Source organism: Maniola jurtina, chromosome 5 (genome assembly GCF_905333055.1).
Source record: "Maniola jurtina chromosome 5, ilManJurt1.1, whole genome shotgun sequence".
Classification (NCBI taxonomy): domain Eukaryota; kingdom Metazoa; phylum Arthropoda; class Insecta; order Lepidoptera; family Nymphalidae; genus Maniola; species Maniola jurtina.
This window is the reverse complement of record NC_060033.1, coordinates 1,761,237-2,049,594: the sequence shown is the minus strand read 5'-3', so window position 1 is coordinate 2,049,594 and position 288,358 is coordinate 1,761,237. Positions and strand designations below refer to the sequence as shown.

The following is a 288,358-nucleotide window of genomic DNA, read 5'->3' as shown; positions in this document are numbered from 1 at the left end:
TATTGCCACCTCAGCTTCGCAAACCGTCAAGCTATGTGGGTTACTTTATTTCTCCTACGAATCTCCTCATTTCTGAATTCGTTCGCTGAGTGTGTATCTGATTTCATTATCATCATCATCATCAGCCTGTGGACATCCACTGTTAGGCATAGGCCTTCCCTAAAGAGCGCCACCACACTCAGTTCTCAGCCTTAAGTTAATTAAGTTACTTCCTGCCAACCGCTTCGTATCTTTGGTACATCGTACTGGAGAGCGTCCCACACTACGCTTGCTTATACGCGGTCTCCACTCAAGAACTTTCCGGCTCCAGCGACCATCACCTCTACGATAGGCATGGCGTGCCCACTGCCACTTCAGCTTGCTAATAGTTTGGACTATGTCAGTGAACTTGGTTCTCCTGCGGATCTCCTCATTTCGGATCTTAGGTATCCCTCCGGGGAACTCCTAACATAGCCCTCTCCATAGCTAGCTGAGCAACTTTGAATTTGTGGACTAGGCTTTTGAAATTGTGGAGTATCTAATTTATCACCATAAGTGCCTATGTAATTTAAAATAAATGCGAGTTTTAAATAATACCATATTATTTTGCCATCACGAAAATCATAATAATACTGTTATGCTTGTTATGTTGTTATTATACATATAAACATTGTTGAAAACACAAAATCTTGTTTCCCCGGAAAATTATAAAATAAGCAATAATTTTACGCTTTATAGATATTAATATCCCGGAGTGGGTGGAGATGAAAATTTACAAATTGTTATCGGGAAATTCATTTTAGCGATAACACAATTAATTGGCGAAACGTGTAAAGCTGTCGGTGGTGATTTGTTTAAAATTTTGCTAATTACAATTTAATATAATTTTATTAGTCAAAGCTGTGTTGACCTAGTCGTTAGAATATGCAGACACTCTTCAAGTGGACGCAGGTTCAAATTTTTTTAGTTTAGAGGGGTACGAGGATGGCTAACTTTTTCGAATGACATTAACGACCCCCTGTAGTCTTATAAGTCGTTCGGTATATTATACGCATTGGTGTACCTTCCTTACATCCATAAAACCACTGTATACCCTAATGACCACCACCATATTTTGTTTTTAACCTCTGACCCAAAAAGAAGGGTGTTATAAGTTTGACGTGTGTATCTGTGTATCTGTCTGTGGTATCGTAGCTTTAAACTAATGAACCGATTTTAATTTAGTTTTTTTTTTGTTTGAAGTCACCTTGGCTTGATCGAGAGTGTTCTTAGCTATAATCTAAAAAAATCCGTTCAGCCGTTTGAATGTTATCAGCTCTTTTCTAGTTATTACTGTAACCTTCACTTGTCGGGGGTGTTATAAATTTTTAATTTACACTTGTCACCACCAGGTTTTGTTACTATATTGTATTGAAGAATGTCTTTTCTATTTTGTAAACGCCTGGTGCTTTATGCCTACCCAGGTCAAATTCCCTCTGAACTCCACTGATTATACGGCTGTTTCGGACAGCTTTTCCTATCCACCGAACTATTTTATGTAAAGCGAAAGCCACAACAAAAGCACCAATGAGCAAACTAATCACTGCGCTCTATTTAAATTAGATTTAAATGTATACCTTTCTGCCTAATTAATATGCCTAATTACAGCGCATAGCGGTTAATAGTACATAGAGACATATATATTAACTATGTCATATAGGTAATTAATAAAATGGTGATAGTCAGTGGTTAACTTCAGCCTGATATTTGGGCGTCCTGATTTATATCCCAGGCATGCTCCTCTGACTTTTCGAATTCTTTTTTTGTTTTATTAATTTATTGATTAGCGCTTGGCTGCAATCAGACCTGCTAGCAAGTGGTGATGCAGCTTAAAAGATGGAGCGCGCTTGCCTAGAAGATACTTATTTACTTTTGGCTTGAAGGTACCCATATTAAAAGTGGAGGATCTGATGCCGGAAGGGCATTCCTAGCGGTTCAGATCAGAAACGAGAAAGCAAATCGCTTCGTACGTTTCCGAGGAATTTGACTTAACGATGCCTTGCGGTACGATGGTAGAAAGGATTCATGTATATTCGAATGCCACTTTCTTTTACTACAAAGAAAAACACTGTGAAGAAACCGTCTGAGAGTTTTCCATAATATTCTCAAAATTATATGAAGTCTGCCAATAGATAGCCTCGATAGCTCAACGGTTGAGAAGCGGACTGAATTCCGAAAGGTCGGCGGTTCAAACCTAACCCGTCGCACTATTGTCGTACCCACTCCTGGCACTTACGCTTAGTTGGAGGGGAAAGAGGAGTATTAGTTATGATTAGCATGGCTAATAGTTTTATCTAAAAACAAACCCACTTGGCCAACGTGGTAAACTATGGCCATAACAATGCCTCTTTAGGCTTGCTTTTTGGCTTTTTTCCAGAGCATTTACCTACTTCGCGACAGGTAGGTACAGTTTCTTGTTATATATAACAGTACGGCATTGCATCGCATGATTCAGGTCGGATTAAAGCTACTTTTTTATAATTATATATAGGTGGGTGCGGCGGATCGATTCTATTAATTCAATGAATCCTTACAACTGGTATTTATTTATTACTAGCTGATGCCCGCGACTTCACCTGCGTGGATTTAAGTTTTTTTTTAAAGTCCGTGGGCAACTTTTTATCTTGGAAAATCAAAAAGTTCCCACGAGATTTTAAACACCTAAATCGACGCGGACGGAGCTGCGGGCGTCAGCTAGTTTATATTAATATATTTATAAGAAGTATGACAATTAGGAACATAAGTTTTTCATACTATTTATTAAACTCAAATGTTTGGATTGGATGTTCTAAATGTTTGCACATTGAACGATTTATGTCATCATTCAGTTAATAATGGCGTCATTTTCAGAGAGATTTTCACCCTAATTTCATGCAATTTCCAACGTTAGCTAGGGTTGTCACTTGTCACTGCGGGAGGATTTCATTTAATTTTTGGGTTTCCGTTTTTTTAAAAATTAAGAATAGCGAGCAAACGAGCAGGTGGATCACCTGATGTTAAGTGATTACCGCCGCCCATGAACATTACCCAAACCCAAAAGGTGCCAACAAGGCCTTATTACTAAGTCTCCACTTCCATCCTTCCGCCCATTCGTCTGTGTGTCAGCGGGCTGTATCTCATGAACGGTGATAGATAGAGAGCTGTCACAGATTGGGTATTCTTAATTATCCTCTACACTCTGCTCTATTAATCCTCACTTGGCCAGCTTGGCAGACTATGGCCTAAGCCCTATACGTTCTGAGAAGTATCTGCTATAATAAAATTTAATGTTGGTGGTTGACAGCCCTACCTGCGTGTATATCCCACAGGAATTAGCGTGCATATTCACGTTGTTGCACACCGCTCGCGAAACAAAGGGGTTATTGGGTTTCCGAGGCAACGCGGAGGTTTATTGTTACCTATAACCGAATTCAGAGGTCTAAATAGTAATAATATAAGCTGCCAAATAAGAGGATTATACCACGATGTATTATAAGGATACCCTAAAAAAGACGTATCATAATTTTATTATTATCGTGTTATCAACCCATAGCCCGGCTCTCTATTGAGGAGAAAAACTGTTTGGCTATAGTAGCACGCGTGGATTGGCAGACTTCACACACCTTTGAGAATATTATGGAGAACTCTCAGGCAGGCAAGTTTCCTCACGATGTTTTCCTTCACCGTTAAAGCAAGTTATATTTAATTGCTTAAAATGCATAAAACTCCGAAAAGATAGAGGTACGTGACCGGGATCGAACCACAGAGCCTCCGACTAGCAGGCTGACGTTTTAACCACTAAGTTATCACAGCTTCATGTAGATCCCAATATAGCCCTATAAAATATGTTATTTAGCCAAGTTAGTCCTTGACTGCACTCTCACCAGATCTACGCGATCGAATAGGTTAAAAATCTCCCACTAGGCACACTGGTGGAAAGTGATGATGCAGTCTAAGATGGAAGCGGGCTACGTGGAAGGGATGTGGCAGTTGTCATTAAACCCATACTCCTTTGGTTTCGACACGGCATCATACAGGAACGGTTAATCGCTTGGCGGCACGGCTTTGCCAGGGAGATAACTAGCCAAGGCCGAAGCCTCCCACCAGACCAGATCAGAAATTTAGAAATATTCCAAATGGGGAGCGATGTGGTCTTATTAGTGGGAGGTCCCAGGTTCGGGCTGGGAATCGAACCTGGGACCTCCCACTAATAAGACCACATCGATGCGTCAGGGAGGCTGTCAAAATATCTATTTCTTTAAAAAAAAATCATTTGTATACGAACCACGGCTGAACAGTATCTGTTCAGCCATGGTTAAACAGGACGCGGCGCGCAGCAGGTACTCTCCTCCCCGGATATGACGAACGAACTACGCCAGCTACTCCCAGTAATATCCGTTTCCATCTTGACAAGCTATTACTAGGATTAATATACAGTCGGATTAAAAAAAAAACCGGCCAACTGCGAGTCAGACTCGCGCACCGAGGATACCGTATTTTTTATCCGGGTATTTTTCCGACATTCGGCCCAGTAGTTTAGGCGCTACTGTGGAACTCACAGAATCTGGTACAAACATATATACATATATTATAGACTGCTAAAATCATAACCCTTCCTTTTGGCTTTATTGGTGCGTTATAAAGAATTTTATCGGTGTTAAAGAAATACAAGGAACCCATAGCTACATCCATACTATCCATACTTCCATAATTCCATACTAATATTATAAATGCAAAAGTATGTAGGCCTGTCTGCTACCTTTTCACGGCCCAACAGTGTAACGGATTCTGAAAAAATTTGGTACAGGGTTCGCTTATATCCCGGGAACGGACATAGGCTACTTTTTATCCCGGAAAATGAAAGAGTTCCCGCGGCATTCCCAAAGACCCATCCACCTAACCGATTTGTATAAAATTTGGTACAGAAGTAGCTTGCGTCCCTGTTATTGAAATAGGCAACTTTTTATCCCAGAAAATCAAACAGTTCCCACGGGGTCTTTAAAAACCTAAATCCACGCTGACGAAGTCCTGGGCATCCTCTAGTACACCATATTATTCGTTACATTTTTACAAATTGTGTCCTATGCATTTGTAATACATTTAATAATAGCTTGAATTTTATCATAACGGACCAATAACGTACATAAGCTGGCATTTCGCTGCCGTCATATCCGGGGACTACGGCCAGTTCCGGCCGAGCCTGGTATGATTTAGGCCACGTTGGCTGTTAAAGGAAAAACTGTTCTGTGTGTCTTGTGATAAAATTGATAATAGCTTGCAGGTAATGCGAGAGGAAGTAATGTTTTTATTCAAGGCAGGAAAGATGTAAAAGGAAACAGTTTGATATTCGGACGAGACGATTAAAAAGGGTTTTCTTATAGGTAACATTTATCTTGGTAACATATTGGGATTTTCTCATGACTTATAAGTTACAACGGTAACTAAGTATTCAAAATTAATGTTTAGATATATACTTAGACATTAATTTAAAAGAGCTCATATGAACTTAATTTAGGATTTAAGGATCTAAGTATTAAGTTGATTTCAAACTAATATTATTACATCTAACAGTGTGAACAGTGACATTTAAAAGTAGGGTGAGCGATATTTATACAGTATATTATATTCCGTAGTTTGAAGGCAACTTAAAAAATTAATTAAGGTAGAAATCACTGATATGAAAATAATAATTTTCAATTTTAACACACATTAACTCTTATATTTCTACTCATTGTCCATTAACTAATGCCTGACTAAATGTCCCTTTCAATTTTTATGGTCAATTTCCACATATTTTCATCATTATCATTATCATCATCATTATCAAGCGATAAACGTTCACTGCTAGACATAAGACATACATATATACACACGAACAATCCTATGAGGGTGCTGTTTTTTTACGAAACTCCAAAAAAAAAAAGAAACGAAAAGCCACGCTGCGTGAATCCGAACGTGCAAAACAAAGTGGTATCAAGGAGCCCTTATTAAGGCATCTGCTCAACATAATGCGAAGGGCAGAGCCTCTCGCGTCGAGAGCGCCGCATTAACCCTTCACCCCTCTTTGCTTCCACGCAGAAATGCTGCGCTCTAGGGTTTCGTGGCGAAATACTACCTATAAGGGCGTTTTACACTGCTCGTATTTACGACGCATGTGACCTCGCTTGATCAAACTTGCATATCGCGGTAAAAGAATGAGAATTTTTTGCGATTTCTGAGACGTAGCATAACTATATGATGTACTAGAGGATGCCCGCGACTTCGTCCTCGTGGATTTAGGTAAAGATCCCGTGGGAACTGTTTGACTTTCCGGGATAAAATGCCTATGTCAATTACAGGAACGCAAGCTACCTCGGTACCAAATTTCATACAAATCGGTTAAGCGGATGGGTTTTTAGGAATCCCGTGGGAACTTTTGATTTTCCGGGATAAAAAGTAGTCTTTGTCCGTCCTCGGGATATATGCTAAGCGTGTACCAAACGTCAGAATCAGTTAAATTGTTGGGCCGTGAAAAGGTAGTAGACAGACAGACACACTTTCACATTGATAATATTAGTATGGAAGTATGGATTAGTTTTATTTTATTTGCTGATAGCTGATGCCCGTTACCGCGTGGACTTGGTTTTCTATTATTTGTTGTTATAGCGGCAAAAGAAATACATATTCTGTGACAACTCTCTGCCTATTACGATTCATGAGATACAGCCCGCTGACAGACAGACGAACAGAAGGACAGCAGAATTTCCAGTCCCATTGACACCCTTCGGGTATAGAACATGATTTAAAATTAAATTGCTCTGACTATTACCATTTTGATACCACACCACGAATCTTATTTCGAGCAATTATTACTATTTTTAGCCCCCGACCCAAAAAGAGGGGTGTTATAAGTTTGACGTGTGTATCTGTGTATCTGTCTGTGGCATTGTAGCCGATTTTAGTTTAGTTTTTTTTTGTTTGAAAGGTGGCTTGATCGAGAGTGTTCTTAACTATAATCCAAGAAATAGGTTCAGCCGTTTGAAAGTTATCAGCGCTTTTCTAGTTACTGTAACCTTCGCTTGTCGGGGGTGTTATAAATTTTTAATTTACACTTGTATCTGTACTTTCTGTGCTACCAAATGAACACTTTTCTTTTTTCTATTAAGAAAATGTCAAAAGGTTTGTATTCCAAGTTAAAAGCTTGGATTTTGTAGAAAAACCTGAATTGGCGGATTTGCTCGGCACGACTAGCGACGACTAGTTGGATCGTGCCTAATGACCCGCAAGCCTGTAGGCCTTTCAACTGTGAGTGTTCATTCCATTTATGAGCTTTGCATTTCCATACGAAAGGTTCTTAAAATGAAATCTTGCATTAAAACCTATTAGGGCTTTAAACAACTTCGTTATTTTTGTGCTTAAAATGTGATCATCGTTTTTAGGTCAACTGGTTTTCACCTTACATTACATTTTTAGCGTTAAATTTATGTGGGTAGTTCAAAATACTTCCAGTAAATCACACTAAATGTTCAGACTTTTGTTGATTTATCATGTATGCGAAAATAGACATGTAGCTTTATGATGCGTTGACATTGACGACTCGACGTTTATTAGTTTATCTAAGCGATTTCATTGTATGACGACCTCGTACCGAAAGCACAATGTTGGGGGCCGCCTCTTTAGCAAGGGCGGACGATCTTTAGCGAGTCGCTGAACACAAGTGACTCGTGACCGTTTCCTGTTGCGATCCTTGCATTAAGAGACCCGTCTAGCAGCTGTCTATCGGTTGAGACGATTCGGGTAAATAAATTCAAATTCAAATTATTTTTATTCAATTAGACTTTTACAAGTTCTTGTGAATCGTCAAAAGCATCTACCACTGGTTCAGAATGCCTTTCCTACCGAGAAGAACCAGCAAGAAACACGGCGGTTGCTCTTTTCAAAGATTTGATATAAGTTCAATATTATTATGATATTTTGATATACAATAATATTATTAAAGATTCATCAACGCATTTTTACTGAAAACTGCTGTATTTTCCAGTGGTAAGTGTAATCATTTGGTGTGATCGTTTCCGCCGCTTCAACCACTTTCTAAACACGCGTTCAAATAGCTCACTTATGTGAACGAGATCAACGTGTGGTGAAATGGATTTTTCGATCGCCTCGCAATTGCATTAGTAAGTACCTCTTCGAAGAATGACCGAGGAATAGTTCAGTGCAAAATAAATGGCCCCACATAAATGTGTCTACACTTTATCTGGTGGAATAAAATAGAATCGAATCTTTCAAAGCGGTGGAAAGGAAAGTTTAGAGCGCGGCAGATGGTGGGCGCTTAACGTTCGGGGAATTATACTTCTCAACAAGTGTTGCAAATCGGTTTGCTTTTGTACTTGCGGGATTCAAAGGAGATAATCCTACGGAAAATTAAACGGTGAAAATGAAGGAAAGTTTTTCTCAACTAGCACTAGATATCAGTAGATTTTAGCCACGTTTTAGCTAAAACTATCGAGAAATATTGTTCTGTGATTCTGTCGAAGGCTCCCAACGGGACCTTAATAAGACTCCTTACAGAAAGATAGCTAACGGGATATTACTAAAACTCCGCTGTTCGTTCATCCGTCTGTTTGTCAGCGGGATGAATCTCATGAACCGTATTAGGTTATATAAAGTTGAAAATTTCAAAAGAGTGTGTATTTCTATTGTCGCTATGACAACAATAAATAAAAATTTCAAAATGATCGTCATGCAAATTAAAAAGTATATGTTGTGCGATGGTACGGAATCCGTCGTGTGCGAATCCGACTCGCGCTTGACTTGACTTGGTTTTTTTTAATCACATGTGAGGATGTGACATTATCTACTACATCCAAGTATCAAGATGGGACATAATAATAGAATAGAATAAGTAGAATATATTTTTATTCAAGTAAATTTTTAAAAATGCTTTTGAATCGTCAGAATAAATTACCACTGGTTCAGAATGCCGTTCCAACCGAGAAAAACCAGCAAGAAACTCGGCGGTCGCTCTTTTCATACGCAGCACACTTACGAACGACTTGCGAAATGACAATTTCCCAGCCAATTGAGAATTGCCACTTGTATCAATACCTAATGTAACATACGTTGACATTGTATGACGTGTGACTGGGACTTGAATCTTGAAACATAAAACTGACGGACTGGCCTTCAAGTCTCACGGGAAATTATTGCCTTGGCGTTATGCTAAGGCTACGGAAACCACTAAAGGGACCATTTATTTATAGCTGCCATTTTTCTTAACAGTGTTGGACATACATACCTAATAATCATATCATTTTAGCATTATCACTGCGAAAGGCAAGCTCCAGGGAGCTCCAAATTTTTCTTAAGACGAAGCCTATATTATTTACTAGGGCATGGGAACTCTTTGATTTTCCGGGATAAAAAGTAGCCTATGTCCTTTCCCGGAATGTATTCCAAGTCTGTACCAAATTTCATTAAAATCGGTTCAGCGGTTGGGCCGTGAAAACGTAGCAGACAGACAGACAGACACATTTTCGCATTTATAATATTAGTATGGATGTAATACTTAGGTAGGTACGTAATGTAAAAAGTAAATCATAAAAACCAAGGCTCTGTTATAATTTGCTTCTCTTGGGTTTTCATTCAATTGGGTAGCTGCCAAATCGCCGTCTTTAGTGAAACCTTATGTTTATTGAGGCATTTTGCATTGCGATTTTTATAAATCGTAAGTAAATGACACAAAATAAAGACAGTTTCTTTCAACTACGAGTATCTCATATAAGACTATTTCTTAGGTTTGTTCATACGAAAAGTAACATTTTCAGACGATGACAGACTTGCAAAGTAGGCTAGCACGACTTAGCCTACTTTTCTAAGCGTCTCATCATGTCACGACTAAACTAGGATAAAATGTCACGTCTCTGAACTAGCATACAACATATGAAAGTCTATATTATAAATTATAGTATAGAGATTTTATTAATATCTTGTATATGAGACTTGTACTTTGTACTTATAATAAATATCATGAAAGGCAGTTAGTAGGTCTTATAGCACCAGTAAATGGAGAAATCTGAAAACAGTGAATTTGTGCTCACATCACAAAAAAAAATGTTATTTTTTGTACGATGGCACGGAACGCTTTGCACGCGAGTCCTACTCGTATTGACCGGTTTTTTTTTAAATTTATTAATTTAAAGACATATAAAAAAACCTTATACAATATATCTCGCCAAACTGCGTCGCAGTTTGTTGGCGAGTTAGCGCTTAATACTTTTATCCTAAGCCTAATCTCTAAATGTTAAATATTATAATTGTATTTATTAAAATATAATATACTTACTTATTACTATTTTACAATTTATTAAAATCTACTATAGTCAGTCAGCAAAGCGAAGTTGTGGGAACTCTATGTCCCTCCCCGGGATGCAAGCTAATTCTGTACCAAAGGCCGTGAAAAGCTAGCAGGCAGATAGACAGACATACTTTCGCATTTCTAATATTAGTCTGGATTACTATTAGTCTGGATAACTGTGGAAGTAGGGATTCTACGAAATTATATTTATTATTGATAGAGATTTCTCCACAACAAGAGTAAATCGATCCATCAGCCAGACGGGCAGCGGGCGGTGCCGAGTGCGATCAAAGAATACTTTGTAAACGGTTTGCCTCGTGCGCCACAAACAACTATTTCTGTACTCTACCCCACTGAGATATCTGAGTCCATTTTATTGTACCTACAATAGAGTGGAATGTGATTTAGAACATTTATTATGAACTAGAATAGGAAATGTCTAGGTTCTTGAGTAGATAGAGGCTTTAGAAAACTAGAGAAATGGCCTAGATCCTTAATAATCAGCAGTATATCACGAAAATATATAATATATGTATATACTAAGAAAACTTACGTTCTTCGGACGCTAACAAAAAGCAGGCTATGGTTTGGGGGGATTTAACATCCCCTGCCAACGGCCTGCAGGCAAAAGATCTATCCTATCTTACGTCTTTTTTAGGGCTCTGTACCTCAAAAGGAAAAAGGACCATTATAGGATCAGTTTGTTTTCTGTCTGTGTGTCTGTCCATCTGTCGTGTCTGTCAAGAAAACCTATAGGGTACTTCCCGTTGACTTAGAATCATGAAATTTAGTGAGGTGAAAATCCGAAAACCGTGACAATAAAATAATGTGTTCATGGACAAATAATGAGTATTTTCAAAGTACGATAACTATAGGTACCAAGTGAAGTGAAGTGAAAATAGAGTGTAGTTCATATGAAAGGGTAAAGCCCTTTCATATGAAATCTAAAACAGATTTTTATTGATTTTTATGCAAAATAGTTTTTGATTTATCGTGCAAAATGTAGGAAAATATACCCGAGTACGGAACCCTCGGTGCGCGAGTCTGACTCGCACTTGGCCGTTTTTTTAACTTAATTTTGATAATCAACACTTAACATAAACAATCAAGCTGTCCTATCGACTTTTTAGTCCAACATCTCTTTATTAGAGCCGGGTTGGAACCTTGCCAAACGTTATCACAAACACTTTCTATATAGCAACATGAGCATACCGTTACATATTGTTTGGGAGTTGTTATGTCTTTGCTACACTGTGGTTATAGCTGATAGCCAGGGATTGGCTTGTAAATGTAAAACGATTATATTTAACGCTACGTTAATCCGAATGGTTATGATCTGGACATTTTTCATTTGAGATGAATTAATACTCTGGTGCTGCAAATGTTCATGGGCGGCAGATATCACTTAACATCTGGTGACCCGCCTGCTCGTTTGCTCGCTATTTTTATTGAAATAAAGTCGGTTTACTGACGATAGTTGAACGTGACAACAAAGGCCAATTGTGCTTCTTTGTCGCTCGTTCCGCGCTCTCGCACTTCAAGCCTTACAGGGAACGCCTCAGAGCAAGGTAACGCCGCATGAGTCATTTTTTTTCGTGCGTGCAGCCGGCTCTATCGAATTATAAGACGTTGTCACGTCAAAAATAATGTTAATACTATGTTTCGATCCAAATAGGTAGTGTCTGTAACACCATGTTAACAGCAATCAATCAAACCTAGGCTGTAGGCATATAACACCAACGGAATGAGTTGCAACTTCATTCCCAGCCGTCATTGAGAGTTGGGTACACAAAGAAAATGCTCGCCCGTCGCCGATACAAAGAAATTGCTGTCTACCACGAATGCATATTAAAGTGCTAACGCTGTAGTACACTCGACCACACAATAGGGATGATGACTACTAGTCAAACCAGTGACTTTTAATCAAACGTCAAAACGGGGAGCTTGTATGAAATTCACAGATGTGACGTCATAGATATTTGGCAATTGGACGTACTTTTTTAACTAAATCGATAATTTAAAATAGTTAGCAAACTTAAAACTAACGTTGGACGTGGATTTTACAAATTATGGATTAATTTAATGACTCCAAATAAATAATTTATTTTAGACATAGGCATCATTCCAATAGTTAAAGCCACCTCAAATAATGGCGTAGCTGTTTTTAGCTATTTGCATTATCTGAAATTCAGAGGTATTATAAAACTTCGGAAATACAAGTAAATTTTTAAAAGTGAAGACAATTTCATACGCTTGTATGCATGACATACGTTTAGCGATACAGATTACCATCATCCAAACTACAAATGAAATTACTCGAAAAAAAAAACAGTCACTATTTTGACGAAATGACAACATACGAACAAACCAAAGCCTTTGAAAAGCAACACATTTAGATAGTACACCTACTCTGTCTACGAATAAGTTCGTTTTTCGTAGGCGACAGTACTACGTGGTAGCTACGAGTGCTACGTGTCTACGCCCACAGTAACCCTTAAACAATAGAGCATAGAGGCGAGCCCTTCCAGAGGTGAACGTTCTCTGCGCCTCCAGTCAAGGCAATGTCACGGAATTAGATCAATATAGCCTAGGAGTCAACGGACTCGTAGACAGTGTGGCGGAGCGCTGTCTCGAGGCTCGGCTCCTGACCTATTTATGTTAATATTCTTTTTGCATTCGTTTTTGAAGCAGATGTAAGCTTGGTACATAACTTTTTGTGGCTTTTTCTAACGTTTGTAATAAAGGCTCATTAACAACTAGCTGTGCCCGCGACTTCGTTCGCGTGGAATAGTGAATGTTCACCGTGATTCTTTAAATTGACATAACTTTTTTATTTATGAACCGATTGACATGAAATAAACACTAAATACTACAATATATTAGTGAAAACCGTATCTAAATCGAATAAGCCGTTTCTGATATTAGCGTGCACAAACACACAGACAAACAGACAAAAAAAAAATTAATTACAATTTCGGGTTCGGCATCGATATAATAACAACCCCTGCTACTTTTTTTTATATATTTCCATTGTACAGACACCACTTTTCTACAATTTTATTATATGTATAGATGTAAACATACTCATAGTTCGCGACAGGTCGAGATGGTAATTGGGGTATGAGGCGGCGGGACGGGCGGGGCGTCCTCATCCTGATTGCCTCACTTAAGTAAATAAGTGTGATTCTTTAGCATTTTTTCTTCATTTTTGGATTCTAAGTTCTAACTCTAGATACTTGTATGACTAAAACGTTATGGGTATGTAAAGGGGTATTTAGGTACCTATTCACTTACTAGCCCTTTAATTACAAAAGCACTCAATTTGGGTTATTTCGTCGAGTCATTGCGATTTCATAATGAAAGCTCTTTCGCGCCGTGTAAATATCATTTAAAACCCAAACTGGAAGCAAGGCTTTATAATGGTAGGTTCAGATTAAACGGTTGCTGTAAAAAGTTAAAAAATGTAGTACATGTAAAACTGAAATGTAGCGCAGACTATACTAGCACGAGTATACATATAAGTTTAGGATGAAAAGAACTGAGTTTGTTGTAGGCTCTTCTGAGACCTGAGCGCGTTTGGAACCCTCGTGACATAGGCTGCTTTTATCCCGAGAAATCATCCAAAGTGTTCCCACGGGATATTTAAAAATCTATTTACACGTGGACTAAATCGCGGGCATCATCAAGTTATATTTTTTTTTATTAGATGGATAAGAAACATTTATTTTATGTGCAGCTACCTACGTAAGTTGGATAAATTATTTTATAAGCCAGTTATTTTACTGATCAAGTAATTAAATAAGTATATTTTCGGGAGTAAAGCAGATCTAGGCAAACTCATTGAAGATCAAATTATAACAAGTCGTTCGTGCTTAGTCGCCGTATCCGGGCGCACCTTTATAATTTCATAAAGTAATTACCTCGAAATGAATAGGACCGCTCCCTTTGAGTCTAATTCAGATTTGAGACGAAACCGTTGTCACAAAGTTTATTGATTTGATTCATTTTGATACCCAAGTTTTGACACTGATAGTAGGTAAGTAGGTACCTAGCTAGTAGCTGCTGCATACTTAATATTAGAAATGTGTCTGTCTGTTTGTCTGCAAGCTTTTCACGGCCCAACAGTTTAACCGATTTTAATGCAAGGTATAGAGTTAGTTTACACCCCGGAGAAGGCCAACCATTTAACCGATTTATATGAAATTTGGTACAGAGGTAACTTAAGTCATAAATATACCTGCCTACCTTCCGGCTTACGTTTTCAACGTGGAACCTTGAAACAAAAGTGAATAGGCACTTTCTAGGCAGACGCGTTCCATCTGCATCATCACTTACTATTCGGTATGATTAAGGATTGCACTCACATGCCTATTTACTTAGTTAAAAAAAAACTTCAGACATACACTTATTGAAGTAAGTAGGTACAATAAAGTAAATACAACTAAGCTCACGATGTTACACAGAACGTGTCCGGATTATGAAGAGGGCGAAAATAAAAGATCTAATCCGAATAAGCCGAGGCGCGACGATACAGTACAGACGTCCCAACTCCATAGCCTGCGTTATGTTACGTTTTGATATGGGGATTAATGGGATTAATGATCTCCATGAAATGGGGCATGTGTTTACGAGTAGGTACCTAGGCTCTTCATTGATTGCATGTTTCTTCATTTCAGCCTGTGGTCATCCATGTCTTTCCCAAGGAGCGCCATCTCACTCGGTTCTCAGCCTTCCTCATCTAGCCAGACCACGCCACCCTTGTTGGAGGGCGCCCAAACTACGTTTTGTGGGTTTCGTCACCTCAACATATAAGAAGTAGTTTCAAAATTTAGGAAATAGCTGTACTTTACTTATCGATTACAGGAAAACCTAATAACCAGAAGACGCAGGTTCGATTCCTGCCGATTTCGCAATTTTTGATATGTATGTATTTAAAAATTATTTAGAAAGTTTGTGGTCAAAGTACAAACTATTATTATGTACGGGATCACATATGGAACCCTCTCCACTGTTTTTCGATATTCAAAGTCTACATACATACCTACTCTATAGTAAAAATGAAAAAAAAAAAACAGCCCTTATGGACATTAAAAAGGGATAAGCCGCGAAAGCTTTGACCCACGAGAAAATCCACCCCCAACCCTTCTTACCTTTAACCCCCAATGTCTGCAGCTGACGTGTAACACGCAGGTGAAGCAAAAAGGTGCCTTTCAGGCGCCGTCTTGGGGACAAAGACCTTCCTTTGTCTATTGTCATCATTATGTATTAAATTTGCGACCCTAAAGTTCTGTGATGCGAAGGCATGGACATACATACCTGTATAATATTATGTAGCATTTCTACCTTTTTTCTGAACGAAATCGATTCAGGATATACCTAGTAATCCTGTTCTTAATTAGTACTGTAATCTGTTATTAGTACTTAAAAGGTATTTTGTGTAGGGACCTTATTTATCCTGTCATCCTACATCTAAAACAAAATGCGATTAGCTGTAAAAAAAGAGAGCTGTTTTAGAGTTAGGTATTGCCAAAAAACATGGAGAAAATTTATTTTCCTAAACAAAGTTCGTTACGCAAGACAAAACTAAAAACTAACTGAAAACCTTGGTCCTGTAGGTATACAATAATATTTTATCGGATTTTTCACAGAAACTGCCGCGTTTTTTAGGCGATAACTCAAAAACTATTTTTACATAACTAGTGACGAGTATTTATTCGTCCAAGATAGTGACTAGGTAATTCTTTATTCTATTAAAAACTAAAATGACAGATCTAAATCTATTGATGTCCCTTTCATAATGCTCTTTGTGGAAAAGGATAGCAGTAGGTTTAGACTTGTCAGTATCGTAAATAGTTTAGAAATTGTGTATGTACTTACAACAGAATTAGCCACATTGTTTACATTTCATTCAGGAAAATCGGAGTTCCCGCGGGATTTTTTAAATCCTATATCTCGAAGTCGCGGCTATCACCTAGGTAACTAGGTATACTATTGTCGACCTACTAATTAGTTTCGTGCAGTTGGCATACCAAGCTAGGATAACATAGACAAGTATATATTACAACTAAGACGTAGCTAGCATTAGTTTCAGTGGCCTTAGTACCTATCATATATATACACCTATGTAGAACTTTGTAGTTTGTATCATGTACCTACATGGCGGGTACAATAGGAAGGTTATCTATAGGTAACTTCGAGTAAGTTCGGCCGCTTTGGAAGTTCACTTACTGAATCCCTTTGTAGATTATATCTGGGCATAGGTATTTGTCTCAACACTAAATAGATACCTACTTAATTAGGGCCAGATGAACGTCAGGTTGTTAAATTAAAATTCTGGAAGGGATTTCTGGAGAAAGACAAAACTTTTAAACTGCCTGATTGCCCGGACCAGATTTATTTTCTCTAAGTTCTGATAGAAAGGTTCTGTTCTGTCATCATGATCAATCTTTCGCCGGCTCACTACGGAGCACAGGTCTCTTCTCAGAATGAGAAGGCTTGTTAAACTAGATATTTAGGGGTAGAAACTAGAAACACAATTATTTTCGCGTAAAAGGAGCACTGGGCGATAGTGCCTGCGCATGGGTGGTGGTAATGTTCTTGCCAACAACCCATAAACCGGAAACCTAACTAAACGAACCAATGCGCGGCCGACTAGACGTCCCTGTCGTCTCTTCGTACCAAAGCGATCATTAAATCACCTATTGCGCAAGTACAATGACAAGTGTCTTTCATATGAAACGACCCATACATATAGCAAACATCTCCTAGCTAAAATCTTCAGTGCCATCAGTTATCCATTTCATCTAACAGTGTGCTTACACATAATAGCCGCCATACTAAAGCTATTACAGCGACGATATATTACACGAAATGAGGCCCTACGCGCTGAAGTCGCATAACCCCCAAATTAGACAATGTAGGTAGCGAAATGAGAAACAAAGTTCTTCACCTTGATAAGTACAAGAGCGCGCGGACTTGCTTAAAAGACATCCTAGATTTTTCCCATTTTTACTTCAGTCATTCAGATCTTCGTGATAATTTATTTTGCCAAAATAGGTATCTAGGTACCTATGATTAAAATACTTATCTATTGAACCTATACTTAGTTTAAACACGAATTTGATAACAAGACTTATGTTAAATATGGGTTAGGTCACTTTGTCTCACGGTGGGACAGCCTAACATCTTAGTAAAGTTAATAACTTAGCGGGCGACATTTTGTAGGACATAAATAGACAATAGTGCCCGAGGAAGAAGCCGAATCCGTTATGTCCACCATGTTTCAGTAACACGTTTGTTGAAAATCCTGGGTTAGGTCATTTTATCATCGGGCAGACAACCCAAAATCATCTTATTCGCAAGATAATAACTTAGCGGGCGACATTCTGTAGGGCCTACACCGCAGCTTATTAGGATTAGAAATATCTTTTGGTTGGCATGTCTATACTAAAGCCAAGCACGTCTTTTGTACACTTTGGTAACATGTATTTATGTAACTTCGTATGTATTTAAGTCAGCGTCTTATCTTATATGTGATAAAACAGTCCGCTTAAAATATCAATCGTTAAGCAGCGTTCACCTAAGTCGGTGACTGAGGAGCGGGTGACCGATTTCGCCCTTTTTCTTCGTGTTTGGTTGAATTAGTCGAGGAATTTCATTTTTACTAGGCAGGAACATACAGGCAGGTACATCTCTCCTTAAATTGTGAAAAAATCAAATGAAAATAAAGTAAAATACTAAAAGCGGTGACAAGAAAATTTCATACCTAAGACAGTCTTAATTCAGGGCGAACCACTAATATGTAGATAAGTACGTAGGTATCTACTATGCATTTTTCTTTATGTAATAGTTTTTCCATTTTCGTTCCTTTGTCCAAAGTGGCTGTACAAGCCAAATGTGGCTCGTTAAAACACTTAGAGGGTCATAAAATGGCGCACGACTCATAAAACTCAGCCTTGTTTAGTGCTATATTGGATGGCAGGCCGTGGGAATGGTACACCTAATTGCCTTATATTCATTGTACCGGAACGTTAAATCATTTGGATGATTTAAACTAGAAGAAAAACCGTTACACTTGGTTGAAAAAAATCTTCCCAACTTCTCCGGCTTCAGTTGTTTTATAACCTCCCTGGCGCAATGATGGTGGTCTTATAAGTGGAAGGTCCCGGATTCGATTCTCGTTAGGAGCAATTAGATAACAATGATGGAGTCCTTGTATTTCCTGGTGGAACTTAGTGCTGCAGCAGATTTCCATAATCCCACTTTCATGACACGGTTTTGACGAGGGCCAATTTGGAAAGGTTTTTTTATGAATCATTTCTAAATTGTCTCTGGCCCGCACTGGTGTTAGACTTCGGCCGTAGTTAGTTATCAGTCACCCTACGAGCAAAGCCGTGCTGCCAAGCAATTTAGAGTTCCAGGAGGATGCCGTATATAAACCGATAAGGCGTATGGGTTCGAATAATCTCACCTAGAATCAGACTTTATCATCATCATGATCAACCCATCATTGGCTCACTACAAAAAACGGGGCTCCCCTCAGAATTAATGAGTTAGGTCATAGTCCACCACGCTAGCCAAGTGAGGATTAGATTGGCAGACTTCACACATCTTTGAGAAAATTGCGGAGAATTCTCAGGCATCTAGGTTTTCTCACGATGTTTTCCTTTACCATTAAAGTAAGTGATATTTAATTGCTTAAATGCACAAAAAGGTGAGAAGTTAGAGGCGCGTGCCCAGGATCGAACTTGATGCCCCCGATAAGAGGCGGACTTTACCACTAGACTATCACCACTCGAATCTTTAATCGGAGCAAAGTAAACCTCCTAACCTCCTAACTGGTAGAGTCTTAACTTTTTGCCGGTTTCGGCGGATTACAGATGTCATAAAAAACATTTTTCCAATATTCCAGACAGTTCAGTCCACTTCAGATCTCAGTGAGCACCCTCGTCCGTTTTTAGGGCGCCGCTCGACCCCCGTTAGCCTAGGCTAGACTTTTAATCGTAAGTTAGGCACAAATGAGACAATCCAAGGCTTTGGAGTGTTGCCAACGCCAATTATATGAGGCCCTTACCTACTTAATGCTCTCTGTTTTGAAAGTCACGAGTTTTGAGGAACTCCCTGGCGCAGTGGTCTTATTAGTGAGAGGTTCTAGGTTCGATTCCCGGCAGGGGTATGAAATTTTATAATTTCTAAATCTCTGGTCTGGTCTGGTGGGCGGAATCAGAATTAGTCGGACGGACGGACAGTAGCAAATTCACCCAAGTAAATAGACAAAAACCTTGCCCCGCTCAGTCAAAAATAAATAGACAACAATATGATATCACAGCTTTATAAAGTATAAAATAACATGCTCTCAAAAGTTAATGCGTTCCAGTCTTCAATATATAACATTTAAGTACCGAACAAACTTTATATATGAAAGCCTTCTCTCTCATAATGGAAACGTCGTATAAATTATAGCATCTGAAATGAAAAAAAGAAAACATATTATTTTGGTATTCTAGTTTTATAAGGTTCCGTACCTCAAAAGGAAAAAAGGAAGCCTTTATAGGATCACTTTGCTGCCTGTCTGTCTGCCTGTCTGTCTGTCCGTCTGTCCGTCTGTGGTGTCTGTCAAGAAAACCTATAGATTACTTTCCGTTGTCTTAGAATCATGCAATTTGGCAGGTAGAATTTAAAATCCAAAAACCTTCAATTTATGGTTACATTACAAAAAAATGTGAACATGAACAAATATTACTAAAAAAAAAAAAATATAATAAATGAAAATACTATATGATATACTATACTATAATAATGGGGTATTATATGAAAGGGCTTTACCTGTATATTCTAAAACAGATTTTTATTTATTTTTATGCATAATAGTTTTTGATGTGCAAAATATTATATTATAAAAATACCCGAGTACGGAACCCTCGGTGCACGAGTCTGACTCGCACTTGACCGTTTTTTTATACCGAATTTTTGTATTTTTATTTTTTTTCGAATTTCTGATATAAAATATCTCACCTTCAGCAGGTACGTCGACTTCTAAAGTTTCACTTAAAGTGATATTTTTTATGAAAAATTGACTGAAAATATCCTGCAATTAAAAGAAGATACACTTTCATAAAAGTTTATTAAAAAACACCTTACAAATAAATGTTTTCGTACTTAAATTTTAAAAACTGTGACTTGAAACCCTTATTTCATTTAAAAAAAAATGTTAAATATCAAATGTACTTATTCATAGCTATTACCCGCAACTTCGCTCGTGTGGATTTATGTTTAAAAAAATCCTGTGGGAACTTTTTGATTTTCCGGGATAAATAGCCTATGTCATTCTCCAGGTCTTAAACTAACGTAACCTATGTAAAAAATCACATCGTACCGTTGCTTAGCTGCGACGTGATCGAAGGACAAACCAACAATCAAACACACTTTCGCATTTATAATATGTGTAGTGATGGGTAGGGATGGCCTATCGAACTACTTTCTCATTTATATATTTTTTTAAATATTACTTACCATAACAGTATACCTATCGGTAGAATTCAGACCATACTGTCCTGGTGTGAAAGAGACGGTAACTTCTTCTTCAGACAAATTTACGAGCGCGAAAGAGACGGAATGATATTTGTCACCTTTCCTCGGCAAATGCGGTTTCACCCACAATGTGACTTGCTTTTGTAACTGTATAAAAAAATATTAGTGAAAAGATATAAAAGATCAGATTTTATAAATTAAAAACCTCATGATAGAATATAATTGTCAGGTTGACAAATAATACCAAAGTGAATTTTGAGGAATAGTAAGGTCAGATTTAGGGAAATAGAAAGGTTAAATTTTGAGAAATAACAATCAGATTTTGAGAAATAAAAAGCTCACATATTGAAAAATAGCATCGTCTGATTTTGAGAAATAGCAAGGTCAGATTTTGAAAAATAGCAAGAACAAGTTAGACTTTGGTATGAATAACTGAGTTCTAAAGAGCGCGCTTTGACTTTGCTCAGACCTAGGTGGTGAGGTTTAACACTTACCACATAAGGTTTGGCCATGACTCCTAATGGATCTTGGGCGATGGCTATCAGATTTAAATTGAGCAATAACTTCTTTTCATATTCACTTATTCTAGTCATGTCACAGCTTAGTAATAAAGGACCCGCCAGCATGGAGTATACAGCTATGTGCACGCGACTTTGACTGTCTGTTAGCGAGCCTGTGCCGAATATTAGCTGGAAAAAATATTTAAAAAGCTTTGTGAAAAAAATAGTAGGTACAGAAGAAATGTAAATTGTCAAGATAATATAGAACTTTTTTTTTTGATATTTCTAGGCTATCTGCAATCAGTCATTTGCCGACTATAATCAGATTATATGAGTGTGTTACGGGTTTGGAGAAGGTCACTCCATCAAGAGACTCTTCTCATAGGGCAATAATATAGAACTAGCTGAAGTTGTCCAAATGTTTGTAATGTTTCCACGAAAGATAAAATCTGTTGTAAAATATTTTAGCTTAATTTCTTCATTGGCTTTGTTTAAGAGGCCTGAGTGTCATAGGCTATTCTGGCTTAGGCTAATGGAGATAGATTATACCCTGGATTAACACATAGGCTACATTTTATCCCGGAAAATTAAAGAGTTCCTACGAGATTTTTAAAAACCTATATATTTTATGCGAATGAGGTCGCGAGCATCTAGCTAGTGTTCAGATAAATCTATCGAATTTGGCATCAAATGAACTAATAAAATAAACAAAATGACAATAAACTACGGTGGTAGGTATGTTTAGAGCAGTAGTTAGGCTTTAGTTTTTAAACTTTATCCAGCTTTATGAAAAAAGTATACCATATCAGGGTCATTCCAGTGCCCAGGACCATGGAACTTGTACAAATGCTCGTATTCGTTTTGATAGTGAGTGATGATAGTTTTGATGGCGCGCCATGACGTCACCACGTCGTGGTAACTGCGCCACACGTTGCAGTATTTTGATACACTCTCGTAATCAGGCTAGAATGTTCATAGTTACATACATTAGTGGCAGATCGTTCTAGGTCTGGGATCTATACTATAGAAGCATTACTTTGACTATGTTCAGGGTGCCTAGTGGGAGATTATTAAACCTATTCGATCGCGTAAAAGTTAACTGCGTTTTGTATGGAATTGAAACAGCGCCATCTAGTGACAAGAAGATGGCGCTGTTTCAATTCCATACAAAACGCTGTTAACTTTTACGCGATCGAATAGGTTAAAAATCTCCCACTAGGCACACCGACTTAAGAAAGTCTTATTTTTCCTAGTTTTAATAATGTCTAAGTCTATACAAAATCAAAGTAGGTAGACACACTCTATAGATGTTAGCATAAGATCAGTTAGTCAGTTTATTATTTTTTTCATATATAATACAAGTGTAAATTAAAAATTTATAACACCCCCGACAAGTGAAGGTTACAGTAACTAGAAAAAAGCTGATAACTTTCAAACGGCTGAACCGATTTTCTTGGATGATAGCTAAGAACACTCTCGATCAAGCCACCTTTCAAACAAAAAAAACTAAATTAAAATCGGTTCATTCGTTTAGGCGCTACGATGCCACAGACAGATACACAGATACACACGTCAAACTTATAACACCCCTCTTTTTGAGGGGTTAAAAAGGTTGTCTAATATTTGGTGTCACTAAAAAGCAAAAGGCAATGAAGAGGAAAGATAATGATTGTTAAGGTATGTTTGCATGGGAAAATAAAATTTCTGAATTCCCGGCTAATTAGTCAATTATGATGTCACAACTACATGAAGCAATTTATTGCAATACCCAGCAATACCTGAAAATTTCAGCAATGTTATGCAAAATAATTGTTTTAGATTGCTCCACTTATTGCTACAGATTGATCCATAGGGTTGCCAATCAACAATTGCTTGAAAAATTGCCCATGTAAGCGCACCATTATGTAATGTAAATATAATGTAGGCAGTAATGAGGGGTGCTCTTACCTGTTTATGGTGTATAAATTCTATATAGTAAGGCCAGCTACAGGAATACACCATCGGCCGACCCGTGGTGTTTAAGTGCGCGCCTAGCTTTATGTATGCTGTAAAATGAAATTACGGACTTTTTACTCCAATGTTTATATAATTTATGGGTTTCTTAGCCGGATTCTCCGCTGCTCGCCCGTCTGTCTGTCTGTCTCATGAACCTTAACAGGCAGAGAATTGAAGTTTTGACAGAGAACATATATTACAATTACTGCTTCAGCAACAAAATAAAAATGGTTGAAAATTCTTAATACAGGTACTTACCTGTATTAAGATAGTCCTCTTCAACAAAACAGCCATCAACCTTCAAATAGTCCACATCCCATTCAGCAAACATCTTGGCATCTCTCTTGAAATAGTCCCTTGAGCCAGGATAGCCCATACAAGTTGTTTTTGCTATGTTTGTGTACATGCCAAACTTTAGCCCCAGTTTATGTATCTGTGGAATAAAGTTAAAAATAAGGTTTCAACAGTCATTTAGACTTTTTTAATATAACTCAATGTGGCTAATTTCTATTCTAATGTATCTCTAAACCTAATATGACAAGCTTAAATGTATTTCTACTTCTTTCACAATGCTCCCTATGGAAAAGGATACCATTACATTTATTTATTTTATCTGGCTGTTTGTTGTGGGCTTCTTCTCAGACCAGGGTGTGTTGGGAACCCTCGTAGCTTTAGTTTTAAGTTTATGTAATTAACTATCACCATTATATCATTATCTTACAAATTCCACAATAATTGATAATGATAACAATCGAAAAGTATATACGGGTTCTGTGGTCTGATTTGGACCTGTCAAACTGAATTGATAAGTCCAAATCCTTGTATGCATCTCGATTCTCTTCTATTATTATTCAATAGTAACTTAAAGTCAGAAAACATACATAATCAGCAATATACTTCATTCCACGAGGGAACCTCTCACTATCAGGTACAAGTCTGCCATATTCATCCCTCTTCTTTTCTGACCAACAGTCATCAATGATTATGTATTCAAACCCTGCTTCTAAGTAACCTTCTTTGTAGAATGTATCTGCCACAGATAATATTAGCTTTTCGCTGAAAACAAATTTTGAGAGTAAATTAAAGTTTATCTATTTAATTAAATTAAAATTTGGTTTTATATTACTACAATACTTGGAAGGAACATTTAATCGGTATCAATGGCAGAGACAATGCTCTACAAAACCATTATCTTATTCTTTTTGATGTGCAATATTTCCTGCCAGGTACTGTTCTTACTATGGAATGAATGATAAATAGTAATAACATTTCTTGATCTAATTTTATAGTAACTTACTGTGTTGTTACTGTACGTACTGTGTCGGAAGTCGAGTGGAAGTTTAATATTATCAAAACATTTGATTAGATATATTATGTATTATGCTTTCCTGTAGGAACATGTTAGTTTTTGGGATAAAAAGTAGCCTATCAGCCTATCCCTGGGATGTAACTTAACTCTGTGCCATATTTCATCGAAATTGGCTAAGAGGTAGAGCCGTGAAAAGGCAGCAAGCAGACAAGCAGTTTACTTTTGTCATGACTATGTACCTTAACCTGTAGTAAACTTGAGACTAGACACTTGGTTTCTCTTAAGAAATACCTTTTTTTTTCATGTCAAGTTTGTAGTTATTTACAAGTTAGGGAAACTATATAAGTATGGACTTCGTCTGTGCCGGCGCTCGCCGACAACGCGCGGCACCCTTTACAGCGCTTCTCAGTCAGTTCGACCACCAAGAAACACCAGTAAAACACAAAACCCGGCCACTTTTGACAAAAAACACTCCGAAAAAGGTCGCCAACACAGACGAAGTCTAAGAAATGCCTAGATTTTTATGAGGTTTCATGAAAAAGTATCTTTACCCACTCGAGACATTTCAAAGGATTTTTACGGCAATCCACGCCGCACATATAGTAGCCCCACGACATCCAGCCCATGGGAGGCCGCCGAGCCAATCCATTATCCAAAAGTTCCACTACACTCGACAAATATGCGAAAACGAAACACAACACCAACAAATACACACCCATATTTTTAAATTGATAACAAACACAAGTTCATGCGAAAAACATGCTTCTGTTTTGTATAGGTTTAACTCGCCACTGAATAAATGTTATTGTTAGTTTTACTGTACCAACTTCAAGGATTTGATTCGGTAAAATTTTCAAATTAGTAATTGAATTAGATTTCAACGATGTTTGTTTACGTTGGATTGGATTATGATTTTGGCAAATTCACAAAACATCAGTTGACACTTGACAGTTCTCTTGTGATTTTTTTTTTGGAAATTATAACAAGAGTAAAATTAAAAATATTTATCAAAACACTCGTCATATAAGCAACTACCTAACTTTCTAATTTAACTGGATTATAATTTTCGTTCCATTTCAAGCAAAACCTCTAGCATCCTAAAGCATTTTTTTTTTCTCTCTCGTCTGGCTTTACAAAGATTAGCCAATGTCAAGTTTGTAGTTATTTGTAACAAGTTAGTTAAACTATACAAGTATGGAGCTCAATGAAGCCCGTCTGTGCCGGCGCTCGCCGACATACGCACGGCGCCCCCTAAGAGCGCTTTCCAGTCAGTTTTAACAAAAAAAAAAACACTCCAAAAAGGCAGAGCACGCCCGCCAGCTAACACCAACACAGACGAAGTCCTTCCAAAGCATTTTTTTTTTCTTTAAATCTGTCTTTACTCTGATAAGCCAATGTCAAGTTTGTGATATTTCAAGTTATTGAATTTATACAAGTATGGACTCCGTCTGCGCCGGCGCCCGCCGACATACGCGCGGCGCCCCTTTAGAGCGCTTCCCAGTCAGTTCCACCACCAAAAAACACCAACTAACACAAAAACCAGCCACTCTTAACAAAAAAAAAACACTCCAAACAAGCACAGCACGCGCGCCAGCAAACGCCATCACAGACGAAGTCCTTCTAAAGCATTAACTCTTTATATAATTTATTATGCCAATGTTCCTCAAAGTGTATCCCAAACTGCAATAAAGCCCGTCAGACTTGTATCGAAATAATAAAAATATACATGAGCTGTAAGTATTTTCGCAATAAACTCTCGTCTAAAGAGCATTACGATCCAATGCCACATCAAATGCAAGACGTCACGTACGCCGGGCAATCGTCGAACAAAATAAAATGTAACTGAACTCGATCCACACGATTTAAGTAAAGGGTCGGACGAACCTTGCCTGTACGTTATAGCGTTCAGAATTTCATTCGTAGCGGGAAAGTAGAAAAGACTAAGGAAATAAGTCTTGCGAGTTATGTTGCAATGAGAAATGGTTCTAGGAAAGGATTTTCTTTCATTGGAAGATTCTTTTGTGAATTTAAGAACAAACGAATGTTCATAATGAAGGAGGGGTGCAAATTATTCTTAACAGACAATTTCGTAAAACAAGAAAGAAAATTACTTAACTACCTAACTAGTTACCTTTTTACCTAAAATTTTGATTTGTTCGTATTTTTAGTCAATAACAGGCGGGTGTTTGTATTACTCCCCAACGCACACTACAATTCGAAACATATTAAGCAGTAAAAACTAGCGACGACCAGTACCTTGGCTCCTATGGAAATTTCAAAATACCTTTCCCTGTTCCTTCTCTAGAGTCTACAGATACTAATATAAAGGGAAGCTCTGAACCAACAGCATTCTAAATCCCAGTCTACCTAGGTCTAGGGCCTATATCACATACTTACTTAGTACATATTTGTATTTGGATAATAACATATAGAACGATAGAACTCGGACCTTGAGCCCGTGCAATGATAATCCATTGATTCAAGGTGAGAAGCAGTAGCAGGGGCGTACTGTAATTGGTGCGTCAGTCAACTTTCGTTATCCATGAAAAACATATCTGCCTATGCGCAGATACTTATCCTCCATACCACTTATCAAATCCAGGTAGTACCTGATGCCAACAGCTGTAACCTACTGTCTTAACTTGTCATTGCTGTAACTTCATCTTGTTACACACCTGCCCAAAAAACGGAGTGAAATGTTTTCAGGGTTCATAATATAATATTATTAGGTGTGTGAGTTTCTTTATTCCTCCCATAACTTTTGAATGTCTGAACAGATTTTGATATGATAGACCGTGAAAGTGTAACGTTACAAGTCTATTAGGGTTGTAGGCATGCCCATCGTGCCCACAACGTTGGATCCACGCTTGGAGTGACAGTTGGCACTAGCTACAGTGTTTGCTTTTCTATTACAGAGGGTCGTGCCACCCGGAGCATGGGCGATGGCATGGCGTGAGATGACGCGCGTCGCGCTCGCGCTCGCCGCGCTGTTGGCGGCGGCCTCGTCGCGCGCTCCCACCAACGACCCCGCGCTCTTTGAGGCGGCATTTCAAGGTAAATAGCTTACCCAAGACACTCTCTCTCAGCATCGTAATCGTTATGTGTAATTTAAACTCAAATCCGGGTATCTTTAAAACAAGAGTGAATAGGCATCTTCTAGGTAAACGCGTCCCATCTTATGCCACATCATCACTTTCGATCCGGTGTGATCTAGGTCAAGCATTTGCCCATAAGGAAATTTAAAAAAAGCATTTATTGATTATCAATTTGTAATATATTGATGTAATGTGTACAAATATTGTGATGATAATGTATTGATTACGTAAACATAAAACTAAAGCTACGAGGGTTCCAAACGCGTCCAGGTCTAAGAAGAGTCCACAACAAATTCTTCATCCATACCACGTGCTCTCCGAAGAGAAAACAAGAAGTCTATATTCGGCCATTCTCCAATTAAAACTTGAGTCAATGTTGGTGAATCACCACAAACGGCTTAAATGAAAATGCCGAGGCAATGTGAGAAAAGGAACTATTGATTTTTGAGTGTATCTGTTATTTACCGTCTAGAGATCATTAGACTTAAGTATATGTCCTTAATAAATTGATTTTGTACGCGTGATGACCTGTGAAGGAAAACCTCTTAACTACCCTGTAGTAGCGTGGTAGTGGTAGGTCTTACTCATTATAAAAATACTAGAGGATGCCCGCGACTTCGTCCGCGTGGATTTTGGTTTTTAAAGATCTCATGGGAAATATTTGTTTTTGCCGGGATAAAAGTTTCCTAGGTCAATTGCAGGGATGCAAGCTACCTCGGATGCAAATTTCATGCAAATCGGTTAAGCGGATGGGTATTTAGGAATCCCGTGGGAACCTTTGATTTTCCGGGATAAAAAGTAGCCTATGACTATCCCTGGGATATAAGTTAACTCTGTACTTCAAAATCGGTTAAACTGTTGGGCCGTGAAAAGGTAGCATACAGACAGACAGACACACTTTCGCATTTATAATATTAGTATGGATTACTATGAGTAAAATATATAAAATCGAGATCTTTGAGCATTGATAATGCTTGATAAGTTTGTAATATAATAATATACCAAGAATGAAAAGTGCTAAAAAATATAAATCTTTTTTACCTACATCAAAGCCTGTTTCATTTTATTTTCCACTTCTTTTGGTTCAAATTTCAACAAACAAAGAACATAAAAGTTTTCGGATTTTATATGTACTTTTAATCGTATTACGCGACAAAGGGACACCGCTGTAGCGTCCATAACGAATACATATTTAATAAAAAAATATGCTTCAGGCCATTTACGATCTCATAAAAGATCCATTCGCAACGCCCGTGGGTGATCTTTCATAATAATAGGTTTCTATTAAGACTAAGTTACTTATCGATCTCGAAAAGACAATTTCCTTTTATTTTTGCGACACTCTCTGTAAAAATACCCTGCTGATACCATTCTTTGATTTATTTTCAGCGTTACCAACTGAGTAAAATAACAATAAAGGCAGCGGATATAAAATTCAACCCTAAAGAGGTTAAATAGGGGTTTGAAATTTGTGTAGTCCACGTGAACAAAGTCGCAGCCATAAGTGTTACCTCATGTAATCCAGAAAAGCTGTGAGACTTTCAATAAATATTTCACTCGAATTATATTAAACCCGAAAATTCAATAGGGTTTCAGAAGATTAATTTGGTTAGATTAAAACAATATTAAATATAGTCCAGTATCTATTTGATTATTTATTATTTAATTTTGATAATTAATTTATATATGTAGTAATTAAATAAGCTTTAAGTTTAATTGTAATATTTTCAATAATTTTTTTTTTACTTAATATTAATACTAGCATGTAGTTACCGATGTTTTGATAGTAAAAACTTTGACAATCTCTGCCTTTACCTAATCATTGCTCTCTCCCGACTGTCACTATGACAGCAAGTACTCGTACTTTTCCATAGGAAAATGAAAAGTACGACAAGTGCGGGTTCGATTCCCAAGAATATAAAAACTTTTTATTAATTATCGACAAAAAACTGTTTTTACAAAAATTACTGTCTTGGTCGTCATAAATTTTTTTTGAGTATCTCTCTAGGTATCTCTTATCAAATGATAGTCATCAAATAATAGGTACCTACGATGGCCCATTTTTCTCAAAGGACAGGCTATGAACGATCGAATGATAAAAAGGATAAAGATATGGGAGGGCGGATCTACTAAAACGTTGTGTGAACAGGCCGTTTTATCTGTGACATAAAATTACTTACAACTTCCAAGAAAATAGGGCGCGTCCCCAGTAACATTCTTACAGGAAGTTTAAGGAAATTGAACACCTGGTTCGACCATTCATTAATTACATGAACTACGTTACATGACATGTTCGTGGAAGGGATGGGGACGGGTCTACAAAATGGGCCATGGTCTGACGTAGGGCCTATAATATTATTCTCTGGTAGGGCGGTGTCTTTAAGTACCTACTGTCTGTCCGTAGGTACGTAAATAAATGCTTTTTAGGGTTCCGTACCCGAACGGTGCCAACGGGATCCTATTACTAAGCCTTAGCTGTTGGTCGGTCCGTCCGTCAGTCTATATGTCAGCGGGCTGTATCTCGTGAACCATAACAGGTACAGAGTTAAAATTTTAACAGAATGTGTATTTCTATTGCCGCTATATAATATATCGGCCAGCTCACGTTTGCACGTACGGAACCCTTCGTGTGCGAGTCCGATTCGCACTTAACTGATTTTTGGGGTTAGTGCTGGCCCCAACATCTCTGTCGAGCCTAATCTCCTGAGGATGCTTAGTTGATTGCTTTTTCTACATGTTTAGTATGGCGCGAGGGCAGACATACAACTTTGTCTGTTTTGGCTATATCGAATTAATCTTCTGAATGTATGTTTAACTAGAGGATGCCCGCGACTTCGTCCGCGTGGATTTAGATTTAATAGATCCCGTGGGAACTGTTTGATTTTCCGAGGTAAAAGTTACCTACTTCGATTACAAGGACGCAAGCTAATTCCGAACCCATACAAATGGGTTAAGTGGATGGGTCTTTAGGCATTAGGAACTTTTTGATTTTCCGGAATAAAAAGTAGCCTATGTCCGTCCCCGGGATATAAGCTAACCCTGTACTGTACCAAATGTCAGAATCGGTTACACTGTTGCGCCGTGAAAAGGTAGCAGACAGACAGACAGACAGACAGATTAGTATGGATATGGATTACGTGCGCATTCATCATTATCAACAGATAAACGTCAAGCGGTGGACGTTTATCTGTTAGGTCTTACATTACTTACTTAGGTCTTGCAATCTAGCGGTTCCCAGCCGCATTGCAAGGGTTCACTGAAAGCTCTAATACTATTTTCGGACCGTGCCTTTTCCACTCGTAACTCAAAACAAAGAATTATTCATTATACATGAACATAAATTATCCGTTACCCCGAACCCTAATTATGCAGGACATTAATAATAATTTCACCGACGTTCAGGTACAACATTATTCCATTTAATTTCTCGAACATAGGTACCTATAGGGATGGGGTGCTAATTGTTAACTATATCTACGTATACGATAGATAGAAAGAAAACTTTATTGCACACAAAACATGAAATATCTAAGACAAAACAAAGAAAGTAAAAACTAAAAACAATTGTATGCAAAGGCGGCCTTATTGCTCAGAGCAAACTCCACCAAGCAACCTTTGATTATAGGTACATAAATCGACGGATGTACCTAATAGCCTAGTGTTTAAGACTTTGGTCTCCTATTCATGGAGTCTGCGGTTCGATGCTACGCATATTAACTTCTAACTTTTTATATTTCTATTAATATTATAATTGCGAAAATGTGTCTGTCTGCCTGTCTGTCTTTCTATCTGTCTGTCGGTCTGCTAGATTTTCACGGCCCACCAATTTAACCGATTTTGATCAAAGCTACCGAGTTAGCTTACACCCCGGAGACGGACATAGCCTTCCCATACAAATTTTCATCCCCTATTTCAACCCCTTTCATCCCTTTTTTCGAATCAAAAAGTAATCTGTGTCCTTTTTAAGGCTCTAGACTATATCTGTACCTTTCATTTAAATCGGTTCAGTAGTTCAGGCGTAATTGCGTAACACACAGACAGACAGAGTTACTTTCGCATTTATAATATTAAGTAAGGATTACTTTAATCAGGATTAAGTTTGCTGTTTGAAATCATTCAAAATAATATTATTCTGTTTTGAATGCGTTAAGGGAGTGTTAGTTAGAAATGTGCATAACTTAGTTCGGAACTGCTTAGAATTCAAATCGCACTAAGAGCTTCACCGGTTTACCTCGCGTTTGCAAATGAAAACATCAACGGGGTACATTTCACTATTCTAACAGTAATCCGACTGTTGACTGATCTCTTCTAGGTATAGACTTGCTTATGCCCTCGACTTCTTCCGCGTGGCCTACACAAATGTCGTACTTCCATTTGGGAGTCCCCATCCCAAAAAACCGGTCAAGTGCGAGTCGGACTCGAGTATTTTTTTCGACATTTTACACGATAAATCAAAAACTATTAAGCATACTAATAAACAAAATCTGTTTTAGAATGTACAGAATATAAAGCCCTTTGATATTATGATAGCCCACTTGGTAGGTATAGTTATCTACTTTGAAAACAGACTAGAATTTCTTCCAAGCTCTTTCTGAACACTTCCAAGTAAAGATTTTTATGTAATCCTGTGAAGATGATACTGCCATTGTCGGAATTAGAATGCCATAAGCCTACGTTGTCGTATTGATTTACAAATTGCGAAAAACCAAATTAAATTTGGATTTCGCGGGCAGACCCGTCTCATGCACCTTATTATAACGAATAACGGAATGATGAATAAAAGCTGAAGAGAACGCGGAAAAGCAAACATCTTATTACAGCGCATTTGAATAGGTACTGAAATGTTGTTGCAATTTGTATTGCTGACTCTACGAGTGCACGCGACCGATGTCTTGGCTTTTGCCACTGAGTTATAGTCCATAGAGCTGTAGACCTCGTACGTTAGACCCCTTAGGGCCTCTAGGGAAATAAAAGTTCGTCGCAGTATTATTATTAATCCACCATAGTGCTTTGATTCAAAAGCACTTGTAAAAATTTTATTGAATAAAAATATTTTGAGTTTTGAATTTTTGAATCTTTATGCAGTGCAGCTGTACCATCTACGGCCAATACTAATAATAAATCAATATAAGTATCTGTAACCTGTCATTAAGTTATTTAACAACGTTGTTAGGTAAATTTATGCGTCAAAAAAGTGAATCCACCCAGTTAAAAGTTTACAGGACTAATAAAAGTTTTCTGGTACAATTTTTTCAAAGTGAAATTATCATCCGTTGCATCTTAAAGTACTAAAGAAGCAATGTTTTTGACAAAAAGAGTAAAACCAATGATTCTTCCAGCATGATAAATTAGTTTGACTGACAGCTACAATGATGATCATTATTACCTTTGATTGGATGACTCTCTCACTGTTACTCTCACTGGCTAACAGGCACGAATGTTGTAACACAAATACTATTTAGCCAATTACAAAAATATTGCAGTAACTTCTACGATTTATTGTAGTATCTAAAGATCTATCGAAGCTAGTATTATCATCTGCAGTTGTTTCGGGCTATTGTTGCAGGATATTGTCACCTCTAGGCTAGAACACCTCTCTGGCTCTCGCTATTTGAATTGTTGAGACAGCATCGACGTATTTTAAAATGAGCTCACTGCGTCTTGGAGAGACAATAGATAAGTAAACAAGAATAGATTGCCCTAGAATTTCTATAGTAGTACCACAGGTAGTATATTATAGCTTTTTCCTATTCCTATTGAAGACTACCTACAGTGTTGTTTTTTAGGGTTCCGTTCCTCAAAAGGAAAAACGGAACCCTTATAGGATCACTTTGTTGTCTGTCTATCTGTCTGACTGTCTGTGTGTCCGTCCGTCCGTCCGTCCGTCCGTCGAGTCTGTCAAGAAACCTATTGGGTACTTCCCGTTGACCTAGAATCATGAAATTTGGTAGGAAGGAAGGTCTTATAGCACAAGTACAGGAATAAATCAGAAACCCGAATTTGTGGTTACATCATTTAAAAAAAAATATGTTTCAATTTTCAAAATAAGATGACTATACCAAGTGGGGTATCATATGAAAGGGCTTTACCCGTAGGTACATCCTAAAACAGATTTTTTTTTTTATCTATACATATAATAAAATTGTAGAAAAGTGGTGTCTGTACAATGGAAATATATAAAAAAAAAGTAGCAGGGGTTGTTATTATATCGATGCCGAACCCGAAATTGTAATTAATTTTTTTTTTGTCTGTTTGTCTGTTTGTCTGTTTGTCTGTTTGTCTGTGTGTTTGTGCACGCTAATCTCAGAAACGGCTTATTCGATTTAGATACGGTTTTCACTAATATATTGTAGTAAGCTTCACTTAGGATTTAGTGTTTATTTCATGTCAATCGGTTCATAAATAAAAAAGTTATGTCAATTTAAAGAATCACGGCGCCTCGCGCCTGAGCGTCCGTGGCTATATAAAGCGCGAAAAGTCACTATTCCACGCGAACAAAGTCGCGGGCACAGCTAGTATATAATAGTTTTTGATTTATCGTGCAAAATGTTGGAAAAAATACCCGAGTACGGAACCCTCAGTGCGCGAGTCTGACTCGCACTTGGCCGGTTTTTTTAAATAAATGGAGATATTCTATGCGGAAGAGGAGCTGATTTGTATTGGCTGGCCTGCACATAAATCAACAGTTCGAAATGGACACCAATAGCCGGATTGCCTGTCTATGAACTAATCAAAGGCCATCGCTTGCGAGCGATGGCCCGTGAAAGGCGAAACCTCTCATGCTTGTCTCGAGCATTTCTGAGTTGTGAGTGCTTTACGAGTATGACCGAGATTGTTGGCGCTGACAGACATTGCCTTCAGTTATTTCGATAAACGGAAATCTAACAGGATTGATCAGATTACCCTATTACATAGCAAGCTTGAACATGAACTAAAGACGTCCTCTTTAACTAATGGTTTTAGACCTATTTTGTGGTTTAAGAGTGGTCTCTGCGTCACTCGCTCCATACAAACGTAGTTCCGATTTCATTTGAATATTAAGCAACCGAAGTCCATGAAATTTTGCAGACATATTCTAGAAACTAATATCTATGCTTGTGGTGTTCCAGATTTCTGTTAAAATATTCGGTTTCAAAGTTACGCGGTCTTAAAAATTCACATACAAATCTTTGAGCCCCTGTAATTTTAAAACTACATTATTTTTAGAAAAATCTAAAACACCACATGCACAGATATTAGTTTCTAGAATATGTCTGCAAAATTTCATGGACTTTGGTTGCTTAATATTCACATGAAATTGGAACTACGATTGTATGGAGTAAGTGACGGAGAGAGCCCTGTTAACGACATAATATAATGTTATTATAACGGGTAGATACATACTACATACCACGATAAGATGGTCAGTCACATCGATCTGTTGGACCGTTACAGCGTGATTGAAGGACAAACCCATAAACTTTCCTATTTATGACTACGACTCACGTAACTGGGTCAAAATATGATAATTCAAAATCATCATTATTATTAATCGTGGTATGCATTTGTTATTTACATTATATTCGTGCCCTTTAAAATGTAAAGTGTGTATAAGTTTGGATTTTTCGAAACTCCCACGGAATCAAAGCCGCGGGCGGTTGCTAGACGTCTTATTTAAAAAATAAGTAGGTCCCTTAGATACCTACTTATTTATTTTATGTTATGGCCTCAACAGAGCTCGAGAAACAATTGTAAAATCAAAAAGAAACTAATTAGTGTAAAAGTACCTATTTGAATGTTTCATCACTTTGTGAGTTTCTTGCGAAAATTGCTTGATTTATGAAAGGAGAAATATTTTTGAGAAATCACCACGACGAAATGGTTTAAAAATATGTAATAAGCGTCTAATTTAAAAGACTAACTTTTAAATCTGGAAAACAAAAACACTTAGGTACGGGTGCTTAAAATAATGCGTTTGTGAAATGCGAAATAATGTGTTGTTTATCTGTGGCACTACCTACTTGGTGCTTTAAAACAGCTCGATAAAAGATGGCGGCCGTAAAACAGCTGTTCTGTTTGGCGGTCATTCGCGTTCGAGTCCGCGTTACTTCTGTCCGTCCGTAACTATTTTCCTTTCGCACCAGAAGTTTTAGTATTTTAAAGATTTTATTTATAGATTATAGAGTTATATAGACTGTGCATAGACCTCGCCTCGACTCCTCCCCTGTACAAGTGTATAATGAGCTTTAGACAGTCTGCCTTATTTAAAATATGAATATTAATAAGGAAATTGCCCAAAACACGTCGGTTGATGCCAAAGAAATTTCATAACCGTAATCTATAGACATCATGGAAGTGGAACGAGCGAATTAATGGAAGTACGAGTAATTCAAAAGCGATGGGAATTCAAAGACTTTTATCATCAAAATACCATCTTTATTATTGCTTCGGATATTCGCATATGAAAAAGATCTGTATTTTTCTGTAAAACTCTCACTTTTATGAATTTGTCGTCACAGGGCGGCCCAGGGTCAGTTTTATTGGCGTTGTGAGATCCTATTTTGGGACTCTCCGGATTTTTTGCATCTCTATTATGAGGTAGGATATTATGGGCCTTCATAACTAAAGAGCTACGAAAAAAATATAAGCTGACTTCACTATAATAATATGTCCGAAATGTGAATCTCAAATCAACTTAAGTCCGAGCGAAGCGAGCTTGAAGTTTTGAGATTAATGCAGAATAGGAAAAATTGTGTTATAACTAAAACGAATTACTGACAATAAATTATAGCTGGTAAAGCGTGAATAAAGCGAACGTAATTTTGTTATAATATTGCCCAATGGAGGGAATGTTTCGACGTCCAGTCCCCGAAATTAAATCTAGGTACCAAAAAGAAGGTATGTAACCACTATGTGCTAGGTACTCGCAAATAAGCGTTAGTACCTACCTACACAGGTACAGAATAGCAATGCTAAACCAGAAACAAGAATACACCATATTATTTTCTCATACAAAACAAAAATACTTAGTTTGTGCAAGAGTAAAATATTGGAATATTCTTGGCAGATCTGTTTCCACTGAGGTTGGGAATTCTATTTCTGTAGGTAATATATTTTTGTAGTGGTGCTGCTGACTCGTTGGGAAACCATTTCCATGTTCGATTCTTATTATACTTGTCGGAGCGAGCGGCTCACGATCGGCATCAAGAAGGCTAGGTTCTAGCTTAGTTCGTCTATCTTTTGTGGGCAAAGGAAACGCGCGAGGCTAATACAATAACTAGGTGTAATGAAACCACTAAAGAGTCTTATTTAACGATATCGTTCACTAATCACTAGTCACTACGTTTTTAATCAAATGGCCACGTTATAATCTGCGTTTAGAAGTCTTTGTCATGATTTTATTAAGTTTAATTAATAGAGCGAATAACGAGTCCGCGGGTCGCGCTCATTCGGTATAGAGGTCAGAATTTGACTGCGAGCTTCATTCTCTCAGCTTGTAATGTAAGCTTTCCCATTAGATAAACAAACCGACCCCAGGCCACGTTCGATGGCATGGTAACCACGTCACCTTCGCTCATAATGAAAACAATGATCTCTTTGTACTTTGCTTCGCGACAAGTTAAACGCGCTAACATAAGCAAAGCATTCCCATGAATTGGGCAAGGTGCTATCTGATATCAGCCGCCAGCGCCGCGCGCCGACATACTTATTTCAATATTTCCAGAGGAGTAGCTATTCTCGTGGCAATTATTTATTGATGTCGCTCATAATAATCAAGAACGAAATATTGTGGTATTTTAAAAGCATCTTCCTTTGCACAATTTAGATTATTATTTTCTTCAGTACTTATATCTGTTTTCCGTAACTATGAGTTTTCCCTTATAAATAAAACTGAAATAAATTAATCGTGGTACGTCGAGTTGATTTTCTTTTCCTTGGGACTATTGGAAGTTAGTATAGGTAATCTTGCGAGTTTGAAAAGGCAGATTTTTAATTCATAAACGCAGCATTGCTCCACCGTGAAAGTCAGTTGAGTTGTCAGTAGTTAGTCATTACAGAGTCACTCAGTAAATTGACACTGGATCAATTTTTGACCCCTGCTCTTTCTATTTGTTCTCTTATTCCATGTTTATACTCAATGATTTTAAGCTCATTTCGTGGTTTAGCGAAATATTATATTGCAGATAACACCATTAATACCACGATTAATTTGCTGACTTTATTTGTCGATATTTCGACCTAATTAATTTAGGTATATATAAGTCATTTCGAATAATTCGAATAATTCTTTGCGACTTGGTACTATCCAACATTAGCTTCTCCTTTCAGCAGAGATTACTCTAAACAATAAGGCCGCCTTTGCACACAATTGTTTTTTCTGTTTTCTTCTTTCTGTGTTGTGTTCCTTTACATGTGTTTTTGTGTGCAATAAAGACTTCCATCTATCTATCTATCTATCTAGTTGCATGGGTCGTGGTCACGACGGGACTGCAGTGCTGCGAGAGACGAAGTTCGAACTGTCATGGGCAGTAGCGAACTACCCTCTTGTTCTTTTCGCTGGAACATCACGAGCTGTCCGGCAAAATACACTCAATGTTTATACTCAATGTTCAAAATGGCCCATCCCCTATTTAGGAATTTCCTTTTCTATTCGTATTTTATCCGCTTAGATTATTATTCTGCTCCGTTTATCCTGTAAGAATCCTTTTGATGTCGAGAAATGCAGTCGTTTAGATAGACGCTATCCTTTTTAAGCCTTCAGGTATTCTAAAATATTCTAAAGAGGATTAGAACGAGATTTCTTTAGTGCAGGAAGTACAGTCCACTATGTTTAAATCGCCAGTGATTTTCTAGTGTGATATTTACTACAACGATAGTAGCATTGTTATTTAAAATTCGTATTTTGGCTGGTGGGAGGTTACGTCTATGGCTAGTTACCACCCTACCAACAAAGCCGTGCTGCCAAGCGATTAACCGTTCCGGCACGATGCCGTGTAGAAACCGATAAGGGGTATGGGTTTAATGAAAACTGCCATACCCCTTCCAGGTTAATCCGCTTCCACCTTGCACAGTATCATCACTTACCATCAGGAATAAATAAATCCCAGCTTATTGCAAAATGGCATCATATCACATTTTACCGTCATTAACGAAGCTATGAAATTGAACAGAGGATTACTTTCTACACACTATTTTACACCGACATTAGCAACAAAATTAGTTTTTAATATTCCCGGTCCTAGAAAACTTCATCATCATCAGCCTGTGGACGTCCACTGTTGGACATAGGCCTTCCCTATAGAGCGCCACCACACCCGGTCCTCAGCCTTCCTCATCCAGCCACTTCCCGCCAGCCACTTTATATAGTCGGTCCATCGTGCTGGAGGGCGTCCCACACTACGTTTGCTTAAACGCGGTCTCCACTCAAGGACTTTCCGGCTCCAACGGCCATCGCCTCTACGACAGGCATGGCCTGCCCACTTCCACTGCCACTAGAAAACTTATAATATCTAAAATGATGAGTTTATTGGGCCAATTTTTCATTTAAAAAATCACATCAAAGGAAAAAGGTACTTATTAAAAAATTAAAAAATCTTTTCAGAGTTTTCAATTTATACTAAGTAGAGCCTCAAAAAGAAAGCGAAAAAACTTCCAAATTTAATTAGCTCGAAACTTCAAAAAAGGTATTTTAAAAAACACGAAAACTGAACTAAAACTACTTTCTCAAAGTTCGCCCTGTCCGAGGTATTGACTCGGACTTGTAATTAAATTTAAAACGAGGAGTTTTCTTTGAAATTCAGCAACAAAGAGTTTCTCTACATAAAGTCCTATCAAAGGACCTTCTCAACTTTAAGCACTTACCTACATTATATTATGTAAAGCTTTTCACATTAAATTGCGCACCCCTTTTTATAGCTACCCTTATGGAATAGCTTTAGCCTGCGACGTAGACCAAGTATTTGAAACCTACGGGGGTTTCGTAGGAACCACTTGGTTTCACGGCATAAAAATGACCTAGATGACCTTTTTTCGGGCTATGCCACACAATATAACACAGTTTATTCCAGTGCTTGTTCTGCTTGAGGTCTTTTGACTTTTAATGCTCAAGTATTAGAGGCACCGGGATAACCTAACCCTAAGGTATAACTGGTAATGTGTGACACAGCTTACAAAAATAAACGTTTTTTTCTTTCTTTCTTACTTTCTTAACTTTGATTACTGTTTATAACTCGACGCCCGTCCCTACAAGATACCTATACCCAGCAATGGACATCTACCAGTTGATAGTGATAAAAAGCGTCGCTTAAAAATCTCCTATTATGTAAGTGGTGTCTAAAATCTGACTTATTCATTTCATATTATCCGGCCAAAACTTCATGATAGTCGAAAATGTGTGTCCATTTATCCACTCCTAACTATAAAATAATATACAAATTCGCCGGGATGGATGGACGAATTAGGAGTACCTATTTGAGTACTATCTTTATTTTTAATTTTCTTGACTTCTTGCAATCAGACCTGCTGATAAGTGATGATGCAGCTTAAGATGGAGTGTGCTTGCCTGGAAGATTCCTATTCACATTTGATTCGAAGGGCATTTAAAAAATGGTGGGGAAAACTGACCTTAAGGTAATTTTCGGTTGGACAAACAGAACAAGCCATAAATTCAACCCGAACGAAGCCAGTAGTTGGTCTATATCCCATTCGAAGTTCGCACGTGCGAGCCTTCGTTTCAACCAAGCTCTATAATTAATAAGCAAAGCGCAGTTCCCCGTTCGCTGAGCAAAGGTATTGAAGCAAAGGATTTTATGGTTGAACGGCACAAAGTGAATCCTAGCGGTGCGCCTCTTGTAAACTTTCTGTAGACATGAGCTTTTATAACAAAAGGGATTGACAAAGCTCTCTTTTTTCGTTACGCTCTTTACGCTATTTTTTGATAAATAATGACTCAAAAAGGAAGCTATGTGTAATATATAGGTTAAATCTTCTGTTTACGGTGGGAAATCACCCACTAAAACCTTCGGCATGTCAACCCCTGGCATTCCTGCTGATATTCTCTTAAAGCATTTCAATAGAAATCGTAAGTAAAGCAGTTATTTAGTAAAGAATCTAACACTGAAGTTTGACTTGCCGAAGATGAAAACAGCCAGAGCATAGCCAGAGACACTGACCTAAAAGTTTTTTAGATCAGGATAAGTAGCACAAACGTTCCAAGTAAAAGCGAAACATTGTGCTTACAAATAAAAAAGGCCCGTTATTCAGTCGGGACAAGAGGGAACTCTTTTATTTTTAGGGTTCTGTACCTCAAAAGTTTGTTGTCTGTCTGTCTGTCCGTCCGTCCGTCCGTCCGTCGTGTCTGTCAAGAAAGCCTATAGGGTACTTCCCGTTGACCTAGAATCATGAAAGGCAGGTAGGTAGGTCTTATAGCACAAGTAAAGGAAAAAATCCCAAAACCGTAAATTTGTAGTTAAATCTTAAACAAAAAAAAAAAATGTGTTTCATTTTTCAAAGAGAGATAACTATACCAAGTGATTCATATGAAAGGGCTTTGCTTGTAGGTACATGCTTAAAACAGATTTTTAATAATTTTTATGCATTATAGTTTTTGATTTATCGTGCAAAATGTCAGAAAGAATACGGAACCCTCGGTGCGTATTCATATTTCATGGAAACGTATAACGTTGTATTCATGATTCCTCCAGTAATAATATCAGTAATATCACATAGAGCGGCAATAAGCAGCGATTTCAGGACTTGGCTTATATAATTTCGGCAGACATTCATGCGAATTGAAAGGAGAAAATCTGAGAGTAATAATAATTTATTTTCTGCTCCACAGTTTTCTATTTTTAGAATGATTTCTTTCGACGTTTCCATCGATTTGAAATTCATATGCAGCAATGTACCTAAATCTGTGTTCATACAAATTATATTGCCAGCTCAATTTATTTACTAGATGCTTCGACCCAAATTCGCACGGGTTTGCCTATTATCTAGACCAAAATGTCAAATAAATACCTACCTAGGTACATACTTAAAACCCTACTCGTAAGAATGTTCTAAATAACCTACCTTTGATAGAAATTGCATGTTCGTTAGTAAACAATGAAATTAATTATTACAATGAACCTTTGATTACTGATTAGGTATAACTTGTATGAGTAGGTATAGGTGCGGTTCACAGCGCGCGGTGCATCAAAGACACATCATGCATGATATTGGGGTGTGGTGCAAGTTAATTATTACATCTACCTGTTATATGACCTAAGTAGAACAATCTTTCTGTATGAAATTGATTTACAATAACCTGTAACTTCGAAGCGATGTTACTACCTACCGTGTTTTTGGATTTTTAAACACTGTTTTTATGACATCTTATTCTGTTATGTTAGATTCTGACAGGTTAGATTCTGAGCATACCTAATTTTTAGAGTAATCGCATCCTCTTCTTGCTAATGTAATCTGAAAAGGACGGACACAATTTGGCAGTTATAAATTTAATTTAGAGCTGTCGAACCTCGTGACTTTAGCTGCCAGTCCCGAGCCTATTGCTTAAATTTGTAGCGTGCACTAAAATTTAGATTCTTTAAATGTAAAATTCATGTTCCGTCCTTTTTTAGCAATACTAAAAAGAAAAAGATGCAGATGATTCTCTAAATTTAGTTTAGAGAAAGACAACAGAATCGGCCCCTAATGCCAATCTAAAACTATAAAGGATAACTGGAATGGAAGAGGATACTTCTAGGTTCTAAAGTAGATTGATAAACGCTCTTTCAATGCGATTGAAAGTTGCGTGTTTATACTTGAGCTTCCGATTAAGCTACCCGTGCTGCCATCTAGTCCGTGCGTTGTGAGTTATCAGGCTTTGGGTTCGTGTTCGAGCGTTTTGTTGATTGATTAAAGAAGGTTGTGAACGTGGCAACCACTACAAGGTACTACGTTCGCCTTTGTACATTTTATTTAATGTGGAATAAAGAGTTGAAAACAAACAAAACCTTTAATGGCATCGTACCAGAACGCAAACCTTTGGCCGTATGGGTAGCCATAAGGCTATCGGTATGGCTTTGCCTGTCCTACTAGCCAATCAGAACCAAGTTAACTTGCCTACTAGCATACTACGCTTACCGTGGTAGAATAGAAGTCGTCACAATTGTATGGATCTTATTAAAAAAGCATGCCGTAATATTTCATCGGGCATCTGATTTCAAAGAAAACCCCCAGAGCAGTATAAATGGAAATGGGTAAAACTTAATACACTTCTTGCTAGGTATAACTGAATTGATCTAACCTAACAAAGAAACTAAATGGAAACTAGCATTGTAAGTTAAATAAAAGCTTGTACAAAGGATCTAATTTTATTGTATGCCTCTTCAAAGATTCGTCGGACTTTCAAATCAATCCTAATAAAATTTTCTTCGCCATTAGGGGATCAAAAATCAAATAAATGTATTCTGTGAATGTAATTCCTTTTGTTATCTACTTAGTGATTCTCTGAACGTTGGAATTTTTCCCCTAATGAGACTAAATTACCATAAATGTTGCCTAATTCAGTTACATTAAAGAACTTTGGGTTACAGATAAGGGCAGTAATATGCCCTGACGCGTTTGCAATCTTTTTCCCCTCTATAATATATATAGTTTGGTAATTTGGTTGTTAATTAATTTATTTTAGCCCTCATCACAAAAACCCCACATTTTTAAACTAATCTTTTTAACAGATTTTTGGGGTTCAGACTTAAATAGCAAAAAGTGAAACAAACGAACAAATGAACGCGGTATCTCATTAGCTGGGCAGTACTTATTATTGCCCACTGACCATATATACATGTATATACAATACATATTAGGTGGATGGGTCTTTGGGAATCCCGCGGGAAATCTTTAATTATCCGGGATAAAAAGTACCTAGCCTATGTCCGTCCCCGGGATATAAGCTAACCCTGTACCTGTCAGAATTAGTTAAACAGTTGGGCCGTGAAAAGGTAGCAGACAGACAAACTTTCGCATTTATTATAATATTAGTATGGATTTAGAAAGAGTACAGCTTCGCTTCTATCCAGTACCTCTCAGTTTTTTATTCGATTAGTATAAACAGTTAGGTATATGTCTTGCGTGGTTTTTTTTTTTAGTATGGGCCAGTTCACTACAACACTATAATATTAAAATATCTTTGCTGCAATGTGAACCTTGAGTTATGGCGAATAACTAAGCGGCAAAATTAATACGAATATGCTTTCACGCTTTTGCTTATGACTTGTACTCGTATCGTAGTTATAACCAAATCAGTGCGCTTGGCGGGTCAGCAACACATACTCACCGGGCTCCATTGCACTCCATTATAAACCCAGAGTCTATAAAGACTAACGTGGTTGAATTCAAACAAGAATATACTTTTCTGTGTCTGCTTATGGTTCGTACCGTGGTTTAATGAAAGCAGTGCGCTCAGCTGATTGAAAAAACTCCACTTCACTTTTACAGTTTAACTCAGAGTTATACAAATAATTGTAGAAGAATTCGTGCAAGTACTCTTACGTGTACGCTTATTACCTGCAACGTAGTATAATGAAATCAGTACGCTCGGCGGATCGTCAATGAGTTGTTATAACAGGCTCCATTGCACTTCCCTTATATATTACCAACAAACTGCATACAAGAATATGCTTGCCCGCTACCGCTTATGACTTGCATCGTAGCATAATAGAATCATTATGTTCGGTGGATCGGCAAGACTGGTCCTACCAAGCTGCATTAAACTTTTCTCATATAAATTCATACACTATCGTTTATGACTTGCAGTGTGAATAAATTGCAGTTTCTCGTTCGTCGTTTTAATTTTCTTTTAAGTGTGATCTGTCATTTGTGTTTCGTGGTGCAATAAAGTATATACATTTATATACATACATACATGTAACGCAATCGGTAGATACGCTCGCGTATCTTAAACACTTAATTATAACAGGCTCCATTGTACTTCCCACATAAATCAAAACAAACTACATACAACAATACTGGCCCCCTACCGCCTATAACTTGCATCGATGTATAAAATCTGTACTCTCGGAAGACCGTAATACGTTATACTAGGCTTTACTTTCCTTTTTCCATATAAATTATAAACAAACTGCATAGAAGAGACAAGTATACACTTGCCCGCTATCTCTTATGACTTGCAGCGTAGTATAATGAAATCAGTGCGCTCGGCGGGTCGGCAACACGTGGTTATGCCAAGCTCTAGTTCACTTTTACAATACCTATTATAATTTATCGAGTCAGTTTGTATTGTCTGTCTATCTACCTATAACTAGCGCTATTATGAAAGTACCCTATTGAACTACGATGTGTATTTTGAATATGTTTTATTGAATAATTGTTTTTAACCCCCGACCCAAAAAGAGGGGTGTCATAAGTTTCACGTGTGTATCTGTCTGTGGCGTTGTAGCTTCTAAACTAATGAACCGATTCTAATTTAGTTTTTTTTGTTTGAAAGGTGGCTTGATCGAGAGTGTTCTTAGCTATAATCCGAGAAAATCGGTTCAGCCGTCTTTTCTAGTTACTGTAACCTTCACTTGTCGAGGGTGTTATAAATTTATAATTTAAACTTGTACTCTCTTGTGTTTCTTATCTTCTGTCTAAGATAATATAAAGAGGACACAGTTCATCACGCTGACCCGTTTGCTGACCGCGAAGCGATTTAGCGTTCCGGTACGATGTCGTCTAGAAACCAAAAGGGTATGGGTTTCATAAAAACTGTCCTTCCAGGTTAGCCCGCTTTCTTCTTAGACCATTTACCACCAGGTGAGATTGCAGTCAAGGGCTTATTACTTGTGTTGTATCTGAACAATATTAAAAAATACTTCAAAGTTATAGGACTCTTGGAAAGTCATGATAGCTTTCCAAGTAAACCTAATTTAAAGCCACAAAATTTTGTTTGGAACTTAGACGGGATTGTGAAGAAAAATATTCTCGCGCGCTGATTCCATTACGGTTAAAAAGAATTACAATTTCCACTCTTAACACTTTCCCCCAAGTCAGGGCTTAATTAAGTTGATTAAGATGGCAGAGCACCAGCTCCATAAAGAGCTTTTTCATATTATTTTCATTATGATACCCTGGCACAAGGAGACCGGTCTTGTAAAGAAAAGCTCCTCCGGTATTACAACAAATCTTATAGAGAGAAACTAACTGAGATAACATAACTAATCTAAGCTAAAATGAACTACAGTTCAAACTTTCGTCTAGAATCTAGATGTTACATCCATTTAGGTACATGGCGTACAAAATTCGTGCTCGGTGCTACAGTTCTAGACAACTTTGGTCTAGAAACATGTTAGGTACGTTAATATAACATATAACATACGGTATATAATTCGTGCTCGATTATATGAGTAATACAGAAGATATAAGATAAGACGCACGAAAGCAGAAGAGATAGGCGCTCTACAAAATTGTGACTGCTGGGTCTAAAAACTTGAGATTTTGCATGTAGGTTTCCTTTATAAAGTAGGCCTCCACTAAAAAAAGGATTTTCAGAAAGAACCATTGACGTCGGGGCGCGTCGTTTAGTTAAATTATAGTAATTATAATCCTGTTGAATGGACAAATGGTACATAAGTTTTTTAATAAAAAAGTAGGTACGATTAACATTGCTAATATTTCCCTTTTCTCTCCAGCTAAAGTCCGCGCGGCGTAATCTGAACCTAAAGTCAACTCACAAAAAATAGTTTTGGTAGGTAGGTATATTGTACCTACTCTAGGATATAATACATTTGATTTTGTAACAAGTGTAAATTAAAAATTTATAACACCCCCAACAAGTGAAGGTTACAGTAACTAGAAAAAAGCTGATAACTTTCAAACGGCTGAACCAATTTTCTTGGATGATAACTAAGAATATTCTCGATCAAGCCACCTTTCAAACAAAAAAACTAAATTAAAATCGGGTCATTCGTTTAGGCGCTACGATGACACAGACAGATACACAGATACACACGTCAAACTTATAACACCCCTCTTTTTGGGTCGGGGGTAAAAATACATTTTGCTCTATTCGCGTCAAGTATAAAAGACCCAAAAAACTAAATAAAATGACTTACGATAATATGTACGCCTGAATCGAGGTTTCGAGCCAAAAGCGGCGTTCACAAAAAACGGATAATTCCATGATAAACGACCTCGGACTGCGCGCTAAACTAACTCGATGGTTTTTTCTACAGATTATGAAACAGCAAAATGGAACTCAGTATTTCAGATTTGTACAGGATACACACACGGATTCTATAGACTTTGCTTTTATCAACATGATTGATATTGGGAGACTCTTTATTTAACTTGTAGGTATAGTCTTTCAACACTGCTTTTCGGTACAAGGTCACTATTTGACATTCAAGCATCTTGGGATTTCGAAGTCCAGTCGCTTGTGCCCTGTCTATTGCCACATAAGCTTCGCAACTCGTTGAGCTATGTCGATTATTTTAGTTCTTCTATGGATTTGCTTATACCTGATTAGGACGCGTAACATGGTTTTCTCTATCGCTTGCAAAATGTGTTTAGAGTGTTTAAGTCCCTAGTAATTAGCGACTATGTTTCGGACACAATATGCTCTGCCACAAGTCGTACAGTTCATTCAATCAATCAGCATGTTTGTATCCACGGCTGGACATAGGCCTTTCCAAGAGTGCGCCACCACACATGTTCCTCCGCCATTCTCATCCACCCACTTCCCGCTATCTTCTTAAGGTCGTAAGGTCGTTCAGGACGACCTCAAACCCGCTGGGGGTTTGAGGTCGTCCCCACTGCGCTTGCTGATATGCGGTCTCCACTCCAGAACACCAGAGTACTATGATTACTTAGGTATATGTAATACCAGCGGTGTATAATGTGACCTCTTATTGTTGCAGGGAAGTGCGGGGAAGGCAGTCCGTGCGAGCAGCTGTGCCGGGAGCTGCACGATGGCACGTTCGAGTGCGGCTGCGGGCCCGGCTACGTGCTACACGTAGATGGCTACGAGTGTTTAGGTAAGGCATTGTTGTAGCTGTGCTACAGGGAGGTGTGAAGGTAGTCCGTTTGACTGTGTCGGGAACTACTCGATGACACGTAATATGTAGCTGCGGACCGAGCTGTGTACTGGCGCGTAGACGGTACGGATGTTTAGGTAAGGCATTGTTGTGGCATTGCTTTACGGAGGTGTGAAGGTAGTCCGTGTGACTTTGCCGGAAACTACACGATGACACGTTCGAGTGCGGCTGCGGGCCCGGCTACGTGCTACACGTAGACGGCTACGAGTGTTTAGGTAAGGTATACTTTTATGGCAAGATAGCAAAAATTAACTATAAACCAGGGCGCTGAAGACGAATTCTTGACACACAGAATGACATCAAACGCTTCGTGAAAACGTATCAAAGTTCCCTAGAAAAATTTTGCGCTCGCTACGCTTACTTGATATTTAAATTACACTATTTGATCTTGCAACCGCATTGTTAATCAACTTCAAGTAAAATTACTAAATAACACTATCGCTGCGCTTATATCTCGCCACTTGGCTAAATAGAAATATGCTTATATATTACTTTTAAAATAAAATTAATGTCTTACCAAAATCAAAATTTCAAGAATATCATGGTTCTTTAATCCATCACGTAAGAAAAAAATAAACGTAAGCGTATCTACCAATCCATTAGAATCTCCTAACGAACCGATAAAAACGTAACGTGAGAATTTTCCAAAATTGACGAGCAGACATTAATCAAACTCAATCTTTTGAGATAAATTATAATATATTATATCTTATACTTACCTTGTATCTGTACTGACGGTGAACTTTTTCCCGATCTTATTTCTGGATCGAATTTTGTAACATTTTTTTAACAACCAATGGGGATGATGCTTAGGTTAAAAATAAATTATTTTAATTTGTGATAACATTACAAAAAAAAATTTAAAGTGTTATTTCTTCTGGCGATGGCACGAAGCCCTTCGAGTGCGTATCCGACTCGCGCTTGGCCAGTTTTATATTTTTGATATAGTTTAATGCTAACCGTAACCTATAATACAAAAGTATGTCCGTTCTAACAAATGATTTCCAACGCTATCAAAACTCTCCAACCTAAATTCTCTCTCATAATATAAAGGACGGGTTTTAGTGATTCGCCAAATCGAATCCTTTGCGAAGAGTTGTCTTATTCAATTCTCTGTCGGCGGCCATCGAAAAGCCGAAATTCAAAAGGGGACTCAATTTCTAAGGATAAAGGTCCCTGGTTAGGGTTGCCATGTTACAATTCCACAAAATCAGGATTCGTGAGACGAAGTCTTTTTAGTATTTTTATTTCCATTGTAGTATTTTTGGAAAAGCTATGTAGAGCTGAGAATAAGAAAGCTGGTCAACTGCGAGCCGTCAGACTCACACACAAAGGGTTCCGTACCAATGCACAAAATTATGCACTTTTTTTTAAATTTACATGTCGGCCATTTTGAAATATTTATTATTTGTTATTAATGAAGACTGAAAACCGAAATGTAGCCGGTTCAAATCCCACCCGTTGCACTATTGTCGTACGTACTCCTAGCATAAGCTTTACGCTTAGTTGGGGGGTAAAGGGGAATATTAGTCAGCATGCTAACCTGGGCTAGTATTCTTTTTAAAAAAAAATTTTGTTTGAAATGCGCCGGGCGCGTGCTATTCCATGGTTTTAATATTATTATTTGCTACGAAAAATACCTTCACATTAAAAATTGAAATATAATTAAAACTATTATTTACATAGAACCGTTTCACCGTAATAAAGTGGGGTTCGTATCATTCGCGAGGTGTTGAAGAGCCCTCCCTCATAAACAGAATAAACCCGCATGCATAATAAAACGAGTTTGTGCTTTCCTGGAAAAACTTACCTGGAAAAAGTGAAACCTTGATAAAATAATGATCTAGATATTAGAATAATGTTATAATTTAAATAGAATATTAAATTATACACCCTGTAGTAATTTTTATTACAAAAAAACCGGTCAGGGCGAGTAGGATTCGTGCGCCGAGGGTTTACATTATAAATACGTAGTTTAGGTTTTTGACAATCCTTTGGAAACTATTTGATTTTCTGAGACAACAAGTGTAAATTAAAAATTTATAACACCCCCGACAAGTGAAGGTTACAGTAACTAGAAAAGAGCTGATAACTTTCAAACGGCTGAACCGATTTTCTTGGATTATAGCTAAGAACACTCTCGATCACCTTTCAAACACAAAAAACTAAATTAAGGAGCTACTATTATAGAACTAAGTTTAGGAGCTACGATGCCACAGACAGATACACAGATACATACGTCAAACTTATAACACCCCTCTTTTTGGGTCAGGGGTTAAGAAATAGCCAAAGTCAATGTCAAAGCTTCAAAGGATGCAAGATATTCCTATACCAATTTAAAATCGTCAATGCGTTAAAAAATAATATCGATCTGTTGCTCCGTTGCGGCGTGATTGAAGGACAAAACAACAAACTATCGCATTGATAATATGGGTAGTCATAGATGAAGCCAATTTATTACTTGAGTGAAATATTATGAGTCCAGAGACATGATAATTTTTTCTTTTGATAGGAAAAATCCCATTAAGTGATATAAAGGTTTTCAGAACTGTACATTTGTGCCAGGTAATATGAATGAATTTTAGTTTTTAGTTAAGTTTTAGCACTGAGTGCTAAGTAAAATAAAATATTATTTTACTTTTCCACAAAAACCAAATGCAAGTAACATTCTCAAATTTAATATTTGACTCTCAAATTCAGTGCTGAAAGCTAATTAGGTATTATGTATGTAAAGGCGAGAGCGTTGTAAAGTGAATGTATTTTACCCGCTAAGCGTTGAGGCACGCTCCGTTGATAAAATCCGCGTGCATTTTTTATAACTTAGAAGCTATTTTATGAACTCGTCAAGTTTATTATACACTAGCTGATGCCCGCAGCTTCGCCCGCGTGGATTGGTCAGATCCCCTGCAGCATCAGGATTGAGGAGTTGGACTCCAAATTTTTTATGAAACAATGTCGCAAAGTTCCTCTATCGATTAAAAAAGAAATGACGCAAATCGGTTCAGAAATCTCGGAGATTTCGGTGTACATAGGTAGAAAAACACAACTCCCTTTTTGAAAGTCGGTTAAAAAAGTAGCCTATTTTACGCCCTGGTCAATCCTCTACTTGCCTGTGAAAGCCCCGTCAAAATCGGTTCAGCCGTTCCAAAGATTAGCCTTTTCAAACAGACAGACAGACAGACAGACAGACAAAAATTTTAAAAACGTGTGATTCAGTTATGGTATCGTTCAAATAACCATATGAGCTTAATATGAGGTAGTTATTTCGAAATTACAGACAGACACTCCAATTTTATTTATTAGTATATATTAGTATAGATTACTTCCCAGTCGCTATAATAAACTAAGCTGATTCCTAGTTCCATCTGAAACTGCGTCATTACTAGACTTGCCATCAGGTGGTAATAAGTTTTTGCATGGCTTTTTCCAAAAATGTTGCGTTACATTGACAATGAGTGCTCATTTATCATAGTTAAAGTCAAAGTCAAAATCATTTATTCAAAGTAGGTACAATTGTACTCCTTTCGATGGTCGAAATTGTTTTTGTACGATATAGTGGTGATGATTAATTACGTAACTTTAACTAAAGCTACGAGGGTTCCAAACGCGCCCAAGTCTGAGAAACTTCATAAACTTCTAAAACTAAGAAATTACGAAATAGCTAACAACTTAACACTTGATTTATCAGCATTTTTGTTTCAGAACTCAACTCGACTAAAACAACAGAGAGCTCATCAGACAATCAAGAAGATGTCCTCTACCAGAAAGACGTATCGTTCTCCGCCGAGCTAGAAGTAGCCCCGTCCAATAGACTTAGTAGATTTAATATAAGCGAAAGACATATCGACAATGGTAAGAGAAGACTAACAACACTGCCAACACTAATAGACACCGGTAAAGAACAGAGAGAATCCGATTATACTCTTACTGGGGAAAGATCTAAGGAAGTAGATGGATTGAAAAGTCTTATAGAAGATGGAGTGAGCAAAACAGATCTTAACATAATAGCGGATGATAAGGAGAAAGACGCGCTGGCAGAAGCGAATAAAATCAAAGTCACTACGCTTGGACCTAGTTTAGAGCAAAAAGTAAGTAAATTGACTCATTAATTTAGATTTCCAACTCAGATATGGACACTGAGTGTAAGTTTTTGAAAATTTTGTGATATTAGAGCTAATTATTTTATACAAAACTAACTAGATGATTTTCATGACTTCGTCCGTGTGTGTGGTGTAGATTTAGTAGTTTGGGGATAAAAGTAGCCTATATCACTTTACTTAAAAATATCACGTCGTTCCGTTGCTCTGTTACGCCGTAAAGACAAACCAAAAACCAACACACTTTCGTGTATAATATAATATATAAAGGTAGTAATGCGAAATTGTAATGGTTTTGTCCTTCAATCACACCGCAACCGAATAATGGATTGACGTGTTTTTTTCATAGATAATATAGTTAAAGACTTGAAAAGTGACAGGTTACTTTTATACCGGAAAAATCAAAGAGTTCCATGGAATTTGGATGAAGTCACGGTCATCTATAATATGAAGGCTACTTTTGAAATCAATATAAAAAGGTCGTCCCACACCAATTCCTACAAGGTCAAGCTCCAATACATTCCCCTATAGAGTACCTAATCGATACGACCCGAATAACTAAGCGTGCAAATAAAAAAATTACACACGCACAGTTCCACACCAATGAATAGGCACTGGAAGGAAATAATGGCATATCAGGGACACGAGGACTAAACCAACCTTGCGTAATGTTTTTGTACGTGGAGGTATCGATTGGGGCCTTAATGTTTTGGTATTGGATGTGTGACTTGTTTTGCAAAGAATAGGAGCAATTTAATCGTATATTTACTGTTTAAGAGTGCTTTTCTTTTCTCCTTTACGGAACCTGTTTCTTGTTCCATGTCAGTTATTATCATTCAAAAAATATCAAATCAAAAGTGCCCCTTTTATTGCAAAGGGGTTTACCTAGAGTAATCGATACGACCCAAGTAACTAAGCCTCCTAACTCCTGACCTAACCCTACGGGAAGTACCCTTAGGTTATCTTGACAGACACGACAGATGGACAGACGGATAGAAAAATATAAATAACTTATTTACTTGATTTGACATGTCCATGTGTGCAGGTGCCGGGCGGCACGCTGTCGCCGGCCAGGACGACGGCCGTGGAGAGCTGCCAGTGCAACACGTGCAACGCGGCCAGCTGCATATGCTCCACCACCAAGTGCAAGCCGAGTAAGTTACACATGTCCTAGTTCACGAAGACCATTTGGCTGTTTGTGTGAGTGCGCCACTTACACATTGTTATAGTGTGCGTGGCTCAGCTTCGACCGCGACGCGGTTTACGTTACGCACACAAATGCACTAACGCTTATCGGTACACTGACTACTACAACCAAGGATGAGCGGTCAATGTGCAATAGAATATCCATACTAGATCTAAAAATTATTATATTTATAGAGCCTCTAAGCTCATAGTTTAGTTGGCATGCTAAAAACTTTATTCTTCTCATTTTGAGAGGAGACGCGTGCTAAGTATAGTGCCCGACAGGTTGAGATGGCAACCGGGTTGGGGACGCCCGGCACACTCGTCGTGCTAACCTATTGTGTGTGAGCGCGGGCGACGTGCAGGTGTGCGGGAAGTGTCCCCGCCTCACACCCTGCTTGCCTTCTCAACATGTCGCGTACAGTAGTACCTAAGCTGGCGATGGGTTTTTGATGATGAAAGCGATGGCATATATCCTGAAGTACTAGATTTAAGTGTCCTGAGCGTTCATAGGTCTATAGTCCTGTACAAGTTAAAATAAAATTCCACAGAAAAGTAAGTATAGTGCGTTTCATCGGATAGTACCTATGGCGTTATGCTGGCTCCCATGTCTGTCCAAGTCATTGGCACGATATTTGCATAAGAAGACGCAGATTTTCATTTCATTCATTCAGGAAAATCAAATGAAAATAAACAAAATCTGCGTGTTCTCTTGCCAATATGGTGCCAATTACCACCCAACAGACAGGGGAGCCAACATAACGCCATAGGTTCTTTCCGATGAAACGCACTATACCTACATCCATGAGCTGAGCTCTTGGTTTTCAAGTCAAAGTCGCAGCCTGCGCCTTTCCACTACGATATCACAAAAACTCAATTAAAGTAACTTATCGAATATCAACTGATAGCGTTTCGAGAATAGCAATTACAGTTTTAAACTCTTCAAGTTTTCATAAGGGCTCGTACACATGGAGTGACACAACCGCTCTTCGTTAAAAGTTTTAGTCGTTAACAAGTGTTTGAAGTGGAGCGTGTAATTTTAATAGCTCAAATGCATGAAACAACAATTATTTTAGACTTAAGAGCTCGTTGGAGTATTACCTTTGCCTGTCGTAGGCGCTGGTAGTTTTATCTTCTTTCTTCGGTGGTATCGTATTATATAGATTGGATGAATGCTCATATTTAGTGCTTTTTGTCCGTTTACGTTTAATCAATTAAAAAAACGTTATATCCAAAAAGCCTGTGCCAGAAATCAAACCCGGTATCTGTCACTTATAATAAATAGCCCTATCCACTGCGCCCGCACCTACGAGATCTTCAAACATACCTATTCAATAACAAGCAGGTATACAAAAAAAAGCCGAGATAGCCTAGTGGTTAAACGTCCTTTTCGGGAGGCCGGTAATTCGATTTCGGGCATCTCTAACTTATCAGGTTTAGGTACAGTCAGCAATAAAGCTAGGTTTGCACCCGCCAGTACAAGCGACTATGGACGAGTGCAAACCTAGCTTCGTTGCTGACTGTACGTTTTAGCAATTAAATCACTTGCTATATCGGTGAAGGGAAACATCGGGAGGAAACCGACATGATTGGGAGTTCTCCGTAGAGACCCTGGGGCCATGGTGTCTTAGTACTAAAAATTCTTATGAGACATTTCACCGCGATTAATAGCCTCATCGTGTGACAGAAGGGCTGGCTCATTTTTCACACATCATTTCGGATCAGCCTGGCTGTCCAGTGCGGAAATGCAACCAGTATTCTTGGCACCATTACACGTGGGCATGATTTGTATAGTCACACTCACACTAATATTATAAAGGCGAAAGTTTGTGTGTATGTGTGTAAAACCTAAATCCACGCGGACGAAGTCGCAGGCGTCAGCTAGTAAATAGATAAGGTTACTGTAATATTTTCAATTAAAAAAAACATTTGGATGATCAAAAAAAAAATGATTTTACGTTTGGTACATTTCAAAGTGTAGGTATCGTTATTTTGTATCGGATCGTTATTTGATCGCCATTGTGAAAACGCTTTCAGAATACATTGTACATTTTAGATTCAGAGATTGTAATATCGATCAGGAAATTCCAATTATAGAATAAAATTAGCTTTGGCTTTTACCAGCTTTTACAAAGTCATAAATTTAGATTAGCTTTCTTAGGTCTCATACACACTGGATGGTGTCACACTTGTTAAAAAAACAACAAGTGCGTGTCAGAACCTCAAAAGCCAAAACACGCGTAAGGTATCGTGGTTCCGTAGTTATCCTTGTTGCTAAAAACGTCAACGGTCGTTATAATTTCATAAATAGTATTTTCTTTTTAACCCCCGACCCAAAAAGAGGGGTGTTATAAGTTTGACGTGTGTATCTGTGTGTCTGTGTATCTGTGTATCTGTGTGTCTGTGTATCTGTGTATCTGTCTGTGGCATCGTAGCGCCTAAACGAATGAACCAATTTTAATTTAGTTTTTTTTGTTTGAAAGGTGGCTTGATCGACAGTGTTCTTAGCTATAATCCAAAAAAATTGGTGCAGCCGTTTAAGAGTTATCAGCTCTTTTCTAGTTTTCTTGTAGAAAAGAAGGTTACATAACCGTTAGGTTCATAATATTATGTCAATTGACAAATGTCAGTCAAGATGGACGTTGAATTGATACATAATTATTTATTTGAAAATGATGTTTTGGAAAACTCTGATACTTTGGATCGTAGACGCGGAATAGTCCAAGAAAATTGGTTCAGCCGTTTGAAAGTTATCAGGTCTTTTCGGTCTTTTCTAGTTACTGTAACTTCACTTGTCGGGGGTGTTATAAATTTTTAATTTACACTTGTTTTAGAAATAATTTTTGAAGTCGGATGAATAGTTTCGGAGATTGCCTCCTACATCCCAACTTTATTAGTATTACCCAAATGCATTAGAACTCTTGAATTTGAATCGGTAGGTGAATTCACCAATACTTGGGTATAAAATTTGAAATTATTTTAAGAAAAGTTACTTAATTAATTAACAGTTGGGTTTTAATAATAGGTAATATTATAATGACCAGTTTCGATAACCGCCACCTGTGTACTAGCCCTTAGTCGAAAGAACATGAAAACCCTATAACTTTTTATAATACTTGTAAACATAAAACAAGGTAAGGTATAATAATTATTACACTTCTGCTGTCAGTATTCTGTAATTTAGAGACTCATTTAGAGGGGTCTCTCCGTCACTCGCTTCATACAAACGTAGTTCCAATTTCATTTGAATATTAAGCTACCAAAGTCCATGAAATTTTACAGACATACTCTAGAAACTAATATCTATGCCTGTGGATTTCCAGATTTCTGTTGAAATATTCGTTTTCAAAGTTACGCGGTCTTAAAAATTCACATACAAATCTTTGAGCCCCTGTAATTTTAAAACTACATATTTTTCGAAAAATCTAAACACCACAGGCACAGATAATAGTTTCCAGAATATGTCTGCAAAATTTCACGGACTTTGGTTGCTTAATATTGAAATGAAATTGGAACTACGATTGTATGGAGTAAGTGACGGAGAGAGCCCTGTTTACATCACAAGAAAGACTTGGCAAAGTAAAACAAAAGTAATTTACTTTTTATAAGCAACAGCGAGAAAGTGGCTTGGGTAGACTAGGTATACATCAAAGATGTGTATTTTGTTGGTGACAAAAAGTACAAGTGTAAATTAAAAATTTATAACACCCCCGACGATCCAAAGTATTTGAGTTTTCCAAAACATCATTTTTAAATAAATAATTATGTATTTAGGCAACGTCCATCTTGACAGCTTGACATTTGTCTATTGACATAATATTATGAACCTAACGGTTATCTAACCTTCTTTTCTACAAGAAAACTAGAAAAGAGCTGATAACTCTTAAACGGCTGAACCAATTTTTTTAGATTATAGCTAAGAACACTCTCGATCAAGCCACCTTTCAAACAAAAAAAACTAAATTAAAATCGGTTCATTCGTTTAGGCGCTACGATGCCACAGACAGATACACAGATACACAGATACACAGATACACAGATACACAGATACACAGATACACAGACACACAGATACACAGATACACACGTCAAACTTATAACACCCCTCTTTTTGGGTCGGGGGTTAAAAACGTTATTAACTGTATTCACAACAGTAGGCTTAGTATAAGAGTGTACATCTCACTTACGTTGTTGATATAATCTCGAATCACATTGGCTACAATTTTTTTGAAACATTTAATATGGCGACTATTTGACGGCATTTTAGTTCGGTTTTTTGCAGAACAGTCGTGTTTTACCCTACTACGACAAAGCTAAAAGAAAGGGTTATGATATTAGCGGTCTAAGTATGTATGTATGTTTATATTCAAATTCTGTGTGTTCTACCATAGCGCCTAAACTACTCCTTAAAAATTTACCTAACGGAAGTTACATAATAAAGTGGGGTTCTTCAAAAATGTTTTTTTTTTTTGCTATTGTATTGAGTGGGATGTCAAATGAAAGAGGAGAAAATTTTGAGTTCATGAATATAAATGTACTACAACATTAAAGTATACCAAGCGATAGAACAACAATTTTACTATAATATTTCAACCTTTATTAAGACGATTCTAGTAGTCGGGGCTAAGTTTTCAACTTTATCCTCTTTAATTGCTATTCGTATAGAAATAATCGGAGCCTCCAACAACAAATTGGCTCTTACTGAAACAATTTCAGGACTGGGACCTCTCCCCTCGCCCCACCCTTAATCCGCCACTGGTGAACACTGACCAGGCCATAAATCAATTTACAGTGAACTTAAGTCGCCTACGAATTGCTACGGAGTGTTTACTTTTATGTTATCTCAAGAGAATCCTAAGACGTGTCAGTCCATTACTCTTGCTGACTTGCAGGTTTTTAAAACTCTGCCTTGTAGGGGATCCACGTCCTCGCCTACACTCATATACCATGACAAGCGCAACTGGGTGCAAAAGAGACTTCTAGACGACCATACAAAAAACATAAAAAAACAACATAAAACACAACAACACAAAACAAACAACAAGTACAAAAAGACATAAAGTATATACATACATATGTACATACTTGAATCCGTCTGTTAGAAATATATAATTACTCCCACCTATCAAATATGTATAGTTATAGATCAAGGTAAAGTATTTACAAATTTTGGGTCTTAAAGAAAAATGTATATAGGGTCTATTATTTCTATGAAATTTTAGTTTTAACACGATAATAGTAAAAGTAGAAAACTTTTTAATTGGCTACGAAAGACAGCTACGGAGCGCTCCATGTGCTACGGCGTAGCACTTTTAGTTGGAAACTACGAGAGTTTTTGAGTGCATGATTCGTGTAGGCCTGCAGTTCGAGCATTATAACGATGTCGGACTTCTTTGACTTTATCACGATAAAGAAAAGTTGATGACTCTTATTTACTACTAGCGATCCGCCCCGGCTTTTCTCGGGTAGCTTATTACAATTTCACAAAGTCTCTAATTTTTTGGAAATAAAATATAGCCTATGTAGCTTTCTATTGGTGAAAGAATTTTCAAAATCGGTTCAGTAGTTCAAGAGATTACTTCCTACAAACAAACTTACAAAGTTTACCTCTTTGTAATATTAGTATAGACTAGCTTATGCCCACGACACCTGTGTATAATTTATAGCCTTTAATATATTTATGCATTTGGGAATAATGTAGCTATCAATCGTGAAAACATTCAAAATCGGGGATTACCAAGTCCAATCCTTTATTCTTCATATAAAAGTTATTTGACGATTGAAAAATCGGACCCTATCTTTTTTAACCCCCGACCCAAAAAGAGGGGTGTTATAAGTTTGACGTGTGTATCTGTGTGTCTGTGTATCTGTGTATCTGCCTGTGGCACCGTAGCGCCTAAACTAATGAACCGATTTTAATTTAGTTTTTTTGTTTGAAAGGTGGCTTGATCGAGAGTGTTTTTAGCTATAATCCAAGAAAATCGGTTCAGCCGTTTGAAAGTTATCAGCTCTTTTCTAGTTACTGTAACCTTCACTTGACGGGGGTGTTATAAATTTTTAATTTACCCTTGTCTCTTATACATTTAGATATGGAAATATGGATATAGATTTGTTGATTAAATATCTCCAAAATTGGTAGAGGTACCTACTCGGAGCTGCTAAACGGTGTGTGGTAGTTTAGTATAAATGTAGTCAACCGGAAGTGGGTCGCCGCAGCGGAAGCTGTGCAGTAATGGCGGTGTACGTCTTCCGGTGTGCCGCACTACACATTATGCTTCACTATACGTCACTGAACTGTTGAGTATAACATATAATATAATGTATGTTATAACTACTTGGTCCCCGGCTTCACTTAGGTAGAAGTTTTGTGAATCTTGGTTTATTATCCGACCATACTCCATGCTAATATTGTAAATGCGAAAGTATGTCTTTTGGTCTATCTGTGTGATAGCTTTTCAAGGCCCAACAGTTTAACCGATATTGATAATATATCGTACAGAGTTAGCTTACATACCGAGGAAGGACATAGGCTACTTTTTATCCCAGACAATCAAAAAGTTCCCACCGGATTCTTAAAGGTCCATCCGTTTAACCGATTTATATGAAACTAGAGTATGCCCGCGACTTCGTCCGCGTGGATTTCTGTTTTTAAAGATCCCATGGGAACTATTTGATTTTCAGGGATAAAAAGTCGCCTATGTCAATTACAGGGACGCAAGCTACCTCGGTTCCAAATTTCATGCAAATCGGTTAAGCGGATGGGTATTTAGGAATCTTATATCCCGGAGATGGACATAGGCTACTTTTTATTCCGGAAAATCAAAGAGTCGTGGGAACTCTTTGATTTTCCGGGATAAAAAGTCCATCTCCAGGATATAAGCTAACTCTGTACCAAATTTCGTCAAAATCGGTTAAACTGTTGGGCCGTGAAAATGTAGCATACAGACAGACAGACACACTTTCGTATTTATAATATTAAGTATGGATTTGGTATAGAGGTAGTTTGCATCTCGGAAATTGACATGGGCAACTTTTTATCCCGGAAATTTTGAAATTCAAATTGAATTTGAAAAAAAAATTTAAATATTCTGGCAACCCTATCCCATGCTTTGTATGAATTTAATTTAAAAATTATTACAATATACAATATGCATATCATACATACGATATGCATGTATGATAAGGTGTTTGTATGGCAGCAGAAGTTTCAATCGCATGTTCTCCTACAATAAATTGTAAAAGGTAAAATGATTACCTATTTAATTAATCTGTGGATGTTCCTTTGTAATCATAGATATGTTTTGTAATTAATAAAGCAAGTTGTTAAGCTCCACTATACACACACACACACACACACACATATCTACCATGAGTAGGTACTGCACGTGATGCTATATTACTCCAATAATAAAAGTTTCCCGAGAGGGACACTGCAGCCTTCGATGGAACAACCTTAGGGATGTCACTTTAGTACATTTATTTATTTTATTTATATATTTTATTAAACTTTAATAATGTACAGGGAATTTTTACGTAGTAATAAGTTATTAATGTAAAAACTGTATATTTACATTAAGTTATTTATTTGTCGTTACTGCCCGGCTAGCATGGGCAGTAGATAAAAATTATATCCCCGATTATATCCACTGATTTCTATGACATCAGTGGATATAATCGGGGGATATAATTTTTATCTACTGCCCATGCTAGCCGGGCTGGTAGAATGTTCCTACTACATAATTTGTATAGTCGATAGTAAATTAGCTTTACTATTTTAACAACAATTTCCAGCTAGTCATAATTTCGCTGACTTTTATAAACGTAAGACCTACATCTTGTAAGTGTAAGTAGACCTTGTAGTTTTATTATGTCAAAACGACATTCAATCGGGTGGTAAATATGATCGATGTAACAACTGATATGTGATCTAATATATAGGTATATGCTACTGTGTATGATATTCATTATAAGTTTTCGTTTTTAATTTTAATTTATGAACTTTAATTCTTAAATAGTCTAACTATTAAATAAACCAATGAATGAGGGAGGCTTTGTTCCGTCAGATCATCACTGTGGAAGTTTCTTTTTCAAAATGGATAACTTTGGACTTGACTTCATCGAATAAAAATATATCACAGTTACACCAAACAGCAAAAGCACGTAAATAAAAGTACAAAATATAAATTAATTAACAGAAATAATTGGCAACCCTAGATACGTAGTGGTAGAGTATTTTTCGATTACCGCGCCCTCGCAGGCTTGGTATTGAAGAATGCGGGCTTGAATTATATTAAGTGATATCGAGGGGCTTGATCTATAAGTTCCTGCATGCTTGTCCTGCTCTGCTCTCGATGTTAAGACTACCTAATACATGTACATAAGACTATTATTTTTCCATACAGTATATTTCTCATAAAGTGGACCTTATATCACTGTAGTTATATCAATAATATAGCTTATTATGCACTAGTGCAGTTCTTTAAATAATAAACTAATTCAACAAAGAATCAAAAATACGCCTTTGATTACTGCAGACTATCTGACGCCCGCGACTTCGTCAGTGTGAATTACAGTTTAAAAAATCCAAGTCAGTTTCCATCCATGTGAAAAATCGCACTTGCTCAGTTGTGGCGTGATTGAAGGACAAACCAAACAACTACACACACTTTTGCATTTACAATGATGAAAATCCTGGAAATTATTATCTTTCTTAGAAAACGAACATTTCATAAATAAAAAAATAATAAATAGTAGATTCATTTTGATTTTTAAGAATTTTATATACCCAGTGACACTCGCGTCATCAAGACAAATCTAATGACTTATCATTTATCAAAATCGGTCGATCCGTTTAGTAGTTACGAGTGGATATAGAAACGGACATACATACATAACAAACCCTTAACCCTCCTTTTGGGCTTCGCAGTCGCGTGAAAACAAATAAAAGACATTTTTTCGAGCCCAGTTTTTTGACCTTTTGACCGAGTTTCAAGGGACAACCCTATAAATATTCCTTGTTCAGAATCGAGTTGCGAAATTCCGCGAATCAGAAGTGGTTCGTGCGAAAGTTTCTTCCAAACCAATATTTACCAACTCTTCGGCTGCAGCTGTTGTGCGCAATCAAAATAACTTTTCAATAGAAATATATAGAATACATATACCTACTACCTACATCTATACAGACGTAGGTTAACGAGTGTAAATTAAAAATTTATAACACCCCCGACAAGTGAAGGTTACAGTAACTAGAAAAGAGCTGATAACTTTCAAACGGCTGAACCGATTTTCTTCGATTATAGCTAAGAACACTATCGATCAAGCCACCTTTCAAACAAAAAAAAAACTAAATGGAAATTGGTTCATTCGTTTAGGAGCTACGATGCAACAGACAGATACACACGTCAAACTTATAACACCCCTCTTTTTGGGTCGGGGGTTAAAAACACTGCAAACAAAGCGCAGGCTAACGTAGATTGCGGCTGTAAACGACGCCACCTTCCACCGCGTGCTTATAATAAGCAATAAGGGTCGCCCATTGTAATTTCACATTAACTCCTGCTGTTTTTATGAGGCTTCGTTGGGATAACCTGTAGTAATCTTGTTAAGTAACTGGAAGGTTTTGTGAATAAACAATTTTATTCACATAGCAGCTATCACACTTCACACTAATATTATAAAGGCGAAAGTTTGTATGTGTGTGTGTGTGTGTGTGTGTGTATGTTTGTTACTCCTTCACGCAAAAACTACTGAACGGATTTGGCTGAAATTTGGAATGGAGATAGATAATATCCTGGATTAGCACATAGGCTACTTTTTATCCCGGAAAATCAAAGAGTTCCCACGGGATTTCAAAAAAACCTAAATCCACGCGGGCGAATTCGCGAGCATCGGCTAGTTTTTAATAAAAATTGAAACATATTTGTCGTTTATGCCTTGTGACGTCATTGTTCGCCTTCCGAACAGCGTGACATTAAATAATAAGTAACTATGTTAAGAATAAATTAAAAAATCATGATTTTTATTTATTTATTCTCATTAATAATATTTTCTAGCCCCATAAACTACCGCTAGGTATACCAAACATCACATCACAGTCCAAGACCATATTTCGGCCGTCAAAAAGTTAACTGTTCATACTGCTCTATCCATTCACTACCCTATCGGGTGGTTATTATAAGCCATTCTATAATTAATGCGGAAGTGTGTTTGTTTGTTGGTTTGTTCTTCAATCATACCGCAACGGAGCAACGAATGATATGATTTTTTGCATGGATAGATACCCAGTGAAACTCTACAGAGTGGCAAAGTTCTATTCTGAAAAATTAAAGAGTTCTTACGGGATTATTAAAAATCTAAATCTACAGTTATATGACCACGTACTTATTTTTTCTCATTTAATCCACCACATGACCCTAATCTCAAAGTTTGGAGTGTTTGATTTCCGTGGTGAATGCGAAACCAACAAAACAACAGTGTTTCCCGCCAAAGTTCGACTGGAACTCTGTTTTTATCAACTGAAACGCTGTTTAACCCTATGTTAACTTTAAAGTTTATACTTGTGTTTGGTGTCCTTCATGAATAGCCACTTTTTAACCCCCGACCCAAAAAGAGGGGTGTTATAAGTTTGACGTGTCTCTGTGTATCTGTCTGTGCCATCGTAGCTCCTAAACTAATGAACCGATTTTAATTTAGTTTTTTTTAATTTGAAAGGTGGCTTGATCAAGAGTGTTCTTAGCTATAATGTAAGAAAATCGGTTCAGCCGTTTGAAAGTTATCAGCTCTTTTCTAGTTACTGTAACCTTCACTTGTTGGGGGTGTTATAAATTTTTAATTTACACTTGTGTGTAGTAAAAAGCAGTAGTTTTTAAGTAAACATAAATCGCTATAGTTCGGGTAGTGAATTCCTGCGCTGATTGTTTTTCAAGTTAAATTAAATCTCCTGTCGTATGGAGATTTTTAAAACGATGTTTTAAACTATGTTTCACGGTTGACTTGCATTATTAACACTCACACTCTAAGGTTTATATTTCCCTACCATTATATTTTTATCTATCTATTGTTGAGTACTCAGTGGTAACCATCGACGGTGGTAACACGACAGTGTCTATAATTATTATAATAATCATCTATCCTTCCCATATTTTTGCTGAAAATCAGTTTCTTTCTAGCCCTTTAACTTGAATAGTTATACTAAGGTTGAAATTTATAGAGCGCACTTTGAGTTTGCTCAGACCTAAGAGAGTGTAAACGAGACAGCGTTATACCGCTGGCATAAATCTATCTCGTTTTAACTGAAACTTAAGACTGAGCTAAGTCAAAGTATGCTCTATACATCTTACCCTAAAAAATCCTTTTAAATCCTCACTAGGTTACAGGTTACGTGGATTACAGTAACAATATAGTGAACAATGTGTGAGTAAGTTTGGTTTAAAAAGAGTCTAAAAAAGGATAACCCTAAAATTTTGGTTCACAGATTCTAAAATCGTAACTCCTCGTTTCTCCGGCGCATCTTGGCTGGCTCTGCGCGCGCTCCGCGGCGCGTACAAGCGCGTGCGATTACGACTGCGCGTGCGACCCGAGCGCGCGCGCGGCGTGCTGCTGCTCACTGGCGAGCACGACGACCTGTCTGGGGACTATCTTGCGCTGATACTGAGGAACGGACATGTGGAACTGAGGTAAGTATTTCATGATACAGTCGCAAAGCAAGCAGTCTAAGAAGGTGCAACATGGCAGTCTGCGCAAGTACAGTCAAGGACACAAAGGTCTGCTGAGATTGGTTTTCATGACTCCGTACCCAAAGGATAAAAACGGAGCCCTATTAATTTCACTCTGTTGCCTGTATGTCTGTCTGTCCGTCCGTCTGTCTGTCTGACGGATTATGTCACAGGTCTCTAGCTCCTTGACGAAATGAGTAACGCACCTGAAATTTTGGCATTTGTTTAAAACGTTTAACTCAATATTGAGTTAGAAATTCAATTAAATTATTTATGTAGATACATGTGTGATTTGTGATACATAATATACGACTCGTGTTCAGATCGGACTACTTGTTTTGCGACCACTATAGAGGAATGTGGGCCAAGACGAGCCCAATAAACTAAAATTAAAATATTTAACTTTTATATTGGAGTACTGTATCATATTTTAGGAATTTAGGAAAAAAACGAAAGTCCCAACGCCCAAAAACTACAAAATAAAGTAACAAAAAAATTGTTGCGTGCCTCAATAATTACAGGATAAAATATGGGTTCAATATTTTTAATCATTTTCGGGACCCGGTTCCGGGATACACGATGTTTCATACAACTCGTTACACGCCCCTGGAGGGTTTTGGGTTTTTACATACAAGTTACAAACGTGAGACGGAATTAATTACAAAATGAGTTACAAGGGTTAATTTTTTTTATCACACGCCGTTTCAGCACACGTTTTTTATTTGTTAATCGTTTATGTGTAGATTTTTTGTTCAATATAAAGCTATGTAAATTGTTTACCATGTACAGAACTAATTAACCCATAACCCATCGAATTTGAATGAAGAATGAAGCGCGATTGAAGATGTATGGGGAGATAGAAGACTTTGTGGCAACACCTAGGTCCTAGACATTCTCATTCTAACTCTGAGAAGAGAACCGTACTCAGTAGTATGCCGGCGGTGGATTGTGATGCTGATAATGATGATAAAATTACTTTCCGTATGTTTATAGGTACATTAACTTCGGCCGTAACTCAGACCACATATAAAAAGAATGTATGATTGAAACGATCAATCCATCATTTACGGATGTTACAATTCATTTAAGAATGGGTCTTGGGTTCCGTATTTCCGTACCATCATAAAAGAAATAACACTCAAGTATTTTTTTTTAAATTCCTGTCGGACTTTTTGAGATTTTTATAATTTGGCTTAAAAATATCACCACATTTTCCATGCAATGGCGTGCAAATATTTCATACAACTACCTAATATTGAATTCACATTAGGTAAGCAGTATGTTGGGAACTTTTTGGCTGAGATTAATTATACCACTGTTTTTGGGCACACATATTTATTGTGATTTTACAATGGCTGGATAAAAACTAGGTAACAGTATGTAAGTCGTCGGGGTTCTTATTAACACTGTACGACACGTCACCTCGACACACATACACACACACATCCGAGCGGAGCGAACACAGTAATTAAGAAGACCATCAGATGTCCTAAGAAACTATTTGTCCCAGGTTCGACTGCGGCAGCGGCGCGGGAGTGCTGCGATCACCAGAACCAGTTCACTTGGGGAGGTGGAACACCATATCCGTGTACCGGCATCGCTGGGACGCCTGGCTCAAGCTGAACAACGGGAAACGGGTCCGAGGCAGGTCCAAGGTAAATAAAAGAAAAAAACGTTTATTTTTTTACAGCTGTGCCTTTTACCTATTACCTACGTAAACATACCTACATAAAGTATATCAGCAGATAATAGGAGAGGAGAGGGATATAAGGAATTCATATTAAAATTCATTAATGTAGCCTCATTGGGTGACAGAAGGACTGACTCATGTTTTGCGCAAAGGATCAACCTGGCTGTACAGCGTGTAAATGCATTTTTGGCACCATGCCACTTGGGCATTATTTGGACAGTAATAATTACCTCTTACAAGATCGGGCTAAATTATTATTGAATAAAAAAACCAGCCAAGTGCGAGTCAGACTTGCGAACCGAGGGTTCCGCACTCGGGTATTCTTTCGACATTTTACACGATAAATCAAAAACTATTATGCATAAAAATAAATAAAAATCTGTTTTAGAATGTGCAGGTAAAGCCCTTTCATATTATGATACCCTACTTGGTATCATACTTTGAAAATGGAAAATACTAATATTGGTTCATGGACACATTTTAATTACTTTTTTGTGATGTAGCTACAAATTCAGTTTTCTGATTTTTTCCTTTACTTGTGCTATAAGACCTACTTACCTGCCAAATTTCATGATTCTAGGTCAACGGGAAGTACCCTATAGATTTTTTTTGACAGACGCAACACACGGACAGATGGACAGACAGACAGACGCACAGACGGACAGACAGACAGACAGCAAAGTGATCCTATATGGCTCCCTTTTTCCTTTTGAGATAGGTAGGAATAAAGCACGTCTAGAATAATAAACCAATATAAGCAAAATAATAACAATAAACCACAATAAAGCTTGTCGCAATTAAAGCTAAAGTATACACAGTTGCCTGCAATTATCACAAACCAGACACTTCTGAAGTTTAAAGGACTTTTTGTTCCCTTTTGTCTGAAAATGTCTACTGAAATTTAAAAAGAGACCGATGTTTCGGAGGTGCGGTGCGGACAAATTTGTTTTGCACAAGTTTTATATAGATACTTTGTAATTTAATTTTAATATGGCGCTAATGGAGATTTATCCAGCTCAAAAAGTTCAATGATTTTTTTTATTGCAAGATAGGCTTGCACTTGGCGACAATAATGCATAGTAAAAAGCGATGATGAGGTCTAGATTGGAGTGCACTTATTCAGCAGATGCCTACGTTTCACTCTTGCTCCTATCTATATAAAATACTTATACGTGGCAGAAAACATGATCGCCAAACATTTTTACATCTTAGCGGTTTGTATTAAAAAAGAGCAAAAACTTTTCGTACAAATACTACCATATATTTTAAATTGATATTATTGCATTTACCTACCTACTTACTTAGATGTTACTTTTAAATCTTTACTCCCAGAATTGGGAACCACCTCCTTTTTGGCAGTTGGTTAAAAAAGGACGAGGTTTTTTTTGGTTAATCATATGATGGGTTCCCAGGGCCTTTCGCATATTACTCGACCCAGAGTAGGTACCTACCAATTATTTATAGTCAGATTTCAGCTCTTTAATTTGACTCGGTCACCTATCTACGACTAGAATTAGCGGTTTTGGTTCACTGTTGCAACTAATAATATACGAATTAGCAAAAAAAGTTATATCAACCAGTTTCAATAGGTAATAGGTACTTAAATGCAGCCAGCCAGTATTCTTGGCACCATTCCACGCGGGCATGATTTGTATAGTTATTAGATTAACTTTAAGTTTTATTGTAATATTTTATTTAAAAAATATATATAATAAAAAAGGTAATAGCTTAATCTATAAAAGTTATAAGTCTACTGTGTGGGCGCCTTGAGGAATCATTTGCTCCGTTCAAAGGTTTTCGCTTTACGGAATATTAAAAGAAAATAGTAGAGAATCTTTGAGAGAGCTTAAGTAGTACTTCTTTTAATTAATTAATTCTACATCTTTCTTGCTTCGAGCTATTTCTTGAAATCCAGATCCAATAAGCTAATTATAAAACGGCAAGTATAAGAAAATTAAAATTATTTCTCGGTAACTAGAAACTTAAGTTTAAAGAAAATCATTTATCAGTTAGGTATACTGGAACTCCGGAAAACATATTTAGTTTTAGTAATTATTCCACGTCGTGAGTTGTTTCAATACCTATGTTCGTTATAGACTTTCTTTGTTTTTCTAATGAAACCGGGTTTTTTAATTAGAAAGGCAATAATGTGAAGATGGTTTTAGATCACTAAAATTAAGCACATCTTTTTTTTAGCGTTGTAGCACACGCAGAGTATCCGCTAGTCTAGAATTTAAGTAAACCCTTCTTAACAAAATTTCACATAAAATAAATTACGTACCCAAATCCCAAACTTATACGTTCCCGTAAAGTGAGTCGTCTCATTCCACATTCACAGAGTTCAAATAAAAACACCGTCCCAGGTTAAATGGGTAAAGGGGCTGCGAGGGAGGTCCCTGACTCGCCTATAACTCGGGTACAACTTTCCAAGGTAGTAAGAAACTTTCCCGGATTACAAGATTGCGATACGGATTTGATACCATAGATATGGTAGGCAATATAAGTAGGTGCCTATAGCTTACTAGCTCTAAATTAATATAGAAAGAATTTTAAGAAATTCCACCGGGGCAGATCAACTGTTATGTTGGCTCCCCTGTCTGTTGGGTGGTCATTGGCACCATATTGGCATGAGAAGACGCAGATTTTGTTTATTTTCATTTCATTCATTCAGGAAAATCAAATGAAAATAAACAAAATCTGCGTCTTCTTATGCAAATATGGTGCCAATGACTTGGACAGACAGGGGAGCCAACATAACGACATAGGTACTATTCGTTAAAACGCACTATAGTTCATCCAATAGAGTTGAAACTTTATACGGCCATTGCGTGAAGCGACCAATAGTACAACCAATTTAGGTAGATATGTGCGGAGCACTTATTAGAATCATATGACGTAACTTACGCTGGTTTATCTATTTCATCATCAAAAAAAAATCAGAATTTCAATATTCCGTTTTTACCGTTCACTTTTGTTATTATTCGCAGAAACGACCATAAAGCAGGCGCAATGGCTGGTAGCACTGTTAAACAAAGTTCCTCTTTAAAAAAAACAAGCATTACTCATCCAAGTTCCTCATTAAAAATATTCGTGTCTCGTACTAGAGGGAAACTGAAACGACAAAAGACTTTAGCGCAGGTAGTAAGGTATAAGCGGCGGCGGTAAATACTAATTGAGTAAAAAAATCAAACTAATTTTTTTTTAATCAATATCAAGTACCTTAAGATAGGTGTCCTAACAATTTAGATGAAAGCGGAAGCTTGGAAGGTGTATGACACTTTTTTTATTAAACTCACTCAGTTTCTATTCTATCCAGGGTCATCGTAAGGGATGGCAATCTTTTGATGACATGTACGTTTATTTAATTTAATTTAAAAAAATAAATGTCTGTGGTTTGCCAGATTTGTATAAAAGTGTAAGTAATTTCAAAGTTACAAAGGCTCAAACATTTATACGTAAATTATTGAGCCATGTAACTTTAAATCTATATATTTTTAAAGAAATCATGAAACCTATAAACACAGAGCGCGTTCCAAATTCCAAACAAGTGAGCTCATAGTTCAAGGTCTATGGCATCTTACAGATCTCTTGTCTCCAAGCTGCAACCCAAAGCTATTCTTGGGCACCAGTATTGGGATCCTCTTCGTAAGATTCAAATTCAAATTCAAAATATTTACAAGTTCTTTTGAATCGTCAAAAGCATCTACCACTGGATCCGAATGCCTTTCCTACCGACAAGAACCAGCAAGAAACTCGAATAAAATCCGACGACTCCCCGTCTTACAGTTCTGTATTCTGTAAATAAATTGGAAACCCAGAGGTTTCGACTAAAAAAAGTAAGCGAGTCGTTTTTGGGCAGCGGTGTTCGCTATTACAATAAAATTCCGGTCGAAGTTCAAAGTTTACCAGAAGGGAGGTTTAAACGATACATTAAAAAAAACCTGTGCAAGAAAGGATATTACAATTTAAACGATTATATATCGGATAAGGATGCTTGGACAGCTCCTCTAACACAATGAAGTACCTAATGTTACATCTCATCATTATTGATAATAATATTGTTAATTATATGTATTGTTAATTGTATTGCTATTGACATTGTATTCGTACTGAAATTCATGAATTATTGTTTAAAATTATTATTTTTACTTTATTTACCTAGCTTAAAATTGTACAATTAATTTTTATTTTATGTTTTCTGATTGAATTATTTTATTTCATTTATGACGTTCAAAAAGTGTACATTTGTATCTACTTTGAATAAAACATTTGAATTTGAATTTGAATTTGAATAAGTAGGTTCGTTAGTATGGGTTACCTGGGAGAGATCACTGTAGTGATAAGGTCGCCCTTTGTTTAATTAAATGTATCATATATTCTGTCTTTGTAATTTTGTAACAATAAAGTTGGTTAAATAAATAAAATAAATAAATAAAAATCAGATACTCAGATAAGAAGATAATAACAAAGTACGAATTTGCCATCCGCTCATGGCTTGAACACCAAAAAAGGCGGATTTCAGCACTTATTGTCGAGTCTCCAAGTTAATGTTGTACAATAATTGACGGCATTCCCGCCCTGTAATGATCCGCAAGTTTGTAATTGTCCTTCACTTAGCAGTGGACAAAATGTTTCAGACTTTCGTCCAAAATCGTTTCAATTACGTTTCGGCTTTTAAATCCGGGTGTTTTAATTTGCATTTGACCTTATTTTTTTCCTTTTAACATCTTTAAGGTTTGTACTTTTGAAGTGGATGTACTTAATTACATTATGCAAACTAGCTAAATCACAAAAGTTTTTGTATATTTGTTGGTATCTGATGGTGTTTTATTTAGCACTTTTGTTGGTGGATGGTTTTACTTATGTTTTAATTCACTGACCAGTTCGTCTGATCGTCGTTGCACAGATAGGTGCTACGGGGTCAATGCCGCGTCAAAGGTCCCCCACCTTTGACGCGGCATTGACCCCGCAGCACATGAATCTCGAATTTTGCACGCTGTATCACTTAGGTACATTTCGGGATAGGAAAATGCTATATCACTAAAACTACAAGGGCTAAGTAAGGCAAATAGCAAGCAAATGGATAAGTTTTTGCTAGTGTTCTTACACCCTGTATAAAACATTATATTATTCCCCAGGGTCTGTTCTCCCGCATGACGTTCCGCGAGCCAGTATGGGTGGGCGGTGCGGGCAACACCACGGGTCTTCAGAGCAAGCTGGGGCTAGCTGAAGGACTGCTTGGCTGCGTCGACTTCCTCCGCATTAACGGCGATACGTACCGACTCGTCAAGGATGCTGTCTCTACGTCTGATATTGGTGAGCTTTTAAATCTAAATATATAAAAGGAAAAACGTGACTGACTGACTAACTGATCTATCAACTCAACTTACTGGACAGATCGAGCGGATTTTTTTTAAAGAATATTAGCCATGCTAATCATGACTAATACTCCCCTTTCCACTCCAAATAAGCGTAAAGCTTGTGCCAGGAGTGGGCACGACAATAGTGCAGCCGGTGGGGTTTGAACCGCCGACCTTTCGGAATTCGGTCTGCTCCTCAACCATTGAGCCATCGAGGCTTTTGCATGCGTTTGCATGAATTAGGCATGTAGATAGCTATTATGACGTAGAAATCTGCTAAGAAAGGATTTTTGAAAATGTAACCCCTACGGGGGTAAAATAGGGGTTAAAATTTGCGAGCATAAAATAGTTAGGTAATAAACTGAGTTCACACTTGCCATTAATGTATACGAAAGTTCAGCGTACTTAAGCGGTTAAAACCGCGCGGTAGCCGCGCGACATTTTTGCCTCGTTTAACCGCAGCCTTAAAGGCAATTGAAATTCAAAGCGCGCTTCATTTGTTTCAACGTAATTAGATTGGAAAGTTTGTCGACTTATCAAACTTATTAACTTTAATATCGGTCCCAAACTCTGTTTTCCATCGGAAATCTTATCAGCAAGTTTGATACTTACCTCTCGTTTCTTACCTCAGTATTGAAGAATAGTACTTTTATAAGAAAACTTGAAGAAAATTAATACGGATAATGTGTATTTTTTATCAACAATATTAAGTTTTTTATCAAAGAAGGAAAGTAAAACGTTTATTTTGTAAAGTAGGTATGCCACATAACACATGTAATACCTAAAGGGTGGTTATCCCAGCGCTTCCTCCACTTGAAAATGGGGATGATGCCTATGTCTAAAATATATTATTGTAGAGTGTCTTACAAAATTCGTAAAATCCACATTCGATGCTAGTTTTAAGTTTGCTAAAATCACCGATTTTACTAGTACACATCATCCCTATTAAAGCGAAAATGGCTTGTGACGTAAAGGGTTCCGTAGAGTGAAATAAAACCCACAAGTCACACAAGGAATTTCACTCCACGGAACCCATTACGTCACAGGCTCAAGCAGAAGAAGCGCCGAAATAAACTGTGTCATATGTGGAACAATTCAGCATAATGCTGTGTGCCTCGTACAAGGACAAGAGCATACAGCAAATAAATAGCCCGGGCTGACATTTTTATCGAACAAAATTACCTATCCACTATAAAATATCTACTAAATCCGACAGCGTTTTCTTTTATGATCTGCGACTTTTTCGGTGACTGATTGATGTCCTTCCTTTATAAAGGAAAAACATTTAAACATTGCGAAACGCAAACCTCTTTGTTCCGGCTTTAGAATTCCTTCGGGACAGCCCTTTGATTCCATTAAGCCTTCCTGGGCCCTCCCGGAAATACGGGATGAATTTTTATCACGAATTTTTTTGTCAGCAAAATATTTCCTATCTTCTTTAGGTAGCTGTCCGACCGCCGGCGATTAACGAAAAACGAGTGCCTTTGTACATTTTAATTTTCATGATCAACCCATCGCCGGCCCACTACTGAGAACGGGTCTCCTCTCAGAATGAGAAGGGTTTAGGCCATAGTTAGCAACGCTGGCCAAGTGCGGATTCGAAGACTTCATACACCTTTGAGAACATTATGGAGAACTCTGAAGCATGCAGGTTCCCTGATGATATTTGCCTTCACCATTAATAAAGCAAGTCATATTTAATTGTTTAAAGCACCGAAAAGCTAAAGGTCTCATCCAGTGCCCGGGACGAATCTCAGACCTCCCGAAAAAAAGACAAAACGTCTTAACCACCTAACTATCTCAAGCAGATTAGGTATATAAATGTCTTCATACAATAGGTGGATATGTTCACAACAGACTTTACTAAAAGGTTGCCCCTATAAATCCTTTCCCACTTCAAAGAGCGATTGAAAAATCGTTACAAAGTAATATACAAGTGGAAACTCTGCATTTTCAATCCCGATCGACATAAATTGTACGCCTCACACGGTCACACTTCCCCCGCTGGCTCGACGATTGCACTTCTACTCGTGACGTCACAATACACTTGCTATCTATTCTGTTACGTCAGGCTACAGAATTGAGAATTGGTATAGAAGTGGTACAGAAGCGTGAGTACTGTAATATACTGAGGATTACGGGTTTCCTCTCAGAATGTGGGTTTAGACTTTAGAGTTTAGACCATAGTCCACCACGCTGGCTTGCGAATTGGTAGACTTCACACGCTTTGAGAACATTAGGCATGGAGATCTCTCGGGTATGCAGAGTCTGTCACGATGTTTGCCTTCACCGATTTTAAAGCAAGTAATATTTAATTGCTTACAACGCATATGGCACTGTAAAGTTAGAGAGAAAGTCAGAGGAAACTCTGCATTTTCAATCCCGATCGACATAAATTGTCCGTCCCACACAGTCACACTTCCCCCGCTGACTCGACGATTGCACTTGTACTTGTGACGTCACAATACACTTGCTATCTATTCTGTTACGTCAGGCTTTGGTCAGGCTACAGAATTAAGAATTGGTATAGAAGTGGTATATGAGTGTTAGTGTAGATGTCTAGTAAAACATCAACTCATCAATAAATAATCAGTAATCGTGGCGCTTGGTCAGCGTGGCGGACTAAAACGTAAACCCTTCTCATTCTGAGAGGAGAGCTCTACTCAATAACAATAGCTTTGAATTTATCATGATAATCATCATAGCAGGTGCGTCAACATGTCAATAACGAAAAAAAACATACGGTTTATCAATGACAGCTTGAAATAAGGTCGCGTTATAAATCACGACGAGATGAAGGCCGTAAATAACGCACCCTCGTCTGCGGAGTATTAGCCCCGCTCGGAATTACGCGGACTTAGTGGGAAAGAGTTTGAACAAAAACATTAGTTTCTAAAGGGATTTGGAGTTTGTGGACAGATTGGCGGTCAGGGCAGTCTAAAACTGATATTTATCTACATACCTAAGTACTAGATGTTGTCCGCGTGCCGCGATTGTGTCCGCGTCATTAGTTTCGGTTTTTTTTAATCCCGAGGGAACTCTTTGATATTCCGGGATAAAAAAGTAACCTGTATCTATGCAAGCTATCTCTGTACTAAACAATTAAATATGCCCGCGACTTCTTCGGTATATTTCAATGTAGGTTCTTGTATATATTAATGTAGGTTTTTAAAAATCTCATTAGAACTTTTTGAGTTTCCGGGAATCAAAATTTGAATTTCCGGGGAAAAAGTAATCTACGTCCTTAGCTGGGATGCAAGCACTCTGTACCAAATATCATCAAAATCGGTTAAACATATGGATCGTGAAAAGCTAGCAGACAGACAAACACACTCATATTAGTATGGATTATTTCATCGTGATATTATTTAAGGCGCAATCCATACCGCTGCTGGTACATAGCATCTACTATAAAGAATATTATATTATTATGTGACACGAGTAGCGAAGTGGGGAGCCTAAGCACACAAATGTGCCGCGCGTCCTTTGGGTCTCGTTCGTATTTTTTTTTTTTCAGTATGACATTGCTCATTATTACCTAGACCTACCTAATGAGTAATGAACCATTACTAACTCCATCTCCGTCAGTATGCGTTAGCCCTTACACGATCCATTCTCATTAGTGTAGACAACACGCGAGGGGTGACGAATGATATTCATTAGGACGGCATTACTAATTAGATCAGGCTTCCCGGGTACGTAAACCGTTGGGACTTCAGTAGGCTTAGTACGAGATTGCTCAACTCGAAAACGTTCATAGATTTTGAGTAACAAAACACTATAGTTACGTCAAAATAAAATGGCCCTAAATTCTCGGACATTAGCGTCCATAAGTAGGAGACTTGCAGAAGTTAGTTTATCAGGAAGTTACTTTTTAATGGAAAAACTTGCAGAAATTAACTTGTTGCGAATGTTTGTAATACAAGTGACGTGCACGGTGTATGTGACTTGCCAGAGCCGATTTCTGCAAAATTTTCTTGATATTAGTATAGGTACATTTGATTAAGGGTCAAGTCTATGTACAGACTTTACACATTTATCTACAGCCAGCAGAAGTCTTAAGTGGTAACTTAGTAAACACTTAACTTAGTAAAATACTTGCCTTTCCTGCTGGGTGCCACGGAATTTTTAAAAACTTAAACCCACGCGGACGAGGTCACGATCGATTAACTATTTATTATTTTATAATAAACATTGTGTAAGAAGTTTCGCTTCTGTCACATCTTCAAGCTTTTTTTTATCCAAGCAATAAGGCCGCCTTTGCGCACGATTGTTTTTTCTGTTTTTCTTCTTTCTGTGTTGCGTTCCTTTACATGTGTTTTTGTGTGCAATAAAGTCTTTCTATCTATCTATCTATCTATCTATCTATCTATCTATCTACCTTGAAAACATGCCGTACGGGCGTACTTTTGCGACTTTCGTACTACCACAACACACTATTAAAAACATAATATTGTTCACGTCCGCGTCGTCGTAGTCTGGGTGTTTTCCAATATGAGACGTGCATAAAACTTTGCAGAGCGTTGCAGCAACTTACGGGATTAAGCCGTGACGTGATAAACGACTCTTCTTTACACTAGTTAAATGGAAACCCCCCACTGCATGTTATGAGGGGCTTATGTACCTTGTGTTTGTATATTTTCATGTTATTACGTAGTTTCCGTCTTCGCCCGCGCGGTTTTACGTACACTTATAGACTTGGTGAACGGGTGAATCTTAAAGGAGGGAAGGAAAATCATTGAGGCTTATTATATAGATCGGTATCAGATCCTTTTTCAGACGGAAGTAACGTTTGCGTCACTTCCATCCATATTTAAAATGACCGCTAAACAGAACAGCTGTTTTGAGGCTACTATCTTTAATCGAGATATTCCAAAGGACCCAAGCAGTTAGTGGCATAGATTAAAAGCTAATTTTTTACTTACTCCATTAAAAAAACTTCGTGATTCATTTTCAAAAATGGAATCCCTCGCACTTTTAACTAAAAATTCTATATTTCCCTAATTGTAATTAATCTTAAGCATTATTTTCAGCTGAATGCGCCCCAACCCTTGCTCCATGGAGACCAAACAACGAAGTAACCAGTGAAACTGTTCCACAGAAACCAAAGGCCATAGAAATTCACGGCATATATGACATAAACGATATAGTACACTTCGAAGATAATGACATCGTCATGAGAGACGCAAAGGATCACAATAAACTAGACAATTCATTACTACAATACAAGTATAATGATGTCAAAGCACAGTTTATTGATAAATATGACAAACAGTTTACTGATGCGAAAAGAAATGCCCTTCAAAATGATAAATATGACAAAAAATTCCTTTCTGATAGTAAAAATGATGATAACAAAGTTAAAGCACGATTTGATGACAAATTTAGTAAACAGTACATTGACAATAGTAAAAGTGATGGTCGCAATGATCTCAAAGCAAGATTTAATGACAAGTATGATAAATTTATTGATGACATAAAAAGTGATGATAAAATTTATGTCAAACCGCAATATGACAAACCGTTTATCGGCGCTAGTAGAAGTGATAAAAATGATCTCAAAGCTAGACTTGATGACAAATATGACAAAATTTTTATTAATGATAAATACGATAAGCAGTTTATCGATGATAGCAGAAGTAATGATTTTAAAAGTGCAATAGTTAATGATGTCGATAATGATCTAAGAAGTGGTGAAAAGAAGAAGGACTGCGAATGTCAGCACGGAGGAGGATGTGTCAATCGCGTCTGTCTCTGTCCTTTGGGATACGCGGGAGAGAGATGTGAAATCACTCTGGATTTAAAGGTGAGGAAAAATTTTGAATTCATTCAAATTATTCTAGTAAAGTATTCTTTCTCTATCACATTTATTTAAAAAGTTTATTTTGGCCGTTTTATAAATACTCATTTTACTAACAGAAAATATATAGAAATTCGTACGTAAAAGTTTTCATTTATTCATATCCCAAATTAGTATTATGATAAGTGGTTCATTTAAAGTGAGTTTTAATTCATTTATTCTTGTACAAACAAAGGAATTTTTTCCAAGAAAATAATTTAATAAGAGACGGTGCCTGCCACAAAGGCCTTTAAAAAGGTTTTCTTTTCATAAAAATAAGCTTGAATAATAATTTGTAATTACCGTAACCATTATGATTATTATAATCTTTCCCTTCAGAGGCGTAATTAATTGCGCTCGAAGCCTACGCTACCTTATTAATTATACCTTTTGCACTTCTGTAGAATTCTATCTTTATTACAAGTAAGAGCTTTCATTATTCTATAGCCTTCTTAGCATTCAATTAATTATTATCGTAAAATTTTACATGTGTATTGAATTGTATATACTCGTAATAGACAAAAAATGTGTTTTGTATTCTATTTCTATGACCAAAAACAATCTTTCGTGCTCCGAAGTTTGGATGTACCTACGTAGTCGGAGGTCCGATGCTTGAATGAGGTTATGCTGTTTATATGAAGGGGTTTTTATGGAAAATATTCCACCCATTTTTAGTAAACTTTATGTATGCTTTCTTAAATGGTCAAATAAAACTCCACTGAAAACTTTTCAGATGAAGTTCTTAGATTAACGCATATTTTTTCTTAAACTTCGTCCGGCGCAGTGGTAATGAGCTAAAATGTCGCGTATATATAAAAGTGAAAGAAAAATTTTCTTTGCATCCTTCGAGCAAAAAAGCTTTAAATTTAAATTGCAAGGATTCAGACTGAGCTTTTTGCGTTTCTATTAAGAATGTAAAGTTCGTTTTGTAAATAACGTACACCACATTGACTTATGAAAACGTGATTTATTTTTCTTTTAACATTGTTAACTTACTTCTTTACAATTATTGACAATATTTTATACACATTGATTCATCATTTCAACCCTTTACTTATAGGTTTTATGTTTTTATCAATCGCGCCCCCCTTTTAAAAATTCCTTATTTCTGAAGGTTTTGTTTCACGTCTTTTTCATCTATCCGCCCTTTTCTGATTTTCCATGTAGATCTTTTAATTTATCAACACCTATAGTTGCCTTACTAAGACAGAAGTTCAGAGAAGTTAAATATAATTTTTGTAAATAACATGATTTTTGGAAATAAACGAATTATAGGAACCTAATTCGTTTATTATAATTATAATCCTTCAACCATTTCAGGGATTCTTGCAATGGCATTCAATGTTATTAAAAAGTACTTAAGATATAATTACTATCCGATCGCTATCAGTTATAAAATAGGGCCCATTTTTGCATTGCGACTCTTAAATATTTTGTCCTTGTACCTATTCGTTTTATTTTATTTACTTAGTCACCGTAGATCTTTTTGAGATTGTGTAAGTAATTTAACATGATCGTGCGTTTATTCTTGTTTTTCGCTGAATTAGTATTTCTGTTTAAAATAACTACTTACAATCTTATTAAATCTAGTCCCTAGACGCTCCGGGGCTTTGAATTTGTATTTAACTTTCTTGAAGTAGTAAGTTGATGTTATCAAATTTCAGGTTCCTCGCTTCAATGGCTCGTCCTATCTTCGGCTACCTGGTCTTGGTAATTCAGCGCAATCGTGGCTTGATATACAGGTAAAAAAATAATTAAAATAGAAAATTACATAAGTAGGCAGGTACTTAGTTTTATTATGTAACCTGTTGTAACATTCATTTGTAACAAGAATACATATAAATTATAAACTGCAACAAAAAATATAAGATAAGATACTGTAGACGCAAAACAACAGAAAATGAAGAAATATAATATGTCTCTTTCAAGATAAGCAATTACTTACTTAGTTATTTTACCCTGTTTGACTTAGCTGAATTCACCACTGACCTTATTTTTTTATTTGTACTGTATATAGCCTTTTATTATAGTACCAAAAGATATGAAAGAGATATAATTAATATACGATACAAGCAGATACAATACCCCTTAATTAAACTCCTTAGGAGCGTTATAAAGTTTAACCGGAGTTGCTCAAGCGAAGTTTCTCCAACGTCCGATAACAGCGAATACCGAACGAAACTTCAATATATTTCCTCGCAGCTGTTGTTATATTTAATTGGTGGAGCAATATCGAGAACAATAATGCTCGATATTAAAACGGTGCCTTGTTACTGCTGTGACCCAAATTTTGGGAATATTTCGCTCGTGAAACAATTATTTTATTGGCAACAATAATTTTCGAGTAGGTACTTAAGTGTTCATGTTTCAATTTTCTCATTGATAAAACTCAATATTTCAGTTTACTGGAATAAAATTGTGTAAATCGTTTAGCTATTACTATACTGAATTATTGGGAAACTATATTATCTTCTGAGCAATTCAGCCTTTCGGCGAAAATGCAGCCTGTTTTTCTGCTACAACCTATTCCTTCTTAGGATTTTTGGTTACAAAGCTATTTCACTGACTCTCTGACCCAAATAAGACCTGGTTCATCGACACCATAAGCTATTCATACCTACCTTCCTTTAATCAGTCAATCAGTTCTTTCAAAAAAATTTATAAACAGCCTGGAATCAATGATCCTAGAGCTTTAAATCTTCTAATCCGTTCCTAATTCTTCATTACAGATAACTTTAAAACCAACGAATGGGGATGGTCTACTACTATATGACGCAGAGCATCCGAGTGGTGATGGCGACTTTTTCTCATTGCATCTACGAGATTACTTTGTGGAATTCGCTTTCGATCTTGGGTCTGGAATTGCTCTTGTCAGGTGTGTACCTATATATTATAATTATTAAAAACTAAAAATAAATATCAAGTTTTTAGAAGCTTCTTTTCATGTTCCTATCTCTTTTACTTTTTTTTATTATTCACAATTTCAGAATTTACAAACACATGATAACTAACAAATATAGTACCTACCATAGCCATCCTCTGAAAACTATAAACCACATAGACGTTTATCTGAGGATTGTGGACTACTAATAAAACTTTGTTGCATACACCCTACACCTATTCAAAGGAAAGCCAGACAAATGTTGGCATGCAGAGTGAAGAACTCTAACGCTGTGTTTTGCATACCTTGAGATCGACGACCTATCAGTTCTCGGAGTTGAATGTTTCACCACACATAATATGCCTAATTCTCTAGTTTGCAACTTTTGGATTTGCAGTATTTTACCTACTGTGCGTTTTGACTGCAAAAAGCACCGCCGTTGTTGCCTTGTTCTTCACGGTCGAAATGCATAGTATCTAATTTCAAAATAATTGTTGTGTAATCTCTGTTTGTTGCGTATATATTTTTTTTATTGTTTTGTACTTTGCCGCATTTATCGCAAATAAAGTTTTTTTTTTAAATTATCACGAATGTTGAAGGCCTGGTATACATTTTCAGATCAGCCTATCCTCTGGAACAAAACAAGTGGCATCGCATATCGGTCAGCCGATCTGGTCGTCGCGCGTCCCTTCGCGTGCGACCACACGACAGTCTGATCGACACGGCACGATCGGTGACGTCACGTGGGGTCGCACGGCACTTGACTTTGCGGCAGCCGATGATGCTGGGAGGTGCTCCGCATCCTTTGCCACCGAGACTTGCGCTGAGAACGTCTTTTAGCGGCTGTGTTGGAAAGGTTAGTATCACAGAAATCCAAATACTATTAAATCTGTGGTTAATATCGTTACAAACGAGGCTACTGTCTTACTGCCACTACGACAACCTGTTGATGCTGGGAGGTTACCTTTTGCCACCGAGGTTTGCGCTGAGAACGTCTTTTAGCGGCTGTGTTGGAAAGGTTAGTATCACAGAAATCCAAATACTATTAAATCTGTGGTTAATATCGTTACAAACGAGGCTACTGTCTTACTGCCACTACGACAACCTGTTGATGCTGGGAGGTTACCTTTTGCCACCGAGGTTTGCGCTGAGAACGTCTTTTAGCGGCTGTGTTGGAAAGGTTAGTATCACAGAAATCCAAATACTATTAAATCTGTGGTTAGTATCGTTACAAACGAGGCTACTGTCTTACTGCCACTACGACAACCTGTTGATGCTGGGAGGTTCCCTTTTGCCACCGAGGTTTGCGCTGAGAACGTCTTTTAGCGGCTGTGGTAAGTTTAGTTTTATTTTGTATTGGGAGGGCGAGTGAGAGTCTCTACTCTCTGTCTGGAAGTTGAGCTACCTAATGAAATCGGGGGCAAATGAGCGCCATTAGATATTTTACCCCCAATCTATCTACCGATTTGGACGAAATTTGGCAGAAACATAGCTTGCATCCTAAAGATGGGCGTAATAAAATTTGAATGAATAAATAAATGAAATGAAAAGTAGGACAATATCGCAAGTATTTGAAAGAGCCACGAACATGAAAGGACCTAGAATAGAGCCTTGAGGAACACCGGTTAGTGAGGCTGATCCGGATGACTTCACATCGATGAATTCCGGAAAATATTATGGCATGGTCTCATGGAAAATATAAATTTAAAAAAAAAAAACAACAAACTCTTACTACTTAATATAATATTTTACAAGAGTAGTGATCAAAAAACTTTATTTCCAGCTCGTTATAAACGACGAGGAGCTGTCAGTCGTATCCGCGGCGCTCGGGGGTGTCAACGTCGACAACTGCGATGAGACACAAACACACAATAGCACTTGCACGTATGTAACTGTAAATACAATACGTACTATACCTACCTTCTACCATTACGGATACATATTTTTTGTATTTTTTTTATATTTTCTTGTGATTTATGTCGACCGAATTCATGAGAGATCGGAATAAATGAACCAAAAATTATATCGGTTCATTTATTTTCAATTTTCACGTTATTATTTAGTTAACACATTAGGTATTAATTAGTCGGTACCAAACCAAAATAAAATAATTTAAACGTAATTTTTAAATGCGAGTGTTAAGTACTATAAATTTAATGCATTGTTCTACAATTTTATTAGTTGGATCGGAATCAATGAACCAAAAATTATGTCGGTTCATTTATTTTTTCATATTAATTCATTATTCTTATTTCAGTGACACTTTATGCAAGGAAACGTTAGACCACATACCTGTATACCCTAAAAACATCTCTATCAACGACATTCACCACTCAATAATAGCGAAAAAAGGGTTCAAGACCAAATACCACAAAGTGAAATCGAAAAAACACGCGCAGCACGTTCATATAGAGAAATACAAGAAAAAGAAGTATGTGTCTAGTAAAAAGCGATTGCATATTCAAAATGATATAGAGAAGAAAAATGATATAATGACGGAAGGCCCCATGTACGATGGACAAACTTACATGCAAGTGAAATATTTGGACACGAATGAAATTAATTGGGGAGATACGAATACGTATCCGAGTTTTAGCGGTAAAGACAGTTTCATCCATATTGACGATGAAGAGACGATAAAAAGGTAAGTTATCAAAAACATTTGTAATTTCCACAACGACCCTAATGTACTTAGTAGTTTGTATTTTTATTATTTATTTGATTCGGGCAACGTATAAAAAGGACAAAGTATTAGATTATATGAAAAAAAACAATATTTAAAAATTATAGACACTGCAAAAACATATTGTTGATCGGTTTTTTTCACTTGCAATCACGGTCTAATTGTTCCTTCATAGTAAAAACATCTAAATGAACGTCCTTAGCGCGTCGCTTACGTGTTCCTGTGTGAAATTAGTTGCGATTTTTTGCCTTTTATCTGAACTACAGAGAACCCATTTTTGCTTCCCAGGTTACTAAGTTACACTCTGGACATTAACATCCGGTTCCGATCAGTATCCTCAGATGGTTTGCTCGTGTGGAGCGGCCGGGTCACTCCACCAGGGGACTTCTTATCTCTTGCTGTAGAGAACTCTGTGCTTGTATTCAGGTTGGTATGAGTCTCTGCATACATTACATCACTGCTTATTCCAAAACTGGTTTGCGGAGTATATGATAACTGATAGTTTACATCACCATTATCATCGTCATCGACATCATCATCATCGTCAGTAGCAGCAGCATGACAATATTAAGCTGTGAGTCTGTACTGGTGACATTGAGCGTCAGTACATCGTCTTCAGCTTTCCTACTTTCCTCTTTATAGTATCAGTCTATCATTCTGAAGGGCGCATCCTGCAAAACCCCATATTGCGCTTACATAGTCTCTAATCATGGAATTTTTGATTCAGACGAGCGTTTTAGAAATTTCACTTCAGAGATCAAAATTTCATACGAAGTTCTTAAGAGATGTCCTAAAATAATTCAGAGAGAAAACTTTGAATTAATGAATTAATTATATGAATGTGGTTTTCAGATACGATTTAGGTAGTGGGGAAGTAATTATAATTGCTAATCACACGAAAGTGGATGATGGACTTTGGCATAGAGCCAGAGCAACGAGGTAAAATATGTGGAATATTTCGGAATGTTTTTATATACCTGTAAATAATATATATACATAATGTTAAAATTGTTTTAGAAACAGACAAGCAGGCGTTCTAGAAGTTGATGGTTTAGGATCCGTCGGAAAAATATCGCCAGGAAAATTAAAACAACTGAATACAGAAAATGGCCTTTACATAGGTAAGAATCCACTTTAGAATTAGATAGTAAATTAACCTTAGTTTAAACTTAGGTTTTGATCTCGTGCATTTGCGTCATATCCTTATTTCTTTTTATTGGGGTTTTCTCGGTATGAAATACGATGGACTCCCAAATTATTTCGCGTGCGAATAAACTATTAGCTCCAAATACATAATCTATTAGTACTATTTCAATACTTAGGTTTAATGATTATCAATATAAATATTATTAAAATGTTTTTCAAATGATAACTGAAACCGACGGCTTACGATGCACTTTTAAGCACGGAGGAATGATAATGACGAAATTCAGTCCTCCAAAGTCAGTCAATCATACAACTTCGTTCGACATTGCTTAACCAAAAACTCAAAATGTTTGTTAGTAAAACATAGCTAAATAAAATTGTATAACTATCCTGAGAATAGTTATTTATCCTCGCGATTAAACTGTTCCTCTTTGTTTAAGTTTTTTTTTTTTAATTTTATATCAATATTATTTTTCTATTTTCAGGAGGTCTACCATCAATAGAACTGAATACCATGGGCAAATACAAGAGCGGATTAATCGGATGCGTCTCTCAGATATCATTAAGCGGGGACTTTGATATACCACTATCATTGTCCAAATTGCCTCACACGATCACCAACAATGTAGGACGTTGTACGCCGTAAGACGCAAACGTTCATTTAAATGAACCGAGTTGGTTCATTTAAATGAAACACCAATTACAATTACATTTAGTGTGAACATAATTTATTTATTTATTTGAAATTATATTATTGATTTGATTAAAATTAAATTAAGTTTTTTATAATTAGTATAACATAAGGCGAATCATCATACATACAAAAGGTTTTGTAAGAAAAATGTTAGGTGTTTTAAATTGCTGATAGAAATGTGCAGGCTAGGAGTTATCTTGGACCTAAGGTAATTTATGTTGTAGGATTTTTGGTATTAACATTAGATCATTATGATGATTCGCCTTAAATCGCCTCTTAAGTTAAATTGAGTTAAATAATTTAAATGTTAGTTCATTTTCACAAAACTCCGTACTCGACATATCAATATATAGAACATCGGAGGCAATAATACACAATATGTGTGTGAAAATGTCATTGCACACTTAAGCTTAAATTTTGTATGGAACACTTTTAGTCAATTTAGGAAAAACTCTACCAAAAATTAAGCTACAAAAACAATTTCCTACTTTCACATCTATTTTCTAAGTCTTCTGTATGACATTCCTTTACTTCCTTTCATTAATTTTCCATTGTCAATGGAACTTTTCGAAGTGCTTTACTATCTAGTAGATATGAGAAAATACTATTTGTAATGTTAAATTAAATAAAATTCTAGTCGTACAAGTGATTTGCACGCGTCTTGAGTTACACAATTATCGATTAGGTTTCATTTAAAACATAGGTCACGATTTGTTACGATGAGAGTGTATTTATAATATAGTTTTAAGTACACATACCTAGCGTTTGTATATCGGAATTTTCATATGAACGTGGTTTTTAGAAGAATGTAAGTAGCTCCTAATACAATAGCGTTAAAATATATAAATTATTGAGCTTTTATATTAAGTGTTAAGTGTAATTTTGCTTTTTTTTCGCGTGGTTGCTTGTCTGAATAACAAACAAAACGTCATTAGCACCATTCTAGATTTATTAATAGAATATATCTCCTGTAGAGTACTTTCAAATGCGCTTTATATGTATTTACATAGTGTTATTTATTTCATGTTCACTCTATCAGTATATAAAAGTAACTTCATTGATTCATATAATACTATTTATAGTTATACAATTTATTATTATTATATACTTTTAATTAGATACGTAAAACAATATAAAGCGATGTATAAAATAGTTTTCAGACCAAATAAACAATAAATTAGCCTGTATATTTCCAAACTTATATTAATTAAAGAAAAAGATCCTTTTAGGATAATTTGTGAAAATATTAAATTTTAATTAGTTATTATCTAATCAATTCGTAATTCTGGAATGAACTATCAAACATATCCCTACAAATTTCCAGTTTCCCTATTCAACAATTACAATATCCCCTTATATGGGATTTAATTTTATCAATAATTTTTGTCAATTAGATACTTTACAGGGTTAAAACTTGTTTATAAATAAAGTAAATTATCTTAATTAACTTCGTTATGGTCTCAGTCTAATTTCTTTATTTCCCTATTACTTTAGAAAAATATAGGTAGGTAACTACCTACCTTCGTAATTAATGTCATTTTTTTAATATTGGACTTGTTGCTTATATATTCATTAATATTTAACCAATAAAAAAATATTACAACGCACACTGCTAACGTACCTACATATAACATCATAGATTTTCAAAAAAATACCTACCGCATAATTTTTGGACCTCCATAGGTGTCCATAGGTAGGTAATATCTAGAAATTTTAATAAACATAAATCAGAATAAGCAAAGTAACAATACAGAAAATTTATCATTAATTGGTTTAAACTTTCATTCAATTTCAGAGATTTAATATCATTTGCATATAAATACCTATTAGTATTCTTGGAACAGTTTAAGTTACGTTTAAATGAACCACTCCACATTTCATTTAGATTTAATTTTATATGAACCCGAAAATAAATTAATAATACCTAATGAAACACAAAGGAAATTAAAATAACTTTGTCTAGTCAGTTTGTTTATACAAGTTTTACAGAGTTTTGTAATGTTTACAATAATAATTATTATGATCTCATTGTATTTTAATTTGTTTTGAGTAGATTGTGTAAGGATTATTTTTAGTTAGTACTTGTGACATACGGATAGCTTAGCGTTAGTTTTGTATGTGAGACCTGTCCGATGTATTATACGCCGTTATTTGTACAAAATTATATCAGTAAAATATAATAAAAAGTGGTTTTATTTTGTTAATCGCGAGCTATCCATACTAATGTTATAAATGCGAAAGTGTGTCTGTCTGTCTGCTACCTTTTCACGGCCCAACAGTTTAACCGATTCTGACGGAATTTGGTACAGGGTTAGCTTATATCCAGGGGATGGACATAGGCTACTTTTTATCCCGGAAAATCAAAGAGTTCCCACGGGATTTCCAAAAACCCATCCGCTTAACCGATTTGTATGAGGTACCGAGGTAGCTCGCGTCCCTGTAATTGACATAGGCAACTTTTTATCCCGGAAAATCAAACAGTTCCCACGGGATCTCAAAAACCTAAATCCACGCGGACGAAGTCGCGGGCATCCTCTAGTGTAAATATAACACATGATATTAGGCAATGTTGCATCACAATAACTTAATGGTACAACTACGTATTTAGTGAATTGGTATTGCTATTAGTGGAGGGTAAACAAAGAGATTTTTAAGACTTGTCCCTCACAGGGTGCATTGACCGAAGATTTATTAAGTAGGTACCTACTAAATGTCCTGCACATAATATTAATTAGTATCCTACTCTATGAACTCTATTCACGAAAAGATGGTACCTATTAGCACTCTCTCTGTTAGGTAATCTCATATAACTTTGAGAGGCAAAAATCTCAGAGGGCGCTATTTAAGTCTCTAACCAATTACAAACGAAATCATGTTTTCTAAAAATTTGTTTTTGAAAAAAAAACGAACTGAATTCCGAAATGTTTTTCTAAAACATTTTTGTGATTGGTTGGTGACTTAGCCCAATGTCCAAGCGACAAGCATTGATAGCTCAGTGGTTAGACGTCTGTCTTCTAATCGGGGGTTCGGGGGTTCGATTCCAAGCTGGACTTCTAACTCTTCGGAGTTAAGTGGGTTTTAAGCAATCTTCACTTCCTCCTAATCTGCAGCACTTCCTCAATATCAGCACTTCTTTTATCGGTGAAGAAAAACTTCTTGAGGAAACCTGCGTACCTGACAATACTCCATGGTGTTCTCAAAGGTGTGTGAAGTCTGTTAATAAGCACAGGTTTTGCGTGGCGACCTAAATCCTTCTCATTCTGAGTTTGTCGTGCGCTCTTCTCAGACTTGGGCGCGTTTGGAACCCTCGTAGCTTTAGTTTTAAGTTACGTAATTAATTATCACCACTATATCGTACCAATTTCGACTATTAAAAGGAGTACCATTGTACCTACTTTGAATAAATGACTTTGACTTTGAGAGGAGACCCGTCCTCAGTAGTGGGCCGGCAATGGGTTGGTCATAATGAGGTAGGTAGAAACAACGAAAAACCCGGCTGAAAGTAGTTAATTGATGCAGATTCAAATAAAGATATCATTACCAATGATTCATTTTCCGACGTAAAAACCAACCAAGCTGAAATACCTACGCAAATGTGATTGGAATGGGACAGTTAAATGAGTGGCAGTCAGCAAGCAAAGCTCCCCACTATTATTGCCGTTACCTCATCGCCAACCGGTCATTCCACTGAACAGTGTTGCCAGCTTAGAAAAAAATCCACTAAATATGGCAAAAATATTAAATCCTACAACTAACTTCTGGCTTAGGTATATATAAGTACAAATACGCACCAACTTTAAATAAAATAAATAAATAAAATAAAATTAACTTTTATTTCAGGCCATTAGACCCATAATTGTGTTAGTATGACAAATCACATAAAACTATGTTAGTTGGTACTTATTTCTAGCTTAACAACTAATTCTATAACTAAAACTATAACTAAAAAGCCCGAGGGAGCTTCTTGACGCCTATGTGACCCCCCCCAGCACCTCCAGAGAGGACTATCTAGTTTCCTGACTATCTAGCTTCCTAAATAATATTTGTTAAATTAAATGAGATATTATTTTTCAAGTGATTTACTAAAAGTAACTCAAAAAACCGCAAGGAGTTGCTGGATTCAACTAGCGCAGAGTCTGGTAGTCCCTTCAAAAGACCTATTTCCAGCAGTGGACATAATAATATTATATCGACTGGCGACGATGACGACAACGATTCGAGCTTTACGAAATTATTTGAATCGTTAAAAGTGTAGATAGTTGATTATAAAAGTAACAATTAGTTTTATTTCCATTGCAACAAGCTCAGATTAACTTTATTTTGTAAAATAGCTATGTATCATTAATTATTTTTAATTTTTGTGAGTTTTTCAATAATAAAATGTTTTTACAATTGTTTTTGACGTGACAACGTCTTATAATTTGATAGAGCCGGCTGCGCGCACTAAAAAACATGACTCATGCGGCGTTACCTCGCTCTGAGGCGTTCCATGTAAGGCTTGAAGTGCAAGCGAAAGTGCAGAACGAGCGACAAAGAAGCACAATCGGCCTTTGTTGTCACGTTCAACTATCGTCAGTAAATCGACTTTACAGACAACCAATTTTTTTTTTGTCATTAATTAATATAATGAAACTAATTTATTAAGAAAACAGGGAGTTATTAAAATTGTAAACGGGGTAATGCTTACTTAACGTATGACAACATTACTTTCCGCTCTCAGTAGTTTTAATTCTTCGCGCGCGAAGCCTGTCTGTTTGAAAGTCTTGGGACATCGAACTTAGTTTACAAAAGTTACTAAGTGTAAGAAACTTCTAAAACAAAAAGAAACAATACAGTTAGAAATTGTCTGTTAAGTGATTGGTGCAAGTTAGGTATTAGGAACTAAGCATTAAGAGTTTATTTTTATTATTTTTGTTTGATCAAGAGTAATAGTAGCGTGTGAATAGTCAGTGTTTTGGTGAGAAATTAAGTTGTGTGTAGAAATCGTACGAGTTTTACGTCCCAGACCGGTTCTTGTGTGAGTATATTTTGAAAGTAAAAGTTATTTTCTTTAACTGCATTGAATAATATGCTAAACTAAATGGTTACAGCGGAACCTTTCGTAAAATTAATTTCTTCCTACCGCCTAAGTGTTGTTCCGCACATATTGTGTATTCCCGAATTGAACTTTCGTACCTACTTTATTTGTTTAGCGATATCGGTTTTTTAATTACAATATCAAATAATAATTTTGTATAGATAATACCTATCGATATCCGATTGGTATTACAATTTATTATACTATTATATTATTAAATCCCTGTACTTACCTATATCTTACACATATAAAACAAAGAGTGTAATAATAATATCATAATTTCCAAAAATCCTTTCTTAGTGAACTTCCGCCATAAATGGGGTCTAATGTCAAAATTTAAGTTTAGAAGATAGAAAGAACTTCGATTCTCAAAATCTTTTTTGAGAAATACCAATCGGGTTATAACGCGGTCAAAGTCGCGGGGTTTAGTCTATTTCTGTTCTCGTCACTAATTTCGAACATAATATTTATTGATCAAACAAAAATTTACATTTAAATCGAACATGATTTAAATGTAAATGTTTAGGGCACACGCAACCGTTTTAAAAATGAATAGTTTTACTATAATTAACTTGAAGTTTTCTTAATTACTTTAGGTATACTGAGCTACTTCTTAGCGCAAAATAATTTAAATGATTTAGTAATTATTTGCGATTTCTTTATTCACTATTCAAATGACAATTTTACTTATTAAACGCGTCTAATTATTCACTTTAACAATAATAAAATTAAATTTTATGATAATGGAAACAATGTAATGAAGGTAATCAGGACCAAAGTTTTAATTGGTTTTTAGTTTGATCCTACGTAACACACTTTTTAGGGTCGCATACTCGAAGAGTGCCAACGGGACCCTATTACTAAGCCTCCGCTGTCCGTCCGTCCGTTTGTGCGTTTGTCAGTCTGACAGCAGCTGTACCTACCTATCTCGTGAACCCTAATAGTAGTAATAGGTAGAGAGTTGAATTTCTTTTAAACGTCAGTTTTTCTAAAAACTTTTTGGGATTAAAAAACAAAAATCAATAAAACAAATTTAATTAACAGTGGATATACGTAATGTCTACTTAACTAATAAAGCAATTGTTATTAATATTATGCAGATTGGAAAACTCGCTTGAATTAAATTTCATAAATTAAGTAGGTAGGTAGGTACTTAATTATAGCAACAACTTGCAATAACAATTAGATGATTTTTATTATTATAACAACAGCAAACAGTTGGCCATGTAATTGTTAGCACTAAGTGATAAGACAATAATTAATTATACTTAACTGGCCTAATTACTTAAATTTATTTAAATAAAATTGTAAAATCGCTTATCTTTCTAGTTTATATTTTTTTTGCACCATAATTCCGTGGAAGCAATAACCTAAATTGCTGTATTCAGTGACAGTGTTACATAAAATGTATGTTCCTTCGGTTAGTACAGCGCCATTGTAATGTAAACATCGATGAATGTAATGCTCGAAATCGAATTCCAAATTGTTAGACATAAAACATTACATTTAAATGCTCCCGGTCTGTACGCACCCTTAGATACCTATAGAGCGTCATGTGCAATTAAGCGCAATGTGCACCAGCAGAGAGCAGTAGAGTGGAGTAGAGTATGATTTTTTTATGGTAACTCAAAGTAAGCCTTATTTTCGTTGGCATTAAGGCAAGGTTTCTTTTCTCCGAGAAGCTACCTCTAATATCGTTTCATATCAGCAATGGAAAAATAAATTTTATTTGAATCGGTTACATACCACAGAATATTTAACAGCATCTTCCAGGGACAGAAGCATCACTCCGTTCAAAAACGTTCAAATAAATAGTGACTCTTATGAAAACCCACGTGCAATTCCGCTCTTTTTCTATCGCATAAACTCTTACCTTTTATCTCTCTCTCTCTCTCTTTCTCTCTCTTTCTTCAACGTAAACGCCGTTGAAGGGGCACGCTGCTGCTCCTAGGCATAGATATGTACTGCTAGGTATTTTTTTCGGGGTCACGTAACCAAAGTTAGCCCACTCTAGTCGTACCTATTAGGTATTCAGTACCGTTATTTTCAAGGTTCATTCACATAAACAAAATGTAAACCTTCGACGCCTTAGATACATTTAGGAAATCATTTAAAGATAATATAAGTAAATTTCTTACATAAAAAGTCAAAAATTATTCGTGCGTACAGAATACGGTTGTCAACCAAACCTGGGAAACCCTGATAGGACGGCAATTGGCAACCCTACGTGATAACGACTTGCATGTAAAAAGTAATTAGGTATTTTTTATTATTATGATCGTGACAACGTAAACTGTTGGCAATGTACTTGTTAGATAAACGTTTTATTTACTTTTACGACTTATCATTTGCCATTTTATTTCAATTTCTTAAGTCCCTGAGCTGTAATGAAACGAAAAAATATTGCTATCGTGAAATTAAGTAGGCCAATTTTTCAATCATCAAATAACTTTCCGAGGAATATATATTCGAAGGTTTGATAGTTTTTGTTTGTATAGGAAATTTGTCAATACGTCAAATCTATACCACAGATAAAAGTTATTTGACGATTGAAAAAAGGATAATATCACACTAATATTATAAAGGCGAAAGTTTGTATGTGTGTGAGTGTGTGTGTATGTTTGTTACTCCTTCACGCAAAAACTACTGGACGGATTTGGCTGGGAATGGAGATAGATAATATCCTGGATTAGCACATAGGCCACTTTTTATCCCGGTAAATCAAAGAGTTCCCACGGGATTTCGAAAAACCTAAATCCACGCGGGCGAAGTCGCGGGCATCGGCTAGTATAATTATAAAATCGATATAATCTTATTTCGTATTTGGTTACGAAAAAAGTTACCAACGTCGATGATAGGATTTTCAGTAACCAGTATTACCAGTCCTATTACTAGTCCTACCAGATAAAAGATGAGATAAGTTTTACCTAATTTCTTCCTCGATATCTGTTGCCTACATCACCTGAACTGACTATACTATTCTTAGTTTATAAAATTAAATTATTTTTGACTTTTTACCAATAACGAACCAATGCATGACGGTATAGAGGTCTCTTCTCACGAAAGATCAAACAAAAGGTCTAATAGTTAAACACTTGTGTTATGATAAGGAGCCACTTGAGAGGCGCTGAAGGCCGCTTCTGTCACGGAGCCTGATCCTTAATACGTGTCAATGGCACCGTTCCGCAACGGCATGGTCGACTGGTCACGAAAATACGTACATTTTCGACGTTTGTCGACATTTTGTCGATGTGACTAAAATTTTATTGGATAGATAACCAAATAGGTAGGTAGGTACTTATCACAAAATTGTTTCTAGAACTTTGCACGAATTGTGTGCGACTATCTATCTTTATGAGGCTCAGTCTGGACTATCAAAAAAATGATCTATCAAAAAGCGGATGATCACTATATTATACTGAACATATTATATACGAGTAAAATCCGGAACGAGGAAATTCACAGAAGAACAAAAGCGTATAACTCATAGTATATTCAAGCTGAAATGGCTGAATGTCATGGCTGTCGCCGAACCGACACGGCCGATAAGGCAGACTCCTTCGTATTTTGATTTTTGCTATCCTTACAAAAAAATCAACCATATTAAAATGTTTAAGTTACTCAACCCTTTAGGCGTGCGTTGTGCTTAAGGCGTAGAAAAAGCCTTTCGTCTGCTTTGTTGGTACCTATTATTTTAAAGTCGTAGCACAGGCAGAGTGAACTAAAGTAAAGGTGAGGAAACTCTCGGTTTGATCCTCAATCGACGATATGTCTAATATTAGGCTATGCTATGTTGACGTAAAATCAAAGAAAAATAGGGCTACTTTAGGGCTACCTGCTTCAAAGGTACTAACATTTGACGTCTACCAGTGACGTCGAAGCCCCGAAGTTTTGTTAGAAGTTCCCTATACTGTCATGAACAGCAGCCAGTAGCATAGGTATAAGGAAGTATTTAGCATAAAATGTAGGTACAAATTAATCGAAACACAATTAATTGACCCAGGTTCTTGAGTCACAACGCACAGCGACACAGCTGAGGATGAATTATTCATTAATGTCTTTATCTCTTCACAATAATAAAGCTTTATTTTCCTTATTAATATGACGACTTGTAACACGTCATTTTATAATACCATGATAATAATACCCTATTACAAATACCTATAATAAAAATAATTGTGTTGATTCAACATTAAATGTAAAAAGTTTTCCGTCTTTCCCAAATATTGATTGTCGATAAGATAGCCTTTTATTGCGAATCACAGACCAGCGGCTCGATTGCGGTAGAATGACAGCTACAATGTCACGATTGCATTGCAATCACCTCTGATTGGTTGACGCTCCCTCACTATTGGCTATTGCAATAAGAATAGCATAAATTCAGCCAATCACAACAATTGCGATTGTAATAATGATTGATGCAGGTTTTCGGGAATCGGCCTGCAGTTAAATTGTCTGTTGCGAAAACGCCCGGTTACTAACTAAGGCCAAGATCAACAGCTGAGTGCACTTTGATTTTGCTCGATCCTTTCAAACAAAAAAGAATCCAAATCGGTCTAGGGGTCTTTGAGTAATCGGGGAACATACATAAAAAAAAAAGATTCCGACGAATTGAGAACCTCATTCTTTTTTGGAAGTCGGTTAAAAATGTGTTTCATTAATGAAACTGTGTCTTAAGTTTAGCAAAGTCAAATTACCTATGTTTGAAACCTGTAGATCTTAGCATGACTGAAATATCTTAAGGGCATGTACCTACTTTGACAGATTAACTAACAACAATTGAAACTAGACAGATTCACGACGATGCCTCGTCAATTTGCTCGCGATTTGTTCGTGATCAAATATGTTCCTTCACATTTAAAAAATTTCGCAATCTAGTCAGTCAATTTCTTTGTGGATGATCGCCACTGCATAAACCACTAAAGTAAATAACCCTTCCGTTGAGATACTCATAGGATCTATTTTTCATCGCATTGCATTGAATCTCAGCCTCAGAATTTAAGCCTCAATAGCACAACCGGTAGAGGAGTGGACTGAAAACCGAAAGGTCGATGGTTCAAACCCCGCCCATTGCACTATTGTCGTACCTACTCCTAGCACAAGCCTGACGCTTAGTTGGAGAGGAAAGGGGAATATTAGTCATTTAACATGGCTAATATTCTTTTAAAAAAAAAACTAAAAGTGGTCAAAAGTCCAAAAACACTAGATTTGTTACGTATCACGTAAAGTCACATATAAATAATTCTAGTCTACTAAAAACCCGGTATGCGCGTACGGAAATAGAATAATAATTCGGAAAACTAATGTTACGCGTTTCCGCCCTAAGCGTTACTTTAGATTAGAGTTTTAGTCATAACCAAAGGCAATAAAATTTAACCGGAAGTTACGTGGCAACTTAACAGAAGGTTACAGTTTGGTGGTTTAAGTAATCAGTAGGCGGTAAATAAAAGTTGCTTGCTGAGTAATATCTTGGCATTGAACTTTAAAGTTAAACGTACTGATTAGGTACTGATCCGTATACGATAATTATTTATTACCTAAGAAATTAATAATTAGGTATCTAGGTATTTAGATTTTGATTGCTACTTTGAACTGCTCTAGGTACTAAATTACCTTTGCAAATTGCAACTCTAGACGGCAACTACCAGCTGGTACTGATGTACTATGTAAGTAAATAAAGATTTTCTTCAACTTCTACAAGAAAACTGATCAAGTGCGTATCAAAACACGCACAGATAGGGTTCCGTAGTCATACTGTTGCTAAAATCTTTAGCGGTCATTATCCATACTTCCATACTAATATTATAAATGTGGAAGTGTGTCTGTCTGTCCGTCTGTCTCCTAGCTTTTCACGGCCTAACAGTGTAACCGATTTTGATGGGTACAGAGTTTTAGGTAGGCCTACCCACCTAATAATAGTGCGTTGTTTTCCATGGGGAAATTATTTTTGTATGGCAATGTATGTTCCTTCTACAGAGTTATTGGACCGTGACAGTTTTCACAATGAGCTCGACATTGGCATGCCAATTAAAATGTGGGATTTTCCCGGCCGGCTTTATCTCTCAACAATATCTTCCATGTTTTCCTCAATTCTTCAATATCTTCTTATATTCTCTAGCTTATACCCACGCCCACGTGTCCGTCCGAGACTGGCGTCGATTCTGATGTCTTTCTCTATTCTGAATTAAGAGTAAGTACTTATTTTCATCTTCAGGGTTCTGTACCTCAAAAGGAAAAAATGTACCTTTATAGGGTCACTTCGTTGTCTGTCTGTTTGTCGTGTCAATACGATAAAATACAATTGTAGTACGGAACCCTCGGTGCGCGAGTCTGATTCGTACTTGCCCGGTTTTTCTTTTTAATATTGCCAAAAAAGGACGAAAAATGAATTTTAATTTAACAACTTATTAGTGCTACTCTATTTTAAGCAATAATATACTTACTCAAAGGTCATATTTTATTGTTAAGAAAAATAATAAAGATATAGGTACCACAATATATCTTGATCCTTATGATGTTTACAAATTCCGTTAAGTTAATGGGTAAGTAGGTGCGACCTTAAGATTGTTTATGTTTTTTACAAGTTAACAAGGAAAACCTATTGTATACTATGTTCCCACGCATAGATATTATGTATACCTACCTACCGGATTATAACCATGTTAAACAATGGATTAATCGATCTTAGCGACAGACTAGATATTTTTTACTTACCTTTGCATTGATATTGTATGGTCATTGCATCACACTTTTGAGCCCGAAATATACAAAACATAAGCACACTCATGACTGGATATTATACTAGTGCGCGCATACGCGTGTACAAATTATATTAAATGAAATGGTAAATCCATAAGCCAGGGTTACCTTGCCAGAGCAGAGATAAAAACCTCGCAGGTTTTCATCGGCCATCCTGATCCATGATTAAACCTCATACCTACATATTTTAGCTAACTCAAAAGGGTAGCTAAACAATTTCTAGCACAAACGCGAAAGCGACGGATTATAATTGCTGATATTAAAATTGAAACCGTGATCGGTAATAAATATATATGATATACCAAACTTCAGAATCTAATCTAAAGTCTAAAATCCATATTTTGGGTTATTCTGTTATACACAATCTCTAAACTTAACTAAGATGATAATACATATATCTAAATATATTGGTATCACACTCATAATACTTTCTGCGGAAAAGGATAGCACTAGATTTAGACCTGTTAATTTCGCATAGTTTAAACCTAGGTTTACACCACAGGTTAGGTAAACATTAATCTATAGGTACCTTTTAATGGATCGGTCAGACAGGACCGGTCAATCTGCACAATCTCCAAACTTTAGAGATTGTGCAGATTAGCCAAACGTTTTTCAAATGCTTGTTTGAAGCTCCAACACTTCCGTTCTCTCTGCTATCGACCTTTGAGCTATTCGGTTCAGAATGCACCTCTGGGCCTTCATATTACTAGCCAGACGACGTATTTTCTCGCCTTCATCAGGAACATTGTATTGTTTATACAAAATATATTATGATCGCGTGGGAAAAGTCATTATCACAGATGGATGCGGCTAAACTCCAAACGGTGCGTCATTATTTTATATCTAGAGGTACATACAAAGCGACTTGCGTTGTAGTCGTGACCTACACAGCAGGCACAAGTACCTACCTACCTAGTTGAATAAGGTAAGTATCCATTTGAAGCTTTAAGTTAAACTTAATTCATCACTTATCTAGATGATGCCCATGACGTCATCTCTGTGGATTTAGTTTTTGTAAAAAATGCCATGGGATCCCTTTGATCATTCGGCATAAAAAGTAGCCTAAGTCCATCTCCTGGATGCAAGCTGGCTCAGAATCTTTCGTCGAAATTGGCTAAGCAGGTGGGCCGTTCAAAATCCCGTGGGAAGTCTTTGATATTACGAATAAAAAGTAGACAAGCAGCTGTAGTTAGTACTTTTCGTCAAATTCGCACTGTCGCGCGTGGTCGCTTCGATATGTACTCGTAAGTAAATAATGTTTGAATTCTTTAAGAAAGATGCCGCACCTCAACTCTGCTAGTGTGCGTTGAACTTTAGACCCCAGTGCCAGTGCAGTGTAGCAAACTCCGTGAACTATCAACGCCAAAGCCACCGGGACTAGTTAAATGAGCCAGATGATAGTTAGACGAAAACTTCTTACCTATAGTTTAATGCAACCACCAACACAATGGTTGTTCCCACGCAATCATTTGTAGAGATAGAGACAAGGTAACGAACGATTAGTAAATACGCAGTAGATAAAGGCTTCAACAGACAAAAAGCGATAGCTGTGCGGCGCGCATCGCAAGACGTCACTAAACGCGCGCGTCACGTGTAGAATTTGTTGTAATACTTAATTACATTATCATATTTTTATTAATCATGATCAGCCCACTGCTGGCGCACTATTGAGCACGGGTCTCATCTCAGAGTGAGAAGGGGCCATATGGCCATTTGGCCATAGTCTATCACACTAGCCAAGGTCGGATTGGCAGACTTCACACACCTTTGAAAAAATTATGGAGGACTCTCAGACATGCAGGTTTCCCCATAATGTTTTCCTTCACGTACGCCTTCATAATAATATTATAATACTTCCTTGTCTTACAAGTTCTTGCCATCGCCATCGCACCGCGCTGCCAGAGTGAACTAGAGTGAAGGAACTCTCCGTTTGATCCTGAACCGACGATTATGTTAAATATTAGTCTAGGGTGACGAAAAGTCATAGAAAAATAGGGCAAACTAACTACAAAGGGCAAACGTAAGTTAACAATTGACGCCTGCCAGAGACTTCGAACCACGACGGTTTTGTTAGTATTTCCCTAAATGTGAACTGTGGCACTGTAGCCACGCGTAGTGTGCGTGTGGCTTTAGACACGCCACGGTGAGGAATTTCGGCGGCACGGTCACGCAAGCTGACGTGAGCGTTTTCTATAAGAAATTCCTAGTTAGTAAAAGTATGGTGGTAAAATGCGTACCGTTACTTGACTTCTTAATGTAGGGTTACCAGCAAATCTTTTTTTCTTAGGAAATTACCTAGTCCTGATTTTACATAGTAGTTTTCCGATGTTTTACACCACTAATTGGGATAGTGCTTATGTCAAAAATTCAATGTCTTCCAAGATTCGTAAAATCCACGTCTGCTGTTAATTTTAAATTATCGATTTAACTAAAAAAAGTACGTCGAATTAAGTATGTCAAATGTTGATGATGTCATATCCATGTATTTCATACAAGCTCCCATACTAAGCGCGAGCGTTTTGACGTTTTATAAAAAGTTGCTGATTTGACTAACAGGCACAATGTTGATTGCCGATAACTAGCTATCTGCTGATTGCTGGAGAAGCCAATGAAGACTACTTAACAGATGGTGGAGATTATGGTAATTTAGTTGATGATTCGAAGGAATTAAGTCCTAGCCTTTTTCCAAATTCCAACTTTATTATTTGTAAACAATCGTAAAATGTTGTAACGCAAAAACGTGGTTCAAACCGGTTTTAGTGAGGACCTTGAGGCTAATGGTATTAACAACGAATTCTTTGAATTTTGATACGCAAGGATAATACATTGGTACAACGATAGCCTTCGTTATTGTAGGTGATAGGTACACATGCTTATAAGGCAGCGAAAACCAGTGTCAGTATGTAGATTACGTAATATTATTATGGAAGGTGCGTTGACTAAGTAGGTACAAACTTAATTTATGTAGATATCCTACGAATAAAAATATTATATTTTTTGTAGATAGAATAACAATTATTTAATAAAAATTTCCAATTAGTAATAGTACATACATTAGTATTTTCAAAAGAATAGTGCATCATCCCTTAAGTGCATTAGGTGCGATTGCAACCAAAGGCAATCCAAAAAATATTGAAATTTGAGCAAAAAACCACACAAATCTGAAATTTACTGCAAGACTGAACCAAATTTCGAAACTACTACTGAACTAAATAATTAATTATGAAAACTTAGCTCCGTACCTAGTCCACTGTCTAAATGCTTTAGATAACGTAACCTAACCTAAAGCTTATCGCTCACAGGACCAAGAGATAAGACTCGAGGCATCGTTCGGCGCAGCGGGCGTTCAACAAGCAAATGTTATAAAGGAGGCGCAAAAGAATCGATTGTTGTAACTGCCCTCTAAGATGTCATTTTGTAATTCTGCTTGGTTGACGACAAAAGGTGCCACACTGTAATTATTTCTTTTCGGATGACGACATTATGAATAAATACAATAAACAAATGAAGCATGTTACTCGTGCCTAGGCATCTTGCTCCGCCTAATTCCACCCACGACACCGGCGCCGCCTCCAATTCGCCTCAACTTTGCAGTGTAGTGAGCGATGAGCTTTATATTTTATTAAGCGATTAACTACCCTGATAAAATAGGTGAAGGACTGAAGGTACTAAAAATCACTATTAAGTAGGACATTGTTATTCGTCAACGGCGTTCTACATTTTCTTGGCCCATTTCTCCTTATTAATTATTTCTTCGCCGCGTTTCTTGACCCTTCGCGTCCTAGATACAATTTAGTCACGAATGTAACTTACAACCCTTATTACGCTGTCACAACCGTATATTTTATTTATTTATTACAACGAAGAAAACGATGGATGTCTGAATTCTAGACAGGCCGGTAATAGAAATAATGGCCAAATGCGAGCCACGTTCAGATTAATCCTGTATTTTTGCTTTAAGACCTACCTACCTGCCATATTTCATGATTCTAGGTCAATGGGAAGTACTCTATAGGTTTCTTGACAGACACGACGGACAGACAGACAGACAGACAACAAAGTGATCCTATAAGGGTTCCGTTTTTCCCTTAGAGGTACGGAACCCTAAAAATGGGTGCATCTCTGGTACACCTTGAGATAGAATTGAGTATCCAACAGCTGTCCTAAGAAATGGCTTTACACATATTTAGCGCAAGTAAAGCAAAGTAACCATTAGATCTATCTGGAGCAGTTGCTGACATTGCAGAGGCAAGGTCGCCGATATCTCGCTGACCTCCGTTGGTTTGTTCGTTAGTTAGTTAATAATATTATGTAGGTTCCCATAGTTATGTAGGTTCCCATTGCAACAAAACGGAGACATTAGTTTTATAGGCTATACGATTTAGTAATAATTAAGTTATGGGTAGTTAGGTACTTCCTGTTCAACCGATTTTTCGATAAGTTTGTATCGAAATGCTTTAAATGTCTTGAGGACAACTTCAAAGCATTTAAAGCAGTTTGTACATGTTTTTTTTTTAAATTATATAGACTAGCGCTTGGCTGCAATCAGACCTGCTAGCAAGTGATGATGCAGCCTAAGATGGAGCGCGCTTGCCTAGAAGTTGCCTATTCACTCTTGACTTGTATGATGACTCTTGTATGATTTGTGACCGATTTGCATGATCAAAAAGCTATCATCATGATCATCAGCCGATAGACGTCCACTCGACTAGGTTTAGGGATCCCTAAAAGAGTTTAGGGACTTCCACACGCCACGGTGTTGCGCCAGTAGTTGGGACCCTAAAGTTTGTCGGTTTTTCGAACTTTGTGCCCTACTAGCTATGTCAGCTTCTCTGGTTCTCTTATAATCTCCTCATTGATGATCACGTAGGGAAACTCCAAGCATAGCTGTCTCTATCGCCCCTGGCTCTGACCCTGAGCTTTCTGCTGGACATGAATTCAATCTCCAGAAAACTCCGTCTCCACGAGGCTCAGTGATAGGCGGCTCTTCCAATACCGCATTTTTTCAGATTCCCATTCAAGTTCGTTAGAACCAAATCCCCCTAATATACCTACATAGTTTTTTTAATTTATAGACTATAGCTTGGATGCAATCAGACCTGATGGCAAGTGATGATGCAGCTTAATGGATGTTAGACATAAGACGTTTGATCCATCGATGATTTAAGTTATTAATTGTACTGTGATTGGAACAGGCGCGCTAATGTCTACCGCCAGTCGGCCAAGTGATAAATGCTCAGTGAAGGTTAACAAAAACCTGCGATACCAACAAGACGACGCCGCGTGACCAATTTGTTCACAATGTTAACTTGAGTTGTTTAACCATTTTTATTTGTCTTTTTATAGTTAACATAAGGTCACAGTAGCTCGAAATTTTACTTAAAATGTTGCTTAATTACTTATCTTCACTATCAAACTCAACTACTGATTAAAAAAAGTGATGACATAGGTCATATTTTTTTCATTTTGAAAGAATCTTAACTTACTACTTAGTACTTAGATAGGTAGGTATTTTATTTAAATCAACATTTTACAATTTTACTTATGAATAGAAAGAGTTTTTACAATTTTTACTTCACCCACCGTTACTCATGAGTTATTTATGTATATCCTGCAAATTGCAAGCCCTCAAGGCTAGTCCACATTCAGGTGGACCCTTTCACTTTTACCTAGTACCGTGACCTCACTTCCGCGTTCGCAATTCTGTACACGCCTTTATTGCCTTTATCACCGCTAAACAATAGCATATCACGCCAAATACCACGTCATAATTCATGCTAAACCTGTTAATCATTACTGTTATAAATACGAAAATGTTTATTAGTTTAGGGCATCTATATTACTTATAGTATAAAAATAAAACGTATTTTTACTTATTATGCACTTAACTATAAAATCATATCATCAACCCACAGTCGGCCCCGTGCCCTACTAAGCACGGGTCTCCTCCCAGAATGAATCTGTAGGGCGTACGCCAACACACCTTTGAGAACATTACGGAAAACTCTTGGACATACAGGTTTCCTCACAATGTTTTCTTTCACCGCGCACCGTTAAAGCAAGAACGCACAAACTCTGTAAATTCACGTCACCTTCGTCACACACATAGACAAAAGAATTCTTTCTTTTATCTATGGTCCCACACCTCTAACTTTTCGGAGTGCGTGCCCGGGATCAAACCGCAAACCGATTGTCGAATATCCCACCTACAGGCTATCACATTGAATCTATACTAATATTATAAAGAGGAAACTTTTGTATTTTTGTATGTTTGTATTGAATAGGCTCAAAAACTACTCGACCGATTTCAAAATTTCTTTTACCATTACTTAGAGGGATTCTTCCGAATCCGTATAGGCTATATTTTATCCCGGAAAATAGAAAAAATAAATGTCCACCCGTGCGAAGCCGGGGCGGGTCGCTAGTTACCAATATAATATTAACTTTCCGCAAAGAGCAAAACGCGCTATGGGAATATCTTTACATTTTCAATTTTCTTCTTCGTGTGATACCTTTCTATGATAAAATGTGTTTGTTTCAGATCTAAACAGACAAAATGTTGCCTCGAAAACGAAGCGTGAAGCTGATGCTGATAACAGTACTATCACTTGTCAAATATTCACAACAGTATGGATCTGGAGCACCGCCTTTGGTAAGAACCTTCGAAATGAAACATATTATTATTACCTACCTCTTATAATTATCGTAATTCGTGCCTTGGGCTTCTTTTTTTATTGCAAAATAGGCTAAAAGGCATTATGAGGTATAAGTTGAAGCGCGCTTGCCTAGAAGATGCCTTCCTTTGAAGGCATTTAGATTATACCTACGTGGCAGGAAACACGGATGTCGGAAGGGCATTCCGAACCTTAACGATTCGTAGCAGAATACGTTTCGAGCACGTCTGCCTAGAAGATGCATTCAGTCTTCTTTTAAGCTAGCGGAGAAACAGATACCGGAAGGGCATTCCATATTCTATCATTCAGATTTCTAGCAGTGCTCGCCTATTCGAAACGAGAAGCGAATCGCTTCGTAGGTACTAGGTACGAGTTCGTGGAGACTTTTCGCTGGCAGTTTTGCCATAGCACTTCTGTGACCGTCTAATACAATGGCTGTTTGCATGAAAAATGTCTTGATTTCTCTGCGCCATCAATGATCCATCACTCATGATTAACGGGGTTGACTAATGCAGACCTTAGGTATCATCTTTTAGACTAATGCTTGGTTAGGCACAAGCAAACTTGTTGGCAAGTGATGATGCAGCGTAAGGTGCACCGCGCTTGCCCAGAAGATGCCTACTTACTTTTGACTTGAAGGTAGGTAGGTAACTTATATTATAATTGGAGTCCAAAACTGTTCGAATCTTTATTCGAATTAAGTAGAGACGAAGAATCTATCTAATGAACCCCTGTTTAGCCATTGTGTTTATATCATAACTAGATATGTCAGACGTGTTTTGATTTTCAGTTTCAGTTACAGTATCCTTCCTTTATAGAATATTTTGTTTAACATTTTCTTCCAACTCTTCAGGCCTGCCAAGACCAGCTACCCAGACATGGCGGCATCCAAGGCCAGACCTCAGTACCACCATACGCGATCTTCACATCCACTGCACAAGTCAGACAGGGTGACACCCTCAACGTCACCATTGGTAGTCCCTTCGGCGCACCCACGCCTATTGGAGGCTTCCTCTTGCAGGCCCGAGCGATACAGGTAAAAGATTACTTATACGGGGTTTAACCAGAACGCTAGCAAAAACTTAGCATTAGGTACATATTATGATTATAGTACCTTAACACAATCCAATGCCAATAACCATTAGCTTTATCTTGTAGTTTTAGTGATTTAGTCATTTTCAAACCCGCATTGTATAGCGTGCAAAACTCTGGTCAATGCCAAAATGACGCGGCATTGACTTCGAGTGACCTATTTACGGAACGTTCGTTGACCTATAGCGTCAGTCAGATGTTTTATTTGCAATATGTTGTGAACTTTTACAAAATACAGGATTTCTTAAAACTTTTTTTCGTAGTTTGTTTTATGGTATCTTATCAGTAATCATCAGTAGGTACTATATCACCTGTCTTCGTTTTTGCTAGCGTTCTAGTTACAACCTACTTAGTGATACAAGTAGAGTGTACCTACCTACTCTCTGTTCGCTCACTATCAGATGGAACGGCAATCTGACACGACCGGAGAGATCAACGGTTTTGCTTCATATTAAATGCGTTCTACGAGGTATGGGGATATAAAACCACCAACTGCTGCTTGTTACTGATAACTTTTTGATAGATAATCTCTATAACTTTTTTGACCTCATGATCTGCAACCGTATACCTAACCTAATCAAGCCACTAAAACAACGAACCAATTTTAATTCCATACTCTCTGCAACGAAAATATTTAAGAAATATCTTCTACCATCGTGCATCATTCGATCAAGGAGTTCAACCCTGTATTCTAATAATTATAATCGTAATTATTCAGTTCACGCTATGTGGGTTTCTATTTCCTGTCGTTATATACAAAACGGCATCCGATAAGCCAAATTAATATTCAAAAGGTTGATCGTTCCAAGAAACAGGTGTCGAAAACAAAAATAAAACATGACGACAAAACTTTGCCAGATAATCTTATATAGAAGGAAATAGACATAACGCAAGACAATAGAATAAATAAGTTGGACATCGATTAATTTATTATTTACATATTTTCAATCAAAGGTTTGTGTTAAGGTCGTTCACCAGGTTGATAAATGATTTAAGAACGCCATCCATATCCTTTATTGTAGTTCTTCTGTTGTTTGCAACAATAGGTAAATTAATGAAAAACGGAAACCTTATGATCACTTTGCTATCTGTCTGTCTGTCCGTCCATTTGTCGTGTCTGTCAAGAAAACCTACAGGGTACTTCCCGTTGACTTAGAATCATGTTTGGCAGGTACGTAGGTCTTATAGCACAAGTAAAGGAAAAAATCCGAAATTCGTGAATTTGTGGTTACATCACAAAAAAAATGAAAATGTGTTCAGCAAGAAATAATAATAATTAACTAATATTTTCAATTTTCAAAGTAGAATAACTATACCAAGTGGGGTATCATATGAAAAGGCTTTACTTGTACATTCTAAAACATATTTTTATTTATTTTTATGCGTAACAGTTTTTGATTTATCGTGTAAAATGTCCGAGTACGGAACCCTCGGTGCGCGAGTCTGACTCGCACATTGGCGGTTTTTACACTACAAAACTCCGTTCTAAATATTAATTTGTTCATTTTCAGGAGACTGACAAAATAGTGGGCATGTTCACCAAAGTCCCTAGCCCCGCGATGGCAAAGATCACCAGCTGTCAGGGGCCCAACAACACCGTTACTCACACATCACCAGAGGAGAAGCCGCCCCTGACCTTCGTGTGGCAAGCGCCCAAAGACTTCCTAGGCGGGATCGAGTTTAGGTAAGAAATTATTGTTCGTTCTAGAATGTGCCATTGACCATTATTGTGGTCAGGGTTAAAGTCTCCAACTCAACGATGGCACAGACCACTAGCTGTCAGGTCCAGAACAACACCGTTACTCACACCTCACCAGAGGAGAAACCGCCCCTGACCTTCGTGTGGCAAACGCCGAAATCTTTCCTAGATCGAGTTTAGGTAAGAAACTATTGTTCGTTCTAGAATGTGCCAAGTACTAATCATACCTACTCAGACCGATTAAAAATAAGACCAAGTGTTAAAATACTGTTATTAATTAGGTAACATTAAATGCGGTTTATTTTCGACGCCATTGTTCAAACATTTTTGTTTTTGTTACCGTCTTGGGAATCGCTAAACAATTGTACAAATGTTTTCAAGATCTTTAGATTATTTTCACGGAACTACATATATCTACGTTACATGTTATTAAATAATCATTTTTGTTATGAGTATCATAATTCTAAAATTACTTTAGATTCAGAATCTTGTATAACATTTTAACTTTCACGATTGGGTTAACGCAAGTAGGTAGGTAGTTAGGTAGTAGAATAGTTTTAAGAAGTAGTATGCATATGTGCTATGAGATAATTGGTCCAGCGAAAGTTGTCATAAACGTAAGTTATTGCTAGCGTAAGGTTCGAATTTGATCATCAAATCTATGCAAGACCACAATATTCAATTTGCAAAAATTCGCCTGTTCTGTTGCGACTTACCTATTTATTTAGTCCATAAAATTCTAATCCAGTACCATGCCCTCCCAGCGCTAAATGTTCGCGTCGCGTCGTCTACATTAGGTATATCAGTCACTAGCTGATGCCCGCAGCTTCGCCCGCGTGGATTGGTCAGATCCCCTGCAGCATCAGGATTGAGAAGCTGGAATCCAAATTTTTTATGAAACAATGTCGCAAAATTCCTCTATCGATTAAAAAAGAAATGACGCAAATCGGTTCAGAAACCTCGGAGATTTCGGTGTACATAGGTAGAAAAACACAACTCCCTTTTTGAAAGTCGGTTAAAAAAGTAGCCTATGTTACTCCCTGGTCAATTCTCTACTTGTCTGTGAAAATCCCGTCAAAATCGGTTCAGCCGTTCCCAAGATTAGCCTTTTCAAACAGACAGACAGACAGACAGACAGACAAAAATTTTAAAAACGTGTGATTCAGTTATAGAATCGTTCAAATAACCATATGACCTTAATATGCGGTAGTTATTTCGAAATTACAGACAGACTCTCCAATTTTATTTATTAGTTAGGTCATTACTGGACTGTATTGTATTTCGACTACCTATCACAAGTCTATTTACGTATATTTAGTACGCTATACCTGCAATGCAAAATATTATGGTGAATGAACTCTTAACATTCTACAGTAACAATCCAGCGCTATATTTATTGGAACGCTAGAGTGAAGTGCTCATCAGTCTGTTTGCGTCCACTGCTAGAACTTCAGGTATAAGAGCGCCCCACACACACGATCCGCCTTCCTGATCCTCCCGCTCTTGGCAACCTTCCTACTCTTGTGGGTCTATCTGACTAGAGGTTAGGTATTCCAAGCGCTTACCCATACGCGGTCTCCAGTCCAGACTCCAGACCGTCTAGTGAACCCGTTATAACCATAACATGCACATTACTTCCAGAGCCACAGTAGCTCAAGGCTACGCGACGTTCTGGCGGAATGTGGAGTCGCCGCTGGTGGAGGTGGTGACGCCCGACACCGAGATCGTCACCACCGAGCCTTCCTTCACCACGAGGAGGCCTGCGCATCTTCCGCCGGTCATGATAGAGAACAAGGTTGGTACTACGACACACTATAGTTATAGCGCATAACTGAGGAAGTTCCTGCGGTAGTGGAGTGGCGCGGAAGGATGACAGCTCTCGCGTCACGTCCACCCCTCCCGCACCGCAGGAACCTATTTAGTAATGTACGCCTATAATAGATATTTTCTTCATTCTTTTCCTGGGGCTGAAACCCGCACAGAGACGTGGTCCATCCTTTGTACTTGTACGTGAGATTGCTGGCAATACCTTAAGTTTAAAGAGTTTCTAAGTAAGACCTCTTCTAAATACAAAGTTCCAGCTGGGATTTTCTCAAACTGGTGACAAAACGAGCCGGTTACATCCAATCATCATTATCCATAGTCAATATTCAGTCAGGAAACTTAAGCCTGTTTGAAAACCGAAATAGCATGTTCTTTCTTCGTTCGGTTTAATTTCATTCCTCCGTCATAATTTTTTACTATTAAAGTAAAATCTGCCATTATACCAGTAGTAACAGTAGCAGATGTACCATTTAGCAGTTCAAAAGTTATTTCCTATCTTACGATTTATATAATTATTTCAGCCAACCACAACACCAGCTCCATTCGACTTAATCTACCAAGGATGCACGGACACCAAGCTCTGCTTCGGCGTGCCTCAGAACTGCATCCAAAGCGGAAACTGCAAAGCCATTGTAGCAGTGTTCGTTGCTGGCGACTCTTACACTTTCGAAATCCAGGGAACTGACAATCCGAAGTATATCGCAGCCGCTTTGAGTATGGATAGTAAAATGGGAGACGATAGCGCTATGGAATGTGTCAGGAATGACAATGGAAGAGTCAATCTGTTCACTTCTTGGACTTATCCTAAAGTGGAACCTTACGTCAAGAGGTCAGATTCTCCTCAAAACATAGTGCAGTTGTTAGAATCTTCGACCATTGACGGAAAATTGTACTGCAAGTTCAAAAGAGATACGGTCTCGACGGTGATGGGACAGACTTTCGATTTAGCGAACAACCGTTACAATTTGATGGTTGTTTCTGGAGATTCTATGAAAGGTAAGTTTCATTTATCTAAACAACTATATAAATATACTAGCAAACTACTTCTTTGATTACTGTAACTCTCAAAAAATTTAATCCCAATCTAATTCTATGAAACATAAATCCAAGATTTTTCAAAGAAATTTTCTATGTTTAGCGTCTCCGATCATTCAAAAGTGTTCAATAGGAGCAGGGGTTACTTTGCGGAAGTCCATGATATACAAGGAACCAAATGTTTAATGCGCTAAACCAAACAAATCTGCATAGTGCAACACGCAGCATGCAATATTATGAACCGCCCGCACTCCCACTGTCAAACATGCAAGGCCAACCACCAAGCAAGCAATGCGCACCACCACCACGCAGCACCACACAAATCCCATACAGATTTGTTTGGTGTAGCAGATTAAGCTTCTGGTTCCTGATAAAGAAGTTAAGTACCTACCGACTTAAATGTAATTTTGTTAATCGTAGAGGCAGACCGAGTAGGCTTCCACAGCCTGGCATACGAAGCGACGGGGACGCCTCTGTCGCTGGCCACGGTGGGCGCGGCCGCGGGCGGCTCCAAACTACTGCTGAAACTGCACGGAAGCTTCATGATCACCGCCTGGCTCGGCGCTGCTTCCCTCGGCATCGTACTTGCTAGGTGAGTTTAACTAGACTAAAACTCTCTGTCATTCTGCGTTTTCTTTCTTCAGATACAAGTTAGCCCTTGACTGCAATCTCACCTGATGGTAAGTGATTGTACAGTCTAAGCTGGCAGCGGACTAACCTGGAAGGAGTAAGGCAGTTTTTATTAAATTCATACCATACCTATCCATATACCATCATATATCTATTACCAAGGCAAAGAGTTTCTTGGGATAATAATACAGTACGCGCTCAGATCCTTCCGCTTACGATTCGACGATGAGGGGTGAACATATTATTATCAACTACAGTCTGTTTAAAACTCATACTTACATTGTTTATTTTATTTTGCAGATATTTCAAAAAGACTTGGGAAGGAAAAACTCTTGGAGGCGTAGACATTTGGTTTGCTGTAAGTAATTTGTCTAACTCAATATTTTCATTTAGAGAATCCCCATTATTGAGACTTTTTTTTCTTTGTCCTATCGGGCAATAACATTTTTCCAGCCCAACTGTTTTTAATGTTCATGTGTATTCCAGTATCACAGGATCCTGATGGTGCTGACGTGGGTGCTGACAGTGGCCGGGTTCATCCTGATCCTGGTGGAGGTGGGCGGCTGGCAGACGACGGGCGACAACCCGCACGCCATCACTGGCATAGTCACCGTTTTGCTGTGCTTCATACAGCCTATTGGTAAGTAGGAGTGTACCTATTTCAGTATCTTGATAGTGCTGATTGTGGCTGGGTTTATCCAAACCCTAGAGAGGCAGGCGGCTGGCAGACGATGGACGACAATCCGCACGTTATATTACAGTTGTACAGTGTACCTACTTCAGACAGACTATTTTTCTTATTCCCAGGTAACTTGCTCTTAACGATAATCATGCTTAGGAAGAAGCAATTCTGAGATTTAAGTTAGAACACACTTGCCAAGAAGTTACTTCCAGTATCACGGGATCATAGTTGGGCATCAATCAATTAAAAATTAAATCAACTCGTTAGTTGATTAAAAAAATAATTGCAAATAATTTAATTGTAATTGATATTAGTTGCAATTAATGTTTAATTGTATTTTGCAATTAATTTATTTAGATTAACTTATATCAATCGCAAAATTAGATTAAATCAATCACAATTAACTTTTTAGTTGTGATTGATTTTAAACAATTAAAACTAACAATTAAACTAGTTACATAACTATAAATTAAAATGATCAAATAACTATTTTTTATCTAATCTCATATCTTAAAATTCTAATTATGAAATCAAAATGTGTCACATATTGGCATGCTTTATTCACTATTATACTTTGATATTTAAAAAAAATCATTATAACACGGTTTTGTTAGGAAAATATTGCGATCTAATTGTAATTATAATTTTTTTCATTACGTAACTGGTGTGATCTTTGCACGACTCTGGGTTCTGGACTTTCGAGCCATGGAGGGAAATTCGCGCCTTGCCCTTGGCCGTTTACGAGACGTATGTCTATGTTGTCTGTGGCTATTTTGTCTATGATCACTAACTCTGGGTCATTGTACCTATATCTATATATCTAAATAACCATACATTGATAAATCACCCACTGTGCAGGTATAAGGTCGGAGGCCTTTTTACAAGACGCAAAATATATGTAATCGATGTATCACCCACTGCGCAAGTTCAAGTTCGGAGACTAAACTACTCACAAAACGAATTTATTTCACGAAATCAACAAACAATGATCTCACTCGCGGCGCATAGACGAAACTGTCATTTGAAACGTTTTTTTTTTAACTTGGCCAAGTCAACGTTTTTTTTCGGTCTGGCTGCTAGGAAATTTAACGAAGAGCGAGATAGAAGTATAAAAATACGCCTAAGTGTAAGAGAATTGGGTATATTTTGATCAATCGCGGCCTCCCAAGAGCGCCGTCCCATGTCAACGACTAGTTGACACGGGCATTTCTGGTGACACCAACTGTAGCTTACATGAATAAAGTACCAGGAGCGCATAGGAGCATAGGAGGCTAGGCTAAGGCATATCATGAACCTATTATATATAAATTTTCATATAACACTTTATGCACGAGAGCATACAAGGCAGCTGTTTTAGTCCGCTTATACTGGGCATAAATACAGTGAATAATTACATATCTATGTTACCAAGATTTTATGGTTTGGATCTTAAGATAATATGAGTTTAGATAAAGTAGTGTATGAAACTCTACATAATTAGGTATTTCAACACTCGTGTGATACTATTAACTCACACTCATGTTTTAATACCTATCATTATGCAACCGTTTCATAAACTACTATTATACAGTTATGTAGATGTAGGTCGCATCAAAATGACCTGACTAACTGATTGTCAGTCCGTAGTCAGTCAGTCAGTCAGTCTGGTCAGTCAGTCAGTGAGTAAGTCCGGCCGGACAGTCAGTCAGTTAGTTAGTCAGTCAATCTGATTAATCCAGTCAGTCAGATAGATAGACAGTCAGACAGTCCGGTTAGTCAGTCAGTCAGGTCAGTCAGTCAGTCCAATCAGTCGGTCAGGTCAGTTGCCAATCAGTCAGTCCGTCAGTCAGTCTGGTTAGTCCAGCCAGTCAGTCAGTCAGTTAGTCAGTCAGCCTGGTCAGTCAGTCAGTCAATCAGTCAGTACGGCCAGTCAGTTCAGACAGTCAGACGCGTTTGTTTTGTCAAGCTGACCTAAACCTCACCTAGACCTAGATCTGAACTACTACGATTTAATTGTTAGTTTTTAATCAAAATTAAAAAAAAAAGATTGACAATTGATCAATTGTTAATTGTTGAACTCACAATTAACAATTAGTTAATTGTTAATTGTAGAATTCATGACTAACAATTAATTAATTGTTAGTTGTAAAATCACAATTGACAATTAATTAATTGTCAATTGTGATTTTAATCAATCTTTAATTGTCAATTGTCAATCTTTAATTGTCAATTGCAATTAAGTTTTGCCCAACACTGCCGGGATCCTGATGGTACTGACAGTGGCTGGGATCGTCTATGCTAGTACTAAAGTTCGACAATTTTAGTGGCATGATGGGTGATCGGCAAAGATGAACAATTGCAATAAAAGCAAAGAATATTAAATTCAGTCCACAGAAACACTTACGATTATCGTATTCGTATCTTGTGATAGTTACCAATTCTGTGTTTGAAATTAAAATTAGTTTTCACGCTTTCTACATTTGCGTTTTTTCCACTTTTGACACTATCAATGTTTATGTTTCAGGAGCATTCTTCAGGCCGCACCCGGGCACTAAGAACCGGCCCATATTCAACTGGTTGCACTGGCTCGTTGGAAACTCCGCGCACATTTTAGGAAGTGAGTTTTCTATGATTTCATTTCGTCTTGACTCATGTTCAACTTCTCTATAGATTGTAGCAAGGTATTTAACTCCTGCTCTGCTCCAATTTCCCTTTCTATGTGAAAGTGGAATAAATGTGTTTTTTTTTTATTGGCGTAGGACATGTCTGGCAAATGTGTTACAACCTGTTGTTATATAAACCATGTATTATGTAGAGGTACCTACTGGTCTGGTCTCCCCAAACATCCAAACTTCAGGCAACTGGTTCCTCGCTCCACAAAAATCTAAGCTCCAGGGCCCACAGCGGAGGTCGAGGATGAGCGAGAGGACAGATGTATGGATGAATGGCAAGTCTCACCGTATTTCAACAACCTGGGTGATACAGTCTAGGTGACAACAACTTTCCAGAACTTTCGTGCTCCTTCTAGAACTAGAAGCTGGTTTCGAAAGTTTTGGTTGTCGTATCATCATCATCATCATCATCAGCCTGCAGACGTCCACTATTGGACATAGGCCTTCCCTAAAGAACACCTCCACACCCGGTCCTCAGCCTTCCTCATCCAGCCACTTCCCGTCAGCCGCTTTATATCGTCGGTCTATCGTGCTGGGTTCGCGTATGCACCAACTGATGAGTATAAATGGGTATATAGATGTTTTTAATCGCATTTTTGTTCTTTCCCCCAGTCGCTACGATCTTCCTGGCAGTGTACCTGCAGAAGGCGGAGCTGCCGCCGTGGACGGTGTTCGTGCTCACTGCTTACGTCATCTTCCACGTCTTGACTCACGTCGTGCTATCGGTGAGTGTCGCCCATATAACATCTCTTCTACCTACTTATGTTTATCTGGTTCCACGGACCAGTATACACCAATTCTTTGCTTTGTTGGTTTTCCGAACCCAAATCACTTTACTGGTTTACAAGCTCTGCACAGATTGCAATTGTGAATATCCTTATGCCAAGTGTTCACTAGCTATAAAACTTGCAGAAGTGAAATAGCGGAGTACATTCCTTTTCAATAGAAAACTTGCAAAAATGGATTTGCTGTGAGTCTTTACACAGTAGGTACAAGTGATTTGCAAGTTGCTGCTAGTGGACACGTTAGTGGTTCTCACACTTAAAAGCCTTTGGGATTCTGAGACACAGTAATTTTTTGCTTACGTTCTTTGCTCTTGAACACTTAAATATATAGTTACAAGTAAAATTGTACATCCTTAAAATTAAGAATCCCTGAAATTTAGTCATTTTCATGATATTACGTTTTTGACGATGACGAGTATACAATTGATATTATGATTCTAGTTGACGGTATGCGTATCCGAAGGTCGGATAAGCAACGGCAGAGTAAATTCCTTCCCCATGAAAGACATGCTGGGCCAGTCCCGACAGGTCACTGCGGTCGACAGGAGTTCTGATGCTCCGGTGAGAATGCTCTCCTCGATGTCTCTTCTTCTCTTATGCACTTCTATTTTTAAAATCTTTCTTCTCACTTCTTCTTAAGAGCTTCCTCTTTCATTTTTAATTTTACACGTTAACCCATCAGAGATTGCATGTAACCTACTAGACTATTTGAGCATCTGATTTTAGCGATGAAAATGGAATTTTTTCTTGTTTCTCTTACATAGGTACTTCTTCTGCTTTATTTTTTGCACATGCTGAACCAGTCCCGACAAATCACTGCGGTCGACAGGAGTTCCGACGCTTCAGTGAGAATGAAGGTGTCTTCTTCACTTCACCTCGGTGTCTCTTCTTCTCTTATTCACTTCTTTTTCTAATATCTTACTTCTCACTTCTACCTACTTCATTTTAGGAGCTTTTTCTTTCATTTCTAATTTTACACTTCTGCATTAACCGATCGGAGCTTGCAATTTGTAACCTACTAGACTATTGGAGCGTCTGAAATTTTGCGGTTAGAATGGAATGTTTTCTTCTTTTTTCTAACATACTTCTTCTGCTTTATTTTTTTACCTTTTTCCGTTCTAATATAATTTATTTAAATATAATTAACTTTTGTTTTTAATTTGGTAAAAACGGCAATCTGCTTTTATTCATTACTTCTTATGTAAAAGGTAGGTAACTGATTATTATTCCGACTTTTTGAAGTCACAATAACTTGCTTTTTCTTGTTTCTATTATTGCGTTTTTCTTTTCGCATTGGTTACCGCACGTCTTCGTAGTCTACGAACACCCACCACACCAACTTTTTTTAGAGTGTAGGCACGTACCTACGCAACGCAAATATCCCATTTAACCTCGTCTAAGCCTCGAGATTTTATTGCCGGTGCCATAGATTTAAAACTTCCCTTTTTTCTTACTCTTCTTCTTTTTTCTTCCCGCGTCGTTTCCTCAATTTTGAGGATCGTGGTTCCCCTTAGATGCAATCTTTGCTACGATGTTCCTCCATTGCTATCTATTTGTTATTACATAATAGGTATTATAAAAAAAAAACCTGCAGACTCCTTTTCCAAAAAATGGAATCCAGCGCTCGTTTAGTTTTACTGCAGCCATGCGTAAAGGTTTTTCTTTGTTCCCAGTTCAAGGGTTTTTGTTAACTCAAATTTTTTCTTTGTTTCCAGTTCGCGGGCTTCAGGAAGCACCTACTCGGAGTGTACGCGCCGATCATCCTGCTGTTCGTGATAGCTATGATCTGCCTCGTGGCTCTGGCGCCCATCGGCAGCACATACAATAACTTGATGGGCTCTTAATTTGTCAGTGGTACAGTCAGCATCAAAGCTAGGATTGCACGGGGCGCTTCTAAAATCAATGATTACACCCGCCATTACAAGCGATTATGGGCGGTTGCATACCTACCTACTTTGTTGCTGATGTAGGTACATCTGATTTTGAACGCAACTAAATTTTAGAGTATTCGCATCTTTCTTACCAATGTAATAAGAGGAGGACAGACAGACCTAATTTAATTTAGAACTGTCTAACCTCGTGAGTTTAGGTGCCAGTCGTGAGCCTATTGTTTAAATTTAGTCTTTGAAATTTAAACTCATTTTCCGTCCTTTTAAGCAAAATTAAAAGGAAAGAGATGCAGATACTCTTAATTTAGTTGGGAGAAAAACCTCCTTAACCGCACAGTAGACGATTTCAAAATAAGCAAATGGTCCCAGGTTCAATTCCTGGTAAGTCAGATTTATTGGATTGATTTATCGCTAAACCAGAAGTCTAAAGGTGCAGACGAACTACTGTGTTGTAATTGCAACGCTCTCTATCATGCATTTCGACCACGTGCTACTCCAAGTCATTGATGTAGATCAATAAAAGCGCGACAGAATCGTCTTCATATAAAATGTATGATTTTGACTCCAATCGCCTTCTGTCATATCACAACATGCTACGACCCCAAAGTGTGTCTGCACCTTAGACTTTTCAAGCGATTCAGAGTTCTGATAAAATATTACATTACAGTACTAACACTTTTATAAGTTACGTCGATATATCGGCGCAGAAATCTTGTTTTTGAATGGCGCGAAAATATCACAACCAATCATAGCGCGCGTCTGACCGCTATTGGTCCGCCTACGCGCCATGTTTTTATAAATATGTATTATGAGCGAAATTGCACCATTCTGTTGTTATTGCTTTTAAAATCTTAACGTCAAACAGTAAGGTTTCAATGGTGTACATTCGGTTTTAGTCGGCGTTAGGTTGCGCTTTTCTGCGCATATAAATTTTTATAATGGGACTTATAAAAGTGGTAGTACTGTCTCTATACTCTATCCACGGGAAAAAATTAGTCTAGGGCTCTCTTTGTAACGTAATCCTATACAAATGACAGAAAGAAAAATCTAAGCGGGCGTCAACCATTTTGTGGCACCAACCAATCACAAACGTTCTAATTGAATTTAGAATGTTTTTTAAAAACATTTTCGAATTAAATTTCGAATGTTGAAAACATCGTTACACAAGGTGTCTTCTGACACAGAAATAGTTCTCCTACTGCTAAAAGAAGGCTCCAACTTTCCAGAGATACTTACTGTAAAGTAAGTTGGTGCCAAAATGGTAAACGCCCACTCAGCTTTTTCTCTCTGTCATTTGTATGGGATTATGTAACAGAGAGAGCGCTATAGTAACTCCTTTCCATGGATAGCTGTAAAATCAAACACGTGGAGCGAGTTATCGACTCTTATTAATTTATGTACAGGGTTCGAAGTATAAGAAAAAGTATTAAAGAATCGAAATGATCAAAGTTTCCGTCCATTTTTTAAATATTATAAGTACCTACTTAATATTTATATAACTTTAAGGGGGAATATAAATAGCAGTAAATACAGTAATAATATAAATACTTATCTCATCGAATCTGCCCAAAGAAAATAGGTAAGTATTGTTACAAAGAGAATATTATCTTTTACCTAGTTTGTTGTAAAATCATTAAGGTCATCTTGATAAACAATTAACAAGTATTGATTTCGTAACGGTTTTATTAGCAACCAATACGCCATCGATTTCACCATAATCAGTTCAGTTAGGCTCAAAGCAGATTAGCACACAGTCAAAGCGCAACAACGCGTACTTCCTTAGAACATATCAATGTTCCTCGAGGTGTTTATATGAAACAGTCACTAAAATTAATTCGACACAATTTAAACCAAGAGATATCCACGCGCGTAAGCATGCTAACCCGTACATAACCCGACCGAGATTGACTAACGTCCAAAATTAAAATCAATCTATATGTAATCTGTCGATAAGTTACTTAGCAACTTTGTTATTTGTCGAAAATTGTACAGCCGTTTTTGACAAATAACAACGTTGTTAAGTAACTTAACCACAAGTTAAAGATAGATTGAGTATTAATTTTGCCGTAAGACAGTGCGGTTTTCTTACAGGCTAATAACATGAGTTTCGTGTTGTGTCAGTAGCAGCTATAGTCTCTAAGTATGCTGAACTTCATCTCGACACAGTATGTAAAAAAACAAAAATAGCGCCGCTTACAGTTGGTTTTGCAGCTCATTTGAATATGGAATACCTTGGCTAGTTCGGTTTTCATATTATCGTTTTTACACTAGCCATCACCGCTCACCGAGCGGTGAAGTGCTAGGATTAAACATTGGAAAAAAAATAGTGTTGTTGCTCTTCGATTTTCACCAATGGGCTTTGAGCTTTAAAAATTAAATTCACTGACCGTCGCCTGTGATGTGGTAAAAATAGTAGTAACTCTCGATATTTGCACGATAGTTCAAAATAATGTAAAGTGAACATATTAATTAAATATTTATTTCGATTTTATATACCTACCTAATGTAGTTATCACTTACCTACACACAAAATTAAAGTATAAATTATTACTTTTGAATCATTTATCTATAGAGAATAGGTCACCACTACAAACATAAGAACCTCCATAAGGAAGGTATCCGTAAAGGTGTAAACGCATTACTTGTGTTGTTGTGTGTTGCAACTGGCGATGGCGCTACGATAGACACTCTCTAAGACGATAGACTATAGAGTGTAACATATCTTAATATAAAATGTATGACTCCGATAGCCTTCCCTTGCGTCACGACATGACACCCCACAACGCTGTTATATTGTGTTTGCACCTTAACGATTTTGTAAATGTTACAAATACCAACCTAATTTAACATTATTTTCGAGTTATATCCGCACTAGTGGCAAAAATGTTACCCAGATGTAAATTATTTTTAGGTAAATCTAATATTATTGTTTTTTTTTTCAGAAATTTTTAAGTAAATTGTAACTAATTTAAGAGGTCAATTTTACTGACAAGTAGAGAAGTTAAAATATTAATGTAAAATGTAAATATAAATCATTAAAACACTACAAAGTTTTTTTCTTACCTAATATACCATACATGCTCATTGGGCACTAATAAAGTTCCTAAGTTCGATTCCTGGTGTTGTTGTCTGATTGATATAGGAAGACCTTTCGTTTTATTTTCAGAACCAACTTTTTTTTGTCTTTCAAAAATTATCAAATGAGACAAAATTTAATGAAATCGATAAAATAAAAAAATTAAATAGGTAGTTAATTGAGTTTATTAATAAAAAACATTTTATATTCAGTATCACAGTAACAATTCTCTAGATCCAAACAATTTCAAGTATCATCATTAGGAATTTGCGAGTCCTCAATCGTTCTTGAAGAAGGTACATACGCTTTAAACGAATACTCAGTACGAGGGAACGACCCTGGATTCATGACTTGGCACTTTTCACACATTCTGGTATACGGCTGAAAGTGATCGGCCACTACTACCAAATCTGGTATTGGATACAGCGATAATGCATCTGCATTCTTCCAATAAACTGGTTGGACCCCTAGAGATAAAGGCGACAATGTACACTGACTTAACAAAGTCTTCGTCAAATGATCTGGTATATCACCAGTTTCAGGAAAATGTATTGAGTTTCTACACATTTTAGTGACCAAATCCTGTCTTATAACAACTATCTCTTGTGTGCAATACTGTATTCTACACGGATTCGAGGTAAAAATGACAGAATCACCCAGTTTATCTCTTATATCTTTTGTGATGGAGTTCGGAATTGCCGGTCTTGGTAATATATTTGGAGCGACCGGATCACCTCGGCCAGGTACAAAAATAAACTTACACTCTTGTCTTAGCTTTGTATATGGGTATAAAATATCACTCAAGTTACTTAACGCTGCTTTCAATTGAGTGCTATGCTCATATCCATATGGACATGATAAAAATTCGCCTAAAAATACGATGGCTATGGGTGGACAATCATTAAAACCGGAGAATAAAGTTTTCAACTTAGATATGACTTTGAGATTATCAAACCAGACGTCGGAAAGAAAAACGATCATCCCATCTTCATTTTCTTGCTCAATTTTTAGTAAATTCTGCGAATTTTTCAATAAACTTTTTGATTTTCCTCCAAAAGTGTTTAGGTTTCCGAAAAATGGTTGAGACGTGGCTCGACTTTCAGCCGGTGGTAAAAATAAGCCCATTACATGAAAGACTTTGTCGTCATAATATCCTTCAGCGAGAACGAAACAGCTTTCAGTAAAAAGTCCAGAATGATAACTTGTCTGGGTCATATCTAGAAGAACACTGCCCGTAGGGTCTTCTAAATAAAACTTTCCTTCAGTCAATTGGGTCAATAACCCCAGGACTATGACGTCATTGACTCTACTCGAAGAACTTAGTAAAACCTCAATCTTGCGCAACTGAAATTCGTTTTCGCTTTCCATAGATGATAATGCTTCTTTCGCAAATAATTTGATCCTTATTGTTCTCTGCCATATTATTGTATACCTGTAATAATAATTATTTTCATAAGGAAAACTTTATTTTTAAACTTCTTATTTTGCTTTACTTATGTCTTTTAGTATAGTACGGTCGCGGAACAGAAAGAATTTCGTACATTGACCTGTTACTACCTGTCTCTGTCACTCCGGCGTTAAAATAATGCGTCACGCTCGCACAGATGCAAGGACCGCCCTCTTCGGGGATTGTAAGCCTTTGATCTGCGAACTTAGGTTTGTTTTTGTTTGCATGTGGTTTTTGTGGTTGGCCTTGAGGCACAACAAAAATACCACGGATTTCTGATTTTGGAATTTTAATTTTTTTATTTATATGTAACAAGTAAATATAATTAGACTAGCGGATGCCAGCGACTTCGTCCGCGTGGATTTAGGTTTTAGGGGATCCCGTGGGAACTGTTTGATTTTCCGGGATAAAATGCCTATGTGAATTACAGGCACGCAAGATACCTCGGTGCCAAATTTCATACAAATCGGTTAAGCGGATGGGTTTATAGGAATCCTGTGGGAACTCTTCGATTTTTCGAGATACAAAGTAGCCTATGTCAGTCCCCGGGATATAAGCTAACCCTGTTTCCCAGATTCCCCATATTTCGTCAGAATTGGTTAAACCGTTGGGCCGTAAAAATGTATCAGACAGACAGACACATTTTCGCATTTATAATATTAGTATGGATTATTATACCTGTTTTCATACTTAAATCAAAATAAATAATTTATTTAATAGGCTAGTAATTTTTTTCTCCTTCAAAAACCGTACTTAATATAAAAATGTTTGTGACCACTGTCAGTAGGCAAAGAGGTCATTGTACGAAATTCTTTCTGCTCCGCGACCAATTTTTGAACTTATTGTGGCAATCTGCACTACAAATATGACACACAGTCTTGCGTCATAGGACTCCAGTGATGCCCTGCAACTCGTTTGATGTCACCTGTTCACCTAAGGTCTTCAAATGCAGAGCTTTCCTATGTGAGTTCGCCATTCTAGCACCTTGGGACCCCAACGTCTATCATTTTTTCGGACTATGTACCCTGCCCATTGCTACTTCAGCTGTGCAAACCATGGAGCTATGTTGGTTACTCGAGTACATAGATCTCAGAGGTCCCAGGTTCAATCCCGGCAAGGGTTTGGTAATTTATAATTTCTAAATTTCTGGTCTAGTCTGGTTTCTTCAGCCGTGGCTAGTTACCACCCCACCGGCAAATCTGTGCCGCAAAGTGTTTCAGCATTTTGGTATGATGCTGTGTAGAAACCAAAGTGGGTTTCATATAACTGCCATTCCCCATCCAGGTTGGCCCGCTCCATCTTCACTTACCACCAAGTGAGATGGGCTCACAGAGAAGGGCTAACTAGTGTTTGAAACAAAAAAGGTAAATTAAAAACTTGAATAGGCACCTACCTGTCGATTAAAAACTGTGCCTTCCACTTTGGTTCAGGATATAAGTGGTTAACAGCATTAGTGTCCTTGGAGAACCGCTTCCTCTCATTGTCGTACAGGAGCTTAGGAATGCTGAATGCGTCTATAACATTGAGCACTGTTTCCGTCTCCTCCAGGCCGGAAGATGAACACTCTCTGCAATATTAGCATTGAGGTTTGTAACAGTATTTTTTTTTAAATAAAATAGCAAGCAAACGAGCAGACGGGTCACCTGATGTTAAGTGATTACCGCCGCCCTTGAACATTTTGAAATCAATTAACTGGTCGCCATGTGTCTAAGGAAGCTAGTAGATTTTGTTGATTAACTGGTTCTAAGTTCATCTGGATGCTTATTCATTTGAGTCATAGTTGTGCTCTTAAAAGAGTGTATAAGGAACAATCCTGGAGACGGCTGTCCCAAGAATCTTTCAAAACCATACAACCATACCAAACCATATAGGGTCTAATTTAATAATTGTAATATATACTTTACATAGCTACAACCTTAAATTTAAAGAATAATTTTTTTTTGTAACTAAGTATTTTATCCCAAAAGGATCTAGTTTTATGAGGTTATCACCTGTAGGCAACTTCTACGTGTTGTTTTTCAAGCACGGGCTGCGAAAGGCACTGGTGTAAAAGGTGTGCTATTAATTTATCGATCATTTTCTTTCGCTCTTGATAAGATAATCCAACCAACTGCTCAGCTACAAATGTACTTGCTTCCCGTCTGATCGTAAAACCACTGAGTTTAAACGCATTGTTCACTTCACTGCGCGTCTGTTGAAGTGCTGCCATTATGATTGTGAATTTACAATTAGATACCTATTACACATAACTAAAATAAATGTGCAATTTGGCTAATATTGTTTACATTAACATTAAAAATTGTAGACGAGAGATCATCAAGAATTCCCGCCAAAACAATTCGATAAATTATACAAAATTGACAATTGACATTGATAGTTTTTTTTTTTTCTTTAATCTGGCTTTACTCTGATTAGCCAATGTCAAGTTTGTGATATTTTCAAGTTATTGAATAAACAAGTATGGACTCCGTCTGCGCCGGCGCCCGCCGACATACGCGCGGCGTCCCTTTAGAGCGCTTCCCAGTCAGTTCCACCACCAAAAAACACAAACAAACACAAAAACCAGCCACTCTTAACAAAAAAAAAAACACTCCAAACAAGCACAGCACGCCCGCCAGCAAACGCCATCGCAGACGAAGTCCGACATTGATAGTTGACACTGGGGCTTTTTTTTTCTCTCGTCTGGCGACACTGGGGCTTCGTTTTGAAATCAACTAGAACGTGCTAGAGAGAAAAGATAAGAAATTTTCTAATGCGGGTAACTTTAGAAACACGTTAAACATATATAAAGAGTAGTGACCGTGGACCTTACAGAATGCAGAGACCTTGTGACCCATTGTGACCTGTGCATAGATTATTAAAATCTCACATGTAATATTAATTATTTATATATTTAAGAATACAATGCAGATTTTAAATATATTATTTAATTTTTTTTTTACCCGACTGTGGCAAAGCCAAAAGGAAGGGTTATGATTTTAGCAGTCTATATTGTATGGTTGTATCTTTGTATCTAGATTCTGTGTGTTCCACCGTAGCGCCTAAACTATTGGGCCGATTTTGATGAATGTGTTAATTGATTCGTCATAAAGGTCCATGTGACATAGGCTACATTTTATTCAAAAAAAATTGACCTAACGGATGTTACATAACTAAAAGAAGTGGGAGTCTCCAAAAAATTTTTTGCTATTGTATCGAGTGGGATGTCAAATGAAAGAAGAGAAAATTCTGAGTTCATAAATATAAATGTACTACAATATATTACAATATACTATAGGTATTTTACTATAGGTAATATTTCAGCGTTTATTAAGACGATCGCAGTCGGTTTTTCGTTTTCAACTTTATCTTGTAAACAATATGTATATCTCTTTCCATCTGATGTAGTTAGAGCAAGACAGTAGTTACTCGGATAGTGTTTTGTCGTGTCGCGCAACTACCCGCATATTATTCGCATTAACTACAGGATTAATGTATGCATTATGCAATACTATTATTCTATCTCTTCCAGTTGAATGCAATTAGAGCGAGACAGTACTCCGATAGTGTTTTGAGACCGTGTCGTCCAACTACCCGCACATTGTTCGCACTAACAGCAGGGTTAATGTATGCATTATGCAATTCTGTTATTTGCGTGGAGCTCGCGGCCGCAGAGTCGCCTGTTGAAGCTAGAAGACCGCACCTGGTGACAAGCAGAAAGATAAAAATATAATAACTCGTATAAGAAATATAATGCCCACGATTTCAAACTCCTATTTTACCCCCTTAAGGGTTGAAGTTTCAAAAATCCTTTCTTAGCGAATGTCCACGTCGTAATAGCTATCTGCATGGCAAATTTCAGCTCAATAACTACATCCAGTAGTCTGAGGTGTGGGTTGATACATCAGTCAGTCAGTCAGTGAATCAGTTTTTCGTTTTATAATATATTTAGACTATCTGATGCCCGCGACTTCGTCCGCGTGGATTTTCTTTGAAATTAAAACGTACGAGCATTCTTTATTATATTATCTACAACATTTCTATAAATTATGAAAATGTAGAACGCTATCGCTTCTTGTATGATTTATAACTACACGATCCTCTTAATTTGCGTGTCGACTATAATTTTCTCCTTTGTGCACGTGTAACATAAGAACTATTCTGATAATATACTCGCCAGAACTCGTTCCCGGGATGCGCGTTGCTGTCCCAGGGATAAGTCAGGACTAGTAGCTTTCCCTCGTGCTTGCCTGTGAGCTTGGCGGAGGGCTCCCTTTTCTGCATTTGCACGTTTAGGCCACCTGCAATCAGTACGCTTAATAATAAGAAAGTTTGGTTATGTATAGTACGCGACAGGTCGAGATGGCAATCGAGGTGGGGACGGGTGCACTAACCCGTTGTGAGTGAGCGCGGGTGACGTGCGGGTGTGCGGGGCGTCCCCCCGTCTCATACCCCGACTGCCATCTTGACCTGTCGCTTGTGTACCTGACCCATACCTGACCTGTGTAAATTGAATAGTGCTATTCTCTTCATAATGTGGCTAATTCTGTCTCACCATAATCTCTAAACTAATTGCCAGGTCTAAATCTAGTGCTATCCTTCTCCACGGGGAGTATTATAAAAGAGGGTAGTATTATACAATACATTAAGACTTGTCATTTTAGTTTTTTTTCTCTCTCGTCTGGCTTTACAAAGATTAGCCACTGTCAAGTTTGTAGTTATTTGTAAATTGTAACAAGTTAGTTAAACTATACAAGTATGAACCCCGTCTGTGCCGGCGCTCGCCGACATACGCACAGCACCCCCATATACCTAGTGCTTTCCAGTCAGTTTTAACAAAAAAAAAAACACTCCCAAAAAGTCACAACACGCGCGCCAGCAAACGTTACCACAGACGAAGTCTCATTTTAGTTTAGAGATTGTGTATAATTGAGTAACGATTCCGTAAAACCTGCGTCAATCATTATTACAATCGCATGTGTTGTTAATGCTATTTTTGTTGCAACAATGCATTGTAGCCAATAGTGAGCGTCAACCAATCAGAGGTGATTGCGATCGTGATATTGTAGCTTATTCAAAAATAACACTTACCCTTAACATGTCCTTTGTACTCAAGGAAGAGTTTTATCAATTCTGGTTCCTTCTGTGCCGTATCTTTCGTAAATATTCCTGAAAAAAAAAACATTAGCCTCCTCAATTCTAATTTCAAACCACTAAGATATGGAATGCCTTTCCGGCATCATTCAGTTTTCCCGCCCATTTTTAACATACCAAGTATACGAGTGGAACAAGTACTTATTAAAAAGATCAATAGTACAACAATTATAAATATCATGAACACCCCTAAGGAGTCATTAGCTCAGGTTAATAAATACTTTACTAGTATAGGGCATAACCTTGCAACTTCAATTATTAATAAATTGGGAGCGCAGTGCAAAAATAATAATCCCAATATGGCATCCCATGCACCCCTTAATTCACTAATGTTCTATCCCACTGATATATGCGAAATTCATAAAATTATCTTAAAGCTAAAATCTAGCAGTGCTCCAGGCCATGATCAAATAGCTACGTACTTTATTAAAAGATTTAAAAATCTACTCTTAGAACCCATAGTTCATCTGGTGAATTTAAGTTTATCTACTGGTGTTTTTCCTGATAGTTTCAAAAAAGCAGTCGTAATTCCAGTATATAAAAGTGGAGACAAAGAGTCAATTTCTAACTACAGACCTATATCGCTATTAAGTGTATTAAGTAAGATAGTGGAAAAAGTGGTGAACGCTAGACTAATAAAGTACCTTGAACAGAAAAATCTCCTTGGATCCAACCAATTCGGTTTTAGAGCCAATAGATCTACCTTGGACGCGGTACTAGAAGTGACTAATCATATTACAAAGTGCCTTGATAAGGGAAGGAAATGTATTGGTATTTTCCTTGACTTGCAAAAGGCCTTCGATACTGTGTCAATCCCTATCTTGCTTGACAGACTTTCCGACATGGGTATTAGGGGTATTACATTAGACTGGTTCAAGAGCTACCTTAGGGATAGACAACAATGCGTTAAAATTGGTAATGTTACCAGTGAATTTGCTAACATTACATATGGTGTCCCCCAGGGGAGTGTTCTGGGCCCCACCTTATTTCTTAGTTATATAAATCCACTTTGTAATCTGTCCCCAAAATCTGGACGCATATTTTGTTTTGCCGATGATACTGTGGTTTTATTTGAAGGCAGTGATTGGAAAGAAGTGAAGTTGCTTGCTGAAGAAGGTCTTAAGCAAATCACGACATGGTTAGAGGACAACCTACTTACAATCAACACCGTGAAAACAAAGTATGTGTGTTTCAGTACATCAATTCGGAATAATCCAGACAAAGACTTTAAACTTCCTATTCACACTTATCCTTGTAATCGGAAAAGTGGGCTAGACGCTTGTTGTAGCTGTGACATTTTAACCAAAGAGACAACTGTTAAATATCTTGGAATTACATTAGATGAACATCTTAGCTGGTCAACTCATATCCATAACACTTCTAATAAAATCAAGAAACTCATCCCATTATTTAGGAATCTAAGAGATATTGCCCCTATCGAAACAACTATGATGGTCTACAAGTCACTATGTCTTTCGATTATGACCTATTGCATATGTGCATGGGGTGGGGCTGGCAAAACTTTTATGTTGCGGCTAGAACGCGCTCACAGAACTTTACTTAAAACTATTTTTAAAAAACCATTTAGATATCCCACTGATGATTTATATAAAGAATGCAATGTACTTAATGTCCGACAACAATACTTATGTTCAATAATTTTGCGCTTCCACTCTAAAATTGATCCTTGCACTATAAACAATAGCAAAAGAGTAATCAAACTCCCTACACATTTTACAAATACATGCTTTGCTGGAACACAATTCGAATTTCGCTCATCATATGCATATAATATATTTAACAGGGTTAGCAAAGGTATCAACATAAGCAGAATAAATAAATTCGATCTAACCAGAGCAGTTAAAAGCTGGCTGGTAGCTAAGGGCTATGACGAAACAGAAAATATTTTAAAAGTCAAGAAATAGCGCGCGAGCATACACACCGCACACACACACACACACACACACGCCCACACAAACAAACACAAGTGCACACACAAACAAACACAAGTGCACACACACACAGACACACATACACAGTCATCTATAATTTTAGCCTAGTTAAGTTATAACTTTAGCCTAGTTTGAATATTAGAAATTAATTAAGAAAACTTTAAACTTTGTACTCCTACCTTCTGCAATACAGGTATTTCCTAGTGCAGAAGGTAGGAATCTCAATCTTGATATGTAACCCATGTATAAGTATCAAATAAAATTATTATTATTATTATTATTATTAATTTGGCGGCCTTATCGCTTTGATAAGGCCACCATCGTGCAGAGGTCTTATTCATCATCTAAATCCATCGCCGGCACTACTGAGAACGATTCTCCTCATATGATGGTGATAACATAACACCAACTGCACCATACCTTCGACTTCAGGACTCGCTTTGATGTAGGAGAAGTTGACATCAGAAACATGGTTTAGAAAGTCATTGTGCAGTAGAGTGTGGATTCTTTCCAGGAATGTGAGCACATACACGTCCACTTGGTGCGGCTGAACCATCCATACACCGAGACCTGGCGACAGGAAATATAGAATAAGTAGGTATATGTGTGTCTGTTTTGGAAAATTGTTTATGCGATTTTTGTTGAAAAACAGGCATTCGAAATCAAGGGTTTAAATTTTTCGGGTCTAAGCCAATTTCCCGCTCTTTGCCGCTCCGTATTCGGGCTCCAACAGCGTGCTGTCAGCCAAAACATTGATCCTCTTGTAGTACACCTCATTGTCAAATAACAATTTACTGGTATTTTTGTGATGGTTTATGTCTCTGTTGACTATCTCAGCCGTCAATCAGCCTGTTTGCGTCCACTGCTGGACATAGGCCTTTCCAAGAGCGTGCCACCAGACACAATACTCCGCTTTCCTCATTCACCCACTTACCGCTAACTTCTTAAGGTCGTCAGTCCAGTAGGTTGGAGGTCGTCCCACACTGCGCTTGCTGATACACGGTCACCACTTCAGAACACGTTCGATCCGTTCTGCGGCAGACGTGGTCTGCCCACTGCCACTTATGCTAGCTAATTCACTGAGCTATATCGGTCACTCTGGTTCTCCTACGGATTTTCTCGTTACGGATTTTGTCTCCAGAGTGATACCCAACATAGCCCGCTCCATAGCACGCTGAGGGATTTGAACTTGTGGACAAGGCCAACTGTCCACGTTTCAGCGTCATACATCATCACAGGTAGGACACTCTCATTAAAGACTTTCATCTTTAAGCTTTGGGGTATTGACGAATGAACAGCGTCTCAGCCCTTAGTCAAACGCAAACCTGACAAAATGTACTCACCACATCCTACAATATTGACAAAAGCCAATTTCCCGCTCTCTAGCGCTCTGTACTCCGCCTCCAACAGCGTGCTCTCAGCCAGAACACTGATCCTCTTGTAGTACACCTCGTTATCGAATATCAGTTTACTTGATTTTTTGTGATGGTATCTTTGTATGTATGGTCTCGTTTCATTTCTGTTTTGGTATTTTAGGATTGACGTCACCATATCATATGTAACATTATCTATCTGAGGGAACAGATTAGTTCGTTTGAAACAGTTGAAAAGTTCCTACAATATTTTGACTAGAGTTAAATTGAAATCACCTCATAGAAGTCGCACCACATTTTCCTCCACGCCTGTTTGGGCAGCTGGTGCGGTTTGTTGGCCGCGTCGCCGTATCCATGGTCTTCGATATTTTGCTCTTTAGTCACGAGGATCTCTTGGTAGTCCATTTTGCTGCGACGTTTCAATCGTGGGCCGATCAAACCTGGAAAATAGACCCATCATCAGATAGACAGTAGACACATACAGCTGGATAATAAACAGTTAATCTGATGTGAATAAAGTTTCTTGGCAGAAATCAAGCAAATAGCAGTTCTTTTGTAAGAGATGTGGCTATTGTTTGCATAACGACACGTGAGATAGCAATATACACAAACCAATCATAACAGCATTTTGTGCGATGTTGTCTTCTTTCATAACGCCGGAGTTCTTTCTCGTACCGTCGTTGAGATGCAGTCGGTATATTCGCTCACATACACTAAAGCGAAGAGCTTCAGTTCGTGCGAGAGGCAGCTATTATTTGGATAGTAACAAGGCAGACAGCAATATAAAAACACACCGATCATGACAGCGTTTTGTTCGATGTTGTCTTCCTTTACAACGCCGGAGTTCTTTCTCGTGCTGTCGTTGATGCAGTCGGTATATCCGCTCACGTACACCAGAGTGGAGAACTGCAGTTCGTCAATCGAGCGAGAGGCAGTTATAATTTTCATAGTGACAAGAGAGACAGCAATATAAAAGCACAAACCGATCATGACAGCGTTTTGTTCAATGTTGTCTTCCTTCACAACTCCGGAGTTCTTTCTTGTACCGTCGTTGATGCAGTCGGTATATCCGCTCACGTACACCAGAGCAGAGATCTTCAGTTCGTCGTAACTCAGACAATTCTCTAATAAAAGAGGTGATTTTTGTTCTGAACTACCTATTAACTCCCAACCGCTCATTCTGAAATAGTTTTTACGGTAGTCATTAAGTAATATCAGCAGTGATAGGCTAGTACAGAATCACCACCAAGTGATTTTTATGTTACTCACCCCTTTTCCCCTGAAAACAGTAGATATTTATCCCTCATCCCATAGAAACTGATCGCACGTTTAGTTAAAATTCTTTCAATGAATTCCGGTACAGTCATATCTTTATATAAATCTTTTTCGATATTTGAACCAAATTCCCTGAAAGTAATAGATATTATAATCCATATTATGTATAATATTAATATTATATTTACATGCGAAAGTGTGTCTATCTGTTTGGTACTTTTTCAAAACCTTTAACCGATTTTGATGAGGCACAGACTACAAAGTTAGCTTGAATCCCATAGAGCATAGGCTACTTTTTATCCCGCAAAATGAAAGACTTCCCACTGGAGATTTTTAACTAACCTAAATATACGCAGTTGAAAATGTGGGTATTATCTAGTGATAAGTAAATGATAATATTTAAGACAAATTAATTTACAACTAACTGTATACTGTAGGTAGATTCAAGGTACTTTCAGACTTCCCTGCGTTAACTTAGTTGGTCCTTTTGATTTCAATTTTAAACTTACTTTTTGTATATGAGGAAGCGTATCATTAATATCAAAACTCTTTCATGGATTATGGGATATGTTGAAACAACATTCCTTTTCAATCTCTCAATTGGTCTCCGTAGTTTTAACTGTTGCAATCTGAAAAAATCATATCAATTTAAAATGAAAACAGGTCAAATGCCAGCCAAACTCGCACTTGAAGGATTCCATACCATTATACCAGATGTAACACTGTACTTCTTTTAAATTATTTCATTTTCATGGTGGCCATTCTATCATATTATGTTAATATCATTTGTTGTTATTGCTACAATAATACACACTCTGTTAATTTTCACACCTATTATGGTTTATGAGATGCTAACAGACAGACAGACAGAAGCTGTGACGGATGGACGGACAGATGGCAGACAGCAGAGGCTTAGTAATAGCAAAGATAAGTTATTAAACTTATCTCTGGTAAAAGGGTCCTTCAGGTACCCTTGACATGATGGTTAACCATTAATAATTATAAAGAATATACTTACACATGTTAGAAACGGCACAGGCTCTAATGTTACCCACTTTGTAATAAAGTCAAAGTAATATGTAATTATTGTAATTATCAAAGACAGATTATAATAATTATTATTTAAAAAAACAGTTTACCTCACTGTGTCTATGGGGAATTTTATGGGGAAAGCTTTGCTCTTTTTAATAATTTCCTCCAAATCTTCCTCAAGCCTTGCTACAGGCAAATCTGCACACTTACTCAGAAACTCTTTAGTTTCCTCTGTCACATTAAGATGCAACCAGCTGGGTTTGAACCTGGAAAACCAATCATAATGGTACTAATTTGGTTGTACCTAAACTATCCTTTTCTACAGAGGGTATTGTAAAAGATAGCAGGCACTATAATAATTAGAACTACCATTGTAGTTTAGAGATTGTAAACAAATATATAAAACAATATAAGCACCTATATAAAAACGTACACCTATATGAATATACTTACCTACCCTAATAATTAAAACAATAATTGAAATAAGTAGGTAAGTAAAACGTACTTAACTATAAAAACAAATGTGTTTTATCAAACTTTCCTCAGTTAAACCTTAATAATAATATTAGGTATTAGTATTGGACAATATTATTGGTATTATTCTAATTATTATTACAAAATGTGTTGCAATCTACGGGTTTTCCAAATTACAAATAGTTTATAAAGTTATTTTCTGCAACTTACCAGGGGATATTTTTTAATTGTTTCAAGAAATCCATGGTAAAGCTTTACTAAATAACAAGTATACAAACAGAATTTAAACAAAACACACACACACAAAAAACTCCAGTGAACCGTTTGACACTTCAATGAACTAAATCATGACTAAATCAGTAATGAATGAAGTTGCAAAAGAATGTGGGTGAATAACACTTTGACAGCAAGATAACTGTACTAACCATGGAGTAGATAAGGCACTTTTCAGATTGAACCGAGTACCGACTTCAAAAAAGTGGGACCTCAAATCAATTTTGATTTTCTCATCATTTTCCCGACTGTGGTGAAGCTCAAAGGGGTGTTATTTATTGTTCGTACTGCAGGTTCAAGATCAAAATGATTTATTCAAAGTAGATACTATTATATTGTACTATTGCCTTTTGATCGTCTGAATTTAGATCTGGCCCCCGATTGTGTAAGAAAAACGTGTTCATCGTTATCGTCAAGAAATTCCACTCTTTGATTGGCTGTGAAAAAAAGGTAAACAGCGAATGAACCAATCAAAGGGCAGAATTTCTTGAAGATAACTATGAATAAGTTTTTCTTACACAATTTTGACATTTTGATTTGAATTGTTTTACCTGACACCTTAATTAAGGTAATTGCTATTTGACAAATCGCAAAAATGCTGTACTTTGAAGTAAATTGTTTATTTTTCTAAAGCATTAACAGCTATTAAATACATGCAATTAAAAACTTCAGTTTGTGAAGATTATAAGGGCCTCTTTTAATTTAGTATACATTATCCCAATAAATAAAAAAAATAAGTTGAAAACATTGCTGTTCGCAACTTGTTCTGTAAAAATTTTCTTTAACATCTTGATACTTTGAAGCCAACCTCCAGAAAATGATATGTTTAGGTTTAGCAATCAATTTGAACTGTTAGTTTTATACTAAATGTTTTTCATTTCTTAAATAATCTAAAACTAACCAAAAAACTTCCTGTGCTATTTATTTTCTTGCAGGCGCTCTATGGAATTCAGTGTCCACTGGACTGTCATGGCGGAAGGACTGTGCGCGTCATTTCGTCGCAAAATATTATTTAAAATGAATTTAAGCTTATTATTTTTGAATGAAAGTTGTGTTTATAATCGTTGAAAAATAAAATAGGGATTTTTTCATTTCTAAATGAAGCCTGCTTATATACTAAAATTTATTCTAAAGTTACGGTTTTACCAGGTAAATACTCGGAGGTTGTCATAGATTATGATGACAGATAGTAAGTGTTCTAAATAGGTATTATACCTATGTTTTTTAGGAGATAGCGCGCCTCGTTTCGGGCGCCGTGTTCCGAAATGGATTTCGTAGTAGTGCAAGTTTGGTGCAAGCCCCACATGACGGAGGTGTATGCGTCAGGCATTTCCTGTGTACAAAAAAAGACCTATATTTCGGATCCATTTTTCATCACTGACATCATGCACTATTCAAAGACTGGTCTTCAAGCATTGAGGAATTTTGGACGAGAGACATCTCGAAGGTTCCCGAAGGCTGCCTAACTGAGTTAGATTTGTCGGCTAGCTAGCTTTTTTTGAAATTGGACCTACTTAGCTGGATTGTGTGTTAGAGATTTCTTATGAGATATTATATGTACATAATATAACCATCATAAGAAAGCTCAGATTCATGCTGCGGGCAATGGGGAGAGCCTAAAGGTTGGAACGCCATTTCGGCGGCCGTGTTTCATAATAAAGAATACGATGCGGAGAGAGATGTCACTCTCAAGGTCTTTAAATGTATCCATGCAAAAAACCACGTCGACTGGTTGCTCCGTTGCAGCGTGATTGAATATTAAACCAACAAACACACTTTCGCATTTGAAATATGGCCAGTGATTATAAGAAACAGTTTAAATCTCTCTCTGCTCTCCGAGAGACGTTAGGCAAAGTGAACACGAATTATGACACTTCTGTGTTCTTACACAAGCTTAGGTCTCTCAATTTTGTCAATTAATGTCAAATTTCTTTCTCAGATCAAAACCTAGTAAGTGGTTTAAATTCAAGAGAAGTTTAGGAACAAACCTTTGAGAACATGGAAAACTTGCAGGTATGCAGGTTTCCTCACGATGTTTTCCTTCGCCGTTAAAGCAAGTGATATTAAATTGCTTAAAACGCACATAACTGAAAAGTTAGTAGTGCGTGATTCCGGGATCGAACCCCCGACCTTCGATTAGGAGGCGGACGTTCTAACCACTAGGTTATGACAGTTTTTAAATTAAAGGGGTTTAAATATTTTAGTGTGAAGACTGGCCTACACATTTATTCATTACATGTGCATCATTTTCTTTTTTAGGGTTCCGTACCTCAAAATGAAAAACGGAGCTCTTAAAGGATCACTTTGTTGTCTGTCCATTTGTCCGTCTGTCCGTCAAGAAAACCTATACAGTACTTCCCGTTGATCTAGAATCACGAAATTTGTTCTCGGATTTATTCCTTTACTTGGGCTATGAGAGTTGAGACCTATCTACCTGCCCATAATTCTAGGTTAACGGGAAATACCCTATCGGTTTTCTTGACAGACACGACAGACGGACAGACGGACAGAAAGACAGACATCAAAGTGATCCTATAAGGGTCCCGTGTTTCCTTTTGAGATATGGAACCCTAAAAACATTATGTAAGTATGCAAAGTATTTCCCTTGCAAACCATATTTAACAGTTGACATGTAGAGGTCATTGACTTTTCCTATCTTACTTTTAAGTTTTAATGCATTATTAAGTATTTACTGTTTTGACATGGTATTTAGATAATGGGTGATATTTATTTTATTTAATCTAATTCCTTTGAAAAACTTAGTAAGGCGCATTAATCTATAAAAAACCTAGCGAGTTCATAGACTTACTATGTTTTAAAATGGTCAAAGCGACTTACTAGCTTTTAATTTTACTTTAATGTGGGTGTCCTTACAATACAACGGAACATACTATGAAAGTTAGGCTTATGACATAAAACGATTTTCGGAAAAATGACATTTACTTTGTTTTGATATGGGGCGGTCGATATAATTAGGTACTAGGGTAAAGGCTCAAGTAAATTAACAGATTGGACGTTTTTACATGTATAAAGAGCTGGAATAAAAAACCGGCTGATATACCTTTTTTAAATATTTTCTTACAAATTCTTACACTTTTTTCAATTTCAATTTCAAAACCGTGTTCCGTTCAAACCGTTCAAAAGTGCGTGTGCGTGCGTCCATGTGTGTGTGAGAGTATATACTTGTCTGTATGTTTGTACGAGCGTTTGTGAGTGTGGTATTGCGTTGTATAACCACATGAGTAGCGAACAGAGTCAAAGCTTCATACAAGCGCGCTACGATAGGTACACTACTACAAGCTTGAGGCGCGTGTGTGCGTGAGCACAGGCGCTACGTCGCGTACGGAGAGAAATCGGTTTATATCGGCTCGGCCTGTGCTCAAGCTCAGGGGCTGCAGTACACGTCGCGCGTCGTGTTTTCATTTAATTTAATGTTAATGATAATAATTTAAATAGTGTTTAAAATCTATTTTCTTGAACTGTCATAGATTTTGCTCAAAATCAATATCTGAGGATCCCTAGGATCACAAAACAGGAAATTGTTACCAAAACTTAAAACAGTTCGCACCATTTTGTAATTCTTTGTTAATTGACCGATTTCGTTCAAAATCGATATTTAGAGCTCCCTGGGATCACAAAATAAGAAACTGTTACCAAAATTTAAAAAAGTCGACGCCATTTTGAAATTCTTTGTTAATTGACCGATTTCGTTCAAAATCGATATTTAGAGCTCCCTGGGATCACAAAAAAGGAAACTGTTACCAAAATTTAAAAAAGTCGACGCCATTTTGAAATTCTTTGTTAATTGACAGATTTCGTTCAAAATCGATATTTAGAGCTCCCTGGGATCACAAAATAAGAAACTGTTACCAAAATTTAAAAAAGTCGACGCCATTTTGAAATTCTTTGTTGATTGACCGATTTCGTTCAAAATCGATATTTAGAGCTCCCTGGGATCACAAAAAAGGAAACTGTTACCAAAATTTAAAAAAGTCGACGCCATTTTGAAATTCTTTGTTAATTGACCGATTTCGTTCAAAATCGATATTTAGAGCTCCCTGGGATCACAAAAAAGGAAACTGTTACCAAAATTTAAAAAAGTCGACGCCATTTTGAAATTCTTTGTTAATTGACCGATTTCGTTCAAAATCGATATTTAGTGCTCCCTGGGATCACAAAATAAGAAACTGTTACCAAAATTTAAAAAAGTCGACGCCATTTTGAAATTCTTTGTTAATTGACAGATTTCGTTCAAAATCGATATTTAGAGCTCCCTGGGATCACAAAATAAGAAACTGTTACCAAAATTTAAAAAAGTCGACGCCATTTTGTAATTCTTTGTTAATTGACCGATTTCGTTCAAAATCGATATTTAGAGCTCCCTGGGATCACAAAATAAGAAACTGTTACCAAAATTTAAAAAAGTCGACGCCATTTTGAAATTCTTTGTTAATTGACCGATTTCGTTCAAAATCGATATTTAGAGCTCCCTGGGATCACAAAATAAGAAACTGTTACCAAAATTTAAAAAAGTCGACGCCATTTTGAAATTCTTTGTTGATTGACCGATTTCGTTCAAAATCGATATTTAGAGCTCCCTGGGATCACAAAAAAGGAAACTGTTACCAAAATTTAAAAAAGTCGACGCCATTTTGAAATTCTTTGTTAATGGACCGATTTCGTTCAAAATCGATATTTAGAGCTCCCTGGGATCACAAAATAAGAAACTGTTACCAAAATTTAAAAAAGTCGACGCCATTTTGAAATTCTTTGTTAATTGACCGATTTCGTTCAAAATCGATATTTAGAGTTCCCTGGGATCACAAAAAAGGAAACTGTTACCAGAATTTAAAAAAGTCGACGCCATTTTGAAATTCTTTATTAATTGACCGATTTCGTTCAAAATCGATATTTAGAGCTCCCGGGATCACAAAATAAGAAACTGTTACCAAAATTTAAAAAAGTCATCGCCATTTTGAAATTCTTTGTTAATTGACCGATTTCGTTCAAAATCGATATTTAGAGCTCCCTGGCATCACAAAAAAGGAAACTGTTACCAAAATTTAAAAAATATTTTTAACAGACTTCAAAAAAAGGAAGAGGTTCTGAATTCCTCGTTATCTTTTTTTTTTAATGTATGTTCCCCGATTACTCAAAGACGCCTGGACCGATTTGGATTTTTTTTCATTTGGATTTGGATCAGACAAGTAATTTCCAAAATTCATCGAGGTGTTAACATCAAGAAGAACATCTGCAAGTTATTCCAATCATTTTTGTACCATTTGGTGGCGAGTACGTATTAAAGAATGTCGTGCAAGTGTGTCCAACTTTGTAAAACAAGCATACTCGGGCTACTTTGAGAACCCATTAGCAGCTAACAGCAAGGCCTGGACTCCAAATTTTTATATGTGGAAGCTGTATTTCCTCATTGCGTTTATGAGCAAATAAGAATAGACCCTACTTTTACTAAAAAAAAGTATTATAATTTGGCGCGAACCATCTAAACACCATGATGATTATTATTTCTGCATTGTGAATATAACCAGAAGAAACAGCAAAAAAATTGTTCCAAGCGACTCTATTGTAACTTGCAGTCTACAATTAGAACGATTCTGACTTCTGGTGATAAATCTGTACCTCAGCCCCAACCCAGTACCTCCAATCTACTTCAAGAACTTTCAGAAGGTAGTGACGATGTAGTGACTTTTACATCTCAACTTAGACTATTCAATCAAAATGCTTTGGACCACTTAATGAGAGATCTTAGATTGTCTAAAAAGCATCAGAACATGTGGCTTCTCGGCTCAAAGGAACAAATCTGATAACATGTGTTACGGTATATTGTTCTCACTACTCTCAAAACATTCAGCAGCTGATGTTGCACTTCCAGCGACTTGGGTGCAACATGGGCATTAAGTTTCATTTTCTCTATTATACAGAAAGGGCTCTATTATACATTCTAAAACAGGTTTTATTTATTATTATTATGTAAAATAGTTTTTGATTTATCGCGCAAAATGTAGAAAAAATATACAATAAGTCAAAAACTGTGAAAATCTGACAATTTTTTTTGAATTCCAAGCCGAAAATATATTTAAGAATTTATTTATTAATAGGAATCAAGAGTTTATGCACTAGATAGAGTTCGTTCATTCACTGAAATTCCCAGTTCATTTACTGGCAATTTATCCTTTTGTTAAATAAAATAATTTATAATAATTAATACCACGCATTTTATTTGATTTTTTGATATTTAAATAATTTAAGAGTGTATACCTACTGTGTACAGACACACAAAATATAAAAATTATATATAGAACGATTCTCATATACCTTAATTTTAGGTCAATGTCAGGGTAGTCCTTATTCGTTCATTTACTGGATCTTTTACCCTCCTACGTCAAAATACTAAAAGTCCGCGTAAGTTTCGCAGATTGAAATGTCTGCTTGATTAATTGTCAATAGAGGGTCATGACATGTCAAAATTGCTAGTTTGAAGGTGAAATCGTCTATGTCATTCGCATTGGCTTTCCTCTTAACCATCATCATCAAACCATCACCGGCCCACTACTAAATACGATCTTTCAGAACGAGGGTTTAGCTATAGTCCGCCATGCTGGCGAATTGCGGATTGGTTGACTTCACACACCTTTGAGAACATTATGGAGAACTCTCACCATTGAAGCAAGTGATATTTAATTGCTTAAAACGCACATAGCTTCGAAAAATAAGAGGTACATAACGAGGAGGAACTACTTACTTAAGAGGAACTTAGGAGAAATAAAACGACTTTTAATAAAAACAGCAGCATATATTTTTTACGATAATAAACGTAACAAATATAATTTGAGAATAACCCTAATTTATTAAAGTTTACCCGACTGATCATATTAATAATTACTTAGTATTTAGTCAGTAGGTAATAGTGTGTAAAAAATAAAAATTAATATAAGACGTTGTTCTACTCACATTTAAAGATTATACATGATACAATACATAATGATTTTTAGCAAATGCATTTAGATACAAAATCAAACCTAACCAAATCATAAGAATGCCTAATACAATATATTATACTTATATAAAATTCATGTTTGTCTGTCTGTCTATTTTTTACCTATGTGTATACGCATCGTACATTCAACATGATAGTTGTTGTTGACACTTCCGTGAAGGTTTCTGACGGTCATCGAAAAACAACAGGTGACGCACGAGTCAACAATACAACGCATGCCGAGCATTAGCTAGATATTTTATAATATTGCTATACTTTGTTACATTACACATTACATTTTAAGCAGTTGGGATGATGACTACTAGTCAAATTAGACAGAGATAAAACGAGACAGAGGTATATCTATCCCATAAATCTGTCTCGTTTTAACTCAATCTTAAGACTGAGCAAAGTCAAAATGCGCTCTATGACCAGCCTATGACCTGCGCAAAGTGCCCACCATGTTGCAACTTCAGGTTGGACTACTAGTGAAGAACTTTCCAGCCTACTCGCTAACTCAATGTCTAACACTGAATTATAGCAACCAAGCTCATTTGACATTTATTTTAACCCATTGAAGGTTTTCTACGAAAAATTATTTTAATTTCCATTAGCGAAGCAGCAATGTAGAACCAATCAATGTCAAATGAGCTTAGTGGCTATCAATCAGTGTTAGACACTCAACGAATCACCCCACTGGCCGTGTTCTTTAAAAGCCTCATAGATGGCGCTGTTCATGTATTTCCCAATATTTCATTTCTCTAATTATTTCATTAGAAACTGCAATACATATACACATAACATCATGTACGATCGGATTCAGAATTCGAGTAGCAATTCAAAAACCTATCGCACTTATGACCTTTTTCTATATGCACGCCACACACACCTAACGCATGTGAATAACTGTGTCAGGCAAATATGATCATTAAGGTGCTAAACGACTTACGGCCTTTGACTGTACATTGCATAACCACCACAGTTCTCTTTTCACTTTTTAAGGGTAACCTAGCAAGTTTTTTTTTTGGTTTTGTAAAAATCGTTCACTATTCGTTAGTTCATTACCATCCATTTTCTTATTTACTTCATAATGTAAACCGTCTAATTGTCACCTAAATAAATAGATACTTTTACCGTTTAATAGTTTGAGTCTGTAAAAGGCAAGTTATCGTACTACATAATATTGTTTCATGTGCGTTGTAGTTTCGATACATTGCTATATATTAATCTAATCTAAAGCTATTTTGCCACTATACAAAATCTGAAAACATAGTTTTTCAACTGGTTAACTCTGTTGCATACTATCTCTGAATTTAACCAAATTGATACGTCTGAATCTAGTGCTACCTTTTTCTACAGGGAGCATAATGAAAGGGATAGCAATACATTTAGACTTGTCGGTTTAGTTTAAATGGTGTACAGTAAAATTGGCCACAATGATGTTTTTCTCTAAACTAAATTTAGAGTATAGCTGCATCTTTTTCTGTTTCATATTGCTAAAAAAGAACGGAAAATTAATTTTAAAAAAGACTCTAAAATTTAGTGTGCTCTTCAAACGATAGGCTCCCGACTGGCACCTATTGCCATGAGGTTTGACAGTTCTAAATTAAACTAAGTTTGTCTGTCCTTTTCTTATTACGCTGGTAAGAAAAAGATGTGAATACTCTAAAATTTTAGCGCCATTTATGTTTGTATGTTGTTATATTGTTTGTGCATTGAAGCAAATTTTGCGATACAAATAGATAAACTAACCTGCATACATACAAACTTACATATACATACCTTGTATACAAAAGTCATATAGGAATGAAGTATACAATAAATTCTTCTCTTGCTCACAAATTCATCCATCCTTCTCACTATTGCGTAATCAAGAGTCGTATCAAAGAAGTATTCGAGTACATTGTCCTAATATTATCTTTATTAGTTTAATCCGGTTCCAAGGACCATTGGATTCATACTAAGCATTTTATGACAGTAAAGTATACAGCATACCCATCTTTCTCTTTCAGTATAACGCCGTGAGAGAGGGCGAATATTTATAACCGCGAGGTTGATGTGTTGTTTATACGCTACATAGATGCAATACAGTAACAGTACATCCGTCTCTCTCTTTCAGTATTACGTAATGAGAGAGCGCGAATACTCCATTAGTGACTTGATGCTTTATCGGGCCACGACTCGTACGTTGCAGCTACTAACCGCGAGGTTGATGTGTTGTATATATACGCTACATAGATGCAAGACAGTAAAAGTACATCCGTCTCTCTCTTTCAGTATTACGTAATGAGAGAGCGCGAATACTCCATTAGTGACTTGATGCTTTATCGGGCCACGACTCGTACGTTGCAGCTACTAACCGCGAGGTTGATGTGTTGTATATACGCTACATAGATGCAAGACAGTAAAAGTACATCCGTCTCTCTCTTTCAGTATTACGTAATGAGAGAGCGCGAATATTCCGCTAGCGAGTTGATCCCATATCGACCCGCGACTCGCACGTTGTAGCCACTGACGGCGGGGTTGATGTGTGCGTTGTGCAGTTCTGCAACTTGTGTGGAGCACGCGGCTGCCGGATCTCCGGATCCGGATAGACTTCCGATCCTGCGGGATAACGATTGAGGCTTTCAACAATCCATACAATTTTTTTTTAATAAAGAATATTAGCCATGCTAATCATGACTAATACTCCCCCTCCAATTAAGCGTAAAGCTTGTGCCAGGAGTAGGTACGACAATAGTGTGACGGGTGGGATTTGTACCGCCGACCTTTCGGAAGTCAGTCCGCTCCTCAACCGTTGAGCTAGCGAGGCTCTGGCAAACGCAGAGTCTCTCTACCTGTCTGCTAGTTTTTCACGGCCCAACAGTTTAACCGATTTTGATGAAAGGCACAGAGTTAGCTTACATCCCGGGGACGGACATAGGCTACTTTTTATCCCGGAAATCAAAGAGTTCCCATGGGATTCTTAAAAGCACAAACACACTTTCGAATTTATAATATGGGTAGTGATTTTGTGATTCGAGTACGAGTATGTATGCGTATGTTTCAAAAGTTACGAGTAAATAATGATTCCTCACCAAAATTCGTTCCCAGGGTGGGCATTGCTGTCCCAAGGGTAAGTCATGACCAGTAGCTTCCCTTCGTGTTCACCTTTCAGCTTCGCAGAGGGCTCTCTGTTCTCCATTTGCACATTTATACCACCTGCAAAAAGACATGCATTAACCAGAACGCTAGCAAAAACGAAGACAGGTGATAGTACTGATGATTACTGATAAGATGCTATTAAAAACTGCGAATTTAAAAAAAAAAAAAACGAACGTTCCGTAAATAGACCACTCGAAGTCAATGCCGCGTCGTAGTTGGGACATCGACCCGAGTTTTACACGCTATACAATGCGGGTTTAAAAAATACTGAATCACTAAAACTACAAGATAAGGAGCCGTTGAGTAGTTACGAGCGGACATAGAAACGGACATACAACACAACACTTTCTTTTTTTTTTTAACTATGTTTTATATTATGCCAGCCATAACTAATATAAAGTACTTATAATATACGAATGATCATTGTGATATTGTGTTATGATTTTATCTACAAAACATGCATTTTTTCGCAGAAAAACAATTGTTATTGTAATAGAAATATTATGAATTATAAGCAATTATTGCTAAAGTTTTAAAAAGTCTATTTGAATAACGAACTCACAGAATATAAATGCGTAACCTTACCCTTTGGATGTCGTTTGCATTCGAAGAAAATTCTTTTTTCGATTGGTGACTGATCATTATGAACAGGAGAGTTTGTGAATAATGCTGGAATACGAGACAATTCGTTTATTTTAATATTGCACCCTTAAGATTGCAAGGCCTTTCTTAAGGAAAGGATACTAATATATTATATCCCTTTTAGCAATAGGAAGATATATTGATGCAACTCACATTGTATACCGCGACTCGTCCTAATGTACGCGAAGTTGACGTCAGTGACGTGATTCAAAAGGTCCTTCTTGAGAAACGCCCGTATCCGCTCCAAGAATGTGAGGATATACACGTCCGGCTGGTGCGGGGCTATCTTCCACACGCCGAGTCCTAAAAAAACCAGCCAAGTGCGCGTCAGACTCGCGCACTGAGGCTGAAATCTATAAAGCGCACTTTGACTTTGCTCTGACTTAAGATTGAGTTAAAACGAGACAGATTTATGTGAGAGATATAGCTCTGTCTCGTTTTAACTCTGTCTTAAGTCTAAGCAAAGGCAGAGCGCTATAGATCTCACCCTGAGGGTTCCGTACTCGGGTATTTTTTCCGACAGTTTCACGATAAATCAAAAACTTTTAAGGATAAAAATAATAGATGATGGTATAGTTATCTAACTTCGAAAAAAACAAAATCTGCATATTTGCTTACCACATCCTATAACATTAATAAAGGCATCTCTCCCGCTCTCCACAGCTCTGTATTCTGCCTCTAGAAGGGTGGTTTCGACGAGAATGCTCAGCCTCTTGTAGTACACCTCATTATCGAATATATTGTCAGAGTGAGGCTGCTTCACATATCTGTCCAGATACTGTTTGTCTTCGTCCTTGTCTTGGATGTTTATATATGACGTTAGTTCTTCGTACGTGTAACTGTGAACCTATAAAAAAATAGATGAAAGTTCAAAAATTTAAACCCACTAATAAACCATTAAATAAGCCTTTTATTTATGGACACATTTTTTATGACTTAAGTATAGATATTCTGTTATTTTTTTGGGACATAATTCCTATTGTATGTATTTTTAATGGGTTTTAGGATTCTGCATTCGAAGGATGCCCGCGGGACCCTATTACTAAGCATCCACTGTCCATCTGTCTGTCTATCTATGTGTCAACGGTCTGTATCTCATGAACTGTAATAGATAGTGTTGATATTTTGACAGTGTGTATTTCTATTGCTGCTATAACAACAAATAATAAGAATTTCAACATGGCTGTGATGCAAATGAAATAAAATTAACAAGTGTTCTTGTGCTATGATACAGAAGCCTCCGACTCATCCTTGACTGGTTTTTATCTTACCTTATTGTTAAGTTTTTATAGGTAGGAAGTAGATACACAAACCACATTATATATATTTCTCATTTTGAAGCGTCATTAATTATTCACTTAAAATTCATGTAAAACATTCTTACCTGGTAGAACTCTGACCACATTTGTCTCCACATATGTTTAGCGGACTGGTTGTTCCTCACATACGTAGTCTTCAGAACATTTAGACACGTTGTAGGCGTCACTTCTTCCCCGTAACCATTTTCAAGGCAATTCTGTTGCTCAGTTATTAGTATATCTTCGTAGTCCATTCGACCACGTCTCTCGAAACGTGGACCTATTAGACCTTTAAAAAAAGTGATGCTTTTAAAATTAATGCATTCGGCAATATCGAACACTTGGCAAAGCACCAAATAATTGTCTGAATAAATAATTTCGAATATTTAGCGGAATATCGAATATTTATCTGAGTAACTTACACTACTAAGAGTAAAGTATTTATTCACAGCCGTCATTACTATTGTTGAATACCAAATATGCGGTCTCGTGCAGAGTAATTGGCCGAAAGCCGAATATACTTGGCCAAATGTCGAACATTTAGCAGAATATCAAATATTTGGCCGAATAATTAGCTGAATTCCGATTTTTTCTCTTACCAATAATGACGGCGTCTTCTTCAGCGATGTCCTCTCTAATAACCCCAGCGTTAGTTCTCGAGCCATCGTTGATGCATTCTGTGTACCCACTTACGTAGATCATAGCGGATAGCTTCATCTCATCATAGCTCAAACAGTTCTCCAGTAAGAGTGGAGGTTTTTGATGCAGAGTACCAACTTGCTCCCAACCATCATGACTGACAACAAAAAAATTGTTAAACAGAAATTAATTTAGAAGTTAAAACAAAGTATGTGAATTTCTAGTCTAAGAAAAATGGATACATCTAAATATTTTTCCCTGTATAGAAACTTATAACTAAATATTACTCTGAGGATTTAATAAATAATTCAGTCTATATACATATGTAAAAATCAATTAAAAATCAGTCTCATGCTTGGACCAAATTCTTTCTATCAATACAAACACAAATTCAAGTTTTGTATACATCAAACTTTGTATTATTATAATAATGTACTTTATTCTTACTCTCTTTCACCAGATAATAGAAGAAAGTCATCGCTTTCGTTCATAAACATGACAGCGCGTTTTTTGAGTATCCTCTCTATAAACTCAGGCACTGTCATATCTTTGTAGAATGCTTTTTCTATGTTAGAACCAAATTCTCTGAAAAGAAAATAAACTTTATGCATACAGTCAGCAACTAAGGTTTGCACCCGCCAGTATGAGCAACTATGGAGGGGTAGAAAACTATGTTTGTTGCTGACTGTACCAAAACTGTGTCAAGCTGAGATCTATAGTGTAATTTGACTCTGCTCAGACTTAAAACGAGACAGAGTTAAGTATCTGACATGAATCTATCTCGTTTTAACTCTTAAGTAAAGTCTGAGGGAAGTAAATTAGTATGCTCTACCAATCTTAGCTTTTGTTTGTTGTCAATTAATCACCTTTTAGGGCCCATCTGCTTAGCTGATTTTGATGAAAGTACAAAGATAGCATGTATCCTGGTGATGGAGATAGGCTATTTTCAATCTGTTTTAAATAAAAATTAACGGGAACATTAATTTATTTAAATTAATATTCCCATCAATTTATTTAAACAGATTCTATTGTGTGTCCCATTGGAGAAAAATCTACCCAGACGAGTCGCCTGCATTATCTGTATGAGTAATTATGTAAAAATCATACATTTTTTGCGTTGTTGTAATTTTAGTAAATCAAGAAAATTATTTTTTCTTACCTTTTGTAAATAATAAAGTGTGTCATCAACAACAGAACTCTTTCATGTATCAAAGGGTATGTTGACACTATATTCCTTTTCAATTTCTCTATTGGTTTGCGGACTTTTAACTTCTCCAACCTAAAAGTATTTGAAAAACTAATATCTGACTGTCTAGAAGAGCTAGCAAGAAACTCAGCAGTTACACTTTTTAAAATGCAAAATGTTACAATATTTAGATAATATACAATATATAAGTAACATATTACTAATACACCATTTCGTGGGATATTGAATGCAATGCAGATTGCTTTCATCCAACCTTTTTTGCACAATTTTTTGACACAAATAAATAAACAAAAATAACATAAATATTATATAATAACCTTGAACTAACAAATGTTGTTTAACACAGTGTTTCAAATTCAAGAACTCTGAGAAAGATCATTACATAATAATAGAATTGTTAAGTTCATAAATCGGTTCATATTACATACTATTACACATTACTTATTACTTGTAGTCAATTTTCACCATTTGTTCATTAATAACTAGTTAGTATTTTTATTTTACTTTATTTTAAGGCATAAATTTTGTACATTGTAAACTTTTTTATTTTTTAATAATAATTAAGTATTTTTTATTTCTTTTGGCACAAGTTGTGACACCTAATTACTAAGTTATATGTTTAATAATGTGTGTGTGTATATATAGATTTAAGAATGTATTAATATTATAATTTTCTGGTGTCCTAATAAATAAATAAATTACTTACCTGACAGTTTCTATAGGGAATGGTATGGGGAACGCTTTACTCTTCTTGATAAGCTCCTCTACATCATCAGAGAGTTTCAGAGTTGGCAGATCTGTGCATTGATGTAGCAGTTCATTGGTCTCCTTACTCATGCTTGGATAGCACCAGTCTGGTTTACACCTGACAATACCAATTACTTTATTATGAGAAAAATTACCTGTATTTTTATTTAAGTCAAAGAAAAGGATACAATTAATCTTTACTGATCAAATAATGGTGCTTAGTATTTGGTTGTGCACAAATCTTTAAAGTAAACTGGAAAACTACCTGGTAAACTAATGCAACATTGTAGCTAACTGGTACCAACTTGGAACTTCATTTCCCAATTAGGTTTTTAAAAATCCCATGAATGCTCTCTGATTCTCTTATAACATATAAAACTGTCCTATGTCCATCTTCAGAAGATATCAAGAAGACTTTTGAAGAACATTTTTGTAGATTTTCCAGATCTTTTCATTATGCTACATACACATGTAGCATAATGAAAAGATCTGGAAAATAAGCAAAATGCATTATAGGTACTCTGTTAATTGTTATTACCTATTGATCCATATTATATTTAAAGGCTCTGAAGGTAAGATTACATACATTTTCAAAGTGAAAATGTAGTAGACCTACTAATAGGGAAAGATATTATTTTATGACTGATTTTGTTAGGTACTCACCAAGAAATATTCTGGAAATGACGCAAAATATCCATTTTCTGCGACTGCACCTGCAACCCCCGATTGTTAACATAAACCAACATAAGAGGACGCAAATGATCAATTAATTACACTAGAAAAACCAATCACCAATGTTTTTATACATGTTTTATATTATTTTTGAAGTGTACTTACAAATTGACGATAAGCAATACGATACGAAATATGTTTATAGTATAGCATTAAACATTGAAGAATTCTAGGCCCGTTAACATCATAATCTCAAATCCCCGTTAACATCATAATCTCAAATCGGAACGTTTGCTTCGATAAAAAACTTTTGCTTTTTGGCTTGGTTTCGTAATTGGTAATTTTCAATCGTAATCAAGGGCTGCCATAAAAAATCCCAACACCCCGAAATGTCACCTGTCACTAGACGTCAATCACCACAGATCACTCAAAAAAGAGTACAATAACTTTTTTTTTCTCTCTCGTCTGGCTTTACAAAGATTAGCCAATGTCAAGTTTGTAGTTATTTGTAACAAGTTAGTTAAACTATACAAGTATGGACCCCGTCTGTGCCAGCGCTCGCCGACACACGCACGGCACCCCCTTAGCGCGCTTTCCAGTCAGTTTTAACAAAAAAAAAAAACAATCCAAAAAGGCAGAGCAATGTGCTTGAAGCCTAACTCAATTCTACCAACCTTTAAAACTCTAGCGGGAATTCTAGGGGAAAGTGGGAATTTCAAAATATTTATTGCGCTTAATTAGGTACAAAATAATTACTACTTGCCTGACTTTCCAAAATAAATTATCGTGTTTTTTACTATAGCTTAATTATAAAAAAGAACCAACTTACTACAAATTAGATTTGGATTACGATTTCCGTAAAAGAATCCCTTGGTATTTCTTAAAATCCTTTTTAGTGGGGTCTAGTTATCTTATTATTTTTAAGATACTAACTATGCGCCTATAGGTTTACATGTAAAATTACTAGCTCCAAAGGCTAGAATATGTCAGAACTAATTAATATATGTAGATAGGTACCTAGTTATAAAAATAATATGTTAAAGTATCTAACAGTCACAAATTTCCCAAATCGAATGTCGCAATTTTGAACGTCAGCCAAGTCATCTACAAAAATATGACTAAAGTTGGTCTAGTTATGAACATAGGCAAGCTTGTGATGAATAACAAATTTTTAATCAAGTAAACACAAATGTACTGAATGAACTGCGCTTAAATTCTTCAAAACATTACCTGAGAACTTTGCAACTACGTACGTTGAAAAATAACAAATGAGTCATAACAATCATAACAACTTCACAATTTTCTTCGCACTAGTGTCACGTGCATTTGCTGCACTCAGTTTCAGCAAAGCAAACAACTGGTGTGACAATAATAATTAATAATAATTAACTAGGTAGGTAAACTTACTAACTTACAATGAAAATAATAGCTGATATGCGCCATAATAATTAAGATTGGTTAGGTACTAACTACTTACCTACTTTAAGTATCAAAGCATAAATACCTACCTAATCTATTCTACAGAGTACAGAGATAAAAAACATTTACATTTTAATTTGTTTCTTCAAGCCATCGATTTGATAGCAAGCATTTTAGAAAATTATTTAAACTTTTTATTAAAAGTTTTAATAAAGAATTACTTAGTCATATTGACTAAGTCATTCTTTATTTATAAAGAAAGAAATAAAGAATTACTTAGTCAATATGTCTAAGTAATTCTTTATTTATAGTAAGTATGTATCTACCTACTTGAATAATCGATTTCTATCTTCAAGTAATCATCATTATTAACTCATTGCCGGTTCACTACAGAGCATGAGTTTCCTCTCAGAATGAGAAGAGTTTTGGCCATAGTCTAACACGCTGGCCAAATGCGGATTAGCAGACTTCATACACCTTTGAGAACATCATGGAGAACTCTCAGGCATGGGGGTTTCCTTACGATGTTTTCCTTCTCCGTTAAAGACACATAACTCCGAAAAGTTAGAGGTGCGAGCCGGAGACCGAACCCCCGACCTTCCGAATTGGAGGACTTAACCACTAGACTATCACCGCATATACCTACGTTGAACCGAGTAGGAAAGTACCTACTGATAATAATCAAGTGGAATACTTGTATGGATGGAATGGATGATTAGTTAAAATTTATAAACTCAATGAACGAATCAAAACAAACATAATAATAACTAGCTAATCGTCACTGCTACGTCGTCACTTGCCATCCTTGTAACTGCGTCATGCGTACGTTTATTAACCGACTTCCAAAAAAGGAGGAGGTTCTCAATTCGTCTGGATCTTTTTTTTTTTTTTTTTTTTTTTATGTATGTTCCCCGATTACTCAAAGACTCCTGGACCGATTTGGAAAAATTTTTTTTGTTTGAAAGGGTATACTGTGCAGGTGGTCCCATATAAATTTGGTGAAGATCTGATGAATATCTTCGGAGATGGAGAACAGAACTCCTCAATGGATAAGAGCAAATTGCTCGCGATCAGTGTAATAGCTTAGTAAACAGTAGGGTTTTAACTGGGCATAGCATATTATAGTACAGTGGGGCCACTAAAAATTGTGAAATAAAAAATTTTCAAAAGAAAAATAAAACCGAAAATTATTTTCTACTTTTTAGTGTTTTTGGTTTTTGAAGTCGGTTTTATTTTTCTTTTGAAAATTTTTATTGGGTTTCTATATCCAATCTATTTATAAACTGTTGATAGGTTACATAGTGTAGTGTTGTGATTACACTAATAAAACACTCTCTGGACACACAAAGGGATGTAAAGCACACGTAACGCTGGAACACGCACACTCTCTGTCATGGCCGACAATGACTCCCCAGCGCCCCCGGAGACTGCAACGCCCTCCCGCGCCAGCGCATACACTACATCCCTTCTTTATTTTTATTATATGAAATAATTTGAAATTACAGTAGGTTACAGTAGGCAAAATTAGACAAAACAATTATGGTTTTAAATTTAACAAAACAATTTTGGTTTTACTTCCTTTTAACAACATTCAATACAATTCCCAATTATTAATTTAACACAATTTACTTTTGTACAAAATCCAATCACACCTAATCAACCTAATCATAGTTAACTAACTGCTACTCTGGTTCACAACCGTCCATGAATCATTTAATTTCTTTAAATGGACTATATTTCGCCGATATTCTTTTCCGGTTTCATCATTCCTAATATTAACATCACCACTACTCACATCCGTAACTGTATGCGTAGTGGGATTGAAATTGGAGGTTAACTTATTATCTTTGATCAAATTTTTCACTAATACTTTTTCTCCTATTTCTAAGTTGCTATCTGTCGCTTTCCTTTTGAGATCTGCATACTCTTTCCCTTTTTCCTTCTTTTGCAGGTCCCTATCTCTTACCTCTTCATCTATTGCCTTATACTCCATATCTGGTGCTGCTGGGATCTTGTCTCTAAACTGTCTTTTATAAAATAACTCCGAGGGAGATTTGCCTGTAACAGAGTGAGGCGTACTGTTATACATCATTAAATAACTGAAAATGTCCTCTTTCCAATCCTTGTTTTCAGCTTGGCAAATTTTTAGACGTTTTAAAACGTCTCGATTTTGCCTCTCGACTTCCCCGTTCATTTGAGGCCAATACGGAACTGTATTATATAGGATGATTCCACATTCCTTACAATATTTCCGGAAAACCTCGCCAGTCATCTGAGTTCCATTATCACACGTCAAGGTTGCTGGATAACCTAATCTGGAGAATATTTCTTTTAACACCTTTATCGTATCAAGAGAAGTAATACTGCGCATTACTTTGATTTCTTTATATCTACTATAGTAATCAACAAGTATCAACAGGTAATCGTGACTAGGAAGCGGCCCCAAGAAGTCCATCGCTATGTCAACCCAAGGTTCAGCGGGAAGTGCTCGTCTCTTCATTGGATGTGGCGGAGTAGGATTTGATACAAGCGTACATCCTCGGCAAGCTTTTACTAATCGTTCAGCATCTTTGTCAATCCTAGGCCACCACACCTTTGTTCTGAGGCGAGCTTTCATTGCTACTATGCCTGGATGGCCTTCATGAGCTGCTTCCAGTACTCGTTGCCGCAGAAGATGAGGTATAACTATCCTAGTTCCCCGAAGAAGGATATCTCCACTAAAACAAAGTTCATTTTGTATAATTTTAAAGTTGTTAATGGAATCGTGCCAGTCATTATTAAAAATACCCTCTTTGACTTTCAAAATTTCCTCGTCTCCAGCAGAACATCCTTCAATTTCGTTCAATGGAACCGCGATAGGTCTACTGTAACTTACGATTTGGTTAATGTAATTTTCAGGATCAAATGGTTCTGACGAGGAAATTTTGCCAAGTCTGGAAATTGTGTCAGCTATGTTGGATTTACCTGGACGGTAGATGACTTTGTACCTGTAAGCCTGTAACCGAAGTACCCACCGTTCTATTCTTGCGCATGGTTTAGAAGTTCGTCCAAAAATGGTTTCCAATGGTTTGTGATCGCTTATTAGTTCAAAGTCTTTGCCAAACAGGTATATCTTAAAGTGTTCTACTGCCCAAACGAGCGCCAAGGCTTCTTTTTCTGTTTGACAATATCTCTTTTCACAGTCAGTGAGAGCCTTGTGACCAAAAGCGATCACACGGGGACCATCTTTACCAATCTGAACCAACACTGCACCTAACCCTACAGGAGAGGCATCAGCGATAACCTGGGTTTTATCAGAAGGACTATAGTAGCCTAAAGTTTCAATATTGGATATGCTTTTCTTTAAAGCTTCAAATGCCTCATCCTGCTTAGGTGTCCAGAATTTCTGAACATTTGCTGACTTTCCAATGCCTAACCGTAACAGTTCGCGCAAAGGTTCAGTAAGGGTAGCTAAGTTGGGAATCCATTTACTTACAAAATTAACCAAGCCCAAAAACTTTGAATTTCTTCAATAGTATTTGGTATTCTACTAGTTTTAATTGCTGTCAAATATTTTTCAAGTGGCCTAATTCCACTAGCTGAAAGTTCATGACCGAGAAATTCAATTGTTTGAGTTTTATAAATGCATTTGTTTTCATTTAGCAGAACGTTGTTTTCTTTCAAAACTTGTAACACCTTACTTAACCTTGTGTCATGTTCTTTTTCTGTGGCACCGTGTACAATTATGTCGTCTATAAAATTGAATGTCCCTTCACAGCCTAACAACATCTTTTCTAAAATTTTTTGGAACATCTCTGGCGCACAAGAAATTCCGAACATTAGTCTCTTATATCTATATAGTCCTTTGCTAGTACTAAATGTAGTAATGTACCTACAATCTTCATGAATTTCGAGTTGATGAAAGGCATTTTTTATGTCAAGTTTAGAAAAGTATTTCGCTTGACGAAAGTTAGGTAGCAATTCCTTCATTGTTGGAAGGGGGTGATTTTCTCTTATAATTGCTTCGTTAGCTCTTCTCATATCTAAGCAAATACGTACCTCTTCTTGTCCTTCTTTAAGAACGGGAACCATGGGTGATACCCACGGTGAGGGTTCATTTACTTCCTCAATGATATCCGCATCTTTAAGTTCCTTTAATTTTTTGGTAACCTTTTCTTCTAAAGGAATGGGGACTCTTCGATATGGCTGGATAACTGGTTTAACTGTTTGGTCTATTGGGATTTGGACCGTTACTCCTTTGAACTTTGGAAACACTTTATCTGATGGTTTCTCATTACTTATTGAGTTAATTTGAAGCCCAATTTTTAGCACGCCTAACTGAATTGCTGTCTCCTTGCCTAATAAATCACGTGTGCCGTTTCTGATAACATAGATGGTACCTTTTATACACTTATTAGCAATGACTGAAATGTTCGCGTCAAAGGAGCCCATTATATCCAAAGGTTCTTTACTGCCGTAAGAAACAAGTGTCTTATTAGGTTTGCGTATTTGATTAGAAATTTTCACTCTATTGTCTTTTAGAAGCTGCCATGTTTTATCAGTAATTACGTTGCATTTACTTCCCGAATCGATCAAAATGTCAATGGTAACTCCCCCAATACTGCACTTTATAGTTTCGTCATCATCCAGGTGGAAAATATAATCTATTCGGGACTCTTCTGTCTTTTCCTTTCGTACTTCACCGGTCTCATCCTTTTTATCTCCGTTTTCACCCAGATTGAAAATGTAGTCAATTTCAGATCTAAAGGCACCTTTTTTTGTTTCTATTTTTGGTTTTTTATTTACGGTTTCCGTCCTGTTGCCCGAAAACTGTCTTTTCTGTCGAGTTCTACAATTTTCCCGGAAATGACCAATGAAGCCACACTTCAAACATCGTTTGTCTTTTGCTGGGCATTTTATGTCTTCGGATGAGTGGGAGGGGCTTCCACATCTACTACATTTAGTGTTCGAGAATTGTCTTGGGAACGGTTTGTTATATTTTTTCTTGTTATCGATTTTATTTATTTCTGCTTTGTTGAAATTGTTCGTATCATTTGTCTTTACCATTTTAAATTTATCCAATTGTCTGGCTACAACTTCTAATGCATTTGCTTTACTGATGATTTCGTCTAGAGTAATTGTATCTCCACCTTCTAAAATTTTTTTCCTCAATTCGACTTGTCTGCACTTTTCAGTGATTTGGTCAATAATATGCTGCTCTTTGTCATGGAATTGACATTTTTCGGCTTGAGTTCTTAACCTTAATAAAAATCGTTCGAATTGTTCTTCTTCTTCCTGTTTCATGAGTCTAAAGAGATACCTTTCGTAAATCCGACTTTGTTTTGGAGCAAAGTGACTGTCCAATTTCTTTAGAGCTACTTCATAAACATCGACACCTTCTTCTTCAACGTGAGCGCCGGGTATGTTATAATAAACTTCCTGGAGTGCTATACCCCCCACATGGAGTAGAGTAGCCCGTTTTTTTACAGGTGTCTCGATGTTGGCAGCCAGTAAGTAAATTTCGAATGCTCTTTTCCATTTTTCCCAGCGAGTGCCGATAGATGTTGGATCGCCTTCGCAATCAAAATGTTGCAAGTTAGGAAGTGTAGATGATGCATGAGTCATTTTGGGGCAGCCTGCAACAAAATGTTGACTCTTATTTTTGCGTGGCTCTTTTTTTTTAGTATTACACTGCGTAGCCCTCTCATACAGTTGGACCTAATTATATACACATATTTTTAATATGTTACTTAAGGCGTATACGAGTACCTTAAAATATGTCCATAATTTAATCTGCGTGGCCCTTAGATTTAGTCTGCGTGGCCTTTAATTTAATCTGCGTGGCCCTTTGATATAATCTGCGTGGCCCTTTGATATAATCTGCGTGGCCCTTTGATTTAATCTGCGTGGCCCTTTGAGTTAATCTGCGTGGCCCTTTGATATAATCTGCGTGGCCCTTTGATTTAATCTGCGTGGCCCTTTGAGTTAATCTGCGTGGCCCTTTGATTTAATCTGCGTGGCCCTTTGATTTATTTTTCGTGACCCTTTGATTAATTTTGCGTGGCCCTTTGATTTATTTTGCGTGGCCCTTTGATTTAATTTGCGTGACTCTATTCATTGCGTGGCCTTAAAGTGAACCTTTCTTATTACTGGATCATCTCCATATAAATTGTGCAAGTAAACAATAGGATAAGTGCATAACTTAAATGTTGTGATGTAATTGTTGTTACTAATACAATGAAATAATCAAAGTTACCATAAACTTTATACACATGTTTCCTGCCTCGTGCACTCTAATTGAATTATTATTCAAACTATCATATTTTAAGTTATTACTTATAACCAAATTTAATAATAAAATAATAATCAATATTACATTGTGTAATGTATGTGCATAAAATATGTTTCTCATTAAGTCAAATCTATGATCATAAATCATACATTATATCAATTGAACTGATCAAAGGTAGGTATCGTTAGGTTGTATACGTGCACAATATATATTTTTGTAGATATCCATATAATCCAAGGGTCTGGAAAGCAGGTTTTATTTGAAACCTTCATAACTCCCGTATTTATAACAATTTACTTTTGTTGGCCACCTAGCAACAGATCGTACGACATCGAATGAGTCAATTATTATTTTGTTAAACCACCTTCATTAGATAATATTTTTTTTTTTTTTAATAACCTTACACAACAACCTTTGCATAATAATTGTATGGCCTTATTCCCTTCTATTTGATATAATGCAAGGCCCTTAACAATGAAGGATAGCGGCATAAATACGAGTATAAATTTGTTTGCCAGTAGGTACCTTTGTTTACGTATTTACTTGGTTCCTAAGTGATTCTGATTTATGCATATAACATTACAGTGTTCATTAAACTAATTTTTTTTTTTTTATCCTATTAGGTACCTATACCTAATACCAACAATTTATAATAGGTTATTCGGACCGAAGCTAACACGTAAACAATTGATAGGCAACAAATAGGTAACCATTACTGTTCCTTCCTTCATTTATCCTTTTTTTTTTTTTATTAGAGTTACATGTACTTACTTTTATCCTCGTCGCCACTTGTAGTGTTGTGATTACACTAATAAAACACTCTCTGGACACACAAAGGGATGTAAAGCACACGTAACGCTGGAACACGCACACTCTCTGTCATGGCCGACAATGACTCCCCAGCGCCCCCGGAGACTGCAACGCCCTCCCGCGCCAGCGCATACACTACACATAGCAACGTTTTATTTATCAAACATTCTATGTATAGTACTTTTGACGAATAATAGCGTTGCTAGGTAAGTGACTTTTATCGACAGATACAGAGAGACAACTTAAAATAAATCGGCCTTAAAAGACCTTGGTCCTTGAACTGAACAGACTGACGCCAGAAATCAGAAGAGCTCGATATTTTCAATCAATCCATACCTACCTATATAATAGATCAATCTGACAAAGGTCACAGAATGAGGTAGTATCAACTTGTTCACTTAGCCTTATCGGGAATTATTATAATAAAAATTTTTCAAAAGAAAAATAAAACCGACTTCAAAAACCAAAAACACTAAAAAGTACAAAATAATTTTTGTTTAGCTACTCGTGTAATGTACCTAGGTATGAAGTCGAACGAGCACATTAAAACAAAATTAGAAATCCAAGAGTGAAGCTTTTTTATTTCACAATTTTTAGTGGCCCCACTGTACTATAATATGCTATGCCCAGTTAAAACCCTACTGTTTACTAATCTATTACACTGATCGCGAGCAATTTGCTCTTATCCATTGAGGAGTTCTGTTCTCCATCTCCGAAGATATTCATGAGGTCTTCACCAAATTTATATGGGACCACCTGCACAGTATACCCTTTCAAACAAAAACAAAAAATCCAAATCGGTCCAGGGGTCTTTGAGTAATCGGGGAACAAAAAAAAAAAAAAAGATCCCGACGAATTAAGAACCTCTTCCTTTTTTGGAAGTCGGTTAAAAAGCTTCGCACATTACACAGTCACGGGTGTCGATTCTACTCCAACTCACAGTAAAGCATGAAATATGAGCTTTAGGTATATCGTACTAGCCTATGCCCGCAAATCCGTCCGCGTGGGTTACACAAATTACAAAACCCTATTTTACTTCCTTAGGGGTTGAATTTTCAAAAATCCAGTAGTTTGAGCTATGCGTTGATAGATCAGTCAGTCAGTCGACAGTCAGTCAGTCAGTCAATCAATCAGTCAGCCAGTTAGCTTTTTCTTTTATAGTAGGTAGGTTTATGTACATATGCCTATACATGGTATAAATCTCACTCCGTGCTTTACTGTGAGTTGAGTCGTTGAGTTGCAGTAGAGGCGGCGTCGAGACTGTGTGCAAAAAAATTTGATGTTATTTTGTTTTTAATGATAATAATGACTATACAGCTGAAATGTAGGTATTTATAATTGCATTTATTCACTGATAAACAATCTACGCAACAGATGTTTCAGTTTTATTATGTAATTTGGCTTGATCATTATGCGCAATGACTAATCAATATTTTTAGCTAAAAATTATTCGTCTTTAAGATGGTCTTTATTTATTTATTTTATTATAGATTATTACAATTTTAGTTAGGTATTTAACTAATAGGAAAAGGTCTTCTCTCATAGAAGGTATACTTATAGGTGGAGTGCGTAATTACTTATGTAGTTAACTAGTTCTGAATATCAATTTTATCTGACAAGCAATTTAAGCTGACAAGCATTTGAATTTTGAACCCACTTAGGACTTGGTGAAGATCCACGCGTTCTGACCACTAGGTACGTTAACGTCGTTTTACCTCAGGAAGTTTTAGGAAAAAAACAATTCTAAAAGTACAGGACTATAGACTTACCTAATTTATTTATTGCCTTAGGCATTGCCGATTCATCCAAAAAAATTTTTCCTTTTTTGAGACGGTTAAAAAAGGCATATCTATGTAAATTATATGTACCTATACTTACCAAGTTTTTCCTCTGAAATGAACATTCTCTTTCTAATAAATTCGCATCAGACTTCTAACGTAATGAAATACGTACCTAGACGAGACAATAATAGACCAAGCAGCCAGTCATTAGAATTCGTCTAAATATTTGGAACTGTTACATTACAAACAATATCGTACGATGTTTATTTACGTTTCGGAGCAATTTCATTGACTCAGACGAAAGGTGTGGCGAACGTCGCCACTTTTCGCTCTCGTGATTCGCAGACTGTTTGCAAACACAAACATGTTATTATTCAAGTATAAAACTAGTTGGTAGACACGCGCCAATCCAGTCTACAATTTACTCTTGCTCAAACAACAAGTAAATTAACTCATTACTTAACTACCTACTTAAAATAAGGAAGTGATTAAAGCAAGGAACATTAATTATACTCTAGGGAGGATTAAAGTGATAAAGATCAAACGAGGCATAAGTTAAAGTGAATGGTGCACGAAGTGGTGCATTGAGTTTGTTTTGATTCGCTGCAGTTGGCAAACCTGATCGCGCGATTTGACGTCATTGTGCTGTCATTGATCTATTTATATTGGTGAATTTTAATTTATTTGCCAGCGTTTTGCGCGAAACTATATTGTCTCGTGAAGATGGTAGCTGGATCTAGACTTGTCGGAGATAACAGTGAAGCTAAAACATTTGTGTGAACATTTTTCTCGAAGTTATTGTCGCGACAAACTGCGTACGTGACTTGGATAAAGACGCTTTGTTATTTTGTACATTAATCGCTGAAATACTTAAATTCAAGTGGTTTGGTGTGTTTAAAACTAATTTAGATTAAGACAAAAACGTTTTAGTACAAGAAAAGTGGTGAAAATGTCGTCGTTAGGTGGACAGTGGCGTGTTATTAGGCACTACCTCTCTATGAGTAACTTGAACGCAGAAGTAGAGAAATTAGTGCAGAAATTCAAGCCTGCTACTCCTGAACAATGGGAAAGTAAGTACAAACAGGTCTTATATTTAATAGCTAATATTTGGACTATATTTACACACTTTCAGCACACTTAGTATAGTGGAAACAAGTGTTTTATCTATTGTATCTTGTTTGTAGGTTAAATAAAATATTTAACAACTTTTGAGCATACAATAGCATGATAAGCACAATGACTTGGGTATATTGTATACATAGTTTTGAAAAGAAAGTTTAATCTTTCAATAAAATGTACATTGAACTCTTGAACTGTGGTCAATGAACTTTTATTAGACATTCATTCCATCCTATTTTTAGAAACTTCAGATGATACAGTATCATTGAATGTCCTTTGAATGTACTTCCTACTTTTACTTTTATTGTTTCTTTAACATCGCAATATAATATGTAACTACTCAACTTATAAATTATTGTTAATAACTTAAGTGATTACTGGGGTCCAAAAGTCTAAAGGCAGCATTATTTATTTAATGCAATAAGAAGTTCATCAAAAAATAAAATAAGAAGACATATTATGTAGCAAACTTTTATTTTCCACAAGCGTTTCTTGTTCCCTTATTAAATTAAGTACCCCAAGCACAGATAATAAATAATTTGCAATATATTGATGCACAATTTACATTTTTAGATTTAATAAAAAAATTTGAGAAAGCAGTCTCAGTGAAATTGACACAAACAATAGACGTTAAAAAGGAACCAAAAGCAGTTGACCATAAAGTGAACTCAACCACAGTAGAAGAGACAGAGAAAATTACAGACAGACAGAGTGGCAAAGAGAAAAATGAACAAGTTGAACAGAAAATATCTCAAGAAGGTCTCACTGTAGGGTCAGAGGCAAAGGAAATTACTTTAGAAGGCCTATGGGAAGGTTTCAAATTAAAGAAGGATCTGCATTTTGGAAAAATCTCTGAATCTAACTGGAGGACTAATAAGCCTATTGTTACAAAGGTTTGTATAATTTTATATATTTTTCTGCTGTTTTTTTTTTTTTGGTCTATGTCTACTACATTGTTGTCATAAGATGATGTATACTACATTGTTTGCCTTTCGATTTTTTTTAAATCATGTGGAGACTCCAGAGCAAAAAATGTCCTAAGTCGTACCTATACCCATTTCTGGCAAGCTATTGCTGTAGGAAAACCTTAATCCACACTAAAGAACTTGTAAGCATTATCTGCTTACAACTTCTTGATTAATGTTTAGTGTAGAATACACTTATTCTACACTAAACATTAATCATGTCTTTCCCTGCAAACTATCTCTGTATCAAATTTCCTCAAAATCGGTTAATTGGAAAAGCTAGCAGAGAGACAGACACACTAACATTTATAATATTAGTATAGTATGAAAGTACATATTATGAACAGTGAAGTTAGGTTTTAAATAATACTTAGATTAAAAACTGTTTGTATGTAAACTGTACCTAATATCAATAATAATGACACAGGTAATCAGTGACCTATTAATTTTTATTGATATCTAATTATTTATCTATTCATCTAATAACAATATGAGTTTATTTGATAATGCCAATAAATCAAATGTAGGTTCATGGACTCATGCCAAACATGTGGCACACATCACTATCTTTGCGTGATTTCTTATCTGTACATAAATATAACATGTGTCTTTGTTTTCAAAAGAGATAACTATGCTAATTTGCAACCTTCAATAACTTAATGATAAAAATGGCAGATTAAAATTTAAACCTGGTCACAGGACTGAACTATACACTATCCACAGAAAGAAGTAGTATAGGGCTCTCTCTGTTATGTAATCCCATACAAATGATAGAGACAAAAAAGCCAAACTATGTTATTAGAATTTTGTTTTGTGGCATGAGAAGGAAGTGTGCAATTTAATAAGTACCTAACAATATAATCACGTTAATATAATGTATGCTTTACACTTATTGCAATAGGGTACAAAATAAAATCAGTATTGGATCATCTGATAAAGCGAATGACATTGAGAAAATCATATTTAATAATCAACAAGGCAAAATATTTACTGTTTATTAAGTATGCATAATCTTGTTTCTAGATAAAAATTGTTTTCATTATATTGGAGTGAAAACCTTATTTAGTTCCAAGAAATAAAATTATTTGTTATAACTATTAAGTAATAAACTGTTTCTTGATAATCTGATATCTTATTTTCTTACAAAATATGTGCACTAAAATTTATTCTTTAAATGTCAAATTCATGTTCTGTCCTTTTTTAGCAATATTAAAAAGAAAAAGATGCAGATACTCTAAATTTAATTTAGAGAAAGACAACAGAATCGGTGCCATAGGACACCAAAGTTTACGTGCCTTTAGATTAATGTGGTTTTTATAATTACATTATTTAATCTTCTTTTGCAGTCGTCCATACATTCTAGAACGGCCTACGTCATATCGGCCATAGTGACAGCTGAGACTCCAGAATGTCTGCTGCGGAGGACGGAACACTTCATAGAGCATTTACAGCAATATCCCGAGTCCAGGGACTATGCTATCAAGGTATGATAAAAGACATTATAAAACTCTAGAATCTAGATAGACAAAGCTCATACAATGGGGATCCACACTGCCAATTTATCGAACCCGCCATAGAGATAGTATCATCTGTGGAACCGGCTATACTGAACTGTCAAACGTGATAGTGACAGAAAATTGTCATGTACACATATACAGCCTTTTTTTTTTTTTTTTTTTTTTCTTATACAGCAGGGGAAATCCTCATGGACACCCACTGGGTAGTGCCGGACTCTTACCAGCTAAAACCCCTGCTGTCTCCTTGTTGGCTGTGTGCCCGCCTCGCAGCCTAAAACACAGCACAACACTTTTGCCCCTTAGTTTACTTCTTTCCCTCCTTTTCTCTTCTTCCTCCTTTTCCTTCATGATTACTTCCGCGTACTTTGCAACAGCAATCCAATTCTCTTCTTTTGCTAGCATCTTTTTAACTACATTTTCTGCTGTTATTTCTCCTATTTTATTCACCAGTTTTTCTCTTTCCGTCTTCCACTTTGCACAGACAAATATGGTGTGCATGGCGTTATCTACTTCGCCGCAGTAAAAAAGTTTTTTTACATATACAGCCTGCATGAGGAAACCTGCATGCCTGAGAGTTCTCCATAGTATTCTCAAAGGTGTGCGAAGTCTGCCAATCCGTACTTGGCCAGCATGGTAGACTATTGCCAAAACCCTTCTCACTCTGAGAAGAGACCCGTGCTCTGTAGTGAGCCGGCGATGGGTTAACCTTGATGATGATGAGTCCATTGTTGGACATAGGTCTCTTGTCTTGTCTTTGTGTACCTAGGACAAATTTTTGTTAAATGTATGGTTAAACTGACTTCACAATAGGAGGAGGTTCTCAATTTGACAGAATCTTTTTTTTTTTAGGAAGGTGCAGTCAGGGCTTTGTTGCGAGTGCAGCACAAAATGAAACACCACACTGATGACGTCACCAAACAAGTCAACGGTATTGTTAATGAGGTAAATGACGTAGTTCACGTACATGTCGAACTAAAAATATTTTTCGATTCCATAAAAGATTTATTTATTAAATTTTTAATTCATCTTATTTTCGATATGGGGATCATTTATTAAAATTATTTGTAGAGATTTGAGCCAAGAATTTGTCAAAATGAAATAGAATAAATAAAAATGGTTGTATGTGTCCACAAGTGTGAAAGAAGCGAAAGTTATTAAAATTGAATTGCTGCTTGGCTACAGTACAACTTAAATCAGGCAAAACCCAATGTTTCATGTTTGACTTTACGAAAAAAAATTTGCACTGCTTAGTACAGTTGAAAGCACAATAAGTTTACTGTGTTTACTTAAATCAATCTTTGACAGTCCATACTCTATAAGTATCCCCTTCTGTATAAGCTAATTTAATATTTTTAAAGCTCTGTAAATTTTAAACCCAAAAAAATATGGTTTTTGCAGGCTCTAGCATTAATGGGTTACACTGGTCCAACAAAGGGTCGAGGCCCCAACATCCTCTCTATAGATGGTGGAGGTATCAGAGGGATCATCGCCATAGAGATATTGAGGCACCTAGAGAGGCTCACCGGCCGCAGCGTGCAGGATATGTTCGATTACATCATCGGAGTTAGCACGGGCGCCATTATTGCCGCGGTCATTGGTAAGTTGAGTAAGGAAATGAAAACCGGCCAAGTGCGAGTCACTCGCGCACCGAGGGTTCCGTACACGGGTATTTTTTGCGATATAAATGCGATGCGACGATAAATCAAAAACTATTATGCATAAAAATAAATAAAAATCTGTTTTCGAATAGACAGGTAAAGTCCTTTCATATGATATCCCACTATGCATAGTTATCTTACTTTGAAAATTTTTTGATTTGAAATTGAAACACATCTTAATTTTTTTGTGATGTAACCACGCGGTTTTCGGATTTTTTCCTTTACTTGTGCTATAAGATCTACCTACCAAATTTAATGATTCTAGGTCAACGGGATATACCCGATAGGTTTTCTTGACAGAAACGACGGACGGCTGGACGGACAGACAGACAGACAACAAAGTGATCTTATAAGGGTTCTGTTCTTCCTTTTGAGGTATGGAACCTTAGAAAGAAAGAAAAATGTTTATTTCTTAAACTGTGCCACACATCACATCTTTTAACTAAGAGTTGGTTATTGAATTGAAAGAAGTCAGTATACATTCAGAGCCTTATACTAACTTCTTAGTACGTAACGTAGATAGAGTATAGAGTTACTGCGCTTTTCATCTCCATACTGTAGAAAATTGATTTATTATTATATTGTTGTTACAGCGAGCGGCGCGGGTAATCTGGACACGGCCAACCACATGTATCACACACTGTCCAAGCAAATGTTTGGCAATACTTCACTCATTGGTGGTAAGTTTTTTCGTACAACTTCGATTTAACATAAGTTTCAATTGTATCTAAACACTAGATTAAAATAGATAAAAAATAAACGATTAGTTGAAAAAGTAGAATTCATTATGACAACCTTACTTTCGAATTTGTAACTTAATATTTTTGTAACACAATATTTTGTTACTTATGTTACACTTCTGTGACAGGTTAACACATAATAGCATTCGTAATTAAATAATACACCTAGGTATATTTCATTTCATTTATTTATCTCATTGCTGTCATGTACATTTTTTAGTTAAAGCTAAATAAGTATAGGTACATGACGCCCTGTCAGGGCATCGCAATTTACAATATATATTACATTTATTATACACAATCATTAAATTATCTACGACAATTATAATCATTATAAATTCATATTAATTTTAATGTTACATTATTATTAAATAGTCTAAAAAAATATATAATATATCCATACTGATAATAATGTAAATACTAAACTTGGGCCTCCGAAATCCAAAAAGATTTTTAAAAACCTAATTAAACGTGGATCTAACGTAAATCCACTGGCATCATCTATTTAGTGTATAATATATTGTTGCAGGTACATCTCGGCTGGTGTGGACGCACTCTTACTACGACACCGACGCGTGGGAAAAGTTGCTACAAGAAAACTTGCAGGATTGCACCCTCACCGAGTGCAACAGGCATAATACACCTAAGGTACGCCAGACAGACAGATAGACCGTTAAGGGTTCCTTTATTCCTTTTGAGATACAGAACCCTAACAATCGCATATGAGCTTAACCGTTGCTGCAGCGTCGTTGGTGCCCTGATTTTATTACATGGAAATAGTAAGCACCGAGTCACATTAGCGCTGTCGGACGCTGAATTGTACAGATTCTGTTTTTCCTTGTATCATTAAAAATCTCAATACTCTTATTCCACTCACCACCCTTTCTTGCACTAAATGAATTAGTAATTCACAATCAGTCTCTTCCATGATCCATTTCATATTTTTTTTGTATTGGTCATAAAGTTAGGACTGTGTTTGTTCAGATGGCGCTAGTATCATGCGTGGTGAACTCCGGGTCCCGCCTCGCGCCGTTCCTGTTCCGCACGTACGAGTGCGGGTTCCGCGTGCGCTCCGTGTTCGCGGGCAGCTCGCGCGCCAAGCTGTGGCACGCCGTGCGCGCGTCCGCCGCCGCGCCCACCTACTTCACCGAGTTCCGGCTGCAGGGACTGTTGCATCAGGTAACACGAGCTTACAGATGCCGCCTAGTGTCTTTAATCAAAGATGGCGCTAGTGTCTTCATTCAAAGATGGCGCTAGTGTCGTTATTCAAAGATGGCGCTAGTGTCCTCATTCAAAGATGGCGCTAGTGTCGTCATTCAAAGATGTTGTTCAATACATTAATCAGCCTGTTTGCGTCCACTGCTGGACATAGGCCTTACCAAGAGCGCGCCACCACATGATCCTTCGTCTTCCTCATCCACCCACTGCCCGCTATCTTATGGTCGTCCGTCCAGCGGGTTGGAGGTCGTCCTCCACTGCACTTGCTGATACGTGGTCTCCAATCCAGAACACGTCTGCCCCAGCGGCGCTAGTGTCTTTTTTTCAATCTTTAATTTTAGGAGTGGTTTCCTTTCGGAACATGTCACTCCGTAATATCCATTAAATTACCTACTTTCGTAAGGCCTTCTTGATACACTAGTGTCTTTATTCAAAGATGGCGCTAGTGTCTTCATTCAAAGATGGCGCTGGTGTCTTCTTCAGAGATAGCGCTAGTGTCTTGAAGCTGGAACCTATATCTACTCCTCCTCGCTCAAGGCTTTAGACTAATCGTGTAATCTGTACTATTTATGATAATACAAAGACAACATTTGTCGTACAGGACGGTGGTATAATGGTCAACAACCCGACCGGGGTCGGACTCCACGAAGCCAAACTACTGTTTGGAGCGGACACTATCAAAAACGGCACAGTGATATCCGTGGGCACGGGCCGAGCGCTCAACAAGCATCTGGACTACCAGCTCATGAGCAAGGGCCTGGCCAAGGAGTCCCCTGGGACCAGCTGGAAGGACAAATTCAATAAAATCCTGGACTCTGCCACTGATACTGAAGGTATATAACTTGATACACATTCACTGCTGGATGTAGATCCCTTTAGTGACTTTCACACCTTAAAACCAGTGATGTCCTGTTGTTGACTCATTTTAATCCAATGAATGGAATGATCTATTTTCCTCTTTTCGTTGCGAGGTCAAAAAATTAGGCTACCGGTAATGTGAAATCAAAGAAAAATAGGCGATTTATAGGCTACCTAGCATAGGCCTAGACTATCAGTGACGTGGAAGCTTCGACGTTTTGTTAAAAGTTCTCTAACTGTCGTGAACTGTGGCGTCTTTATAAACAATCGCAATTGAGGGTAGTTCATTAACGAGAATATTACTATATTCTCGTATTATTAACATGAACCCGGCTCGTTTGTTTAAAATATTACAAAGATATTTTTTCTTTCTACAGGTGTCCATCTGGTGATGAACGATTTGTTACCACCGGGTAACTATTACCGTTTCAACCCCCCTCTAATGGAAGAGTGTGCCATGGACGAAATCAACCCCCAGAAGCTCCAGAACATGATCACAGACACCATGGCCTACATCCGCAGGAACCAGCACAAGTTCGAACAAGCGGCCGCTATGTTAGTGAGGAAGAGGACCCTGTCCCAACAGATCGTGGACTATGTCCACTACAGGTCCCAGTTGATGGGCATCTCTCACGCCAACTGACGGTTTGGCAATCGGCAAGAGTTTGACACTTGCTGATTTTGCTGTGAAATTCGTGTGTTATGTTACGTAAAGTCGTAAAAAAGACAGGGAATTGGTCTGTTGCGTTTTTGTGGCCATATTGGTATAAAAAGAGCATAAAAACGTGTGTCGTGAGTTAGAAAGGGAGAAATGTTGTTAGGAAATTATAAAATACCTGTAGTAACCAGCACAAGTTCAAATAAGCAAGCGGTGGCTATGCTGTTGAGGAAGGAAACTGTATGCTAGCAGATTATGGACTAGTCCACTACGGGTTCCAATTGATGGGCATCTCTCACGCCAACTGACGGTTTGGCAATCGGCAAGAGTTTGACACTTGCTGATTTTGCTGTGAAATTCGTGTGTTATGTTACGTAAAGTCGTAAAAAAGACAGAGGATTTGTCTGTTGCGTTTTTGTGGCCATATTGGTATAAAAAGAGCATAAAAACGTGTGTCGTGAGTTAAAAAGGGAGAAATTTTGTTAGGAAATTATCAAATAGCTGCAGAATCCTGCACAATTTCGAATAAGCGGTGGGCTATGCTGTTGAGGAAAAAACTCTGCCAGCAGATTGTAAACTATGTCCACTAAAGGTCCTAGTTGATTTGCATCTCTCACGGCAAGAGTTTGAGATTTTGCTGTGAAATTCGTGTGTTATGTTACCTAGAATCAAAAAAGACAGAAAATGTGTCTATAAAAGTGTTTTTGTAGCCATGTTGGTAAGAAAGAGAGCATAAAAACGTGTGTCGTGAGTTAAAAAGGAGAGACTTTACAAACTCACGACATAAAAACAATGTCGTGAGTTTGTAGGGTTTGATAAAGAGGAATTTTGTTTAGAAATTGACAAGAGTTTTGTAAACTTGCAATGATGTAGGGTGAAATTCGATAGTTCGAAAAAATTTTATTTTTATTTTATTTTTTTATTTATTTAAGTTTTTTAGTTTTATTAAGTAATTTGTGACGATTTATTTGCGTGAATTGTTCTAATTTAATCTTCAAACTGCAATTCGAAAGATCCGAGCTTAAAATATTTTAGCTAAGGATACTTTCTGTAGAAAATTCGAGAAAGGCTTATTAAATTAATGAATTTCAAATTGATAACTTGAGAAATTAAATTGGTCTATAAGAATCGATAGTCGAAAGAAATAGTTTTTTGGTGTTTTAGAGCTAGGTCAGACATGCGGATATAACGCGCGGATGCAAACCATGCGTTTTGAATCGTCATATAATTTGCCTTAGGGCTAACACAAACAAACGGAGTGGAGTGGAGTCAATCTTTTTATAACTACCTATTTAGGTATTTTACATTTTTAAGGTAATAAATTTTCAATACCTTAAAAATGTTATGACCCAAAACAATATTTCAAGAATAAAATGTCGGCAAATGCCTACTGGGTTTGCAAGTTGCAACTCTCTCTATCGTACAATATGGAGAAGGCCGAGATGCAGCGTGAAACAGATAGCATTTTTGAAAATACCTACTCTCACCCGCGTTTTGTCACTAGATGATAGTCTTAAGATACGTGCGGTTTAAATCCGCGCGGTTTCAGACGGATCTAGCTCTGATTAGATAGGAGTTGATCTCTGGGGTAAGTTCTAAAATAAGGGTAAATCTTGTACATATCTCGTAAATCTAGTTCTGTCATAGGATTGGATTGATTCTGTGAAGTTATTCTTGCATTTATCCACCTTTTCCCGTTATAATTAATTATATAAAATAATATTAATTGTGTTTATTATAATAGGGTATTCTATGCGCCTTAAATAGTTATTGTGATATGTTACGATTAATTCAGTGGGAAATGTTCTTAGATAGACGCCAGGCGTTATTATGCGAACATCCATAGTGCGGATATGCGAATGATTTTTGCAGATTAATAGAAAAATAAGTTTGTTATAGCTTTACATTTCGTTAAATATTATTATTTTGTAGTCATTAGCAAATGCAGCTTTAAATATAATCATGTAAAATTTGCATACCTTTAGGCCATGAATCATAAAAAATAAAGCTTTAGAAATGAAATTTGTAATTAAATATTGTTAACTTAAGATTTTTTATTGTAATATAAGTAATAATTTTAATAGGTTATTAATAATATTAAAAAAAATGTATCGAATATTTAAAAAAAATTCGTTAGTAGGTTAGTCTTGTTTACATTAATGTATACATATATTACTAAAACTTGGGATCAAATCACATTGAGAGAGAGATGAAGCGATACGACGCCTCTTTCAAGGTAAACCGAACTCTTATCTCTACCACGTAATGTACATATTCGTGAGTCGTATTGCTTCGCGTCAACTCTGCCGCACTGTGGCTTGAGCCTTAGGTTGAAATCTATAGAGACTCTCGCTCTTTGACTTTGCTTAGACATAAGTTTCAGTTAAAGCGAGATAGATTTATGCCAGCGGTATAACGCTGTCTCGTTTTAACAGTGTCTTGTGTTCAGAGTGTTCTTAAAGTTTGGCGCAATCTGTTCATACTGATATTGCAATAAGTCACTACAAGATAGTTTTTCTTTACGCTATAAAATAGCTTATTTATATCAACTTTAAACATTCTCGTCTATTATTATCTTTACCTATTATTAGAAGTATAATTAATAATGTTGTCAAAATATATCAAAATGTATGAATACTTTTAAGAAAAAATCCTTTAGGATTTAGCAGCTTACCTAAATATTATGTACAATGTAGTAAAAAAAATGACTTGCCAAAATTGGGAAGGCTTCAAGCTAGTACAGACACAGCGGAATTCGGTGGACGCAAACCGCAGGTACCTACCTACTGTCCGCACGGTTTGCATCCGCACGGATTCGGCCGTGTCTGAACTAGGGTTTAGTTCGAAATGTTTCTTTTATTTTGGCTGCTATAGCAAATGTATATAAAATATACAGCTAAAGGATGGCGATAGACTGTAGGCTGTTTTTCTAGTCATTTGTAATTTTATCAAAGAAATATAACAGTTAAATAAAATACACTTTTGTTTCATTTTCAATCTGTAATTTGTCTTTTGTCCATTAAAGTTGCCTTCAAACTACGGAAATATAATATAATATATAAATATCGCTCACCCTACTTTTAAATGTCACTGTTCACACTTAGATGTAATATTATTATATCTAACAGTGTGAACAGTGACATTTAAAAGTAGGGTGAGCGTTATTTATATATAATATTCCGTAGTTTGAAATCAATTTAACTATAATATTATCGGCAATCCATTTAATATGAAAAATAAAACCATGGTAAATTGGTTAACCCAATTTTACCAATTTTGATGAAATTTAAAAGAAATACTAGTTAAGTAATATCCGAATCTCTATTAGATAATGGATTCGGATAGAAATCCGAAAGTTGTCTGTTTGTTTATTTCATGTAAACTACTCAACTGCTAACAACGGACACTAAACTCTACATAAATAAGCTGGCTGTAATCCTGGGAAAATAAAGGGTAGGTATTTGTGGAATTTATTCGCTACTAGCTGATACCCGCGACTTCGTTCGCGTGGATGTAGGTTTTTTAAAATTCCCGTGGGAACTCTATGATTTTCCGGTATAAAAAGTAGCCTATATGCTAATCCAGGGTATAATCTATCTCCATTCTAAATTTCAGCCCAATCCGTCCAGTAGTTTTTGCGTGAAGGAGTAACAAACATACACACACACACACATACAAATTTTCGCCTTTATAATATTAGTGTGATAATACTCTTCACGCTAATGTGCATTGCTCCTAAGATGATCCTAGTCCTACAATGTGTTTAAACCCTTACGAAGTGTGTGCAAGAAAAAAGTTATGAAGTCAAGGTGTGACAGAGATAGAAAGAGTAGGAAGATTCTAGAGTCGTGATGTAATAAGCTCGTTACGGTATAACTTTCACTTGTTCAGTCATAACTATACACGGATCACTACGACTTGATGTTTGATAAGTTATCCATACTAATATTATAAATGTGAAAGTGTGTCTGTCTATCCGTCTGCTACCTTTTCACGGCCCAACAGTGTAACCGATTGTGACGAAATGTACAGGGTTAGCTTATATCCCGGGGATGGACATAGGCTACGTTTTATCCCGGAAAATCAAAGAGTTCCCGTGGGATTCCTAAAAACTCATCCACTTAACCGATTTGTATGAAAGGTACCGAAGTAGCTTGCGTCTCTGTAATCGAAATAGGCAAATCAAACAGTTCCCACGGGATTTTTAAAATCTAAATCCACGCGGACGAAGTCGCGGGCATCCTCTAGTTAGGAATAATGATTGTTTTTTTTAATAATCATATTCTTTATTTGCTTTAGTACAGGTACAAAAGGTGGTATAAAGAGTACATAATGAGTTCAATGTATTAGGCGCAAAATTTTTCTAAATAATAGTAGGTAATAACTAATAAGTGATGAAAAAAACTCTCGCAAATTTTATTATGCGCGAGAAAATCCTTTACCAGGATAAAGATAGAGGGCAATATGCTGTGTAAAATTTTAAGAATTCTTTCAAATCTATCCTAACAGAAGTTACCCTGGGTCGGCGAGTCTAACTCGAACTTGGCAAGTTTTTTATAAAACGGATGGTTCGAAAAAACATCATTAAGTACTAGTTAGTATGAAAAGCTTTAGTCAGAATGAAAAGCTATACTTTTACACAAGTATCAAAACCGTTTACGAACTCTATAACAATTGGTAGCAGGTAGACCTTGCTACCGTGAGTTCGCTGAACTTATTTCGAACTCATGTAGCTAATTATTACTTATCCATTAGGCTTTACCTAGTTATGGAATGTGACAAAATATATGCGTTACAAGGTCAAAGAAACAGAGGCTCTGGACAAGTGGGTCATTAGGAATCGTTAAGAGGGGTCTCTCCGTCACTTACTCCATACAATCGTAGTTCCAATTTCATTTGAATATTAAGCAACCAAAGTCCATGAAATTTTGCAGACATAGTCTAGAAACCAATATCTATGCCTGTGGTTTTCTAGATTTCTGTTAAAATATTCGGTTTCAAAGTTACGCGGTCTTAATTTACATACAAATCTTTGAGCCCCTATAATAATTTTAATACTACATATTTTTAGAAAAACCTAAAACACCACAGACATAGATATTAGTTTCTAGAATATGTCTGTAAAATTTCATGGACTTTGGTTGCTTAATATTCAAATGAAATTGGAACTACGATTGTATGGAGTAAGTGACGGAGAGAGGCCTGTTAAGCATTCAAGACACACTTTCCCAACTTCCCAAGCCAGTTTTATAACCGCTACATTCACCGACGCACGTACGACGTAGAAGTTGTCTTCGAGTGTTTAGATTTTTTTAAAGTTTGAAGAAAAAAGTTTTGTTATTTTTGTTTAGTTTGGAGGCAAATTATTTCAAGAATGGAAAAGTTTTGGAGGTTTTTCATTTTCACAGTGAGTAAATAAATTAATCATTTAGTATTTACTTAAATTAATTTTCGGAAATTCTATGTTCGGATTAAGTAATTTAAGCGAATGGGATTCAAGGATTTACATATTCTTTTAGAAGTTGGTATAAAATTGGTTAGAATTTTTATTCGCTTGAGATATTTTTTAGAGCGAAGGCAACTATTTTATGTCGTTTTGCTATTCGTCAATAGACGGCAGTAACTTAAAATAATGTTCTTGCCACTCCACACGAGATGGCGGTAGGTATAAACATTTTAATGAATAATAATGTTATATATTTGGGATTTAGGCAGTTATTTTTTTTCATAAAAATACTCTTAATCCTTTTACATATTTTTAAAACCTATTATCATGTCGCGTCTCGGCGTGACTCAATTCAGTCGGTTAGCGTCGCGCTTAAGTGCAACGCATACCAGCAGAGCCGAGACGCTGTCTATCTTGCAACTCAAACTAAGCTTTATTTACTTTGACATAAGGGCGGCGGCAGTGCGTTACAAGCGGCTCAAAGCAAGCCTTCCGCCATCAGTTTTATCTTCCACTTTTAATATAGGTAGGTACTATTGAAGGGTGAAGTGGACAGATATCTTCTAGGCAAGCGCGCTCTATCTAATACTGCATCATTACTTGCCAGCAGCTCTGATTTTAGCCAAGAGCTAGTCTATGAATTTAAAAATTTCCTTCATCAGTCGTAGATTAGTTTCTACTACAGTTATAAGATTAATTAATGAGCTAATAACCATTAATTCCAGCTCGTCGTACTCTTGTCGATGCTGATGGCTGCAGAGTCCATCGTGCCACAGCCAAGAGCACCTAACTTCCAATACTTTGAAAGGTAAAACCATAGAATAAGGCTGAGATATTTAAGGCCACTTTGACTTTGCTCAGACTTAAAATACCGGTAAAAGGAGACAGCGTTATATCGCTGGTATAACTAAATCCATCTCGTTTTAACTGAAACTTAAGTCTAAGCACAGTCTAAGCAAAGCCAATATTCAAGTCGTCTCTATAGATTTCAGCTTTTGGCCTGAGATCTATAGTGTACCTACTTTGTCTTTGATCAGAGAGACTTAAGTGAGACATATTTATCCCAGCGATATACGAGTACCTAACGCTGTCTCGTTTTAACAGTGTCTAAGTCACAGCTAACCCAAAGTGCGCTCTTTAGATCTTGACATTTTAGACCTCAGCCTACTGATTTGCTAACTCAGTGTCTTAAACTGAATGCTAGCCACCAAGCTCATTTGACATTTATTTTTAATCCATTGAAGGTTTTCTACGATAAATTATTTTAACATTAGTCTGTGCAATGTAGAATAGTCCAACCAATGTCAAACGATCTGGGTGGCTATCATTCAGTGTTAGACAGTTACCGAATCACCACGCTGTGGTAGGGTGGTAACTAACCACGGCTGAAGCCTTAAGACTAGACAAAAACGCGTACGAAAAGTCTTTTTACCTGAGACCCATGAGTAGGTAAAGATCTGAGATCAATACTTTTAATATCAGTATTAAAAGTATTGATCTTTGATCATTAATGAAAGTGATACTTTGATCTTTAATGTAGGCAGGTATTATGAACTATGTAATCAATAATTATGTAGCTAGAACGTAGGAACTTAATCGATTTTATAATATTAATCTTTAAATATATCTAATGAATACTAATGATACCTAAGCAATTTACCTACAATTCATTAAATTACATTAGAATCATACATAATGGCAACAAAAACAATATGCTTTATTAAAACATAATTGATTGTATACACTAATCCTGATTAAGACTGTAAAAATGTTTTTCCTAAGTTTAAAAAGAAGTAGGTACTTATAAATTAGAATCTGGGTTCTAGAAGTCTGGGAGCACATGTTTGGGAAATCGATCTTTGCGGCATTTTTCGTTGCATTTTTTTTTAATTGAAAATTATCTAGTTACTGTACAAATCATGCCGGATCGCATTTAAAAATATAGACCGTTGCGTTGCTATAAACTTCGAATTTGTTTCCACAAGATTTCTATGAAAAAAATGTTTTTATTTTCCAGGCCAAAGTATCGGTATCCATACTACGACGAGAATGGCAAAGGAAAACTGCTATATGGCTACGGAGGTCCCGAATTGTTTCAATACAAATCCTACTCCCCTCTTGAAGGCATTCACTAGTCAATAAAAACAAATAGTTTTTTTTTGGGATTTGTAGTATTTTTTGTATTTTAAGTAGGTAATATAGTACCTACTCCGTCAAAAATAAGATACCTAATTTAAGATTTAAGACGCGTATCTTGAAAATTGTGTGAAAATTAATATTTTGAAGAATCTATGAATTATTTTTCTACGGTTTTCATTTTCTTTACGAGATAAATAATACAAGTCTAATTGTTTTTTTAATATTACGAGGCTGATGTAAAAACATTGTAAATATTTTAATTATAATGTAACTATTAAAAGTTATTCATTTTTTTTTTTTTAACGCAGTAGGTATACAAAACTTGCCAATATTTATTTTTGGTACAATTACAATCTTTCCAACGAACATTGACCATATTATTTTGATGACCTTTTTGACCGCCTTGAAGGCAGAGGTCGCGAATTCAATTTCCCTATTAAACTTTTTACCTTCTGAAACTTAGGTTCGACGCTTACCTATGGAGTGGAGTATCGTTTATATTATAACATGTTAAACATGGCATACGGACTACTAGTTATCACCGCTACATACCCAGTACCGAAATTGGTATAATAAAAACAAACCACGGAAGAAATGATCGCTATACAAGGTAAATCTTATAATCTTTATAATAACAACTCAAATAGTTATTAAAATACACATTGGCTCCACTCCACTCTGCAGGTGAGCGTTGCGCCTCATACTTACCTACCTATTTATATGCCTGCGTTATACATACACATTAATAATATTATACAAATTATATTAAGTATATAGTCTTCATTATAGTAAAATGGCAATGAGAAAAAATCCTGCACATTTTTTTTTTACATATTTTACACTAAAAATATAAGATAAGGTCGCCCTTTGTTTTTTTAAGTGTATCCTGTATTCTTACTCTTTGTACTTAATTGTTTAATTATAATAATAAAAAATAAAAACATGAAACTTACTTCCTGTAGAGTAAATAATATTGACCAATAAGTTATTAAACTTTTAAGGCCAAGGTCTGTTTTCGAATAATAACGTTAATATTTCACTTGTCCACATTTAAGAGGCGACATTGTGACTGTGGTTCTAGAAAGGAAGGTAATGTTTTGGGTGTATGTATGTTTGTAAAGTAGGTAGGTATGTGTAAAAATTGCTCGGTGTCGCCTGCAGCCTAATCGAGTGGATAGATTTCAATCAGGAACGAGGTATTCGTTTTCAGTAGTGACGCTGGATAGGTGATGTCATAAAAAACCGACCAAGTGCGAGTCAGACTCGCGCACCGAGGGTTCCGTACTCAGGTATATTTCCGACATTTTGCACGATAAATCCAAAACTATTATGCGTAAAAATAAATAAAAATCTGTTTTAAAATGTACAAGTAAAGCCCTTTCATATGATACCCCACTTGGTATGGTTATCTTACTTTGAAAATACTACTTAATTATTAGTTCATGAACACATTTTAATTTTTTTGTGATGTAACCACAAATTCACGGGTTTCGAATTTTTTCTTTACTTGTGCGATAAGACCTACCTACCTGCCAAATTTCATGATTATAAGTCAACGGGAAGTATCCTACAGGTTTTCTTGACGGACGACAGACAGACAGAAGTAATCCTATAAGGGTTCTGTTTTTCTTTTTGAGATACGGGATCCTAAAAAAATTGAGAATTTTTACCGTTTAGTTTTCTCGCTTCGCCAGACCTTAAGAGAACAAAAAGGCCTTTAAATGCTAATCCTTGAAACCTGTTAGCGCGTTCAACAAAACTATTTGTTCGCGTAAACTGTAATACAATTTATGTTTACCATATTTCATACGAGCCTAAACGCCTGTACTTCCTGCTACTGATCATTCTTATACAACGTCTCGCAAAATTAAAACCTATTTTTAGTTTAAAAAAAATGTTATTAAAAATATTTTTCGTGCTAGCAACACTGGTTTGTTACGAGTGCTTACCGTTGTTTTCAAGTTTTTGGGCGCCATTATTTAACCCGCGTATATTGAATTATAAAGTTGACGTCCCTTTCAACCCGGACGCGGGGAAAAAAGCGAGAGAGGAATATAATAACAAATATGGGTACAGAGGAGAAAAACTGATCACCGACTTTGGAAACGGGAGAGGACCGTCGAAAGATAAGGTAGAAGTATTTTAGACTGCTATTTAGTAGGGTTCCGTTGTACAAGGAATCCTTATACTTTTGTCCAGCTTGTCTGTCCGTCTGAGTCCATTCCATTCTTTAAAAATCCATACTAATATTATTTATAAATGCGAAACTATAGCTGTTTGCTAGCTTTTCACGGCCCAACAGTTTAACCGATTTTGATAAAATTTCGTACAGAGGTAGCTTGCACCCAGGAAATTGGCATAAGAAACTTTTAATCCCGGAAAATCAACGAGTTCCCATGGGATTTTTCAAAAATCAAATCCACGCGAACAAAGTCGCGGGCATTATCTACTAAACTATAAGAGCTGTAGGTAGGTAGGTACAGTTGAAGCACAGTTAAAGATTTCCGTTAGGTACCGCTATAATTATGAGAATTTAGAAAAAAAAATAGATTTCGATTTAGTTTTGCTTTTCATTGTGGTTAAAATTTATCGGTAACCATAAACATTAGCTCCAACATGCAATCGGACCTAAATATCAAAAACTTTATTTTCAGGATTATGGTGAAGTGAAGTTTTCCTACACTTACAGTGGTGTTAATAAAAATGAAGATACATATTCACCGTAAATACTTAATGATTAACTTAACTTAATTTTTGATGTTTGTAGTTTTGTATAGACTGGAAAATATCTTTATTTTGCCTTCCACTTAATTATTTAGTCTATGCTTTTTACTAAAGCGTTATGGAATGTTTCAGGCTGACCTAAAAGTGCAAATAAAAAGAAAAGATTTACTTAATACTTACAAGTATAAAAGTGTATTGTAATTTTAAAGTTAGAATATAATATTATACAAAATGTCTCTTAGTTTATGGTCAAAACACACTGGCAAAATTTTACATCATTTTATTGTGATATTATAATATGTTTAATGAGTTAAACAAAACAGGGCATTGTGAAAACATATTAAGAATTTATTCTTAACTGGGAAGAGATGGGGATGATGGCTTTGATTCTGAGGCTGTTTTGATTAATAAAATCTTTTCAATCCTAAGTCATTTTAGGGAATTCCCAAATTTAGAAATTTGGGAATTTTTTCCACCACCACCACCAGTGTGCTATAACCCTTATTCTAAAATAACAATGTACACTATATTCTTCTTTTCTGTGTGCTTATATAGAGAACATTATTTCCTCTAATGAATGCATCTCCGTATTTATTTTTGAGTTGTCCGTTCACATATTCCTCTGTCTGTTCCAAGGCTATGTTCATGTACCCGTCCAGGCAGGCGAGGACTCCTGAAATAGATCAAGTACAGATTTGAATTTAAATGTGAAACAGTTCTTGTTTTCTTACCAAGAATAATCAATAAGAAACTTTGTTTTGCTGATATAAATAGTTCTACAGCACATCTTCTAGTTGTAAGGTATATTCAGATCTTTTTTAAAAGAACATTGGATTACAAATTAAATGTAGACTATGAATTTTAAAACAAATATATTACATTGATATTAAGAAGTATATTTTGTTATATAAATATGATAAATAGCTGTTATTTGTTTTTATCAATTGAAACAAAGATATTATTTAGTAAGATATAATTCATTTAAAATTTTGCTACAAATATTTTTTTTATTATCACACTAATATCACACTAATATTATAAAGGCGAAAGTTTGTATGTGTTTGTGTGTGTGTGTGTGTGTGTGTATGTATGTTACTCCTTCACGCAAAAACTACTGGATGGATTTGGCTGAAATTCGGAATGGAGATAGATAATATCCTAGATTAGCACATAGGCTACTTTTTATCCCGGAAAACCAAAGAGTTCCCACGGGATTTTGAAAAACCTAAATCCACGCGGACGAAGTCGCGGGCGTCAGCTAGTCTAATATAATTTTACCTTACTAGGTAGTGATATTCAACTTCAAGACTTCCTTTAAACTTATATAATATAATATAATATATATAGTATAATTATTATTTCTTGTTACATGAAAATAAATTATTGCATTGTTGTATTTTATATCCCTACAAATCAATATAGAACATTATCTGTTAATAGCACATAATATTATATTATGTGCAAATAACCACATTAAACTATGGCACTATAACTGGACAAACACGCTGAAGTGAATCCTTGGTTTAAGTTTGAAGTGGGATAAACAAAGCTATGTAAAGTCAGTTTATACTTTATTTAGCACCAACCTCTACTAATACAAGTATGCTGGACCTGCAATTGCTGACCTGTTTATGAAGTTAGTTGATGTTGCCCATGATGAATGATGGCTCACTACTGTACTGAGTCTCCTCTCAGAATGACAAAGATATAGGCTATATTAATATTATTAAATGTTAAAATTTGGATGTTTAACTTTGTTACTCCATGCCACAATACCTGAACTAATTTAACTGAAATTTGGAATTAAAATAGCTTATACCCTGAATTAACTTGCAAGCTACATTTTATCTCAGGAAATCAAAGAGTTCCCACAGTATTTTTAAAAACCTAAATCCACATGCAAGGAAGGTGACAATTTACCCTGGAAAATCAATGAGTTCCCACAAGATTTCTAAAAATCTAAATCAATATGGATAAAATTATGAGCATCATCAAGTACTTCATAACTAAATAGTCATTCTTCATTATCTCATCAACAGCTCACTACTGAGGACATGTCACCTCTCAGAATTAGAATGTTTTAGGCTATATCCATTTAGCTCGATAAGTGGGGATTGGTAGAATTAAAACATCTTTGAGATAATATAATGGGGCTATGGAGCCCTATATATTGCATGTGCTAACTTGTAACACACATTTGACCAGTTATATAAACATTACTTGGAAACATAGATTTGCCAGTTGAATGGACACAATAATAAGGTAAGTAATAAAGTTTGACCTTACTTCAATAGCAAATAAACAATGTTGCTGTAAATTGCCAGCCATAGCTCTGATGTCACTAGTCAATATTTGATTTTACATATTCAAAAGCATGCAAGTCTTATATTGTATGTATGCAAAGTGTAAACATGAGTGTTTCTGTACTCTAACAATCTCTATGTGTTATGCACTGGATTGGTCATTCTAAACAAGAATTTTTCGATGCAACTTAAGAGTGGTAGAGCCGTCGCTTAAACTTGATGGCCAGTGTCTTTGTTTGGTTTGGCAGCTTGTGGAACACGATTATTGTTCAGTATAGCTCTTCTATATATTTATATGAATGAACTAACAGAATATCTTTGATATTCCGATTTCAGTAAGTAACCAGTTATTCTTTGCGAGACTTTGAAGTCACTTTGGAAGCAAGTCACTATTCTTAATCTATTGCCAAACGATTTATAGCAATAATTTTAGCACAGAACCGAGTTGAAAATAAACATAACCTAACCTATTAACCTAACTTATATCCAATTTACAGACTATAATGCAATAAAAAAAAACCGAATTTATATCTTCAGTATGTAATAAAATAAAGGCTCTTTATTAGTTATATTAGTTATTTACCTCTGTAATCGACTCCGCTGTTAAGTTTTACAACAACTGGACGTCCGTGAATTTGTTGAATAAACGACGAAAGGGCTTCTTTGCGACTCATTTTTGCACGTCTTTATACGACAAAATCGATTCTCTAGTCAATAAATCACTGATTTGATTTAGTTTACAATTAAAATATCTTTAATTTTGATTGAACGTATCAAAACAGTAAACACATCGCTAGGCACGCACCACAGACCACGAATCCGGACACGCACCGGCAAAACAAACCATAGAGTATAGACCAACCATACCATAGACAAAAAACATAGATCAAAGCCATGCAGCAATAGACTTATTCTATTTTTGTCTAATACAACAATTTAATGTATATTGTAGAACTCAAGAAGCTTAATTTAATTTTTTGGCTGTCATTCCCATAGCATTACGTAACGGAGGGAACCGTGAGAGAACCCTATACCAAGTTCTTTCCATGGATAGGGTAGGCAGGTGCACAGAGTATATTGAAGGCAGGTGCGCTCCACCGTAGGCTGCAGAGTCAAGCGCAAGCGTTATAAGGTGGATGCGACGGATCTACTCACTAAAAATAAGTTTTTTGCATCTGGTTTCTGTCAGTACAGCGACTTAATTAAGACTAGTAACGTAGTTGTTACATACTCTTTGTCTAGTAGTAGGGGAACCCAAGCAAGAAATCCTAAAATCCCCGCTTTTTTAGAATTTAGATGATTAACAAAATAGGACATAGGACAAAATAGGAAACACTATAAATTTGAACACATTCATTTTATTATTTATGTGTATAGGTATCTTAAATAGTAACATGATAACTTTATGTGTATGGGTTTTTATGCTTGACAGTAAAAACTATTATTATTATATTATTATAATCCATACTAATATTATTAATTCGAAAGTGTGTCTGTCTGTCTGCTACCTTTTCACGGCCCAACAGTTTAACCGATTCTGACGAAATTTGGTACAGAGGATGCGAGAGTTATGATTCTTCAAGTTTTTTTAAAAAACTAAATGGGCTTGGCTTGACTGCAATCACACCAAGCAAGAGATGATGCAGTCTAAGGTGGAGTGCGCCTGCCCAGAAGATGCCTATTCACTTGTGACACTTGTCATTCCTCCCGCACCGCTGCATTACCGTAGGAACTCAGTTATACGCTGTATATTACTTTACTATGTTTTCACTTGTGGCTCAAGACTCGTCCAAACAAAGCCATTGTAGTTATTAACTTCATTGTCTGTGAGAGGGTAGGGGCTGTTGCTTGCTTTGTAATAATCCGATGGAGCATGCATCACAAACTCCATGTATTCAAGCTTACGGGGGAGATCTTCTTCTGGTCCTATAACAATAAAAATAAATAAATAATAAAAAGACATTGTACTTGCATAAGAGGTGATTTATTGATTCATTTGGTGACTGATGCTATCCCAACAAATGAGCCATATTATCATTATTACAATATCCGATGGATTGTATATAACGGTCTCATGTATGTGTAGCTTTATGCATCCACCATCAAAAATGTAAATGTACATAGAAGTAAATAAATGGAATGACTTGATATCTTCTGTGAAGTTGGCCAGTTACCAATATAATAATAAGTATTATTCGTTTCAAAATTAAAAATACAATTTTGCTTAAAATTAACCTCCCAAACTGGGATAACCTAGGATATGGGGCTTTGTGCAATGTAAGATAACAAAGAAAGCAAACATATTTTAAGATAAGTAACTAACATTAAAAGGCTAGGCATTGTTATTATTATACCTATAATATAAGTAGCAGGATCAAATCCTTTCTCTGGCGGAGGGCTGGCTTTGGTGGGTAACAGCCAGGTTACAACAGCACTCTTTTCACAATACTGATCGGTGAGGAACCCTCGGATTTGAGCGTAGTAAGTTCCTCCGTCGACATCCAACATGGATACTATGTCTCCTACTTGCATGTATGAACCCTAGAAATAAAGACCTTTAAATTGTCTGTGAATAGAATAGAAGCATTTTATAATCCAAATTAATTTTTATATTGGTTCGGAATGCGTTTCTATGATACTTGAAACTCAAGAATGAGGGGAAAAGATAGTCTTAAAGGCTATCACCATCATCCAGATCAACAAACCATTGCCGGATTATATCTGAGCATGGGTCTTTTAGAATGAGAAGGGAAGTAACTTACCTTAAAAAATAAAGAGTCGCTTGTAACTACAGTGGCAGTAGCAGTTGGTGCTTTTAACGGCTGCCTCTTGAAGATACTCCGCCTGCCTCTACCGCGCGGTGCAGATGGCTTGGAGAGAGTTGGGGCAGGCGTTTTTGTTTTGTACCTACAATAATAGACAAATACAATACAATAATATACAATACCAAAATACAATAATAGACAATAATTATGGTCTATATTAAAGACTATGTTATATTCCTTCTTGCTTGAGGGTCGTGACCATTAATCACACAGTGGTAGAGGTTTTCTTACTATAATAATGCAAAAGAAAGGAATGAATATTATTACAACAGGTCTTACCTCGTAGATCTCGTACTCTTACGCGTCCCCTTTCCTGTGGCTTTAGCAGGTGTTGTTTCACCCTCAGGCTTCCCATTTTTACTCTCAGAGTCTTCCTTATCCTCATATTCAGTTTTTATCGCAGCTACATCGGCTTTTATTTCTTTATTAGCTGTGTTTGCTAAATGACACTCATTGCATATTTGACCGTTCTCTGCGCTCCGCCAAAGCAAGGAATCGTTTGAACTGCACTGAACACACGTTGGTTTTGGCATTTTTTAGCGTTTTCCTCAAATTTATTTGGTTGTTTTTATTATTTTCATTTAAAAATAATACATCTAAATAAACGAAAATTAGAACAAAGTTTGACAAGTAAAATTGTTGTTGTTGTCATTGTCAACTGTCACCTGTCAAACTCGCGACTGCACGAGGTTGTCAATGCTATTAACGCTATTTTTGGGAAATAAAAAGAAATTAAATTAATTAATTTAAAACTCGGTTTATTTTTCAAATACATAGAAAGCTTATTACTTTTACTTCAGTATTATTTATATTCATGTAAATATAAATTGAGGAACCTGCGCTGCCACCGCCATCTTCTGTCGAGTAGGAAGAACTACACTCTTCGTTTAAAAATAAAGGGAAAGTTAACAAAAATATATATAATTAAATAAAAATCTAGCCAAATCGCTTGTACTCCACATTTAATTTGCATATAAATCTCGTTTTGGTAAATTACGGCTAGTATCTGATTACACGTCAAGTGAATTTATTTTACCACGTAGTTTATGGCGAGAAAATGTCACGCATAATTTATTGTACCAACTATCACAAACAGAGATTTATAGGATTTTGGTTTGCATATAATTCACATTGCTACGGTTGCTGTCAGCCGAAATTTTGATAACACCTAATAAGCAGGCACCAAAACATTACTATTGTGTAAGTACCTTTGTCCCAACAACCTACTTAGGTAGGTATGTAACTACTACCAATAGAATTTGCTGTAATAGGTTGCTTTGATTACCTATCCACTTAATTAGGCTTGAACTTGAAGAACGCTTTATAGGTAGATGAAGCGTTTTTTATCACACTATAATATTATAAAGGAGAAAGTTTGTATGTGTGTGTGTGTGTGTGTGTGTGTGTGTGTGTGTGTGTGTGTGTGTGTGTGTGTGTGTGTGTATGTTTGTTACTCCTTCACGCAAAAACTACTGCACGGATTGGGCTGAAATTTAGAATGGAGATATATTATACCCTGGATTAGCACATAGGCTACTTTTTATCCCGGAAAATCAAAGAGTTCCCACGGGAATTTTAAAAAACCTACATCCACGCGAACGAAGTCGCGGGTATCAGCTAGTACGTAAATAAAAATACATAGGTACTACAACTGTACGTAGATACTAGGTAGGTAGGATTAAGAATTCGGTATTAAATAGTAAATAATTAATCAAGAACAAGGCCATGAACTGTGACAGGGTTCTATTTCTTGCAGACAAAAAATCACTCGTAAGGTTTATTTTACAAAAGGCTTTGAGGGTTTTATCTGTTGCGTAACAAAGTAGACTAGAGTTTTGGTCTAGGCACCGTGAACAGGTATCTTCTGATTTATTTAGGAGCGATAATAATAATGAAATTTATTACTGCTTCCTTACTTACCTACTTAATAATTGTTATGACACTTAAGAAGAAATAGATAAATAAAATAATCTAACAAAAAATGTCACCTCTTAGTGGCGAAGGAAAATATCGTGAGGTTTGCATGCCTGATCTCAAAGTTGTGTGAAGTCTGTCAGTCCACACTTGACCAGCGTGGGCTATAGGTAAGCCAAGACCTGAACCCTTCTCATTCTGAGAGATCTGTTTTTAGCCAGCGATGCGTTGAGACGATGATTATACCTACTTATTTACTTAATAATATGATATTTACCTATATAACAAATGTAAATTAAAAATTTATAACACCCCCGACAAGTGAAGGTTACAGTAACCAGAAAAGAGCTGATAACTTTCAAACGGCTGAACCGATTTTCTTGGATTATAGCTAAGAACACTCGATCAAGCCACCTTTCAATCAAAAAAAAAAAAAAACTAAATTAAAATCAGTTCATTAGTTTAGGAGCTACGATGCCACAGACAGATACACAGATAAACACATCAAACTTATAACACCCCTCTTTTTGGGTCGGGGGTTAAAAAAGTCGGTGAAGAGTTACACCATTTGGAACACACACATACCCAGCGATTCATACTCAGTTATAATTATGATCATATTATATCATAATGTGACTCTTTGGGAATTCATCTATTTTTCCCCCAACAAGTCACACTGTTTCTTTGGGTGTGACTCGATGGGAAGAAAAAATGCTAGAGTCACATTTATTTACTTGAGTGATTGGTGATCATATTGTAATCAATAAATAATTTATTATTCTTACCCTAGTAGGTATCTTCCGATATAAATGAAGTGGCACTACTGACGAAAATATAAAGACAGAGCTGTCTCCAACTTAGGATACATACGAGCATTCATCAGTTCGTTAAAACTTTTCTTTGATACGTGGTACCTAACCATCAACGTCTTAAGTTTTTGTAAGAGGATTTCCGGATTGCTCCTTTGATATAACTTTTAATGAAGCTGAAGCTTATTTAGTTTCAATCATTCAGTTCAATACTTTTATTGGTATATAGTAAGCCTTATATGGCATACTAGCTGATACCCGCGACTTCGTCCGCGTGGATTTACGTTTTTCAAAATCCCGCGGGAACTCTTTGATTTTCCGGCATAAAAAGTAGCCTATGTGTTAATCCAGGGTATAATCTATCTCCATTCCTAATTTCAGTCAAATCTATTCTGTAGTTTTTGCGTGAGAGTAAATCCATACATCCATCCATACATGATACAAACTTTCGCGTTTATAATATTAGTAGGATTAGAGGTAGGGTATGGATTGAAGATATCGATCTTTAGTAACGATAATTACCTGATAAGGAAGGACTCTTCACTCTACACAATATATTTTCAAATATTTCTGCTTTTATATTAGTCGTTAAGGGAATATTCATAATTATTATTACAATGAAACAAATAGTATATGCACGTGAAAAAGTTTATTTAAAATCGTATTGTGATATGAATAAGTTAGGTCTTAAGCTAAAAGGAATGCATACTTACTTATGATATTTTTGTCCACTAAATATTTGACGAATGTATGATAATAATTATTATAATAAAGGTACTTAAATTACTATCACTATCAAATGAGTATAGTAAAGTTACGTAATACTATTATTTTTAAGTTACCACCGCAGGTTATTTTAATTAAGTATTTATTATGGGCTGAAGGCAAAAATCCTTCTAAGAAAAATGTCTCTGTACCTATTAAAATACATTTTTAAATCCAAAATTCGAGTTTAAATCTATGGTCTACTGCTATAGTGCGTTTCATCGAATAGTACCTATGGCGTTATGTTGGCTCCCCTGTCTGTTGGGTGGTCTTTGGCACAATATTGGCATGAGAAGACGCAGATTTTGTTTATTTTCATTTCATTCATTCAGGAAAATCAAATGAAAATAAACAAAATCTGCGTCTTCTTATGCAAATATGGTGCCAATGACTTGGACAGACGGGAGAGCCAACATAACGCCATAGGTACTATTCGATGAAACGCACTATAGCCCTTTGTGTAGGCTATTTTTTTAATTTGTACAACTACTCGTCGCTAGATGGCACACTAAAGGACAGTGCAAAAGCAATAATGTAGGTGAGGCTTAATTAATACAAAATAATTATTATTAAAATGCTTTTACAATATTATAATACAATTTGTACTAAGTAAGTAATGATTAAAAAAAACTATAGGATTAGATAATGCTTCTTTAAACATTTTAATCACAGGTTAAGCATTATGAAATTACCTGACATACATGTTTCAATTCTAAAATTAGTATTGTATATTCTAAAATTATGCTTTTTAGAAGTGGACATTTTGAATGCTGCTAAATAAAACTTAAATATATAATTTTAAAGCCGCCGAGTCTTATGTTAAATGCTTGTCTATAATTATTATAGTCATTAAAAATACAAAATACTGGTGATGTATTTACAAAATGTCAAAAAATTAAGTACATTAATAACACTTAACTAACATTAGCTGTTTTAACATAGTTATGTAATTAAAATAAACATACACTAACGTACAGCAATAATAATTATTCACAGGTTTTGAAGATCTAGTTAAAATACATTGATAGTTGATAAAAACCTAATATTATTAAATAAAAAAAATTGTAAACTGGTTTAGTTAAAAAAAATGATGGAAAAAAAAACTCCATAATTTTGAAAATCTGAATAATAGGTACGGGTACACCTTTAAAAATCGTAACTTGATTTTGGAAACTTATTACATCAAATTGTAATAATTCCATAGGAATAACGCTCAAAAATTGTAACTTTAAAAAAAATCCCTACTTTTTCTCCTTTATTTATAATTTAAATAGTTAATAACTAGTTAGCTAGGTACGTACATTATAATAATTTTATTTTGCAATATTTCTGATCGGTGCAACATAAATACCGGATTTTCCCGATTTAACTCCTGACTATGCTTTGAATTATTCCGTAACAGGTTTACTAAAACAAAATCGTACGAAAAAATGATCGTTTTTTTTTTCGAATATAATTTTGCTTTCTTATTACTTCCGCTACTCGTTGTTAGATGGCGCTCACTTGCAAACATGTAACTCCGTGCGAGTGATGCACTTGTCACACGACACTCGACAACACCAATGAAAACGACAATTGCATTTCGTTTCTTCTTCGGTCCTCACTGTGTTGTAGCCTCGACCACAGCAGAGAGTTTCACAGCCTTCTTCCCCTGGAATGGAAATAGTTCGATACTATAAACGCGTCTACCAACCAATTTACGTTTGTATGGAGTGCGTTAGGAAAACTTCTCTGAATTATTAGAGAAAGGTACCTCTTAAAGAATAGGTTTATTTCTTACAATTTATAAGTATAGATAATAAATTTTATTTCAGGCAATAATTACAACCCATACCTATAGTAACAAATAATTACCTAATGGGCTTATTACATTTTTGAATCACGAGCCGGTATTTAACTGCCCTAGGGCAAAAAAAAAGTCTTGCAGGGTATATCCGTCCTGTCGCACTTACCCCTAGAGGTCCTGTTGCAGTGTCGTCCGTGCGTGCCCAGGGAGCCGGACAGGGCGTCAGGCTCGCAGTACGACGGCGACGCCTCCAGGAACACCAGCTCCGACTTGCGGGGCTGCCTGCCGATGCCTGCGTTTTGTCTTGATCTGTTGATATTAATGAAGTACAAGATTAACATTTTTTGTAGGTACAAGATTTTGCCTGATTTGTCTATGTTGTAGGAAAAGTATTTCTTTTTCTAACATACTAGTTGAGCGAGGCTAGCACACGCGATTCAATATTTCAAAAATGGCCACCATCGGAATGGCGTTTCATTTCGAGCTTTTAACTTTGATTAACGTAGCTGTTAAAAGAGCAAGAGAGAAGCGAGCGCAATTTTTTATAGTGTTGACCAGAGATAGGGTGCATTTTTGAGAGTGCCCTCTAAGGCGCTTAATGGTACGGTCGCATCACTTGCAGCACCCCTAGGCTGGCGCTGACTAATTCAGCAGGCTAAAAAGGACCTCACCTTCGTATAACAAGATGTGTCTGCGGCGCATGCGTGGCGGGTGGCGGGTGCGGAGTGACGAGCCTGGCTCGGTGGTACTTGTCCCGCAGCGCCGCGCCGACGGCTCGGAATGGCGGTAGAGCGCGCCAACATGTTCGTAGCGCGCAAGAACCGGATACGCCGTGACATTTGCACTCTCGTCGAACCAGGTCTTTTACTGTCTGTAAAAAAAAATTGTAAAATAATGATCTAAGGTGTTTATTGATTGGCACAGAAAACTGGACGCTTAAGAAATGACTTATCTGGAAGTAAGAATCAGTATACAGTTTGGCAGCTACTGCAGTCTAAAAAAATCAGTAATCAAACCTGAGCTTGTCAACGACACCACACGACACTACCGCTGAGTGGTGAAATTATTGTGTTGGTGTCGTTACCAAAAAACATTGAAAACGACAATTATTAATGTTAACTAACTATTTATAGGTTACCTGAAATTAAAAAAAAAACGGGCTGAATTGAGAACCACCTCCTTTTTGGAAGTCGGTTAAAATAAGCGATTCATAGGCTTCCTAGCGTCTAATGTAGCTACTTTTGACGGCTGCCAGTGACGTCGAGGTCTGGCACGCGCTGGCTCTGCCTCTATTAGTACTTATTGGTATCTTTATACTGTGCCTCTAGGCCTCTGCCTACCCCTAAACAGATTTCATCAGCTATAATAAGAACGCTAACGTAATAAATAAAATCAGAAAGTAGTATTTTCTTTACGTAAATCAATATAAGTAATAGATTTACTTGAAGATAAAATAAAACAAAAAAATACTGTTTTAGTATCGAGAATAAATAACGAGCCATTAAAAGCGCATATTTTACTTTGCTTGGATAAAAAAATATACTTAAACTCAATCGTAAAAGGAAACGGCAGAAATTATTTAAAAACTACTACAATTTGTTATCTGTATGAAGATGATCATTGCGTGCGCGGGAACAAGTTTTTAAAAAAAAACCAATATGGCGGTAATTGTACAGAAGCAGAAGCCTACAGCGAGTAATAAAAAGTTAAGCTTGTGAGCGTTTTTCAACTGATAAAATAAGTACCTACCTATAACTACGCCTTACACGAAAGTGTGGATGTTTGGATGTTTGTTACTCAATCACGCAACAACTACTGGACGGATTTAGCTGTTTAGAATGGAGATAGATTATACCCTGGATTAACACATAGGCTACTTTTTATCCCAGAAAATCAACGAATTCCCGCGGGAATTTGAAAAACGTAAATCCACGCGGACGAAGTCGCGGGCATCAGCTAGTATATTATAATTAAACTAATAAAAAGTATAGTCATGCCACTCTTCAGATATTTAAATATAGATAGGTATCCGTATCCATACAAATAAATCATATCGTTTCGTTGCTCCGTTGAGACGCGTCGTGATTGAAGAACCAACCATCAAACAAACAAACTTCTGCATTTACATATTTTATTATAATGCCTGTTTATGCCCACGTCTTCGTCGCGTAAGTTTTGGTTTTCTAGAACTATGATTTTCCGACACTAAACAAGTGTAAATTAAAAATTTATAACACCCCCGACAAGTGAGGGTTACAGTAACTAGAAAAGAGCTGATAATTTTCAAACGGCTGAACCGATTTTCTTGGATTAGCTATAGCTAAGAACACTCTCGATCACGCGACCTTTCAAACAATTTATTTTAAATTAAAACGGTTCATTAGTTTAGGAGCTACGATGCCACAGACAGATACACAGATACACAGACACACAGATACACACGTCAAACTTATAACACCCCTCTTTTTGGGTCGGGGGTTAAAAAGAGGTCCTTCCCTGGTATGCAAGCTATCTCTTCACCAGACGTTCAAAATCGAGAACCGAATGAACCGTTAGAAGCTAGCAGACAGACATACACACTTTCGAGTTTATAATATTAGTTAGATAATAAAAGGGTTCAACCTTTTAGCAAGTTTAAGTCTTTAAATTTGCGCTCTCCGATCTTCCATGATGATAAGTGATGATGCAATTTGAGATAAGGTAGGTATAATAGCTATCCTACACTTTGGCCTGGGAAGCCAACTTGCAACCAAAATTGCATCTAATGGCTTCAAATAGGCACCTTGAATTTGAAGCAACACAACATGGGAACCAAAATCATGATATTCCTCCGCACCCTGGGGCGATAATGCACCTTCAGAAAATACCCTATACTTTTGCACTGTATCGTAATTGGACCCCCGGGTTCTTTCGAGGAAACCTGCAGAAAATGCATGGTAATTTTAACCTATAATATGATATTTGATTAGGGGCTGCATATCTACATATAAGTGAAATTGATTTTAAGAGCATTAAGATACATTTTCGAATTTTATCGAACGGAACCCGAACTTTATAAAATGGAAAACATCCTTTACAAAAACAAATTAAAATATTAAAACTCCAAAACAGATTAAACAGAGGTAAATTGGTAGATAGTGAAGATCTGCTTGAAATTAGGTACTTGAGTTGCTTGCATATAAACGATATGGGTTTTCATTTTTTCAAGTTTTAAGATAGAATATAGAGATCAATCTTTTCTTTGTCTTTCTTCGTAAAAAAAATCACCTTGCAAAATTCCATATTTTGTAAAACTAGCGCGAGGGTTTGAAGTACGAGTATGTTGTCCGTCAGTTTATTAAAAGTAATTTAAAAATTATTCGTTTGCATTTATGTCTTCAGCTGGCGCCCTGATAGAGACACTATGATTTGCCGTGTAATTTCATACGGGTTTCTTATAGCATTCATACACATTAAGGATGCATTTGAAGAAATTGCCCCGACATTACGACTGCTACTGCAGAAATTATGCTAAACCTTATTTGCGTATCAATTGCTATTGGAATGGGGGTTACTACGTTTAAAGCAGAGCCGGAGTTACCTATAATGGTATAGGTAGGGTATGCAGGCGCAGGGTCTAAGCGCTCGTTCACACAGGCTGCGTAAGCGTAGACGTAGCGCGTACCTTTGCGTTGTAATGTATGAAACTGTATGAAACAGATGACATACCGCTTGCGTGGTATGAACGTTTACGTAGACGTACTGCGTGCAGTTACGTCTATGGGGTCACGCGCGTCACTACGCACGTGTCACTTGTACGAGCTGCATATGCAATTGGTGTGAATTGGCCTTTAGGGGTTGCCAAGCGCAGCTCGCGACGCCTTCAAAGAGCATGCGTCGCTTGCGGCGCTCTTTCTTTGTATTAAATATTTCTGACATAATGACAAAGTTGTGCTCTTTTATTTATTCCTGTAAGTTCTTCCAAAGAATGCTCTTTACTCGTCTACCCTGTAACTCCACGTGGGGCGTACTACAGGCAAAGTAGTACTACCGCTTTCCAAAACTACTACCCATATAATAGGTACATGATCATACATGCGAAATTGTGTTTACTTGTCGATTTGTTCTTCAATCACGTCTCAACGGAACAACAGATTGACCTAATTTTTTACATAGATATAGTTGTAGATCTGGAGAGTTATTTTGGCTAATTTTTAATCCCGGGCGGATCGAAGACTCCCCAAGGGATTTTTGAAAATCTAAATACACGCGAAAAAAAGACGCGGGAAACAGCTAGTCTTAATATAATTGCACAATTTGCAGCCAAATTTCCAATCGCTGATGAAAATATAACTGTAGGTATTCAATTTTGATCGGGCTTAGGGGGCCAAAGCCCCTAGGTATAACAGCCATAATTTCAAATCTAGAGATGGCGATACACATTGTATCGGCATCTCTCTTAGACGCCCCTGAACCGGTTGCGAATCGCCACAGTGTAGATTAATCAGTATCGCATCGCTTCTGCATTTTAATCTACGTACTTTACTGCAGTATTTACATATAACATCAGAATCGACTGCATTCGACTTCGCTAAGTTCATGTTCACACGTGTTAAGATTGCATGTACGTAAAATTATTTTTACAAGTAAAATGTTGTTTTATATACTTTTTTAATCCACACTGATGCCACTTGGCATTAAATAGTAAACAGTGAAAAGTGTTCCCTAGTTACTGATTAAAATGATTTGAATATTATTTACAATCAATAGTTTAAATACTTTTATTGCTTTGTACACTTACCTAACAAGAAATAGCTAATGCCTATTGTTTTTAGTTTAGATTCATCTCTTTACAATTATGATATCAGGTATCTTTTACAACCTGCGTGTTTTACGTATGTGTGTGTATAGGGGTTTACTTCAGATTAAAATGGACTTAAATGTCCTTGATTTAAGGTCACAAATTCAATATCACCGATTTTACTTTCTGGATCGGTTATACCTAAATTACTTAGCACCGAAATCCATACTTCCATACTAATCCATACTAATATTATAAATGCGAACGTGTGTCTGTCTGTCTATCTGCTACCTTTTCACGGCCGAACAAACCGATTCTGATGAAATTTGGTACAGGATTAGCTTATATCCCGTGGACGGACATAGGCTACTTTTTATCCCGGAAAATCAAAGAGGTCCCACGGGATTCCTAAAAACCCATGCGCAAAATCGATTTGTGTGAAATTTGGTACTGAGGTAGCTTGCATTCCTCTAATTGACATAGGCAACTTTTTATCTCAAAAAATCAAACAGTTCCCACGGGATCTTTAAAAACCTAAATACACGCGGATGAAGTCGCGGGCATCCTCTAGTTATCCTTTTACAACTTATGCGCGTAGTATGAGATTTTAAGTCTTACAAAATTCGACCTTCAAACATAATAACGTCAAGATTAAAATGGACCTAAAGGCCCTTGATTTAAGGTCAAATATTCAGTATTCACTGATTTCAAATTTGCCGTTCAATCGGTTCACCGGATTTAATGTTTCCGTTCACACCTCTGGCTGTAGATGTGTGGACGAAATTGAGCTTTAAAACAAGGCTGTTTAGGTCCAGTACCATTCTATCAACGTTGTAAAAACTCGTACAATACATAACGAGACTCAGAGCATAATTACCTACCTGCTAAAAAACCCGCAGTGAAACATTTTATCAAATTTCGTAGAATTAGATCGTCTCACAGTAACATCAGATTAAAATGAACCTAAATAACCTTAATTTAAGGTCCCAAATTCAATAACACCGATTTTAATTTTTGGTTCTGTCTGGATGGCTATACATGAATGGATTAACTTGAGCTATAAAACAAGGCTGCTAAGGTCTATTTCACGTTAACGTTCTCAATATAAGCCTATCTGCCAGATTTGACCATTAATGTGGTGACCATTAAATTTGGCCTTGAAAAAGATACTTCATAAGTATGAAAGATCATATATAGTACGGACAAGTCCAAGTTTCTTAATTGTTACTAGTTGATTATAATAATACCATCATTCATATTTACTTACATCTTATAGGTAAATTTAATTCTATATCTTATTTTTATATCTCAACAACACTTTCCACAATCATCATGTACAAATCAAGTCCTGGAAGTAATGAGTAATTCAATGAAACTATTGTTAGCACCGATATCATACAAGTTACTATTTTATTACATTTCGCTAATGACCGGGGTCGTAAAATCCTATTGTTCTATATTATCAAAACATTCACAGTAAAAAAATATTTTACAAGCGTTAGGGGTGCAAAAACACCTGAAAGGTATTATATGCACCTGCAGCCATAACAGGATAACATTATAAAATATTTCATTTGTATAAAAAGCTGTTTTGTTTATAATCCTCGTTTTCGTTTATTCAATATGGTTACTTTACAAAGCATATGTGCTCGAGAAGTCAACAAAGAGATTATAATATTTTATAGCTTTTTTGTTATTTTTAGATTCGGGCCATTGATTTACATTTACAAAATTTAAATTTGTAGTAATTATGTTCTCTAATTCAGAAGCTTTGAGCTACCCTCTTCAAGCCTACCCCGTAGGTAGGCTTGAAGACCTTACTTCGCTCGGTCAAAAATAGTACTGCGACTTACTAATACAATGCAGAGTCTGAGCCTGGTGGTGATTTTGAAGCTTGAAAACGTGCAATAGATTCTCTCTATAACGTAGACCCGTACTAAGACAGGATTTTGAGACATTGGATCTGGAATTGACCAAATTATCGTACAACAAAACTTCTCACGGACTAATGAAAGCTATGAACAAACGATTTCAGTAGTTAGATTTTATTAATTTTCTTACATTTCGATTCAAAACAATAAAATCAGTCAGAAAAATAGATACACTAATTTGACATTCTAAAACGAAGTAACTCTCATCTTAATAACAATTTGATGTATACTTTAAAAGTAACTGCATAAGGTAAGTTTTACAACAAATATTTTAACACCGATATTTCAGTGTTAGTCTAAGTGAGTGAGAACACAAAAGCCATTAAGATCCTTTGTATTGACAAAGGCAAACACAATAGGATCTTTTATTTCTTGTAAATTGGACTAGCTTTATGACAAAAAGTAGGTAAGAAATTTTGCTTTGCACATGTTCAACTTTTGGCTGAGATAATAAAGTCTAAGTTGAAGGATATTGAATAAGATACATACTTATTTTTGTATCTATAAAACATTTACGACACCACAATTTTTGGTCAAACTTATTATTGACTTATAATACTTAGTGACGTATATACATATGAAACCGGCCAAGTGCGAGTCAGACTCGCGCACCAAGGTTTCTGTACTAGGGTATTTTTTCCGACATTTTGCACGATAAATCAAAAACTATTATGCTTAAAAATAAATAAATAAACTGTTTTAGAATGTACAGGTAAAGCCCTTTTATATAATTCCCCACTTGATATAGTTATATTACTTTGAAAACTGAAACATATTTTTTTTGTGATGAAACCATAAATTCATGGTTTTTGCCAAATTTCATGATTTTAGGTCAACAGGAAGTACCCTATAGGTTTTCTTGACATTCGGACATACAGACAGACATATAGACAACAAAGTGATCCTATAAGCGTTCTCTTTTTTCCTACGGAACCCTAATGAATGATATCATTGCATAGCAAGTAAAAAAAATATTAATTATAACACCTTGGATAATCTTGGAAACATTTGAGACTTGAAATTGGATGTCATTTTCATAATCATCATGACACCATCATCATCATCATCATTATCTGCCTGTGGATGTCTACTATTGGACATAGGCCTTCCCTAAAGAGTGCCACCACACCTGGTCTACTTATTTTTATTTTTAAATTATAAGTCCTGGTCCATAATGACAAAATTTCACTACACTGCAATGTAATATTTACTGAAATCTTTTAAAACTTAAATTGTTTTTTAATATAATAAATGCACAATATCAACTTATCTTAAAATCTAGAAAAATCCTAAATAAATATACTTTATAACCTAGTACTTAATTTACTACTCTATGGCATTCTTACGACATTCCACCAGACAAAATGCTTATGAAACCCGATACAGGTCTTACCGCGCTGAGGCGACGGGTATGACTGACAAGATAACGTAATTACGGCCCATAACACTCAACAATAGGGTCGAAAATTCTTTGTACTCGCTCTGTACGCGATTTGAAGAGAATAAGCGAGGAAAGCGTGAAATCAAATAATTTAGAATATAATTTGAAATATAGCACTTACTGTGAAATGATCGGACCGAATTATTTATTTGATTGTTTTACACCTATGGTGAAAGTTACGTCTTTAAGAGCTTTGTCATTAAAGAGAAAAACCCAAAAGTCTAAGGTTTTAGACCAAACTTCTGATTTTTTTTCTATCGAGGAAAGTTTGTCCAATCATGTTTTTATCGAACCAAATCCAAGGGGATATAATGAAAAATATTATATATTAATTTCAAATTTTTCGATCCATGCGTTCCGAACTTATTTCCATTTTAGTAAACTTTAGTATCGACGAAAACGGAGACCACCGCAGGCGCTACATGGGTTCGAGCCGGCCCTGGTTTAAAGAGATCACTCATCAATATTAAACAGTAATTTGTAAGATTGTAAGATGGTAAGATCTGGAATGTTGATTCAATAAGATGGAATTATGTGTTGGCACTGACGGGGTAAAGTGTAACCTGTAATGAGAACTTCTCCACGGAAACCGGGTTTTCTTTAATGACTATATTTTATGGGGCAGATAAATAATACTCGATTTCTAATTTTGTTTTATGGATCTGTAATTAGGTTGGTTTTAGGTCTGTTTCAATTCCACCAACTGCTCTGGAATGTAACTCTAAACCTATGGTTTAAGGCAGAACTGTATCTTTTTAGCAGGACTACAAAAATTCAAAGACTAATACCTAACGGCTATGATCTGCTTGTGGGACCTACAAACCTTTTAAAATCTTCTTTAGTCAAATCCCAAATCAGGCCGAAGTACTTAATAATGTTCAATTAAAAAAAAATCAAAAAAAAAAAAGATTGAGGTTGGAGACTCCCATAAAAATACTCGTAGGTTTACACACCTGTCTATACAGAATTTTAGTTATAATAGTTAGGTACCAACTGATGGTTTCAGTAAAATAAAAGAAATATTACATCCTCGCTTCGCTTGCGCTTATGGTGAACAATTAGTGCTTATTGTTTTCAATTCAAACGACTGCAAATGCACAGAAAATATCTCCATAAAAGATACAGGGGGACTCATCAACTGATGCCACCTCGGGTTCCCTACCGCTAACCGCTATTACTGTGTGGTCTTTGATTCAATTACTATGTACCTTTAGAAGAAGAAGGTTTACCATCTTTTTTCTACATGCTCATAATGTGTAGAGAGTAGATACCTCGCTCACCTTCCTGCCGACTCTGTTGTTGTGAAGATTCATTAAACTCCTCGCGTCTGCCTCCATCTCCCTGGAGTCCAGGAACCGCCTCGCGAACCTGGCTCCATAGGCTGCTTCACCACACCCGCCCCACTGGAACTGTTCTGAAGGACTTGGGGACCGCCGCCTGTTGAATAAATAAGATCAATGGAATCACTATGTTTTTAGAATTAGAGTCTTTGCAAAGAGCGAGCAGGTATACATAATTAGATATTTTAAACGAATATTTATTTATTTGAAAGTACAAGGTGCTAGAAAATGTCCGTAACATCCCCTCAAGCTGAGGTTAGGACCGATGTGTAGACGTAGAAATGAACTCGCAAAAAACTTCTGTGAACTCGAAGGATGGTTTGGACCACAATAAGCTAAGCTGATTCTTAGTTCCATGGTTTGAACGTCTGTCAAGTAGCAGAAACAACTAAAGAGAGTGTGTGGTGCGCATCCTCATTGCTCTCGCCACATTCACATATGTATTACGCTACTCGCACACAGCCAAACCCCATGCAAGTGCCACCAGAAGCATCCGCAGTCCGTGAGGATCTGCGATGTTTCATAATCCGGAGACATCCCAGAAGCCTAGAGTCTCTCCGACTCTCTCTCTGCCTCTTTCATCGCTCGCCCAGCGTTACTGCCACATGAAGAGGATAAACAAGTTACCTGTTGGAGGTACAGCCGCAAGCGGGCAAGTCGCCGCGCGCGCACGCCGTGCTGAGCGCGTGCGTGACGCCCGCCGATGTTATCGCGTAAGTGAACGCTGCTTCGCGCGTCGCTGCAACAAATGGGACACTGTTACAATTAACCTTAGAAAATTACAGATACTAACAATACAAATTGCCTATATATTCTTTTTTAGATTTATCAGAAAAATGTTCTTGAAGCGAAGCAAGAACCGTAGTTTGTGCGATACAATTATTACCTCTACCTACTTGAAGAACACAAATCAGATCGAAGAAAACGATTTCTCACTTTCATAAATATCGCTTACTAGATTCAATCGAAGAGAAAATAATGTCATTATGAAATAAAAGCGAGAGCGAAGCGAGCGCGCGAGTATTTCTTTGATTATTGAAAGTATTATTTTGAAAAGGAAAAATATGTTTCTTTTTATTTTTTATCTAATTTAACCTTACTTTAGACGTTGGTACTCAGATTTCGTTCTGTACTACATTCGATGTAATCGTAAAATTCCAGTGGAAGAAGAAGGGCACCAAAATCTAAAGTTCGGTTAGGTTAAGGTTAGAACATAAAAATTCATGTTATATTAGGTAATATTACCTTAAAATTATCAGATGCTCAGTATTCTATGATATCAGTAGATTTGTGTATTGAAATAGTCTAATTGAGTTATCGTTTTAACATCTCCCGGGCGTTAGCCATATCCCTAAGGGAGTTGGCTAACTCCCGGCTTATGCCACTTCGCTGCGACAGATGCATCGTCAAGCGTAGGTAGCTATGCCAGAGTGAATATGCTCTTTGAACCTTGCTCGTTGAGGCTCTGTAATCTGCGCTACAACAAGCTTATGACACTGATAAGTAGGTAGGTACAACTAAGTAGTACCTACTACGTAACCATATCAAATGTCCTATAAAAGCGATGTAATGAAGAAGAGATTTTAAGACACCGTTTTAATCTTTTAGACATTATGATGTCCTACAATAATAATTATTTATTAAAGTATAATTTTATCGAAAAAGTTAGATTATTTCTCAACATTTTACTACAAGCACGAATCATATTATAAGTATCTACTTGCAAATGTTAAGTTAGTAATTAAATGCGTTTATTTAATTATTAATATATTTGCTGAATACAAATAATATTACAAGTTTTTTAGATTTTAATGGCTATAAATAGCTTAGAACGAAGAATTTCCGTTTTAGTCGGTACAGGTATATAATAAAAGTATGTATACAAGACACGCTATACTCGCTTAGCAACGGGCAAAAGCTAGTAGTAAAAGCGTTATCCACAAAAACCAATTCTTTACAGAGATATCGTGAGCGCGATGACTTCTATCCTGTTATTTATTTATCCAACAGCACTCCACCATACATCTTCTAGTATGCTAATGCTGTCGTCGGATGCAATACTAGATATATGTTATTTATCTTTAATATTAAATGTATGGATTTTCTTCGTATTTCGAGAATATATAGGTAGAAGATTGATATATACCTGGCAACCTGACTCTGAGTAACATCAACGGTGATGATTTGCCGTATCCGGCTTAAGGAAAATTATCCATATTATAAATTATATGACCATTTTCCCACTTACGATAGGTAGGTATAACTAGTAGTTAATAGAGCAAGAACCCGTAGAGAAGATCCTATTTTTACGTCAATAATTCGTTACATGTTTTATATTTTGCAATATATTGAGAACTTTTAAAAATACTTACAGGATTTATTAATTTTTAGGGTTCCGTATCTCAAAAGGAAAAACGGAACCCTTATAGCATCACTTTGTTGTCTGTCATGTCTGTCAAGAAACCTATAGGGTAGGTACTTCCAGTTGACCTAGAATCATGAAATTTGGTAGGTAGGTAGGTGTTATAGCACGAGTACTGGAATAAATCTGAAAACAGCGAATTTGTGGTTACATCGTTAAAAAAAAATTAAAATGTGTTTCAATTTTCAAAATAAGATAACTATACCAAGTGGGGTATCATATGAAAGGGCTTTACCTGTACATCCTAAAACAGATTTTTATTTATTTTTATGTATAATAGTTTTTGATTTATCGTGCAAAATGTTTAAAAATACCCGAGTACGGAACCCTCAGTGCGCGAGTCTGACTCGCACTTGGCCGGTTTTTTTTTCGAGTTTTAGTTCTGGTATCTTATCGGTAATCCAGTACTATCACCTGTTTTAATTTTTGCTAGCGTTCTGATTACAAGCTTTATTTTTAACCCCCGACCCAAAAAGAGGGGTGTTATAAGTTTGACGTGTGTATCTGTGTATCTGTGTGTCTGTGTATCTGTGTATCTGTGTATCTGTCTGTGGCATCGTCTAAACGAATGAACCGATTTTAATTTACTTTTTTTTGTTTGAAAGGTGGCTTGATCGAGAGTGTTCTTAGCTATAATCCAAAAAAATTGGTTCAGCCGTTTAAGAGTTATCAGCTCTTTTCTAGTTTTCTTGTAGAAAAGAAGGTTAGATAACCGTTAGGTTCATAATTGACAAATGTCAAGCTGTCAAGATGGACGTTGCCTAAGTACATAATTATTTATTTGAAAATGATGTTTTGGAAAACTCAGATACTTTAGATCGTAGGCGCGGAATAGTCCAAGAAAATCGGTTCAGCCGTTTGAAAGTTATCAGGTCTTTTCGGTCTTTTCTAGTTACTGTAACCTTCACTTGTCGGGGGTGTTATAAATTTTTAATTTACACTTGTTATTGCACAAGATGAACCTCCATGAAACTGCAGATTTTCTAATCAGTCATATTGTCGTCTGAAAGACAGCTAGTTTATTCGAAGCCTTTCACTAGTGACTAAACAGCCTTATTAAAGTGATATTTATCATTCACCTGTCGAGCGCGGTGGGTGACGGGCGCTTACCTGTACCTACAATCAACAGGCTAATAACTCAATTAATGTTCGTGACGTGATACCGTCTGATATTTAAATTAGGTATCTGGCTCGCAAGTTTGTTTTACGTATACATATAACTAGCGACCCGCCCCGGCTTCGCACGGGTGGACACTACCACGAAAAATCCTATCTATTTTCCGGGATAAAATATAGCCTATACGGATTCGGAAGAATCCCTCTAAGTAATGGTAAAAGAAATTTTGAAATCGGTCCAGTAGTTTTTGAGCCTATTCAATACAAACATACAAAAATACAAAGGTTTCCTCTTTATAATATTAGTATAGAAGTATAGATAATAAAGAGAGAGCCAGCGCGTGCCAGACCTTCGTTATTTTATAAAAGCCGAAAGTTTCTCTGCGTATTGTCCCCAACACAGGGGAGAACGATCAGCGACTATGAAGTTTGGATCATAGTGGCTTTGGGAGATAAAGGTGTTAAAAAATTAACGTCAAAGTATACAGTTTATTTCGTATTTTCTTCGGATTAGTATTAGAAATCACGTCATGCATTGCTAGACACTTAGGTTGAAATCTATAGACCGCACTTTGACTTTCGAGACAGCGTTATACGGCTGGCAATTGTGTCTCGTTTTAACTGAAACTTAAGTCTACGCAAAGTCAAATTGCGCTCTTTAGATTTTTAACCCCCGACCAAAAAAGAGGGGTGTTATAAGACGTGTGTATCTGTGTATCTGTCTGTGGCATCTTAGCTCCTAAACTAATGAACCAATTTTAATTTAGTTTTTTTTTTGTTTGAAAGGTGGCTTGTTCTTAGCTATAATCCAAGAAAATCGGTTCAGCCGTTTGAAAGTTATCAGCTCTTTTCTAGTCACTGTAACCTTCACTTGTCGGGGGTGTTATAAATTTTTAATTTACACTTGTTAGTGTAATTTAATCCTTTATTGAAATTACTCCTTGAAATCTTAAGTTTCCGTAATAGAGTAGATTCATTTTAATAGACTTTAAATCTATTAATAGAAGTAAATATCTAGTATTCTGGGTTCCCGACACCGTTTCTCGCTGTACTACCCGTGATTTGTACAATAAATTGGCTGAGATCTTGTAATGAAATTAAGTTAAGCTTTCTACTAATGTGAATTAATTTAGTAGGAAATAGCAGCTGAGATATACGATAGCGGTTATAACTTACCATTCAGTTCGAGAATTATAGAGGGTGCTATTCTGGGACTGGTCAGTGAGGCGTTTAATCTTTGACACTAATTAATTGTAAAGGCGAAACTTTGTGTTTATGTATGTTTGTTACTCTTTCAGGCAAAGGATTATATTACGGGAATAAAACTATGGTTTACCCGTTTACCTATATGTACATTGTAAATATATCCGAAACGCAATAATTCCTACTAATTTTCTGAAAAGGTTTATTTTTGGTTGAAACAATATTGATAATGGTAATACGATTTGACAATATCTCCGAGCATCTCCGCTTTTGTGGATACCGGACCTTAGCTAAAGTGGAAGCCAAACAACAATAGCGACGATCGAATTCTAAATCACGAGTTTCGTAATACAGAAGCCGTACTTAGCCTCATGCAATTGATATAAATCTTAACTTTGTCACGGTGGGGACAGACTAATAACTCAATTAGTGCTCGTGCCTTCGATTACGTCTAATATTCAAATTATCCGATTCAAATACAGTCGTATACGGAGTGGAGCTGTCTTATTAGCTGATTTCTTGAATTAGGACTTGATTTATCAGGATCACAATTCACATGGTTATTAGGATAAGTCTGATTCAGGCTTGATTTTGTCACATGTACAGATTGTAATTAAAACGAAAGCAAAAACATAGATAGATGATAGTACTCGTGATTAGGTACTGATTACCTCAATTAAAACGCGTTTAAAAAAATCTGTTTCTTTAAAAGTTCGCAATGTTTTGCAAATAAAACATCTGACGCTAGAGGTCAACGAACGTTGCATAGAGAGGTGCCGAAAGTATTGCACGTTATACATTGCGAGTTGGAAAAATCACACTAATATTATAAAGGCGAAAGTTTGTGTGTATGTGTGTATGTTTGTTACTCTTTCACGCAAACACTACTAGACGGATTTGGCTGGGAATGGAGATAGATAATATCCTGGATTAGCACATAGGCTACTTTTATCGCGGAAAATCAAAGAGCTCCCACGGGATTTTGAAAAACCTGAATTCACACGGGCGAAATCGCGGGCATCGGCTAGTATTAAATAACTTAAATTAGGTACATGTATAAGGCAAATGGTTAGTCGTATTGAATTAAATAGTTGTGTGTATAAAAAAGTAGAGTTACTCTTCGAAATTCTATAGGTACTTCGAAATTAGTTGGTTATAGATAGCATTTTGAATGAATATTAAAGAAAATATGCATCCACAAAAACCTATTACTCGTTCATTAGATGTTATTAAACGACATAAGTATTTGTTAATTAAGAACGCATTAGTGAAGTCTTGCACATAAATTTTCTACGCCCACCCATAAAAGTAAAAATTTATGTTCATTACAAAATGATTAACAAATAACCTTTATTTATTATGCATTAGAAAATCGAAAATAACTTTATAACTACAAATAAATTACGTGTAAAATTTATTTGTAAATGTAAATAGTAAAAAGTCAAATATTTCATTCATTGAATAAACTTATTAACATAAAAGGCTATTTAACTTTTCAACGATTTCAAACTTATAAGTCTCAATTAATTTACCTCCAAAACAATCTGTCATCATAAAATCACACTAATATAACGGCGAAAGTTTGTGTGTGTGTGTGTGTGTGTGTGTGTGTGTGTGTGTGTGTGTGTGTGTTTGTTACTCCTTCACGCAAAAACTACTGGACGGATTGGACTGAAAAGAATGGAGATAGATTATACTCTGGATTAGCACATAGGCTACTTTTCATCCCGGAAAATCAAAGAGTTCCCACGGGAATTTTTAAAACTACGTCCACGCGAACGAAGTCGCGGGCATCAGCTAGTGATTTAATAAAAACAAAATGGCAACTATTCAATGGCGTTCAAAAGCCAATTTGAATGCATTTGAACTTCTCTGTCAATTAACGTCTCAATGAATAAAATAAATAAACTTGACATGATGGACTGTGGGTCCACGATTATGCAGAAGTCGTATCGTAGCCTTTTTGTTCACGATTGTAGAGTCGTGAGCAAAAAGTTGATTTTAATGTAAACAATGTAATTCGATGCTTGCTTTAATAAAATCAATATTATATGCAAATAAGTTATGCAAAATAGGATTGTGAATATTACTTGCGACTATGGGATATCCTATCAGATATTAGAAATCTACTATTTAGGTAGGTACATTCAAGAAAAGTTTTTGGATTTTTACGTCAACAAAATTCTTGGTAGCCCGATGTTGTGAAGTTGGGGGTGCTATACACACTGAAATTAAATGAAGCCAGTGAGCCTGGGCACAGAATATATTATAATAGTACTATACGTAGCCTGGGGCCACGGGGTGGTCTGTGCCTGGGGCTGCTCTCTTTCCGGTTGTGTTGGATTGCTGTCCGGCTACGAGAGTGAGAAAATAATTAGTGCACTTGTTTTTGCGCACATACTGGTGTACTAAAACAAAATCTCTTGCATAAGTGGCTAGTCTTAGTTAAGATTCACCGTAAAGGTAGGAAGGAACATTTTTCCATTTTTCAAATCCCTCAATTAAAGGTACCTACCTATCTTCGTACTTGGTAGCTTTAGTTTGTTTTACGTATTTTATTTGTCAAATTCAACAATTGACAATCAACAAGTGTACAGTACTTAGTAGACATCGCTAATTCGCTACTCATATTATTATAGATGCGAAAATGTTTGTTTGTTGGTCTGTCCATCCATCACACCACCATGGAGCAACGGATCGCAGTGATTTTTTGCTCCAAATACCTTGACAGTGACATCGGCTCCCTTTTATCCCGGAAAATCAAAGAGCTCCCACAGAGTTTTAGAAATCTAAATTCAGACAGACGAAGTCGCAGGCATTTGCTAATTTTGAATAAAAGGCTTTGACTTTGAATCGTGAGATCTAAATATTCCAGTTACAAAGTCGTACCATATAAAAGCTGTACCCAGTGCACTAAACAAACACAAGTCAATTAGTCGTGTCGTATAAATCACCGCTGTCAATGTGGGTGTGATACCACGACGTATATTTGCTTTCGATGCGTTGGATTTGAGGTCTTTTTTCCTTTTTTCCCCTTGATTAACTATTTGTATAACTAGTGTATGGGAAGTATCGTGACTATAGGCATGTGGATTTTCATGGTTTTAGTGTTTTTTTTTTTAAAAAGAATATTAGTCATTTGAATCATGACTAACATTCCCCTTTCCCCTCCAACTAAGCGTTAAGCTTGTGCTAGGAGTGGGTACGACAATAATAATGCAACGGGTGGGGTTTGAACCGCCGACCTTTCGGTTTTCAGTCCGCTCCTATAACCGTTGAGCTATTGAGGCTTTTAGGTACTATATCTATACTGCTTGTTGCTATTAACTTTCCTACTGATTGATAATGGAATAACTGCACAAATCATTGTTACAATCTCAATTACATTTTTGACTGAAAATATCGTGAGGAAACCTGAATGCCTGATAGTTTTCCATAATAAATGAAGTGTGACAATCCGCAGAGTGCTAGCGTGGTAGACTATGGCCTAAACTCATCTCACTGTGAGTGGAGACCCGTGTTCAGTAGTGGACCGGCCTGATGATATTGATGATTTGTAAATCTATTTCGAATTTTAATGTAAGGTTAAGGTTTATTGCATACAAAAGCTCTTGGTTTTACTTTTATTGTTTTGTTGCATAGTTTTTCACTTTTCCGTCTTTAATTTTATTGCAATACTAGCTGATTGGCGAGGACTACACAAATTTTAAAGCCCTATTTTACCCCCTTAGGGGATGAATCACACTAATATTTTTTTTTTTCTTTATTTATTTAAGGGCTTTGATACATTAAAGTACATGTCAGCCCTATTATAATCTAATTAAATACAACAATATAACAAAATTCTTAATCTAACAAAATAAGTTTTTCTCACTATCCATATTTGATTTAGAAAGCAGCCATGTGCAGATGTCATTATCCCCAAACCAAACCGAAATATACTTCATAATCTCAATAATAAAACCAATAAATGCTTTAATCTTTTCTTCGAAAGTGCAGTCCGACAAATATATCTCTTTCAATTTTTGAATTAATTTCATATAATTTATGCTACCTTTTTTTCTCTCGAATTTGTTCTTCTCATTGCCTTTGTTTTCATCATCACACTCACTAATATTATAAAGGCGAAAGTTTGTATGTGTGTGTGTGTGTGTGTGTGTGTGTGTGTGTGTGTGTGTGTGTGTGTGTGTGTGTGTGTGTGTGTGTATGTTTGTTACTCCTTCACGCAAAAACTACTGGAGGGATTTGGCTGAAATTCGGAATGGAGATAGATAATATCCTGGATTAGCACATAGGCTACTTTTATCCCGGAAAACCAAAGAGTTCCCACGGGATTTCAAAAACCTAAATCCACGCGGACGAGGTCGCGGGCGTCAGCTAGTTTAAAAATAAATAATTTCTTAGTGGATGTCTACGTATATAATACGTTGTTCGTATGCTAAATTTCAGCCCGATCCGTCCAGTAGTTTGAGCTAGAGTTGATAGATCAGTCAGTCAGTCAGTCAGCTAGTTTCCTTTGAATGTTTAGATTCATACATTTATCAGCAATTTATCTTGAAAGCCAGTCATTAAGTAGTACTTAGCATATTGGTATGCTAAGACAGTTTTTGTCCAGCAGATGAAAGATCTAGGAAAAAATTGATCGCGTAAGCTGATCTATTTGCATAATTACCTAGAAAAGCCAATAACCTGCGCTTCTTCGAGATAAAAACCTGCTACCGATAATTCACAGGATGTTCTTTATTCAAAGAAAGTTTTAAAGGTGATTTTGTTTAAATAATAGTATCTATCCTTCATTATTGTCTCAAAATCTACGTTGGAAATGGAATTTAAGAAAGATACACACTTACACTATACAAATATGTATTATGTAACTAATTAAAACGTGATAGTTGTACTATTAATAAATGGCAATATTTGGATATTGAATTTCAAAATTTTAGGTGGATATTCAACCTTAAAAGTTAAATAGCAACAACTGAGTCTGTGTGGGTTGGATTTTTTTTGCTTGACTTATCCATGTCCAATCCAAAAACTGTGATAAGCTGTGATAGCCCAGTGGTTAGAACGTCCGCCTCCTAATCGGAGGTCGGGGGTTCGATCCCGGGCACGCACCACTAACTTTTCAGTTATGTGCGTTTTAAGCAATTAAATATCACTTGCTTTAACGATGAAGGAAAACATCGTGAGGAAACCTGCATGCCTGAGAGTTCTCCATGTTCTCAAAGATGTGTGAAGTCTGCCAATCCGCATTGGGTCAGCGTGGCAGACTATGGCATAAACCCTTCTCATTCTGAGAGCAGACCCGTACTCAGTAGTGGGGCGGAAATTGAATCCAAAAACGCAGCACACACATAATGCATACAAAATTAGATCTCACTCGCCATTTTAACTTTACGTGTCAACAGTCATGTCAAATACACAATTTTAGTCCTTATTTTAAAGGCGAACCATACTTTTGACATGCCAGTTGACACATAGACTTAAAATGGCAAGTGAGTTCTCATTTTGTACGGACTATATCAAAGTTGATATGTGTGCTGTCACCTGTAACTATGGAAAAAGTTGCAGATAAAGCTGTGGATTTTTATAGGAAAATCAATAATGCAAAACTTACTCGTACAAACGTACTCAAAGGCATTGTGTTTATTCAAATTCAAATTCAAAAATGTTTTTATTCAATTAAACTTTTACAAGTGCTTTTGAATCGTCAAAAAAATCTACCACTTTTTGGGAATGCCGTTCCTACCGAGAAGAACCAGCAAGAAACTCGGCGGTTGCTCTTTTCAAGTACATACCTATTCAATTTACAATAATATTGAATACTAGCTGATGCCCGCAGCTTCGCCCGCGTGGATTTAGGGTCTGAAATCCCGTGGGACCTTTCCCGTGGGATTAAAAAAAATATACGCAAATCGGTTCAGAAATCTCGGAGATTTCGGTGTAGGTACATAGGTAGAAACACACAACTCCCTTTTTGAAAGTCGGTTAAAAAAGTAGCCTATGTTACTCCTTGGCCAATCCTCTACTTGTCTGTGAAAATCCCGTCAAAATCGGTTCAGCCGTTCCGAAGATTAGCCTTTTTTAAACAGACAGACAGACAGACAGACAGACAGACAGACAAAAATTTTAAAAACGTGTGATTCAGTTATGGTATCGTTCAAATAACCATATGAGCTTAATATGAGGTAGTTATTTCGAAATTACAGACAGACACTCCAATTTTATTTATTAGTAACTAGCTGTGCCCGCGACTTCGTTCGCGTGGAATAGTGACTTTTCGCGCTTTATATAGCCACGGACGCTCAGGCGCGAGGCGCCGTGATTCTTTAAATTGACATAACTTTTTTATTTATGAACCGATTGACATGAAATAAACACTAAATCCTAAGTGAAGCTTACTACAATATATTAGTGAAAACTGTATCTAAATCGAATAAGCCGTTTCTGAGATTAGCGTGCACAAACACACAGACAAACAGACAAACAGACAAAAAATATAATAATTACAATTTCGGGTTCGGCATCGATATAATAACAACCCCTGCTACTTTTTTTTTATATATTTCCATTGTACAGACACCACTTTTCTACAATTTTATTATATGTATAGATATAGATGTACTTGAAAAGAGCAACCGCCGAGATTCTTGCTGGTTCTTCTCGGTAGGAACGGCATTCCGAACCAGTGGTAGATAATAGATATAGTATTGTGATGGACTTAGCATAAAACACTAAATCACCCTATAGTTATAGCCGTAGATCAATACCTTATTATATCTCGATCACGATTTAGTGGGAGGCAATGCGCACGAGTGGTTGGTATTTAGTAATTTTATTGTTTTAAACCATCACATGTTTGTTACAGCTAACTTTATTGCGTATTACCAAGGCTAACAAAATGCGATGGAAGGCAAAATATGAAGCCATGCCGGAGAAGCCAAATTCTTGAAAAGACACAGATTACGGTAGTAGCAATTAGTTTCATGTGTATATGAAAAGACGCCTTGTACAGGAGTTACAGCATACATATAAATAGTTCAGTACTACGAGATTTACAAATTAGCAGAATACAGCAAAAATTATGCTCGAAATTAAAATGTGACGCTTAAAAATCTAGAAAGAAGAACATAAATAATAATTTCAAACCACTAAGATAACACCCTATACATTTTTGCAGAGGTTAACGTTGGTTATACCTACTTAAGTACTCTTCATTGGTTTTTGGTGTGAATTGCGATTTTATAGTACCTCTTGGATACGATTGTTATCCGTCTATTTAACCTTTTAATCTGAGCTTTTACAATTATGTTCTGAGTTTTTAACGAGCGTAGGTACAATCAATTATCGGATTGCCTACTGTGATATGCTCGTAAAAGTGTAATCTATTGAACCTTGGAGTTGTGACCACTGTGACTACCCACGAAGCAAAATCAATGTGTTTATAACTTTTAAATTTAATTATCCATTGATTGTGTAGGATATTTATGATTTGTTTTATGTTTTTTTGTACAATTTGGGCATCATAAACTTATAAAATATAATATAAGATTATGACTCTACAATTGAGAAATGGAAGATGGGTCGGGTGCTGGTATGGGATGCAACCTGTTCAGACACGCTGGCCCCTTCCCATCTACATGGAACCAACAACAGAGTTGGTGCGGCTTGTGAAGCGGCTGAAAAAGCTAAAGTGTGCAAATACAGGGATCTAGGCTCCGAATATGACTTTGTCCCATTCGGTGTCGAGACCCTTGGTCCGTGGGGTCCTAGCGCTATAAGCCTTTTTAGGGAAATATCAAAAAGGTTAGTCGACATCACAGGAGACCGAAGAACTGGCAGCTACCTCGGACAAAGAATCAGTCTAGCCATTCAAAGGGAGAACGCTGCCAGTATCTTCGGAACCTTGCCTAAAGGGACTTCCTTTAATAATTTATTTTAGTTATTATATTATATTATATTTTTTAAGGTTTTTTTTTTAGTTTTAGGTTCATTATTTTAATTATTTAGTTATTTAGTTTATTTGTTTAGTTTATTATTTATTAAAATTCATCCATAAATATTTTTATATATAGGTTACAAAAATAAATGTCCATAGTTTTCTTTTGAACTAAAAACTTTCATGCGTGTGCAGCTAAACCTTTTCCTAACCACCGAGCTGCGACCGGCACTCTGTGTACGCCATTTTGTACGAAGTCATATTTTTAACCCCCGACCCAAAAAGAGGGGTGTTATAAGTTTGACGTGTGTATCTGTGTGTCTGTGTATCTGTGTATCTGTCTGTGACATCGTAGCGCCTAAACGAATGAACCGATTTTAATTTAGTTTTTTTTTGTTTGAAAGGTGGCTTGATCGAGAGTGTTCTTAGCTATAATCCAAAAAAATTGGTTCAGCCGTTTAAAAGTTATCAGCTCTTTTCTAGTTTTCTTGTAGAAAAGAAGGTTAGATAACCGTTAGGTTCATAATATTATGTCAATTGACAAATGACAAGCTGTCAAGATGGACGTTGCCTGGATACATAATTATTTATTTGAAAATGATGTTTTGGAAAACTCGGATACTCGGATACTTTGGATCGTAGGCGCGGAATAGTCCAAGAAAATAGGTTCAGCCGTTTGAAAGTTATCAGGTCTTTTCTCGTTACTGTAACCTTCACTTGTCGGGGGTGTTATCAATTTTTAATTTACACTTGTATTGAAAACTACTGCAAACTTACCTAAAGGCATGACATGTCCGAAGTCATTTCCGTCACCGATGCCTGTGCAGTTCCACCTGTAGCCGCCGAGCTGCGACCGACACTCTGTGTACGCCATCCTGTACAAAGTCATATTTTATTGGAAACTTCTCACTACTGTAAAAATTAACTGCAGTCTAGTCAAAATCCCAAACACATACAAATAACATAACAATATAACAGTTAACTGTCTGTGATCTTCTGTGATTTGTCTTTCCGTAAAAATGATTTAAATTTTTAAAAGATTTGTATCATCATTGAGCCTGGGTAACTTCTGTATTAAGTTCTACTGGTAGTGGGATTGGTAGTGCCATGGCCATGAGCAATAAACTAAAACTGCACCTTTTACCTTCCTTTTACACACAAATCTGTAAAACCACAGACACAGACATTTATCATAATCAAACTAGAGTCTAGATTCGCATGGAAAGCGCTAGGGTTACTTTTTTTAAGAGTAAGGCTGTATATTAACCTAGCTCACTTCTCTTCTCTTAGCTGGTAGCTCGTCCCAAAAGTGAAGCTTACTACCCAAGCGGATGGAAAGCTTTTCCCTTAGCCCATACCCTTACTATGGGCTAAGAGAAAATTAGATAGATAGATAGATAGAAACACTTTATTGCACACAAAAACACACACACACACACACACACAACACAGAAACAACACAGAAAGAAGAAAACAGAAAAAACATTTGTGTGCAAAGGCGGCCTTATTGCTTGGAGCAATCTCTACCAGGCAACCTTTGCTGAAAGGAGAAGTGCTAGGGTTGGATAGTACCAAGTCGCAAGGAATTTTTAAAAAGACTAAACTAAGACTAAGACGAAAATTAATAATGACCAGGTACAGTCAAAAGCTATAAGTCGTGTAGCACCTTAATGATCATATTCGCGTGGCTAGGTTATGCACATGCGTTATGTATGTGTGGCATGTTTATAGAAAAAGATCATAAGTGCAAAAGGTTTTGATGCAATAGTTTCTAGAATTCTGAGGCCGACCGTACCTTAGTCCGTCGCCCACTGCAGCGATGGCAGCTGGTGAGGCGCGACACATAGCGCGCTGCTTGTCTGTGAGGCCGGCGACGCGGGCGCAGACCAGATGAGCGCCCAGGGACACCCCGCCTGACACGCTGTTCCTTAAACAAAGAAACATCTATCAGAAAAGAATAAAAAATTTGTATTTAGATAGACTGTTACCGAGTGCTTTCAAATCGTCACGTGAATCTTTTACTGTTTCTAATTGCCCTAAGTATAAAACGTGTAAGAAACTTATCTTTGTATATGGACTGAAGAGAAAAGAGGAATAAATGCGCAAAAATTTAAAGAATAACATAGCTACTGCCTTACTCACTCAGAAAGCAGAAAGGTACTATTCAATTTCTTTTATAAAATAATAATTAATTGGTAGGTAGGTGTGTCCTCTTAAATGTGAAATCTTATAAGTACATACAGTGAAAAAAGTCTGATTGTCCCTAAAACTTGAACCTAGAAAGCTGAAATATTTCACAGTGATTCCCTTTCTGCAAGGAATGGGCCAGCTTTTTCAAAATAGGCATCTTTAAGTAAGCGCGGTCTATCTTAGACTGTACCATCACCTGCTATTTGGTGTGATTGCAGTTAAGCCGCGGGCTGTGGTTGCTTACTTTATAACATGATTTTGGAGATAAGACTATTTTTATTCTTGAGCATTCCTGATGGTGTCACAGACAAAAAGATTTCATTTTACGGTCACAAAATTTGGGTCTGAAGAACTAGGGAAATTACATTAAATGTGTGAAACTGGCCTATATACTGATCTACATATATCTATCTACATATACGGTATATATATCTGGTACGGCTAAGTTGGTGATACACTCGAACCTAATTAACAACAAACTTCTAAACAGTAGTTAATTTATTTGTTCTAAACGTTACCCGAAATTCGTCATTACCGTTAACGTGGATGGATCCGTGAGCTGAATGCGCACCGGAGCGGACAATTATACCGTAGTTCCCAAAACAAATGGATTGATGCACTCATTTGCCAGTCATTGAACACAAATGGCATGACACAATTTGCTTTGACAAACAGCCATTCGGTTGGCCGCTAAATTTTGAAATAACAATACTAACGGCCTCTTTACATATCAAGGAATCGTTTCATTTCAGGATTGTGATTTATTCTTATGTTTTGGAGCGAGATCAAATCAGAAATGAGGAGATTTGTAGAACAACCTGCAGAGTACCGATCATCGGGTTGCAAAAATGAAGTGGCAATGGGCGGGGCACATAGTTTGAAAAACCAATAGACCAGTACAATGGGGTTCCAAGGTGCTGGAATAATGACCTTGAACTAGAAAGCGCAGCGTTAGCAGATCCCTCGCTAGGTTTTCTAGCTCGTTAATAACAGATATGTACGGTCGGCCTCAGAATTCGAGTAGAAATTCCGCGAAATTATTGTACCAAAAATCTGTTGCATTTATGACCTTTTTCTATAAACAAACCACACACACCTAACGCATGGTGCTAAATGACTTACCGCCTTTGACTGTACCCATAGAAAAAAATAAAAAATAAAATATTTGAAAAATAATTTTAGGTAACTAAGCATTTAAGCACGATATTTACCTACACTTTAATAAATGCACTTAAATGAAAATATAAATCATCAATAACAAAGACGAATTATTTATCATTAACGGATGTAATATGTAAACGCGCCTTAACATTCTCGTGTTAACCACTTCCGTTTGGTTAAGTTAATGAGTGACATTTTGTTTTTTTTTTTGTTTTTTGGTATTTAGCTAGCTTTCAACCTTTTATAATTAATTTGGTTAATATTTTGCTACTTCAATGAAGTATGTATTGAAGTAGGTATAATTTAATTTATTGAATGAATATCTAACTTTTTGGCTTCTAGGTTTACATATTTTTGATTAATGATATCTATTAATCAGATATACTCACTTATTTCCAAATATCCAAATATTGAACATAATGTTCCGACCGTACGACAAATAAATAAAATATTTACGAAAATAATGTTCCTACTAAAAATATACCCCGTATCTAAGTGTTTATTCATGCAATTCCTCTTTCACGCAACCAATCCACCTTTTCTTTGTTCGTCCTTTCCTCTTTTTTCCTTCCACATGTTGATGCATATTTTAACACCCTTAACTTTTCTTCCACTGTGACTGCTTTCAAACTTCCTCTTTATATAATATTAATTCCTTATCTTTTCCATTCTTGTCACACCATACCCATCTCAACATTTGAATTTCGACCGCATGTACTCGTCTTTCATTCGTCCATCATTCGGAGCCATACAATGTGACAGGCCTAACGACTGTTTTATAGATTTTCCCTTTATAGCTTTTGTGGATCGTATCATACTTCACACTATCACACTTCACACTAATATTATAAAGGCGGTGTGTATATGTGTGTGTGTGTGTTTGTTACTCCTTCACGCAAAAACTGTTTGACGGATTTGGCTGAAATTTGGAATGAAGATAGATAATATCCTAAATTAGCAAATAGGCTACTTTTTATCCCGGAAAATCAAAGAGTTCCTACGGGATTTCGAAAAACCTAAATCCACGCGGGCGAAGTCGCGGGCATCAGCTAGAATATTATAACACCTGAGTGAGACCTGTCGCCATTTCATTCATCCCGCATTCATTCATAATAATAATATCTCAACAATTTTGACTTGATTGTAGATTAATTGGAACTTTATAAGACAGTAGGTACCTACGTTTGCCTAATAGAAAGTTGTAAAATAAATAATAAAAAATAATAAAATATCTTTATTTTCAAACAGTTTTAACAATGTCGTTTGCTTGTGGTCTCCACACTAGGTAACCTGTATTGTGGGGACCGTGTAAGACTTCCTAGAAGATTTCACTGAGGACTAGGAGAGTTCCTTTTGCGTACATAATATTTTATAAGTTTACCTTATAAGTTATATAATTTTATATATTATTTTAGATACGAAATTACAAATATATATAATGAGGTAGGTGTAATAAATAAATAAATAAACTTTGAATTAAGAACAGTTTATAAAAGTTTTAAAGTAGAAATGTCATTTGCATGTGATATGTCTATTGCATTACAATGTGTAGGTGTTGTGTGAATTGCCTGTCGGTCTGTCACGGCTCTCCGTTAATTGGTACATGTCATTACCGTCCACGTATTAATGAGACGACGGCTTACACGACCATTGTTGTTTGACACGCGAAAATAGCACCTTCTGTATTACCACAAAGAATATATTTCCTTACAATTTAATTGGTTACTTCGATACAGTATTTTGACCTCTAAAATCTTAAGAATAGAGTTCAGAGTTCTTTATTATTCTACACACCACTATTTGTGGTGATAATGCCACCTGTTGCTCTATGCATGCAATTTTAGCGCTTATTTTCATTAAAAGTAAAGTTCAAAATAGCTCAAGCTTTTGTGATTTCGGCTTAGTGACATTTTGGCTTTCCAGACAATGAGGTCGTGTTTGCCTACGTTAGTGTCTGTCAGTCAGTTAGTGCCCGAATTTAGTTGATTTGAACTATGAACACTGACTGAGTCATGTAGCTGAGAATTTATTGCCATCACAGCAACTAACAAGTGCAAGAAGTCTTGAAGTTGTTCTGTTGCATTGATTACATTGAGTTGCAGCTTTTATAGCACGTCAAAGAAAAATATTCAATTTTTAGGGCCCCTATTAATAAGGCTCGCTGTTCGTCCGCCTGTCAGTGATTAAAAAAAATATCTACTTTTCTGTCTGTCGCGTAACACCTGCTTAATAATATGTTCCTAAAAGGCTTTTAGTGGACGTATAATCGATGGTGGTTATAACTTATTCGTAGTCTATAATAAGGCCTATAAGCAAAAAATAAAAATAATAAAGCCCGTAAATTTCAAAATTTAAATAGCACAAGATATTTAATTCATCGAAAAATGTGTAAAAGTTGTACCTATAAATTGAATAACTCAAAATTTAAAAAACCCCCGACACAAAAACCTCTATAAGAAAACTAGAAAAGAGCAGTTTCAAACGGCTGAATTTCTTCGATTATTATTATAGCTAAGAATATAGCTATAGGTGTCGTGTTTATAATTTAATTATAAAATTATTTTATTAAATAAGACACCATCAGTTTTACATGTCTTTTTATTATGTATCTTTTTTTACTGTCATTACATGACGAAGGAATATTAACATACAAAAGAGGTTTGTTATTAAAAAAGATCCTAATACAACATCTCCCTTTTTTACTCAGGATACCTAACCGGAGGTCGAATCACACGACCATATGAAGTTGTATATAAAGATGGTTGTGGGGTTACTACAGATTCCAGATTTTCATTTTCATCTGGAATATAGAATGGTACAAAATTCAAAGGCTTTATATATATCCTATTTCTTACAAACATTCTCCCATTTTGACTTAATATCTTGTACGTTCTATCATAAATTTTTCCTTTAATAATCCCTTTTTTCCAAACTCTCCCTGTTTTAAAAAATACATGTTCTCCGAGCTCCAAATTTCTTAAATTAACTTTATTCCTGTTATAATAAAATCTGTCCTTTTCTTGTCTATGAACTAAATTTCGCCGTAAATTTCTATCAACCTTAGGATTAAATGCCTTCTTAGTCATAGGAATAATACCTCTTAATTTTCTATTAAATAAATTTTCCGCTGGAGATGCAATTGTATTTGAAATAGGGGTATTACGAAATTCTAATATTGCTAAATATGGATCTCTTTTCTCATACAAAGCTTTCTTAAGAAGTTTCTTTATCGTTTGCACCTCTCGTTCAACCATACCATTTGACTGAGGATATTCTGGGCTTGACATAGTATGTTTAAAATCATACTTCCTAGCAAAATTCTTAAAACTATCACTAGAAAATTGCGGCCCACCATCACTAAATACTTCTTTAGGAATTCCATGCCGACTAAAAATCTGCTTTAATTTGTCAATGATACTTTCACTTGTAGTACATCTTAAAAAATCTATTTCAGGAAACTTTGAATAATAATCTATCACAATCATATAATTACAACCGTCTAATTGAAATAAATCTACACCTACTTTCTCCCAAGGTAATTCTGGTACAACATGAGGCATTAAAGTCTCTTTTTTATTATTATTACTAAAACGTATACATGTTTCACACCGTGAAACCATATCCGTTATCTCATGAATCATTCTTGGCCAATACATAGCATCATTTGCCCTTAATACCGTTTTCGTTATTCCTAAATGTGGAAAATGTGCACGTGCTAGCATTTCTTTTCTTAATTCTGGTGGCACCACTAAACAATTTCCTTTAAATATTAAACTTGATTTATAAGTCAAGCTATCTCTAACATGCCAATATGGCCTTATTATTTCTGGTACTGAGTTTTTGTGAGCAGGCCAGCCCTTTAAAATTGAATCTTTTAATAATCTCATCTCTTCATTTTTATCTGTTAAATTCTGAAAATAGTTTAATTGTTTCTCGCTGATGTTTAATGAACCTATCACCATGTCTATGTTAGCTTCTATATTCTCTTCATCCAACTTTATCTGCAACTTATCATTCACATCAAACGACCTGGATAGAGTATCAGCTATGTATAACTCTTTCCCTCGCTTGTAAACTAATTCAAATTGATACTTTTGCAACTTAATTAACATTCGCTGAATTCGTGGTGAACAAGAATTCAATGGCTTTTTCATAATACCTATTAAAGGATTGTGATCAGTCTCAATAGTAATATTTCTACCAAAAATGAACTGACTGAACCTCTCGCAACCGAACAAAATTGCTAATAATTCTTTTTCAATTTGTGCATAACGTTGTTGACATTCGTTTAATGCCTTGGAAGCATAAGCAACTGGTAAACCATTTTGTAAAATAACAGCGCCTAATCCATCTTTAGAGGCATCAACAGACAGCACTAACGGTAACTTTTCGTTGAAAAACTGTAGTACAGGCTTTTTAGTTAAAATCTTTTTCAACTCGTTAAATGCCTTTTCATGTTGGTCTAGCCAAATAAATTCTACATCCTTTTTTAATAAATTTCTCAAAAATGAGAATAAATTTTGAAAATTTGGAATAAACTTGGAAATATAATTTACTACTCCTAAGAATCTTTCTAACTCTTTTCTGTTCTTTGGACTTTTCATCGAAATAATAGACTTTATTCTACTATCATCAAGAGTAATACCATTCTTACTTATAATGTGTCCTAAATATTTTAATTTCTCTACCTCAATTTTACATTTTTCTTTATTTAATTTTACGTTTTCTTGCCTAAGTCTATTGAAAACTTGCCTTAATCTCTTATCATGCTCTTCTTTTGTTCGTCCCCATATCAATATATCATCAATATAAACATCTACGCCATCCAAATCATCTAATATTTGACGCATGCGATGCTGATAAACTTCAGAAGCACTGCATATTCCAAAAGGCATTCTGAGAAATTTGTACCTACCAAATGGAGTATTAAAACAACACAAGTCTGAGCTCGCTGCAGACAACTTTATATTCCAGAATCCATTTTTTACATCTAATGTACTGAAAAATTCAGCGCCTGAAAGTCTACTAGTAATCTCCTCAAGCGTTGGCAACTCTAAGTGTTGCCTTCTTATAGCTTTATTGAGATCTTTAGGATCTAAGCATAATCGTAAATCTCCATTGGGTTTGTATACAATAACTATAGAGTTAACCCACTCTGTTGGATGTGTGACTTTAGATATTACTCCCATTGTTTCTAGTTCCTCTAATTTTTTCTTCAACTTAGGTTGTATAGCAAGCGGAACTCGCCTACTTGCATGAACAACAGGAGTAGCATCCGGTTTCAATTTTATATCGTACTCTTCTTTCATACATCCTAAACCATGAAACAAATCATCATATTCAGTTACAATACTTTTAGTCTCATTTATGTTCTTTATAGGATTAACTAAATGCATTTCAATTGCAGATTGCAACCCTAAAATATTACATGCTTTGTCTGAGTCTACTACATAAAAATCTAATATATAGTTTTGGCCTTCATATTTTATAGGCAGTGAACACTTACCAATACAATTTATTACCTGACCTGTATAAGTAGTCAGTCTGGCTTTTGACTGGCAAAGATTATGTTTATCTAAACCTAATGGTAACAACATGTTATTTGATAATACATTAGCTTGGGCTCCTGTATCTACTTTCAAATGAAGAGGCACGTTGTTAACTCCAGCTATGATTGTCCAGTCCTTCACGTTTCTTTTTAGTGCATTGACAAAAACTGCTCCAAATAATATGGTTTTAATATTCTCCTCAACATTCTCACCCGCTGCATCATTATCTTCATCCTCTACTTCATGAACACAATGATTTCTACATTGACTTGAAAAATGGTTGTAACCATTACAGCGGACACAACGTTTACCATACGCTGGACATTTTTTCATTGGATGGTTATAGCCACATCTTTTACATAATTTCTTATCATAATTAAAATTCTCTTTATATTTCTTTTCAAGCTGGCCAGTAAAGCCAGATTTTGTCAATTTATTTTGTTTTTCATTAAATTTATTAATGTTGTAATCCGAACTATTGCTACTATGTGCATTATCCGGAGTATGTGCCAATGTTATCTTCTCTAACTGCATTCTTGTCTCTTGGGATATACGACATATATTAATGGCTTTATCTAATGTTAAATCCTTTGTACGTAAAAGTCTATCTTTTACAGTTGTGTCTGTAATTCCACAAACTAATCTATCTTTAATTAAACTTTCTGTAAGAACTCCAAAATTGCATGTGCTGCTTAAGTCTCTTAACATAACCACAAAATCTTCGTAAGACTCGCCATCTTTTTGCATTCTTGTAAAGAATCTATACCTTTCATATGTTTCATTTTTTTCTGGATTAAAATGGTCTTCAAATTTTTGCATGACTTTATTTATATCATTGCCATGCTCCGCTTTTTCAAAAACAAACGTATTATATATTTTTATACATCTTTCGCCTATTACATTTAACAGCAAGGCTGTCTTTACCCTTGGGCTTTTACCTTCATTGTCCGATGCAATTAAATAAATCTCGAATTTTTGTCGAAACAAACGCCAATTTTCGGCCATTGAGCCCTGCCAGCTCAATTCTGTTGGTGGATTTATCGATCCATACTGTCTATTCTCTTTGACAGTTTTGCCCTTTTCCTCCATTATAAATTATAATTATATATTTCTCACCTGTTTATTTATGTTTTAAACGGTAACCGACTGCGCCATGTCGTGTTTATAATTTAATTATAAAATTATTTTATTAAATAAGACACCATCAGTTTTACATGTCTTTTTATTATGTATCTTTTTTTACTGTCATTACATGACGAAGGAATATTAACATACAAAAGAGGTTTGTTATTAAAAAAGATCCTAATACAACATACGTTAGTGTCTGTCAGTCAGTTAGTGCCCGAATTTAGTTGATTTGAACTATGAACACTGACTGAGTCATGTAGCTGAGAATTTATTGCCATCACAGCAACTAACAAGTGCAAGAAGTCTTGAAGTTGTTCTGTTGCATTGATTACATTGAGTTGCAGCTTTTATAGCACGTCAAAGAAAAATATTCAATTTTTAGGGCCCCTATTAATAAGGCTCGCTGTTCGTCCGCCTGTCAGTGATTAAAAAAAATATCTACTTTTCTGTCTGTCGCGTAACACCTGCTTAATAATATGTTCCTAAAAGGCTTTTAGTGGACGTATAATCGATGGTGGTTATAACTTATTCGTAGTCTATAATAAGGCCTATAAGCAAAAAATAAAAATAATAAAGCCCGTAAATTTCAAAATTTAAATAGCACAAGATATTTAATTCATCGAAAAATGTGTAAAAGTTGTACCTATAAATTGAATAACTCAAAATTTAAAAAACCCCCGACACAAAAACCTCTATAAGAAAACTAGAAAAGAGCAGTTTCAAACGGCTGAATTTCTTCGATTATTATTATAGCTAAGAACACTCTCGATCAAGCCAGCTTTCAAACAAAAAAACTAAATTAAAATCGGTTCATTCGTTTAGGAGCTACGATGCCCTCTTCTTGGGTCGGGGGTTAAAAAGAGTGATAATCATCAGGTAGGTGGATAGCTAACTAGATACCTAACTATATTACTAGAAAAGTTCGAAGAAAGAACGTTAATAAGAACCTATATCTATGTTATAATCATTTCTCAAAGTTTTTGCACAAGTTTTCTCTTATCAATCCATCACAAAACTGTAGATTATGAGTAGTTTTACCATAAGGCTCATTTTTCTTAGGACTACTTACATGCTAAACTTAGAATTAAGTTACCCAATACAATTTCATGAAATAAGTACATACTTTCTTTAATTTTTAGGGTTAGGAACCCTCCGAACCGAAAAGGTTAAACGGAACCCTTATAGGATCACTTTGTTGTCTATCTGTCTGTCTGTCTGTCTGTTCTTCTGTCCGTCTGTCGTGTCTGTCAAGAAAACCTTTAGGGTACTTCCCGTTGACCTCGAATCATGTTTGGCAGGTAGGTAGGTCTTACAGCACAAGTAAAAAAAAAAAACCGAAAACCGTGTATATGTGAAAAAATAAAGTATTTTCAATTTTCGCCGCCTCGCGCACCGCAGCTGAAGTGCATTGGGGCTTTAAAGTGTCTAATAGGTGCGTGTGTCCGGATTTGTATCTAAATAACATTGTCCACCCAATTATGCGTCAGGAAACATAATTTCTCTGTATCGTTACAGCAAAATTCAATATAGCAAACCGGTGTTACCCACTCAGCCTTGTCTGTCTGTGCAGTTAATAATTGTGTGAATTGTGGTCTAGATAACTTGCAGCATCAAGGAGCACGCCTAAGAGTAGACTCTCGTACGATACAAAAATTCAGCCATTTCATGCAGGAGAAAATAACATTCAAATAGCTCACTGATTGTGAAATTAATTCTGCTAGGAATATATTATTTGTATTAATTTTCGCATAAATACAACATGTAGTATCAATTTGACGGCTAAAGAAAAAATCTTGACCTTTCTCTACATTATCAAATTATTTTTATATATACAGTAATTTAATGTCAATATTGAATTGGTGAGGTTATGGCGATAATTTTAAAGTAACCTCAAATTTTAAGCTATGAAAGACTAATCGCACCTTGGTCTGACAAGCACTGCAAACTTAGCTAGGTATAGAAGGAACTGTCCCAATCCAATGTTATTGTTAAAATTGATTTATAAATACAGCCATTAATCTTGTCGAATCAAAACCTTAGGTATATTCTTTTGAGATGATTAGAACATTAAACTCTTCGCCTACAGTTCAATAGCACTTCCATATATTTCTGGACCCAGTGGCCCAGTACTTCCAAAAAAAGGGACGGTGCGTATGTCTTCTTCCTTGCAAAGGAATTCTGTGCTACTTTATGACGTACTGATAAACGGGATAAATATTATTATTGTGATGGTTTATTAGTGGCGGATGTAATTTTCTATGTTGTAATTTGTAAATATCTAATTTAATAAAACCAATATTAATTTACGGTTTGTAGATTTATGTTGAGCAACCTGTATTTATGGTAATTATAATTGTAAGGCTAATCGATATATGTAATTGTATGTATAAGCTACCTACGACATTATTAAAATCTAGTTTCCCATTGATAAAAAATATTCAAAATTAATGAAATGTAGTCCACTATAAGACTAAAAAATCGATTTTTGTCTGGGAAGTACAACATTATACCTAATATACCTCTAGGTATACTTATATACTAGGCGCTTGCCTGTGACTTCGTCTGCGTGATATTTATAGCCTATAACACGCGGGGATAATCTATACTTACTAATAATATTATAAATGCGAAAGTGTGTCTGTCTGTCTGTCTGCTACGTTTTCACGGCTCAACCGCCGAACCGATTTTAACGAAATTTGGTAGAGTTAGCTTACATCCCGGTGACGGACATAGGCCATCCCCGGGAATCCCCATAATTTTTATCCCGGAAAAGCAAAGTGTTCCCACGGAATTTTAAAAAAATCTAAATCTACGCGGATGGAGTCGCGTGTGAAAAGTAAAAGAATTTTTAAAATTGGATCATTAGCTCGAGAGAACCCCCTCCACGCAAATTCACAAACTAACGAATTTTATAAAAGGATAAACTGACTGACTGACTGACATGATAATATATGTTCATAGGCATATTGGTCAGCTCAAACAGCTAGGTCAAAAAGCATCAGGTCTTGCATAATTATTAGGTTTTCTCTTTTACGTAGACTAATAATAATCTAATTCAATGTTTTTTTTTTCCGTTACTTTAGTTTTTTGTTGTTTATGTTATTTTATTTCTCTTTTGTTTCTGTTATTTATTGATTTTGTTGTTAATGTTATTTTATTTTTTGTTCTTTCTGTGTTTCTGTTATTTTTTCTGTTGTTTTTGTTATTTTATTGTTTAAAAATAGGATAAAATGTAAAAAATAAATAAATGAGAGTAAATCTAATTGCTGATTTTCATAATATCTCTAAATTCAAAAACATAGGACTTTCAGGTATAATCATCATCAGGATAGGTATAATCTTCCAACCCCCATTTAACACCCTTGGGGTTGGGAGGATTTTCATTAAAAATTTTAGTTATTACGTCCTAGAAGGAACCTTTCCACTTTCTTACTATCCTGTAAGCTTATTAGTTCCTGAGATTTCTTGATTACCCACTGAGTGAGTGAGTGGTATTTCCCTTTTATGGTTAAATGGGTTGATAACATCTTCCATTGAATAGCGAAACTTTTTTTTGCGGTCTTTCATGCTGTTTGAGGCTCTGTAATAATAGTAATCTGTATAATGTAGTAAATCTGTATATAATATAGCTCTGATTTCCATTTATAATTACAAATTTCTATTTTATAAATCAGAAGTTAATATAAATACAGCACAAATAAATCACGAATTAATTGGCGCGTGCAACCCGCGTGGGTTCCCCGTCCACGGAACTTATCTCTGAAACGTATATTTCAATTTGCTTGCCTAAATTACGACAAATAGAAATATTTACTGGTATAAAGTTCTATTATTTTGATAATCTTTGTACTGCAACTGCCAAAAGTTGGTAAATTTTCCAGATATCGGTGAAACACGCAAATTCTAGTACAAGAACTAAGGAAGTAATCAATCATCAATCATCACACAATAAAGGTGAAAGTTTGTCTGTATGTGTGTGTGTGTGTGTGTGTTTGTTACTCCTTCACGCAAAAACGACTGAAGGGATTTGGCTGGGAATGGAGATAGATAATATCCTGGATTAGCACAGAGGCTACTTTTTATCCCGGAAAATCAAAGAGTTCCCACGGGATTTACAAAACCTAAATCCACGCGGGCGAAGTCACGGGCATCGGCTAGTCTTTCATAAAAAGCTCAGAGTCACTCAGCGGGCGATGGAGAGAGCTATGCTTGGAGTTTCTCTACGTGATCAAATTAGAAACGAAGAGACCCGCGAAGTTGCGAAGCTGAAGTGAAAAATTGATAGACATTGGGGTCCCAAACTCCCAAGAAGCTTGAATGGTAACCTCGCACTGGAAAGCGCAGCGTAACAAGACCTCCCAATAGTTGGACAAACGACATCAAACGAGTCACAGGGAGCTGCAGGATTCGGTGGGAAAAGACCGTAAGATATGGAAGTCCCTACAAAAGGCCTATGAGTCATAGGCCTTTTGTAGTTGGTCATAGGCTATGACCAACGATGGCCTGCGCGTCTGTAAAATTTTCCTTCAGTTTGAATTTTTAATACTTTTTACGTCGCTTAGGTTTTTAACCCCCGACCCAAAAAGAGAGGTGTTAAGTATAAGTTTGACGTGTGTATCTGTGTATCGGTCTGTGGCGTCGTAGCTCCTAAACTAATGAACCGATTTTAAATTAGTTTGTTTTTTGTTTAAAAGGTGGCTTGATCGAGAGTGTTCTTAGCTATAATCCAAGAAAATCGGTTCAGCCGTTTGAAAGTTATCAGCTCTTTTCTAGTTACTGTAACCTTCACTTGTCGGGGGTGTTATAAATTTTTAATTTACACTTGTTAATTGATTTAGTTAATGGATCAACGTCTAAAGGCGTCTGACCACTGAAGTTATCATCCGCTGTACTCTGCTTCGTTTTAGTGAACTAACTTAAGTGACTCTTAGTCTAGTTACGTTTACCGCACGCCAATCGCATTAAAGCTTACAAACATCCATAAAATAACGCGATAACAAAATCTAATCTTCATCGAAGCTTTATACTGAGTAAATGTAATCTCACGTCAATATTCGTTTCTGTAAGAGGCAGCAATTTATGTTATCTGCCATTAGATAAGGCCTAACCGCGCTATTCTACAGCTAAATGCGCTAAAATGAGCATAGTGTAAAATAATATGTCGTTTCATTGCCTTGATACAAGTGCTGCAAAGTGGCCATTTGACAGTTTAACAAGAGTTTACGGTAACAAATATACCTATTTACAAAAGCATAATACTGATCGCACATTACGCACGCGCTGAAGGTAAGTAGGTAGGTATTCTCAAAGTCATTTTTCATCAAAATGGGTAGCATTGTACACTTTTTGACTGTGAACTGTATTGTATTGTGAATTTGTAAGATGTAATGGTGATAATTAATTAAGTAAACTTAAAACTTAAAGCTACAGGGGATCTGAGTAGAGCCCACAACAAACTGAACCAGGTATTCTTTTTATTATCACCACTTTACAAAATCACTCAAACTTATTAGAACTTTCAAAGCTGTTAAACAACATTTTTCTTCAAAATCTTGTTAATTGTAACAAGATTTTTCAATAAGTTTACGTTTTATTAAAACTTTGAACTAGTTGAGAGACATCTCCAATATGTCTTCTATCTAGGTATAATCTATTTTTCCTTAGCTAACTTAAAAGATAACCAAATCGCAGAAAAGTTCTCGAGGAAAAGCGATTTGGGCGGCTCTCTAGTCCTTCTAGAGTTAGGTTTTTCAGAAATCAGGGTTTCATTGTCAATTCGCGGTAATAAGGTCGGATGGGCCGCGTCTCGGTTGCGTAAAGTGAGCCTCTTACGCATTTCAGCTTCTAGCTAGTCTTGTGTTGCCTGAATCCCTACGACTCGTTTGATGCTGTACATCCATCTGTTGGATCGGCCAACCTGCGCTTTGCGAAGTCGACATTCTAGCACCCTGGGACCCCAACGGGTATCGGACTTTTGAACTATGTGCCCTGCATTGAAACGTATGTATGAAACTAAGTATGTCGGTTACATGATTCAATGTTTTCCTACAGATTTCCTCATTTCTGATTTGATCACGTAGAAGAACTCCAAGCTTAGCCTCAATATAAAATTTCATTGAATTTGAGTGATATAAGTAAGTACCTATTCAAATGAGAGCTAAACTACGAATAAACTCCTCTTAATACAACTTGAAGCGTTAATAATAATCGTTCATCTAATAGGCTACGATATGTCGCTATCTGCACGATAACACTGAACAACGGATGGTAAGCGCTGTATAAAATTATTGCATCGTTACGATACGACAGATAGAATGCATTTGACAAGGTACGAATAAGGTAGAGATTCTAACGGGTGAAATAGCGGTTTTCATCATAATCATTTCAAACCATCGTCGGCCCATCACCACAGTTAACCATAGGATGAGAGAACTCTCAGTTTGGTTTGAATCGACGATCTGCCAAGTAATATTAGGCTATCGGTGACGTAAAAAAAAAATTAAAATAGTAGTTTCATAACCTACCTAGCTTCTCTCGAATAAAATTTTGCTATAATCCTTCCGTTCCTACAGCTATAGTGGAGCGGTGCGGGAGGGGTGTGATGACGTCACGCGAGAGCTCAGTGATTCGTCAACTTGTGCATTGTGCATTCGTCTCCTAATGCAGGAGTCTCCTCAGTTATCCTCTTTTAGGTTTTTAGGGTTCCGTACCTCAAAAGGAAAAACGGAATCCTTATAGGATCACTTTGTTGTCTGTCTGTCTGTCCGTCTGTCCGTCTTTTCGTCTGTCGTGTCTGTCAAGAAAACCTATAGGGTACTTCCCGTTGACCTGGAATCATGAAATTTGGCAGGTAGGTAGGTCTTATAGCACAAAGTAACCCTCGATGCGCGAGTCGGACTCTCACTTGGCCGGGTATTTTTCCCCGTGAATGTTTGACTTCTTAAGATTTCCGCTTCGCTCATCACTAAGAGGTCTCTATTAAACATTGTTATATCACAATACAGGCGATGCTCGATACGAACTCGGAGTTCTATTTGAGAGAGATGCGAGGATGGAGGACCTCTTTACTCGTCGTTATTATAACATCGCTTCAAATTGTATTCACTTTAAATATCTATGAATAAATTGAGGAGATAAACCCTGTGACAATTTACTTTTAAGGGTATGGCTCTTTAATGATGCAAGGAGTTGAGATATTCTTTGCTTTAACGTAGGTATCTAGTCCAAGTCTGATCTATAGATTAATGTCAGCGATATAGAGAGAGAGCCAGTGCGTGCAAGACCTTCGTTATTTAATAAAAGCAGAAAGTTTGCGTATTGCCTGTAACACAGGGAGGAACGATCAGTGACTATGAAGTTTTGATCATGGTGGCTTTGAGAGATAACAGGTAATAAATGTGTAAAAGTCTTACGTCAAAGTATAAAGTGTAATTTTTCTATGTTTTTCGGAATAGTATTAGAAAATATGTTACCTTATACTTTCTAATGTTATATGTAGGTATAGGACTATTATGTAGAGCGTATATCTGTCGCAAGTCGCAACTGACGGCTGATGATGCAGACGTGTTCTGGAGTGGAGACCACCTATCGGTAAGCGCAGCGTTTACTTCGAACCCGCCGCTGCTGGTCCGATGACTTGAAGAAGGTGGCAGGAAGCGGGTGGAGGAAGGTGTTTGGTGGCGCGCTTTTGAGAAGATCTAAGTCCGGGCACGCATATAGGCTGATGGAAAACCCAAAATCAAAATCATTTATTCAAAGTAGGTAGGTACGCCTTTTGATCGTCTGAATTGTTAGGTTTGTAAGATGATATGATAGTAGTGGTGATAATTAATTACGTAAACTTAACACTATAGCTACGAAGGTCCAATGTATTCGGCCATTTTTGGCATGCAAATATTAAGTATGTTCTTATAATATTTAAGTAGCTTATAAAACCATCAATGATAAGAAATATACGATCCATTAAAGTAACAATTATGTCAATGATAAAGTCCAATTTGTTACAAGAAACAAATTGCAGTTCACCGTATTAATAGTCATTAGCGTGGATTTGATTAATATTGCATAATTAGCGTTCGTACAAACAAACAAATGGCCGGTATCAATTACAATAAATATGAATTTATTAATTGACTTATCTCCGTCTCAGTTTGTAGTACAAGATAAATAAATTAATATTCAGTGTTTATTTACAAAATATACCGTGAGAAAATTATACCAACGTGATTTCAAGTTTTATTGAGTTGGAACAAAATGCAATCATGTAAACTTGAAACACCTTATTATTTACTAGCCTAGTTTTTGCCCGCGGCTTCATCCGCGTGACCTACATGCTACAGGAATTGTGTAAAAGTGCACAATTTTGTTTTTACGTCATCTATCTTTTCCGCTCTGCTTAGGGCGGGATTAAAGTACTATTGAGATGTGTATTGAACAAGCTTTATACTTACTAAAAATCTAAATATATAAAAGGAAAGGTGGACTGATTGACTGATCTTTTAACAGGGCTCTCTTCGTCACTCGTTTCATACAATCGTAGTTCCAATTTCATTTGAATATTAAGCAACCAAAGTCCATGAAATTTTGCAGACATATTCTAGAAACTAATATCTGTGTCTGTGGTGTTTTAGATTTTTCTAAAGATATGTAGTTTTAAAATTACAGGGGCTCAAAGATTTGTATGAAAATTTTTAAGACCGCGTAACTTTGAAACCGAACATTTTAACAGAAATCTGGAAAACCACAGACATAGATATTAGTTTCTAGAATATGTCTGCAAAATTTCATGGACTTTGGTTGCTTAATATTCAAATGAAATTGGAACTACGATTGTATGAAGCGAGTGATGGAGAGAGCCCTCTTAATGGACACATCGGGCTGATTTTGGCATGCAAATAGTTACTAGGTAGGTACTTTGATGTATAAATAAATCCGCTAAGAAAAGGTTTTTGAAAATTCTACCCCAAAGGGTATTAAAATTTGTGTAGTCCATGCAGACGAAGTCAAGACAATAAGCTAGTGATACTTAGAAAATTTCATAGAGATCTGGAGAGTATGTTCAAAACGCACCGACAAACAAATGTTCCACAATAAACAACAGCGTGTTCCAGATACACACCGCGGTTGAAATATCCCATTTATCTTGGTATTGGCTACACACGGGTGTGTTGAATATCGAACATTATGGACGAAACTAAATGATACAGCATCAGAGCCTAAACTTGGTCAAGATCTAGACTATTTTACATAAATAGATCTCAAAAACTTCTTTGTGACTTTAAAATTAGGCTCGAAACGCACCGATAAACGAATGCTTGACCATAACATACAACATTATGTTTCAGATACACACCGCGGTTGAAATATTCCATTTATCTTGTTACTAGCTGATGCCCGCGACTTCGTTCGCGTGGATGTAGTTTTTTAAAAATCCCGTGGGAACTCTTTGATTTTCCGGGATAAAAAGTAGCCTATGTGCTAATCCAGAGTATAATCTATCTCCATTCTAAATTTCAGCCCAATCCGTCCAGTAGTTTTTGCGTGAAGGAGTAACAAACTTACACACACACACACACACACACACACACACACACACACACACACACACCACACACACACACACACACACACACACACACACAAACTTTCGCCTTTATAATATTAGTGTGATTGGATACACAAGGATGTCGCCGATACATAACCAACTTTACAAACAAATAAGTTTAAAAAGTGTGCCTCTCGTTTTACACAAATCTAGATATATAGGAACAAAAGGTGACTGACTGACTGACTGATTGATTGACTGACTAATTAACTGACTGCTCAACACAAAGCTCAAACTGCTGGACGGATCGAGCTGAAATTTGGCATGCGGATAGTTGTTATAATGTAGACATCTGCTAAGAAAGGATTTTTAAAAATTTCACCCCTAAGGGTGTAAAATAGGGGTTTGCTTGTGTAGTCCACACGGCCGAAGTCGAGGGCATAAGCCAGTAAAGAGCTTCTCCTAACAAAGTGACCGTGTGTCCCGAGGATCGTAAAAATTTACGTACGCTCTCCAAATCAAAATAATCTACGAGTAATGGTCAATGCTTGTGGATGCTTAATACATGATTTGTTTTGTTACCACTAAATACCACTAAATTGTTAATCAGTACATTAAGATACAGGCATTTTAAGGGTCCTTTAAATGTATCCTGTTTTGTGTTTTTAATTTTTTTGGTCAATAAAACAGCTATGGAAGACAGCGGTAAACTTTGTGTTTTTTAAATATTTTTTTTTTTTTTAATAAAGAGCACCTACCATTTACTTATAATCAAAATGGAATTTCGGCTTCGAAATGAATCGTCTTTATTATGTATATTTGTCCCTAAGATTTAAGATCCCATATTTTTCCCCCTAAGGTAACAAGCCTCGCCCGCGTTGAAATCTAATTCAAGTAGGAGAATCTCTAGAACAAGTTAAGGGCTCGTTTACTTATTGGTATTTTTAACCCCCGACCCAAAAAGAGGGGTGTTATAAGTTTGACGTGTGTATCTATCTGTGGCATCGTAGCTCCTAAACTAATGAACCGATTTTAATTTAGTTTTTTTTGTTTGAAAGGAGGCTTGATCGAGAGAGTGTTCTTAGCTATAATCCAAGAAAATCGATTCAGCCATTTGAAAGTTTTCAGCTCTTTTCTAGTTACTGTAACCTTCACTTGTCGGGGGTGTTATAAATTTTTAATTTACACTTGTTTCATGTAAGTTCGTCTATGAAAAACCTGTATTATTACTTCATCAATACGAAAGAATACGCTCATAAAACTGCCCAAGTTCATTATCTTTTGGTGCAAGTCACGTTAAAAATTATTAAAAAAAGCGTTTTTTATACTTTATAAATATTAGTATTTCATTGATCGTTCGTTGACATTGCAAAATCAGGAACACATTAAGTATATTTTGTTATTCTCTGTTCCATCTAAAAGTCTGATTTTTCGACATAAAATATCTATAAAGTCTTTTCACACTGGCCGGCAATGGCGTCACGGTAATAATTACCGTGATGGCGTGGTACAGCCAACGGCACGGTGGGTGATCGTACGGCAGTTGCAGAAGATTGAGTAATAACATGTGAAAATATTTATGAAAACATATCTTGAGACTGGCCCGTGCTGATAAAGGTGGATTTCTACCGCACATGACCATGCGATTGGTTGACTTCTATTCTACATTCTCAGATCATACAGTGATCGATATACCTAGAGCAATGCGTCGTACGTAAGCGACCTTTTTCTACGGCAGCGAATGGTGCGTGGAGATTTCTACTGTCTGCGGAGCCACCGATTCAGCCTGATCCGTCAAGTTTTCGCCATTATTCCGCTTTTTAACCGACTTCAAAAAAAGGAGGAGGTTCTCAATTCGTCGGATTTTTTTAAAATGTATGTTCCCCGATTACTAGAAGACGCCTCGACCGATTTGGAAATTATTTTTTATTTGAAAGGGTATACTTTACAGGTGGTCCCATATAAATTTGGTGAAGATCTGATGAATATCTTCGGAGATGATTTAGAACAGAACTCCTCAATGGATAAGAGTTAATTGCTTGCGATCAGTGTAAAAGCTCAGTAAACAGCAGGTATTTAACTAGGCATAGCATATTTTAGTACAATGGGGCCACTAAAAATTGTGCAGTAAAAAAATTTCAAAAAAAAAACCGACTTCAAAAACCACAAACTCTAAAAAGTAAAAAAATATTTTTGTTCTTCATACATACATTACAGGTGTAGAAACAAAAAGGTTTTCTTTTTTTTGAAAAAAAATTTTGTCCAAGGGGTTTGCCGTCACCGTGCGGTAGCCGGTACATACAGTCATGTGAACACGCCTTTACACTAGCGCTGTTACATACCATAATATGTAGCTTGACCGAAATGACACCTTGATACATAAATTCATCTCACCGTACCTTGCCCACTTCAGCGCACCACAGGGGTCCAAACTGACCCCAATGCGAGTTCAACGGCCTTAAATAGCTTGACCTAATTTCTAAACTATACAATAAATCAATTATTAATTATCTCCTACCAATAATGTTCTGCATTTATCATTTCGGACTAGAAGACGATTTGTCTTATGCAAACTAGACGTATAATTAAGATTTCTACGTGGAAATTTTAATTGGATTCAGCTTTATTGGTTAGTCTCGATTTAGTGGCTCGTTAAGGAGTCAAAATATTTTGCTTTAAATTAGAATTATTTTGGTTATCAATTAATTGACAGGTAGCTGGTAAAATAAAGCGATATTTTACTTTTGCACTACCTACCTACTCATAAGTATGAGTTTAAACACGCATAAATCACAACTTATTCTACTGGTTTTTCTTAATTAGTTTGGAAATTCGATTATTTTAAAATATTTTTTAATGGAAATGTGGGATTATTTTCAAATTGAATCATTTTAAAAAGTTGATAGGTACGTTTCTATTGAATAATCACAAAATTGATTGAGTTGCCTATTTAATATTAACTAACCGTTATTTTATTGGTTTATATTTTGCATCTGTGTTTAGTAGGTACTTTGCCAATGTATGTTGTGTAAAGGACATTAGCGTGGTAGAAAATAAATCAAGCTTCAAACAAAATTTTACCGAACAAAGTCCAAACAAAATTTGATCTCTCATAAACCTTTAATATTTTTCCTCAAAATTCCCGTTCTGTCGCCAACCGTTTAAACAAAGAGAATAATCTTCAAAGTCATCGAAAAAAATCCTTCGCGACAGAGGCATGCAAATAGTCCAATCGACGAAGAATTCGGTCCTCGAGGCAAATAAAATAAACTGCGTCCTACAGGCTGGCGAGAGGTGGTCTTTGTTAACCCCCGACCAAAAAAGAGGGGTGTTATAAGTTTGACGTGTGTATGTGTGTATCTGTGTATCTGTCTGTGGCATCGTAGCTCCTAAACTAATGAACCGATTTTAATCTAGTCTTTTTTGTTGGAAAGGTGGCTTGATCGAGAGTGTTCTTAGCCATAATTCAAGAAAATCGGTTCAGCCGTTTGAAAGTTATCAGCTCTTTTCTAGTTATTACTGTAACCTTCACTTGTCGGGGGTGTTATAAATTTTTAATTTACACTTGTGTATACTGTAGGTATATGTAGAAGATACAAGAATCAACCTATTTGATAAATTAGTATAGGGTCTTGGACTGTAGTCACTAAATGATGTGATGTTTTGTATAGCGGTAGTTTATTGGGCTAGTATTCATTGTTAAAGAGACATTAATGTTAAAAATAAATAAAAATAATGGTTTTCATCTTTTCTTCTCATTCCAAACCTCTCTTCTCATTTTTTGCATGGATATGTAGTTAAAGAGTTGGGGAATGAATAATTGGAAAAACAGCTACTTTTTATCCCGAAAAATCTTAGAGTTCCTACGAGATTACTAAAAACATCCACGTGGGTGAAGTTACGGACATCAGCTTGTTTACAAAAAGTTCCAATAATCGCTATCAATACCGGAATGTATCGGTTTCGAAGGCACGATATATTATCATTAGAGCGATATAGGAATTATCGAATCTCATTAAAACGGCCTCCCTGATTTATGTAAACACGTACAAGCCGTGTAATAGTCTACAAATTACACCCAACATTAATGTAATGATATGATAATATGGGAATGTATTCCGTGCCTGTGTGGGTTTGTCTGATAGAGACACGAATAATCTCATTATTAAGTACGATGATGCCCGTAACTTCATCCACGTGGATTTAAGTTTTTTTTTTACAAAAAATCCCATGAAGACTCCTTGATTTTTTGAGATAAAAATATCCTTTGTGTCCGGGATGGAAGTAGCAAATTACGTTAACGTATGGGCCGTGAAAAGGTGACAGACAGACAGTCAAACTGTCAGATATACAGACCGTCAGATGTACAGACCGTTAAACAGACAGGCACGCTTTCGCATTTTATAATCACACTAATATTATAAAGGCGAAAGTTTGTATGTGTGTGTGTGTGTATGTTTGTTACTCCTTCACGCAAAAACCACTGGACGGATTTGGCTGAAATTCAGAATGGAGATAGATAAAATCCTGGATTAGCACATATGCTACTTTTTATCGCGGAAAATCAAAGCGTTCCCACGGGATTCGAAAAACTTAAATCCACGCAGACGAAGTCGCGGGCGTCAGCTAGTAATTTATAAATTACCCCTACCGGGATTGAACCTGGGCCTATCAATAACTATAAGACCATTATGCAGAAATCAACAAAATATTATATCTAGCAATCAATTAGTTTTTAACCCCCGACCCAAAAAGAGGGGTGTTATAAGTTTGACGTGTGTATCTGTGTATCTGTGTGTCTGAGTATCTGTGTATCTGTGTATCTGTGTATCTGTGTATCTGTGTATCTGTCTGTGGCATCGTAGCGCCTAAACGAATGAACCGATTTTAATTTAGTTTTTTTTGTTTGAAAGGTGGCTTGATCGAGAGTGTTCTTAGCTATAATCTAAAAAAATTGGTTCAGCCGTTTAAGAGTTATCAGCTCTTTTCTAGTTTTCTTGTAGAAAAGAAGGTTAGATAACCGTTAGGTTCATAATATTATGTCAATAGACAAATGTCAAGCTGTCAAGATGGACGTTGCCTAAATACATAATTATTTATTTGAAAATGATGTTTTGGAAAACTCAAATACTTTGGATCGTCGGGGGTGTTATAAATTTTTAATTTACACTTGTTACAAAACTATATCACAGCTTCAAAAGTTCTAATCACACTTCACATCACACTAATGTTATAAAGGCGAAAAGTGTGTATGTATGTGTGTGTGTATGTTTGTTACTCCTTCACGCAAAAACTACTGGACGGATTGGGCTGTTTAGAATGGAGATAGATTATATCATCAGTTAGTATAAAATAATAATTAACATTATACCAATTATCCTATGTCAATGTTATTTGACTTGAAATTGCAGTGTATGATCCACAGGTTACGGGTAGAACCACAGTAGAACCGCCAGAAGTGAAAATGTGTCATCAATGAAAAGGCTTCTAATATCAAGTTCATGTGTGCAATGACAATCTAAATAATGAGCCATAATGAGCCTCTGTCCCGGCCACGTAGACCGTGTCGCATTGTACAGTGTCCGTCCATCCGGTCACCTCAGTGTCCTTAGTACGATTTCGCATATTTCGACATCGTTGAAAGATTTCGAGTATCGAAGCACGATAAAGTCAGAGTAAATTGGCTTAAATGACTAAAGTGGCTTATTTAAAGATTCAAGATTTTGTACATTGATTTACCAAGTGGAATGATTGTTAAACAAAAATCAGAAGTACTGAAATCATGACTATGAAAAAATTACGTTTCGGTCCATTTCGGAATACGTAAACACGTAATACGTAACACCTGCATCAAACATTGCTACGATTTCCACTGTTATGATTGGCTGAATTTAAAGTATTCTCACTGCAACCATTCAGTTATGCTAATAATGAGATAGTGTGGGGCAATCACAGTGAGCTGTTAAACTACATAGCGGCGGTAGGCCTTATGAAATGAAATTAAATAATTTCAAGTAGGACAATTATAGTACCATTTATGACATGACAAGATTCTAGCACTGATTCGGAAACAGATTCAACTGACATGAATGAGCAAGAAACTCAGCAGTTGCTCTTTTTAAAATACAAAATGTTACAATGTGTGGCGATATTTACAGTACATAATATAAGCAATGTAACTATTACACTACCTTGTAGGCTGTTGCTTGAATGCAAAGCCGAGCGTTTGCGACCATGAAGTGTTTCGTCGTTAGATGTTCTGTCAACGTTGTCGAGTCGTGCAAAGTCGTACTAAGCTTACAGTAATGATATACTATTATCGCGTATTGAGTTTCCAGCTGCTTTTTGTAATAAGCGACATTTTTAGTATTGTGTCAGTTGTTGTCAACGGTATTTTTTCAGACCTTTGACGAGTGAATAGCATAGTTGCGATGTTTTGTTGCGAAAGGGATGCTATTAAGGCTTTGATTACCTACTACTATAGCTACTTATTACTATCACTGCGTTAAAAACTTATGTTTTTAGGGTTCCGTACCTCAAAAGGAAAAAAGGGACCCTTATAGGATGACTTCGTTGTCTGTCCGTCTATCTGTCGTGTCTGTCAAGGAAACCTATAGGGTACTTCCCGTTGACAGGCGGGTAAATAGGTGTAGCGCAAGGAAAGGATAAATTCTAAACCTTACAGGTTGAATCTCGTAAAAAATTAAAATGTGTTCACGAAGGAATAATTAGTTTACTAAATCACATATAGGTGGCGCAGTACACCATTACCTTACACATAAAAGATTTAGGTAGTTACTGAAAGAAGCAGGTGTGACTCATGGATGGACGGACTTATTTGCAACATAAGGGTTATTTTTACCCCAATACGTAACTAATTAGAAGGGATTATTTTACTATTTTGGGAAGGGACGGAATACTGTAAAAGAGGTCTATGAACTTTTTGATAGCTCCTGATAAATAATTATTTTCCAACACTTTCTACGAGTAATAACTAATATCCAAACCACATGGCATCCCGAAGATTATAGCTCGGAGCTATCTATTAAGACAAGATTACATGTTCTTATAATAGTAAAAGGAAAAAAAAAACGGAAGATTAGGGGCCTTCCGAAGTAACTTGTAAGCCTATTACATTGCTTAATAAAAATGTATTGAGCAATCTTAATTTTTATGAGAAGGACTTCTGATTCGAGATCACATAACTAATGATTACCATACATATTATGAGTTTCCTCTTATTATGTTGTACTAGCAGAGCCGCCTGGCTTCGATCGGGTAGAGTTTCTGAAAATACTTTCTTGTAGAGAAAAGAAAAACTTACATTTGCAAAAGTTTGAGTTGTACAATTGATATTCATATGTCAAGTCTGTTTTCCATTTTTATACCTACAATCTGTTACTTGCGTGAATTTAGGTTTTTGAGAATCCCGTGGGAGCTCTTAGATTTTCCGGGTTAAAAATTAGGCTATGTCGCCCTCCAGGCCTTTAACTATACCCGGATGCTAAAATCAAGTTGATCCCTTGCGACATGTTACGTGATTGGAGGAGACCAACAAACCAAAAATCGGCCAAGTGCGAGTCAGACTCGCGCACCGAAGGTTTCGCGCTCGGGTATTTTTCCCGACATTTGGCGCGTTAAATCAAAAACTATTATGCATAAAAATAAATAAGTATCTGTTTAATAAAGTGAAGGTAAAAACATTCATATAATATCCCACTTGGTTTTGAAAATTGAAAATACTAATTATTTTATCATGAACATTGAACACAATTTTTTTTGTGATATAACCACTAATTCTCGGGTTTCGGATTTTTTTTTACTTGTGGTATAAGACCTACCTACCTGCCTTTCATGATTCTAGGTCAACGGGAAGTACCCTATAGGTTTTTTGACAGATACGACAGACGGACAGACAGACAGACAACAAAGTAATCCTTTAAGGGTTCCGTTTAACCTTTTGAGGTACGGTACCCTGATAAACCAACAAAAAAAACACTATCGCATTTATAATATGGGTAGAGTAATTGGGTAGTGTTGGGTATGCGTAAGATACGTCGTTGAAAACTTGGGCATAATCGTTATTTTGACATTTATTGTTGTATGAAATACTATAAAATAAGTAATTTATTTAAGTAAATAGTTTGTTTCGCTAGCCTTGCCCGAGCCTTGCATTGTTATTACAATGCTAATTTGTATTAGCGATAATGTTAATATTATTTGCTAAAACGGGGCTGTTTGTATTTAATATATCTATTATCAGACCTGTAGATGCTTCAATAGATTTCCTATGCTTATTTTATGTGTTAGGTTTAAGACGTCAACCTTCTATATTTAGGGAGCCTAGGTAACTAACTTTACGGAGTTGTTGTGAAATATAACTACACCGACGTGGAACGACACTTTAAAAACCACTAAATATACTTAATCAACCAGGAGCCACACAAGAAACACCAACAGAGACACTTATATCCCATTTCCCGAAACAAAAGCTTCCATCAACAGTATAACACTGTATTGATGTCCTTTACAATTTTTAAAATTAGAACAATTTGTGAAAAACAAGATGGAGTCGGATAAAAGACGCGACAGGTTTGATACGAGCCGCAAGAAGTGAACGTCCTATGCGACGCGCTTCGGCGTTTTGAGAAGTTGAAAGTATTGGTGAACAATGTCCTAATTGGTTTAATGGCCGCATTTGATTAGGTAGAGATACTAATCAAATGAGTCGTAGGGAGGACTTTGTCTGTGGTGGCGTTTGTTGGCGCGCGTGTTGTGACTTTTTGGAGTGTTTTTTTGTTAGAAGTGGCCGGTTTTTGTGTCCTGCTGGTGTTTATTGGTGGTGGAACTGACCGAGGAACTGACTGAGAAGCGCTCTAAAGGGGCGTCGCGTGTATGTCGGCGGGCGCCGGCACAGACGAAGTCCATACTTATACATATAGTTTTCCTAACTTGTAAATAACTACAAACTTGACATTGGCTAATCAGTGTAAAGCCAGACGAGAGAAGAAAAAAAAAAAAAAGAGTCGTAGGGAGCTCTGCGTCTAGACGGGCGGTGGCAGAAGATTTATTTGCGTTTACTACATAGAATCTACGTAGACGTTGACAAACGAAATAGCCTAGCTATTGTAAATGCGGTTAATCGATTGAATATTGATTGATAGCTTGACATCAAAGATCAAAGCTTGTGTAGTTCAAATTGGGGTCAAATTGTCGAAGTTGAATCACTGACATTGACATAATTTTGATGCAAACTGGTGCTTGCAATCTAATACTATAGAAAAAATATACTTGGCTTGGAGGACTTGAGGGGGTTTTTTATATCCTTTTTTATATCCCGGTTTCGTATGAGTAGCACAAAATAACCACTGGTTTTACGGTTCTATTTTCTTATATTGTATTAATTTCTGGTTAACTTGCGAACTTTGTTTAGACCTATATAAGAGGAACTTCGCAATACATAAAATACAATTTGCTTACCCAGCTTGCACGCTCCGCCAGTAGGTATAACATAAGTTATTAAGTATTATAAATCTCGGAACATTGAATATTATTAATTCCTACAATAATATCTATGGATTTTATGGGTTCTTATCGAATTGTTAATTCGCAATAATTCAAAGTTACGACTCTGTTCTCACGTTTAACAAATCAAAATGTGGTACACAAATTATAAAACGTGTGATAAGTGACATTTGTATTTACTGGCCACGAGCGATTATTAACTCGGTACAGTGCGTATAATGACAAAATTATTCACATTTGACCCTTTGTGAACAAGATTAATTTCTGTGTTGTTCATTATTATTGCTTAAATATGCACAATATTGTAATAATAAATTACATGGAATATAATATTGTATATTAATTTATTTTATTTTATTTTATAATATTTAAAATTTAACTAGATTGCCCTTCTAGAGAACAAAACGGTGTAATTGTACGAAACGAAATTCTACAGGAGGAGCAAAAAATGATTGAAAGCTGTTGAAACTTTACTGTGATTTTACCATATTAATTGAAATCACAAACTTTGGACTCAAGTTTAGAACAGTTTTAGTTCGTAACTTGGAAATAAATTCAAATCTGTATTCAATTATCTAAATCATGATCTTTGAACTCAATTTCAGCACTGTTTTAGGCCATTTTGCTTAAAAATGAGTGCAGATTCGTATTTCGTGAACCAAAAACGTATATAGAAAAAAGTGTTTGGATTAGAAGTGTGATTGCCCCGTTTTGTTAGCCAGATCTTCAATTATTTAAAACTAATATTTGACATTTAATTAGTTTGTACAAGGCGCTAGCTGCTACGCGTTTTTTACTAATCATTAATTTGTTTAGAAAGTTTAGTCTAAGACAAAAGCGTTGTGATTTTAAAAATATTAGGACCTCGACTAAAAGGTACTCTTATTTTACTCTTTTGAAAGTCCCAAAGAAAGAAAGAAAGTAAATAAAGCAGAGTAAAGCAGCTCGCAGTTTTAATCTATACCAATGATAGAACGTAAAAAGTCCTAATAACTTGATCAACTAGTGCACTATTTATAACCCTCAAAGGATGTGAAAATTAAGCGCGATTTAGGATACTACCTACTATACAGGGTGTTTGGTAATTAGTATATAATGACGACACGTGGGTACGTGTCGTTATTAGTATATACTAATCACCAAACACCCTGTAGATATAGCGCTTAATTGGGTAGGCTCTAGCGGTATTGGAGTAGTGCGGGAGGGGTAAGTGTTGTCACCAATTAAAGAACCACTGAGCTCTCGCGTCACGTCATCACATCCCTCCACTACCGCAGAAACCTACTCAGTTATGCGTTATGTCTATAGCGCATCTTGTTTTTAACACCCGACCCAAAAAGAGGGGTGTTATAAGTTTAACATGTGTATGTATCTGTGTATCTGTCTGTGGCATCGTAGCTCCTAAACTAATGGATCGATTTTAATTTAGTTTCTTTTTGTTTGAAAGGTTGCTTGATCGAGAGTGTTTTTAGCTATAATCCAAGAAAATCGTTTCAGCCGTTTGAAAGTTATCAGCTCTTCCTTCTAGTTACTGTAACCTTCACTTGTCGGGTGTGTTATAAATTTTTAATTTACACTTGTAAATATTCCTGCATCAATATATGGATATACACTTCTACCATAAATTAAATGAGTCTAAGCTAAGCATACGCAATGTGTATTTCTTTATTAGTAAGGGCTAAAGAAAGGTGTTAAATGTTTGCGACTAATAAAGAGAATCTCGTATAAGTTACGAAGTACTTAATCCCATTATGGAGATTAAAGTGAAGAGTTGTGAATGTCCGAAACGTAATAAACTTTTCGATTAAGAGAGAAATAAACGTGTAATAAACATAGGGTAGTCGACAGCGAACCACAATAAATTCCAGATTTATGACTTTTCGCCTTTTACGTCACTCGCTAACAAGATTCTGCTAAGAAGTCTTCATTTAATTTTAACGCATTTAATTTAAACTCGAACTCAAAATCATTTATTCAAAGTAGGTACTATTTGTACACCTTTTGACAGTCAGAATTGTAAGATTTGTATTTTATGTTCTGTATTAAAGATAATAATTGTTTCGCCGATTTTTAGCTAAAGTGCCTACTGTATGAAAGTGTACTTAATTGACGAATGTACAGCAATCGATCCATAGTTTGAGGCAAAAAAGTCCTCCCTGTTCCTTGACAATAGTGAAAGATTAGACCTAGGACACCAAATTTCGGCCACAGTGGCCAACCCTAACGGAGACTAGTAATCTACGTAGAAGATAACATAGTGTGCAAGTGTGTGCGTAAATATAGGTGCAATCTCGATTGCCCCAAATCTCATAGTCCGATGGGATGGCCATTCGTCACGACCGGAAAAATATCAGGCGCAGGAACGACTGGCTTTACGCATCGATGTATATGGATTAGCCTTTCCCATACAATTCCGTCCGCAAAAATACGCTTGAATCTTACGTCATCGTCATTGACAAAGTCAAGAGACTTTTGCAAATTCTCTTGACTTTTTGAGCGCGTTTTTTATCTTCGAAGGGCCCATCCATATACATCGATGGCTTTACGTACTCTCGGAAACACGAGGGTGCCACCAATTTCCCGACTCCGTTTCTTGACAGAAGAATTTTTTTAGGCACAAAGGGCAAATTACGAAAATGTTAGACAAAATTAATCCCAGTAGCTAAGCCTAGCCTATTAAAATACTTCTATGAATCACAATGCTCTAAGGAATTTTTATTCCGCGGTGTTTAGGCTCAATATTTTGATGAGTTCCGAGAAGATTAGGCGATTAGGTATTTAAAAGGGTAGATGCCGTCTAAGGAAGTTTTTGCTCTAATAAAGAATAGATTCTTCGAAGCTTCAAAATACTGATTGTTTAACGGTAAAAGTTTGATGTTGACAGCTACATTAAAAAAAAGAAGCAGCCAACCGTCACAGTAATAAATAAATATTTAGAATGAGCAAAAATATCTTTCCCGTGAGATTTTAAAAACCTAAATCCACGCGGACGAAGTTGCGGACATCAGGTAGTTAATAATTTTAAAAAGTATAAGTTGTGTTGTGTTGTTGTATAGTTATAATATGAATTAACTTATTTTTTATTTTTTAAAATGCCCGTTGCTTATAACAGCCTAGTGTCCTAAAAATGAAATAAACAGCAAATATCACTGAAACAATTCGAGAACACAACTAATTAAAATATCTGTCGCGTTACAAATACCATTTCAAACTTTCTTCTTCATAGCAACTAAATAGTATAAACGTTTACACTTACAGCAATTGCATCAGAGATAGTAAGTAATACGAGTGTCGTGACTTAACATATCTAACGTCATTCAGGCGCAATCAGCGCGGATGCTTGAGTGACAGCACTAATCACGTCGAACATCCCATTTACATCCACCTTCGCGCTCACGTTCGCCTCTACATTTTAGACTAACTAGTACCGGGCTCCAACTACTTGAAAATCGAGTGAATATATTTTATACAATCTGTTATTTTATACATATACTAGCGACTTCATCTACTTGGATTACACTATCAAACTCCTATTTTACCCCCTTAGGTGTTGAAGTTTCAAGAATCCTTTCTTAGCGGACGTCTACGTCATAGTAACTATCTGTATGCCTGATCCGTCCAGTAGTTTGAGCTGAGCGTTAAGAAAAGAGATTTTGAAAAATTCCAACAAAATCCTTCAAAAATCTATTTCCATGTGGAATCTAAAGTCATATAATATTTCAGATAATCTTAAAGATATAAGAGGAAAAGATGACTGACTGACTAATTTATTAACGCACAGCTCAAACTACTGCAGACGGATTGAAATGAAATTTAGCATGAAAATAGCTATTATGCGTAGTCATTAGCTAGGAAAGGATTTTTGAAAATTTGTGAAACCCACGCGGCTTCATCCGGGCATTCGTAGCGGGCATAAGCTAGTTTAACTAATAAAAGGTTTTCATATTCACATTCATTTATTTTGCATTCCAATAAGTAAGTAAAGTATGTTTTGCAATTTATAAATATTTAGTTAGTTTAGTTGTTTGACTCATCTATTATTTGGCTGATTTTAATGTTTTTCATTGAGTTTCAAAAAATTCGTAATTTAAACTAAAGAATCAATTTATATGTCATCAGAATAATTCAAAATAGGTTTAGTGCTTGTAGGTTGATGGGAGGAGCAAAGTTCCACATCGAAGCTATCAACTGTCATTTCTTGAAATAAAAATATGCTAATTTTGACTTTAAATTAACCGACATACGGTTTTCTTTTCATTGCATATTTGAATCGGAGGTGATTTCACGTAAAGTGGTTATGGCAGGTTAACAGGATTGGCAGTAATAATGGGTTTGATAGCATCAAGTTACCTTTGGAAATATCACGGGTTGCTCGTTTGTTTCATTGTTGACGATTTTACATTCATACAACATTATTACCTGTGCTTATGTTAAAATTTGCATGCTGGATATTAATGTTTCTAGTCATATGTAATTTAGTAGGTACTTCTGCTACTTTAAATTAATATTTTAAAATCACTAAAGTAACTTATTTTGTTTTCTTTTTTGAATAGTAAGGTGTAGATTTTTTGAAAATGAAAACCTAGACCTAACTAACCTCTTAAACTATACTTTCCTTGAGAATGCCTTCTCTTAGAAAGCACGATATCTCTTCCTCGTCGAATCAAAAGTCAAGAGAACAGTAGCAATAATGCTATAAGTAAAGCAAGCAACATGTTTTAAGTTTTAACAAGTGCTATCATTTGTCGTGAGAGCCGTAATTGGCCTAGTTGAAGACTTCAAGTCCTCAAAGGCAAAGCTTCTGAACAACAAGTTAACGTTAAGCTCTTAACAAAATTGTACGCTAACAAGTTCATTTCTATTCACCTCACATGTTCAGACTTAATAGCTTTGATGTTCACAAAGATTTGATCTCATATTTGTTTTTTGTTTGTTCCGCGTATAGAAAATTGGTTTTGTCCGCTTCGCCTTATTCGCAGATTTATTGAACGTAATTACAGGGTACAGTATTATTATCGTCTCATTTTCCTTTGTTGAAATAAGGAATAAGCCTTTTTATGTTTTTTGCGTCAATCTTCCGTCGATCCTTTAATAAGATGCCATGATATATGAGCTCGATAATTTGGCATTTAGGTTAGTTACGCTCTACCATTTTATAACCATTCATTGGGTAGCACAGCGATGATGGTAATTTCAAAATTATGTATATTCCTCCGATAAACAACATTTATCAGGCATTTATATTATTAGGAGTTATATTGTGTGGTCCTTTTTAGAGTTACGTAGCAAACAATGAATCCACAAGTAGCTAAGTAAACTTTAATAAAAATGATTCTAAGTATGTACATTGCAAAGTACTCAAGACCTTTTTATTGACATCAACATACATTATTAACCAGAATGAATTCAAATGTAGTGAGCATTACATTTTACAGCCAATATAAAAAAGTTTTATAATTTTATATCCTCCATTAACCATCTCATCAAAGGGCCATGGCTTTGGCATTGGGAAAAACGGAACATGGCGTTAACATCAAAATCTAAAACGTGTTCTACAAGTAGTATGCATTACTTATAGCTATTTTTCGTTTACATCAAAAACAATTTCTGACAATAGTAGTATGCAATACTTGTAAAATACTTGTAAACATTTTTACTTGACTTAACAGAAAGAGAGACAAAATATAACAAAAACAATGATAATACTTTATCATTAACAGGTTTTCGACCAATTTTTGACAAGTTTAAAAGTTTTGTTAAAAATGTCAAAACTAGTATTTCACTTGTTTCAAGTAGACGTAAATATGCATTACACTGCTTTGACGTTTCAGGCCATTTTTCAGACCATATTTGTTTTTTTTAAAGAATATTAAACAAGTTCATTATGATAACTAATGTTCCGATTTCCCCTTCAACTAAGCGTAAAGCTATCTGGGCTATCTGTATCATTGCACAAAATAACTTAGATCCGTTGCTCCATTGTGGCATTATTGAAGAACAAACCTATAAACAAACATACTTTCGCAATTTACTTACATACTATTGGTAAGAAGCATGAATGGTAAGAGGTAGGATAGTAAGACCATTTTTGCCGCCTGGAGCGACAAGACTGTGGCCCGACGGTTAAGTGAACATAAAAAAGTAACTTACCTCACGGACAGAAGTATAATGAACGGCACCAACAAAAAGACGAGTCTCGTCGTTATCAGGCGATTTTGTCCAGTTTTGGTCGACGCGCGCAACACTGGGTTCGCGCGACGCACGCATTCCAACATGGCTTCACATCCTAATTATTTGTTTCGATTTTATCTTTTTAAACACATTTTCACTGTCACTTTTTTGTCCAGCACTCTTTTCTTGTCGACCACTGTGCACTTAACATATTTCGTCGATGTAATATTTTCGTGAGCTCCTGTAATTTTGTTTAACGATAAAGCATTGAGGTAAAATAATATTATAAGTTTTTTACACATAAGGATTTGAATGTCAAAATTACTTTCAATTAACATTTTTTATTCCATCACAAGTTAACCCTTGACTGCAATCTCACCTGGTGGTAAGTGATGATGCAGTCTAAGTTGGATGCAGGCAAACTGGAAGGGGTATGGGTGTTTTATTAAAGTAATAGAACCCCTTATAATATTGACGGTTTCCACACGGCATCGTACCTACCAAGTATTGTCAGCAACAAAAATAGGTTTGCACTCGCCAATACAAGCGAATATGCTTTGCTCTAAGCCTCTAAGGCAATAATACTAAATAAGTAATTAAGTAAAAGAAAATCTAAGGAACATTTGGAAATCGATGATTCTTATTTTTTATTTGAGGGTTATAAGTAAATATTTGCTCATATGCTTGTTTTGGTTATAACTGCACTAAATATAATATTAGTAAATGCCTACCTACTGAAAATTTAAGGAAAAATCCAATAGAATGGAATGAAAGGGAACCTATACCTACTTGGAATGTACTAACTCCTTTTTTGAGGCCGGGTAAAACTAGAAGTAATTAGCGGCTAGACATCTAGACAGTCAAACATATTAGGTTTCATAAAGGTATGACAGGCAGGTAGATAGTCTATTCATGTCTCGTACTAGCTAATCTACGTAACGCTTGCGCATACGCAATGCCGCTAACAATCGCTAATGAAATTCCTAAATATTGCAAGCCGTGCCGTAATAAGATTATGCGGAAATAATAATTTTAAATTAAAATACAATTTCTGTGTTTTATTCTAATGGGATGTTTTGGTCACTCATAGAGATATTGAATTGGCGGTAAAAAATCGCATCGCTACATCATGTAGAAGGCACACGTAGAGACATTAGAATAGAAATATTTTTGTAAATATTTTGTGATTACTTTAGAAAGAGGAATATAATATTTTATTCATGTGGAATCAAAATATCAATTTATTATTCAAATATAACAAATTTTGTATAGGTCCAATGAAAACGTAGTACGTTTTATATATCCTGCTCTAAATAAATGTCTGTGGAATTTGTTCTAGATTAAAATAGGTACAGGATATTAAAATAGGGCCAGAAAACAAGCTAGGGGAAGAAGCATTACTTGCTTTCCACACAGGTTGCCTGGAAGCGAAGGAACGTGTGACCATAGTGATAAGGTCATCTTTAGCCATACTTACCCTACCTTAACTTGATATAAACGTCCTTCCATAATTTTTAATCCCCGACCCAAAAAGAGGGGTGTTATAAATTTGACGTGTGTATCTGTGTATCTGTCTGTGGCATCGTAGCTCCTAAACTAATGAACCGATTTTAATTTAGGTTTTTTTTGTTTGAATGGTGGCTTGATCGAGAGTGTTCTTAGCTATGATCCAAGAAAATCGGTTCAGCCGTTTGAAAGTTATCAGCTCTTTTCTAGTTACTGTAACCTTCACTTTTCGGGGGTGTTATAAATTTTTAATTAGTTCACTTGTGAATAAAATATATATTTTTAATAAAGAGGAGTAATACTTACTTACCAACACCGATAGTCACTTAAAGGCGTTCAAGAAACAATGTTCTTCAAACAATCGCATAAATAAAAGTAATTGAACTGAGTGGAGATATCGATATTGTTCACGTAGGTACCTACTTCTTATCTATAGTTGTAACTTGTAGAGTAGAGAGTTTACAAGGATCGTAGGTATACAGCGGATATTTATAGTCAATCGCGAATCGTCGGAATTGAGGGTTCTGTAAAAATCTGATCCGTTAGCATATTCGTAAATGCTCGACGTGATATCCCAAAGTAGGTTTTTAACAGGGCTCTCTCCGTCACTCGCTTCATACAATCGTAGTTCCAATTTCATTTGAATATTAAGCAACCAAAGTCCATGAAATTTTGCAGACATATTCTAGAAACTAATATCTGTGTCTGTGGTGTTTTAGAATTTTCTAAAAATATGTAGTTTTAAAATTACAGGGGCTCAAAGATTTGTATGTAAATTTTGAGACCGCGTAACTTTGAAAGCGAATATTTTAACAGAAATCTGGAAAACCACAGACATAGATATTAGTTTCTAGAATATGTCTGCAAAATTTCATGGACTTTGGTTGCTTAATATTCAAATGAAATTGGAACTACGTTTGTATGAAGCGAGTGACGGAGAGACCCCTCTTAAATACCAGACGTGACGATCTACATTGTTGATCGATTGGCTCACTCTAGCATCGCTCGAGTGTAATTAATTTCAGAAAATGCTTCCAACGAACGCTGTGTTTTTCGGTGCGAGTTCGTCATTCTAGATTCTAGACCCCAACGTTTATCGGTTTTCGAACTATGTGCCCTGCTCATTGCCACTTCGGCATCGCACAGCCCATTGGTTAATCTGTTTCTCCTACGAAATTCCTCTTTTCTGATTTGATCACGTAGAGAAACTCCAAGCATAGCTCTCTCCGTCGTCCGCTGAGTGACTCTTAGGTTTCTTATGGGGATTAAAAGGGGTCTCTTCGTCACTCGCTTCATACAAACGTAGTTCCAATTTCATTTGAATATTAAGCAACCAAAGTCCGTGAAATTTTGCAGATATATTCTAGAAACTAATATCTATGTCTGTGGTTTTCCAGATTTCTGTTAAAATATTCGGTTTTAAAGTTACGCGGTTTTAAAAATTTACATACAAATCTTTGTGCCCCTGTAATTTTAAAACTACATATTTTTAGAAAAATATAAAACACCACAGACACAGATATTAGTCTCTAGAATATGTCTGCAAAATTTCATGGACTTTGGTTGCTTAATATTCAAATGAAATTGGAACTACGATTGTATGAAGCCAGTGACGGAGAGAGCCCTGTTAAAGATAGCGACCATGTATGTCATGGTTGGGCTGGGAAATACCAATGGAATATGGATCCCTAAATCTGAGATTGTTCAGTTGTTCATAATACACCCAACACATATATTTAACTTTACAACAGAACACTGTTAAAGTGCTCGAGATATGCGCATTGTCTTTAAATTGTCTTATTATAAACAGATAAAATGTAAAACTCATGTTCCCTTTGTACTTTGTTGTAGAAAATGTTATGGTCACTAGATCTTGTCTTCAATTTACGTATCTCGGCTCGGATTTGCACATCGACCTCTGTTGCACAGTGGGGAGCTTTGTGATCTTATAAGTGGGAAGTCCTGGGTTCGTTTACCGGGAGAGGCGGTTTGGGAATTTTGAATTTCTTACTTGTCTCTGGTCTGGTCTGGAAGGAGGCTACGGCCATGAATAGTTACCATCTTACCTACGAAGTCATGCCGCTATAAGCGATTTAACGCTCCAGCACGTTGCCGTGTGGAAGCCGATAAAGGCGATGACTTTCATTCAAACTACATAGCCCTTCCAAGTTAGTCCAGTTTAATGCTATAGAATGTATCATCACTTACCACAAGATATGATCGCAGTCAAGGGCTAACCTGTAATGGAATTTTAAAAAAATCACCTGAAATTCTAGCTTTACTAAACCGTAGTAGGTTCTAAAGGAGAAACACAACCTATGTCCAGCCGTGGACGTCTATCGTGATAATGATGATGATGACGAAGGAGCATGAAATATTACGTGAAGTAATAGAAGCGTGGAGCCAGCATAAGGCATTAAATAGAGAGTTGTTAAATAGCAATATTTCGTACTTAGCTTACTTAAGTAAACTATTTATTGGGCAAATTATGATAGCAGCAACTGTGAAAGCGGCGCGTATATCAGCGATTAGCATCACCAAGTCGACATGTTTTACTGATTCTGTTTATGGAAATGGTGAGATATAAGGATATCTGGTGTGCTTGAAAATTCGTCATTACAGTTAGTGCGTAGTGACCATATTTCTATTTATATTCAAGAAAATAATCTTTCGATGCTAACTTTTAATGCTGTTCTTATTTAAGAGGATACTTGTCAACAAGCCCCCGTCGATTTCCTACGTATGATATTATTGTTCTTATCTCTATTTGCCCTGGTTCGTGCATTCTCGGTTCCTAGATCGGTACATTTGTGATATCCAATTCAAATTGCTGTGATTGGCTGAATTTACCATGTTCTTGCTGCGACAGTGAGTTTGAGCCACTAGCGGAACAATGTTAGCCGGTCAGAAATGATTGCAATTAGTCAACCTGTTTGACGTCCGTGTTCTGTTTTCGATTACAAAAAAGCAAAAATTGTTGTTGCAATCATCAATTTTAGCAAATAGTGAAAGAGAGTCGGCCAATCAGAGGTCACAACTACCGCCACACTTTCTGTCAAACTTTGGCAGTAGGCCTGCCGAGTAATGAAAACAAATTTTTCATTCTGTCTAGGTGTAGGGTAGGTGTAGGGTTGCCACCTGCCTCTTTTAGATTTACAGGCTACCACCATCAAAAGTACGGGGTTTAGATTTGTTTACGGGAGACATTGTTTCTTATATATTGTTGTATTATTGTATTGTTTATTATTGTATTTGAAGAAATAGGCGGTGGTTCTCTCTGAAAGCTTATTTAGATATTTCAGTTTATTTGTATGTTTTGTATTTTTTCTCTGTATGTTGCCGGGTCTTGATCGGTGAACTGTGTTTGCAATGTGGTTTTAAATAAAAGATTATTTATTTATTTCAACAGCTTTTAAAAACTCTTCATTTTGTAAAACAAAATGCATGTTAACTTAAAATTACATTTAACTTGTAATTCCACCTTCAAAGTATCAATACCATGGCCGTAGCCAGGAATTGATTTCGGGAGAGGTTTTATCAGGGCCGGAACTGAATCCTGTCATGAGGAAAAATACGTTCGCTCAACTTTATGGGCTAATTACCTGGTTAGTTGAATTTCGCCTTTCAATTTGATAGTGGAATAAAATACAACAATGAAAAAGCGCAGCGCAGTGAGCGTAAGTGTTTTTGGTTCAATACAGAAAAAAATAAGTGAAAGGGAAACGAGTTTAGCCATAGCAAGATACTTCTTTACCAAAATTTTGATACTTACTATTCAGAGGTAACTTGCACCCCAGAAACGAACATAAGCTTTTTATCCCGGAAAATCCCCCACGGAATTTTTAAAAACCTAAATTCATGCAGACGAAATTGCGGGGCATACACCAAGTAATACAAATTCAAAACGCGAGTGAAGCGAGCGCGAAATGTTTGATATATTTCCAAAAAAAATTGGTAAGCAAATGCAAGAAATAGTGTAAGTATTATTTTAGGCTTAGGTTTTTGACGGCTTCCCAGGCGCAGTCGCCATTTCTAAATTTCTGGTCTGGTGGGAGGCTTGGGTCATGGCTAGTTATATGGTTAGTATGGCCCTACCGGCCAAGAAATTAGACTGCACTATTACCACTAGAAGAGATTAAAGTCAAGGGCTAACTTGTATAAAAAAGGCTTAGATCCTAAAACCAACCTCCGCCTCTTTGGCTACGGCCATGATCAAAATCGAGTGGGTTTCGGCTACGCAGGTATTATTCTACGCATTGTCGCACAAGGAAAATATGTATTCTTTCTACTGGACATAACGTCAGCGTTTGGTTTCGCAAGCCAGCCCGGCTGAATTTGTAAAAAACCGGCCAAGTGCGAGTCAGACTCACGCACCGAGGGTTCCGTATTCGGGTATTTTATTTCGACATTTTACACAAGAAATCAAAACTGTTATGCATTAAAAAAAATATGCATAAAAATAAATAAAAATCTGTCTTAGAATGTACTGGTAAAGTCCTTTCATATAATAACCCACTTGATTTAATATTTAGTTACTTTGAAAATTGAAAATACTAATATTTGTTCATGAACACATGACAGACGAAGAGACGGACAGACGGACAGATGGACAGACAGACAGACGGACAGACGGAAAGACAGACAGACGGACAGACAGACAGACAGCGAATTGATCCTATTTCCTTTTTGCTTTTGAGGTACGGAACCCTAAAAATATTTAGTTTTATTTGCCTCATATTTTATTTTCATAATTACGGGTTTCTGTATCCTGAAATACCAACCAGTAACCAGTAAAATACGGGGCCTCTGGCAACCCTACTCGGAAATCACTGTCACATTCAAGTTAATGTCAAATATTTTGTTTTCGATTACAGAAAGCTGCATCAATCATTATTAAAATATTTTATTTGTTGTGATTGGCTGAATTTTTGAGTTTCAGCCAATAAACAGACTGTTTGCCAATTAAACGTCATAACAATATAAATGCCAGAAAGTTTAGCCAAATAAAACAAACTTAATGAGAACTTAGTGAGAATGCAAACGGCACACAATTTATAATACATATTATGTTAGTCGTATATAATAGATATTATAGTAGTCGTTCACTTTGGTAATAGTCAGATTGTCATCAGTAAAGTTGATATTGGTTGATGTATCGTAAATTAGGTATTGTTTCGGTGACAAATATTTTTATAATCTATTTATCTTTGAACAGAATGGAATAGAATGAAATGGAATGGAATACAATGATTAATTTTTATTCCTGTAAACTTTTAGGTAAACTTCAAAGTGTTTTTGAATGGTCAGAAAAATTTACCACTGGTTCGGAATGCCGTTCCTACGTTTCTAGGGTTTCGTACCTCAAAACGAAAAACAGAACTCTTATAGGATCACTTTGTTGTCTATCTCTCTGTCTGTCGTGTGTGTCAAGAAAACCTCTAGGGTACTTCCCGTTGACTCAAAACCATGAAATTTGGCAGGTAACCTAACTGCGTAATTTTGGCTAGTTTTTTTAATCGATAAAGAAAGTTTGCGACATTGTTCAATAAAAAATTTGGATTCCAACTCCTCAATCCTGATGTTGCAGGGGACCTGACTACTAAAACTAATGGGATTTAAAAAGTGTTGATTATTAATTGATATTGAAGGTATCTATACCAAGTAAATACTTTGTCGTTGACCTCAACCCTGATGCTGTAAGAAATTGCATTCCTAAATCCTGGTGATCCCTCGGGATTTGAAAAGGATCATCCGTTTAAATATTCTTACGTGATACAGAAACAAGTTGCATCCCGGGGACGGGCTATTACGGAGAGGCAACTTTTGTTCTGGGAAATGAAAGGATCGGGATTTTCAAAAACCTAAATCCACGCGAGCAAAGCTGTGGGCATTAGCTAGTTGTAAATATATTTATAAGCTACTATAAGATAATAAATAAGGTACTTATTTCCTTATATTTTTATTGTATGGCAGCGCGCGGTTTTAAATTATAAATTGCACGTCCTGTCCTTTTCTGTAATACATTTTTTTCTCAATATCTATCGCTTTATCTCATAGCAAGAGTCCGTAAGACATAATACAGTGAATATAGGCAAAATATACAATTTTTGCAGTTTCCACGTCAGTACCTGTCGAATTTTTCTAACAGTGTAAGCAGCAGAGTTGAGTTTACCATCAAGTGTTGATATGTGGGTGTTCCATAGAAGCTTTGCATCTAACGTTATACCGAGAAACACGGGGTTCTCCTTTATTTTCAACATATGATTATTAATCAATGAATTTATGTCATTTAAGGTCCTGGTATTGGGCAGTGTGAATTGAACACACTTAGATTTCTTTGCATTTGGAATTGATTTGGAAGTAAATTGTTAGCAATAAATCAGAGAGTGATCTGTGATATGGCATTACATATAGTATACATTGTCAAAAATTATAATATTAAAGCTGTGCGTATTGCGTGAGGAATTGCGTATTGCGTGAGGAATAGGTGCAACTTGCAGGGTTTGATGCATGCGCTATTGCCAGCAAACATGAGACATATTTTTATCTACAGGCAACGTCTGAGTAGGTAACGCATACGTCTAACGCAAGTTCAAATGTACCAGTGTATTTAGTTAGACCTATCGACAAGTTTAGAGTCGGGTGTAGTTTAAATGTGGCCCGTGTGTTTAGACCAGTTCAGACTGTCAGTTCCGCCCCCCGTCACCGTCGGGGGTTGGTCGTCCCCCGCACCTCACCACCCCTCTTGCAGAAATCGAGACAGCACGAAATTTTCAAGATTTCTGGGTGTAATTTCTGGTTTTCGTAGTTCCAACATAATTATAACAATATAAAATATATAACGATAATTTTTTTACTGCATGATATTCATTAAATTTTCTAGGTCTGTGGTTTTTCCAAATTTCATTAAATTGCTTCGTTGTCTAGAAAAACGAGCACAAAGTTGGGCCTTTTTTTAAAGAAAAATACAAATCTTTGAACCCCTGTAATTTTAAAACTACATATTTTTCGAAAAATCTAAAACACCACAGACACAGATATTAGTTTCTAGACTATGTCTGCAAAATTTCATGGACTTTGGTTGCTTAATATTCAAATGAAATGGGAACTACGATTGTATGGAGTAAGTGACGGAGAGAGCTCTGTTAACCCCGGACCCAAAAAGAGGGGTATTATAAGTTTGAAGTGTGTATCTGTGTGTTTGTGTGTCTGTCTGTGGCATTGTAGCTCATAAACGAATGAACCGATTTTAATTTAGTTTTTTTTGTATGAAAGGTGGCTTGACATCTGACCATAGTGATAAGGTCATCTTTAGGCATACTTACCCTACCTTCACTTGCTATAAACGTCCTTCCACAATTTTTAACCCCCGACTCAAAAAGAGGAGTGTTATAAGTTTGACGTGTGTATCTGTGTATCTGTCTGTGGCATCGTAGCTCCTAAACGAATGAACTGATTTTAATATATTTTTTTTTGTTTGAAAGGTGGCTTGATCGAGAGTTCTTAGCTATAATCCAAGAAAATCGGTTCAGCCGTTTGAAAGTTATTTACTTTTTAGAGAATATGTCGGGGGTTTTTAAATTTTGAATTTATGTTATTTCTCGCAGCAGTCATGACTGATGGACCAATATACCTATTGTAAGCAATACTACTTAGACAAGTATATCGCGTTCCTATAATAATCAGTATTCGCCGTCGGGATCGTCTAGTGTAAATATTATAATATAAATTTAACAAAGCCAAACAAGGTTGTTGGGTGTTGGCGCCAACAAAGTCGGGCCCAGCAATTCCGAATAAAAGAACTGCGATATCACAGTCAACCCACATCCAACCATAATTCAAACTAAATCCGCACCGACACGCTTACACGACGGGAAATCGAACCCGCGACTAACGAAGCGAGGCTACTATAAATCGACACCCGATACAGCTTCAATATTGACTATCGCATTCACTGAAGCTAACGAGATTAGATATCTGTGTTGTAAATTTTAGTGAAATCAGACGGACCGAATCGCGCATAAATAATGCGCGTAGTCAAAAACATCGTAAACCATATTATATAAATAATTTTTTGACTATTAGTTTTAGCATAGAATACTTAGAAGTATCTTCCATACACAGAAGAAGCGAGATGTATAAATAAATAGCGACTCTTTTTACGACGTAATAAAGTGCAATTCAGCTCGGACTGCGCTGTAGCCTATAGGTAATTGAAAACGCAAAGCTTTATTGTGTACTAGCTGATACCCGCGACTTCGTTCGCGTGGATGTAGGTTTTTTAAAATTCCCGTGGGAACTCTTTGATTTTCCGGGATAAAAAGTAGCCTATGTGCTAATCCAGGGTATAATCTATCACCATTCTAAATTTCAGCCCAATTCCTCCAGTAGTTTTTGCGTGAAGGAGTAACAAACATACACACACACACACACACACACACACACACACACACACACACATACAAACTTTCGCCTTTATAATATTAGTTGGAGTTGGATCTCTTTCTCATGAGAGAATATTTACACGAGTGCCGCCGAAGGGGCGCATAGTATTTCAAACAATTTTAGGGTAATTTAGGGCGAATTCCTACAGAAGCTATGGTAAAACCAAATTCGTAAGTGGAAAGAGAAACCAAAGCCGTAAATACGCGTAGTGGGTGTCACAAGCTGCAATGAGGGGTTCCGTAATACAATAAATTACATTACATTGTTACTATAGCTTCGGAAAGTAGATTCTACTGAGAGAGGGGTAAAAGAGCCAGATAGAAACTCGACAGCAAATCTTTTAACAAGCAAAATAATGGTAACAATATGTAGCTATGCCTATCCATATACATATACCTACAATGTAACAGAGCCGTAAATACGCGAAGTGGGTGTCACAGGCGGTAATGAGTGGTTCCGTGACATAATAAATTACCGCACTAGCGCAATAAAGCGATGATACAATACGTCAAACCAGCGCCATTCATCAACTGCCTCATTATGAACGGCTTAGCGAAAGGTTTAATATACTAGGAACATTGTAATATTTATATTATTACTAGATTAGCGACTTCGCTTGGCAAAAGTGTCCGGTATCCCTAACCTCCTCCTATGCCCAATATTTCGGCTTTCTGGGTCCAAAGGTTTGGGCTGGGCGTAAATGAGTTAGTCAGTTAGTCAGGATTTTACTTTTAAAACACCACTAAGACTTTTTAATTAATCACCATAAAAAAGGGGACCTCCGTTTAGATTTAGGTTTTCTTTACAAAATAAAAATAGCCTATGTTGGTCCAGGTTTTTGTCAAGAAATTTTTTACAAATTTTCAAATCTCTTTTATTTCAAAAAGTTTTGAGACATAGGCAACAAGTTCATCATCATCATAAATAACCCATCGCCGCCTCACAACTGAGCACAGGTCTCTACTAAGAATGAGAACAACCCGCACTAGGCCACGCTGGCCTAGTGCAGATTGGTAGACTTCACACACCTTTGAGAACATTGTGGACACCTCTCAGGCATGCCGGTTTCCTCACGATGTTTTCCTTCACCGTTATAACAAGATATTTAATTTCTTATCAAAACGCACATAACGACTGTGCGTGTTAATAAGAATTAATGAATTAATAAGAAATAATGTTAAAGGACCATGTTAAAAGCCGCAACCCCCCCATCTAACAGGCCGAAGCTACTGGCTACCACCGCTTATTAAATGGCTAAATTCCCTTTTCCTCATCGTTTCGTCAAGGTATCTCTTTTCATTTTATTAGTATCGTAATTTCGTAATCCGTATCGTTTGTCAATATTCTTGATAGTATGAGAGCTGGTGCTCGCTTAGTAAAAGTTAATTCATCATCATCCGAAGAGCATTTTAAATTCAGAAAACATAAAATAGGTTTCAGTTCGTGTTTTTTGTCGTTCTAAAGGTTTCACAGCTCATCCGTTAAATTTAGTACTGAGATACCTTACATCTTGGGAAGGACATGGCTACTTTTGTCTGGGAAAACAAAGAGTTCACATGGAATCAAAAAAAAACATGAATCGATTGAAGGAGAGTCGTTTGTTATATTTTAGACCTCAGTGCTATGCAAAGTTGCTATTTATTTAAACGCCTTTGTGAAGTGAGCATTTGGTGCCTACAAAAAAGGTAGTAAGTACTGCCTTTTGGTTGGTACAAAGCTAGAATATCCTAACTTGCACAACCAATTTTTCATTGCCGGTCAAAGTTTCACATTAACAGGAATTGTATATAACTAACTAAGGTAACTTTAACCACTTGTCCATACTATTGGAGCTACTCGTTAGTGAGGCTGAAGACGTTATACTCTGTTTAAGTAACAAGCATATCTAGTTCACTATCTCTTAAGCTATTAAGGCGCATACCGACGTTTCGTGCAATGAAAATGTATAGGGCCTTGACAGATCGATTGACACTTTAATACCTCCAAACATGTCTACATTTAATGAACTATGAAATGAGCGGCTTTATATATTTTATGAGGCAAATTGTGAATGGAGAGGGCCCGATTTTTAATGAAACACCGTGTAATCACGTGTCTTTTATGACTGTATATTATTTCATTTACAATACTTTCTGAAGTTAAGGTGGATGCGACGGGTCTGCCCGCGAAATTCAACAAAGTAAGTAAAGGTTACATACAGTAACTAGAAAAGAGTTGATAACTTTCAAACGGTTGATTTTCTTGGATTATAGCTAAGAACACTCTCGATCAAACAAAAAAAAAACTAAATCAAAATTGGTTCATTAGTCTAGGTGCTACGATACCACAGACAGATACACAGATACACACGACAAACTTATAACACCCCTCTTTTTGGGTCGGGGGTTAAAAATCTGCATGCCTGACAGTTCTTCATAATACATTCAAAGAAGCGTACAAGTTGCCAGTTTCTATGCAATTAGGTCTATCATGAAAGAGGCGGCTTTTAATAGAGAAGCTTTTCGGATGATGATCGCCAAATTTCGTTTCGTAGAAGGCACGCGATGATGATGATGAGGTCTATCATAGGCTTAAAGGATACCACCCATACAGAATGTAATCACTACGGTTAAACTGGAGATATCTAGGCAACCTATAAAACAAATTGGTAATTGTGAACTATTAGAGTTGAACGCCAGTGATTATACACTTAACCGCTAATTGAATGCAATGAAACCCGTGGCCGTTGATGGAAACGAACGTTACTTTTAAGTCTAAATAAGCCAAATGTGTGTCAAAATACCCGTGAGAGTGATCTTGCTTTCTAAGTATTGATAGAGATAAATGGGGATGAAAAACTGAATGTTTTTCCAATTTTTAGGGTTTCTTATCTCAAAAGGAACGAACGGAACCCTTTCAATTTGTTGTCTGTCTCTGTCTGTCTGTCTGTCTTTCCGTCTATTGTGTCTGTCAAGATATCATCTAAGGTAATTAATATAATATTTTGGATATATTTAATTATTTTTGGTATATTACTTACTGTCTGTTTTCTAGGAAGGGGTATAAAACAGATGTTATCTACATGAATGAAACCTTACATTTCTTTTACGATCCAATACTTCTATACTTGGACAATAACAAACGTATCGCTTGCAAGTATAAAGATTTTCTTAAATCAATTCAACAATCAGATTTCAAAACACGAACACATTTTACACCCAATTTTACAGACAATAGAGTAGGAAATTGTATGACAAGTCCCACTTAAGTTCGACTGATATGGGTGTACAAGAAGCCAAGTTTTTCTGTAACACTCAGGCGATTCTGATCAATAAGTGTCATGGATTGTATGACCGCGGAATACGGGTTCGATTCCCGTTGAAGCAAGTGCTCGACGGATAATTAAACACTAATGAAGCTGTGGGTAGGAGTGCCATCCGTTCTACTTATGCAGGACATGTCTTTAATCCAAAAGATTTTGTTAAATGGATTAATAATATATTAACTACCAAGTACATTTACTACCAAGCCTTGAAACTAATAAAATAAGGTTATCCATATCCATATTAATAATAAACTTAACAGACTTATGAAGGGCTTATGATAATAACTAGATAATGCCCGCGACTTCGTCCGCGTGGATTTAGGTTTTAACAATCCCGTGGAAACTCCTTGATTTTCCGGGATTAGAAGTTGGCTATGGCAATTTCCGGGACGCAAATTACCTCTTTACAATTCATGTAAATTGATTAAACGGATGGGCCTTTGTGAATCCAGTGGGAACTTTTTGATTTCTGGGATAAAAGTAGCCTATGTCCGTCCGCGGTATGTAAGTAATTACATCAAAATCGGTTAAACTATGTATTGGACCGTGAAAAGCTAGCAGACAGACATACAGAAAGACAGACAGACTTTTACATTTACAATATAAGTATGGTGGAGGCTTTGCAACTCTTATGCCAAAACTGAGAGAACAGATCTGCACTCTGAATGAATTGTTCATAGGATTGGTATATAATCATCATTACCATGACCAATCCTTCGCCGGCACACTACTGAGCACGGGTCTCCTTTCAGAATGAGAAAATTTGCCACAGGGGTTTTTTGAAACCTAATAACAACATCAAGGATTTTTTAATTTTCAACCCCTTATTTTGTCTTTGTTGTTACGCTCTTGACAGAGTGGTTGTAGTTATCACTGCAGTGCGTGCTGTGCTACGCTTAGCAACCTCATTCAAACCTATGTATCCCGATATTTAAACTGTCAACATGGAATTCCTAAGTTATGGTGTAATTATAACTTGCTTCACATTTCCGACTATCCCTTAATTGAGAGTGTCGCAAAATGAAAACGTGATATAAATAATATAAGTGCTATAATTCTTTCTTTACGATCTCTTTTTATGAACGCTTTTGATTCCGTTATTTATTTCTGGAAATTGTAGACCTATAAAAAAGTAAATGATTTACTTGTAGTTAACTGCAAGAAATGTTAAAATTTTACATATTATAAACAATAAAATTAAAATTAAAAAATCTAAGTAGGTACCTATTAGTTTTATTGTCACCTACCTACCTAATTTATAGCACTATAAGTAGTAAAAGCTTTGAATTATAAGTATAAGGCGATAAAAATACGATAAAATATTTTATCAGCATTTTGAGTAAAATAAAATCTTCAAAAATAAACGCGATAAAAGTACGATATTAGTTTTTGATCATTTTTATTCGAGTTGTTGGTTGGCAAAAAATATCCATAAAAAATTGGTTCCCATTCTCACTCACCCAAAATAATTGAGAACCTATGTGAATGGTCATTCGAGTGATTGTTTAATTTTTGACCCCCGACCCAAAAAGAGGGGTGTTATAAGTTTGACGTGTGTATCTGTGTATTATCTTGTATTGTATAAAACACATGTAAGTATTTTAGGATCTATTTTCGCTAACGCAAATCGACTTTCAAGCTATAAACCCAGATCGACAATAATAACTCTCTGTAATTATAGCTTTCACTGTATTGTTGCTGGATGTGTGGGCAAAGTGCGGAGGCACAGCTAGTCATAATATGAATTTATTTTTTCTCTTTAAAACTACTAAGTTGTAAGTAATTAGACACTATATCAACGAAAGATAGGTGAGAGTATAGGTTTTTTTAACCCCCGACCCAAAAAGAGGGGTGTTATAAGTTTGACGTGTGTATCTGTGTATCTGTATGTGGTATCGTAGCTCCTAAACTAATGAACCGATTTTAATTTAGTTTTTTTGTTTGAAAGGTGGCTTGATCGAGAGTGTTCTTAGCTATAATCCAAGAAAATCGGTTCAGCCGTTTGATAGTTATCAGCTCTTTTCTAGTAACTCTTGTCGGGGGTGTTATAAATTTTCAATTTACACTTGTAGATCTTAAGCAATGCAGAAAATCAATTTTTTATTACAGAAATCTATCTACTCAAGTCTCAATCAGTGAAAGATTTTTTAATCAATTTTAAAACAGGTTGTAGAGAGATGCTACTCTGCAGTCGAAATCAAAAGCATCTACTTTAATAGGTAATATCTACTTAAATAAATAGGCACAAGTTGAGATTATTGATTAATAGGTTTTAAGTCTAGTACGAAATAATTTATAGCCAGTTCAAATAAATGTCACTTGCAAATATTATATTTACAAAAGGTTAAATATTATAGGATTGACCAATTAAACAAAATTAATAACTTCATTACTTAATTTAGCAAAATGAATATTGTTTTTGTGGGCACATTACGCTAAATTGATGTAGGCTTTTAACCGGATAAATGGCTTGTATTAAACACTCGTTGAACCAAAAGTCACTAGTAAAGTGGTTAATATTTCAACGATATCGGGAGTCGGATCTTTACATGTTAATTAATATGGGTAGATGCGAGATGAACACGTGTTTATTTAGTGTTGAAAATGTATTGTAAATGTAGGTAGCTTACTAATTTTGTTTTCTTTATCACACTAATATTATAAAGGCGAAAGTTTGTATGTGTGTGTGTGTGTGTATGTTAGTTACTCCTTCACGCTAAAACTACTGGACGGATTGGGCTGAAATTTAGAATGGAGATAGATTATACTCTGGATTAGCACATAGGCTACTTTTTATCCCGGAAAATCAAAAAGTTCCCACGGGATTTTTAAAAAAATACATCCACGCGAGCGAAGTCGCGGGCATCAGCTAGAAATTCATATACTAAATGATATCCACATATATTTCGGTGTTTTAAAAATCCCATGGGAACTCTTTGATTTTCCGGGGAAAAAGTCCATGTCACTCCCCAGGTCTTTAACTGTACCCATGCAAAATATCACCCATCGTTGCTCCGTTGGGAGTTGGGACGTGATTGAAGGACAAATCAACAAACCAATAAACTAACAAACAAACACACTTTCGCATTATTATATGGGTAGTGATATGAAGAGACTACTGCTGATAAATTAGATAAGAATAAGCGCAAATCAAAATAAATCGAAATATTTCTTATATTTTTCAGTTTCGTAAAGAAATACCTAGTGTGCGAGAAAAACGTGTATCAAGTTTCTAATAAAGTGTAAATTGGGCTTTTAATAACACATGATAACTATTGGCCCAAATGCCAGGGATTCCTCGTCTCATGTTTCATAAAATGCAATTGCATTTCAATTATCCGATATATCCGAACATACAGTAAAAAATCGGTCAAGTACGAGCCGGACTCCCACATGAAGGTTCCGTATCATCGCATGTACAAGAAATAACATTTTTTTAATTTTCATGTTGGCCATTTTTAACCCTCGACCCAAAAAGAGGGGTGTTATAAGTTTGACGTGTGTATCTGTGTATCTGTCTGTGGCATCGTAGCGCCTAAACGAATGAACCGATTTTAATTTAGTTTTTTTTGTTTGAAAGGTGGCTTGATCGAGAGTGTTCTTAGCTATAATCCAAAAAAATTGGTTCAGCCGTTTAAGAGTTATAAGCTCTTTTCTAGTTTTCTTGTAGAAAAGAAGGTTAGATAACCGTTAGGTTCATAATATTATATCAATTGACAAATGTCAAGCTGTCAAGATGGACGTTGCCTAAATACATAATTATTTATTTGAAAATGATGTTTTGGAAAACTCAGATACTTTAGATCGTAGGCGCGGAATAGTCCAAGAAAATCAGTTCAGCCGTTTGAAAGTTATCAGGTCTTTTCGGTCTTTTCTAGTAACTGTAACCTTCACTTGTCGGCGGTGTTATAAATTTTTAATTTACACTTGTGTTATTATTGTTGTTAAAGTAGCAAAAATTTCAACTTTCTATCTATTATAGTTCACGAGATACAGCCCGCTGACAGACGGACGGACAGCGGGGGCTTAGTAATAGGGTCCCGTTGTCCCGTTGTACGGAACCCTAAAAGTATTGTAGTTTTATAAGAAGTTAATCCGCAGACAAATATTATGATAGTATCGATATAAACTGACGTCCGAAAAACATTATCCAATTATACTCGTAAACGTAATCTATATGATTAATCTAATGCCAATCTAATGCTAACAAGTCTTAAAATAAAGAATAATCGTCTCTGCATTTACAAACTGTATTTGTTTGTCTGTCAATTTCGTCTCTTGAGAGTAATGTAAGTAGGTACTAAGTAGAAGAAAAGAATAATAGCAGTAAAGTTTAAAATGAGTAATAGGTATCTCTTGGATTTCTGTGACTACTATAGGGACGTACCTATTTGTAAAAAAATATAGTTTTTATAAATTGATTTAAAAAAAACGATAATCTGGTATTCCATTAAAACGGTACGAAATAGAAATCGGATAAAAAGCACGCAGACCACCTATGCAAAAGCAAAAAACAATACTAGCGATCCGACGTGTCCAATTTAGTTAATCCTATGTCTGACGGACAGACAATTGGTTTTTTATATAGATTTGTAAATCACTAGCTATTAGATGTAAGGATATTGTATATAGCGTTTAATCTAGTAAGTTCATGGTTAGGATTAGGTCATACATAACAAATGAATAGATCAAGACACTGACCAAATCTTGGCTAGTCAAGTCCCATATTAGTTTTTGTAGAGCAATACAATTTTCAGAGAACAATATTAGCTAGGAACTCTGAATGAGAAAATTATTTATTTTTTATTTATTTTATTTGTGATACAGGTTAACCCGTGACTGCATTCTCACCTGGTGGTAAGTGATGATTCACTCTAAGATGGAAGCGGGCTAACCTGGAAGGGGTATGCCAGGGGTACAAAAAATTTTTGGGGTTTTCTTCTACGGTTTGTTGCCACGTCTTGTTCGGAAATGAAATATTTCAGACAGATTTGTACAGAATTTGAATTATGTACAGAACCTTAAAAGAGTAGGCTCGACTCACACTTGGCTGGTTTTTCTTTGCGCGAGGGCTGAGGCGCGTCCATAATGCCTCGGAAAGCTGCCGCGCTTAGTGAGAACCCAGCTAATGAGAAACTCAACACGATTTCCCGATCAGCTTACCATTTGTAGATATCTACAGGGTGTAACCAGAACGCTAGCAAAAACGAACACAGGTGATAGCACTGATGATTACTGATATGATACCATAAAAAAAATCTGTTCTTTTTTTAAAAGTTCACAATATATTGCAAAAAACATGTGACAGAGGTCAACGAACTTCCGTAAATACGCCACTCGAAGTCAATGCTTTGCACGCTATACCAACAATGCAGGTTTGAATCACTAAAACTCCAAGATGAGGCAAACGGTTATTGGAATTGGATTGTGTTAAGATAGTAATAACGCTAAATTTTGACGTGACAACGTCTTATAATTCGATAGAGCCGGCTGCACGCACGAAAAAACATGACTCATGCGGCGTTACCTCGCTCGCTCTGAGGCGTTCCATGTAAGGCTTGAAGTGCAAGCGAGAGCGCGAAACGAGCGACAAAGAAGCACAATCGGCCTTTGTTGTCACGTTCAACTATCGTCAGTAAACCGACTTTACAGACAACCAATTTTTTTTGCTAGCGTCCTCGTTACACCCTGTATATTCTATAGGTAAGCTATTATCCAACCCATTAATGAGAAGTAACTACTAAAATAATGTAAGCAATCAAAGATAGTTGTGAACTAAATCAATTTGCAACGGTAGCTGTCACGTTTATTATTTCCAAGACCTAGAAATTTAGATGAACGTTTTCCTAATGTCAAAATAAGATAAAATGAGAGCATTTGGTATGCAAACGGGACCACTTCAGATATCTAGTGTTAAATGAAAGACGTAATAATCTTTGCACTCAGACTGACGGTTATAAAGTTTATTTTTAATTTTTATGGTGTTCACCAGTAACTTGCACTCTGAGGAGATTTATGGGGTGACAATATACCTACATACCTACATACAAAATCGACTTCGACTTCCGAATAATCTTTATGACTTATTGCATAATCGTAACAGTATTGAAAATATACGATTTAAATAAAGTTTCATATAATAATTATATTATTAGTTACTATAGGATACCAGCGACTTCGTCCGCGTTGATGTAGGTTTTTAAAGATCCCGTGGGAACAGTTTGATTTTCTGGGATGAAAAGTTGCCTATGTCACAGGGACGCTAGCTACCTCGGTACCAAATTTGTTGTTAGGAATCTCGTGGGAACTCCTTGATTTTCTGGGATAAAAGTAGCCTATGTCGATCCCCGGGATATAAGCTAACTCTATACCGAATTTCGTCAGAATCGGTGAAACTGTTAGGCCGTGAGAAGGTAGCAGACAGACAGACAGACAGACACACTTTCGCATTTATAATATTAGTATGGATTACAGACACAACGCAAAACTGAGTAGGCTCCTGCGGTAGTGGAGCGGTGCGGGAGGGGCATGGGAGGGGTGTGATGACGTCACGCGAGAGCTCAGTGATTTATCAGCTTGTGACAGCTGTCAACCTCCCGCATCACTCCACTACCTCAGGAGCCTACTCAGTTATGCACTATACTTACCTATATAGGTATAATTAACATAGTTTTGAAAAGTCACACCTGATGGCAAGTGATGATTTGGCCTAAGATGGGACGCGTTCGCAAGAAAAATAAAGGTTTTAGGCCAAATGCAATTTTTCGCAGAAGGCAGCCTTTTTAACCCCTGACCCAAAAAGAGGGGTGTTATAAAATTGACGTGTGTATCTGTGTATCTGTCTGTGGCATCGTAGCTCCTAAGCGAATGAATCGATTTTAATTTAGTTTTTTTTTTGAAAGGCGGCTTGATCGAGAGTGTTCTTAGCTATAATCCAAAAAAATCGGTTCAGCCCTTACCTGTCGGGAGTGTAGGAAATTTTTAATTTACGTTTGTAGAATATTTTTAAAAAGTTTTCGTATTTTATCTTTCCCAAATTTTCACTGTTCCGGTTCACTGCGCAAAACTTCTAGGAACAACATTATTATGATAATATAAATTTATTTTCGTTCAATGGTAGTACAACTAATATGCTTGTATAACTCCTTCATAAATAAACGCGGAACGTGCTAGTTGAGCGAGTGAAGCGAGATCTCTGGGTTTACTTGGGTGAGTTTACATGTTCTCCTCGGTCTGTCTGTCAGAACAATTTCTGGACTGACGATCACAGAGCGTTCATGAAGAAGCTTTGTCACGCTCGTTTGACTTCTTACGAGCTTCTCCATACAAACGTATTTCGCAAGAATAATAGTATTCTTTTATTTATTGTTTTAGATCTAAAACTAATCGATTTATCTGTCCATTATCTATGCCCTTAAATAATAAATACTTATAATTATATTTATTTTGCAAGTTTTAACCCGTGAAACTTCGTGCGTAAATATTCACAATCACGAAAGCCTTCAAAGTACTTAATTGCAACTATTAAGTTATTAAAATTTGCGTTTTAGGAACGTTTGCGTTTGATCCCCAATAGGAAGTCAACGTCTTGGCCACAAGACTATCACAGCTTCTTTTATCTATGATCATGATCAACCCATTGTCGGCTCACTACTGAGTACGGGTCTCCTCTCAGATTGAGAACCGGACCTACTTCTTTTACCTATAGTAGGTTGATATAAAATATAACAGAAGAGCCCTCCCGCTGTGCGTGGCGCTATAATCTAAATCAAGTTACAGGCTGCTTTGCATCCTAGTCAAATAAAGCCTTTCAGAGATCACGACCAAAGTCGTGGCCTCAACTTATTTACTTAACAATGCACATAATCATGACTCATAGACATATGGAGCTGGATCAAACGTCCATATTGATACTATCGTAAGTAACTGATAGGTTGAAACTAATCCGTAATCACTATTTGATACTGATTGGTAATACAGCTAGATTAGTTGTACAAAAAATGCCCCGAGTTTGTGTTAACCAAATTAACCTTTGAAAATGTTTTTTCAAAGGTCAATTTCAATTTACCCGACTACGGCCAAGCCAAAGAGTTGTACTTTTATAGCAGTCTATGTACGTATGTGTGTATGTTTGTTTGTAGGTTTGTATTTGTGTGTTCCACCGTAGCGCCTAAACTAGTGAGCCGACTTTGATGAATGAGGTGTCAATCGATTCGTTATTATGGTCCAGGTGATATCGGCTACATTTTATACGAAAGAAATCGACCAAACGGATGTTACAGCCAAAAAGTGGGGGTCTCCAAATTTTTTTTGCTATTGTATTGAGTGGGATTCTGGGATATCAAATGAAAGAGGAAAAAAATTTGAGTTAGTATTGTAAATATAGTACAGTGTTAAAATACACCGAGTGAAAGAGAAATAATTTTAACCGACTTCCAAAAAAGGAGGAGGTTCTCAATTCGTCGGGATCTTTTTTTTTTTTTATGTATGTTCCCCGATTACTCAAAGACCCCTGGACCGATTTGGAAATATTTTTTTTTGTTTGAAAGGGTATACTGTGCAGGTAGTCCCATATAAATTTGGTGAAGATCTGATGAATATCTTCGGAGATGGAGAACAGAACTCCTCAATGGATAAGAGCAAATTGCTCGCGATCACTGTAATAGCTTAGTAAACAGTAGGGTTTTAACTGGGCATAGCATATTATAGTACAGTGGGGCCACTAAAAATTGTGAAATAAAAAAATTTCAAAAGAAAAATAAAACCGACTTCAAAAACCAAAAACACTAAAAAGTAGAAAATAATTTTTGTTTAGCTACACATGTAATGTACCTAGGTATGAAGTCGGGCGAGCTTCACTCTTGGATTTCTAATTTTGTTTTAATATGCTCGCTCGACTTCATACCTAGGTACATTACATGTGTAGCTAAACAAAAATTATTTTCTACTTTTTAGTGTTTTTGGTTTTTGAAGTCGGTTTTATTTTTCTTTTGAAAATTTTTTTATACTAAATGTACCTATCTATCGCTATCTATCGGCAGTTAGCGGGTAGTAGTCGGGGTTAACTGTTTAACTTTATCTTGTTTACATCAAAACAGTTTTTAACCCCCGACTCAAAAAGAGGGGTGTTATAAGTTTTACGTGTATATCTGTGTATCTGTCTGTGGCAACGTAGCTCCTAAACTAATGAACCGATTTTAATTTAGATTTTTTGTTTGAAAGGTGACTTGATCGAGAGTGTTCTTAGCTGTAATAGTCCAATAAAATCGGTTCAGCCGTTTGAAAGTTATCAGCTCTTTTCTAGTTATTACTGTAACCCTTCACTTGTCGGGGGTGTTATAAATTTTAAATTTACTTATTTATTAATTTTTAATTTGTCTTTGTTTTGTTTTATATAGGTAGGTGTACTTATAATATGCTTTCGTGCTGACAGTCTCAAATCACTGCGTCACAAAATTATAATGATTGCCATAAATACATAGTTTATATCGTGATATGTGATTATATCCGATGCCATTGGATTCGTGTTAGACAGCCATCTTTTATGTATTTTTACCATCTATAGTGAGACCTTATTGTAAGACAATTGCAACTGAATATTATACTGCATTAATTAATATAAATGCGAAAGTGTGTCTGTCTGCCTGCCTGTCTATGTGTCTATTATCTTTTTACGGCTTATCTGTTTAACCGATTTTGACAAAATTTAGTACAGTTTTACACGCGACTTCAATCTTCTTTGATTTTTCGGGATATAAAGTAGTCTATATCTGTTTCCGGGATACAAGCTGTCTCGTAACTTTCATAAAAATCAGTTAAACGGATAGGCCGTGAAAATTAATAGACAGACAGATACGCCTCGTTTTTATAATATTAGTCAGGATGGTTTATATTCATTATCCATACTAATATTATAAATGCGAAAGTGTGTCTGTCTGTCTGTCTGTCTGTCTGCTACGCTTTCACGGCTTAACCATTGAACCGATTTTAATGAAATTTTGTACAGACTTAGGATACATTTCGGGGAAGGACATAGGCTACTTTTTATCCCGGAAAACAAACAGTTCCCGCGGGATTCCTAAAGACTGGACCACGCGGACGAAGTCGCGGGCATCCTCTAGTATGGAAATAATTTTTTTCTGGTTTATGGAAAGCTGAGTACTATACTTAGTGCATATAAATTAATTTAAGTACAAGGCACCCCGCGGTGAGATTAATAGTGGGGTTTGTTGTGCAATTTGTAAGCTTATTTGTTGTATAAATAATTAATTACTAATTAGCTATTATATTGCTTTATCTTTTTCTTCTTAACTTTTCCCGAGTGTTTCTGCAAGCAACATGTACAAGCATTTATGATTGCTCTACACGCTGGATCAAATTAACAAAAAGTCAAATCATTATTTTGTTCAAGGTAGGTAGGTACCTATTATTGCACATTTTTTGATTGTCAATTGTTGGATTTGTAAGATAATGATGTAATAGTGAAAATTAATTACGTAGATTAAAAACTAAAGCTGCGAGGTTCCAAACGCGCCCAGGTCTGAGAAGAACCAACAATAAACTCAGCCGGATATAGCCGGGCATTCACTTAACTACAATGATGTTAGTAAATTCTTGAGACCGTCTTACTTTGAAAATGAGTATTTCGTAGGAAATTAGGAAACCTACAGACATATTTCCTAGAATGTATCTCCATTTGATTGAGTTTGATTGGCTAGTATATTATATTATGATACATGACTATATTATTTTTTATAAAGTTAACGTAAGACCTTAAAAATTTACTCTTCCTAACGTGTTTTATTTAACTCTCTTAACATAGGTACGTGTGAATAAAATAAAAAGCCATTTATTCACATACCTATAATTAAATAAATAAAAAATTGATTAAAATATGTATGTTTGTACGATATGGGGCCCATATCGTACAAACATATGTTCTCGGGTAAAAGGCCTCCTCCAACTTCTTCCATTACTCTCTCTCTCTCTCTCTCCGTCCCAAGATCCATCCAGTTTTCTCCTACTGTTTTTATGATGTTACATCAGTTTGTTTGTCTTTCAACATCCCTTTTGCCTCCCGGTCCTTTCCTCCGTGTGGTTTGGATTGTCTACCATTTATCATTCATACGTGTAGAGGAATCATTTCATCAATGTTACTCAGAGTGCAATTAATTTATAGAGCCAGCACCCCGCTGCGATGTAATTGTGTGTTGTGTTGTAAATGTAACAGGGCAGCTACAAATCGTAGCGCTTATTGTATAATAAACTAATTAATGATTATTTATTGATTTTCAATACCGTATTGTTATCTTTATGTTTTTTTCTACGTCTTTCTATTTGATGTATTTATTTATTGCTAGCGACCGTTCGCGGCTTTGCTCGGTGAAAATACGAATTCTCTTTATTCCCTATCCCGGGGGAATTTCATAAAATTCGGCCTTTTCGGCTTCAGCTCTGCAAAATTTTAGCTCTCCTTGTCCAAAAGTTTTCGCTGGGCGTTGATAAGTGAAGATTCATTAGTGTTCCAGTGCTCTCTCTTTTCGTCTCTCTTCTTTTCTAGTAGTAGGTACCTATACTTTAGTTTCCTTAGTTTGCTTAAAATGTAAGGTAGGTAGCTTCTCGTTGAAATGCGTAAGAGACGAGAAATGCACACGCGGCCTATACGACTTTGTTGCCACCAACTGTCTATGAAATCATAATAAGAGTTAAAAATCTTACTCCAGAAAGTCTAAAGCGCATAACAAATCGCGTCTCTTCAAACTGCGAATTGTTTGTAAGGTTCGATTATTATTTTATTAATTTTCAATTATTTCATTTTTAGAGTTCCGTACCTCAAAAGGAAAAACGGAACCCTTATAGAATCACTTTGTTGTCTGTCTGTCTGTCTGTCCGTCCGTCCGTCCGTCCGTCCATCGTATCTGTCAAGAAAACCTATAGGGTACTTCCCGTTGACCTAGAATCATGAAATTTGGCAGGTAGGTAGGTCTTATAGCACAAGTACCTAAAGGAATAAATCTGAAAACCGTGAATATGTGGTTACATCATTAAAAAAATTAAAATATAATTCAATTTTCAAAGTAAGATAACTAACCAAGTGGGGTATCATAATATGAAAGGGCTTTACCTGTATATTCTAAAACAGATTATTATATATTTTTATGCATAACAATTTTTGATTTATCGTGCAAAATGTCGGAAAAATTAACCGAGTACGGAACCCCCTCGGTGCGCGAGTCTGACTCGCACTTGGCAGGTTTTTTTATTTGAAGAATAAAAAGCGGAAACACTGGATAGGTTGGCAACACGGGGGAGTAATGAGTGGTGTGTTTTTAAGCGGTCTAGGATTTTTGGTGCTAGAGGAATATTTAGTGTGATTATGCAATGTTTGGAGTTTTATTTGAGTGCGTTCTAACATGTTTAACTTTTAATTTTCACAGAAAATACAAATCAAAGTCAGCAATCCCGTGCCGGCCAGCCTCGATAACCAAAACAAATTATATTGACTCGTAGATTTCAAACCAGTTGTTTTTTACTGTCTTAATCCAATAAATCGGTTGGCAAGTATCGGTTTACAATCGGAGCGTCTAACGAGCTGCCGTGAGCAATTGTAAATTTTATTCGGTTATGTATACTCTGGTGATTCATAGGTTCTTTTTATTGTACTCTGGAATATTTCTACTTTTATTATCACTTAACTAGATCTTTACCGGTTCTGTCTGCTCTAATTAAAATAATTGTTGTACAATTGATCTTTATGACAATCATAATAATTCTATATAGAATTTATTATGCTTGTAAATATTACTCATAATTTCTATCAAACATACTTACTTGAATAAAATGACTTATTTATAATAAATACTTATAATAAATAGACTTACTTGAGTAAAAGGAGGGCCATCGCTTTACTGGGAATTTGCTAGAAATTAAATGCTACTCTAGTAAAATTACAACTCATTGTTGATAGAGTTTAGGGCCAACGGGACCCTAAGCCTCTGGTGTCCATCCGTTCGTCCGTCCGTCTGTTCCTCAGCGGGCTGTATCTCGTGAACCGTAATAGGTAGAGAGTTGAAATTTTCTCAAAACATGTATTTCTACTTCCACTATAACAACAATTAATAACAAAAAATCATAATGACCGCCATGAAAATTAAAAAAATCAAAAAGTGTTATTTCTTGCACGGTGATACGGAACCTTTCGTGTGCGAGTTCGACTCGTAATTAACCAATTTTGTACGTTGCAATAAACACGTCGTTTTTTTTAAAATCGCTTGTAAATCAATTTGTTAATCATGTTTACGCAATACGTCAACATCCCAAAAAAGTTTACCGAACCAATTATTTTTTATTGGCTTATTGAAACCTAATAGATTTATGAAAATTAATTTATTATGATTTACAGCTTAATAGCCCACTTAATACTTTTAAGGTTTTACTGTGCAAATGATTTCCGAATTGTAAAGTTTTATTGCCAATTAGATGAAAATGGCTGCTTCTGTTTATTATCTCCGTAGGTATCTCGATGATATAAAATACGACTTCACCTAATTAGCAACTTCAAAAGTCATACGATGAGCGAGAAAATAATTCATACTTACATAATAATGATCATAAATGCGAAATTGTGTCTGTCTGTCTGTCTGATAGCTTTTCAGGGTCCACCCATAAAACCAATTTGAGCGAATTTTGGTACAGACTAAGTTAGGATATTTTTGGTCCCTGAGAAAATGTGAAAAAGAATCAATAGATAGATATAATATTTTGAAATCTTAGTCATATTATTTAATTAACTATGAAATCATTCGTAATAATATTGAAACTTGATTTCAATCATAAAAATACCTATCGTTACTTTTAATCATCCATTAAATCCAATCAACCTCTGTTATGAAACTCGGTAAATCTGGTCCATGTTGTAAGAGAACGAGGAAATTAAAAAAAAGGTTAATTGACGAAATTAAGTTCGCGACGACAGGTGTGTAGTGAGCCTTAATTAATATAACGAGTTTAAAAATATGATCTGACGACGGAAAAGAACTCATTACTGCGCCTTTTTTACTTCACGCAATCTGCACTTGTTAAAGAATCATTTTTTAGATTCGCTTAATTTGACGAAAGATCTTGCAAAATGTTTTAACTTTGTTGACTTACCAGGCTGTATTGCCTTACCATCTTTGCCTATCCCGAAGATGATTATTTAAATTCAACAACTAGGTTCTAACTTTTTGCGATTTTTTTCTCTTAGACGAATATTCAGGTTGTAAGAAGGATTTGAAATACATTTTAAAAGTTTTTGTAATGAATCTGTTGGATTCGATGGGATAAGTTTTTTAAACGTCTCGTAGTTCGTTTCCACGTAGTTAAGCTCTCATTTGAATACTAACTAATAAACTCAATAAAATTTTGTAGATACGTTCTAGCATAACTAGATATGAGTGGGTTTCTTGATTTTCGTTGAAATATTCAGTTTCGAAGTTACACGGTTTCAAGAATTTACATAGTTATAATTTTTTTAAACCCATGCTATTTTTAAATAATTTTTTATGAAAAACTGGTAAACCACAGACATATAGATATTAGTTTCTAGAACGGGCCTACAAAATCAAATTGAGATTGATTGGTTGATATTCAAACGAGAATCAAACTCTGCACCTACCTACTGAGTGACAGAAGGAAAGTACCTACTCTATTAGCTTAATAGGTACCTTTTATGAATTGTTTTTACAGGGTTGGCTTACATTATTTTTCTAATTGGCACGAGCTTTACACTAACTTCAGTGCAAAAAATATTTTACGCTTTTGTTAGGACTAGTAGCGATATTTCGTATACCTAATATTTGTATTTTATTTCATTACACTTTTTTTAAGTCTTTATTTGAACCAAATAATAGGACATCCTGAAACTGTCTTGAGTTTATGTGGATATTGCACATTCCTTTTAAATATCTAAGATACTGAACTAAATAACATTAGGTATACAAATCGAAACTGAAATCATAAAATTATAATTTAGGTAATAGGTATGTATATTTTAAAATTTATAAAATCCTGAATGCTTTTCGTATATATACATACATAGAGATAGGTTCATGTAGTGCCAGTAGTACTATTTTACATAGTTTTGAATTTGACCGTGTTTCGTGCTTGTTATCAGAAGCCGAAATCAATTTAAAATGTATCAAACGAACTAGTAAGGTGACAAAATGCTAATTTGAATAAACCGTCTATTCCAAATGTTAATTTTGCGTGTTAGTTGCTTTATTTGTTTACTTTTTCAAGCTTTGAATATAAATTAACCTGGTGATAAATGATGCGTTTTAAGAGCCTATCCACGGATTTTCCGCTTTGAGCGAAAAACCACAGCGCGGCGCGGCGAGCGGCAAAAAATGTGTTATTACATATTGGTGGCAGTTTTCTTAGTAAAATCGGCAGGTTATAACTAACTCCAAACTAAAAAGGTCAATGGGTGAATGGGTGAAATAAACTAGGTAGGTTGGTAATTCACTTGCGTTTTAAATTTATTCGCAAAGCGCATAGAAAACTATAATCAGGCTTAAAGCTTTAAATATTAATTATACGAGTCAAGTAAGAGTATAAAAAGCAATTAAAAAGCTATGAAAAGTGTCACTTGACAGTCAATAGTAACTGCTCTCCGGATTAACTAGAGCGAATCAAACCACAATCCACACTCATGACTCAACTGTGAACTGCGGTTTGACGGGTGGAAAAAAGTAGGAAATTAAGTAGGGTTCTATAAATAATGTCCCTGTTGAATGTTGCCCTGTCTGAAGGTAGATATAAAAAGGCTATTATTGATATTTTAAAAAAAGAAAAAATTTAATAATCGAAATATTCAATACTTATGATAAGGATTTCTCTAACTATTTCTCCCTTATTTTGTAAACAACAGTCACTTTTTGTTTTTGTTCTTTTTTTTTTGTTTTGTATAAAACCACATAATATTATTAGTTGTTTATATTTTTAATTACTGTACAGTCCTTTGTTAATATTAGGTTAAGAAGTTTATTCACATTGTATCGCCCTAGTCCTATTGTTAAGCTGTGGATAGTGTAGTTGATTACATATTTACTAATATTGAACGATAGATTTAAGTTATAGCTTTAATATATAATATGTAATTGTTTATTGTCCCAAATAAATAAAAATAAAATAAAAATAAAATGTGTCATGACTCCTCTCTCTTTCATAATGTTACTAGATTATGCCCACGGCTTCGTCTATTAATATTAAAAGTCTGTCCGTCGGTCTATCTGCTAGCTTTTCACAGCCCATCCGTTTATTCGATTTTTAACCCCCGACCCAAAAAGAGGGGTGTTATAAGTTTGACGTGTGTATCTGTGTATCTGTCTGTGGCATGGTAGCTCCGAAACGAATGAACCGATTTTAATTTAGTTTTTTTTTGTTTGGAAGGTAGCTTCATCAAGAGTGTTCTTAACTATTATAATTGAAGAAAATCGGTTCAGCCGTTTGAAAGTTTTCAGCTCTTTTTTACTTTTCTTATAGAGGTTTTTGTGTCGGGGGTTTTTTAAATTTTGAGTTATATATCAACATTTCGAGTAGGTAGGTCATACTGATTTCTACATTTTACCTATTTGGATATCTTTCGACCGATATCTACAGATTTCCTTATTTAGCATAAATAATACAAAAATTTGAATTTTATACCAGTCTAGATACATACCTAAGCGTGATCTTTGACATCGTCTCGTGCGAGACCTAGTCGATTTGTTCGTTATCAGATAAAGACCATTTCGGTAAAAGATTCGACACTTGATTGCAATAAGATAGATAACTAATTTATTTTAAAAGTCTATTAATTTTATGCTACGAAAATTCTCTTCTAGCAACTGTCGTAGAAAATACCTTCTAATAATGTGTAAACCTAATCAAGTACATTCTTTATGATAATTATTAAAAAAATCAGACAGACAGACAGTCAGCGGAAGTGATCTTAGGTTTCCGTTATATTTTTGAAAAAGTGTCTTTTACACATTTTAAATTAAGAAAAAAATCTATTTCCAAGAACAACTCAATAATGTTATTTATAATTACTTCTTTCCGCTCATTTTGAAAATTTTTCATTCATTCTCAGGTAAAAATTCCCATTTTCTAAGCCCATTCCATCCATACTGATATGGTCTACTAACATAATATATGCGAAAGTGTGTATGTCGGTCTGTCTGATATTATTTCATGGTCCACCCGTTAAGCAGATTTTGATCAAAATTAGTTCAAAGTTAGCTCGCATTTCAGGGATGGACAGGCTATTTTTGTTGCGGGGAATCAATGAGTATCCATGGAATTTAATAACCTATATTCACGAAGATGAAGTCGCGGGCATCATCAGTAATACTAAAATCGAAGTACGGAGTTGACAAAAAATTGTTTATGCCTACTACAAGGCCTACTAAAGCAAAAAGGCAAAATAAATAGATCATATTATTATCATATGCACGCTGCCTTCTTTCTTTTACGAGCGCAGCGAAATTTTCGCTTCATTGGCATGTTTTTGGTTTTTGTGAAATTTGGTATCGTCAGAAAACTATAAAATATACCTACCAAATATATACATAACATAAAACTAGGCCCCAAGTAGGTGGAAATTCTAAACCTAACTTTTCATGTATCTAACTTGTTTCTTACGACGTAGTATCTAGGTATTAATTTATTTTACGAGGTGGCGCCACGACTTTCTGTATGTGGATTTAGGTTTTTAAAAATCCCGTGGGAACTCTTTGCAGATGAGCCGTAAAAAGGGAATACTTAGACAGACAGACATATTTTTTACCCGTCTAATATTAGTACGGATTTAATCTAAGATTGCAACTTTAAAGGAATTTGTGTAAACATAATTTTAGTTTCAATTTACCCCAGTTTATATTTTACTAACTTATGCCCACGACTTCGAATGGACTACAAGACTAGAAGTCAAGAACTGGGAATAATTTAGAAGTCAAGTCTAAATTAATTTTACCCGTTAGGGGTTGAATTTTCAAAATCCTTTTATGACGGATGTCTACGTCATATAAATCTGCAGGCCTCGGCTGACTCGTCCAGTAGTTTGAGCTGTATGTTGATGGATTAGTCAGTCAGTCAGTCATCTTTTCCTTTTATATAATTATTATTTAGATCATCCATCCACCCTGTTTCTCAACTGAGCACCGTTGCTTAACTATCATTATAAAATCAGTAGATACAAGTGGTGATAGAAACTAGCCTTTATAACTCTCATTTAATAGAATGATACTGCGCATTTTACTTTTTTTTAACTTTGTATTTTATATTGATAGATTTGCCAAGTTTATGTTTTGAATAAATTATTCATTAATACCCATATAACTTTAGTTATACCTATCTAGATGATGCCATCGAATTGATCCGCATGGATTTAGGACTTTAAAAAACCCATGGGAAATTTTCCATTTTCCCAAATTAATTCCTATATTCGCATATTAGAATAAAGAAATTTAATAAAGACCATATTCGAAATAAATAAATTTGATTTGATTTGATTTAAAAAGTAGCCTACATCCGTCTCCAGGATACAAGCTATCTGTATTCATCAAAATCGGTGTAGCAGATAGGCCGTGATAAGGTAACAGACAGACACGCTTTCGAATTTATAATGTTGTAATGGATATATTATCTAATTAATAATTTTATAAATATTTTGTAATTATAATAATGAATGAAATGAATGAATGCGTGAAGAATATTTTCATTTATAAACAAAAAATATATAGCAACAAACTTACGTCTTCACATACGATTTTACCTCAATACTTTACGAAATTAAAAAATAAGGAAAAAGTCACAAATAAAAAAAACACAGCCACAAAGAGTCCACGTTTCAATAAACAAAAAGCGATCGCGTACGGAAAATTGTCGTAAAACGTACGGAAAATCTTTTGTTGAAATGAATTTTCCGTAAAAGTTTTCACGTAATTTTCGGGCCGGTACTGTAAGGCTCGCTTCACGCGTGCGTTCTATTCGAGCTCCCAGCATCCACTAAGATGGAATCGGATTGAACCGCATCGTGTCATTTTATTTTATTGCTCTCGTAGAGTTTTGTGTCCATTACTAAGTTTGTAAGAGCAATTTGTTCGTTTGAGTGTAATTGCAGCCATGGATGATGCTATTAACTTGAATTAATAAAGGATTAATTAATCTATATCAGATTCAAGATTCTTTATTTGCAGAAACATTTTTTACAATGAGATGATAATCACACTAATATTATAAAGGCAAAAGTTTGTATGTGAGTGTGTATGTTTGTTACTCCTTCATGCAAAAACTACTGAACGGATTTGGCTGAAATTTTGAATGGAGGTAGATATTATCCTAGATTAGCACATAGGCTACTTTTTATCCCGGAAAATCAAAGAATTCCCACGGGATTTTGGAAAACTTAAATCCACGCGGATGAAGTCGCGGGCAGAAATGTTTCACCCTACATAATCAGGCATGCAATTCAATATTAATTTTATAGTTAGTAAGTACTAAACATAGTTTTTAAGTTATTGTTACTAACACTTTGATTTAGGTTTAGCTACTAATATAGGATTAAGTAAATAATGTTACTAACACATAAATATGGACTATGTATAATGGTCTGAAATAAACGTTTTATTATTATTATTTATATTTAACCTATTCTTTAAAATTGAAAAAATCATCTGTTGTGTAGAAGCTTCCATTAGCCATCGTTTAAGCCTTTTAATTGAAATAGGTTAATGTAAGTTCTCTAATCGCTTTTGGTATTAACTGAATCAACGTGCGACTCAAACTGCTGAGACTTAGGCACCTTCTAGGTAAACGCGTCCCATCTTAGACCACATCATCACTTTCCATCAGGTGTGATTGTGGTCAAGCGCTTGCCTATAGTGAATAAAAAAAAGACTTCATATTATTTAGCATGTAGGCTCTTTCTATATTGTACACTCCCATTAAGAAAGGATTTAGTTTTTTTTTAATGCTAAATCCATGCGTTCGTAGGAAAATCTATGGTTGACTGACAATATCAACGTACAGCTCAAACTATGAGGTCTGAGATTTTTCATCAAAGGCTTTTCATTTCAGATATTCAGCACGAGCAAAGCCGGGTTTATTTATTTTACTCAATATATTTCGTAGGTACAAAATGTTACTTATATTTTATTACATAGGTACTAGAAGGGTAGTTTCTTTCTTTCTTTCTTTAAGTGTCATTTTAACATAATATCATTCCGTACACTGACTCACCTAGTATCTCCTCCAGTTAGCGCTTCATAACTTCGTTATGAGTATAAAATATGAAAAAAAAAGTTTTTGATTCGGTTTCCCAATTATCACATCGATGAACTATTACTCATTATCGCGTAACTAATTTTGAAATTCTTGCTTTATTAGCACGACTTTTCATGATTTATATTGCGATAAAAATCTTTTATTTTCCCGTTGGTAATTTCTTCTCTAATAAAAATATTTATTTATCTATTTACCTGTTCAAGCTATTTTTAATAGATCGTTAAAAGTCAGTTTATCTTTATCTATAAAAATCATGTACAACTATTAATTTATCTTACCCTGAAGAGAATGTATCCACGGCATTAAAGGCTTGGTCAAATACAAAGCGCGTGGGCAGCGATGCACAACGGCAATAGCGCGGCAGATAGTGACACTGAATAGCGAGTGATGTATGCAATAAGGCCACTAATCTTTGAGCACGGCACACTGCGGAGCGCGGTTTACGTGTATTCCGTAGTGTTGGTATCTTTTGACAGAGGCTCTAGTCACTAAAGCTTAACTTGAAAAATTACACTAGACCTATTTTTCAAGTTAACGTTTATTTTTTATTCATTATAGGCACACACTGTGCGTAAGTTATTTTGTATGGAGATTAAATTATAGGAAAACGTCGTGATTTGACATCTCCATACAATGTTGACAGATTTACTTAAACAGATAAGGTTAAGTTAAAAAGTTACTATCTGTGCCTTGTATTAAAACTTCTAAAAAGCTCCAAAAGTAGTCTTACGCGGGAAAAATGTATGGCACCGCTACCGAGCCCCCTGCGACAGACACGTGTAGCCGACGACGTAATTTTTCATAGTGTTTAGTAGGTAATGTCATGACAGCGGCGGCGCGTGTGTCCGAAATAATAATATTGCCATCGTGCGTCGCTTCCGTTACGCATCTTCTTTGACCAAGCCTCGAAATATAAAACCTTTTACGCATAACCGTGGTTGTCATATCAACATCACTGATGATAATCTTTAACGCCCTGAGGTGGCTAGTTATCTTTTATCACTAGACCGCCACATTGCGCGGTGCAACCAGTTTACAATATGAATATTATAGGTATATTAAATCGTACCTACTTAGCTTATGGGAAAAAGCTTTCGATTTCTATTATAGTTATTACCTATTGGTAATTATTGGACATATAATATGGTCTTTAGACCAGAGTCGACATTTGAACGAACTGTGGCACAGATATGTAAGTAAGGTTCCGTAAGAGTGCCTACTGGACCCTATTATTAAGCCTCCGCTGTCCGTCCGTCCGTCCGTCTGTCCGTTCATCTGTCTGTCTGTCAGCGAGCTGTATCTCGTGAACCGTAATAGATAGAGAGTTGAAATTTTCACAGAATGTTTATTTTTAATAATTATTAAAAATGGCCGCCATGAAAATTAAAACAATTAAAGTCTTTTTTCCTTTATGATGGTACGGAAACCTTCGCGTGAGAGACTGATTTTTGTATTTGGCCTAGTTGTCATAGATACCCATAGCAAAACGGAATGTTAGTCATGGATAATTCTTCAAATAACAAATTATTACTGTATTATCAGATAAAATCGTAGTCACGTGCAAACCTGTTATCGATAAAAATCTAAAACTTATAAAAAACCTCTCAAGTGTGAATCGGTCTCGCGCATAGTAGAGTTCCGTACAATCATACAAGAAATTACATTTTCTTGTGTATATCCACAAATTCACGGTTTTCGTATTATTCCTTTTACTTTGCTATAAGGCCAATGTCTTATTGATATCTGCCACATTTCATGATTCTATGTCAATGCCAATTGCCAAGTAGCCAATAGGTTTTGATGCCCGACGGGTTTTGAAAGACACGACAGACAACAAAGTGATCCTATAAGGGTTCCTTTATCCTTTTGAGGTACGGAACCCTAGAATTGGACACGAAACACAAGAAACGCAATTTGTGGGATAGCGGTCCTGCACCCGTTGATGTCTTTTCTACAACTGGTTGTAACTGTTCGCGCGGAAATGAACCACTCCTCACAATCAGCTCACATTCCCCACTGATACAGTGTTTAACCACCGTTAACATTTTATAATAAATATTTGAAATATGATCAATTTTTAATATTCTAACTTTATTATATTATACCTACTGCCACCAAATGAGCAGAATACACATATTTTTTTTTTTATTAGTAGCTCGCAACTTCATCCGCGCGGATTTAGTAGGTATCTTAAAACCCCCGTGGGAACCCTTTTATTTTCCAGGATAATAAGTAGCTTATGTCCATCCCCGGGAAGCAAGCTATATATCTGTACTAGCCGATGCCTGCGACTTCGCCCGCGTGGATTTAGGTTTTTCGAAATCCCGTGGGAACTCTTTGATTTTCCGGGATAAAAAGTAGCCTATGTGCTAATCCAGAATATTATCTATCTCCATTCCAAATTTCAGCCAAATCCGTCCAGTACTTTTTGCGTCAAGGAGTAACAAACACACACACACACACACACACACACACATACAAACTTTCGCCTTTATAATATTAGTGTGATTTTGACTAAATCGGTTAAATGGTTGGGCTGTGACAAGCTAGCAGCCAGACAAACTGACCGGATTCTCCGGAATAAAAGTAGTTTATTTCAGTTTCCAGATTTTAACCATATCCATGAAAAAATCACGTCAATCCGTTGCCGAGTGGTTGAAGGACAAACACTAACAAACAAACACACTTTCGCTTTTATAATATGAGGATGATTTTTCAAGGGCTAACTAATTATTATTATTATTTTAAAGCCACTATCAGGGCTATGGGATGTAATTATTATATTTTCTGGGAAAATTACCTTAGTACATCGGCAATTTTTTTTGTCTTAGTCCTTAACGAAAAATGCTTCTTAACGCAGACAAAGACGTGGATAACAAGCACTATTATAAATTTCATAATAATCATCATTAACGTAGCAACTTAATAATCGCTATATTAATAATCTTGTAATAAACAAGAATTTATGGAGCAGCTTGCAATAGATCAATCGATATTTTTTCTCGTCCGTTGCCCTCACTATATCGATCAATTTCATTACAATTATAATGTATGTTATAGACTATGGTTCAGTTATTCATAGGTTACTAGCGCCTCCAGCGGAATACGTATAAATGAATAATTATTCATGCAAATGTTAATGAACATAAAATTATTCGTCCGTCTAGATGAACTTATCTCATGAATTTATGCATTCTACCCCGTTACTCAGTAAGGTTCCGTTTCAGCCGCAAACCACAGATTTCCCTAATATCTAGAGTACCGTCAGAAAAATAACAGGACAAATACGGTATTACTACTAAACGGTGTTTTAATTTAGACAGTGTTTAAATTTAGATTAGCTATATTTATAGTCTGTATTTAAATCTTGTGTCTTTTTTATAATATATGAGAGAAAACGTGATAACTACAGATTTGAACTAATGTAAAACACCATTTTGTAGTAATAGCAATAATACATACTTCCATACTAATATTATAAAATGTGAATGTGATAGTTTTTCAAGGGCCAACTGATTAAACGATTTTGCGAAAGGCACATAGGTTGCTTGCATCTCGAGTATGGATACAGACTATTTTTCGTTCTAAAAAATCAAAGAGTTTCCAAAGGGATTCGTAAAATAAACCTTAATCCGAGCGGACTAAGTCGCAGGCATCATATAGCATATTGAATCAGAATTTATTTTCTGGCATCTATCATTTTCCGCCATTTTCATTGCTGGTGAAAATAAGCTTTCTAAATTTTCATTGATTAAAAAATTAAGGCTTATATTTTCATGGTTTAAAACACTGTAATAGTGGTACGTAACGTACTCGTTTTTACACTATGTTAAAAATATCATTTTAATTTTACAATTTCTTCCTATATCTATACCTAGTACATTAGGGCAAAAGATATTCCTTCGAAGTAAAAACACCATCTGCATAGTAATGGTAGTGGTAACTAAAAAAATAATTATACTTATTTATTTATTTAAACAACTTTATTGTTACAAAATTACAAAGACAGAATATAATATGATACACTTAATTAAACAAAGGGCGACCTTATCAGTACTTATTATACTAATTATATTTAATTAGAATATAAATGAAGAGTTTTCCAAAAAATCTGTATACTTATTTTTGCCGACGCTACCAAATCGTCTCTAAACTATACCGCGAGTAACCCAACTCCACTCGCTCCTTCTCGAGTTGTTCGGTTTGTTTCGAAACGCGACTGATTATTGTTTTGCGGTGTTTTGGGTTAGGTATGCTCCAACTTCTACTATCAACCCTACCTATCACACTAATATTATAAAGGCGAAAGTTTGTATGTGTGTGTGTGTGTGTGTGTGTGTGTATGTGTGTGTGTGTGTGTGTGTATGTTTGTTACTCCTTCACGCAAAAACTACTGGACGGATTTGGCTGAAATTCGGAATGGACATAGATAATATGCTGGATTAGCACATACGCTACTTTTTATCCCGGAAAATCAAACAGTTCCCACGGGAATTTTAAAAAACCTACATCCACGCGAACGAAGTCGCGGGTATCAGCTAGTACTTTATACAAGACTAGCCGATGCCAGCGACTTCGCCCGCGTGGATTTAGGTTTTTCGAAATCCCGTAAGAACTCTTTAATTTTTCGGGATAAAAAGTAGCTATGTGCTACTCCAGGATATTATCTATTTCCATTCCAAATTTCAGCCAAATCCGTCCAGTAGTTTTTGCGTGAAGGAGTAACAAACATACACACACACACACACACACACACACACACACACATACATTTATTTTAAGCACTAACCGATCACAAATACTATACAAAATACAAAAATATAAAATCCATGGAACAATCTAAATACTACAATAAAATGAATTTAAAATATTTAGTCAAATGGTGTTTTGTTACATGCAGTTATTTCTGTGTAAAAGTAGCATGGTAAGTGGTAACAATTAACATGGTATAGTAGGTATATTTGTAGCAATGTCGATATTATAATATTATTGGGCACAGTTGCATTTCTATTTCTATTAATAGATTTAATGCTTTGGAAAAATAAAAGTAAATAAAACAGAGCAATATTTTACTGCGGCTGTTTAATGCATCAAAGGAAATGAACATGTCCTTTCGATCCCAGGATTTCCAGGATTTTACTACGAGCATAATAGATTGTACGAGATATACTGATAACGTCGCCTGATGTGTCCAATAAAACAAATAAACTTAGGAAAAATAATTAATTACAAGTTCAACAAACCTGTATTATAGGAATATAAGAAAATAATACAAACTGGTCGAGATAGACTGTTTTATTTTTAACCCCCGACCCAAAAAGAGGGGTGTTATAAGTTTGACGTGTGTATCTGTGTATCTGTGTGTCTGTGTATCTGTGTATCTGTCTGTGGCATCGTAGCGCCTAAACGAATTAACCGATTTAAATATAGTTTTTTTTGTTTGAAAGGTGGCTTGATCGAGAGTGTTCTTAGCTTTAATCTAAAAAAATCGGTTCAGCCGTTTAAGAGTTATCAGCTCTTTTCTAATTTTCTTGTAGAAAAGAAGGTTAGATAACCGTTAGGTTCATAATATTATGTCAATAGACAAATGTCAAGCTGTCAAGATGGACGTTGCCTAAATACATAATTATTTATTTGAAAATGATGTTTTGGAAAAGTCAAATACTTTGGATCGTCGGGGGTGTTATAAATTTTTAATTTACACTTGTTAGCTATTAATGGCTATTAAAAGGTACAAGCGGGCAAAATTTTGCTCATAGAGTTTATTATGCAATGTGTACTTTATCAAGAAGTTCCTTCTGGGAAATAATCTATTACAAATGGAGATTAAACTAAGCTTATGGTCGAAATTAATGATTATTTATCTATCTTATCGATAGGTTACTTAGTGACATTATTATTTTATCAAAAATTATATATGATCTTTTGTAACAAATAGCATCGTTGCTAAGTAACTTATTGAAAGATTACACATTAATTGAATTATTTATTATTTTTTAATTTCGGATTTAGTGTTAGCGCAGTAAACATGAGCTAGGTTTTTGAGGAGTGGAATGTAATTACATTGCTAACTAGCTGATGCCCACAGCTTCGCCCGCGTGGATTGGTCAGATCCCCTGCAGCATCAGGATTGAGGAGTTGGACTCCAAATTTTTTATGAAACAATGTCGCAAAGTTCCTCTATCGATTAAAAAAGAAATGACGCAAATCGGTTCAGAAATCTCGGAGATTTCGGTGTACATAGGTAGAAAAACACAACTTCCTTTTTGAAAGTCGGTTAAAAAAGTAGCCTATGTTACACCCTGGTCAATCCTCTACTTGTATGTGAAAATCCCGTTAAAATCAGTTCAGCCGTTCCGAAGATTAGCCTTTTCAAACAGACAGACAGACAGACAGACAGACAAAAATTTTAAAAACGTGTGATTCAGTTATGGTATCGTTCAAATAACCATATGACTTTAATATGTGGTAGTTATTTCGAAATTAAAGACAGACACTCCAATTTTATTTATTAGTATAGATTCAGTTGAGCAATTCAATTCGTCTTGGTAGGTAGATACTACGGGGGCTAGGTACTATTAAATACTTACTTAAAACCTTGAAAGAGTTTACAAAAATAAAACCGGTCAAGCGTGTACTATCGTACATGATATTATAACCCTACTTTTTAGATTTTTTTTAATTTCATGGTGTCTGTTTTGAAATTTTTATTATTTCTTATTATAGCGGTAATAGAAATACGTATTCTGTGAAAATTTCATCCATCTATTACGATTCATGAGATACAGCTCGCTGACAGACAGACAGACGGACGGACGGATAGTGAAAATGTAGTATTAGGATTAGGATCCCGTTGGCACCCTTCGGGTATAAATAAATAGAGCCTTTACTGCTGAATTTACAAAACGATTAACTCAAATCTCGCACTTCAGGTCCTTTGCGACCAGCGTGTCTTCTGACGCATAGCCTCCTCCAGGCTTTTCCAAATTAATCTGTTTTGTGCTTCTCTTGTCCATAGTGACCCAGCTGTCTGCTTTATGTCGTCAACCTTTTCCTGGCTTCTAGCCATCCCTAACTTTCCTTCGGGTATACTGAACTCTAAAAACCACGAATCTTCACGAAACAAACTAAACAGCTTAATAGCTCATAATCGTATACAAAACGAAAATAAACAATAAAAAAGCTTGTATAATGACACATGCGTGCCCTAGTGCTCGCCCGCGGCGCGGCCCGCCTCATTACCGGCCCATTACCGTGTCGTTGTATGTCTGGCTGTCACTAAAACATACGATTATTATCTTCCGGCGCTTGTGTGGGAATTATGATTGTTATGTATGCCTGCGGCTGAGGTGGCGTTGAAATCAATCTGCATGTTAACAGTTATCGTAACGACCAACTCACATAATATCACTCTTGTTAGGGTTCCGTGCTCGAAGCGTGCTAACGAGACCCTAGATAAGACGAAGACAAGACCAAGACATTATCAAGACTAGAACAAGACACGACCAAGACAAGATGAAGAAACGACCAAGACAAGAACAAGACAATACCAATACAATATCAAGACACTACTAAGAAATGACATGAATTGAAGGTTTACCATCTCGTTTCTCAATTTCTGGATACGTCATTTACGCTCACTTTTCTTAGTCTGAGTGCTGATTAATTATTTTTTTATATCTGGTGGCACTGGGATCTTGGACCATTGGTTTAACAATATGTAGATACCTCTGAAAAAGGTATTATAAGGCCAGGGAACTAAAATGCATGATTGCGAAATACAGATGTATCAACCTACGCTGTTGAGAGAAGGTACCTAAAAGCCGTTGGTCATAAACTTGAGTAACCTTAACGAGAGGTTTTATAGGTAATTCAATTAAGGTACCTATACCTACTAAGCGCAAAAAGACCGAACAAGCCATGTTCAAGGGATATAAAACTGAATAGGTCACTAATTGCTAAACTTTATAGATGTTTCAACGATGGGTAGGCAAGCTTTGAAAATAAAAATATCAGACAGATGCGTTCAATTTTTGTTGCATAATATATTGTTTCTGCCAAAATTATAGATCAATCTATATGAAATCTGTCGATAAGTAATTACACTTAGCAACATTATTACACATTTTTGACAAGAAGATCATACAATTTTTGGAAAATAACAACGTTGCTAAGTAACTTATCGACCGACTAACTTATGCCCGCGACTTCGTCTGCGTGGGCTACACAAATTTCAAACCCCTATTATACCCCCTGAGGGGTTGAATTTTCAAAAATCCTTTTTTAAGCCGATACCTACGTCATATTTAGCTATCAGCATGCCTTTTAGCCCGATCCGTCGAGTAGTTTGTGCTGTGCGTTGATCATGATAAATCAGTCAGTCAGACAGTCAGTTAGTTAGTCACCTTTTCCTTTTTAACCCCCGACCCAAAAAGAGGGGTGTTATAAGTTTGACGTGTGTATCTGTGTATCTGTGTGTCTGTGTATCTGTGTATCTGTGTATCTGTCTGTGGCATCGTAGCGCCTAAACGAATGAACCGATTTTAATTTACTTTTTTTTGTTTGAAAGGTGGCTTGATCGAGAGTGTTCTTAGCTATAATCCAAAAAAATTGGTTCAGCCGTTTAAAAGTTATCAGCTATTTTCTAGTTTTCTCGTAGAAAAGAAGGTTAGATAACCCTTAGGCCCCTTAGGTTCATAATATTAAGTGTCAATTGACAAATGTCAAGCTGTCAAGATGGACGTTGCCTAGATAAACATAATTATTTATTTGAAAATGATTTGTCGGGGGTGTTGAAAATTTTTAATTTACACTTGTATACATTTAAATTAAAAATAGATTGATTTAATAATTATTTTCGGCCACAGAGGCTATTCGAAGAGGTTCATATTCTTGCAAAGGGCGAAAGCATGGAGAAAGGTACCTCGCGGCATAAAATATAACCACTCTTCCCATACAATCTATTAAAATACTCCAGTTAAAATACAACTATTGATTTATTGGCGAGATTAATTAAAAAGGGTCCGAAAGAATACCTGTTGTCAATTAATTTGTAAACAAATGGCCCCAGAAAACAATGACTGGACCCATTGACCGCATGGAAAGGGCGAACATTTTTTTGGGTGCATTTGTCACATTATGTTCTCACCTGTAGGAATGGTTCTGTAGGATAAAAAAATAATTTAATTAATTAACATTTTCTCTATTTCTCTATAGGCAGTAAGTTTATCTTATGTTGCATTACTTTATTAATGGTAGGAGTTTTTTTTAAATAATGCGTTAAGCTTCTAGATTCCACATAGGTAGGACTTGATAAAATAGTTGCGTATTTTTTTTAAATTTTGGCATTAAGACGTATTTGGCATTATGAATCTTAATTGTAAACTTATCGTAAAGTTAATTAATTATATCGTATATTAATTTAAAATTGTATTAATTTGTAATATGATACTATTACAATAACATTACAAAGCTATAAAACATTAGATCCATATCTTGTTTCGTGCCTCGACATTTGGCAAAGAAATTGATTGGAAATTGCTTATTTAACGAATATTTTAATTACTTATTTTCAACTTATTTAAATTTCAAATGTCATCTAACCACCTGGTCAATGATAATTGAAAGTTAGGAAGCATTTTGAAATGGATAGTAATACATTTAGAAAGAGATAGATAGCCACAATGAATTTCAGTTTCATGGAAGGATTTCTAATTTTGTTAGGGATCTCTGAAAAGGTGTCACCCCATTGTCGCCAGTAGCGATCCGTCACGCGTTTTATTGCGGGCGATATGCGCGCTGACGGGTTTATCGGTTTCGACGAGACGCGAGCCGAGGCCCGTCCGCATCAGCGACCGGTGTTTTTTGTTTCACAACATTAATTAAGGGCAAGGATAGGGTAAATGTATGTTTTCTAAAATTTAAACTCACTTGACATTTTTTTTTAACAAAATAAACTATTGGGAATCATCATAAATCCAATCCATAAATCTAATCCAATCCATCAGTCCGTAATAATATGCGTCCACTGCCACCAGCCTTTTTAAGAGCCCGAAAGCCCGAGCTTTTTGCTTCCCGCCACCTTATTCAGATCATCGGTCCAGGGGGGTCAAGCCTGTCGGCCTACACTACGCCTGGTACGCAGTCTCCATTCAAGAACACGTATGCCCTGTCGGTCGTCAGTTATATGACAGATATGACCTAACCACTGCCATGTCAGCTTGCTCATCCCTTAAGTTATGTTGGTAGCTTTTGTTATTCTAAGAGGGAAATCGACATAGGTCTATCTTAATAAAATCAATTGTTTCAGATCCGTGTTCCTGAAAGAACAACACAAGTTTTTTTCATCACT

The 288,358-nt window shown here is 36.2% G+C and overlaps 12 protein-coding genes and 2 long non-coding RNA genes across 22 annotated transcripts in view; 5 read left to right on the top strand and 9 right to left on the bottom strand.

Moving 5' to 3' along the window:
• The window catches only part of LOC123865443, a 126,737-nt gene extending 39,451 nt beyond the window's left edge, over positions 1–87,286 (top strand). Inside the window, exons 1-19 of one of the 2 annotated variants that reach the window (XM_045906467.1) lie at positions 13,113–13,123; positions 15,837–15,840; positions 27,583–27,721; positions 47,640–47,756; positions 51,519–51,904; positions 52,959–53,067; positions 64,572–64,773; positions 66,323–66,467; positions 71,641–71,818; positions 76,896–77,668; positions 79,366–79,443; positions 80,431–80,576; positions 81,201–81,438; positions 82,366–82,466; positions 82,840–83,226; positions 83,554–83,691; positions 84,118–84,204; positions 84,283–84,386; positions 84,897–87,286. In XM_045906467.1, the coding sequence (XP_045762423.1) occupies positions 27,610–27,721; positions 47,640–47,756; positions 51,519–51,904; positions 52,959–53,067; positions 64,572–64,773; positions 66,323–66,467; positions 71,641–71,818; positions 76,896–77,668; positions 79,366–79,443; positions 80,431–80,576; positions 81,201–81,438; positions 82,366–82,466; positions 82,840–83,226; positions 83,554–83,691; positions 84,118–84,204; positions 84,283–84,386; positions 84,897–85,057 (3,462 nt within the window). In that variant the 5' untranslated portion in view covers positions 13,113–13,123; positions 15,837–15,840; positions 27,583–27,609 and the 3' untranslated portion in view covers positions 85,058–87,286. Of the gene's footprint in view, positions 1–13,112; positions 13,124–15,836; positions 15,841–27,582; positions 27,722–47,639; positions 47,757–51,518; positions 51,905–52,958; positions 53,068–64,571; positions 64,774–66,322; positions 66,468–71,640; positions 71,819–76,895; positions 77,669–79,365; positions 79,444–80,430; positions 80,577–81,200; positions 81,439–82,365; positions 82,467–82,839; positions 83,227–83,553; positions 83,692–84,117; positions 84,205–84,282; positions 84,387–84,896 lie in introns of those variants that run through there. The other variant, XM_045906466.1, reaches the window with a different exon arrangement.
• LOC123865467 (alpha-N-acetylgalactosaminidase-like) lies at positions 19,649–25,596 on the bottom strand. 2 transcript variants are annotated; one of them, XM_045906513.1, is made up of 9 exons: positions 25,223–25,596; positions 24,240–24,414; positions 23,617–23,791; positions 23,311–23,408; positions 22,165–22,326; positions 21,358–21,552; positions 20,846–21,010; positions 20,348–20,420; positions 19,649–19,798 (listed from the first exon to the last, which is right to left on the bottom strand). In XM_045906513.1, the coding sequence occupies exons 1-9, from the start codon at positions 25,384–25,386 to the stop codon at positions 19,767–19,769; spliced, it is 1,239 nt and encodes a 412-aa protein (XP_045762469.1). In that variant the 5' UTR covers positions 25,387–25,596; the 3' UTR covers positions 19,649–19,766. The 2 variants fall into 2 exon arrangements, with proteins under 2 accessions (XP_045762469.1, XP_045762470.1); XM_045906514.1 differs by lacking the exon at positions 21,358–21,552.
• A 315-nt stretch (positions 87,287–87,601) lies between the features above and the next one.
• LOC123865495 lies at positions 87,602–118,360 on the top strand. The gene is made up of 2 exons (XR_006795979.1): positions 87,602–87,645; positions 117,475–118,360. It is a non-coding gene; the product is annotated as an uncharacterized LOC123865495 (long non-coding RNA).
• Positions 88,506–112,144, bottom strand: LOC123865492. Its single transcript, XR_006795976.1, has 3 exons — positions 111,972–112,144; positions 97,244–97,247; positions 88,506–88,519 (listed from the first exon to the last, which is right to left on the bottom strand). It is a non-coding gene; the product is annotated as an uncharacterized LOC123865492 (long non-coding RNA).
• Positions 89,817–118,360, top strand: LOC123865448 (putative ferric-chelate reductase 1 homolog). 2 transcript variants are annotated; one of them, XM_045906485.1, is made up of 13 exons: positions 89,817–90,122; positions 103,483–103,593; positions 104,469–104,651; positions 106,219–106,391; positions 108,048–108,201; positions 108,752–109,226; positions 109,686–109,857; positions 110,196–110,253; positions 110,382–110,535; positions 113,081–113,173; positions 113,841–113,953; positions 114,455–114,574; positions 115,729–118,360. In XM_045906485.1, exons 2-13 carry the CDS (start codon positions 103,498–103,500, stop codon positions 115,855–115,857), a joined length of 1,920 nt encoding a protein of 639 aa, XP_045762441.1. In that variant the 5' UTR covers positions 89,817–90,122; positions 103,483–103,497; the 3' UTR covers positions 115,858–118,360. The 2 variants fall into 2 exon arrangements, with proteins under 2 accessions (XP_045762441.1, XP_045762442.1); XM_045906486.1 differs by lacking the exon at positions 114,455–114,574.
• A 791-nt stretch (positions 118,361–119,151) lies between these two features.
• On the bottom strand, positions 119,152–122,769 carry LOC123865456 (DNA polymerase epsilon subunit 2). Its single transcript, XM_045906501.1, has 3 exons — positions 122,417–122,769; positions 121,819–121,992; positions 119,152–120,410 (listed from the first exon to the last, which is right to left on the bottom strand). Exons 1-3 carry the CDS (start codon positions 122,632–122,634, stop codon positions 119,225–119,227), a joined length of 1,578 nt encoding a protein of 525 aa, XP_045762457.1. The 5' UTR covers positions 122,635–122,769; the 3' UTR covers positions 119,152–119,224.
• Positions 122,770–123,659: 890 nt separating this feature from the next.
• On the bottom strand, positions 123,660–132,026 carry LOC123865451. 2 transcript variants are annotated; one of them, XM_045906489.1, is made up of 12 exons: positions 131,875–132,026; positions 131,298–131,456; positions 130,668–130,787; positions 130,153–130,290; positions 129,866–130,063; positions 129,678–129,832; positions 129,160–129,323; positions 128,854–129,082; positions 127,931–128,080; positions 125,496–125,573; positions 124,582–124,705; positions 123,660–124,107 (listed from the first exon to the last, which is right to left on the bottom strand). In XM_045906489.1, the coding sequence occupies exons 1-12, from the start codon at positions 131,907–131,909 to the stop codon at positions 123,924–123,926; spliced, it is 1,734 nt and encodes a 577-aa protein (XP_045762445.1). In that variant the 5' UTR covers positions 131,910–132,026; the 3' UTR covers positions 123,660–123,923. The 2 variants fall into 2 exon arrangements, with proteins under 2 accessions (XP_045762445.1, XP_045762446.1); XM_045906490.1 differs by lacking the exon at positions 129,678–129,832 and having other exon boundaries at positions 129,867–130,063; positions 131,875–132,025.
• Positions 132,027–139,192: 7,166 nt separating this feature from the next.
• Positions 139,193–147,676, bottom strand: LOC123865453. Its single transcript, XM_045906493.1, has 13 exons — positions 147,446–147,676; positions 147,272–147,321; positions 146,568–146,726; positions 145,814–145,933; positions 145,102–145,239; positions 144,615–144,811; positions 144,102–144,304; positions 143,336–143,564; positions 142,871–143,020; positions 142,661–142,744; positions 142,009–142,132; positions 141,326–141,535; positions 139,193–141,133 (listed from the first exon to the last, which is right to left on the bottom strand). Exons 1-12 carry the CDS (start codon positions 147,491–147,493, stop codon positions 141,367–141,369), a joined length of 1,671 nt encoding a protein of 556 aa, XP_045762449.1. The 5' UTR covers positions 147,494–147,676; the 3' UTR covers positions 139,193–141,133; positions 141,326–141,366.
• Positions 147,677–150,036: 2,360 nt separating this feature from the next.
• Positions 150,037–155,921, bottom strand: LOC123865454. Of its 2 annotated transcripts, none has more exons than XM_045906495.1 (3): positions 155,742–155,921; positions 152,738–154,314; positions 150,037–151,416 (listed from the first exon to the last, which is right to left on the bottom strand). In XM_045906495.1, the coding sequence occupies exons 2-3, from the start codon at positions 154,301–154,303 to the stop codon at positions 151,390–151,392; spliced, it is 1,593 nt and encodes a 530-aa protein (XP_045762451.1). In that variant the 5' UTR covers positions 154,304–154,314; positions 155,742–155,921; the 3' UTR covers positions 150,037–151,389. The 2 variants fall into 2 exon arrangements, with proteins under 2 accessions (XP_045762451.1, XP_045762450.1); XM_045906494.1 differs by having other exon boundaries at positions 150,037–150,757.
• A 2,171-nt stretch (positions 155,922–158,092) lies between these two features.
• On the top strand, positions 158,093–169,271 carry LOC123865450 (calcium-independent phospholipase A2-gamma-like). Its single transcript, XM_045906488.1, has 10 exons — positions 158,093–158,631; positions 159,254–159,573; positions 160,992–161,129; positions 162,012–162,104; positions 162,561–162,759; positions 163,414–163,500; positions 164,090–164,208; positions 164,545–164,739; positions 165,380–165,611; positions 166,014–169,271. The coding sequence occupies exons 1-10, from the start codon at positions 158,511–158,513 to the stop codon at positions 166,277–166,279; spliced, it is 1,770 nt and encodes a 589-aa protein (XP_045762444.1). The 5' UTR covers positions 158,093–158,510; the 3' UTR covers positions 166,280–169,271.
• Positions 169,272–171,510: 2,239 nt separating this feature from the next.
• Positions 171,511–174,125, top strand: LOC123865490. The gene is made up of 3 exons (XM_045906553.1): positions 171,511–171,701; positions 172,466–172,548; positions 173,758–174,125. Exons 1-3 carry the CDS (start codon positions 171,669–171,671, stop codon positions 173,873–173,875), a joined length of 234 nt encoding a protein of 77 aa, XP_045762509.1. The 5' UTR covers positions 171,511–171,668; the 3' UTR covers positions 173,876–174,125.
• Positions 174,126–176,776: 2,651 nt separating this feature from the next.
• Positions 176,777–193,520, bottom strand: LOC123865489 (U6 snRNA-associated Sm-like protein LSm6). 2 transcript variants are annotated; one of them, XM_045906551.1, is made up of 3 exons: positions 193,508–193,520; positions 179,490–179,590; positions 176,777–177,276 (listed from the first exon to the last, which is right to left on the bottom strand). In XM_045906551.1, the coding sequence occupies exons 2-3, from the start codon at positions 179,578–179,580 to the stop codon at positions 177,128–177,130; spliced, it is 240 nt and encodes a 79-aa protein (XP_045762507.1). In that variant the 5' UTR covers positions 179,581–179,590; positions 193,508–193,520; the 3' UTR covers positions 176,777–177,127. The 2 variants fall into 2 exon arrangements, with proteins under 2 accessions (XP_045762507.1, XP_045762508.1); XM_045906552.1 differs by lacking the exon at positions 193,508–193,520 and adding an exon at positions 189,132–189,144.
• Positions 180,063–182,376, bottom strand: LOC123865478 (GATA zinc finger domain-containing protein 1). Its single transcript, XM_045906532.1, has 4 exons — positions 182,011–182,376; positions 181,669–181,813; positions 181,261–181,447; positions 180,063–180,832 (listed from the first exon to the last, which is right to left on the bottom strand). The coding sequence occupies exons 1-4, from the start codon at positions 182,262–182,264 to the stop codon at positions 180,666–180,668; spliced, it is 753 nt and encodes a 250-aa protein (XP_045762488.1). The 5' UTR covers positions 182,265–182,376; the 3' UTR covers positions 180,063–180,665.
• Positions 186,326–276,717, bottom strand: LOC123865473 (protein Wnt-7b-like). 3 transcript variants are annotated; one of them, XM_045906523.1, is made up of 9 exons: positions 276,477–276,717; positions 244,425–244,686; positions 210,973–211,098; positions 209,955–210,052; positions 197,125–197,236; positions 196,429–196,594; positions 187,677–187,876; positions 187,172–187,314; positions 186,326–186,870 (listed from the first exon to the last, which is right to left on the bottom strand). In XM_045906523.1, exons 2-9 carry the CDS (start codon positions 244,547–244,549, stop codon positions 186,719–186,721), a joined length of 1,122 nt encoding a protein of 373 aa, XP_045762479.1. In that variant the 5' UTR covers positions 244,550–244,686; positions 276,477–276,717; the 3' UTR covers positions 186,326–186,718. The 3 variants fall into 3 exon arrangements, with proteins under 3 accessions (XP_045762479.1, XP_045762478.1, XP_045762480.1); XM_045906522.1 differs by having other exon boundaries at positions 186,331–186,870; positions 210,973–211,104; XM_045906524.1 differs by having other exon boundaries at positions 186,337–186,870; positions 196,438–196,594; positions 210,973–211,104.
• Positions 276,718–288,358: the final 11,641 nt, after the last annotated feature.

Excerpts from the sequence above, each read along its gene's own strand:
- LOC123865467 (XM_045906513.1), bottom strand. The coding sequence starts at position 25,386 with ATGGGTGTGTATTTGTTGGTGTTGTGTTTCGTTTTCGCATATTTGTCG. Across the intron at positions 24,415-25,222 it reads AATCCTTTGAAATGTCTCGA|CGAAAAGCTAATATTATCTG; the intron begins GTGGGTAAAGAT and ends ATTTGTTTTCAG. Across the intron at positions 21,553-22,164 it reads ACTGGAATGACCCTGATATG|CTAATATTCGGCACAGGCTC; the intron begins GTATACTTTTTT and ends TATTTTTTCCAG.
- LOC123865448 (XM_045906485.1), top strand. The coding sequence starts at position 103,498 with ATGTTGCCTCGAAAACGAAGCGTGAAGCTGATGCTGATAACAGTACTA. Across the intron at positions 110,254-110,381 it reads GCGTAGACATTTGGTTTGCT|TATCACAGGATCCTGATGGT; the intron begins GTAAGTAATTTG and ends TGTGTATTCCAG. Across the intron at positions 114,575-115,728 it reads ACAGGAGTTCTGATGCTCCG|TTCGCGGGCTTCAGGAAGCA; the intron begins GTGAGAATGCTC and ends CTTTGTTTCCAG.
- LOC123865456 (XM_045906501.1), bottom strand. The coding sequence starts at position 122,634 with ATGGCAGCACTTCAACAGACGCGCAGTGAAGTGAACAATGCGTTTAAA. Across the intron at positions 121,993-122,416 it reads CACGTAGAAGTTGCCTACAG|AGAGTGTTCATCTTCCGGCC; the intron begins GTGATAACCTCA and ends CTAATATTGCAG. Across the intron at positions 120,411-121,818 it reads GCACAGTTTTTAATCGACAG|GTATACAATAATATGGCAGA; the intron begins GTAGGTGCCTAT and ends TTATTATTACAG.
- LOC123865451 (XM_045906489.1), bottom strand. The coding sequence starts at position 131,909 with ATGGATTTCTTGAAACAATTAAAAAATATCCCCTG. Across the intron at positions 129,083-129,159 it reads TGTGGTGCGACTTCTATGAG|ATAGATAATGTTACATATGA; the intron begins GTGATTTCAATT and ends CTGTTCCCTCAG. Across the intron at positions 124,108-124,581 it reads CATCCCGGGAACGAGTTCTG|GTGCGGTCTTCTAGCTTCAA; the intron begins GCGAGTATATTA and ends GCTTGTCACCAG.
- LOC123865453 (XM_045906493.1), bottom strand. The coding sequence starts at position 147,493 with ATGCTATACTATAAACATATTTCGTATCGTATTGCTTATCGTCAATTT. Across the intron at positions 146,727-147,271 it reads CATTTCCAGAATATTTCTTG|GTGTAAACCAGACTGGTGCT; the intron begins GTGAGTACCTAA and ends TGGTATTGTCAG. Across the intron at positions 142,133-142,660 it reads ATGCAAACGACATCCAAAGG|GTGGTATAAATGTGCAAATG; the intron begins GTAAGGTTACGC and ends GTCTTTTTGCAG.
- LOC123865454 (XM_045906494.1), bottom strand. The coding sequence starts at position 154,303 with ATGACTCATGCATCATCTACACTTCCTAACTTGCAACATTTTGATTGC. Across the intron at positions 150,758-152,737 it reads TTAAAGAAGGACAAGAAGAG|GCAAATCTCCCTCGGAGTTA; the intron begins GTACGTATTTGC and ends ACTCTGTTACAG.
- LOC123865450 (XM_045906488.1), top strand. The coding sequence starts at position 158,511 with ATGTCGTCGTTAGGTGGACAGTGGCGTGTTATTAGGCACTACCTCTCT. Across the intron at positions 158,632-159,253 it reads TACTCCTGAACAATGGGAAA|ATTTAATAAAAAAATTTGAG; the intron begins GTAAGTACAAAC and ends TTACATTTTTAG. Across the intron at positions 163,501-164,089 it reads CAATACTTCACTCATTGGTG|GTACATCTCGGCTGGTGTGG; the intron begins GTAAGTTTTTTC and ends ATATTGTTGCAG.
- LOC123865490 (XM_045906553.1), top strand. The coding sequence starts at position 171,669 with ATGGAAAAGTTTTGGAGGTTTTTCATTTTCACA. Across the intron at positions 171,702-172,465 it reads GGAGGTTTTTCATTTTCACA|CTCGTCGTACTCTTGTCGAT; the intron begins GTGAGTAAATAA and ends CATTAATTCCAG. Across the intron at positions 172,549-173,757 it reads AACTTCCAATACTTTGAAAG|GCCAAAGTATCGGTATCCAT; the intron begins GTAAAACCATAG and ends TTTATTTTCCAG.
- LOC123865489 (XM_045906551.1), bottom strand. The coding sequence starts at position 179,580 with ATGAGTCGCAAAGAAGCCCTTTCGTCGTTTATTCAACAAATTCACGGA. Across the intron at positions 177,277-179,489 it reads CAGCGGAGTCGATTACAGAG|GAGTCCTCGCCTGCCTGGAC; the intron begins GTAAATAACTAA and ends GATCTATTTCAG.
- LOC123865478 (XM_045906532.1), bottom strand. The coding sequence starts at position 182,264 with ATGCCAAAACCAACGTGTGTTCAGTGCAGTTCAAACGATTCCTTGCTT. Across the intron at positions 181,814-182,010 it reads AAGAGTACGAGATCTACGAG|GTACAAAACAAAAACGCCTG; the intron begins GTAAGACCTGTT and ends CTATTATTGTAG. Across the intron at positions 181,448-181,668 it reads GCGACTCTTTATTTTTTAAG|GGTTCATACATGCAAGTAGG; the intron begins GTAAGTTACTTC and ends CTTTATTTCTAG.
- LOC123865473 (XM_045906522.1), bottom strand. The coding sequence starts at position 244,549 with ATGTTGGAATGCGTGCGTCGCGCGAACCCAGTGTTGCGCGCGTCGACC. Across the intron at positions 211,105-244,424 it reads ATTATACTTCTGTCCGTGAG|GAACAGCGTGTCAGGCGGGG; the intron begins GTAAGTTACTTT and ends TCTTTGTTTAAG. Across the intron at positions 210,053-210,972 it reads GCAGTGGGCGACGGACTAAG|GATGGCGTACACAGAGTGTC; the intron begins GTACGGTCGGCC and ends GACTTTGTACAG.